Source organism: Podarcis erhardii, assembly GCF_964252035.2.
Source record: "Podarcis erhardii genome assembly, chromosome: 16".
Taxonomy (NCBI): domain Eukaryota; kingdom Metazoa; phylum Chordata; class Lepidosauria; order Squamata; family Lacertidae; genus Podarcis; species Podarcis erhardii.
This window is the reverse complement of record NC_138514.1, coordinates 2,388,477-2,618,361: the sequence shown is the minus strand read 5'-3', so window position 1 is coordinate 2,618,361 and position 229,885 is coordinate 2,388,477. Positions and strand designations below refer to the sequence as shown.

The window sequence follows — 229,885 nt, the reverse complement described above, 5'->3', positions numbered from 1 at the left end:
TGTTCTGACTGGAATTTGGCTGGATACAACCCTAGGGCTGCTGCAATCCTAATCCCCCTATCCTGGGAATAAACCCGGCTGAATGAAATGTGGTTTACTTCTGCACAGATGTGGTTAGAATCTCCCTATAAGGCTGGCTTCAGTCTAATATCACCTTGTTAAATATCCCCTTGATTGCATTCAGCGGGTTTTAGACAATGTTAGTCTTACACAGAGTGCAGCCATGGAAAACGATAGCCATGGTAACTAAGGGCCCTTAATAAGTTCACTCTGTATAGGACTTAGCTAGATACATCTCAGTGGAACTTACTTAGTATGGGGTGGGGTTGCATTTCACTCTATGTCAATTAGACATATAGGTAACTCAGCTTGACAACTGTCACTCAAAAGGGGCATCTGGGTACCCGCAAGAATTTTTTTCATTGTGTGGGGAGCAGGTTAATTTCTCACCCCCCCTTTTTTTTAAGAAGAATTGTGCTTGCATATTTTGCATTCTACAAATGCTAAAAACATTTATTTTTTAAGATGGGGGGGGATCTGGAAATTATGGTTCATGGGTGAGTGGGTGCCCTCCTTGCACCCCATGGCTGCCCATGGCCAGATTACCCCGCGCGCACCCCCCCACACGTGCCAAGCAGGACAGCAGCAAAAGGAAATGGGCCCCTTTTGGGGTTTCTGTTTGCAAATTCATGAACTGGAGACCTTCCTTTCTGCACCATTTATTCCAGTTCCATGCCTCACGCTTGTTTCAAATTTGGAGGCGGTTCAGGAGCGACAGAATCCTAAGCGTCTGACTGCGCCCCACATAACTGGGTGGTGGTGTGGGGGGTTTGGGGGATGGGGGATGGGGGAGGAGAAACAGGATTTCACTCATCGTTTTTTGACAAATCAAGGCTGCAATTCTAACCCCACTTCCCCATTGGATACAATACGGCTTACTTCTGAGTAGGCACTGTTCGCATTGCACTACACCGGGATGAGGGGTGACCCTGGCGCTGCAGAGCGGAACGGGGTGCTGGCGCCTCCGAGGGGCGCAGGAGGCGCGCAGGCACCAAGCCCCCGCTCGGCCTGGCTTCCCTCCCCGGACTTTCTTCCTGGCACCCTGCACGGCTTGGCGCCCTGGTCCACCACGCCAAATGATAAAGAGGCCCCTGCTCCCTGGGCAGCTGGGCGAGGAGTGTAGGCTTCTCTGGGGGCGCAGAGAGCGTTCCTTGCCAAGACCTCTGCAACTGTGTACGTACCGGTATCTCTCACCTAAAATACAGCCAGGTCATTCTTTTTCTCAGTTTGAAGCTGGTTGGGGGGGGGAAATGCCTCATAAAGCAGTATTCCATGACTGCATAGCTACAGGATATGGATTTTGGTTAAAGTCATGTGTGACCACTTTCGAAACCACTAGTGAGAGTACACTGAATGCAGAGTAAACGGGAGTGTGTACACATCCCGTAGTTCACTGCAAAGACAGGGATTCTTTGTGAGAGTGAATGAGTGCTGAGGCAGTGAGGCAACATCTGTCTGTATTGATCCTTGAAATCATTGTGATCCTTAAACCACCTTCTTTGGAATAGCCTCTTTTATTTGCATTATACTGCCAGGGCCTGACGATCTGAAGGGAAAGAACTGCCAGCTTCACTCAGTTTGTCCAGCCTGGCTGCAAGCCCACGCTTAACCGATTAAGAGAAAAGCAATGGATTTGTCTTGACATGTGTTGGGTCTTGGGTAAAAGCTGGGTTGGCTTCCTAAGGGGAAGCCTCTCCTAATAATAAATCAAGTTTAAAATGGGAAGGTGTCTTCACAATTAGCTGTGAAGAGACAACAAGCTTTTGTGCTCCATCCAACAATATTGCTCACTTTGCTGCTGGAGAGGTACAGAGCTGTTGAAATACAGCCACCAGCAGCTGGAACAGCTTGCCACAAAACAACAGATGTGGGGGATTTTAGGCAAGGCTCTTTCTTTGCCTATGAGAAGGTAGGTACAGGGGTTTAATAGAGGCCGCAGCAATGATGGCGGCAGAAATGACCTAGCATAAGGCCTTTATTCTATGAAAGTTATGGAATGCTCCTAGAGTGGTTATGTTCTCTACAGGGAACAGGCCTCTTTTTGAAGATGCCCTCTGTTTGAAGGGCTGGCAGGTCCAATTCCAGTATACAGAATCCTTAAAGTCAGGGGTGGAGGGAACGGAGTCAAGTTTCCTGAAGTTGCAAGGAAGTATGAAATAACATTATTTCCTATTTTTGAAAATGTACCTTAAGTCAGACAATAAATAAAATAAAATAAAAGAGATATCCAATTTGACATTTAATAACCTTCCAGCATTTACTGGGTCTGTTGTACATAAAACAATATCATCAGCATAAAGTCCCAGAATGTGTTCCCTTTCATTGATAGTTACATGCTTTCCTGCCAGAGTTTGGCATAATCTCATTGCCAGGGATTCTATAATTAAAGCAAATAACTAAGGTGATAATGGGCAACCATGTTTTGTCTCATGGCTGGGACAACATTTTTGTGAATCCTTATTATTTATCCTAATTGTAGCAAATGCAGTATCATAAATATTTCCCAATAATCTAACAATTTTAGTGCCAAAACCATTTTTTTTGATCACTCTGATTAAATACTTTGGTTCCATGCAGTGAAATGCTTTAAATATATCTAATGATAAGCACTCGAGTGGTGAGGGAGTCTGTTTACTATGGTATATTATGTTTAACTATTTCCTACTTGGGCCTGTGATGTGAATATATTTCCTGATAAATTTTCATTTTATTAACCACCACTGTTGTCAGAATTTTTGTAATCTATGTTGAGTAAAGAAACTGGGCAATTAGATTCCACTAATAAGGGGTTATAAACTTTGGGAAGTAATAGAATTCTTTATTGTTTTCAGGTTGGTGGCAACGGGTCTCCAGCCAAGGTATCATTGGTATCATTGTACAGTTTAGTCATTCACAGGACCATTAAGTCTTTAAATATTTTATAAAATAATGTAGAAAATCCATTAGGACCTGGAGAGTTCCCCATCTTTAGATTTTTAATTACCTTTTTTATTTCTTCTATAATTGCCCCTTCCATAAGTTTTGCCTCTGCTTCCTTTACAGTTGGTATTTTTGTTGTGCTTATAATTCTTTGTATTATTTCTGAAGGGGTTTTTTGAGGAGTCCAAGGAGGAGAAAAATTATTTAAACTCTTCACAAATTTGTTTTGTAGAAAATACTTTTTCTCCTGAAGGTCAGTATTCTTAGGTTCTTTTTAGTTTCCCCCTCCGTAGGCGTAACACTATGAATTAAGTTGTGCTTTCAGCATACTGTCTTGCGTATCAATTAATTGTTTATTATGGTTGAACCAACCAACCAACCAACCAAGTGCAAAATACAAATCATAGCTTCAGTAGAACCAATTATTAAACAATAAAAAGTTAGTAACTAACTATCTTAGCAGGTTTAAAAGCTATGACAACGTTCAAATATTTTGCCCTCTATTTGCTAATAGATTTATTAGACCCCTCAAGGAAGATACTTAAAAGGGTCTGCATAGACCTGGAATCCTCCTTGTAAGAGGATAATTTATAAGTTCTCTAGCCCTTTGAAACAGTCACTCATTTGCTTTTCTATTGTAGTCATTATCAAACTTTTTAATGTTAGAAGTACAGGATCTGTCCTTGAAAGGAACTCTAGCAAATCTAGGCTATACTGTCCTGGATAGATGTTAATAAGACAGAGATGCCTTTAAATTTCTTTTCCTCACACAGCAGCAGAGAAAGATTGGCTTGAAAGGGAGGACTTGTAAGGAAGATGTCTGGAGGCAAAAGGGTTGGTTGCCAGGTAGAATGAGTAGGAAGGGCTTCTGCTGCCAAAGCGTGAGCCAGAGTTGCTCTGCGGTTTGGGCGGGTGTATGTGTGTGGATGTACTTCATTTTCCAGTTACTCTTGCTTCACACTTAGAAATGTGAATGTGGGGAGGGGGAAGGAAAAATAGAGGGACTGGGGAGACTTTTACACATATTTTTCTGGGGGTTCTGGGGGCATTTACATCTCTAGCTAGGATTAAGGGTTTGGATAAAATGACAAACCATAGTTATAGTAAGACAAGATTAATTAGCCAACCATAAAGCATGCTTTCACACTATGAATATACCATCGTTAGTTACCTGGAGTAAGTTTGAATGTTCATACAAACCCTAATTAGCATTAAAAGCCATATCTTAGTGCTGTGTGTGAACATTGCCTATGTCTTTCTTCCTGACCCTAACTGTAGTACTTTCTATTGTTTCTTTTTATACACAGACCTAGATTACATCATTCTCAGATGGAGGGGAGAAGGTATGTCCCCTATCCCATCTGTTTCCCCCCAATTCAGAACAGTCCAGGCTCTCAAGAAACATACTTCTGACTGCTGGCTCCTATTAAGACACATTGGATTGTACTGCTCTATTAACATTCCTTGTTCAGGTCAAAAACTCTAGTCAGCTGTTGCCTTGCGGCAACTCTACAGCGATAGCAATTCGATAGGAAACCCATTTATATACACACACCTTATTATTTGCATATCAAACAGGATGGAAAACAGGATGAATACCTAACCAAGTGAATAACCATCTGAAAGATGGTATTAGTAAAGAAAAGTCAGAGCATATAATAATGAAACATGATCTAAGAGGCTGGGAAGCACAGGTATTGCTAAATCCAAATGGAGCTGGATTGACAAATAGCAGGAAGTTTTGGGGCCACCATATGCAGGTGATGGGAACAAAACTCAAGATAACCAAGAATGTCACAATACTTAATTAACACTTTGCTCTCATTTAAGTGAAGATGATAATGAGTCATAAGGATGGTTGATGCAAAAGTCTGAAGAACTGGAAGGTACAGTCATGGGATAAAGAAAGTACACCCTCTTTGAATTCTGTGGTTTAACATATGAAGACATAATAACAATCATCTGTTCCTTAGCAGGTCTTACAATTAGGTAAATACAACCTCAGATAAACAACAACAACACACAGCCTGGATAACACAAAATATTACACTGTGTCATGATTTATTTAACAAAAATTCAGCCAAAATGGGGAAGCCATGTGTGAAAAACTAAATATACGGTACCCTTCCTGTATTAAGAGGCTAACTGTATAAAGTTGTTTAAAATATCTAAACGACCTCATGTGTAAGCAAAACCTAACATTGCAACCTAAGAAGGTGTGCCTAACGATAAGGTCTGAGATATGGGATTGGTCAATCTTAGAAGGAGCTAAAACTGCCCTAAGCAAAATCCTGAGAATAAGCATACCTCATATTGATCTTCATGCTTTACTGCCGCTAACTCAATCAAATGGCCCTTACAAAGTTATTTTAGCCTTCCGTTCGCTGAGACTACCCTTATTAATAATAAGACAAAAATGGGAATTTATAAAAACAAAAATCATACCCACAAGGGTTTTTCGGACAGTATAGTAAAACCACTACTTGTGGAAAAAGTGAAAGAGATATTAGATTCAGAAACAAGCTCTACAAAATCACCAGACAAAGAGATGTTGCTTTCCCCACTGAGAACAGAGGAGATTGCCTGCAATCCACATCCAGGGACGAATTTGGGAGGCTCCAGAATATCCAACGATGAAAGCGCACTTATGAATTCATTTGACGAATTACAGTCACAAGAAAAGGAAAAAATAATAAATAAATTAGATAAATTAAGAGAGAAGATGTCCCAGGCCAAAAGCAAAATAGGAAACAAAGGAATGCAAACCAACAGGGCCAGTGGAGGCTCAATTGACCTTCTCAAATTCAGCCCACAGCCCCATAATAGGTCCATAAAAGCCAAGACAACGATACAGACAATCGTCTCGCCACCCCTACTAGTTAATCTGGAACCAGCTCTTCCTGCATCTGCTGAAATGGTTATACCTACTAAAGAACAGCAAAATAGAAACAAAATTTCGACACATTCCTCAATGCCTGACCTGGAATCATCATTATCGGACGGGAGAATCTCTAGCTGATGATTTGGAAGTTCAATCTGCTATCGATACGGACTGGACAGAAGACCCCTTGGGCCATATAAATAAGATGATATACCCACGGAAGGAAAATCTAATAATAGTTAAAACTTGTACCGACTCAATCTCTGCTCCCCTAGATGACAAGCTCCCTGATAAAACAAGGGATTTCAGAGAGGAGACTAGACCAAACCAGGACACTACACCTATAGGACCGGGCGAGCAGAGCATAATTACAAATAACTCAAGAGGCACACCTGCGCCAAAAGGAGAGAAGTCATTTACTATTAGCCAAAGGAAAATTACCGACTTCTTCAAATCTGACAATCCACCAAGAGCAGCGTTCCCCCCTTCCCCATTGTGACTACCCAAACCTCAGTCAAATTCTCCCCCGTTCTCTCTTTTAAGCTGGAACATAGCAGGTTGGAAGGGGAAAAAATCTGACCCGGACTTTGTAAAACTAATAAACTCACACCAAGTAATTCTCCTGCAGGAAACATGGGAAGAGGGGAGAGTAAATATTAATGGTTTTGATGCCATATCATTACCGGCATGTCCGTCTACTAAAGGAGACCGGCCTAGTGGAGGATTAGTTATAGCAATTTCCTTGAAAATACGGGCAAAACTCACGCTTGTAAATGCTTCCACCCTTGCAATTACAGCCCTGATTACGGGGAAAAACTTCGAACTTGCTATAACAAATGTTTATCTTCCTCCGGGAGGCAACATTGCAGACTTACACAATAAATGGGGAATCTTGGAGGAACATCTTATTCTTTGTCACTCCAAATACCCCAATGTACCCAATGTTATAGAGGGGATTTCAATGCTCGCATTGCAGCAAACTGGGAGTCCTTAATCAAAGCCAAATGGTGAATAACCCCAGAATTCATTAATGACCTCTCCCTCCATAATCAAAGACTTTCCAAAGATAAAAGGGTAAATGAAGCAGGAACCCTTCTTTACCAATTGGTACTACGTCTAAACTTAGTGATTCTAAACGGGAACTGCCCGCCTGACGTACCGGGTGAGTTCACACACATAAGCTCCTCTGCAAACAGTGTCCTGGATTATATGCTGGTATCTCATGATATATTCCCCAAATTTTCCCATTTTAAAGTTGAAAATATTCAACTGAGCGACCACCTACCATTGATCGCCACAATGATTATAGACTGGACCCCAGATGGAGACAGACATCCAACACAATTGATTACGAACTCAGTACTGCAAGTCAAAAGTGTAAAATGGTCCGAACTACAGGCTCAAAAGTTCTCAGCATATTTCCAACAAGGACTAAAACAAGCATATTCAGGCTTAATTGAGGATTATCATGATTATGACCAAACTCTAAGACTATTCTCGAATCTGTCGGAAGATCTAACGTCTTTTTTCTCTGTCCCGACGCATAAAATAAATCGAACACAAAGGAAGATAGGTGCATTGTGGTTCAACAGTGCTTGTAAACAGGCTAGACAACTTCTTGGTAACATCTACAAAGAGTACAAAGCCTCTGGGGCAACGGTCTTGCCAAAAGAATATTTCCAAGCAAAATCGGCCTACAAGCAAACTCAAAAGGGTGCCAGACTGGAATGGCAAGCGAATCAATGGCGGGCAATTATAGAAGCCTCATCATCACGGAACTCCAGACAATTTTGGCTCCTGGTAAACAAAAGAACTAAAAGATACCCTTTAACTATTATTCCCGCCCTGGTTTGGGAATCTTATTTAAAAAATTACTTTGCCACAACTGACTGTATCGTTAACACAAGAGACGAATTTCAAGAGCAGCTTCCCCTCTGGCCCCCCACCAATCCGGAAGACATCCATGATTTGATCGTCAAACTCAAAACAGGGAAAGCGCCTGGGCCAGACCTGATCCCGGCAGAAGCTATAAAATACCACGCGGACTGGTGGGCCAAGGTCCTGGCAACCATCTTCGATGCAGTTAACAACTCTGGAATGATCCCAGAAGTATGGAAGGACGCTGTTATCGTTCCAATCCACAAAAAGGGCTCACCAGACGACCCGGGGAATTACAGAAACATCAGTCTGCTCTCAATAGTGGGGAAACTGTATGCCCGCTTCCTGTCGAACAGACTTTTCCAATGGGCCGAAGAGAAAAAACTAATTGGGCCCGAACAAGCCAGATTCCGCCCAAAACAGTCAACAATTAATCATATTCTAATTTTACAGCATCTTGCCTGGAAATATTCCACCCCAAAGGGTGGCCAACTCTGTGTGGCATTCATTGACCTAAAGGCAGCATTCGATAGTATCCCCAGGAGCATCCTCTGGGAAAAACTCACCCGCTGGGGCATCGACAGAAGGCTTCTCTGGCTAATAATCAAACTCCATGAGAACTCAGCGGCTAGAGTGAGATTCACCCCGGAGGGTGATCTCACCAACTCAATTCCCATTAACAGAGGTGTCCGACAGGGTTGTATATTGGCTCCACTCCTGTTCAATTTGTTCATAAGTGACATGAGGACTCCCCTAATAGAGGCCCAAGAAAGGATTCACGCACCCCGCCTAGCACTTTATCGCTGCCCCTTGTTACTATATGCGGATGACGCAGTCATTCTTTCTTTTTCTAGAGTAGGTCTCAGGAGGGCCTTAAATTTTTTTTTAAAAAAATATTTATTAAAGTTTTTGAATACAATACATAAATAATAAACAACATTACTTATATCATGACATAGTTTCATCACTTCTTTGGACTCCCTCACGTCTCCCGCTCCCACTTACATCGTTATAAATTTTTTTTAAAGCAAATTATCATCTTGTTTAAAACCTTATATCCGCTCATTTAAATAAAATCTAGCAGTTCTCCAAAAAATTTATATTTTCCTTAATCTCACTTATCGTCAAAATCAAATCTAATTCAGTGGTGGACAATTATTTATGATCTAGCATCCTTCTTAACATTCAACCAAATTACAATATTTTTGTAGATAAATCTTAAATTTCTTCCAGTCTTCCTCAATCCTCTCTTCTCCCAGGTCTCGGATTCTGCCAGTCATCTCGGCCAATTGCATATAGTCCATCAGCTGCATCTGCCACTCTTCCAGTGTGGGTAGATCTTGAGTTTTCCAGTTCTTAGCGATGAGTATCCTTGCTGCCGTTGTTGCATACATAAAAAATATTCGGTCCTTCTTTAACACCTTCTGGCCGATCATACCCAGAAGGAAGGCTTCTGGTTTCTTAGTGAAGGTATACTTAAATACCTTTTTCAACTCATTATAAATCATTTCCCAGAAGGCCTTCACTTTAGGGCAGGTCCACCAAAGGTGAAAGAATGTTCCTTCATTTTCTTTACATTTCCAACATTTATTATCAGACAAATGGTATATTTTGGCAAGTTTAACTGGGGTCATGTACCATCTATATATCATTTTCATTACATTTTCCTTCAGAGCATTACATGCAGTGAAGTTCAGCCCAGTGGTCCACAACCTTTCCCAGTCCTCAAACATAATGTTATGCCCAATGTCCTGTGCCCACTTTATCATAGCCGATTTAACCATTTCGTCTTGTGTATTCCATTTTAACAGCAAGTTATACATTCTTGATAATACCTTAGTCTTTGGTTCTAACAATTCTGTTTCCAACTTCGATTTCTCCACCTGGAACCCTAACTTTTTGTCATTTTTAAAAACTTCTTTAATCTGAGCGTAATGTAACCAGTCTCACACTTTATCCTTCATTTTCTCCAAACTCTGCAATTTCCAATTGTCTCCATCTTTTTCTAATATTTCCCAATATTTTGGCCATTTGGCCTCCATATTGGGTCTTTTTCAGGCCTTAGCTTCCAGAGGAGAAAGCCACCTTGGAGTTTTGTTTTCCAATAAGTCTTTATATTTTGTCCAGACATTAAACACTGCTTTTCTAACAATATGGTTCTTAAAGGCCTTATTGATCTTAACTTTGTCGTACCATAGGTATGCATGCCAACCAAAAGCATTATTAAAACCTTCCAAATCCAGTACATCAGTGTTTTCAAGAAGTAGCCAATCTTTTAGCCAGCAGAAAGCTGCGGCCTCATAGTACAACTTTAAGTCTGGCAGGGCAAAGCCCCCTCTTTCTTTCGCATCAGTTAATATCTTAAACTTAATTCTGGGCTTTTTGCCCTGCCAGACAAACTTAGAGATATCTCTCTGCCACTTCCGGAAGCACTCCGTCTTGTCCACAATCTGTAGTGTTTGAAACAAAAACAACATTTTTGGCAATACATTCATCTTAATAGCAGCAATTCGGCCTAACAAAGAAAGTTTCAATTTTGTCCAACTGTCTAAGTCTCTCTTAATTTCTGACCAACATTTTTCATAGTTATCCTTAAATAGACTCAGATTTTTTGCTGTTATATTTACCCCTAGGTACTTTACTTTTTTAACCACATTCAATTCTGTCTCTCTCTGAAACCGTTCTGACTCTGTATCTGTCAAGTTTTTTTCCAACACCTTGGTTTTCTGTTTGTTTAATTTAAATCCCGCCACCCGACCAAAGTCTCGAATCAATTGTAATACTCTTTTCGTACTAGATTCTGGCTCCTGCAGAGTCAAAACTAGGTCATCTGCAAAAGCTTTAAGTTTATATTGTTTCGCTCCGACCTGAATTCCTTCCACCAACCGGTCCCCTCTAATCATATTCAAGAGCACCTCCAGAACCGAAATAAATAGCAAAGGGGAAATAGGGCAGCCTTGTCGTGTTCCTTTTTCGATTTTAAACTCTTCTGTAACCACATTGTTAACTATCAATTTAGCCTTTTGTTCTGAGTATATTGCATCAATCCCATTCTCAAAACCCCGTCCCACTCCCATTTCTTTTAGATTTCCCTTCATAAATTTCCAGGAAATATTGTCAAAGGCCTTCTCCGCATCTATAAAAATTAACACTGCTTTTGTATTTATGTCTGTTTGCAAAAGTTCCAAAATGTCAATAATGTTCCTTGTATTAGCAAACAAGTGTCTACCTGGGAGAAAGCCTGCCTGGTCCTTGTGAATTACTTCATTTAAAACTTTTTTAAATCTACTTGCCAAAATGTCTGCAAATATTTTGTAATCCACATTTAAAAGAGAGATGGGACGATAGTTCTTAAGTTGTGTCTTTTCAACTTCTGATTTTGGTATCAATGTGATAAAGGCTTCCTTCCACGATTCCGGCGCCCTCTTCCCCTCCATAATTTCATTGCTAACCTCCATCAGTGGTTGTATCAAATAGTCTTTTAATGTCTTATAGTACTTGGAGGTCAGCCCATCTGGCCCTGGAGATTTGCCCAGTTGCATGTTCTGAATGGCTTGTTCAATCTCTTGTCGTGTTATTTTACTGTTCAGGAGTGATCTATTTTCTTGTGACAGTTTTTTAAGTCCATTTTTTCCCAAAAATTGTTTAATCTCAACCTCATCCTGCGGCCCTTGAGTGTATAATTTTTTGAAATATTTCTGAAAACATTTTCTAATCTCCGCGGGGTTCTGAATGTTTCTTCCTTCAAATTCCAAATTTGTAACTGTGTTTAATTTTTGTCTCTTCTTCAACTGCCACGCTAGCAGTTTCCCACATTTATTTGCCGATTCAAAGGTTTTTTGTTTCATTAGTTTAATCTTCCACTCTATTTCCTGATTTATCAGTTTAGAGTATTGTGCTTGGTGAATACAAAATAAAAAAATTCCTTCCAGTAGCACCTTAAAGACCAACTGAGTTAGTTCTAGGTATGAGCTTTCGTGTGCATGCACACTTCTTCAGATATCTGAAGAAGTGTGCATGCACACGAAAGCTCATACCTAGAACTAACTCAGTTGGTCTTTAAGGTGCTACTGGAAGGAATTTTTTTATTTTGTTTTGACCATGGCAGACCAACACGGCTACCTATCTGTAACTGTGCTTGGTGAAGTTTGATTTCTCTCAGAATCGGCTGTGACTTCGGATTTAATCTTAACTTCTTCTCTAATTCTTTAATTTTCTCCAAAATCTTATCTTTCCTCTCATTTTGTATCCTTTTCTTTACAGCATTCTGTTGTATCAAGAACCCCCTCATCACGGCTTTGCTTGCATCCCAAATAGTTATTTTTTCCACCGTAGTGTTCATATTTATCTCAAAGTAGTCCTTCAAAGCTTTTTGGGCCTTCTTAATAATCTCCTGATCTCTAAACAAATTGTCATTCATCTTCCATCTAAAGGAACCGGTTGGTAATAGTGTCATATCCATTTTCAGTGCATTATGGTCGGAGCAGGTCTTTGGGCAGATTTCCACCTTTCTGACCTTGGGTGCCAGACCTCTGGTTATCCATATTTGGTCGATTCTTGTCCAAGTCAGCTGGGCTTCAGAGAAAAATGTTCCTTCTCTTCCCAAGGGGTTCTTCATTCTCCAAATATCAATCCAATCCATATTGTCTGTCATTTCAAAAAAGGTCTTTGGTAGTCTTCCATCTTTTGTGACGTTTTGGCTTTGTGACTTATCCATGTTAGTTGATACGACCCCATTCATATCTCCCATCATAATGATGTTGTTGTAGTCCAGATAGTCCAGCATGGTCTCATGCAACTTCTTATAAAATTCCGATTTCCCTTCATTTGGGGCGTAAATTCCTAATATCAGGATTTTCTCTCCTTGGTGTTGTATTTCGATTGCCAAGATTCTTCCATGTTCATCTTTAAATAGAAATTTAGGTGAGAGGCTCTCTTTTGCATATATGACCACACCTCTCTTCTTTACTATGTCCGAAGATATGAATTCCTGGCCAAGCCTTTTATTTATTAATACTTTTCTGTGGAGCCTAGTCACATGTGTTTCTTGTAAACAAATAATGTCCAATTGTTCCTTTTTTAATATGTGAAAAATTTTCCTCCTTTTTTCCGGGATGTTGCAGCCATTTATATTCCAGCTCAAAAGTTGCAGAGACATCCTGAATAAATCTGGTTATTTTCCTTGGGGTGGTACTTTGTTCTCCGGGTCTTCAGGGTCCGAGGGTGCAGGTACCCCTGGTGGTTCAGGCTCCGAGGGTAGTTCAAGTCCTTTGTGAAGGTCCTCTCCGTAAGCAGTCAGGAACTTATCTCTGTCTTCCAGTGCTCTGATTTTAATCTTCTTCCCTCTAAAAGTGAAAGATAATCCTTGGGGAAAATCCCACCTGAAGATGATTGAGTTTCTCCTCAACAATCTTACTAGCTCCAAATAATCAGATCTAAGGTCCAACAGTTGTTTAGGAATATCCTTGTAAATTTCAATTCTTTTGTCCAAAATGTCCAGTGACTTTCCGTAATGCAGGCCCAAAATCTTGTCCCTTTCCTCCTTTGATCTCAATGTTATCAAACAGTCTCTGGGCTTCTCTTTCTTTATAAGTCTTCCAAGCCTGAAAGCTGATACGATTTTAAAGTCTTTTTCCTCTAGATTCCAAAACTTGGAAAATTCTTTAGTCAGAAACTCAGCTAGGTTGCCTTCTTCCACTTCTGGTACCGACCTTATCCTTAAGTTGGTCTCCCTGTTCCGCAGTTCTATCATAGAAAGATAGGTCTGATGTTCACCTACTTGTTTACTGAGTGGTCTTACCTCTTTTTCTAACTCTCCCAATCTTTGGCTGGTATCCTCAGCCAATTTCTGATTTTCACCTGCAGCCTCCTTCAGTTCTCCAATTGCTTGTGCATTCTGTGCAACTTGTCCAGTTAGTCTATTTAAACATTCTGTATTTTGATCAATTTTAGCTGTTTGCTGATCAACTTTTCTATCCAAAGACTCCAATTTTTCAAAAATTTTCTCTAAAATAGAGCCAGTTGCTCCTGAGGCCATATCTTCCAATTGTAATTCCTCAGTTTCTCCCTCCCCTGCCCGTGGCAGGGAAGCAGCTTCTTCCTCAGAAGGCAAAGTAGGCACAGATGATCTGCGTGCCTGTGAGGCTGCGGTTAAGGTTGTTAGAGTTGTTTGTCTGGTTTTTGGTCCCTTTTTTTTTTGCGCCACTCATTCCAAAGTTATCTAAAAGTCAAGGTCAAGCTGAGTTGTTCCTATGAGAAAACAGCGGCCCAGATGGTAACAGTCAAACAGGAGGCCGGGAAAAAGAAAGTAAAACAATGTCACTGCTTTAAATCCCAAATCCTCTAGGGGGAGCTTAAAATGTCTTTAGGGAAGAGATCAATTCCAATAAAATTAATAAAATCTAAATCAATGTCCAGGAACCTTCACTAAGATAGGTTTTAGCAGAGTTAGTATTTAAAAAGCCACAATGTTTCAGACAGTGCTTACTGGAATTCCGAAAGGTACTTCAAAGTAGCAAGTCCAAACTCCCTCAGATTGTTTCAAAGTTTAGGTTCAAAGTATCCAAATCTGCAGGCTGACTGCTCAGCTGCTCAGGCAGTTCCAGCTCCTGGGTTTCTTACTTAAATTGTAATCCAAATAGAAGAAAGGTATCACAGTCCCAATAGAAGTCATAACATCAATTACTTAGAGTCCTTAATCTGCTTAAAAGTAATTTCAGTGGGTGCCCAGATCAGTTAGGTTGAAAGTTCGCTCTTTGCCTCCACTCCTCCAGCTCTTTACTTTGAGGTTCAGTGTCAGTGGAAGACGGACTTCCTGTTTTTCGAACGCCGCTTTCAGCCAAATTCGTTATTTTTAGATCTTAAAATTTTGTAAAGTCCTTATTACTCACGGGTTGTTACTTTCCGAATCAGAGGTTTCAGGAAGAAAGGTCAGCGCTCACCGGCAGCAGCAACGCGGCTTCGCTCCGTTGATTGTGAAACGACCCACAGCGCCGCTACCCCCTCCGCGATCCGGAGCTCCTTACGGGGTCCCTTCAACGTTTCGGGGGCCGCTCCTGACGCCCACCGGGTCCCGAGACCACAAGCTTCTGCCGCCTGTGGTTTTTCAAAGTGGGTCTCCGCTTCGCCGCAGCGGACGACCCGTTCTCAACGGAGCTTCCCTCTCCCGGTTAGAAGAGGGCAGGCATTACCGTTCGCGCCGCCTCCGGAAGTCATTTTTGGATCATACTGTAACGCAAATTCCCTTACAATTAATTATGGAAAATCTAAGATCCTGATATTCTCAAAGAGCCAGAAACTCCATAATTGGAGAATTGATGGGAGAGCCATCGAACAAGTCTATAGATTCCAATATTTGGGAGTTTGGTTACAACATAACCTCAGATGGAAGGCCCATGTAGCCTATGTTACAAATAGAGCCAAAGCTATCTCCTTGGCGATCTTGCGATTCTTCTTCACCGATGGGGCCCTTCGGCGTTGAAAGTCTTCAAGGCCAAGGTGATCCCGACAATTGCTTATGCCATCTCAATTTGGGGGACTTTTGCCAACCTATCTCACCTGGAGGTCATTCAAAATCAATTTTTAAGAGGGATATTGAAACTGCCCAACTGTGTAAGTAATACAGCGTTACGCATGGAACTTAATATTGTATCCCTGGAAAATGCTCTGTGGAAACACATACTTTGTCACTGGCTATCTCTATGGCACAATCTCCCAAACCTGTACTTGATACAATGTATGTGGAGAGATGATTTCCAGAGCCCATGGGTAAAAAACTTACAGCTGAAAATTACGGCAGTGGGAATCTCCCCATCCAAATTACTAGAGCAGGACATAGTCCCAGCTAAAAGAATAATCTGTAAGCTAGAGGAGATGGACTTGCAGCAGAAAATGGTTTTGGGCAATGGTACCTGCTCACCTCTAAATCTTGGTTTATTACCCCTCTTAAGGCTCCCAAACTATTTGAATTCCTTAACTTCCTCAGCTCATAGATATGCCTTTGTAAAGGCAAGATTCAACACCTTTCCATCGAACGTGCTGAGAAATAGATTCTCCAATGGACAGATATCGCTCTTATGTGATTGTAATTGTGGGGCACCGGAATCGTTGCATCACATAATTTTTGACTGTGCTTTTCACTTACCGGCCAGGAGCAAGTTTCTTGCTCAATATCTTAAGGGAATTGCCGATGATACGATTGAAGCCAAACTGAGATATCTACTAATTGATGATGACCCCCTAAGATCACTCATGGTCACCAGATTCTTGATCAGCGTCCTATCCCAAAAGAAGAGAAACAGTCTCCTGTGTGGTTTGGATAACCCCTTTAAACCATGACCTATGTTTTAGGTGACATCACCATTGTTTTAATCCATGATCTATGTTTTAGGTGACATCACCATTGTTTTAAACCATGATCTATGTTTTAGGCGATATCACCATTGATATCCTTGATTAATTTATGAGCAGAGGGCGATGTATAGGTTACAAATTTATTGTAATGTATGATGGTGGTCTTTGTCCTTGCTTTGCTTCGGCTCTTGTTTGTCTTTTGTAAGTTTTGGCGATTTTAAATTTGGAGGTTTATGTATAATATGTTGGTATGGGAAACTGTCGTGTAACGGGCCAATGGCCGTAATAAAGATCAATCCAATCCAATCCAATCCATTTATTTTCAGAAATTGATCAATGTCCATTTTTTTCTGCTTCTCCTGTGTATAAAGTTGTTTAAAATATCTCTGAAAACACTTCCTAATCTCCACTGGGTTCTGTATATTCTTTCCTTCCACTTCCAAATTTGTAATAGTATTTAGTTTTTGTCTTTTTTTTCATTTGCCAGGCCAATAATTTTCTACACTTATTTGCTGATTCAAATGTCTTTTGCCTCATCTGTTTGATCTTCCATTCTATTTCCTGATTCATCAGCTTTGTATATTGTACTTGGTATAACTTTATCTCTTTCAGAATCTCCTGTGACTTTGGTTTTGCTCTCAGTTTCTTCTCTCCTTCCTCTATTTTCCCCAGGATTTTATCCTTTTTTTCATTCTGAGTTCTCTTCTTAATTGCATTCTGTTGTATTAGGAATCCCCTCATAACCGCTTTGCTTGCGTCCCAAATTACTCTTTTGTCCACTGTAGTATTCATATTTATCTCAAAATAGTCTCTTAGAGTTTTTTGGGCCTTCTTGGTCACCTCTTCATTCCTAAACAAAGTATCATTCATCCTCCATCTAAAGGAACCAGCTAGCATCAATTTCATTTCCATCTTCACAGCATTATGGTCAGAACAAGTTTTGGGGCAGATCTCCACTTTGCTGATCTTCGGAGCCAATCCCCTAGTCACCCAAATTTGATCAATTCTTGTCCATGTCATTTTAGCCTCGGAGAAGAAAGTTCCCTCTCTTCCCATCGGGTTCTTCACTCTCCAAATATCAACTAAATCCATATTATCAGTCATGTCAAAGGAAGTTTTAGGTAGTCTACCATCTTTATTGACTACCTGTCTCTGTGCCTTGTCCATATTTGTAGACACTACTCCATTCATATCTCCCATCAAAATCATGTTATAGTCCATATAATCCATCAAAGTCTCATGTAGCTTTTTAAAGAACTCCGATTTACCTTCATTTGGTGCGTAAATACCTACAATTAGGAATTTCTCTCCTTGTGATTGAATTTCAATTGCAATAAATCTTCCTTGGTCATCTTTAAATATGAATTTCGGTGATAGGCTCTCCTTTGCATAGAGGACCACTCCTCTTTTTTTAACTTTATCTGATGAAATAAATTCTTGGCCCAATCTTTTATTACTCAATATCTTCCTATGTAGCCTTATCACATGTGTTTCTTGTAAACAAATCAAGTCCAAATGTTCTTTTTTCAATAAATGAAAGACTCTCCGCCTTTTTTCCGGGGAGTTCAGTCCATTGACATTCCAGCTCGAAACCTGCAACGCCATCATGTATTTACGCTGATGTTCCTCCAACTGCACCCAGTGCTTGCTCTTCTTCTGTTGGTGGTGATGGTGGCACGTTCACTGGGAGATCCAGTCCAAAGGATAATGTTGATATATCCAGTATTCCCCTATTTGGTGATCCTCTATCCAATGCTCTTTGCTCTGGTCCTCTATCTGGTGATCTTCTATCCGTTGCTCTTGACTCTTTTCCAAGTCCTTTCTGCAGATCTTCTTCGTATTTATCCAAAAGCTTTACTTTATCTTCTACTGATCTTATTTTTATTTTCCTTCCTTTGAAGCTGAAAGATAGACCTTGGGGAAACTCCCACCTAAAGATAATTTTGTTCCTTCTCAGCAGGGCAACCAGATCTCTGTAGTTAGACCTTAGATCCAAAAGATATTTCGGGACGTCTTTAAAAATTTCCACTCTTGACCGTTGTACTTCTAGGTTCTTCTGATAATGCCAGCCCAAAATTCTATCTCTTCTTTAGTTCGAAGGGTGATCAAACAGTCTCTTATTCTATTCTTCTCTTTTTTCCCTCCTCTTCCAAGTCTAAAGGCCCTCACAATTCTAAACTCTTCTTGGCCCAAGTCCAGGTCCCAAAAGTCAGCAAATTCCTGTGTGAGAAAATCTGTCAAACTTCCCTTCTCAAATTCAGGTAGGGCTCTAATCCTCAGATTCGTCTGCTTTTCTTTAAGTTCAATCATAGCAAGTGTCAACTTGTGTTCCTCAATTTGCCTTTGTAGCGCTGGGACTCTCTCTGCCTCAAGTTCTGTTACTTTACATTCAGCAGCAACAGCTTTCTCCCTGGCTTATCAAAATAGATTCCTGTATCAATTTTTAGATAGCTTCTGTGTTGATATTCACCTTTTGTCCCAGATTATTTATACTTTCTGTATTTAAGTCAATTTTAGTAGTTGCAGCAACCACTTGCACACTTATCGCGTCTGTTTTTTTGTTAAGCTGTTCAAATGAATCATTTATCTTACTTAATGCAATCACCAAGGCTTCTTCTGTCGACATTCCTCTTGATTTTGAGTGAACTGATATGGAAGCAGCCGCAGAAGGAGCAGGGAGACCTGATGTTGAGCCTCTCCTAGGTTGCTGCAAAGTCCTCCCAGACCTTAATGTTTTTTCTGTGGTTTGCTGGTCTGTTTTTTCCTTTCCATTTGCCATAACACTTACAAATTCAAGGTCAGTCCCAGAGTCTCACAGTTTTTTATCTTACAGCTGGAAATTCCCCTAGCCCAGCTCAAAAAACAACCAATTTCAGAAGCTTCCACTAGGGAGAAACAGTTTCTATTTATATTAATCAATATATCAATCAATAGTGTCCTCTTTTAAGCACAGTTCAAGAAATCCAAAGTTAGTATCAACTTTCAGTTACTTTTACTCCTTTTTAAAAAACAACCAGAGACAGTAGAAACAATGTATTTCTCTTGTAGCCAACTGTCAATAAACGTTCTAGGCGCTGTCAGTGTATAATCCAAAAGACGTCAGTCCTGCTAGCAGCCCGTTTCCAGGGTCTGAGTGGCGGTATTTTAACACTCTTCACTCTCTCCTGCAGGCATATTTAGTCCACAACTTCCCCCCTCTTCTCCTGCCTCCAAGGGGGGGGGGACTTAATGTTCTTTACAGATGGAAATTCAGTCTTTTACAATAGGTTTTCCAAGACTTCAGCTTGCAGCCTCATTGCTTCAGTCTATTTACAAAAGGGGAAGGCGGACTTCCTGTATTAAACCTCCCCGTTACAATGCCAAATTAAACTTTAAAAAATCCAGTTCTCCCACCTCAGCTCTACTCACGGGTAGTTACTTTAAAGCCAAATTGTCCACAGGAAAAAGTCAGTACTCTCCGGCAACAGCTATGCGGCTTCGCTTCGTGGAAGAAGCAGTTGATTCGAAGCACCGCACCGCTCACCTCACGTCGCTCTGGACCCCCGAAACCGGGTTTCCCCGCGAGTAAGGCAGGCGCAAAAGGTGCCCGCCGAATCCCACACTCACAGGCTTCTCCCACCTGTGATTTTTTGCGGGTCTCCGCCTTCGCCGTGGTGGCCAGACCCAATTCCCACAGGGCAAATTCCTCCCGATCAGAGGAATTCCGCCATTACCGGAGGCGCCAACCCGGAAGTCCCGAAGACACTTCCGGGTCACGTGGCCAGCGTGACTAAGCTGTATCTGGCGAGCCAGCACCAGTGCCGCACACGGAAACGCCGTTTACCTTCCCGCTAGAAAGCGGTCCCTATTTATCTACTTGCACTTAGGGGTGCTTTCGAACTGCTAGGTAGGCAGGAGCTGGGACCGAATGACGGGAGCTCACCCCGCCGCGGGGATTCAAACCACCGACCTTTCGATCGGCAGGTCCTAGGCTCTGTGGTTTAACCCACAGCGCCACCCGCATCTGGGTGCTGCTAATCAAATGCTAATCAAATGCTAATCCAGGTGCTGCTAATCAAATGCCCTTGCTTAATCGATCATAAGCAAGTGTGACCACCTCTATAAAAGCCTGGTCTGGAGCATTCGTGTATTTTAACACAATGCTAAGGAAGAAAGCCATCAGTAATGCTCTTAGAGAAGCAACTGTTGTTGCCCATGAAACTGAGAAGGGTCATAAGGCCATCTCCAACCAATTCAATACAGTGAGAAAGATTATTCAAAAGTGGAAATATTCAAGACACTCTTCTCTCTAAAAAGAACATGACAGCATGGCTTTGATTTGCAAAGTTGCATCTGAACAAACCACAGTACATCTGGAATAATGTATTTTGGACAGACAAGACCAAAATGGACATGCTTGGCCATAACACACAGCACCATGCTTGGTGAAAGCCAAACACAGTGTATCAGCACAAGCACCTCATACCAACCGTCAAGCACAGTGGTGGAAGGGTGATTATTTGGGTTTGTTTTGCAGTCACAGGACCTGGGAACCTTGCAGTTATTGAGTTGACCATGAACTCCTCTGCATACCAAAGTATTCTAGAGCCAAATGTGAGGCCATCTGCCAGAAAGCTGAAGCTTGGCTGAAATTATGTCATGCAACAGGACAATGATGCCAAGCACACTAACAAATCTACAACAGAATGGCTGAAAAAGAAAAGAATCAAGGTGTTGCAATGACCCAGTCAAAGTCGAGACCTCAAGTGAAAGATGGCAGGACCTTAAAGAGAGCCTTGCATAAACAGATGCCAGCAAACCTCAACAAACTGAAGCAACATTGTAAAGAGAAATGGGCCAAAATTCCTCAACCACAATGTGAGAGACTGATAAAAGTCATACAGAAAGCAATTACAAGTTACTGCTGGTACAGGTGGTTCTACAAGCTATTGAATCATAAGATTTACTTTATGTTTTTCACACATGGCTTCTCCATTTTGGCTTTATTTCTGTTAAATAAATCATGGTATGGAGTGAAATGTCATATGTTGTTCTTCATCTGAGGTTGTATTTGCCTAATATTAAGACCCACTAAGGAGCAGATGATTGTAACATGTAAAACATGGGTAGGCAAACTAAGGCCCAGGGGCCGGATCTGGCCCAATCGCCTTCTAAATCTGGTCCGCGGATGGTCCAGGAATCAGTGTGTTATTACATGAGTAGAATGTATCCTTTTATTTAAAATGCATCTCTGTGTTATTTGTGGGGCATAGGAATTTGTTCATCCCCCCAAAAAAAAATTATAGTCTGGCCCCCCAAAAGGTCTGAGGAAGAGTTTCGATTTGGATTTGATATCCCGCTTTATCCCTACCCGAAGGAGTCTCAAAGTGGCTCACATTCTCCTTTCCCTTCCTCCCCCACAACAAACACTCTGTGAGGTGAGTGGGGCTGAGAGACTTCAGAGAAGTGTGACTGGCCCAAGATCACCCAGCAGCTGCAGGTGGAGGAGCGGAGACGCGAACCCGGTTCCCCAGATTACGAGTCCACCGCTCTTAACCACTACACCACACTGGCACTACACACACTGAGGAACAGTGGACCGGCCCCCGGCTGAAAAAGTTTGCTGACACCCGATGTAAAACCACAGAATTCAAAGAGGGTGTACAGTGGTACCTCAGGTTACAGACGCTTCAGGTTACAGACTCTGCTAACCCAGAGATAGTGCTTCAGGTTAAGAACTTTGCTTCAGGATGAGAACAGAAATCGTGCTCTGGCGGCAGCAAGAGGCCCCATTAGCTAAAGCGGTGCTTCAGGTTAAGAACAGTTTCTGGTTAAGAACGGACCTCCGGAGCGAATTAAGTACTTAACTCGAGGTACCACTGTACTTTCTTTTCCCCATGACTGCATATTTGAATCTGAGGTGAAGTTCAAAGCTCTCTGTGCAATGCAATTCTCCTTTTACAATTTAGTCCTGTGCCTTTTTCTACTTATGACTTTATTTAATATTACATATATCTACACAATATTGTATAATACAAGTTTTTACAAAATAGAAATTACTTATAGACCCTCCCCCCGCCCAGCCTCTTCTCTGTCGATTCCTCAGAGGATGCGTGTGCGCGTGCGCGTGCAAGGAGCCCCTCCCGCAGCCCCCGGCCAGCCCAGCGGGCCGGAGGGCGACAGGCGGGCCAGGCTGCCGGAGAGGAGCCTCCGGAGAAGGGGCGGGCGCGCCCTCCCTTCTCGGCCCCCTCGGGACGCCCCGCCCCCGACGAGCGAGGCAGGCCCCGCCCCCGCCCCGCCTCGCGCGAGACGTCATCCCGCCTCGCCGCCTGGCCCCGACCTCACATCCGGAAGCAGGACCGTGGGGAGAGCAGGCATTTCCGGGAGAGGCGCCGGACCAGAAGGGGGACCATGAGTTGGTGAGTTGTTTCTGCGGCCGGGCGGGAGGGGGTCCTCGCTCCGGCCCCTGAAGCCCCTTCGCTCCGTGCCGTTTCCTCATGCAGCCCGGTGCCTGTGGACCCTGCGGGGCTTCCAAGCGGCCCTCCGGACCCTCCGCGGGAGCCCCTTTCCTGCTCCTTATTGTCCCTGCTCCTTATCCGTTCTTTTTTTCAAAGCACGTGCTCGGGCAGCAGTTAGGGCTTCAAAGGGTGTGAAACTCATAGGCGTTAGATCTCCAAACTGTTATTAGACATCCGAGAGAAGTGAACCTTCATGTATTAATGGAGTGCATCTCTGATTACCCGTTGTTGGCAGGGCGGGGGGGCGGTGGAGACACTTCTGTTTCCACCCCTTGCTTCAGAGGAACATAGAAACGTAGGAAGTTGCCACATCTAGAATCAGGACATCGGTCTGTGTAGCAAAATATTCTTTACAATGACCAGCAGCAAATCTCCAGGATTTCAGAGAGGGGGCTCTCCTGGCCCTGCCTTGAACATCAGAGTTTCTGCATGCAAAGCAGGTGTTTTATCACTGAGCTGTGGTCTCTTCCTTGAGGTTTTTTTTTTTTTGGTTGGTCACTGAGGGAAGTAGGATATTAATAATAATAATTTTATTGTTCATATCCTACCCACTGCCTGGTCTGTCCCAGTTGGGGGCTGCCTAAGTTCTTGCTTTTGTTTACTTCTTATAATTATATCCTGCTTTTCCGCCAATGCACTCAAAGCAAATTCCTCATAGCTGTCCTGTGATGTAGATCAAGCTAAAAGAGAATGAGTGACCCATGGTCACCCAGTGAGCTTCATGGCTTAATGGGTCTCCTCAGTCTTATTGTGACAACCGCTACACTGTGTTGGCTCTCCTAACATTTTGTTTTGTTATGCTCAAATTTTACTGGCACACGGGAGTTCCTGGTGGCCTTCCATCCAAGGGACTGATCAGGTTCATATACTGCTGGCATCAGTTAGTAGAATTGTAGCTGCAGATTCTGCAGGGAATTCACTCAACCTGCATCAAGTCCCTGCAGTAGGTTATTTAGAAGTTTTTCTCTGGCTTCAGAAGGCTGTACTAAAAGGACATTTTAGTCTGATCAAAGAATGCATATTTCCTCTTTATTAAAAATGCAACTGGTTCCAGGGAACAAGCACTTCCTTTTGTCATTCCTTCATAATGCATGAACATCTGAAACCCATAGACCTTCGTAAAATTGTGTTGGTGTATTTTTTAAAAAGTAGCCATGTCAGTCTGTTACAGCAAAAGTTCTCAGAGACCGGTGGCATCTTGTGTGCATCGTTGTTGGTTTTTTTTTTTTTTTAAAAAAAAGAAGATAACACAGGTACCTTGTAGGCAAGGTCCTAGTATAGATGTTAGAAGTGGACAATGATGACTTTGTGTGTCTGAGGTGTAAGAAGTCTCACCTTGCATCAAAAAAAAAAATCATATTGGACCAATGAATGGTACTTTGTTTGCTCCACTGCCATCCACAAAACCTATCAGAGAAGAGAATGGAACCATTTCCTCCGTAAATACTCATGGAACAGGGTCTGTCTTCAGCTAATCCCATGGATCAGGGGACAAAACCACATTCTCCAAAAACTCTACAGAATTCGTAAATTGTTACTATTTTGTATTCTTTTTAAAATATAACTTGTTCTTCAATCCTGCTGCTTTTTCAACTCCACAATTCTTTCAGTTTCAGGCTCATAGTTGCTAGGATGCAGACTAAGGAGTTAGTGTAAAAATGCTTAATATTCTTTATTTCAACATTTGCTTTTTTCTACATTCCCAGACGTTTGTTCTGGAAGTTATTATGGAAGACATTTGTTCTGTTATGTTGTGCCATTTCAGAGTGATACCTTGTCTATGTTACAGCTCCACTAAAACCATCTTTCCCCCCTCTCAATAGAAGCAACCCTGGGCCTTTACTCTGGAATCAGTAAATGTTGAGAAGTTGCATAGCACAAAACAATTACAGTGGTGCCTCGCAAGACGAAAAGAATCCGTTCCACGAGTCTCTTCGTCTAGCGGTTTTTTCGTCTTGCGAAGCAAGCCCATTTACGGCTTAGCGGATTAGCGCTATTAGCGGCTTAGCAGATAAGCAGATAAGCGGCTTAGCGGCTTAGAAAAAGGGGGGGGGGAGGAAAAAAAACCCGCAGGAACTCGCAAGACATTTTCGTCTTGCGAAGCAAGCCCATAGGAAATTCGTTTTGCGAGGCACCTCCAAAACGGAAAACTCTTTCGTCTAGCGAGTTTTCCGTCTTGCGAGGCATTCGTCTTGCGGGGCACCACTGTATGTCAGTATGATCAAAATTGAAATACTTAGTGTAATAAGTAATTGTAGTGATTACTCTGGGGAAAAATAGATTAGATTTCAAACTAAAGCAAATTAGGAATGATCATTGGTTCAAACTTTGTGCATGGACTAAAGGTTTGTACCTGGATTCTACTTAGGAAAGCTTTGAACGTTAGCTGAGGAAGGCACCATGCTTCACTTACTTGGTTACCTTCCTAGTCAATTATAATTAAGTTCAAATCATTTCTGTACCGTTGGCAGCTGCTTAAAATCTTCAGGAGTAATTAAGAGAATGCTAATGTTTCTTTTGATCTAGAACGTAATACCAAACACAGGAAGGATGCTCTGGGCTTTTTTAAGCATATCCAGCACCATGATGCAAAGATCCCTCCGGCGCCCCCCCCCCGTGTTTCCCAGAGTTGTAGACCTTTTTTAAGGGGGGGGGACCCCAAAGTTGTTGACCTTTTTAAGGAAAGGTTCCCCAGAGTTCTTGACCTATTTTTAGGGAGCTGATACCATGCTTATATGTTATCTCTGCTTGGGAAAAGAAAACAGGTAACATAAACAAAGAACCAGTAAATAGTTAGGATGTAGCTTAACTGCATCAGAAAGGCATCCAGCCAATTTGGTTGCCAATAAATATTCCTGCAGACATTTCTGAGATCATGGTCTTTCCAACTAGTGGCTTTGTTAATTGTCTTACTTTAAATGTTGTGAGGATCCTATGCCCTTTTAAAATGTGGTTTTTGGGAGTGGAGGGTTATTACGGTTGTTTTATTTTGATTATGTATTTTGTGGTTTTATATTTTGATTTTATTCAGTGAAGCACCCCAAGACCTTGGGGTATAGGGCAATATATAAATTAAATTAATAATCCACATGCCTCTTTTTGTCCCTTTACACTGGCATGTTTTGCACCAGATTTCTTTCAACTAGCATCAGTAGATAAAACTGGAGGTGTGGGGGAGAGAGGTAAGCTGTGAGAGAAGAGAGACAGACATCCCCTTCCTTATCCTATGCCTTCCTGCAGCACTACTCAGAAGTAAATCTGACTCTGTATACAATGGGGCTTACTCTCAGGTGCATTTACATACAATTATCATTGCTGCAGAAATTATACCTTTGATGCTTTTAATTATTGCCTGCCCCAGGAAGGTGACCTTTGCAAAATGAAAGCGCAAGACTGCATTGCAAGATCAGAAATACCGAATATATAAGTGGTAGGCAAGGGGTGAAGGGTGGAGACAGATGGCTGGTGACGCACAAACTACCAATGCTTCATCCAGCCCACATCATAGAAATGCCCCCCCAGCCTCCACCCCTTTTAATTTCGTGGCAGCGCCCATAGAGCGGGGCACGCACACGACGCCCATAGGGAAGCGTACATGGCGTGGCAGGGGGTGCGATTGGCGGCGATCCTGCCCAGGCAAGAGGAGCTGCCCAGGAGGCAGCAAAAGAGGATGTGGGGCTGGGAGGGACGTAGTCCTTGGCTTCCCCCCCACCTGTCCGTCTCCTCCTCCTTTCGGGGCAGGGGATTCAGAGCCTCTCTGAAAGCCGGAGGAAGCCAGAGAAAGCCTCTCTCAGCACAGTGCCAACAACAACGGAAGCCGCTGGGCGGGCCCCTTGACAGCCCTACGCCAATCCCAGGCGCGCAGGGAGGAGCTGGGCAGCCGCCTCAGTGCCTTGCTTGGCCCCGCACTCACGCAGAGCCCGCGCCAAAAGAGCCCGCTAGGAGCCCAGCGCTGTGGCGCTATGCGCCACTAGAGATAATGGTTAAGACGTCCCTGAGGATGCTTAAATTCCACTGAAGTTAGCCAAGATTGCAACTGGTATTTATTGTTATTGTTGTTGTTGTTGAGTCGTTTAGTCGTGTCCGACTCTTCGTGACCCCCTGGACCAGAGCACGCCAGGCACTTCTGTCCTCCACTGCCTCCCGCAGTTTGATCAAACTCATGCTGGTAGCTTCAAGAACACCATCCAACCATCTCACCCTCTGTCGTCCCCTTCTCCTTGTGCCCTCCATCTTTCCCAGCATCAGGGTCTTTTCCAGGGAGTCTTCTCTTCTCATGAGGTGGCCAAAGTATTGGAGCCTCAGCTTCACGATCTGTCCTTCTAGTGAGCACTCAGGGCTGATTTCCTTAAGAATGGATATGTTTGATCTTCTTGCAGTCCATGGGACTCTCAAGAGTCTCCTCCAGCACCATAATTCAAAAAGCATTTATTGGGGGTGTGTAAATTGTTGTTGGGCAAAAGAAATGCTAAAAACCTACTAAAAAAACAGGGTCCCTCTTCCGCTTAAACTATTGGCTTTTTTTTTTGGTGCTCATGATATTCTTTTAGCCGAAGCCTAAACGTTGCAGTTCCCTCTGAGCTCATTGAAATTTGCTTCCTAATAAGAACACTTAGAATTGGGACTTCCGGGTTGGCGCCTCCGGCAATGGCTGAGCTCCTCCGATCAGGAGGAACTTACTCCGTGAAAAATAGGGTCTGACCGCCACAGCGAAGGCGGAGACCCACTGAAATCACAGGCGGAAGAAGCCTGTGAACCTGGGATTCGTCTGGCACCTTTTGCGCCTCCCCTACTCGCGGGGAAACCCTGTTTTGGGGATCCGGAGCGACGTGGGATGAGCGGCGCAGTGCTTTGAATCAACTGCTTCTTTCACGGAGTGAAGCTGCATTGCCGTTGCTGGAGAGCGCTGACTTTTTCCTGTGGACAATTGGATTTTAAACAACTACCCGTGAGTAGAACGGAAAATTGGATCTTTAAGTACCTTAATTTGGCGCCGAAGCGGGAAGGTCATAAACAGGAAGTCCGCCTTCCGCTTTTGTAAATAGACTGAAGCAAAGACGTTACAAGCTAAAGTCTTTGAAAGCTTTTGATAAAGGATTAAATCTCCATCAGTTAAAAATACAAAACCCCCCTTGGAAGCAGGTGAAGAGGGGGGAAATTTTGAACTTAGTAAGCCTGCAGGAGTGAGGGGGAAATCAAATTACCACAGCTCTGAACCTGGGAACAGGCTGCCATATGACGCTTGGGGAAAGTTTATTTACAGAACGGATTTGACAGCTAGCTAAAATAAGAACAAGATACTATTTCCATTGTCGTCCTGCATTTATAATGGAGGAAAAAGTAACTGAAAATCGAAACTATGTTTAATGCCTGAGTTGTGCTTGAAAGAACTGATACAAGTGGAGACTGTTTCCCTCTAGAGGGAGCCTTTGAAATTGTTATAGGAGTGTAACTGGGAGGTCTCCAGCTGCAAGATAAGGATTCTGAGAACCAGAGATTGACCTTGGACCATTCAAAATGTTGACAGGAGAAGTTATTTTGACTGCATTATGTAAGACAAACTATTTGCTGGAAGAGATTCATAAAAAGATGGATGACATGACTTTTAGAATTGATAATTTGGAACAGAAAGTGACTAATATGAGACAAAAAGCGAGCATCAACACAGAAATAATTCAGCACCTGGCACAGGAACCTACCTTGGCAGAACAAATGGTGGAGGAAAAGGAGAAAGTCATTGTTTCTGAACCTAAAATAACACAAGCGGGATCCTTAGTTCTACAGAAGCAAATTGAGGACTATAAATTGAGGCCTTTTATGATTGAATCTAGAAAAAGCCAGATTTTGAGGATTGGATCCCGGCTTGGACTGAAGAAGGAAAGTTGGAAAGATCTCTCTATCCAGGGATTAATTGACTTTTGGGACATGGACTTGGATTTGAAGGAGATAGAAGTTTTGGGGGCCTTTGGATTTGGAGGAATCTTGAAATACGTCCTGAAACACTGTATAGACTCTAGCTTCAACTATGGAAACTGTCCAGAAGGAATAAAAGTAATGTTAGGATGGAGTTCTCTCAAGATTTGCTCTCTAGCATTAAAGAATATGAAGAAGATCTGCAGAAGGGACCTGGAAAAGAGTTAAGAGCCTTGGATATAAGATCTCCAGGTTGATGGACTATATGGAATTGACGGAAAGGACTGGCAGAATCTGAAACCAGGGAGAGGAGTTGATGGAAGAAGATTGGAAAATTTAAAGTTTATATATAGAAATATCGCAAAATTAATGAGTGATAGAAAAATGGTGGATTGATATTTTATGGATTTAGCAGAAATGTTATAAGGACTTAAGCATATATAAGTATTTTAGTTTTAATGTTATTTTAACATTTTTAAAGGTTTATTTTAAGGTTCAAAAAATTGGTGAAAGGAGGGAAAGTAAAGTTGCATTATATTGAGATAAATTACAGAACAAAAATTGGAAAAGACGGAAAGGATTTGCTGAAATAGTTAATTGAATTAGAATACAAAAAAGGGAGGTGTGAGGAGGTCAAAGAAACAAGCAAATGAAAGATAAGTTGGGAAGATTAGTTGCGTTTTTTTTGTTTTTTTCTCTTATTGTGATGTTTTGTTTTTGTTTAATATGGTGTTATTACTTTTATTTTTGCTTTTTGTAACCCTTAAAATTTTTAATAAATATTATTTTTTTAAAAAAAGAACACTTAGAATTGCTGTCTTAGGTTGCAATATTGTGCCACACATAGCTATGAGCTATGCATCAGTAAATATGCATAGAATCAGGCTTTTGGTTTTATGCAGTCAAGTTGGGCTAACAAAAGGCAGCAGGTTTAGGGATTAATTTGTGGCTGAACAAATACAAAGTAACATTTGGTATTGCCATATTGGTTTTTAAAAGGCAGGTTCCAAAAAAAAAATCAGCTGTTAATCTTTTGTTAGAAAACCAGCATAGGACTCACTGATGTATTTGTTTCTGAGATTCTCATGCAGTGATTTTTGCCACCTCATTTTCACATGTTTGCAAAAACATGGTCCCTGCATGGAAAATTGGAGCCCTTACTGAAGAAAATGTTTTCCTGTCTTGGTTATGTTTCTATTTTTCATAGGTAAACTATTTCACAAAGATGGCTCCCTGTGTGTAAATAAGCTGGCAAAGTCACTGCAGTGTTCCACCATTTTAGAAATAAACATGAGAATTTCTCTCACTGTCCTCACAACAATCAAGCCAAGCAGAATGATGCAGTAAATGTGCCTGCAGAGATCAGCAGCCCAGGTCCATTTTGGTAACATTGGAAGCTGTCTTACAGCAGCTGACCTCATACAAGGCCAGATTATTTGTCCCTCTAGCTCCTCTGATTGATGCCAGCTTTCCAGGGTCTTAGGCAGGTTTTTCACATCACACCAAGGAGTACCTTTCACTCCGACCTTAGAGAGCCGCTGCTAGTTAGAATAGGCAGACCATGGATAGGTGGACTAATAATCTCACTTTTCATAGGTGATCTTCAAAAGCAGCTATCACTAGAGGATCCTAGAGACCTAAAGGGGTGAGGGTGGTAATTGATGGGTTAAATAATAATTAATACAAACTTTTAATTTATTTGGCAAAGCAAGCATGCCAGTTACTGCTAAATTAGTTTTAAGCAATGGAAGGAAAAATAAAGCAATGTCTATGAATCTATGGGAAACAACACAAGCAGGTAACCAGATATTTGTTATGGAACTCAGTGGTCAGAGAATCTTGTGGTTTCATTATTATTTTTTTACAAAAGCAGGTTTCTAGCTATCATAGAGTTGGAAGAGACCCTGAGGATCATCTAGTCCAACCCCCTGCAACCTTGGCATCATCAGCATCATGCTCCAACCAACTGAGCTATCCAGCTCATCATCCATGGTTGTGGGGAAATCATATAAAAGTCTGCATATTGTCTGGTGATGATTAGCACAAGGACGTGCTGTGTTTTCTCTACTCATTTTCCTGTCTATTCCAGTTTCCATTTCTCAGCCTTCGCCACTAGTCATTGCCACAAAAATTCACATGCTTTAGCAAATTATTATTATTTATTGAATTTATATACTGCCCTATACTCGGAGGTAAAATAAAAATATAAAACCATAAAATACAAAATACTACTCCAAAATCCCACGAACTCCCTAGACGCAATCAGAAAACAATGGGAGGATGACATAGGCTATGAGATTAACCCCACTCAATGGACCAAAATGTGGTCTAAACCCCCCTTTAAATCCATATCAATGAAAAGAAAAGAACTTACTCTGAAACTCACCTACAGGTGGTACCTAACACCAAGAATACTAGTGCTAATACGCCCAGGAACCTCACCAAAATGCTGGAGAAGGTTCACCTCCACAGGCACATATCTCCACATGTGGTGGGAGTGCCCCAAAATCCAACTATTTTGGACAACAACCATAGGAGAAATACTGTATTTTTCGCTCCATAAGGTGCACTGGACTATAAGGCACACTTAGTTTTTAGAAGGGGGAATCAAGAAAAAAAATCTTAATCCCCCCCCCCCCAGCCCCAAAGGGCAAAGAAGCCAAGACAGCAAGCGGGATGCATCCCACTCACTGTCTTGGCTTCTCCCATAGCCGCGCGCAGCCTCTCCCGGATGGATCCCGCTCGCTGTCTTGGCTTCCTCTTTAGCCGCGCACAACCTCTTCAGCCGGGAGAGGCTATGTGCGGCTAAAGAAGCCATAGCTGCGTGCAGCCTCTCCTGGCCGAAGGGGTTGCACGCGGCTATGGCAATTCCCCCACCTCCCGCAAAAACCCACAGGAGCCGTGCACAGGAGCCGTGCACTTAAGGAGCGTGTGGCTCCTGCGTGCTTTTCTACGAGGAGGGAGAAGGGACTGACTGGCCGCGTCAGTCCCTTCTCCCTCCTTGGGAAAAGCCCGCAATAGCCGCACAGAGCTTGTGTGCGGCTCTTGGGGGCTTTTCTTGTCTGCCTCCCCCCCAGCATTCACTCCATAAGACGCACACACATTTCCCCTTACTTTTTAGCAGGGAAAAAGTGTGTCCTATGGAGCGAAAAATACGGTAAGTAAAATAACCAAGCAAGTATTAGAAATCACCCCAGAATTGGCCTTACTAAACATCTTCCAAGAAAATAATGCCCACTTACACCACAAAGAACTCATAACCCACCTACTTTCAGCAGCCAGAAGCGTCATAGCCAGACATTGGAGAGACCTGTCAGAAGTAGGCATGGACCAGTGGTACCAAATAGTATGGGAAACGGCCCTACTAGAAAAATTAACCAATAAACTGAAACTGACATGGGGACAAATAGAAGAAGATGCCTTTACCCTGGTATGACTCCCCTTTATCACATACACAGCCCAACAAGACAATGACAAAAATCCACCAACAGCATACAAATCAATATGCCTAACCTGATCCAAAACACCCACCCACCCCACTCACACATAAAAACAAAGACCACCACAGCCAACCAGAAATGAAGAACCACACCCTAGGCCAACCCCAACCTCTCTCACCACCAAAGGAACACAAGTGAACAGCAAAGAACAACAAGCAATGCTCACACCAAACCCTACATATAGTAAGTAAAATAGAAACATCGCCACCCAACCCCAACCCCATCTTCTCCCCCCCCCCTTCATCTCTTTCCCACTTTTCTTCCTAACGTCTCAACAAATGAAACTGATTTATAAAAATGTTACCGGGGGGGGGGGGGGGGGGATACGAGAGAGAGACATTGTACACACTTTTGTAAATCAAGAAAATCTTTAATAACAAACAAACCAACCAACCATAAAATACATCAAAATAAAAACAACAACCCAATAACCAGAATTATTCTGGAAGCATAATAAATTGTGTGGTAAAAAGTAAGTACAGGTTTAAGAAGTTGGGCTTCTTAGGATTTTTGGTACAGAATACATACCCTGCCTGTGTTACTTAGCGGTAACTCCTGTTGAACTCAATTGCAGCTAAGCTATAGTTCCTGATATTTTCAGTATGTTTCAGTCTGTACAGTGCTAGCCAACCTGTTTGGGACAGTCAAAGTATCTTGTATGTTAGTGTAGTTTTATATGGCATGCTGGTGGCTTGCTATGCAGATAGTCTTTTTTGTGATATAAATACAGAGACGTTCTAGCTAATCATGATTTACTACCCAGGCGCTTCTGCTTTGCTCCTCCCTTGGTATGAGTGGGAGAAACAAGCAAACCAGGAAACCTTCATTTCATATTACTTCCATATCAAGGAACATGGTTTGCTTCTCCCTAAAAGGTAAAGGTAAAGGGACCCCGACTGTTAGGTCCAGTCGCGGACAACTCCGGGGTTGCGGCGCTCATCTCGCTTTACTGGCCGAGGGAGCCGGCGTACAGCTTCCAGGTCATGTGGCCAGCATAAGTAAGCTGCTTCTGGTGAACCAGAGCAGCGCAATTGCTAGCTAATGAAGCCATGGATTATTGTTGGTATACTGGGCTGTGGGCATTTTCCAATCAAAACTGGGAGCCCCATTGGGCTTTAAGATCCAGTGAGTTGTAGCCATTACCACCCCTGCACACACACACACACACACACACACTTCATTCTCCTACTGAATATATTACACGCATGCACTGCTGTGTCATAACGTATATCTAAAGTGGTTTACAGCAATAAAACAAAACTTCAATTAAAAACCACAAAAAGCTAAAAAAACTGACATCAGTTAACCATTGTGGAAGGATGTACAGTTGACTCATATCTTACATGGGGGTTACAGTCAAGGGATGGTGCATAAAGCTGAAATCGCCTATAGTAAAAAAAAGAACCCAGGAACTGATCCTGCACAAGTAATCTTTACTTCCAGAGCTGGTGCACCAAATGAGTCTTGTTCTGCCAAGCAAGGCAGAGAATTTTTAAGCTCTTCACTTTGTTTACTGGGCTCTGGGAGGCTCTTGGTGACCTGAAGACAGTTCAGCAGAATTCAGTGCCTCAGTCATATCTGGATTGAGCTTCAGTCTGTTGGCTCTCATCCAGTCCATCACTGAGGCAGGACACTGGTCCAGCACTTCCACTGCCTCAGCTGCAGATGTAAAGAAAAAATAGAGCTGAGTAACATTAGCATATTGCTGACAACGTATTCCGAACCTCCAGATATCCCCATCCAGCGTTTTCATGTAGGTGTTAAACAACATGGGGGATAGGATTGAGCCCTGTGGAGCCCCACATTGAAGGTTCCACAGGGCTGAAAAGCACTCCCCAAGTAACACCCTCCGGGAACGACCATCCACGTAGGACTGAAATCACCGCAAAGTGGTGCCACCCACCCCTAGTTCGGAGAGTCGCTCCAGAAGGATACCATGGTTGATGGTTTCAAAAGCCGCTGAGAGGTGGAGAAGAATTAACAGGGACATGTTTCCCTTGTCTCTCTCTTGACAGAGGTCATCATACAGGGCAACCAAAGCAGTTTCTGTGACAGTATTGGACCTAAACCCGGATTGAAATGGATCCAGAAAATCAGTTTATTCCAAAAGCACCTGAATCTGGTCCACGACCACTCACTCCAAAACCTTGCCCAGAACAGGGAGATTAGTAACTGGCTGGTAGTTAGTTAGGTTCTCTGAATCCGGGGAAGGTTTCTTAAGGAGTTGTTTTACTGCTGCCTCCTTCAAGCAGGCAGGCACCACCCCCTCTCGTAAAGAGACGTTGACCACCTTCCTGGCCCAGCCAGCTGTTCCCTCCCTGCTGGTTTTTATCAGCCAAGAGGAACAAGTGTCTAGAGCGCAAGTGAGTCTGCCCATAAAGCAGCCGGGTGGGTGGGTGGTTTTATGTTTTAGCGTTTAAAGCCCTAAACAGTTTAGGATATGAAGGACCAACTGCTGTATTTGTTATGAATTATTTGTTAGATTTATATACCACCCTTCATCACAAGATCTCGGGGTGATTCATCAGATAAAAATACAAGGTAAAACACAAGTAAATAGTTAATACAACAACAACCCCTTTCCCCAAAACACATTTAAAAGGCTGTTGAATTTTAATCAGCCTTATAAAACAAAAAAAATACAAATACGAAAAACAAATGAACACTTAAGAACAATTCCACCCCCCAATAAGCAACACCCACCTAAGTTAAAACCCCATCCTCATTAAAACCATAAGGCCCACACCCTCGTTCCACCCCCAGAGGGACAAGCCCCTTTGTTGCCTCCCCTTTGGTGGCGGCCCTGCAGCTGGCAGGCTTTCTAGAGCTGCCCCCGCAACTGGTGGATGCCCACCTTGGGCAGCAGGTGTCTCCCATGCTGCCTGCCTGCCTGCCCAGGTCCTGGTCCCTGCCCTACTTGCACAGCTGCAGGCAGGTCCTGGTCTGGAGGTCCAGTAGAGACTCCCATCTCCAGCAGGTCCCCTGGGCAGCAGCTGCAGGCATGTGAGATTGCTCTAGTTGTTGATATCTTCACTGGGGTTGTTTATTATTTCACCCATTTTTTTTAGTGAGGTGGGTGAGTCCCATAGACAGAGCCTTCTCTGTGGTCACCCCTCATCTCTGGAAGTCCCCTCCCATTTTTCGGCTGAGCTGTAGGAAATTTGATGTTGATTAAAATTCTATTTTTACTAAGGAGTACTGCTAAAGCTCATTGTTCTTACTTTAATTTACTATGTTTGTACTGTATTTTTATGTATTGTAAGCTGCCTTGAGAACTGTTGGTTAGTAGGCGGGATATTAATAAAATGCAGCATGAGTGGGAGGGTGCGCTGTGAAGCCCTGTTCTCTTCTCTCCCCTCTCCTGAAATTTGCTTTTTTTAAAGCTGTTTTTTTCCTGGTGAATCTCTGTGGCCAGATGTAAACCATATTGGGTAAAAAATAGCTTTTTAAAGCTGTTTTGTCAACTGCTCAGAGGACTTTGGTGAATGGGCAATACATATATCCCAGAAATGAAGAAATACATTGTTTTGGGTGGAAAAGTACAGGGGAAGAATGGTTTGTGCTCTCCCCACCCCCCACCCCCGCCAGTAATATTCTCTATAAAAGAGAGAAGTTGTGTTTCAGTGAAACCATGGAGATTAAACCTAGCCTTTCCCTGGGCTCATGCACTTTCCCGCCCTTATTTCAGTGCTAAAAACTCATATATGTAAACCTGGGTTATGGGTGCAACAATTGAATATCTAGTCAGTTTTTATCTTACAAAGCAATAAATAAATAAATTGTGCAAACTATGGCAAGCTCTTAAAGAAATAGGAGTGCCAGACCACCTCATCTGTCTCCTGAGAATTCTTTATGTGGGACAAGAAGCAACAGTTAGAACTGGATATGGAACAACTGATTGGTTCAAAATTGGGAAAGGAGTACAGCAAGGCTGTATATTGTCTCCCTGCTTATTTAACTTACATCACGCGAAAGGCTGGACTGGATGAATCCCAAGCCGGAATTAAGATTGCCGGAAGAAATATCAATAACCTCAGATATGCAGATGACACAACCTTGATGGCAGAAAGTGAGGAGGAACTAAAGAACCTCTTAATGAGGGTGAAGGAGAAGAGCACAAAATATGGTCTGAAGGTCAACATAAAAAAACTAAAATCATGGCCACTGGTCCCATCACCTCCTGGCAAACAGAAGGGGAAGAATTGGAAGCAATGACAGATTTTACCTTCTTGGGCTCCATGATCACGGCAGATGATGACAGCAGTCACGAAATTAAAATACGCCTGCTGCTTGGGAGAAAAGCGATGATAAACCTAGACAGCATCTCAAAAAGCAGAGACATCACCTTGTCGACAAAGATCCATATAGTTAAAGCTATGGTTTCCCCAGTAGTGATGTATGGAAGTGAGAGCTGGACCATAAAGAAGGCTGATCGCTGAAGAATTGATGCTTTTGAATTGTGGTGCTGGAGGAGACTCCTGAGAGCCCCATGGACTGCAAAAAGATCAAACTTATCCATTCTGAAGGAAATCAGCCCTGAGTGCTCACTGGAAGGACAGATCGTGAAGCTGAGGCTCAAATACTTTGGCTACCTCATGAGAAGTGAAGACTCTCTGGAAAAAACTCTGGTGTTGGGTAAGATTGAGGGCACAAGAAGAAGAGGGTGACAGAGGATGAGATGGTTAGACACTGTTATAGAAGTGACCAACATGAATTTGACGAAATTCCGGGAGGCAGTGGAAGACAGGAGTGCCTGGTGTGCTCTGGTCCAGGGGGTGATGAAGAGTCAGAAACGACTAATTGACTAAACAGCAACAGTAGTAGTGAAATTTAGGGACATTGGGTGATATTCAACAACGTTTACTCAGTGTGTAGACCTTTTGAAATTAATGGACCTAACTTGGGTCTACTCTGAGTAAGACTTTGTTCAATACTACCCATTGCTGTCAATGACAAATATTGTATGGGCGCATCATTTCACACTGCCCTACTTCCTCTCTGATCTGTCTGAAAGTTTGAGGCAGTATGTTTCTGGATACCAGTTCCTGGAAGTCACAGCAGGGGAGAGTGTTGCTCTTGTGCTCAGATCCTGCTCGCGGGTTTCCCACAGGCTTCTGGTTGGCCACTGTGGGAACAGAATGCTGGACTAGATGGGCCACTGGCCTGATTCTGCAGGAGGTTCTTGTGTTTAATGTTTTCTGCAGCCTCTTGTTTCTTTGCTTGCCTTGCCTCTCCTGATGTTGTTGGCCGGTGTCCTCTTATGTCTCTCCTAGCTCCTGCCAACCTAGTAATTTGAAAGCATGCCGGTGCAAGTAAATAGGTACTGCTATGAGGGGAAGGTAAAAGGTGTTCCCATGCCCTCTGGCTTTCGTCACGGTGTTCTGTTGTGCCTGAAGCCGTTTAGTCATGCTGGCCACATGACCCAGAAAAGCTGTCTGGACAAACACCAGCTCCCTCGGCCTGAAGCGAGATGAGCCTCAACCCCATAGTCACCTTTGACCCAGGGGTCTTTTACCTTTACTCTTTTTTTTAACCTTATGTCATAGTAGATCTCTTCTGGAAAGGGAGTTGGGTTATGATCCTTTTATCCCATGTTAGAATCTGGGATAGAAAAGCTACTTGCCACATGACTCCTGGTACCTAGGTTATGGGTGCAAAAACAGAATGGCTAGTTGCATTTTTTCCAGTTCAGCAGCACTTTACGCTTTTTTTTTTTTTTAAATTCATAAACTAATACACAATTCACATGACACATTGTTAATATCCCATTTTTAATAGCAATTCTTAATTGGACACCACAAACATAAATGGGGTTCTGCCCCTGCAGTTGTGACCAAAACCACAAGTCATTTGAATAATTAATATTTACAAATACATACATGTATACATTATATTTGTTTGAAATTAGCCAGGCACATTTTGCGACTGGCACAGGTCCAGTTGTGACCACATGGAGATCTCTGGATGCCAGGTGGGTAATTGACATCTCAATCTGGCTGGCTGCTCCAGCTTTCGTAGCAGGTCAGCAGAAGAGCTTATTTATTGCATTTATATCCCATCTTTTCCTCCAAGGAGTACATGTTTCATCCCCCTCCTCAGTTAATCCCTACAATGATGCTGTGAGGTATAGCTGCCTGGGGTTTAGCTTCTTCTGTCATTCTACAGAGGATCCAGGCAGCCACGGGCTAAGCAGCCAAGCACTAAGATTTACTTGGAAGACCTTTGAATTCAAAATCTGTGAGCAGCATCTTTTAACTGACTCAGGCTGCCTCCTTCCATGCACACCCTCTTGGTGTTCTCCACCCACAGAGGCTCATGGGCTGGCGGCCCAAGGAGGGCACTCTCTCTGTGGAATTCTCTCTCTCGAGGCGCATTTGGCACCTTCATGGCACAGCTTCCATCCAACAAATGCTGAAGAAGCACCACTTGAGGTGTATGTTTTTAGGATGCACCTAATTTTTGTGATTGTAAATTATTTTAAACTGTTTTTAATGTTGTATTTTAATATTGTAACCTGCCCTGGGATTTTAGCATGAAGTGTAAGTAAATAGTAGTAGTAGTAGTAATTACACTCCTTTGTCCTTGTGCTTTTCACTTTAAATCAGGGGTCAGCAAACGTTTTCGGCAGGGGGCTGGTCCACTAACCCTCAGACCTTGTGGGGGGCCAGACTATACTTTTTTTTGGGGGGGTGAACAAATTCCTATGTCCCACAAATAACCCAGAGATGCGTTTTAAATAAAAGGACACATTCTGCTCATGTAAAAACACGCTGATTCCCAGACCACCCGTGGGCCGGATTGAGAAGGTGATTGGGCTGGATCCAGCCCCCGGGCCTTAGTTTGCCTACCCATGCTTTAAATGATACCTTGCTAGTGCAGAACAGTTGAATGATTTCTAAACTTTTTGATGGAAGTACAGACATTTACTGTTTATGTATGTGATCATTAGGTTCCTTGTTTATCCTCTCTCAGCAGTTTTGGTTCAACAGTGCTTGGTTTACAAGTCAAATGTTTGATTTCTTTCCCCTCCTTTGCTGCCAGCTCTGCAGATTCATCTTGTGAACTGGAGAAGCCCAGCTGCATTCTCATTGCCTCCCCCTGTTATGTGGAGTAATGAAGATTTTCAGCTAACAAGTAAACTTGACAGTTGTCTTGTTGGACCAGGTGCACTGGATTCTTGCTCTCTGTTGAAGCTCTTCAGGATTAGTATAAACGTCTCTGTATCACTAAAGTCAGCATCTCTGTCACCCCAGCACAATGCCAGAGAAGTTTGTCAGTTGAACAATCAGTTTGTCCCGATTATAAGCTGTACATTTCAAGACTGGCAGTCAATGAGTAATAGTGTGTTCCATGATAGGAGAAGGTATGCAGTAAATACTGACTCAGAGATGCAAGCATTTTTAAAAATTGTTTTTAAGAGGTGCACAGGTTTTAAATTCATTTTGCTACATTCAAACATAGCCTTAGACTTGTGTCATTGATTAAGGAAAACCAGTAAGGTTTGGTATTTTTCATTTTTGGGGGGTAGGTGCTATTAGTGTGTAGGTTGTCGGAACTAATTTAAAAAGCAAAGGGGGCACTTCTGGGGGGGGGATAACAACAGGAACCACTGTCTGCCCCCTACCCCCAAGTGCATCACTATATTGGACCAGTAGTTATGACATACATTTCTGTAAATACTGCTTTAAACTTTCAACACTTAGAATTGATGCATGCATTTAATATTGACTCAGGCTTCTATAAAACGTGCTCATTTGTTTTGCCAGTTTGTTTTCAGGCATATTATCTATAACAGGTATGGTCAGAACTTCAGCATTTCCCTTTAAATGAAAGCTGGGGCCTGATTCAGTCATACACAGTATAGAGCCTGCTTTGCCTTGGAAGACTATAAATATTAAACAATGCAACAACATCTAGAGTGCACTGTGTTGACTATTCTTGCCAGTGGCGTAGCGTGGGTTGTCAGCACCCGGGGCAAGGCAAGTAATTTGCGCCCCCTAACCTGTGGATTTGCGCCCCCTAACCCGTGGATTTGCGCCCCCTAACCTGTGGATTTGCCCTAACCCCAGATGTTGCGCCCGGTGCGGCCGGCCCCCCCTGCACCCCCCACGCTACGCCACTGATTCTTGCACTAGCACATCATCCGGGATGGCCCTACCATAAGGGAGAATGACATGGCCACCTCAGGCAGCGGATGCTGGGGGGTAGGGAATGGTGCCATGGTGTTGGAAGACAGATCTGTTTGTTCCACACAACCTGTCTTGTGGCACCTAAACGAGGCAGCTCCTCTCATAAGCACCCTATTAATGTCATAAGGCTATAAAAATAGAAACTGATCCCACAAAGCAAGACTTGATGGAACATTGGAAACTTCACTTGGGACTGCATCAGTCATGGCATCTAGATTGGAATCTACACGAACATGCTTTTTAAAAAAAAATATACACTGAATTTTCCATAAGGCTCACCACTGCCATCTAGTGTCACATTGTAAATTGCGCTTAAAACACATAGAATCATAGAGTTGGAAGAGACCACAAGGGCCATCGAGTTCAACCCCTGCCAAGCAGGAAACACCATCAGAGCACTCCTGACATATGGTTGTCAAGCCTCTGCTTAAAGACCTCCAAAGAAGGAGACTCCACCACACTCCTTGGCAGCAAATTCCACTGTCGAACAGCTCTTACTGTCAGGAAGTTCTTCCTAATGTTTAGGTGGAATCTTCTTTCTTGTAGTTTGGATCCATTGCTCCGTGTCCGCTTCTCTGGAGCAGCAGAAAACAACCTTTCTCCCTCCTCTATGTGACATCCTTTTATATATTTGAACATGGCTGTCATATCACCCCTTAAAACACGCTTAAAACGTTTTATTTGCAGCTGTATAGCTGAGTCCTAGCTTGCTATGGAAATGGATGACTTTGTCTTCACAGTGCGCAGCAAGCAACTCAGAGTTTCTCCGAGGTTTTGTGGGCTCCATACAGCAATATAGATGTCAACAGCCTACGGACCACCCTGAAGAGCTTTGCTGGCTGTTCTCTCAAGGGTGAGATGGAAGTAGCGAAGCAGGCCTTTGCCATGCAGGAGGCACAATTGTGCTCTAGCTACCTTCTGGTCTGTTTCATCGCATGTAGTTCCCCAGTACTGTATACCAGGAGCTGAATGCTCTCCACGGTGTTGGAGAGGGCATTCAGGAGCGATCATATCTGTGGCCCTCTGCAGCAGGACCATCAGTTCTATCCACCAGAAAATCCCCCAGACAGAGCATTCAGAAATCCATTGGATTCCAAAAGTCTCTGTGGGAAGACATTCCTCCTTGGTCCCCCACCCCTGCAATGGGAAGTTGGTGCCATTTGCCAAATTTCACCATAAACTAACGAACTTAGGCAGACACTTGTAAGGTTTTGCTTCTGCTATACAATAATAGGGATGTTCTTCAGGGTGAATCTGTTTGGGAACATTATTTGTGTGTTCTTTAGTTCAAAACAAAAAGATGTGTATTAAATCTATTACAAAATAGAACTGTGTTATCATTGCAAAATAAACTCCCTTAAGGGCTTCTACTTATTTTAAGCCCCCACCCTTGTGTTTAAATCAGAACTTGCTAAAAGCCCAGTGCTCAAATCTAGAAATTGATATTATAAAAAAGTCCACAGCACAACACATTGATGTAATAATTCTGAGTTTTTTAAGAAAGAGAAAAACATCCTATAAGAAAAATGCTTATAAACTGGCTGTGTTCTGCTTATGCATCCATGCAGCACTGAGTGAGGAAAAATATTTTAAAAGCAATAAGAGGAGTTAATTTTGTATTCTAATTAGAGATTGGAATTGGGGAAATCATTGGGAAGGTACTCTTTGTGTATAAATGAATTTAGTATGTCCTCCAAAACATCATATGCTTCCTTTAGCAGGTACAATGCAGCACAAAGCTTATGCGTATCAAGAGCATTTAGGATTATTGGGCTGCAAACTAAAATTGGCTTCCCTGACTCTTTAAATTGGCTCAGGCTGAGACAGTAATGACCTTTGAACACCAAACATATTTACTTACATTTTTATCAAGCTTTTAATTTTCTTGTTTGCTTTGTACTTCTCAGTTTGGTTTGTGATACACAGTTGCATTTTGTTTTAAATCTCGTTTTTAGGAACTTTTATTAAATGGTGCAACATTTTTATATTAAGCAGTAGAAAAGCTTCATAAATCCATCTCTCACTGTGATCTCTTTTGGAGCTTGTGGTGAAACCACTGTAGACTGCTTCTGGGAAGAAGTCAGGTGGGGCATTTCTGCTTTTGCGTGCTGCTTTCACTTCCTGCCAAAAGCTCTCCTGAACATAGCTTACTGAGTCTCTTTTCAAAGCCCTGTGAAAGAACATGGCAAAACCAGAGTAAGCTCAAGGTGAAAGCCATGGCTGCAGGTTTGAGTCTCATGCTGGTTGTTCTGGATTAGAAGAGGTCCGTAGCTCAGCGGTAAGGAACATACATTGTATGCATAAAGTTCCAAATAAACAAGACTTGGTTAGGTGCACCAAGATTATGACTTTGCCTAAGGCAGCCTCATATGATCAGGTAGAGAACTAGCGGTGACCTTGAGTCTCTTGGGCCTTTGCGTACATAGTAGCAACATTCTTAAATCCTGCGTTGCAGGGAAGGGTTGGGGGTGCTGTAGAATTTCAGAAAATTTATTTCATTGAGAAAAAAGGGGGCATTGTCAAGATGGTTCCTTTTTCAGAAATCCATAGCTCCTGCCTTTCTCTCCAGCAGCAAATTGCGGCAGCGTCAGTTCTTGTGCATATGGTGGCCTCATTTTTAAATGTGAATGCCAGAGGAATCAAACTCTAGAGGTTTGTCTGTGTGTAAAAGCAAACAATCACCCTCAGTTCAGTTTGTCAATAGCTGGCAGAGACCACATTGACTGTAATAGTTGCTAATTCATGCCGAGAAGGCCAGGGTGAGTTCGTGCTGCCGCTTCTTGAATGAATTGGGTTATTCACGGAGCGCCGGAATGCCATACGTCTTCAGAGGGAGAAAGGGTCTTGATGACGCGCAGACTAGGCTGTGGGAGGTCAGACTCATTCATTAAGACTGCAGCCAACTCTGAAGTGAACAAGGCAGTTAAAACATGCATCTCTGGGGAGGACAGGTCTGTTGTTGAGAGGCTCCCACCCTACTTCCCAAATGTCAGTGTAAAATATGCCTTGCTTTTGTATCACTTTGTTTTCTGGGAGCCCTGCATAAAAAGCGAATGAACTTTGTTTCTAACATTCAATTCTGAGTGTTTTCTTTGTGCAGAGGATCTGCCACACGGCTTAATTCAGTTTGCGCGTGCCGCCTTTTCTCCAGAAATGGCCCCTCCTCAGCCAGTGCTGACCTGCCATTTAATACTTTTCAGTCTTAGGGTCTACCAAACGAATTGAGATAAAGAGGACATAAGAAGTGCCTCGCTGGATCAGATCAAAGACCCATCTAGTCCATCCCTCTGCTCTCCCCGAGTCCAGCCGGAAGTCGGCAGGCAGGACTTGAGCACAACAGCACTCTCCTCGCTTGTGATTCCCAGCCGCTGGCCTAGGGAGGCCATTGATAGCCTTATCCTCCATGAACTGGCCGAATGCCTGCTTGAAGCTGAACATCTTGGTGGCCATGGCTGCCTCTTGGGAGCAAGTTCCATAGGTTAACAATGCACTGTGTGAAAGGGGGAGGGGGTTGTTTCATTTTGTTTTGGTACCTGTTTTATTATGTATTGTTTTTATATTATATTTTTATGCTGTGAAGTGCCCTGAGATTTACCAATGAAGCGTGGTATACAAGTTTAATAAATAATAATAAAGTACTTCCTTTTGTCTGTCCAGAATCTTCCAACATTCATCTTTATTGAATGGCCTTGAATTCTAGTCTTATGAGACAGGATAAGAACTTCTCCATGTCTGCTTTCTCCACCCAAGGCATAATCTTATACATCTCTATGCTTTTACTTGCCTTTTTCCTATTTTTTTTCAAATAATTTTTATTAAGTTTCATATTACCAAATTAAACACATCAAACCAATTAATCCATATTATATCAATACATATCATGTAAATCAATTGTTTTCCAAATTATAAATTTTTGTGGGGGGTACCCATGCTTCTTGATCGGCAGGAGTCCAATCCTCGAATATTTCTGCTGCTTTCATATTAAGAATGATATTTCCAGTCCCCTCTTCTCAATCCTTGTCGTTGCTCATTTTCCTTTTCAGTCACCTCTGAGTTGCTCCACAAGTGGGTTGAAAAAAACAGTCTTATTTGTGTTTCTGTGTGGACTTTGTACTGCTCTCTCGTAAATTCCAATAGACCAGACATTTCTGCTCGAGCAAGCAATCGCCATCTTGTCATTCTGATGAAATGCAGTCTAAAAGCTCGCTCGTTAACTTTCCCGACCTGTTGCATCGTAAATTAGTCTTTTTCCAGGAGGGCTGCCCCTTCCAGTTTGCAATCTCATTGAAATAATAAATCTTCGGCTCGCCCTCCCCAAGACCAAACCTCCTGCAACACAGGTCTATCTTTCCGCATCAAATCTCCATTCTTACTGTGTCACAAAGAGAGCCCTTCTTCTTTCCAAATCCTTTACAGAGTAAAAACCTTTAAATTCATATTATTCCCACACAGTTCATTTTTAGTCCCATTTGCCAATTAGTTGTTGTGACGGATCTTCTAAGAGGGAGGGTTATTAGTTAATCACATAGAGCAAAAAGAATAAAAAGTCATCCCCCCCCTTTCAGTTCCGTTGCATTCCATTCCACATACCAGCTTGTCTGTAGTACTTTGATGTAATCTTCCGTCTCAATCTTCTTCATTTCGTGGCAAAATTGTTAGCAGATAAAAACCTCCTGCCTCTCTTGAAGCATGTGCGTTATCTTTCTCCAATTTTTTTCCTTTTAAGTAACGCAACTAGTTTCGCTCCTGGAAGCAGCTTCGGAGGAGTTCCGAAGCCCGCCGAGGGTTGTACACCCAGTGCCTCACCCCCTCCTTCCGAACTCGGGGGTGATTTATGGCAACAGCAGGTGAAAACTGCATCTCTCCCCCCTGGAGAGATGAGGGAGACTGATTTACTCCCCATAATCAGCCTCTAATTACCTCGCTTGCGAGCTGGATAGATGTTAATATCCGCCATCTTCCAAGGCGCCCCTAGCGGCCCCCTACTTGCCTTTTTTCTAATCTAAAAAGCCCCCAATGTGGTAGCCTTTCCTCCTAGGGAATTCACTCTAGCCCTTTGATCATTTTAGTTGTGGTTTTTTATATCTTTTCCACTTCTGCAATATCCTTTTTGAGGTGAGGTAACCAGAACTGTGCACAGTATTCCAAATGTGGTCACACCATAGATTTGTATAATGTCAGGGTTGGTTTTTCCCCAGCTCCTTTTCTAATGATCCCAAACATGGAATTCACTCTTTTCACAGCTGCTGCACATGGGCTAACATCTTCATTTAGCTATTACCGTATTTTTCGCTCTATAAGACGTACCAGAAAAAGTGAGTCTTATAGAGCAAAAAATACGGTAACTATGACTGCATTGCTTCACACTTGCTTACATTGAACAGCGTTTTCCATTTTACTGCCTATTTGACCAGTGTGGAGAGATTCTTTCGGAGCTCTTCACAATCCCTTTTTCTTTAAGGCGGCCTCACTTCTCATCCCTTACTCTATAGATTATTTATGAACAAGTTAAGAAATGCAGGTACCAGTACCGACCCTTGGGAGGCTCTCCTTTCTACATCCCTCTGTTGGGAGACTTGTCTGTTTGTTCCTGCTCTCTGCTTCTTGTTCCTTAGCTAGCTTCTGAGGTACTTCTCTTATCTTATGACTGCCAAGCTTAGTCAAAAGTCTTTGCTTGAGGTACACAGTATTAACTAGGTCACCTCTGTTTATATGCTTGCTGTCACTCTAAGAAACCCCAAACTCTTAAAAGTTAAGGAACGCAGGACCTACCTTTAGAGCAGCCATGCTGGTTCTCCTTCAGCAAGACTTTTTCTTCTATATGCCTGGTAGTACTATCTTGAACAATGATTTCCACTAGTTTTCCCAGAAAAGAAAACATTAAGCAAACTGGTCTGTAATTTCCTGGATCCTCTCTGGAACCTTGTTTAAAAATTGGTGTTACTTTGCCCACTCTCCAGTCCTCAAGTATGGAGACTGATCTTAGGGACGTCTTGCATATTTTTGTTATAAGATCAGAAAATTCCCATTTGAGCTTTTTTAAGAACACTTGGGTGGAAGCTCTCCAGACTCAATAATTTGTCAGTTTCTGATTTGACAGTAAGACCTAGAACTTCATCTCTTGTCTCTACTGTTTGTCTCAGGTCTTTAGACTTCCATTCTGAGAAAGCTAATTTAGGCACAGGATCTACCCTACAACTTCTGCTGTGAAGACAGGTGAAAAAGAAAAAAATCAATCAGCTTCTTTGCAATCTCCTTTTCTTCTTTCAGCACACCTTTGACTCCCTTGCCACCCGAAGGTCCAGCCCAATCCTCAGCTGGCTTTCTGCTTCTAACATACCTGAGGAAATTTTTTGTTGTTTGTCTTTGTGATTTTTTTCTCATTGCTTGTGAGAAGCAGTGTGCTTCTCAAATTATTTTTTGCATCCCTTGTTGTCTCGTTGCACTGTTTTTTTGGCAAATATTTGTGTTCCTTTTCATTCTCATTTGGATAAGATTTCCATTTTCTTAAGGGAGCCTTCTTGCCTCTATAATAGCTTCCTTCACTCGGCTCATTAACCATGCTGGCATCCTCTTAGTTCTAGCAGTACCTTTTCTGATACATGGTATGTATTGTTTCCTGACTTCTATTATTATGGTTTTGAACAGTTCACAGGAATTCTGGAAAGATTTTACCTTCCTGATTCTGCTTTTCAACTTCCCTTTTACCAATCCCTTCATTTTTGCAAAGTGTCTTCTCTTGGGGATGGACTGTAGCTCAGTGGTAGATCTGGCAGATCACCTGCTTTGCATGCAAAAGATCCCAAGTTCAATCCCTGGCATTTCCAGATAGGACTGGGAAAGGTTTCATGCCTGAAACCCTGCAGAGCCACTCCTAGTCAGTGTTGACAGTTCTGAGCTGGATGGACCAATAATCTGACTTGATGTAAAGCAACTTCCTCTGAAGTCAAGTGTGACTCTGTCGGTGTCTTGCTGTGTTCCCAAATCTGCCCTGGCCTTGCTTCTTCTCTAGGCTATCTGCTGCTCAGTGTACTCATTTGTAGAATGAGGACTGAGAATTGCCTCACATGGGTGTTTTGAACATTTAATTAATGACTACGATAGCACTTGATTGCAATTAGAAGATGGGTGTAACTGGTGTGAGGTTCTGATCTTTCCTCCACCCAGATCACCTTTCCTCCAAAAAAAATGTTGCTCACTTACATCACATTGACACTCAAAGAAGGTCTGTGTATGTTTCCATTTTGCAGAAGGCATCTTAATAGCAGGACTTGACTTTGAGACAAACAAAATTTGTCCAGTTCTCCACTCTTGAGTTCATAGCTATTTCTTTGTTGTGATCTGAAGGCAAACTTGTGTTAGGGTTGCAGTAAACTTCTGTAGGATATGGAAGCTTTGGAACTTTTCTCTAGTCTTCTTTATACATACTGTACTTAAAAAAGAAGAAGCAGTCAGAATCAGATCTCCTTCTGAAGATACAGGAATAAGAAAACAAAAAAAAATGGAAGTTACCCCTATTCTGAGAATATTCATGTTTTCTAGACTTGCTTCTGCTTGTGGTAGCTCTCAGTGGAAAGTGTAACATGAAAATAGTCCCGCAACAGGGGCATCATTAGGGGGTGGCCCAGAGGGCCCCAGCAATGGGTCTTTATAACAGGCCCTGGTCTCCTGCTCCTCCCCCCTCCCCTCTAAAAACTTTTCATATGTTGCTTATAAGGCAGTTTTCTCTCTGTAGCTATACATATAAATTAGCATATGTGAATTTTATTCTGCGCTCAGAGTCTTTTCAGGACATAACAATACCACTGTCCCACAATTCACAAGAATGCTCCACTCCTTGTGTTACATCAGGCAGTGACACTTTGGGGCCCTCTTCAGTCATTACATTTTTAAGTATATTCCTAAAACATATATGTGAGCATTCATCATACCGTTGTCAGATCATACATAACTACTAGCCATGAAGGGAGAAAATATGCCTCTGAATACTATTTGCTGGGAATGGTAAGTGGAGAGAGGGCTGTGATACTCGGGTCCTTCCTGCTGGTGGTCTCCCCCTGGGCACCTGTTTAGCCACTGTGCAAACTGAATGTGGAAATGGATGGGCCGGAATTTTCCAGACATATCTGGAATATTGCAGTCGGGAGCAGTGTCCGGGCAGGAAAGCTGGACGTATGGCAGCCCATGTCGACTGTGTTGTTTTTGGTGATTTTCCTTAAATAGCCCCCAAACTTTTTTTGGGGGGGGGGTGAATTTGCCACACACAAAAAGCGCAACAACTTTCCTGTCCAGATTTTCACTGTTTGAAATATGGCAATTCTACCTTAGGCCTGTTCCAGGGGTCTTATGTTCTTAGGCACGCTAGTCAAGAAGCAATAATTAGCTCTGGCTCCCTCTTGAGTGTAATTTGGAGGAAAACACTTGCAGTGGGTGAAATGGCTCTAAAGTAGCCTTTTAATTTCAACCCATGTGAAAGCCACGTTGTGCTTTGTTGTCAGGATTTTATACTGATGTGTGCCAGTCTGGAAAACAAACATCCCAAAACAAACGTTACTTGATTTGGTGATGTGTCTAGAAGGTATTATCAATGCAAAATTGCTGCGTTGAGTTGACATTTGTGGTGTCAACCTGCATCTTAAGAGCAAACACTTGCATAGCAGTTTCAGCAGATTCGTAGGCTAAGAACAGAAGTCTTGTATTAGGATGTGAACAGAAGATCCAGGTTTTCAGTAACTCAATATTATGGAGGATTAATATTATTTGAAATCCTTCAGTTTCCTGTTTGTTAGACAGCTCGCCCCTCTGCAGTGGAGATCAATAATCAGAAACCCAGGGACAAGTCTGCCCCCTTGAGAATAATTGGCTGATTCTCCAGAGGGACGCGGGTGGCGCTGTGGGTTAAACCACAGAGCCTAGGGCTTGCCGATCAGAAGGTCAGCAGTTCGAATCCCTGCGATGGGGTGAGCTCCCGTTGCTTGGTCCCTGCTCCTGCCAACCTAGCAGTTCGAAAGCACGTCAAAGTGCAAGTTGATCAATAGGTACCGCTCCGGCGGGAAGGTAAACGGCGTTTCCGTGCGCTGCTCTGGTTCGCCAGAAGCGGCTTAGTCATGCTGGCCACATGACTCGGAAGCTGTACGCCGGCCCCCTCGGCCAATAAAGCGAGATGAGCGCCGCAACCCCAGAGTCAGTCACGACTGGACCTAGTGGTCAGGGGTCCCTTTACCTTTTTTCCAGTTGCAACTGGAGGCGAAAGAGACATTTGGAGGAAATGATGATGGTGGGGCAACCTAGAACAGGTGCTGCTAGCAACCCACCTTAGGATGTGGGCTAAGGATGGGCTTTTGGCTTTCTGTAAAATTAGTAACTTGACCTACCAGATGTTGACCTCTAGCCTGTGACTTGTCATGCTTTCTTGAAGGATCGAAAGCTTTGTTTAAATGTTGGTGATTGTTGCTTTGTGCATACAGAAGAAATGATCTCTTGATTTCATTACTTTTTTATTGAATAGATTTATTATGGTCTGGATTATTTATTTATTTATTGCCTACCCTTCCCTCTAAGGTCCCAGGATAGGTTACAACATTGAGCACAACCTTAAAAACAGTTTGAAACAACATACAATCATAACAGTAAGGTGGCTCCTAAAAATATACACCTCAAGTAACATGTTCAGCATCCTCCAAATGCTGTGTAATGAAGGTGGCAGAAGCCCCGGACGGGCTTAGAGGCCACCACAGAGAATGCCCTCTCCTGGGGCAACACCCACCCCTGCTCTGGGTCTCTGAGGGTGGAGGAACTACCAAGAGGGTCCCCTCTGCTGATCTCAACACCTGGGAGGGTCTCTATGGAAGTAGGTTAGTCTTTCAGGTATTTGGGGCTTGAGTTCTTTAGGGCTTTAAACACCAATGGGCCTAGAAATGAACTGGCAACCCATGCAGCTGTTTTAAACCAGGGGTTATATGAGGTCTAAATGGAACCCCAGCCAGTAATTTAGCTGCTGCAAATTTGGAGCAATTGAGGTTTCTGAATCATCTTCAAGGGCAGCCCCATACAGGATGCATTGTAGTAATCCATTCTGGAAGTTACCAGAGCATGGAGTACAGTAGCCAAGTCATCTGTGTCCACACATTTCAAATGCTGATCTCTGGCAGGTGGGTGAAAGGCTCTTGTCTTCTGCATGGTTTGTCTCCCTAGTCCCTTGTTCTTCAACCTTTTGTAGTCTTTCACCATAAGCACTTCTCAGTGGATGATAGTTTTGTTGATTTCAAGAGAACCTATTTCCAAGTAAGTGGACTCAGAATAACATTCTGAATGTGATCTCTTTTGAGTAACTTGGGGTATCAATTGCAGGTTAAACATGAAGCACTACAATGCTCTGGGAAGCCCTAGGAAATATTATCATTTCTACTGCATGGGTTTCTCTCCCCACCAGAAGCATAAGTGACTTCTGTCATTGCGATTACAGTCACTTGCTCTACAAGTGTGTAATCACAACGCAAAGCAATTTCAGTTTCCCTAGTTATCAAAGAAGTGCATAAAGCCAAGTTCAATTGGGTTTTGAAAGCAAATGTTCAACCTGGATTAACTGGCAGTTTTCTAGTTCTAGTGGGCAAAATAGAAAGCTTTTTTTCTTCTTCAAAGAGGCAGCAGGAATTAGCAAAAAGAAAAAGAAAAAAAGGAGACTAGAGGAGATTTTAAGCATTGCGATCATGATTTTTGTGCTGCCACACTGGCTGTTGTGTTTACTCAAGAGAATAAAAGCCTGAAGTGCACACTGGGAATGTAGCAGAATTACAAGGGCCGTGTTCACTCACTTCATTAATCAGTAATTGGCTTTCATGTTATGTAGCTTTGACTAGGTTTTTATATGAGAGACCAGCTGGCAAATTCTTATATTAACTGGCTTGAGTGCTTGGCATTCATTTCAAGATTAGGAGCAATTTTTATTTAAAAAGTGAGCTCATTTAACAATGGCTTCTAGAAGCCCTGAACTTGTTTTGATCTAAGTTGGTTTCTTTTCTTCTTTTATACAAATAGGGTTTTCAAAGAAATCTGTATATAGAGATTGCTTCGAAGCTGAATTAAGCCTGCTGCATTTGCACATAATGCTAAACCATGGTTTTTCAGCTTCACAGATCAGCAGAGGAACCGTGGCTTGATCTGTATAATGTTGGTTTTGTTTTCTAACTGCTATTTTCTTGTGCCTCTGTGAGCATCTGTGGTGGGTGCTGAAACAAACTGGGATTAAGTCCATATTGTGGGTTTGGTTGTAACGAGAAGGCATGAGTTCATAAGTCAACTTCAAACCATGGTTTATATTCTAGTATGTTGACCACAAATGCACCATAGTTGGTTGGCTGGGGTAGGTTCAGATGTACAAACAAACCACAGTTAAGCTAAAGAAATAATGGCTTTGTGTTACAGGTGAACCAGGCAACTGAGTTAGTCTATTTGTCTTGTCTAGCCTACTGTTCTTCAGGAGCTCAGGTGATGCTTCCCTACTTCAGCACCCCAAGCTCTTGTTGATTGCATCTGCTAGAGATTGAACCTTCTGCATGAAAAGCATTTGCAGTGGCTGCTCCTATACATGTAGAAGTTCTGCCCAGGAAAGCAAACCAAGTTTGTTGAACCCCTTCAGGACAAGTATCTCAGGAGGATATTGAACAGCTGGAACTCCATTTTGCTTCGATTTATTGTTCAGATCTGCTTTGTTTAGTGCTGTGATTTTGACAGGTGCAGTTGAAATTGAGATACCCTACGCAAGTATCAACTTAATGAAATATATCTCTGAGGAAACCTGCATGGGATTGCACTACATTTCTTGTTGGACTAGGCCAGGGAAGGGGAACCGGTAGCCCATGTTGGACTCCCAACTCCCTTCACTCCCAAGCATCAGGGATGATTGAAGGCCACAGATTCTCCATCCTGGCATGAGATACTAGGCAGTTGCATGTAGAAATACAATTGTGTTCAGCACATTTTAATTTCTAGCCACTTGGAAGCAGGTCATGGAATTGAGATGTCATGCCAGTTCCATCACACACAGTCTTACAGGATGGTGCCAAAAATGATAAAACCCTTGGTGTGGTGCCCTCTGGTGACCCACCAGAACCTCCATAGTGGCCCCCACAGCTTACCAGGATGTGGATGGGAACAGGCAGCAACGCTGAAAGCAGCACAAGTCCAGTAACCTGGTACTTAACTCAGGGGTGTAAAAAAAAAGGTACCGAGTCAGGTATCTGTGGCTGTTGCTGCCAACTTCCTTCTCTCCCAGGGCCTCTGGACCCAGCCTCTGATGCATGTGTTGGGGTGAGTTCCAGAGGCATGTAGGTAAAGGAGATTGCTGCCTGCATGGCCCAACATTTTTCTGTACAATGCTGAGCCATAAAAAGGGGAGTGGCTTTTGCGGTGGGCTCTAGAAGTTTACTCTTCATGCTGGGTGCTGACGTCAGGCTTGGTTGGGGCTGTGAAGGTGAGTAAAAGACATATGACTCTCAAACTTTCTTCAGCCAAATCTCAGTTTCCCTGATGTGGTCATCATTATGCTTACTTATTTCCAAACAGGCAACTACAAACAATGTTATTACACTGTTGAGCTCCAACCATGTTGCAGAAGCCTTCTTTAACATGGCTATTTTTGTATTGTAGTCACTAAAACAGCCTTGCAAGATTTTGCTCGCCCACATGCCCAGAGTGAGTAATTTTCTTTTGATGGGCGCATAAAATGTCATTAGGTTTTTTCTCTTAATTATCGTCTTGCAATGGTTTGGAGACTCTGACTTGGCTACTTATTCACAAAGTGCAGATAAGATGCTTGTATGTGTGCAGTGCAAGAAAAATGGTCTCTGTCTCAAAGAACTTCGCACAAAGTGTGTTCAGTAAATTACCTGAAAGCAGGATTAAAACCCAGTCCTTCCACCCATAAATATAGAAGGTGTTTTTCACAACACATTTTCCTATCACTTCTGCATTCAGCACTGGCTTATCACAATAGTACCTTGAAAGTTCTCCATGGTTTTGACCCCTTAGCTTGTAGCTCTCCTGCCATCTTATATGTGTTTCAGGTTGACCATCACTCCTACAAATTTACCACTCTGAGCTGCCCACTGTTTTCCTTTTCTCATAAGACTCCAGCAATACATGATGTCCTGCAAAGAATCCTAGGAACTGCTATCATTTCCAACACCCTTAACAAACTACAGTTCCCAGGATTCTTTGGGGGAAGTCATGAGCTTTAAATAGTTGACGCATATGTAATTGTGGAAGCCCCAGCTCAAAATCTACTTTCACTGTTGAACTTTTATCTTAACCTCTTTAGCCTCTCTTCTATCGCCAACTGAAACAGTGCCTAAGTATATGGAGTAGTATTTACTCAAATTCATTTCTAGTTCTTGTTTCTTCTCCTTCTCTCCCCTCCTGTTGTCTCTCTTTCCCTCTCTCCACTGCACTATCTCCTACCAGGTCCTGTCTTTCTGCATATGAAGAGCCATGGTGGTAGTACAGTGGTGCCCCGCAAGACGGAAAACTCGCAAGACGGAAAACTCGCAAGACGGAAAACCCGCTAGACGAAAGGGTTTTCCGTTTTGGAGGCGCTTCGCAAAACGAATTTCCCTATGGGCTTGCTTCGCAAGACGAAATGTCTTGCGAGTTCCTGCGGGTTTTTCCCCCTTCCCCCCCCCTTTTCCTAAGCCGCTAAGCCGCTTATCAGCTGATCCACTAAAAGCCGCTAAACCACTAAGAGCGCTAATCCGCTAAGCTGTCAATGGGCTTGCTTTGCAAGACGAAAAAACCGCTATACGAAGAGCCTCACGGAACGGATTAATTTCGTCTTGCGAGGCACCACTGTATGTGCATCATAATTTTCTTGGGAATTGTGCCAATATAAAGTTGCCTGTCCCCCTTTCTTCCCACCAGTTTCATAAAGAAGGTGGACTAAGCTCTAGGGTTTATTCCCCCTTTGCTCCCTGGTATCCTGTATCCAAGGAACAGACTCATTCTCCCAGTGTGGGTCCTTATGCAGCCCAAATAGCCCCATCCTTGCTTAAGAGGAAAGAATCGGGCTTGGGGCACCAAGGCTTGCTGAGGACAACTGGTACATTCATTGGGCATGGGATACGGAATGACTGCTGTGAGCGAACAGAATATTAGGGGTTGGGGGTTGGAATGGTGTATCCTTGAAGAGGGTATTGATTGCTGGCTGGAACCCTGAGCAGGGACACTCCACACTGCCATATTCTGTTGCAGGTCCCACAATGTCCCTTGCCAGTTTGCAATATGGCCTGATTTTAATGTTTCGGTTGAATCTCTCCCCCACCCCCTGCCCCAAGTTGCATAAGTGTGAAGTTAAGTGGAGAATTTGGAATGGCAACTCTGTCAGCATAAGCTGTTTGTGATCCATTTGAATAATTTTTCCTCTTGTGTTCTGTTTGGAATGGTTGCTATGAGTTCCTATATAAGGAATGGGAGTTTGGTGGGATGGTTCATGCAGTTTCCATGGACACCGTGTAATACCGCAGCAATAAACCCAGAGTGAAAGGGTGTATGTTTTCCAATTGTGTCTTGTGTTTCCACTTGGTGCACCTGTACAGGCAGGGGTTAAAACTTTTCCTTCCTTCTTGGACTCCTTATGAAGTGATGGGGTTTTCCAAAGGTGAACAAACAGCCTCACATGTTTACAAGACTCGCCTGCAATCTCAGAAGGTTTCAGGCTGTTGTAGGAAAGGGGTGGATCACACACAGCTCCCCAGATGGTTTCCTGAGCCATATTGGGACTACGTAGTGCTATCTTACTAAGTAGAATAAGCGCCTTGGCTCTAAATATCACTTCAGCTGTGGAATCACCAGGGTGGCCTTGAGCAAATTTTTCATTCTCAGCCTTTGGTTCTCATCTGGAAATAATTCTGATACAACTACATAGCTGTAGGAATGAGAAACACTTTTAAGTGCAATAGAATGACTTGCATATATGAAAGCTGTGTTCCTTGGTCATGCTAGAGCAGGCTTCCTCAACCTCGGCCCCCCAGATGTTTTTGGCTTACAACTCCCATGATCCTTAGCTAGCAGAACCAGTGGTCATGGATACTGGGAATTGTAGTCTCAAAACATCTGGAGGGCCAAGGTTGAGGAAGCCTGTTCTAGAGCATGCTTAAGAGATGAGCAGGGCTTTGCAAAAGAAAGGAATGGCCAAGCTGAAGCCTGCATCTTTTTTGCATTAGCCGTTGCACCTTGAAGGCAGATAGAGAAGAGGACTTGTTCACCAAAGATCCAGCAAGCACCATCCAACTTCACACAGTGATGAACCATGATACCTCTTGGTCAGAAGCCCATAGACAGGGCATGAGGGCTGTCACCTAGTACTCAGTTGCATACTGCCTCTGAACATGGAGATCCCATTTAGTCATCATGATTAATAGGTGGCGGTAGGCATACTAATGTAGAATGGGTCAGACACCATTTTGAAGCTATATTAGCTAATGGCCATTACCAAATGTTGTGACAATGAATTCCATACAATCTATATGGGGGAAAACTGGGTTGTATCCAGTGTTAGTCCTGCTCAGGATGAGCCCATAGATGTTTATAGGGATGACTAACTTGGGTTCATTAGTTTCCGTGGGTCTGCTCTGGGTAGCATTGGATACAACTCACTTTTTTGTTCCTAAACTGAACTTTCCTACCAATCAGTTTAGGAACAGAGAAACTCTCTCTCTCTTCCATATAGCTCAGTATTTTCTACTGCACTGACTGACAGCATCTCCTCAGGGTTTCAGGCTTGACGCTTTCCTAGTGCTACCTGGAGATGCCAGACATTGAACTTGGGACCTTCTACGCTCAAAGCACGTGTTCTACACTGTGAGCCATTATGGCATTTGCAGTTTCATTGGATGACTATCAACTCTGGAGTTAGGCAGAAGGAAAAAATTGACACCCCACTTTATGCATGCATATTTCCATGTGCCTTTCTGTCCTGTAACCTTCATAAGGCAGGGGTGGGGAACCTGTGCCCCCCAGATGGTACTGGACTACAACTCCAAGCATTCTTGACTGTTTGCTAGGCTGGGAGGGGCTGGTGCAATTGGGATCAACAAATCTTGAGCAGGGGTGGGGAACCTCAGGCCTAAGGGTCAAATGCTGCTCTCTAAGCCTCTTCCATCTGCCCCGTGGGACTCTTGCCATGCCTCTCCCTCACCAGCCCTGCTTTAGTTCAAGTGTTTTTGCGTGGCCAAAGTGCCCTTGAACTCTGATAATGCCTTTTGCTTGCTTAGATGGATAGAGAATAGAGAGGGCTGTGTACTGTACAAAGGTAAAACATATATCTGTTGCTCCATCCCCCTTTGCCTCTGCCTTCATCCACCCCTGGCATGTGGCAGGTTGCCCTAATCTAGAGGGCCTCAGATTCCCTTCTCTTAATGAAGGCATTGCCTGCATCTTGGAGACATGGCCATGGTGGCAGAAATTAGGATGAAGTCTGTGAGGCAAAGGTGGGGGTGTGGATTCCAGAGTGTGGCCACAATCAGCCACCTCAGTCCTCTGGCCCTTGATTTCCCTGCCTTCCACAAGTTTCTCTCCCCACCTCCATCTTGATCTACCAGAGATGGATAAGGAATTCATGTGAACTGCCAGATCACTCTGCAGCATGGCAAGGCACTACAGTGAGGGGGGGGGGGAGAGAGTATTTGATCCCTTTGCAAAAGATGACTTAGTATTTGGTGGCAAAAGCCTTGTTGGCAATTACAGAGGTCAGACGTTTCTTGTAGGTGGCCACCAGGTTTGCACACATCTCAGAAGATATTTTGTCCCACTCCTCTTTGTGGATCCTCTCCAAGTCAGTAAGATTTCAAGGCAGATGTGTAGCTACTCAAACCTTCTGTCACAGTCCGGTTTACGGGCTGTCGAAGTCACGGCTGAGGACGTCGGGACCAGGGGCAAGACGGCAGGGTGGGAGCAGGAACGGGAGTCAGGAAGCCAAGGGTCCGAGGATCCGGAAGCAAGGAGTCAGGAAGCCAAACGCAGCAAGGCAGGAAGCGTGTTGCTGTGGCAAAGAGCTGAAGGGAAATGCTGACCTTATATCCCTTCCCGGCTCTTGCCACGAGGTGCTGTGAGTTACCAGTCAGCCTCACCTGTGTGGCCATGCCTTGCCTCTTCAGAACAAACTTAGGAAAGCCCCAGTCCTGCAAAGCCCTGCCAGTCACAGGGCCTGGCTGCTGCGCGCACTCCTGACACCTTCAGCTCCCTCCACAGATTTCCGATGGGATTAAAGTCTGGAGACTAGCTAGGCTACTCCAGGACCTTAATGTGCTTCTTCTTGAGCCACTCCTTTGCTGCCTTGGCCGTGTGTTTTGGGTCATTGTCATGCTGGAATACCCGTCATCGACCCATTTTCAATGTCCTGGCTGAGGGAAGGAGGGAAGGATTTGACGATACATGGTCCCGTCCATCGTCCCTTCAATGCGGTGAAGGTTTCCTGTCCCCTTAGCAGAAAAACACCCACAAAGCATAATATGTCCCCCTCCATGTTTGGTGGTGGGGATGGTGTTCTTGGGGTCGTAGGCAGCATTCCTCCTTCTCCAAACACGGCAAGTTGAGTTGATGCCAAAGAGCTCGATTTTGGTCTCATCTGACCACAACACTTTCACCCTGTTCACCTCTGGGTCATTCAGATGTGCTATGGCAAACTGCAGACGGGCCTGTACATGTGCTGTCTTGAGCAAGGGGACCTTGCGGGCTCTGCAAGATCTCAGTCCTTCATGGTGTAGTGTGTTACCAACAAATAATATAATTCTGTGTGATAGCCACACTCCATTTTTTTAATGTTATGATAATCATTTCAAAGGATTTCACATGCCAAATGTAGTTCTGGTGTGTTATTTCCCTAATAGAAGTCCAAGACCTAAAGCACATGTAGAGAGCCAATGACTTTCTCCTCAAGGCTGTTTATGTAAGTTCCATTTAACCACCATAGTTTCTGACTGCCAATAGATCTATGTGTCTAATCATCCTTCAAAGCCACCTGAGCTTTCTCAACCAAGCTCTCTCCAGGTGTTGTGGATCAAAGCTCCCATTTTCCCTTAACATTGGCCATGGTGACTGGAGCTGAGGGGGGTTGGGAGTCCCAAATTTATGGGAGGCACCAGGTTGGAGAAGGCTGATCTAATCAAATGATTAGGGATCTACAATACATACTCATATGATTGATCAGCAAATATGTAATTTTTGGATTGGTCAGGCCAGATGTAAATAGTCTTTCTCTAACAGGTTGAGTAGTATTGTTTTTGTGCTGTACTTTTAAGCTCCATTTCTGATTTCATAGCAAACCTAGACTAGGAACTGTAAATACAGAATCTGAATTCAGGTATATCCATCCAAGGTCCCAGTCTGGTTATGATAGGTTATGCTGTCAGTGAAAAGATAGAACTTGCTTGCTTGGTTGCAGAGGCACTATAGACCATTAACTAGGGCCTATAATACTGATGGCTTCCACAGACACTTTCAGTGGTTTCTTGAGGCCCTATTTGGGAACTCTGGGTGCTCATTATTTTCAGAATTTTTGTTAAAATTAACAACATGCTTTTCACCATTCCATAATAAAATGTCAGAATTTTGAATCTGGAAAATGGATTCTAATTAATCAAATATTTTTTTTTAAATTGGCTTTATTTTTGTTTTGGTTTTTGAGGCAAGAATAAAACACTGGGATCTCAGTGGAAATAGAGAGGTAAGCTGAAGTTTAACTCTGGCTTGCTGTTATGTGGGAATTATGGTGCAAGTAGATAAATAGGTACCGACCGCTCCAGCAGGAAGGTAAATGGCATTTCCGTGCGCTGCTCTGGTTTCGCTAGAAGCGTCTTAGTCCTGCTGGCCACATGACCCAGAAAAACGGTCTGCGAACAAACACCGGCTCCCTCGGCCAGTAAAGCGAGATGGGCGCCGCGACCCCAGAGTTGTTCGCGACTGGACTGTCAGGGGTCCTTTACCTTTTTTAAATGCCAATATTACTGTTAAGTGTGAGCCAGACCGTTGAATAGCGTAAAGAAAATCAGCCTTGTGATGGAGGATAGACTGATTTTACTGACTCTTGGTTGCAGAAGTAGCTTATGCATTGAAGGAACCCTTGTTATCTAAGGCTGAAATGGGATGAAGGAGAAATACAATGTAAGCTCAACTAACACTGCTTGAGAGCTATTGAAAACTTGTTCTCTTCTACAGTTAGTTAGGAGATCCAATGGAGAGCTCTTGATCTTGATGAATATGAAGGTCTAATGTCTAGGGAAATTATTGTTCTTTATATTGGAGAATGACGAGTTTCAAATATACCTCCCACTTATTGCTAGACTCATTTGCTGCTGACATGACGTTAATGGTGACTATATTTCTACAATTCAAGGTGGCAACATCTGCTCATTTGATTAGATGCTTAATACTATATTAATTTTAATATTAGATTAATTGCAACCTTTGGCCTTCCTCTCTATCCACCCAGAACAGTTATTTGCCATTTGCTGGGAATTTATCACTTAGTATACTGCAGGTGACCTGCAAAGTTCTTTGCCTGAACCAATGCATGAAATTAGGACTTCATTTTGGCTTATAAAAATTGTGCTGTTCTACTGATCTTGTTTTAACTGTTAATATTAGATGAGTGCCTCTGCAGCATGACAATGAAAACTATTATTCTTTTATGCATATGCCCAAATTATACAGTGGTACCTCTGGTTTCGAACTTAATTCGTTCCGGAGGTCCATTCTTAACCTGAAACTGTTCTTAACTAGAGGTGTGTTTTCGCTAATGGGGCCTCTTGCTGCTGCCGGTACACGATTTCTGTTCTCATCCTGGGGCAAAGTTCTCAACTCGAGGTAACTCTTCCAGGTTAGCGGAGTTTGTAACCTGAAGCGTTTTTTGTAAATCAAGGTACCACTGTATTTATGTTCTTTTTTGCTTGTTTCATAATTCAATAGAATTAAATAAATAATCTCCAGTTTTCCCTTTCATTTGCAAGTTTTTTGTCCCTTTGATTGCAATGCAAGCCTTGAAGCCAACCTGACCCTAGTGCAGATCTAGAGATCTTTGCATGTAGGCAGCAACAGTCCACAGCAGTACACAAGGATCTCTCCTATTGGTTATATATCAGTACTGCTACATAATTGAAATTGATGTGAGGAGTGCCTGCTTTCAGGTCCCTCCACTCTTCCAAATGGTGACTGGTATTGTTCGAGTTGACAGCACTGATGAGTTGTTGAGTGATGTGTCTGTGGCTTAGCAGCATTGCATGCACAATTGCCCGTATTGTGGTGGTTTGGATTTTAGCAGGCATGTGGGGGTGAGAAATAGTAAGTTCAGCCTATGCCAGAGCAACAGTTTGCTCAAACTGATGAGCCAAGTCAGAGTTAACAGGACCAGTCCCATCCTCCTCTTGTGTCCCCCTTAATCCGACTGAGTTGGTGGCAAAGCGGACAACAATCCAATGTTCTCTTTCTCTGGCAAGCTGCCATGGGTGGCTATCCATTTTTAATTTGAGTCAGATGATTGGCCCATCTCACCTAGTAATGTCTAGTCTGAGTGGCAGCAGCTCTCCCAAGATTTCAGACAGAATTCTTTCACACCCTTCAGTATGATCTCATTTTAATTGGAGATGCCAGGGATTGAACCTGGAAATTCTGCATGGGAAATAAATTCTCAGTCACTGTGTTGTGGCTCCTCCTCAGTTTTCTAATGCGCAGCCCTCTTCTCCCCCTGCTTTAGGGAATCAGAGGAGAGGCATCTGGGTTCTGCTCCTAGAGTCTCTGGTACCTAAGATTGCTGACTTGTGCCTGGTTGGGCATGTGCAACTCTCAATACTGTTTTGCACATAGAGAAGAGGAATCCATGTACAAGAGCATGTCTCCTTTGCATGCTTTTCATCACTGCATTCTGGCTGTGCCATCTTTCTTCCTATCATGTTTCTGCATTCTGCTTCTGGCACCCAGGGGCTTCTTGTTGCAAAACTGTCTGGAATTTCACTTTGAACTGGGGCTTCTGTGCCCTAATTACAGACCTTGAGACTTGTAGTTGCAATGCATGAATGGTTTACATTAAGAGGTTAATACACATGCAAAACCAGGTTGCCTCCTTATTAAGAAGGAAGTCAAGGATCATCTTCAAAAGATGCTTTACCTGGTAGCTTGCACCTGTGAAGATTGCAGACCAATCCACTATTTGACAGTCAGCACCTGTGCATATCTGGCTGCTCCTCTCTTGCTTTTGAATGCTGTCCTCAGACTGCTGTTGCTCAACTGGCAGTCAATCTCAAATAATTTTGCTTGTGGCAGCTTCTTCAGAGCAGACATTACTCTTCTGTGGATTTAAGGTTTTCACAATGTATGTTTGCTTTTGCATTAACTGACATTAAATTGTAACACTATGGAAAGGTAAAAAATGTAAAGGACCCCAGACAGCTAAGTCCAGTCAAAGGTGACTATGGGGTTGCAGTGCTCATCTCGCTTTCAGTCCGAGGGGGCCAGCGTTTGTCCACAGACAGCTTTCCGGGTCATGTGGCCAGCAGGACTAAACTGTTCCTGGTACGATGGAAACCAGAGCACACGGAAATATCATTTACCTTCCCGCCACAGCTGTACCTATTTATCTACTTGCACTGGCATACTTTTGAACTGCTAGGTTGGCAGGAGTTGGGACAGAGCAATGGGAGCTCACTCCGTCGTGGGGATTTGAATCGGAGACCTTCCAATCGGCAAGCCGTGTTCCACTATAGAAGAAGTGAGGCTTTATTGCCCTGATCTTCTATATGGTGTGAGGGTTTATTTGAAAGCGAGATTGTAAATCCTTTGTGTGGGAGCAAAAACTGTATTGTTACGAAGGTTGTGCACTACACTCAATCTCTGCCAGTGGTAGCAAGATTCCAGGGGGTTCCAGGCGCTCACCCAGGGTTGTATTTCTGTTGGGAAAATTGAGGCACAGTGGAGGCTAGTGTCTTTAAGAAGTCTGGTTTATTTTACACATATTTACACCTAAAGTCTTCAGAGTTGGGGGAGCAGAATGTTACACCCCAAGAGTGTCTCTCATTGCCCCTCTCTTAGCTTCAGCAAACTGGGGTCCAAAGCAGCAGTCGGTCATGGCTCCCAGTCTCTCAGGACAGCCTCTTCCAGCCAGTGCCAAGATGGTTCTGCCCTTCAGCCCCCTCTTCAGAACACAAAAAGGACACATTTTTCTGTGGCATCATGCCTCCCCACCCCAGTTAACTTGGCAACCTCCGAAATCTCCTGTCTCTGTCCACTCCTCTTTGCATTGCCAATTACTGTTAATGGCCCAGTATCTGGCTCCACATTGTTTCTCAGTGGCTCTGCACTTTGTTAGTCAGGCCAGGCCTGTTTACATAATCTAACCTAGGAATTTCCTGTCTGACACGGTTCTGTAGCTTATATTCTCCCTTCATATCCCAAATATTACCTAAATACTATTGTTTATTAATTTCTACCATTCACTAACAGATTCTGGTACCCTAGATCTATGACATTATTATGCAATTGGAATGCTGAGCAATGCATTACAAATAGGGAGGGGAATTGTTCTCCGCAGCTGCCTAAACTTGGACTGTTTCTGACATCACCTTTCCTTGCATATTTTTGACTACCTATGTAAAGACATGCTGAGATGTAATGTGATGTCTGAGTAGACAGATATATGAAAGTACAGGATGAATGCAACCGCAGCAAATCAGGGACATGATTAACCTGCCCAGGAACTGAGATAATCTTCTCAGCACCTTCTCTCATTTTCCCTGTCCTACAGAAGTAAGGTAAATATCCTACTGGTGAGTGGCTCTTCTCTGTGGCAGCACTCCACAAATGTTCACATTCTAGCTAAAGGCAAATGTTCTTTCATTGTTGTTGTAGTAGTAGTTGCTCTCTAACTGTCTGCTACCCTTTGATGCTGTACATGAACCTTCCTCAATCTGGTGTCCTGTAAATGTTTTGGACTCCCAACTTCCATCGTAGCTGTTTTGAGGCATCCTCTTCTGCACAGAACATCTTCAAAGAGTGAGGGGGGGTGGAGTTTTCCTCCTGTGGGGAGGAAATTTGTCATGTGGGCCAAAGGATCCTGTTTGCTCTAAAACCACAAGGATTGAGAATTAATTTTTTAAAAAATAAATAAAAACACAAGCTATTCTCATGAATTCCAACATGAGATACACAGTGTAATCCCCTGGGTGAGGAATTCCAGAAAACAGGCAGGCTTTACCATACTATTTTAAGTTAACTGGCAGGTGCCTGTAAGAATAACAATGAAACTACCTCAATTTCATGTTTTTGCCTATGCGGGGGGGGGGGGGGGGCTTATTGACTTCATTTTTCTTCCAAGGCACACCAGTTGCTATTGACAGCATAATTATATGCCAGACAATTGCTTGTTTATAGAAGACGTGTGATTCATCACTGTTAAGGGTACCAGTAAAGCTAGAAAGGGTTAATAGACTAAAATTACATCAGCTTTGCTGTAGAGCAATAAACAGGAAGCACTTCAGAAATTAAATTTATACATTTGTGACTAAGGCTGACTTGAGCTCCATGCTCAGTTCAGAATGGTATGGTTTGCAGGCCAAGTTCATTACTGGTGGCAAAATTATACACTTGGTTAGAAAACAATGGTGGCAACTTGCCTGAGAAGGAGAAGGGGAAAAAAAGGACCTGAGGCATTTCTTCTTACCACCACCCCCCTTCCCTCCAGCCAAGATTATATGGTACTCAAGTACTGAGTGTTGTCTCCTGTGGTGTGGTATTTGTGGAATGGCGCCTGCAGCCAAGAGAGTCGCTGGCAGGTAGCTTTGTGTTTGGATCATGTTGATACCCCAGGTTCATGGCTGTTCAGGGCTTTGGTGATCATCCTTGCATAAGTCACTTTTTCTCAGCCTTGCCAAGGCTGCCATGCATGGCTTTTGCAAGGATAAAACACTTATTTGAGATTTTTGTGGGAAAGAAACCAAGATGACCAAAGGGTCTGGAAACCAAGCCTTGTGAGGAATGATTGAGGGAGTTGGGTATGTGTAGCCTGGGAAAGAGGAGATGGAGAGGAGATATGATAGCCAAGTTCAAATATCTGAAGAGCTGTCACATGGAAGATGGAGCGAGCTTGTTTTCTCCTGCTCTGGAGGGTAGGACCCATAACAGTGGTTATAAGAAAGGAGAATCTCATTAAACATTAGGAATAACTTTCTGACAGTACAGTAATTGCTGTTAGACAGTGGAATGGATTCCCTTGGGAGGTGGTAGACTCTCCTTCCTTGGAGAGTTTTGGGTGGCCATCTGTCATGGATGCTTTAGTTGAGATTCCTGCATTGCAGGGGGTTGGACTAGATGACCCTCAAGGTCCTTGCCAACTCTGTGATTCTAGGGGGTGCCAACATGAATAAATAAACACATTAGAGTAGACAAACTCCCCCCTACTTTCCAAACCACTGGAACAGAAAGTCTCCTTTCTAAGCCAAATACAGTCTTTCCACCTTCTTTCAGTTTCTCCATGTCTTCCTCACAGAGGAAGGGCTGTAGCTCAGTGCAGAGCACATTTTGCATACAAAAGATCCCGGGTTCAATATCTGGCCTCTCCAGATAGGGCTGGTAGACACTCCCTGCCAAAAACCTTGGAGAGATGCTGCCACTGAGTACAGACATGACTGCTCTAGATGGACCAATAGTCTGATTATTATTTATTAAATTCATATACTGCCTTTCATCCAAAGATCATAGGGTGGTTCACAACAATATAAGACAACTTCCTTTGTTCCTATGCTCATCAGCCACCCACCCTACCCCACCCCGGCCCCATTTTTACACTTGAATAACTAAGATTGTGATTCTATTCACTTAGAAGCCCCATTGAACCCTATGAGATTTACTTCTGAGTAGAGGTGTATAAGATTGAACTGGATGTAGCTTTTCTATATGTGTTTAATGGAAGTAAGTGGGTCTTGGCTCAATCAGCTAAGTTGTACTGATGTACATTAACATGGGTATCTTGGAATGGGGAGTGCATAGCAAAGCCTTTGCATACCTATTTGTGTGAGTCGGTGTGCATATGTGTATCCCCTCCAAAAATGTTTTATTTAATTTTTGTATACAAATAGCAGTACAGTATAAACCAGTACATAACACGTACATATGGGTTGTTGGCTACAGCTTACATAGAAAAAGAAGAATCTGGGCCCCTGACTAGATATGTTAGATTTTCTAAAAAGTGCATTTATGTTTAATGTTGTGTAGAAAGGAGAATCTAAGGAGGTGTAGCTTCTCTTGTCATTGCGCTGCATTTTATACTTTTATTAATTGCTCTGAAGACTGTTGGAGAAAGTGGTTTAACTAGGTGATGGAAAAGGCTGTTTTCAGTTGCAGTTGCCCCTTCTATAGAACTATTAAAAGCATGGATACCTTGCCAAAAACAAATGTTGGCAGTTTTCCATCTCTGTCTCTGTAGCAATGAAACGGAGGCTGTATACAGGAATCCTCAACCAAACACTTGGTGGGTTAATTTGAACCCGTCTGTGTGTATTCCTTACCCTTCTTTGGCTTTCTTAGGCATACAGCTTCCAGGCTTTCCAAAGCCCCTTCCTATCTTTAGGCAAGTTTGAGACTTCTTTCATAATGCAGTTATCAAGCACATGCTATGCACACACAAGGGCCCAGGTTCTGTCTCTGGCATCTCAGTTGAACAAAAACAATATTGGGCTAGGTGGATTAGTAATAGGCTCAGTACTAGGAAGTCACACATGTTCAGAACAACGGTTTTTAAAGCACATGGTCTAGTTTGCCCCTTCCCCAAAGTAGTTAGAATCTTTTTGAGCCTTTGTGGCATCATATCAATTCAGTTAGTTGCTGTCAGCAGTGGGGTACTTGCATACAGACAAATAACCAGGTTAATCCATATGAAGATGTGTCTATAATGCACATACTCAGTCCCCTGCATTGCAAGATTTTAAGGCAGTTATAAGGTTTGTCACAGTTGATGTTGGAGCATTGAAGGGAGAACCATGTGCGCACCTTGAACTTCCGAGAGAGCAGGTGGGATATAAATGTAAAAAAGAAAATGTTTGGTGTGCTGGCATCTGACATGGTGCAGCTCAGCAAATCGGTATCTTGGCCTCTTGCCAAAGCACTGTACAGTGGTACCTTGGGTTACAAACACCTTGGGTTACAGATTCTACTAACCCGGAAGTATTACCTTGGGTTAAGAACTTTACCTCAGGATGAGAACAGAAATGGCACAGCGGTGGCAGTGGGAGGCCCCATTAGCAGAAGTGGTACCTCAGGTTAAGAATGGTTTCAGGTTAAGAACAGACCTCCGGAACGAATTAAGTTCGTAACCAGAGGTACCACTGTATTTGCTGGAGGAATTTGAGATTGAAGGAGCACTCTAGACTCCACTATGGGAAGCTGTGTTTACCTTGCAGGTAACTTATTGGGAGATGAAATTGGATCACCTACCTTGTAAGATTTGTCATATGTCTGATGAAACACTGCTGCATCCAAAAAATCTACTTGAAGCTATTCACAGCTTTCGAGTTTTTTTGCTTTTTTAAAAGATACATTGCATTTTTCTTTTCCTCACTGTTTCCTTCCCTATCAAAACATTTGTGGTGGTTTTATTTCTTTACTCTTGCAATTTGCTTTTCAACTTAAATTGTTTAGAAACTTAGTCTGCCAAAAATGCCTCCGGCCTGCAGCATTCATATTTATGTTATTAGGCTACCTCTATCCACTCACAAAGGGATGCGGGTGGCGCTGTGGGTTAAACCACAGAGCCTAGGACTTGCTGATCAGAAGGTCGGTGGTTCGAATCCCCGCGACGGGGTGAGCTCCCGTTGCTCGGTCCCTTCTCCTGCCAACCTAGCAGTTCGAAAGCACGTCAAAGTGCAAGTAGATAAATAGGTACCACTCCGGTGGGAAGGTAAACGGTGTTTCCGTGCACTGCCCTGGTTCGCCAGAAGCGGCTTAGTCCTGCTGGCCACATGACCCGGAAGCTGTACGTCAGCTCCCTCGGCCTGTGAAGCGAGATGAGCACCACAACCCCAGAGTTGGTCACGACTGGACCTAATGGTCAGGGGTTCTTTTTATCTACTCACAGCAAGGAAAAGGTTTGCTGTGGAGGACTGGCTTGTCAGTGGTGAGGGGGGAAATTGATGCATGGTACAAAGAAATCAGTGACTCTGTTTTTAACTCTTGCTTTGTGACCTGTGGCACTTCCTCCCTCAAAAAGTCACTTGAGGAGGAAGATTTCAGTTCCTTGATGTGGCATATTATCTGATAGCTGCTATCCTTGCTTGTTTACAGAAGTACTTATTCCTGCTGCTTTTCTCTCCCTCCCCAATCCAGGATTCCGTTCAAGATTGGGCAGCCTAAGAAACAGATTGTACCCAAGACAGTGAGTAAACCAATTCCCCCTTTTTTAGATCCAGTCTTTGATCATATGGCTGATGACTCAAGCCAGCATATTAACTGGTCCCAGTTTTTAATATGTTGTTTGTGTGTGTGGGAGGGGAAAACATGAGTGAGCTGAATTTGCTTCTGTCTTTGACCGCCACTCAGTTCCTATGCATGAGGGGGAGTCTCAATACAGAGCGGATTATTTTGGTATCTGGGATCTGTGTTTCTCCCCCCCCCCCCCCCGCACCTTCCCCCTTTTCTTTACTCTTGTGTATGTGTGTGTGTGTGTGTGTCGGGAGGAGGGGCTCTTCTCACTCTGGCATGGTTTTCCTAGGAGATGGCTGAACATGCTTCCTTCCTTCCTTCAGCAATGGCTTGTTTGTTCATCTTTTCTGAGCAGATGGAGAAGGGGGAGTGGTTCGTATTGCTGAATATAACCATTTCCAAAGGAAGGCTTATTGGAGGAAGCTGAAATGCTTAGTGCCCAGGCATGAATTAATTTGGGCTGCAAAGCATTAGCTTTAAAAGGTATTTTAAAACACACTCACAAATGCATTTTCACTTTCTGGCAAGTCTGAATTTCCTGAAGAGCTGTTTTTTGTTAGTTAGTTAGGTTGGTTTTTTGCAGCTGGCCATAGCATAGCCTTTTCTCAGCAGGATATCTTTTGTGCAATGCAAACTGTTGTGGGTCATGATGGTTATCTCTGAATTAACCTGCATTTACCTGTCTTTAATGCAAGTGTCCCTGAATGCTGGGGTGACAGCGGACACTGGCTTTGTCTCTGTTCTGGCAAGGTAATCCTTTGTACAGACTAGCATTCCTTATCCTTCATCTGTGAAGCATCTACTTAACCATTGACACTAATGCCTTGGGATGCAAAGAAATGTTACATGGGTGAAAGTCTCCAAGCTGCTTTCTTGAGGCATTTTGGGAGATGGGGTGAGAGAAAGGTAACATGAAGGTTTCGTTGTTACTTCTCCACCAACCCTCATCCTAATGACCTGTTGTGAAAAGACTGTGGTAGCAGGTCTCAGAGTTCCAGAGAGGCAGCTTTTCTGTTCCCACTTTGGATGGAGGAGGGACCATGGGCACAAGGAAGTCCAGCTACAACATACAGTGGTACCTAAAGGAGTCTAGCTGCCAAGTGAACTGTCCAGAGCAATCTGACTTCTAGTGTCGGGAGAATGAGAGACTTGGCTCACCGGGCTTCTTCAGATTGGTGGGGAGAACCCCTTCTGATACAAATATGGTTTTGTAGCAGTTGTTTTAGAAGATGATTGTATTCATCTGGAGGAGATGTTAGTCATACTTCAGTGCTTGCTGCCAGGAAGGGCAAAGTGTCAACAGTAGTTCAGTACTTCATGGTCAGAGTAAACTCCAATACTATACAATATACTGGGCAGTGAGGTGAACTGATTTGATTTCTAGCCCTTCAGATGCACCACAGTGTTGCATTCACCTTAACCTGGCCAAATCCAATTCCAGACAGACTAATCTCTTCTTCCTCTGAATAGAGCGGCTGTCACTTAGGCAGAGCAGGGCTCTCAGCGCCACTGTGCTGTGCTGCCTTGTCATGAGTCAGTCTGTTGGGAGTGAATTTGGTGTGCATCTTTACCTGTGGAGTTTCAATGGGAAGCATCTGAGCATTTGTTTTGTAAACACTCCTGGAAGCAGCTTCCTCTGCAGTGGTTTCCCAACTGTGTTCTGGGGGCACCCTGGTGTTCCTGGGAAGCTTATCAAGAGTTTCTTACAATGAAAAGATCAGTCTGAAAGACAGCTTGCAAATCTCTACTTAACTTCCCCTGCAATGCATAGCTGTGGGAGAGCTCTGGCTATGTTCAGGTGTATGCAGGGCAATAATGAGGTCACATAGGCCTGATCGGCACTGCACATTACCCAGGCATTCCTGGAACTTGCCTTGGAATATGGAAATGGTTCCCTGCAGATGAGAAGTTCAGAAAACAGCTGTTCTTATGTGTCACATACAATGTTATCGGTGGAAAGTCTTCAGACCGCATTTTTTTCCTGTGGAAAAAAATTGTTACGAGCAGTGCATTGTTCCATAAAATTAGTATGAAGAAATGATGAACATGGTACAATGGTGCCTCACAAGACGAAATTAATTCGTTCCGCGAGTTTTTTCGTCTTGCGATTTTTTCGTCTTGCGAAGCACGGACTTTGGAAAAGCTTCAAAAATCACCAGTCTTCAAAAACCTCAAAAAAGGCTACCACACCGCGTGCTATGAGTTGCTCCTCAAAGTAAATGCACGGTTTTAAGAAAAAGGAAACAAACTTGCAAGACAAAGGAAACAAACTTGCAAGGCATTTCCGTCTTGTGAAGCAAGCCCATAGGGAAATCCGTCTTGCGAAGCAACTCAAAAAACGAAAAACTCTTTCATTTTGCGAGTTTTTCGTCTTTCGAGGCATTCGTCTTGCGAGGTACCACTGTAAGAGTCAAATTAGACCAATAAAAATGGATACAATAACAGCCAAATCTGAAATTTATGTGTATAGGCATACTAACATGCTAAACCTAGCATGTTAAATGTTAATAATGCAACTGCCTTGCTTTGAAAAGCTTGTCTGGGTCTGGCCAGTTATCTGGGAAACCTTCCAGGGGCCACGCCTGAGAGCCAGCGCAGTGCAGTGATGACCCAAGGACCTGGGAGGTCAGTGTCAAAGTCACATCTCAGCCATGAAGCTTACTGGATGACCCTGGGCCATTTTCTGACGCTTAGCCTAACCTACCTCACAGGGTTGGTATGAGGATGAAATGGGGAGGAGAACTATGAGGGCCACCTTGAGCGCATTGTTGGAAAGATGGAGTATGGAAATTAATAATAATAAAAAGTATACTGCCTTGGATTCCACAATGGAAGAAAAGTGCACTATAATTGTAAGACATTCCCATTACAATCTAAACAATGTAAGAAAAGTATAAGCTCTATCTGGTTGCTGTAGTCCTAATTTACAGTTTTAAATTGGAAACATTGCAGTAAAATTCACAAGTATTACAGTAAAGATAAAGTCCAAGTAAAGCTCTGAATTAGTTTTAAATGTTATCTTCAAACTACAGCAAGTGCACATTTTTTGTCCTAATTGGTTATTTAGGTTCAACTGCTTTTGACAATTAGGGAAAAGTCTTTTTCAGATATTTATACAGCATTTAAAAAATGTTTGTTCACTAAATACAAGTCTGGTGTGCCAAATCAATGGCTACCATTATGTTTCTTGGCAAACTTAAAAGTGCTGCTTTTTTTTTTTTGTAACCCAAGAGCTGCCTTCTTCCATTTGCCTGTTCACAAAGGTCCTAATCATAGCACCATAGAGTTGGAAGGGACCCTGAGGATCATCTAGTCCAACCTGAATATGCAGCTATCCCATACGGGGATTGAACCTTGGCACTATCAGCCTTGTCCTGGATGTGCCTATCCAGAAGTTAGAGGAACGTCATCTGGAGAGAGAAAATTTTACATGGTGGCATTCTGCCTTTGAAGTCCCCTTCCAGACTCTCTGATTAGTATAGTCACTCTTATTGTTTTAGACAACTAGTAAAACACATTTTGTTTGCTGTGCTCTTATCACCAGTCCCTCAACCTACTAACTTTATTATTTTGCTGCTGCTGCTGCTGCTCCTGTCTTCATTTGCACCATTTTTTTCTGGATTTCAGTTATTCTACTGAATAATTCTACTGCCTTGGGTACTTACGCAGAAAGGCGGGATAAAAAATATTTAAAATAAATTAATGAGGATATCTCTGTAGGCACCTTCAAACATCAGTCTAGCTTTCCCCCAGTTTTAGGCATGCTAATTCAATTTGCTCTTGGTCAGAAGCTAAGTGGCACCTAATTGCAGACAGTTTGCATGGCAGATGCCGGAAATCCAGGTACGGAAGGCCACATGTGGGAAGTGGCAATGTTGGCACAACAAATCCAGCGCCACATCTTAATTTGCGCTGTATTGTGCACTGAAATGCAGAAGTGGGAGTTCAGGAACCTCCTGTGCGGACATGCCTGAACAGCAGCTTGGATGGGATTATAACTCTATTTCAAGCTGCATTGCAGGGCCAGCTACATGAAAGGCATCTAACTCACCCTGTGGTGATGTCATGCTCTTCAGTGGGGACTGGGTTATTGGAGTCGGCAGATGCTTGAAAAGGAAGGAGCTGCTTACTCCTCCACTTTGTGCCAAAAGACCTTTATGCCTGGGGAAGAGCCTCCCACCTGCTGCCAGGTGGGTTTTGCAGAAATGGTCCCCATTTTCTGAGCCTTGACAAGGAAGTGAGGGAATCCTGCATTGAAAAACACCCTTCAAATGGCAGAAAGAAAGATTCTGTGTAGTCTATGCCAGAATAAGAGAGGCAGCAGGGCCACAGATCCAGGAGCTGATGTAGAGTAAGAGTTTATAAGAAGCAGGAGTGAGCTAACCAATTTGTGCACTGGGATCTCACTCCAGATTGTTGCCACCACTTGTGTAGGTCCAGACAGAAGCATGCACGCACACGCCTGAAACTTCTTAAAGCAGAAGTTGCTGTCTAAGCCAACCACCCAGTCTCCTAAATAAGTAGATTAGAATCCTGTTCAGGTATATAGAGCACGTGAAGAGGGGTAGAGAAGGACAAGCAGGCTAGCTTCGCCCCTGGATGCCAGCACAAGCTCTGGTCACCCATCCTTGACGCTGACGGCTCAGTGCTTGTCTGAAGAGTTGCCTGCCTGCAGAGGCCTCCTTCAGGCCAGCAGAGTTAGCCTGCTTGTTCTCAACTCCCCTCTCCATGCACTGGGTGCCTAAGCCTTTTAGTTTAGAGAAAAGGCGAGTAAGAGGTGACGTGATAGAAGTGTGTAAAATGATTCATGACATGAAGAAATTCGAAAGAGGGGTCTCTCTCTCTCTCTCTCTCTCTCTCTCTCTCTCTCTCTCATAACACTAGAACTCATGAGCATCCAATGAAGCTGAGTGTTGGAAGATTCAGGACAGATAAAGGACAGTCCTTCTTCACGGAATACATAGTTAAACTGTGGAACTCCCTCCCACAGGAGACAGTGATGGCCACCAACTTGGATGGCTTTGAAAGAGGATTATACAAATTTATGGAGGAGGAAAGGGCTGTCAGTGGCTGCCAGCCAAGACGGCTCTGCTCTGCCTCCACAATGGAAGGCAGCAGCGTTTCCGAAAACCAGTTGCTGGAAACCACAGAAAGGCAGAGTGTTTTTGTGCTCAAATCCCACTTGCTGGTTTCCTACAGGCAACTTTTCAGCCATTGTGAGAACAGGATGCTGGACTAGATTACGGTTACCAGGCGTCCCCGGTTCCCAGAGACAGTCCCCGGATTCACCAATCTGTCCCTGGAATGTCCCCGGATTTTAATTAATGTCCTTGGATTTATGCCTGGGGACTTCCAGTGAGGCAACATGATGGGCGCCATGGCAGCGAGCAGCACCAGAGGTCCCGGCCATGTCAAAGTTCCAGCCAGCCAATCCACTGGCAGGGGGCGGGGCTGTTTAAACTTCCTCAATCAACACTCGCCCCGAACTCGCGCAGAGCTGCCCACAGCAGAAGAGCCCGCGGCTCTGCATGCCCGAGTTGGGGGGGAGCGAGGTGCTGAGGTGGTGAAGAAGAGGAGGAGAAGCATAGAAAAGAGCTGTGCTGCATTGCGACACAGAGAGGGAGAGATGGAGCGCAGCGGCGCCTTCTCCTCACAGGAACAAAGAGGCAGGATAGCGAGGGCTGGGGGGGAAGTGGGCTGGCTCCTTTGCTTTCTCTCCTTCCTCTCCCTCCAACAGCCACTGCGGAGATGGTGAGTTTAACGGGGGGCGAGGAAGGCGCTGAGGCGCCCCTTGTCCCCGGCGGTGCCACGCTGCCTTCCCGCGGGGGGTGGGGGTTGAAACATTCTCGGGAGAGGGAGCCTCCCTCCCTCCCTCTGCGCCTCCTTCGACACCAGCAGCCTCTCTTGTGAGGAAGGCTGTGTGCGAGTTCACTGTTTGTTTGTTTTTTTGTTTTTTGTTTTTTGTTTGTTTTAAATGATATTTATTAGAAGTTTCAAAAATTACAGAGAAAGAAAAAAGAAAGCAACAACAACAAAAGAAAATTTTCAAAGCATATATAACAATACTTAAAAGAGGGAAAAAAGAGGGAAAAAACATAAAAATCAATGCAACAATAACAATAAAAACACAATATTCCATATCTTTATCTTTCATTAACTTGTTTCATCGACCTCCTCACACCTCCCTTTTTGTATTCTAGTTTAGTTATTTATTTCAGCAAATTCTTTCCATCCTTCTCAAAAAAATTTTTAAATAGTTTGTCTTAAGAGTCTAACCTATTAATTAACTCAGCAAATCCTTTCCATCTTTCACTATATTCTGTCATTCAGTTTACCTTAGTTTATTTTAACCTTATCTTCCCAAAACTACCTTAAGACTTAAAACTTAATATTTATTTATACATAATTCCTTATAACATTTCTGCTAAAGCCAAATATTTTCATTCCAACATTTTTCCTAATACTCATTAATTTTACACTAATTCCCAAAATAAAATTTTAAAAGTTTTCTTCCAATCTTCCTCCAGCGTCTCTTTTTCCTGGTCTCGGGTTATGTCAGTCCTTACTGTCCATTCCATCTAGTCCATCAACCTGGTAATCTTATATCCGAGGCTCTTAAGTCTTTTCCGTGTCCCTTCTGCAGGTCTTCTTCTTGTTTGTACTTGCACTTTACCTTGTCTTTTGTAGATCTCTTTCTTAATTGCTTTCCTTTCTCATTGAGGAGTAGGTCTCGGGGATGTTCCAACTCAAAAATATCTCCATCTCTCCTCAGCAGATCGGCCCATTCCCCACAGTCCCATTCCCCACAGTCAACAGTGTAGTCCAGAAAATATTTGAAAGCATGTTTCAAAGTCCCTCCAAACTTAAGGGGCCCCACAACTCCAGACCCCCCCCTGGCCCACTTCAAATTCAGCCTTCAACAACAATAGCTTATGCTCCTGTAGGGCCTCGGGCCTCTCCATTTGTGTTGCTTGAGGTTTCAACAGCAGCCTCCTCCATTATCTTCTGCGTTTGCACTTGCTCTATCAAAACAGATTCCTGAGTTGGCTCCTGGATGGTTTCTGTATACATATTCACTGTTTGTCCAAAGTTTCTGACTGCAACAGTCATCAAATCCATCTTCTCATGCATCTGCTCCAACAAAGCGCTTGTCTTGCAAAAAGCAAGCACCAAAACTTCTTCCAAACACATTTTTGTTCAAGGTCACAGTCTGATCCCACAATCCTAATCTCCACAGCTGTAAAATCCCCAGAACGACTCCAGCAACAATTTAACAAGCTCCCTCTAGAGGAGGCAATTTCTATTTGTATCCATCTTTTAAAAGCAGATCCAACAAAGAAAAATTACTTTCATTTTTCAGATTTTTTGTTTCTTTTAAATGCAAAAGGCAACATTGGAATCAATTTGTTTCTCTTCTTCAACTAACTGTCAAAAGATGTTCCATTCACAGTCAATGAACTTCACCAAAAATCTCCGTCTCTGACACCCCGTTCCCAGGTTTGAGACAGTGGAAATTTATCTTTCTTTACTCTCTCTCCTGCAGGCTTGAACAGTCAAATTTCCCCTCTTTACTCCTGCTTCCAAGAGGGGTTTAGGTGATCAAAACAGGAGGAATTTAAAACCTTTATGTACAACTTTCCAGACTTTGGCTTGCACGATTTTTGCTTCAGACTATTTACAAAAGCGGAAGGCGGACTTCCTGTTTAGGACCTTCCCGCTGAGTGCCAAATTAAAGTGTTTCTTAGCCCAATTTTCCATTCTACTCACGGGTACTTGTTTAGAGTCCAATTGTCCCCAGGAAAAAGTCAGCGCTCTCCAGCAACGGCTGTGCGGCTTCACTCCGTAAAAATAGCGGTCGATTAAAAACACCGCACCGCTCACCCCACGTCGCTTCAGGTCCCCGAAAAAGGGGTTTCCTTGCGTGTAGGTGGGGGCGCTCCTGGTGTCAGCCGAATCCCACGTTCCCAGGCTTCCTCCGCCTGGGATTTTTAAAGGGTCTCCGCCTTCGCCGCAGCGGCAAGACCCAATTTTCGCGGAGCGGGTTCCTCTGGATCAGAGGAATTCCGCCATTGCCGATGGCGCTAACCCGGAAGTCCCCACAAGTTCACTGTTTGTCCACCTGTGGTAATGAGACACCTCCGCTCCCAGCTGAATCTCCATAGAGACTGCACTCGCCCTCCAGGGGTCTCCCGGTTATGGGAAGCCGGTGCCTTGTGTGTGTGTGTTTTAATGTGTGTTTTCCCAACACCAGCGAGCGCCTTTGCTTGATCCCTACCACCACCAACCTCTTTTTTTGGTGTTTGTAGATGGGCTTCTCCGCCTGCCTTGTGTCATGGTGTGCGCCCGACAACCTTGGGGTCCCCACCTAAAAAAATGTCAAGAACTCCAGGCAACCCTTTCCTAAAATAATAAAGCATGAATTTTTTAAAATAACTTTTAAAGTCCCCGGATTCCTTGAAAACAGTCTGGTAACCATAGACTAGATGGGCCATTGGCCTGATCCAGCAGCTCTTCTTATATTCTTATGTATTTTATTTATTAAATGTGTGTATATACTTCATGAAGCAAGGTACCCAGGATTATCTAGACCAGGGGTCGGCAAGGTTTACCTCGCCTGGGCCGGTTCACTCCAGCGAAGATCCTTCTGTGGGCCAGATTTCCGGCATCTGCCTCTGCGCAAACGCGAATGCACAGATGCGATTTCCGGTGCCGCGGAAGCGAGTCCTCGCACCGGTTTAGCACAGTGCGTGGGGATTCACCAAGCGGGCAGCTTGGCTTGGGAGCAGCTTGGGGGCCGGTTAAATGACCCCCGTGGGCCGCAGGTTGCCTACCCTTGATCTAGAATTTCCATCTAAGCACTAACCAGACCTGACCTGTTTTACTTCAGCAAAGTTGATGCATCATATGCCTTCAAACTGTGCTCTTTGGCAAAACTCCAGACTGTTTTCCTTAAGTAGAGAAAACATTTATTCATGGAAAAGAGAAGTGAACAGAACATCAGGTGTATAGGAAATGAAACACACAAAATAGCATGGTCTCTCCAGTGCTGTCTGCTTCGTCATCCAAGGCAATAGAAGAGGACATAAAGTCAAAACCACATTCTCCTTTATGAGAGAACTCTAAGTCCAGGTAAAACTGTGGGCAGCTGGTTACATGTCAAATTGGGTAAACAGCTCAGAGCTGAACTGTGGGGAAGGAAGGGGGCTACTTCCTAGTAGGAGTCGATTTGCATTTTCTAAGATACATGGAAATGCTACTAGGAGCCAGCACAGATTATCAGACTGGAAAAGAGAGAATAAAAAAATAATCTGATATGCATTTGAGCAGCCGGTCAGTAGACTCTTACCTAAATGCCTTACATTGAAATGGCTAAAAAAGAGGAAAAGACAGAAATCCTGTTCCCTCATGAGTTTTGAATTGATCTTTTGTAAAAATAGGAAAACATTAAGTCTTTGGACAACACCATACAAATCATTGTGAATCCAGAGAATCCACTATTGGGTCTGTTTGGGAACAGCTTCTTGTAAGAATAGAAGAGACCAAGTGTTTGTCTGGTCCATCATCTGGTTCCCGCAATGGCCGGCCAGACACCGAGGGAGGCCACACAAGGGCATGGAGTCAAAAACCCTCTCCCATTGCCCCTGCCTGCCACAAACTGTCATTTAGTAGTTTACAGGCTCTGAAAATGTGGGTTCTGTTTAGCTATCATAACTTGTAGTAATTGATAGCCTTATTTCTTCAACAGTAGCGGCCATTGCCACATCCTGTAGTCAGTGACTTCCATATGTTAACCATGCATTGTTTAAAGAAGTTGTTCTGTTGGTGCTAAACAGACTGCCTATCAATTTAACAGAATGACTTTGGTTTTTAGCATTATGAGAGAGGGGCAAAACCTACTTTGTCAGCACTGTGCATAAATGTACAAACTTCTAACACATAAGCAGTTGTCTGTTTTTTAAAATTTAAAATCCCCAGATGTGTAGTAGCCCTTATGAGTTAGAGGGTGTTTTTTTTAAAAACCAGAACACAAGGAAATGGTGTTCCAGTATCTTTTTTTGACCCCTGCCCTGCACTGCTCCCAACTTGCGCCACCCCCTTGCCATGAGCTATTTCTTGTTCTTTGGCTATTTCCTGTGGCAGATACTATACAAGGAAGGAAGGGCCTGCACAGACCATGACAACCATTAGCCAATCAGTGCTTCGTACGGGTGTTCCTGGGGCCAGGGGCACAAAGGCATTGCAAGATGTTTCTTTGTTGGCACGGTGTGACATGCAACACATGTGCGGGGCAGAGTAGCTTGTGGTATCAGGTATCAAACTTTATTTAGATCACAGACCAACATAAGATAAAACATATGGATAAACTGAACCCATAAGACTTCGAACAGGTAAGGGATAAAAACTAGTAATTAAAAGGTGATTATATCATACATATTTAAAAAGATAGAAACAAGGACAAACGAGGGAACGTGAAGGAGCACAGGTCTTGCATTTTGGGCCTAGTTTGTGGCACAAACCATCCTTTGACGATATCCATCATGGCAGCGCAAAATCTAGCAACTGAGTTTTCATCTTGAAGTAGTAGAGAGGTATAAAGTTGATCTGTGCAACCTGGAAATTTATGTAGCATAGGCAAGATGAACCTAGTTCGTATATCTGTATAGCACTGGCAGTGAAAAGAGGCATGTTCTGTTGTTTCCAGGTGCCCAGAGCCACAGGGGCATTTCCTCTCCTCGTATGGTGTCTTCCTAAAGCGGCTTCCTGGATGGCTGAAGGGGGGGCCTGGCAGTGGGCCAGAGGGAAAGCCCTTCGCTCTTTTGGAATTTCAAGGTTGGCTATATATGGCATCTGGAAGGTGAGGTGCCTTCTCGTTTCACTGGTTAAAAATTTCAGGGACCTGGCTAGATCTGCTTGGCGTTCTGTATCTTCCAGGTGCTGTTTGATGGAGGTTTTTTTGGCTTGTTCATACCCCATGTCAAGTAGGGTGAAGCCCAGAGTTGTCATTACGTTTATCACTGCACATTTCCATGTCATTTGGAAACCATCCTTAAGAGTTAAGAAAGCAAGGCCAAGCGGGAGGAAGGATAGTCTCAGCCAGTAATTTAGTGTGGCAAGCCATAGTGTGGCCTCGATTCTTGCGAATCCAATTTCGCGACATAAGGTAGCATTGGAGATGTGTTTAGGCACTTGTAGGGCTGATCTTAAGAATTTAGATTGTACTAGTTCTAATGTAGGAAATCTAATGTAGGAAAAACCACTGGGCCGGTAAGATACAATCTAAATCAAATCCCTTATGAATACACAGTGGAAGTGAGGAACAGGTTTAAGGATTTAGATTTGGTGGACAGAGTGCCTGAAGAACTATGGATGGAGGCTCGTAACATTATACAGGAGGCAGCAACAAAAACCATCCCAATGAAAAGGAAATGCAAGAAAGCAAAGTGGCTGTCCAACGAGGCCTTACAAATAGCGGGGAAGAGAAGGCAAGCAAAATGCGAGGGAGATAGTGAAAGAAACAGGAAATTGAATGCAGATTTCCAAAAATAGCAAGGAGAGACAAGAAGGCCTTCTTAAACGAGCAATGCAAAGAAATAGAGGAAAACAACAGAATGGGAAGAACCAGAGATCTGTTCAAGAAAATTTGAGATATGAAAGGAACATTACAAAGATTACCATAATAAAGGACAAAAGTGGTAAGGACCTAACAGAAGCAGAAGACATCAAGAAGAGGTGGCAAGAATACACAGAGGAATTATACCAGAAAGATATGGATGTCTCGTACACCCCAGGTAGTGTGGTTGCTGACCTTGAGCCAGACATCCTGGAGAGTGAAGTCAAATGGGCCTTAGAAAGCACTGCTAATAACAAGGCCAGTGGAAGTGATGGTATTCCAGCTGAACTATTTAAAATTTTAAAAGATGATGCTGTTAAGGTGCTACACTCAATATGCCAGCAAGTTTGGAAAACTCAGCAGTGGCCAGAGGATTGGAGAAGATCAGCCTACATCCCAATCCCAAAGAAGGGCAGTGCCAAAGAATGCTCCAACTACCGCACAATTGCACTCATTTCACACGCTAGCAAGGTTATGCTTAAAATTCTACATGGAAGGCTCAAGCAGTATGTGGACCGAGAACTCCCAGAAGTGCAAGCTGGATTTCGAAGCGGCAGAGGAACCAGAGACCAAATTGCAAACATACGCTGGATTATGGAGAAAGCTAGAGAGTTCCAGAAAGACATCTACTTCTGCTTCATTGACTATGCAAAAGTCTTTGACTGTGTCAACCACAGCAAACTATGGCAAGTTCTTAAAGAAATGGGAGTGCCTGATCACCTCATCTTTCTCCTGAGAAATCTCTATGTGGGACAAGAAGCAATAGTTAGAACTGGATATGGAACAACTGATTGGTTCAAAATTGGGACAGGAGTACAGCAAGGCTGTATATTGTCTCCCTGCTTATTTAACTTATATGCAGAATTCATCATGTGAAAGGCTGGGCTGGATGAATCCCTAGCAGGAATTAAGATTGCCGGAAGAAATATCAACAACCTCAGAAATGCAGGTGACACAACCTTGATGGCAGAAAGTGACGAGGAATTAAAGAACTTTTTAATGAGGGTGAAAGAGGAGAGCGCAAAATATGGTCTGAAGCGCAACATCAAAAAAACGAAGATCATGGCCACTGGGCCCATCACCTCCTGGCAAATAGAAGGGGAAGAAATGGAGGCAGTGAGCGATTTTACTTTCTTGGGCTCCATGATCACTGCAGATGGTGACAGCAGCCGCGAAATTAAAAGACGCCTGCTTCTTGGGAGAAAAGCAATGACAAACCTAGACAGCATCTTAAAAAGCAGAGACATCACCTTGCCAACCAAGGTCCGTATAGTTAAAGCTATGGTTTTCCCAGAAGTGATGTATGGAAGTGAGAGCTGGACCATAAAGAAGGCTGATCGCCAAAGAATTGATGCTTTTGAATTATGGTGTTGGAGGAGACTCTTGAGAGTCCCATGGACTGCAAGAAGATCAAACCTATCCATTCTTAAGGAAATCAGCCCTGAGTACTCACTGGAAGCACAGATCCTGAAGCTGAAACTCCAATACTTTGGCCACCTCATGAGAAGAGAAGACTCCCTGGAAAAGATCCTGATGTTGAGAAAGATTGAGGGCACAAGGAGAAGGGGACGCCCGAGGACGAGATGGTTGGACAGTGTTCTTGAAGGTACCAGCATGAGTTTGACCAAACTGTGGGAGGCAGTGGAAGACAGAAGTGCCTGGCATGCTCTGGTCCAGGGGGTCACGAAGAGTCGGACACGACTAGACAACAACAAGTTCTAATGGTGCACAATTGAGCACCATATACAAGCAAAGTGCAATAGATTTGGCCTCAAACTGTTTGAGGGCTGCAGGTATATATTGTCCGCCTTTAGTCCTAAAGTACCTGAGCATAGAATTTTTGCTTCTCTGGGCATTCCCTGCAACATAATCCCCTTGGGCTTTTCTGCTTCCCGAGGAATGAAGGGTTATACACAAATATTTGAAGCAGGTGACCTGATCAATGTTATGGCCATTGATGTACCATGAGCAAAGTTTGGGCCTTTTGGCAAAGACCATGATTTTGGTTTTCTTGTAATTTAGTTCTAGTTTGCTCTCCTTGCAGTATGCTACCAGTGTTTTTATGGCTCTTTTAAGGCTTATAGGAGTTCTTGAGAGGATTGCTGTGTCATCTGTGGAACCTTGGGTTACGTACCGTCCTCCTTACGAACACTTCGGGTAACGAGCTCCGCTAACCTGGAAGTAGATGCGAACTTTGCCCCGGGATGCGAGAGGAAGTTGTGTGGCGTGGCAGCAGTGGGAGCCCCATTAGCGAAAGCGTGCCTCATGTTCAGAACGGATCTCCAGAACGAATTAAGTTCATAACCAGAGGTACCACTGTAAAGCAGTACCAGGATAAGAGTAGCTTGTGAGACCAGGTGCTGTGTTGACAGGGCTGCAACCATCCCGGCCTCGAGTGGGGGCTTGAACTTGGATGTGCAACTTCTGTGCCCTGCATCCACTTAGTTCTTTTCTGGTGCAGCCACCACCACCAACATGTTTCTCCCCCACTTGGAGTGCGACAGGTGAATGCAGGCAGAATGTGGGGGAGCATGGCCTGGGTCTGGCCAGGGGCTGAGTCCCTGCGGGATTGCCTGCCTGCCTGCCTGCCTGCCTGCTTCAGTCTTCAGATGTCGGGTGTTACAGTATGTCTGAAATCTAAATGGTAGTTAATCATAACTATGGTCTGAAACAAGCATGGTTTTGAAGTTGACTTGTTTTAGACAAACTGGCTAAGATAAACCACATTTTATTGGGTTAAGATGATAACTAAAATCTGTAGTTAATAAAAAATGAAAACGAAAGCTTCCAATCTACCACTTGCAATTCCATCAGAGGAGGAAAGTGGAAAAGGAGCATTCGGAACTGAGATATGCCTAGGCTCATTCTCATTGTAATAAATAATGACATTATTGTAACGTCTGAATGCTATCAATATAAGTTAAGCTCTTTTAGAGTGTGCAAAGAACTAAATAATATCAGATGTAGCTGTTTATGAAGTTATTGTTCCATAGTTTAAATTATCAAAATAACTATGCAATTATGTGTATAATAACAAATAAAGGGATTACAGTATTTACTTCTTCTTTAGTATGTTTTAAGTACATAACAACATGATTGGGTTATGGCTTCCCCCATGTTGCCGCCACATCTATTCATTTAAATTCCATAGTCTACCAAGAATCTTTGAAGTGTATTTTGATGGCACAGTGTTCATCCTGCATGAAGTCAGCATATTCTGTAGAGGCAGATACCTAGTCCCAATCCCAATTCTGCAAATGGGGTACCACTGCATTCAGGGTTGGTCAGGTTTGAAGGTGACAGCAAGTTGAATAGTGTAAACTCTTTGGGAACAGCTGAATACATGGTATGCTTTTGAGTTTCCTCTATCCTGATGACTATAAATGGGCCAGGGTCTATGGCAAGTGTAATTGTTCATAATGACTATTGATGGTCCCTGAATGGGCTGTTCACCTGCAGGGTTGGTGTCTAAGAGGAGTGCTTGGCAGATTCTCTGTCTGCGGGTAAAATTGGCAGAATCACTAGCTGAGCATTTATAATTGGAGGGGGGAGGGTACAACCTACAACTTAGTGAGGCTTGGTTGCACAAGTTGTTCTCTAGGCAGGCTGTGCTGTCTGCTTATAGGACTATCTTTGGTGCCACTTATCTTCTGCTAGTAAGTTTGTAAAGTTAGTGGTAGCAACCTAGCTGAGTAGCATCTGTCCTGATCTTCCTCCAGGATCTCAGGCACAGGTCTTCTGGACCAGCTGCTTGAGATGTCTTTTTAACAGGGGTGCTCGGAACTGAGCCTTGGACTTTCCTCCCACAAAGTGTGTGCTGGACCATTGAGCTACTTATTTACTGTATTGATATCTTATTTCTGCAGCACTACGGTGTTCCCTAGACAACTTGAAATTAAAAGTAAGAAAGAAAACAAAACCACAGAAAGTATGGAATGATACTGAGGCATCACTAATTGATTTGCCTCTGGGGGATGGTTGGGTTTTCCCAGATTAGTACAGTACTTTGCTTACATAGAGATCAAGAATGGGGAACCCATGGCCTATAAGACAAGGCTTTTTTTTCAGCCGGAGCTGTGCTCCAGCTCCTCTCAGGTGGCAGGCAGCATTGCGGGCTGGCTTCCTGGCCCTGCCCCGCTCCTCCTGCCCCTGTTGCCAGCAGCTGCCAGGGCGGGAAAGGAGAAGTGGATGGGAGGCTGAGGGTGGGGAGGTCAGTGCAAGTCCGAGCCTCCAGGACACAGAGCCCAACCGTGGCCCCCGGGAGGCCATGTGACGGCCTGGCTGTGTGTGTCATCTTTGACCAGGAACGTGTCTCTGGTTTGGGCTCAGGCAGTGGCAGCAGTGCTTGGGGGGGGGGGGCGTTGCACTGTTCTCCCTGCTCCCCCCTTCCTTCTCTTTTCCCTTGGGCACCTCATTCCGCTTTCTTACTGGCCCCTCTCTCTCTCTCTCTCTCTCCCTCTCTCCCTCTCCCTCTCTCTCCCTTGGGAGGGCCACATGGTAGATATTGGTAGTATTTCCATCTTTCTCTCCATGTGATGCCTTCACTTTACTCACAACCTAAGAACACAGGAAACTGCCTTTTATCATCAGGTCTGCCTGTTTGTGCATCTCGTCCAATGCTGTCTGTTATTCTGACTTGTAGTGGCTCTCAATGGACTCTCATCACACACTACCGGAATCCTTTTAGCTAGAACAAACTATTTTATTCTCTCTGTGTGTGCACATGTGTGAAAGAATAGACAAAGGTGATTGAACTGGTTAAAAAAAAACACCTTAGAAATTTGTCTGTGTGAAAATAAAGACACTTGCATAGACTTCACATCAGGCCCAGGTGTTTCTTGCTTCTGTAAGATATGCATTTTTGTGTGATAAGTTTTTTGGCAGGGTCTCTTGAGTTGATCACCAGTGTGGACGCCTGTGTCACCCTGCCTTCTAAGGCAACCAGGACAGTTCACACATGGGCATATAAATAGAAGCAACAATTCAGCAGCTATTTTTTACCACCGGAACACCCATAGAAATTTAGGGAGGCTCTTTTTGTGCTTGTTACCTGACCTGAAGGCATCAGCTGCTGTGGATTTTGGCAAGCCTGCAGCACAGGCAGCGGCAGTGCAAACATCCTACGCACTGTTCCAGCCCCAATTCCTAGGAAGTCCATTTTTGGCAGTGGGCAAACTTTTTTGCTTGTACATAATTTTTCCACTAATGGCAGTAGTTCTGTAGTAGTGCACACAGAATAGGTACGGTTTTATGAACTGTGTATCAGCCAGCGCAGCTGAAATAGCCATCTGATTGAGATGCCTCGGGACATTCAAACTTGCAAACCAATATTCTTTTCATGGAGGTTGCCATAAAAGCAGGAGACGATTTACATCTGCAGGCCTTTGCTTTGAAATGGTGGTGGCCTTGTAGCAGTGTTAATTAGAAACCAAGTGGAGATTTTAATTTGAAGTATTCCCATTTCTTTAGTTATTGCTTGTTGCATCTGTTAATTTTGGATTGTGAATGCCTGCGGCATAGTTGTATGGGCTAGGATCCTTACTCTTTTTCGTATTCTGGTTATAGGAGCATGCAACATTTTCCTGCTTTTCATGGCATGCTGACTTGCACTTCATTTGATCTTGTGACAATAAAACCTCCCATTCCTTTCACTTTTGTCGGTGTGTAGGCAATATTTTTACTTACCTGAGAGCAGTCTGCCACCCCCAAGCCAGTGCCCAGTCATAGCCTCTTAAGAGCATGCCATTTGCACAGTGCTTATTTCATGGACCCAGAGTGCTTGTGTAGTTCATCTAATCTGTACAGTACCTTTTATCTATTGTATAGTACATTACCTAGATAATGAATTATATCTGTTCAAAGCTTCAGCTTGTGCAGGTCCTCAGTGGTGCAGATTTGCTTGTGCAGGTCCTCAGTGGTGGAGCCTTCTAGGTCCAATACAGATTTAGCACACTCTGTTAGCTGTAATTTTACTTTGAAGTTTATTGCATGTTTGTCCCACCCTTCTGCCAGGGAATTCAAGGTGGTATACCCTTTTAGCACCTCCTAATTTTATCCTCATAGGAACCCTGTGAAGTAGGTTAAAGCTGAGAAATCTTGACTAGCTCTACTTCACCCACGAAGCTTCATGGTCAGCTAATGATTCACTTGAACCTTTTGGTTCTAGTCTGACAATAACCACTCTGCTACGTGATTGGGAGCCAGATGTGGCAGACACAGGCCTCTCCATAGAGTGCACTTTACCTTCCTTTATCACGGAAGGTACACGGCACCAGCATTGATCAAGGTTTAGGCGAGCCAAGTTTAAATCCTTGTGCAGGATTTGAAGTTTGGTAACAAGCCTTGCTTCGGAGGACATCAGGCTAGACTGCACTCTCACTTTTAAAATATAAAAACTACACAGTTCCCTGCAGAGTCTTGGGGATCTAACCTGCAAATAGATGATGTAGTAGCAGTCATTTTGGATGATGTCTTAAGGTTTGGAAACTTTTGCTGATGGCAATATTGAGTAAAGTAGTGGGGGTAAGGAGTATTCTAGGAAATGATACTTAGAAGATGATATTCAGCACTCATTAACATTGAGGTGTGGGTGGCAAATGCTGAACGAGGAAAGCACATGAAAATGCCCTAAAGACCAGAGCTGAGGTAGAAGGAATGAAAGAAAAATTGTCACTTGCATGGTTTTTTTTTTTTTTAAAGAGCAAGAACTAATAGAAAGTTCAAACTACTTGATTTTTTCCAGGGTAATTTTCTGCTTTCTCTTAAGATTCCCCAGATATAAAGCATTTTCCTTTGCAAAGGAAATTGTGGGAAATTGCTCAGTTAAAATGAGCAACTCCGATTTTCCAAAATTAAAGTGGCATTTGTTTCCCATCTTAATGCTTCTAATGTATTAGTTAACAGTGGCAAAGGATGTTTTGAAGCAGCAAAGGACTCTCGGTTGAGGGTCCATCCACGCTTTCCTTTGGGCCGCACTTTCTAGGCACAACTCCAGGATTTCTAGGTCCATGTCCAAGCAGGGGTTTGGGTTTGGGGTTTTTTTGGGGGGGTCCCACTCTTTTCTCTAGGAAAACCAGCTATTTATCACTGAACTGGCTAATTGAACCATCTATGCCCATTTAAACTCTGCGTGTGCAGAGATTCTTGTTTCTGTTTATTACTGTGGTATGTTTTTTGTGTTTTTGTATTGTAAACTTCCCTTTAACCTTTTGATGACGGGTGCTATAAAAATTCAATTAAACAACAACAGCAACATGAGGTCACAATACACTGATAATTATGTGACTTCTGCGCACTCCTCCTTCATCTTATAGCATAAGGTGGACAGTTGCCTGAACAGCTATTGACACCACTCCTCTTTGACTTGGTGAGCCAAGTCTAATGTTAGCTCTTGCGCTGTAGAATAACGTTTGTATATGGGAAACCACGTTCCAATCCCTGTTCAGCTGTGTGTTTCAGTGGATGGTCAGCCTCGGACGCATCGGAGTCTCACTTTCCCCACAGGAGGGTTCTGAGATTAAACTAGTGCTCTGAACTCTTTGGTAGAAATGCAGGCCAAATATGCATTGCACCTTCTTTTTTGGTGAGTGGCAGTGGGGAATTGGGCCCTGTTCTTGGATTCCCCTTGCTGCCGGAAGCTATGCACTTCTGCATCTCTTGGCCCTGGAATCCTAGTGGAAGCAGAAGAAAGCAATCTTGTTATACTTCCAGGTACACTAGACTTTTTGTGCACCAGCCTGACTTCATCTTGCCTTCAACGACCATTGGCCCCTAAAGCAGAAGAAACAGGTGTGCAAGAAGCCTCGTACAGTTGTGATGCAGTTTGATAGGGGTGCATTTGAGCTGTATGATAAATGCAGTTCTGTGGTCAGCTGGCTACCTGCCTAGTTCTGCTTCCTTTTTGTTTTTGTATTTAGTTTAGGGCTTGTAGTGGTTTAAGACGGTGTGGTGTGTCTGCTATTGCCACACCTTGCAACTCAAGTGTCCAAAGTGAGCTGTAGCTTGCAAGAGTGCCCCTCTTCCTGCTAGAAGACCCTCTTTTGTGCACCTTGATTAATAAGCCAGAATTATATGAATGTGTGTTTTCTTCTGTTTAAGAAAAAGCTTTCAAGCAAGATGATCTACCAGAGATCTTACTGTATGGACAGCCTCACAGCTGAATCATAGTGAGCAATACTTATTGAACCAAAGTGAAGCTTCACAGCTTTCCTCTGTCTGCTCTGCCAATATCTGAATTCCAGTTACTCTTTATAAGCATTTTGTGTGTGGGTTGTTTTTTTTAATAATAAAAAACTAAATATTGTTTCTAAATATGTCTTCATGAGTGGGTTATGGGGGGGGGATGTTTGTTTGAATTGCTCTGCAAATCATTCAGTACTAATTTTCCCGTCATCTGATTGCTGTTGAGAATCAGAAAATAAATTCCCATGTAGGTGGGGGGATTCATATAAATATTAGATATTTTGTTTTCGATTTCTAGCCATGGTTCTGGAGACGTAAAGCCCCTTCCATGCCAACCATGGGTGATATGTTTTCTACCGATTACAGGGGGAGCCCTTAGCAAGTAAGAGGCTTGAGTGGAATTTGATGTGCTTTATCTATTGCTATTTGTAGACTAGTCTATTCTTGGGCTTTACACTTGGAAAGATGGCATGCTGGCTGCATTGGGTGGAGTGGTGGTTTTTTCTTTCTTTTTTTTGTTTGTTTTAATTATACTCCAACGTTTTTAGCTGATTTGGCTTCTGTTCCTTTTCACAGGTCGAGAGAGATTTTGAACGGGAGTATGGGAAGCTGCAGCAGTAAGTGTTCTTAATTCAGCTTGTTGTGGTTCCATTCTTGGTGTATTCTCTATCCATCCTTAAACCTTGCCTGTACTGGTTTGTTCTTTTGCTACACCCTGGATTCCTTGTGACTGTTAGGACTAAGGGTTGTTTCTCAAACATCATGAAAGACATGAAATAATGATAATTGCACTTGAATTTGCATGTCTGTAAAGCAGGAGTGAGGACCCTTCAGCCCACCAGGCCTCCCCATTTGGCCCACGTGTGGCAGGTAAAACTGCAGCTAGGCCCAAAAGAAGTTTTCAGCTGATAAGTTTTCAGCTGTCAGTTGATAGGTGGTGCCTGTGAAACTTGTGGAGCTGATCATGGGGGTTTCAAAGTGCAGCCCAGGGCTGTCTGCAAGCCCTGCTGATCAGTTGATTGGTGTGGTTTGAAGGGAGCCCTGTGCAACCGAAGGAAGCCCTGACAAACACTTGGTATAGGCTGCAGTAGGGAGTTGGAAATGCTTCAGGAACTCCAGGGTGTAGCCTAAGGGGCAGGAGGAAGTGACTTCAGTTTAAAGCACTTCTTCCAGCATTTTAAATCCAAACTGCTTTCTTTTTAAAAAAATTCTTTCAAAATGGAGCATTTATTGTCTCCTGAGAAAGCAGTTTGCATTCAAAGTGCTTTCCCAGCACTTTGAATACAAACTGCCTTCTCTACATGGGGAAACACTCTGGTTTCAGAGCAGTTCCCCCTCTGCAAAGACTTCATAACGGCTTCCTGGTAGTGATGATCAGCTGATTGGTGGTTACAGGAAGCCTCTTTGAAGATATGCTCCCCGAATCAATCATCTAATTGGCGCTGAAAGTATGTCTTCAAAGTCTTCACTGATCAGCTGATAGGTTGCTAGAGTAACTTCCTTTTGATAGATGCCAAATACCTGAAGCTATGATGACATCAGGTGGTGATCCTGGCAACCTTTCGAAGTTGGTCCACAGGTGGTGGGGGAGATGAGGATCTAGCGTGCTGGTCAGCCCCAATTCCCCATGCTCTGGGAAGCTACAACTCTGTACAGCTTCCTGACACCTCTATAGTGTGTTTATATGTCATGCTTTGTGGTTAGTTGCACACAAACATGTTAATGCCTATACAAGACAAATGCCTTCTGTGTAGGAGTTTTGTAACATGAAGCAGCTCAGATTTCCTTTCATTTGAAGCTCTGTCTGGCTTTTGAACTTGAAATTGGCTACCTCTTTTTGGTGAGTCACTTCACCTTGGTTGGAATTGTCTTATCTGTTCCTCTTGCAAATACGTTCCTCACTCCAGTCTCAATTCTGCAATGAAGTGTTGCTCCCCCTCCCGCAAAAAGAGTGGTGTGTGACATCCATTAGTTTTGCTAGTAGCTGATAGCCATTTTCTTCACTTACATCATGATTGAGCAACAAGAAGGAAATCAGCAGACCAAGTAATGATCAAATAGGGTAGATACTATTTCCTACCTGATATTTCCAAATCTGGATGTTTGCATGTGCCCATTTGTTGTTCTCTGGTAAAAGAAAGCAGTAATGCTTGCTTCTGTGTGTGAGGCAAAGTAGAAGCATGTTTGTAAGACGCACTATTGGACTCAGGTCACATTTCACGTCAAAGATGAAAATCATTTACTGTTTCCAATTACATGAACTTCAGGGCCCGTCGTACTTTATTATTATTATTATTAAATTTATATATTGCCCTATACCTGCGGGGCTCAGGGCAGTTCACAGCGTAAAATTGCAAGATAAAATCACCAAATACATAATCAAAACAAAAACAACCTGATAATCCCCCCAAACACATTTTAAAAGGGGATTGGATGTTAATCAGCCAAAAGGCCTGGTTGAAAAGGAACATTTTTGCCAGGCGCCTAAAGGTAAATAATGTAGGCTTCAGGTGAAGCTTCCTGAGGAGAGCATTCCACAAACAGGGAGCCATTGGAAGAAAGGCCTCAGAAGATGATCTCAGTACAGTAGAGAGATTCAAACAATTTGAAAAAAGTGCTTCATGTGTCCCAAGTACTAGTTCATCCTTGTTGGATAGTGGAATTATAGCTTTTCACTGTTAGACACCTTTTCCCTCTCTCAACTAAAAAACCTCCAGATACTTTTGACTCCCCCCCCCCCCCGCATCTTATACAACCATATACACAGAACAGCCAGTCCGTGTTTGCAAACTGAACAACAGAAGGCTGAGACAGGAAAAGAACACAAGTGTGTCGCGAAATCAAAACCCCAGGAACTGATTTCATTCCCCATCCCCAAGCATCCCGTGTTACAATTGTGAGGCTTTGGAAAGACGTTAAATTTCAGGATCTGTAATATTGGTATCAACAGATTTCTAAGATTGCTCTTTTTGAAAAGCTTGCTACAATATGTGATCAGTAAAAATGATACCCTTTTGTAACACTCTGGTATCCATTTTTTTAGTTCATTAATGCATAGGAAAATAATAGATTGATTCCTACTCAGTATTGGTCAGTGTGGTATTTTAAATTTTAGGCTATAAATGAAGGGGTGTTAAATTGGGTTTTCTTTTGTAACCAGGTTGCATGCTGAGCAGTGGGCAACAGATTGGTTCCGTAGACTCTTGGGGAGAGGGCTGTGGGGGGTTGAAACAAAAGTATTCGTTTGTATTTTGGGTTGTAATGACTATGATATATGCTGCATCTGAATACTTTTTGGAAAACACAGTCACGATTATAAATAATAAAAAAGAAATGTTCTCTATTAACCATCAACCTCTTTAATCTTGCCTGCTTCTCCCTGTTTTGTATTCTTACTCCAGCTTAATCCTCCAAAATTACTAGCCCCATGTTGTTGCTAGCCTGTCTCCCTGCTCATACTTACCACAGTCCTTTTTGGCCCATTGATTTATTTTTTTAAGAACACACTTCCAGTTTCATAACATTTGCAAGCTCGGTTGCTCAGAGGTACCGTATTTTCCCATCTAAAAGACGTCCGCATGTATAAGACACCCCCTATTTTGGGGGACTCAGATTTAAGAAAATGGGGGAAGATGGCCCAGAGTATGAGACTCCCCCTAATTTTTGACATTATTTTTTAGGGGAGAAACCTAGTCTTATACACGGAAAAATACGGTAATTATTTCTTAAAATAGGTGGCCAAGCAAATGATATATTTCAAGCATTACTTCTCCTGTATCTTTCCTCCTCTTGCTATCCTTCTCTGTATTGCAGCCTTGAACTGGCCACTGCCCCACTGTCTCTCTCCTCCTCCTGAGTCATCTGTAGATTGCCCAGTAGTAAGAATTCTCTCACCACACACACACAACAACAACCCCAAAGCAAATCTCAATTTTCTGTTTTAGGCTGGAAGATCAAACTAAGAAACTCCAAAAGGATATGAAGAAAAGCACAGACGCAGACCTTGGTGAGATGAACGCATTAAATGGGGACTAAGCCGGCAAGGATCTTTTTCTAGGGTTTTGTTGCACATACATTGTGGAGCTGTGATTCATCCATTTCTCAGTGCTCAGAATGGTTCCTTTTACAAAAAGACACTTTAAACTGTGACTTACCAATAAACCAATGTGAATCAATAGCAAATCCATTTCATTGACCTGTATGGATACAATATTAAGGAAGTTTCTGGCTAATGCATGACTTAGCTTCATTTGGCCAGGACAGAGTGATAAGCATAGGAAGTCATGAGCATGCTGGCTGGCTCTCTCTGTGTCTCTTAATTTACTGACACAGCTGTTTGCTTCAGAAATCTCAGAGAAAAACGTCTGGCCTCCAGGTGTTTATGTACTTTTGTGCACTGGCCCCTTGTTTCTATGCTCATGTAACTTCTTCCTCGTAAACCCCATTCAACCCCATTAACCGGTGATGCAGCTAAAGCAAGGAGACCAAGCAAGGTGAAGGCAGGGGCTTGTGATAAAGGAAATCAGAAAGGAAATCAGTAACCACAGAGTATGGTTTGGTGGTCCACAGTGTGTTTCATCCAGTTGCGGATATTTTGCCATTGCTGCTGGTTATAGTAACAAAAATGTGGCTTCTCATTCCTCTGAACCCATAAATCCTTAGTACTTCTCCACCTCCAGTCTTTGGGAAATGGCCATGTGCAGAAAATAACAGTTTTTCTAAAGAATGAAACTGGGAAGGTGTTATGTGAATAGCTGGAAAATGCAGTGTTGTCAATCTCAAAGGCAGCTAATGGTCTGAAAGGCAAGTTATTAAAATAAAATAAACCTTATTTAAACTATTCTTGCAACTATGCAAGAGGAATGAATATTACCATTTCTACCCTCCACCCCAAGAATACAGAATTCATGTTTGCAAAGGTTAGAATTTGGATTTCATTTTGACCTTGAATGTGCTCAGCAATGCTAAGAATGGCAGCAAACCATATGACAGGAATGGGAAACTGTGGTCCACCAAATGTTGCTAGACATTTCTGACCATTGGCTGGGTGTGCAGGGCTGATGGGAATTGGAGTCCAGCAACCACAACAGGGCCCATACCTGGTTTAGACAAAGATGCCTCTAAGTGTGTAGAGCTTACTGTAAGGGGGAGATTACACTTGCTCTTCTTTACCTTACATTTGCACATCCCTTTAAAAGAAGGGACCTATACGTACACAGCTCAAAGTGTGTAGGCCTCGTTACATGACTTTTCAGACTGCAGCTCCTTGTCTTCGGCCCTGTGTGCGCTGACCCTGTTCAAATACCCTGACATCAGACATTGTGGGGCAGGTGTGCTAGGCGTCCAGGGCAGTTACAATCTCCCATCTCTTATAGGCGCTACGTGAAGGATGGCTAAACGATGGCCCTCCAGATGTTGCTGGACTACAACTCCAATCATCACTGCCGATGGGGATGTTTGTAGGGGAACTACTGCCCTGCACGCTTAAAGCCATCTCTGCACACCCACACACAGAAAGCACAAATGGTTCAGGTCATGTAGAAACAACTCAAAACTTTTTTAGAAAGTCTCCCACTAGTCCATTGTTACAGTTGCCCAGTAAGATTTTCCTTGCAGAGAATTCCTCTCTCCTCCCTTTCAGTGGGTGTTTTATATGGATCACTTCAAACCCCAAAAGATCTGTGGGAGGATTCTCTCTCCCCCGCCCCACTCTCCCTTCAGCTGTGTGGCATCATCACAAATCAGCTCAGTCTCTTGCCCAGATAGCAAGAGATGATTTTGCATTCTGAGGCATGTCATCCTGAATTATGGACTGACAGTGGCTATTTCTTTGTTTTGCTTGTCCTTCCTACTAGTGAGTGGAAACTGGGACAAATCCAAATCTGGCTGGATGCTGTTTGGCAAAACCTAATTACACATTCAAACCCTCTGGAGCATTGCTTCCTCCTCCTCCTCTCAGTAACTGTGAGAGCTGACTGTTTAGTTGGATTGAACAGTTTATATTTTCCCAGGTCCAGCACAAGTCTGGCAATGTCTTAGCTGTGCTATGGCCCATTCCTCTGTGCATCCATTGCATTGATGGAAGGATGGCTGTTTACTTGACCAGTACTGTCATGTTGGACTTGGTCAGCCTTGCATCAGATATCCAGCTTCTGCTGCAAATAACTTGGTTACTCCAGCTGAATGGGTAGCAGCACTCCTGGCAAATACTTCACTAGCAGCACATACACAAGGGAACATCACAAGCATGGCTACAAAGTGATCAGTGACTTTGAGAAATATATTTTTGTTATCACCATAATTGTTTATTTAATTTGTATACTGCCCTATACCCACTGATCTCAGGGCGGTTCACAGGACAAAATCACAACACAAAAAATAAATGCTATGTTGTGTCTGCATGTGGTCGCCAAAAACTCAATGCCCTTACCCAAATTCGTTATATTTGCCAAACCAACAAGTGGCACTTGAAAACATTTCTCTTTGTAGTTCTTTCATTATTTCTCCCGTTTTAATTTGTCACCTTTCTTCTTTAGTTCTTAATTTCCTACTGCTTTTCTTAACTGTCTTTTTAAAATCTATTTATTAAATTTATATCAATCTCCCTCGGGATGTTGTGAACTCTCCTTCCTTGGAGATTTTTAAGCAGAGATTGGATGGTCATCTGTCATGGACGCTTCAGCTGGAATTCCTGCATTGCAGGGGGTTGCACCTTGAGGTCCCTTCCAGCTCTACGATTCTATGATTCTTTGATATTATATCCTGCCCTCCCTCCACCCTACTGGATGTAGTTACAAAGAGTAGGAGATTCAACACACTCCTTACGTCTCCGTAGACATTTTCCTTCCATGAAAACCCAATTTTATTTTTACCAGCAGTGCCCCACCCAAACAAGTGCTGCAAATTGATATTTTTACCTAGATGATTATGCTATTTGCGTAGTTATTTTATTTTATTTTATTTTATTTTATTTTATTTTATTTCTAATAAGACTTTCATATTAAAGGGATCCCCAGGCAATGTACAGCAACCAATAGCATACAATATATCGAATCACTTTTCATTTAAAATGATAAAACCATCTAACTGCAAAATATGCTGTCAAATGGCGAACAGAAGAGGTCTTACCTCCCCTGTCCCCAAATGCACGATGAAACGGAAATGATATCTTAATGAAAAGCACATTTTAGGCCTTCTAAGTAAGTAATAGTGCTATGTTTTGCCATTCTGATTAGATAAACAATTTATATTAGTTTCACTAATAGAGATACTAGTTATATATTTTTTGTTGCGTTTACTTCACGGAGCTCATCACTCGCTTCTTCCGTATCATTTTACCCTTACAGCAACACTGTAAGGAAGGAGAAGCTAAGAGGTCCTGACTGGTCCAAGGCCACCCACAAGGCTTCAGAACTGTGTGGGGATTTGAAGCTAGATCTTCCCAGTCCTAATCCAAAGCCACAGCCCAGGAGTGACTAAGCTGTGGCCCTTAAGATGCAGCTGGGCACCACTCTCATTGGCCCCAATCGTTGACCATGCTAGCTTGAGTTAAAGGGTGATGGATTCCAATGATAGCTGGAGGGCTGCAGGTTAGTCACTCCTGCTCTAACTACTAAATATGGCTGATGCAGAATGATAATTCTAGAAACATGATTGTTAGATTAGAATGAGGAACAATTAGAGTGATAGAGTCACATTGTCCTATTTCTATTAACAGGCATGGTCTTATCAGCTGTATTTTCTGTCATCAGTTGCCATCTTTATGTCAAGGGGAAACATGCAGCCTGGATTTCCTTCCTGGAGATGTGCTGCTCCCCACACTAGGAAAAAACTGGGTGTGGGTTTACTAAGAGTACACAAAACTTATCATTTAGCATGTACTGCGTGGGGGCAGTGTGGCATTACACAACAAGGGAAATCGGGGCGGGGGGAGGGCATTTCCTGTGAAGCAAGCCATAAACCACCAGTTGACATCTATGGAAGTCACTACAACTGGGATTTGAACCCAGGCTCAGGTAATGTAATGGATACGGGTGGCTCTGTGGTCTAAACCACTGAGCCTCTTGGGCTTGCCGATCAGAAGGTTGGCAGTTCAAATCCCTGTGACGGAGTGAGCTCCCATTGCTCTGTCTCAGCTCCTGCCAACCTAGAAGTTCGAAAGCATACCAGAGCAAGTAGATAAATAGGTACCACTGTGGCGAGAAGGTAAACAGTGTTTCCGTGCTCTCTGGCTTCCGTCACGGTGTTCTGTTGCACCAGGAGCGTTTTAGTCATGGTGGCCAGAGGATCCTGAAAGCTGTCTGCAGACAAACGCCAACTCCCTCGGCCTGAAGTGAGATGAGCGCTGCACCCCGTAGTCAAATTGGATTAGATTTAACCATCCAGGGGTCCTTTACCAGGTAGATCTCATTGCTGCTTCTCTGTCAACTTCTGGAGGGAGGCATTCTCCTGCCCTCATTCTGGTACTTTCCCCACAGCTGGATCCGCTTGAAATGTACAATGCTATCCTAGCAGTTTAATCCTACATATATTTTATTGGAAATAAATCCTGCTTTGTTCATTGGCGCTTACTCCTAGGTAAGTGTGTGCAGGAACCTTTGCTTTACTTTCATTATCTTGTCACAGCTGCCACCAGATAATTTTTGTAAAACAACTGGGAAGCTGCAAACTCTTAATAGGCTGTGATTTGTTTCGTTTTGAAAAAGCTGTAGTGAGACTCTGCAGCGCTTAACAGCCTAGAGAAAAAGGCAGGCCCTGCGCGCCTGTGCCTATCTGAAAGAGAGCCTTACTTGTGCAGTATTATAAATGCTGCGTTTAAATGGTATGGACTTGATTGCATATGAGCTATTATCTTGGCATTACACAAATTCATTAATAACTCTTCTTCCAAGCCATCCGTTAGTGTTCCTGGAAAGTTTCCCATTAGCATTTTAGGCACTCTGGAGTGTCTGCTCTTTGTGTTTCAGTTTATTCTGTAGAAACAAGATAATGAATGAGTTCCTGAAAAGCTGGATTATGAAGCACTTGACTCACTGCCGGAGAGTATTTGACAGTGCTGGCCTTGGAACAGTGAGGTCTGGGTTCAAATAACAGCTCTCAGGGTGGCTCTAGGCAAGTTATGATGTCTAAGCCTTAGGAAAGTGGAAGTACTTACTAAGTGGTGGTTGTGAGAATGAATGAACACAGCAATTTGCAACAGGAAAAGGCTATAAAGTAAGAAGTTATGTAGTACAGTGGCTGAAAAAGCCTGGTACAGATCAAGAAGTCCCCGCTTCAGATTGTGTGTCTGTCCTGAGCTCAGCAGGTGGCGTTAGGCAAGCTTCCCCCCCCCCCGCCCCCTAGTCTCAGGCCTACACCTGTGTTATGAGCTTAATTATGCAGACCTGCCTTACAGAGTAGTTTTAAGGATTACAGCAAGATAATGTATGTCAAGTGCTTTGAACCTTGTTGAGTGCATTGGCAGAAAGACAATATGTAAATGTAGTAAATATAAGCATTATGCAAATGCTGCTGTGTTGATTTTGATATGATAATCAGATGTCAAATTTTGCCCACAGGCATTCTAAGCCTGGTTTTAAACACATTACGGGAGGTTTCTTTTATAGCTTGCCATTCCCACCAAAACATTTAAACGTGCCTCAAGTTGGAAGTACAACATGCAGAACAAAGCGACATCTTTTCCAGGGACTTGGCAGGGGTCAAATGTACTCAACAGTGGTGTGCATGATACAAACAGAATTAGGAACCAATCAAAGAGACAAGTGTTTACCTGTTAGACAACTTGGTAGACAACCTAGTTTTCTTCAGATGTTCTGGGCTACACCTTGAAGGGCAGGCAACCTGGGGTTCTAAACTACAACTTATTTCAGTTCCAGCCACCCTGCATCAGGGCTAGCCAACATGTACAGTGGTCGGGGTGATGGGAATCGTAGTCTAGAACACCAGGGTGGCACTGGTTTGCTCACCCTTCCTCTAGACAGCCAGCGCCTTTGAGAGGTCCTACCTGTTGATAGCAACATACTTCCTTGAGTTTCAACAATAATTGTGCAGCTCTTTATCATTAACAGACTTCTTGCTTTCCTGGGTTCTGTATCAACTGTAGCAATGTCAAAGTCTGCTGTGAAAATCTCATCTGACTTACTGTCGAACCCACTCTGTGAGCAAGACCCCAAATTTCTTGAAATGGTGATGGCCCTGGACACAGCTATGAAGAGAATGGATTCCTTTAACCAAGAAAAGGTAAATCACAGAGAGAGAGAGAGAGAGAGAGAGAGAGAGAGAGAGAGACTCTCTATCTGGGGAGAGGAGAGAGTGAAAAATTATGTCCTTCAAGTCCGCCTGCACCTGTTGTCAAGTGTCCTTTTTGCTTGTCTGAAAATAGCCTGTCAAAATTTGCATATACTGAAAGTTTCTGGCTATATATCAGAGGGTGTACAAGTCTGCATGATTGGGATCATGCTGCAAATTGCAGAATTTGGTATTTAGCCATGGATACATCCCTTAGGACTCTTGGGCTTGCAGGGTTTTGTTTTAATTATCATAGGAAGAAGTGGACTGTTCCAGTGAGAACTGAGCATGTTCAGAATGTTGAGTGTCAGCTGGAAGTGAAGAGCAGAAGACATGGGGGTGGGGGAGTGGAAAGGGATCAACCTGGGGATGGGCCAGCAGGCTAGCAGAAACCCTGAAGAACAACAATCTTGTTTAGGAGGTGAGAATGCACTGCAACATTTCATTGCAGGTCCCACTTGTAATTCAGATTGTTTTTCACATCCATTATTGTTGTCCATGTCTCTTTTTCTGGCAGGTGAACCAAATACAAAAGACAGTCATAGATCCCTTGAAAAAGTAAGTAACAGTATTTTGGTATGAGCAACAGTGTGTGCTTTTGCAATCCTTACAAGGGAACATGATTTAACATGGGGGCGAGCAATACATGTATCCATCAGGGAACATAAGTGAAGCCCATGAAAGCTTGTGAAATTGTGTAAATCCCACTTTGTATTCAGGGGATGAGGATCCCAATTCCTAGCCTTCATAGAAGATTGAAAATGTGAAGGCAAAGCATTCTAAAATATTAGAAGCAAGTCTATAATGTCTATATAAAGAATCAGAACATTAGAAATGTGGTTAGATTTACGTAATATGCATGAGTTATATTAGTTGTAGAATTTGGCCAACAAATCACAGAATGTCTATCGTCCTGGAGCAGGTTTGCATGAACAAGAATAAGCGCAAGAAAGGCATTAGACATTTCTGCACTCCCGTAAAAAGGCTTCCCTACTTCTTCTTTCACTTTCAAAGAATCCTGGCTTGTTGTTCTGTATGAACTAAAGATTGGTTTAACTAACCAGAGTTTCCTGATCTCGGGTTTGTATGTATAAACAATCCAGGATTCTTCAAAACCAATTGTAAATGCTAGCAAAGTCCTTCTCCTGGCTGAGTGGGAGAAGGAGAGGGGAGCATGCCAGCCTGAGGTTTCATTGGGCTAATTTTAGCTCAAGCATATACCACCAAAGTATGGCTCGGTGTTAATGTGCAAACAGCCCACTCTGTTCGGGATTGTTCTGGTTGTTAACTTAGTGGATAGATGATCTTGTCTTTTGGTGAAGGTGTTGTATCTAAATCCTATACATATATGAACTGCATGAACTTTAGATTCTATGAACAGTGTGGGTTCTGTCATCTTTATGTTGGAGGTAGCACCTCCCCTATCAAGGCTGATAAAATGTAAAGGTTTCGAAGCTCATCCTCACCCAGCAATACATCTAACCCTGCAGATGTACTTTTATCCTTGCAAGTCTTTAAGCATCTTTCAAATGTTTAAGTCTTATTAGCACTTACTAGGGCTATAAGCAAGCATTAGAGACTCCTTAAATGAATTTAGGAAGAATTTCAGTTACTGCAACCAAATGACTTCAGAAGTCTTTAGATTCTCTATTTGATTACAAGGAAATAGTGCAAGAGAGAATAAAATGACTTTAATAAGGTAGTGAGTGAGGTAAATTACTGAATAACAACCTTAGTTTACACCTGACATTTTTGTTGTCTCTAGTCTCAAGCAAGAGTCTTATGCTGTTAATATGGTTGCCCTGTGCTAGTATCAAGAACAAAGCAATTGTGGAATTTGGGTTTGGGGAATCTCTGCTTGCTTGCTTTGCCTCTCTTTCCTCCTATTCTGTTTACACCAAGGAGGTCCAACCTCTCAGACCAAATAGGCCACAAAAATCCTTTGACACAGAACCAGGGAGGGCAGCACACACGGAATTAAATTTTCATATTGTAAATTTAAGTGTTTGCAATATAGTTAATATTATTTAATATACATATTTCATGTATTTAATTAAATATATATATTTTAAACACACAATTATAGTTGACGATTAGTATTTGTTAACAATGCAGACATCAATGGGGTGTCTGAGCTGGAGAATTCTTCACGAGCTGATTGATGTCTGCCTTGAAGTTGGCTGTTCACATGTGCAGGCAACTCTTGACTGAATTGTATGTTAAGTTGTTTTGAGTTTTGGAATTCATGAAGTTCATGTTTGAAAACACTTGTACATTGTGTGTGTGTGTGTGTGTGTGTGTGTGTGTGTGTCTTCTTCCTCCTCCTCCTCCTCTTCTTCTTCTTCTTCTTCTTCTTCTTCCCAAAATTCCTTTCTCTTCCCCCACCAATTGGTACATCCCAAAGCTCAAACTTCTATGCACTGCAAAAAAGAAAGCAAAGTCTTTCATGCTGAAACACACACAGACAAACACCCACCCTTCTTCTCTGTACCGCCCACTCCCTGGGAGGCTCTGGAGCCCTGGCTGCTTGGGGATCTGGCCATGCTCCAAGCGGCTCCAAAAATGCAGCCTGGTGGCCACACAGAGCTCCTGCAGCAGCAGCAGCAGTAGAGGAGGAGGAGGAACAGCCACAGCAGCCTGCCTTTGGCTGCAGCACACACTCACTCACTGCCACCTCCATCAGCTTGGCTGTGCTGCCCTGGGTGAGGTAGAGGGTATGGAGCTGGAGAGCCACCAAAAACAGCCTCGAGGGCCGCCCATGGGCCCCATGTTGGACTACCCTGGTTTAAACGATGAAGAACGAGAAATGATTGCAAAATTCTTACCTACTGTAGCAGATTTCCATAAGGCACCCTGTCTATTTTTCATGGTCTCCAGCCATGTTCCTCTTCTGCTCTTACTGCCCTCACTTGTCTGTCTTTTCCTATTATTCCATCTCTTCCTCTTCCCACCGACCCAAAAAAGTATTGTAATTCTCAGTCAGCTTGGATATGGATATTGGATTCACATTGGAAGGTATAAAAACTGAACAGGCTTGTGAAGAGTACACAACATACTATACTGTAGACTTATCTCAAGGGTAGAATTTGAATCCTTCACATTGTGCTATATGAATGAGGGGATTACTATGACATGTAGGCTAACAATGGAAGAGAATGGCTAAAGGAGGTAAGGGAAGATGGGAGTGCATGACTGAAAGCAGGTCTGGACAAGAAAGGTTCCTGCTTGTAGGATGTGCAAGGCTGGTGCTGACCTCTGATCAAAGAAGCATTTGTATATGACTTCCAGCTGATCAGAAAGGCAGGCTGGGAGCCCATGAGGGGCCACGATATAGCAAAAGGGAAAGTTCTATAACTTCTTGGGATCTTTTGAATTGATTAGGAAATTTGACTTTCCTGTCTGTACAGTCACTGGTTAAGAAAAAATAAATAAATGCCCATTGTGAAAATTGTATTACAACATACTGCATATTCAGGAAATACATTACTTTGTTTCCCAACTTTATTCTATTTAAATCCAGTTCAGCACACAGATGTCCCCCTCCCCCACCATTGCTTTATGTACACATAGTAAAATCTGCACTAGGTAACCAGTGAGATGTAAAGGTATAAAGCTAAGGTGGAAAAGAGAGAGAGCCTGGAAAGGGGTTTTAGGGCGGAAGTGGTGGGTGGGGAAGGGGTTAAGTGCATAAACACTTTGACAACCAAATGTCTCCTGCAAATACCCACCACCACATGAGCAAACTTACTTGACAAAAAAAGAGTAAATATTACTTGGCAAAGACAGATTTGGGAATACAAATTGGCTTGTGTAACATGTAGCTCCTGCCTTAGAAGATCATCCTCATGCCATGCAATTTCACAAAAACTAGGCAAGGTAGGTTGCATGTTTTTCCTCATTTTATTCTGAAGAATTGATGCTTTTGAATTATGGTGCTGGAGGAGACTCTTGAGAGTCCCATGGACTGCAAGAAGATCAAACCTATCCATTCTGAAGGAAATCAGCCCTGAGTGCTCACTGGAAGGACAGATCGTGAAGCTGAGGCTCCAATACTTTGGCCACCTCATGAGAAGAGAAGACTCCCTGGAAAAGACCCTGATGTTGGGAAAGTTGGAGGGCACAAGGAGAAGGCGACGACAGAGGATGAGACGGTTGGACAGTGTTCTCAAAGCTACCAGCATGAGTTTGACTAAACTGCGGGAGGCAGTGGAAGACAGGAGTGCCTGGCGTGCTCTGGTCCAGGGGGTCATGAAGAGTCAGACATGACTAACCGACTAAACAACAACAACAACAGATGCAAACACAATTTGGTCTCAGACTAACACTTTAGCCCGTGGGCTCCAGAAACTCCCATCTCTGAAACAGTTCTGGAAGCCAAACTCATTTCTGATCCCCTCACTTTTGCCCTTTTATAGTTTGGCAAGTTGAGTGCAGTTACAACCTGCATTTTAAAGCCACCCCCCTTCACATTCCACTTTAGGGTTAATCTGGATCATTTCTCTTCCTCTGCTTCCTATATGTGAAATGTGAAGCCAAGGGGGAGCCAATGAGAGTAAATGCATATGTGATGCTACAACATTTTTAAAGAGCCCCAGGACCCATCTGAACATTAATGAGAGGCACCATCGGCATTCAGGCTTGTGCTCTCCCCTCTTTCTGATTTTGGAATGCTCTGATAATGTTTCTAGATTAGTGAAAACTGTCTTGGGATTCTTTCTCTTGTTTCCTGTATTGCTTTCCCAAAGGAGATCATCTTCCCCAGCCTCTCCCAGACTTGCCTTGACCTAGAAATGGGCTTTGATTCTAACAGCTGCACTTCATTACTCCCTTCAGTGGTGGTCCTTACAATTTATTAGCTAAAGACATAGATAAATTCAATCCACGCAATTATCGTTAGCGGCAATATATTGCAATCAGAGTCATGTGCAGCATAAAACACCTTATTCTCTAGTGCAGCCGTACGAAGCTCCAGGAGGTGTTTGACGCCTCTGATGAGACTAATCGCTTCTCTTCAAAAGCAGCAACTGACTCGAGGGGGAAGGCACATCTTCCCGAGGTTACTAGGATCAGAAGTTGTATTTTCTTTGTTTTTCCTAGATAATACAGTCCCCTGGTGTGGAATTACTGAGGGTTAATTTCAGTTCATTTAAAATTTTAAGTGAGAATGTTGTGTTCTTCACTGTGTGGGTTGAGCAGAGTGGAAGGCTGGAAAATTCACCCCAGATCCAATTCAGTCAAAAGGCAGCTATCTTCTGGCTCATACAGCATCCTCCCAGCTCCTCCCTTGCCCCAGGATGGGATTGGTCAAGTGTACAGTGCACTAGCTATGGTGGATGACACATTTTGTGCTTTGAACAATGCAAGAAGCTCGGGTGTTTGCATTCTGCACCTCATTCACACAACAGCCTCCTTCAGGTGATCTGAAAGTGAGCTCCCTCAATACATGAGTGGGAGCCATGAGGGTGAGTGCAGGAGTTCATCTCTTTGTGTTACTCTCCATAAAGGTGAATATATGAAATGAGGAGCCCTCTTTGCTCCCCTCTGCACTTTAGAGCTCTGCCTCCCCACCTTGCATGTTGAACAAACTCCCTTTTAGAATCACGGAATGATAGCGCTGGAAGGGCCACAAGGGTCATCTAGTCCAACCCCCTGCAATGCAGGAATCTATTGCCAACGTGGGGCTCGAACCCACGACCCAGAGATTAAGAGTCTCATGCTCTGCCCACTGAGCTATCTTTCACACAAAAGTGCCTGAAGAGAACTGATGTCTTTCAAACCAAGAAGACTTGGTTCTGATCTCACTGTGCTCAGTCTCATTAAGCCACCTGAACGCCAGGTGCTTGCTGCCCCTCAAGACTCTTGCTTCCTGCAAAGCTTTTCGTTATCCTGATTAAAATGTCAGTAGAAAGGTCCATATAAGAAAAGACCCTTGGAGACAAAAAGCACAGCAGCATTGTAGATCCTGATGCCTGTGAATGGACTAGGCAGACTGTGTAGACCATCAGGGCTTAAAAGTAATTCAGAGCTTGGCCCTTAGCTGCCACACCAAGACATGCTCAAGGCAACTGACATGGTTTCCTAGTGTGCTTTGCCAGCTGGTTGGAGTGGTGGTCCCCAAAGGCACCGAAAGGAGCTGCTTCCAGGCCGCAGAGCACCTCAGACACTGCAGAGAACCTGAGGATCCTGGAGAGCTCCCTCCCACAGCAGCGGGTGGGGTGGTATATTGACTCTCCTGGCACAAAGACAGAGGGGAAGGGTCCAAATTAACTAACTGCTTAACACAGATGGCAGTTCTCCCCTGAAGATTCAGAGTTGCACTGGCATGTGTGGGCGGGATTTATACTAGGTCCAAGGCTGGATTGACGGTCCCAGGCCTGAGGTAGCAGACAAAAATGGAATGCTTAAAATGGGAAGCTCTGCTGCTGTTAATTTGACCTTTGTGAAGACCAGCAACAAGTACAGAGGAGACGCTTCCAAAGCAGGTGAGAGTGTTGTGACAGACCCAAGCCAGGAATCCTCAGAAACAAGAATAAATGGATGTGGAGGTTGTGTGCAGAGTCTGAGGTTCATTAGAAAGAACTGGTGGTGGTGCCTCTCTTCACACTTCTTTCTGTGAAAAGCAAGCTCCCCCTGCCCCTCAGCAGTTTGAATCAGCATGTTGCATAAGCTAAGTTATATCTCCTCAAGAGTGAGTTTCCTATACAGCTGGAAACCAGTGGTGTGTGGCAAAAATTGTCCAGTCTGGAGGCTTGCCACTTGAGTGACCAGCTTTATTCAACCCCTGCTTTTCCAGGCTAGAAGGTTCCAGTAACCTACATTACTAGTAGCAGTGCCTAACCCCCCTCTGTAACCCATAAATCTCATCCATTAATCACACAGTCCTGGTCTGTGAATCTTTCTCTGACAGTGAAAGCAGATAACCCAGCCTTTCGGCTCCCTGGGGGGAACTGGGGACCGGAAACAACCAAATCCGCTTTCATGTCCTTACTGGACTCTAATGAGGATTTCATACACAAAGCTAGCCACATGGCCTTCCTTCCCTCCACCCCCAGTTGTGCACCCTACCTCATCTGGGGACTCTTAGTCTTAATCCCTTGTTCCCACTGGTTTGAACTGTCATCTTATTTTCTGTTGCTTTTTGCTGTACTCGGAAAGGATGGTTTTAATTTCCCCTTCCTGGTGGGTGGACAGGCCTGCGACGGACGTGTGGGCACCGATTATGGAATGACAGGCATTCCTGAACCCAGCCCGAGTGCTTTGGCTAGCTCTGTACCAGTCTCAATCACACCCTTTCCTGCCTCCCATGTTTATAAAGTTTTTTCTCCCCATTGCCTTTTCTGGCTTAGTTACTATTTTTTATGTTCTTTTAATTACTACCCTTTCCTCTTCTCTCCCCAAGTCCTGTTTTTCTACTCCTTTTCCCTTGTCCTGCTCTTCACTTCTCTTTAGCTGTCCTTCAAGAGGCAGGCTTCATTTCTTCTCTGGCAACAGATCTGCTCGGGCTTATTATACCGTCCAATATATATTTGCATTATCAGCCCATTAAAAAACACAAACCCAATTATGAATATTTGGTGAGGAAACAGCATGAGAGAAGATAAGAGTCTTTTGGGGGCAGTGGGAACAAGAGAAAAATAGCCAGTTAAAAGTGGAAGGAGTTGTCTGGTTGTGCATGATTATGGGTGATCTGATAGATGTTTCCACTTTGAAAAGGTGATTATCACATTAAGAATGTGTTCTTTTATTTATGTATTGTTCAGAAATGATAAGTTTTCATCCATAACAGAAAATATGGTACATTGGCCATACAAATAAAACTTTATATCTCTTTATCTACAAGCTTCCTCAAAACCTAGCCAGCCAGATTTCATTCTTTGCTTTTTGACCAGGAGTCACTGCTGAATGGTTTCTTGAGCCTTTAGTGGAGTAGCTTTGAATTCACATGATTGTAATGGGAAACAGCATCTGGTGTGTTGTTCCCAGACTAAAAGCTGCACAACAGCACAAGCGCCATGTTTCATATTCATCAGGGATGCCCAACATCTGGTCGATCCCTGAGAGGTTCTGGTCGATCGCAGTTGATCGCTGGCTCCTTTTACTTTGCGGTGGCATAATAGCATCTGGCCCTGTCCTCCATTTTTGCAAGATCGCTGAAAAGGAAGACAGAGTTTTTGCTGTGAGGCAGATTGTTTCCTTAGCGATCGGTTGGTGAGCGACTTCCCCCTTTCCTCAGTTCTGAAATTTCCCTCTCCATAATGTGACATTATTCCCTAAAAAAGCTGAACTACTTATAACTCTTATAACTGAAACCCCCCACCCCCACCCCCAGGACTTTCCTCCCTAAAAAAAAGCTCAACAACTTTTTGACCTGAAACCCCCCTCCCAAAAAAGGGGTAGATCACTGCCAGTTTTTTATTCTGTGAGCGGATCGCAGTCTGTTGGGAGTTGGACGTCCCTGATATACACGATGCACAGCTTGACAGCAAAGTCTCAAACCTGCCACAGACAGCTTGGAAGAATCGTTGGGAAGGGAGGGTATTCTCAAGGAGGGATTTGAGTAAAGTGGGGAGGCTGCTTGGAGTATGCTAAGATAATGATAGTACTTACTAATGATGGTACTTAACATTGACTCAGCCCCTTGTGTTTTGAAAGCATCAATAGATGGTTAGGCACTTTAGATTGCCCACTTGTGCTTTAGCTGTTCTGATTCCCATTTTTAAAGAAGAGGGAACACATTGCCAGATGTCATTCAGCTAGTCTGGCTAGCAGTGATTCCAAACTTTCCTTTTCCTTTTCTTTTTTATTTGCTGTATACTTTGATACGATGCCTAAGGCACATCCCAAAAACACATGCACATAAATGCATTCACAGTCTGTCCTTCCAGTGAGCACTCAGGGCTGATTTCCTTAAGAATGGATCGGTTTGTTCTTCTTGCAGTCCATGGGACTCTCAAGAGTCTCCTCCAACACCATAATTCAAAAGCATCAATTCTTCGGCGATCTGCCTTCTTTATGGTCCAGCTCTCACTTCCATACATCACTACTGGGAAAACCATAGCTTTTACTAGTAGGACCTTTGTTGGCAAGGTGATGTCTCTACTTTTTAAGATCTGTCTAGGTTTGTCATTGCTTTCCTCCCAAGAAGCAGGCGTCTCTTAATTTCGTGGCTGCTGTCACCATCTGCAGTGATCATGGAGCCCAAGAAAGTAAAATCTCTCACTGCCTCCATTTCTTTTCCTATTTGCCAGGAGGTGATGGGCCCAGTGGCCATGATCTTCGTTTTTTTGATGTTGAGCTTCAGACCATATTTTGCGCTCTCCTCTTTCACCCTCAATAAAAGGTTCTTTAATTCCTCGTCACTTTCTGCCATCAAGGTTGTGTCATCTGCATATCTGAGGTTGTTGATATTTCTTCCGGCAATCTTCATTCCGGCTTCGGATTCATCCAGCCCAGCCTTTCGCATGATGAATTCTGCATATAAGTTAAATAAGCAGGGAGACAATATACAGCCTTGTCGTACTCCTTTCCCAATTTTGAACCAATCAGTTGTTCCATATCCAGTTCTAACTGTAGCTTCTTGTCCCACATAGAGATTTCTCAGGAGACAGATGAGGTGATCAGGCACTCCCATTTCTTTAAGAGCTTGCCATAGTTTGCTGTGGTCGACACAGTCAAAGGCTTTTGCATAGTCAATGAAGCAGAAGTAGATGTCTTTCTGGAACTCTCTAGCTTTCTCCATAATCCAGCGCATGTTTGCAATTTGGTCTCTGGTTCCTCTGCCTCTTCTAAATCCTTGTTATTTGCAGTGCTTTCTAAGGCCCATTTAACTTCACTCTCCAGGATGTCTGGCTCAAGGTCAGCAACCCCACTACCTGGGGTGTACGAGACATCCATATCTTTCTGGTATAATTCCTCTGTGTATTCTTGCCACCTCTTCTTGATGTCTTCTGCTTCTGTTAGGTCCTTACCACTTTTGTCCTTTATTATGGTACTCTTTGAACGAAATGTTCCTTTCATATCTCCAATTTTCTTGAACAGATCTCTGGTTCTTCCCATTCTGTTGTTTTCCTCTATTTCTTTGCATTGCTCATTTAAGAAGGCCTTCTTATCTCTCCTTGCTATTTTTTGGAAATCTGCATTCAATTTCCTGTATCTTTCTCTATCTCCCTCGCATTTTGCTTGCCTTCTCTCCCCCGCTATTTGTAAGGCCTTGTTGGACAGCCACTTTGCTTTCTTGCATTTCCTTTTCATTGGGATGGTTTTCGTTGCTGCCTCCTGTATAATGTTGCGAGCCTCCATCCATAGTTCTTCAGGCACTCTGTCCAGCAAATCTAAATCCTTAAACCTGTTCCTCACTTCCACTGTGTATTCATAAGGGATTTGATTTAGATTGAATCTTACCGGCCCAGTGGTTTTTCCTACTTTCTTCAGTTTAAGCTTGATTTTTGCTATAAGAAGCTGATGATCTGAACCACAGTCAGCTCCAGGTCTTGTTTTTGCTGACTGTATCGAGCTTCTTCATCTTTGGCTGCAGAGAATATAATCAATCTGATTTTGATGCTGCCCATCTGGTGATGTCCACATGTAGAGTCGTCTCTTGTGTTGTTGGAAAAGTGTGTTTGTGATGACCAGCTTGTTCTCTTGACAGAACTCTATTAGCCTTTGCCCTGCTTCATTTTGCTCTCCAAGGCCAAACTTGCCAGTTGTTTCTTTTATCTCTTGACTCCCTGCTTTAGCATTCCAATCTCCTATAATGAGAAGAACATCCTTCTTTGGTGTCACTTCTATAAGGTGTTGTAAGTCTTCATAGAATTGGTCAATTTCAGTTTCTTCCACACCAGTAGTTGGTGCATAAACTTGGATTACTGTTATGTTAAAAGGTCTGCCTTGGATTCGTATCGAGATCATTCTATCATTTTTGAGATTGCATCCCAGTACTGCTTTTGCAACTCTTTTGTTGACTATGAGGGCCACTCCATTTCTTTTGCGGGTTTCTTGCCCACAGTAGTAGATATGATGGTCATCCGAACTGAATTCGCCCATTCCCGTCCATTTTAGCTCACTGATGCCCAGGATGTCAATATTTATTCTTGCCATCTCATTTTTGACCACATCCAACTTACCCAGGTTCATGGTTCTTACATTCCAGGTTCCTATGCAATATTTTTCTTTACAGCATTGGACTTTCCTTTCGCTTCCAGGCATATCCGCAACTGAACGTCCTTTCGGCTTTAGCCCAGCCGCTTCATCAGCTCTGGATCTACTTGTACTTGTCCTCCGCTCTTCCCCAGTAGCATGTTGGACGCCTTCCGACCTGAGGGGCTCATCTTCCAGCGTCATAACTTTTATATGCCTGTTGTCTTTGTCCATGGAGTTTTCTTGGCAGGGATACTGGAGTGGCTTGCCGGTTCCTCCTCCAGGTGGATCACGTTTGGTCAAAACTCTCCACTATGACCTGTTCATCTTGGGTGCCCTGCTCGGCATAGTTCATAGCTTCTCTGAGTTCTTCAAGCCCCTTCGCCACGGCAAGGCAGTGATCCATGAAGGGGATGCATACACATACTCAACCATATATATATGAAATTGTTGTATTGAAACCAATGAGCCAGCAAGTCTAGTATTGTCTGTAGTGACTGGTAACATCCTTCTGGGGTCTCAGGTCATAGAATCATAGAATCATAGAGTTGGAAGAGACCACAAGGGCTATCGAGTCCAACCCCCTGCCAAGCAGGAAACACCATCAGAGCACTCCTGACATATGGTTGTCAAGCCTCTGCTTAAAGACCTCCAAAGGAGGAGACTCCACCACACTCCTTGGCAGCAAATTCCACTGTCGAACAGCTCTTACTGTCAGGAAGTTCTTCCTAATGTTTAGGTGGAATCTTTTTTCTTATAGTTTGGAACCGTTGCTCCATGTCCGCTTCTCTGGAGCAGCAGAAAACAACCTTTCTCCCTCCTCTATGTGACATCCTTTTATATATTTGAACATGGCTATCATATCACCCCTTAACCTCCTCTTCTCCAGGCTAAACATGCCCAGCTCCCTTAGCCGATCTTCATAAGGCATCGTTTCCAGGCCTTTGACCATTTTGGTTGCCCTCCTCTGGACACGTTCCAGTTTGTCTGTGTCCTTCTTGAACTGTGGTGCCCAGAACTGGACACAGTACTCCAGGTGGGGTCTGACCAGAGCAGAATACAGTGGCACTATTACTTCCCTTGATCTAGATGCAATACTCCTATTGATGCAGCCCAGAATTGCATTGGCTTTTTTAGCTGCTGCGTCACACTGTTGGCTCATGTCAAGTTTGTGGTCAACCAAGACTCCTAGATCCTTTTCACATGTACTGCTCTCAAGCCAGGTGTCACCCATCTTGTATTTGTGCCTCTCATTTTTTTTGCCCAAGTGCAATACTTTACATTTCTCCCTGTTAAAATTCATCTTGTTTGTTTTGGCCCAGTTCTCTAATCTGTCAAGGTCGTTTTGAAGTGTGATCCTGTCCTCTGGGGTGTTAGCCACCCCTCCCAGTTTGGTGTCATCTGCAAATTTGATCAGGATGCCCTTGAGTCCATCATCCAAGTCGTTGATAAAGATGTTGAATAAGACCGGGCCCAAGACAGAACCCTGTGGCACCCCACTAGTCACTCTTCTCCCGGATGAAGAGGAACCATTGATGAGCACCCTTTGGGTTCGGTCAGACAGCCAGTTACAAATCCACTGAGTGGTAGCATAGTCAAGTCCGCATTTTACCAGCTACTTTCCCAGTCGGGCCACCTGGCATCCATTGTAGAAAAGCCAAGGATTAAACCTACTATGTGTAAAACACCTTCTCAGTAAGAAGCAAAAGCTGAGCCGCACTAGGCAAGAAAGGCTTTGTTTTATCCTCAGACCTTGCTTGCTATGAGAGCGTGGATCTTCTGCCTTTTTAGAACATCACCCACATAGCAGAAGGAATTGAGACCAGCCTGTTTGTTCTAGGAGAGTAGATCTCTCATGGTATAGGACAGCAAAAAGAACTTTGCATCCTGTTCCAGGAAACCCAAGTCTTGGTATGTTGTTGTGGTATCCATTCCAAACTTGTGGCAGGCCGACTTGAAAGCTTGCATGGTGAAGTGGTTGTCAGTATACTGCTCTTGGATTCTCAGCAGGTACTTGTGAAATATGGTTTGTGGTCACTGGGCTGGGAAGGGTGGATTTATTGCTGGTTTTGTTTCTATAAATGTAAAGGACTTCATGTTTTCTTAAAATAAAGTTGTATAAAAAAAGATTGTGGTGGCACAGCAAACTTAGGATTTGGGAACATGATAGAGAATTTAACACATGCAGATTCAAACTTAACAAAAAGTGCTGATCTTGATTGAATATGATCCCTGAAATGGGTGGTTTGAGCTATACTCCAGAGTTGGCAGTCAGAAGAGGCAAACTTAAATACAGTTGATGGAAGTGATCGAATATCTTTCTTTTTTATCACCTGGATTCTATGTATGTCGAGCGCCTTGAAACAAAGTCAGGAGCCTCTTAAAGTGGATTTGGCTGCCGTCTTCAGGTGTCTGAGTGTTCACTTACGAGCATGTCCACATGCAGGATGCGGCCTTGAAGCAGTCAGTGTCTGGATGGGAGACCACCTGGAAGCCCCCTTGGGAGCTGCCTTGGGTTCCATGAAGAAAGGTGTGATGTAAAAGTAACAACCTAATAATGTGTCAGTGAACTAGGAGTACTGTAAGCTTCAGTCAGATTAATCAACCAAATCTTAGGTTGATTACTCAGTGGGATTTAATTTAAACTGGTGAAGTCAGCTTTTAACTGGAGAGGTTGAGCGTTAAGAACAAGTGCTTAAAAAAAGACTATTCTGGTATTTAAGGCAATGGGGGTGTTAAAGATTAGCTTTCCTTCCAACAATGCACGGTAGGTTTTATTTATTAAATTGTACATTACCTTGGTCTTCCATCATTATCTCCAAAAAGGCATTCATTTTGGGGCTTTGGCAGTATTCAGATGATGATGATGATGATAATGATAATAATGATAATAATAATAATAATAATAATAATAATAATAATAATAATAATATAATTTATTATTTATTTGTACCCCACCCATATGGCTGGGTTTCCCCAGCAACTCTGGGCAGCTTTCAACAGAGTTTAAAAATACATTAAAACATCAATCATTAAAAACTTTCCTAAACAGGGCTGCCTTCAAATGTCTTCTAAACATCAGGTAGTTGTTTATCTCTTTGACATCTGATGGGAGGGTGTTCCACAGGGTGGGTGCCACTACCGAGAAGGCCCTCTGCCTGGTTCCCTGTAACTTGGCTTCTTGCAGAAAGGGAACCGCCAGAAGGCCCTCGGCGCTGGACCGATACATTTCAATTGCATCAGTCAGTTAAAAGCAGGCCGTTAATGAACTAAAAGATTAGCGACTGTGGTTATTAGTGTGCAGAAAAGCAGCTCTCAGTTTGCTAATGGTGGGTGTTGTAGCTGTTATTGGAATACAGCTACCATAAACCAGAGGTCGGCAACCTAAGGCCCATGGACTGGAAGCGGCCCATGAGGGTCACTTAACTGGCCCATAAGCCGCCCCTGAACCGAGCCGCCCACTCGGTGAGTTCCCGTGCGCGGTGCTAAACTGGCACAGCACGCCGCGGGACTCTCTTCCACAGCTCCAGATATTGCTTCTGCACATGCCCAGATGCCAGAAATCGCGCCTGCGCAGAAGCGATATCCAGCGCCGCGGACATGTGCAGATGCGTTTTCCTGCATTGCGTTGCACTGCACCAGTCCGGCCCATGCCCGGTAAGCCTTGCCAACCCCTTCCATAAGCCATGATGGCTGGGGCTGATGGGAGTTGTAGTCCAACAACAGCTGGAGCCTCCCTCTGCCATAGGGTAATCAAACATCGGAATTCACCCTTTCTTGCAATGTTTTGATTCTCTACTTTTAGTAAGAGCTGTATGACAGTGGAAGGCACTCCTTTGAGAGATGGTGGACTCTCCTTCCTTGGAGGTTTTGAGCAAAAGTTGGGTGGCCATCTCTCAGGGATGCCTTAGCTGAGATTCCTGCATTGCAGGGGGTTGCACTAGATGACCCTCGGGGTCCCTCCAAACTCTACACTTCTTTGATTCTATTATTCTAACTTCTGGGAGGGCTGCAGCATTCGGTTCAAATTGGCTAAAAAGCATTCTGGCTACAAAAGCATTCTGATACATAGGACATAAGGTTTTTTATATTTAATTCAAAACAAGTAATTCTAAAAACTGAAGGTAGCAAGTGCAGTCTTAGGAGAGGGAAGCATTTCGTCACACACAAAAAATTGCCGCTTCTAAAGTGAGGCCTACTATGACCCGTTGTCTTAAAACACAGTGGTGTTATTGCCTCCCTTGTATGTAAACTTAATTGACTGAGGCTGTAGTCCTAACCCCACTTACCTGGGAATAAGCCCTTTTGAATTCAGTAGAACTTACTTCTGAGTAGACATGGTTCAGATTGTGCTGTAAGATTATTTAGTCAGGTGGTGGCCCTAGTTGCAGGGATTCACCCAACTTTTTTCTCTTCTGCCTGCTGTGGGACATGCTGCAGTGTGCTGAGTCCTTGTCTGCGCATAGCAGCATAGCTGCCTCCATCTCCTGTTAGCACAGCCTGGGTGGTTATGGGTCTGTTGCAGTCACTGTGTCACAGCTGGAGAAAGAAAGAGTGAGTTTCCATTTTCAAGGAGCAGACTTGTCAGGCAGGTTGACTAGTTAATGAACACAGCAGCGGTGGGAATCCTGATGCTGCTTTTATCTTTTCAGGGCACTGTCTTTCAATCCTCATCCTTTAATTATGGGAAGCTGAAGGGAGACTGCGAATGCAAAAAGAAGTGGCAATATTATTTATAATTCAGTGTGTCTTCTAAAGTCTGGCATTCCCCATCCATAGGTTAAAGTGTCACCTTAAGCAGAGTTTTGGTGGCACATTCCTCTCTACTTCCAGCAGTGGGGAAACTGTGCTTCTGTATTTTCGTTTAGTTATCCCCATGTAGCTAGCTATTAATACCTATTGCTTTTGAGGTTTTATTATTACCACTCCATTCTCCTCTTTACCCAAGCAGAATCTCCAGAGAGAAAGTGATTCCAGCTTCCTCTGAGATCAGCAAACATGTGGGTCAAAATTTCGGCATCCTACACATTCAGCAGTTATAAAATGCTGTCCAAACTGCATGGTCTGCCTGCCCCAGCTCTGCACGCTGAGAAATGTGTGGCAGCTGCATTCTAGACTGGGATCTGTTGGATCACAAGCCGTCCTAACTGCTCACCTTAGATTACAGCCTCTTTGCCCGCGCAGTAAGCCATTCCTTGCTCAGCTCTGGTTCTTGTTCTTGTTTTCAATCCTATTTTTTTTGTACCTGCTCCTGGCCTTTTCCTTTCCTGCGTCAGACCAACACGGCTACCTACCTGAATCCTTCTTTCCTGTTTTTGCTATATACCTATCAGCCTTGCATTGTTGTCTTTGAATTGTGTCCTATCCTTTCAGCATTGTCTTTTTTTGCTGCTGGTGGAGCAGAACCCCATTTGCCCTAACGGACCAACCTCTACTGTCATCCTCTTTTCCAGGATTTTTTTTTGGGGGGGGGTTGGGGAGAAAGACAGGTAAACAAGGCACACTTCCATACTTTTGGGCCCTACAAGTCAAAAGCTCTGTTACTTGGAGGTGCTCCAAGCAAGCACATTGATAGGTGTGTAGGGCCTCTTAACACTGCCAGTGAGGCACTCCACACCGAAAGCCCTGCAACGTCCTGAGGCCTACTCTCAGTCATTCTGAATGCCACTAACTTGCATGTCATCTTTGTCTTTGCACATCCTTACTGTTGCAAAATCAGTGCACCCATTGTATCTTGGCTGAAGGTACCAGTAGCTGTTCTTCAGGTGATCCCAGTAGCAGGGAAGCTGTGTAGCTCAGTGGGTAAGGGCAGCTTGTAGACTTTGAATAATCTCACCCCTCCCCTCCCAGTATGGTGCATGACCCATGCATTAGAAGTCCTTATGAGACAGCAGTTGCTGAATATACAAACCTTGTACTATAGCTATTTTTAAAGCAATCTGTTGTGCCATGTCCCTTCATTAGTGCCTGGAAAAAACATCACTTTGTTAAATTGAGACTACTAGAATGTTGTAAGCAGGAAAAACAGACAGACACATCAATTAGTTTTTAGAAATATATTTTAACTCAGATGGTAGCAGAATCTTTGTTTTTAAGTTAATGTCCATATTTTTGTGATCTATATAAGCTTTTTCAATTCCTCATTCCTAAGAAATTAATGATTTTACATACCATCGTTAATGTACATGGTCCTTAACAGAGTAACATGGTTCCTCCCTTCACTCGGACAGTTCCCTGGCCACAGAACATAATGTCTAAATTTGATTGGAGGCAAGGGAGAAGGAAGGTCAACAGGAGAGAAATGTGAGCAAATGTTGATTATATGGTTTTTTAAAACAATAAAAATACAAAATAAAGCCATGACTTTGGGACAATCACTATATTTCAGAATAACCTATTTCATAGGGTTGTTGTGATGATAAAATGGAGAGGGGGAAACCATGTATGCTGCCTTTTGCTCATAAGAATGTAAGAAGGCTTTGCTGGATCAGGCCCATCTAGTCCAGCATCTTGGTCTCATGGTGGCCAGCCAGGTGCCTGGGGGAGGCCTGCAGGCAGGATTTGAACACAGGAGCAGCCCTCTTGCCTCCACTGGTTTCCAGCAACCAATTTGCAGAAGCATGACAGCCGTCAGGACTAGTAGGTCACTGGAGGAAAGGTAGGATGTGAATGTAGGAAATAACGGTGCTGATTAGATTATAAACTGCCCTGCGCATTTCTTTTAATTAAAATTTGTGGAGGGGGAATACTTGAGTTTCATTTTGGTTGAGGTGAAGACAGATGGTTGTATTGAAAGTAGCACTAAGTAGCTCCTTGCATGAGAGAAACAACTTCCACTTGTGCAACAGGACTCCCCCCCCCCCGGCCCCCAAATCTGTTCTGGGGATTCCCCCAACCCTCTGTAGCAAATCTGGGGACAGGATGGGGGAGAAGAGGTGGAAGTCCCATTGTGCTAGTGGAAGTTATTTAATTGAATACCACTGTAGTGGCTTAAAGTCAAAGGAGTCACAAAGAATTCAATTCGCAGGATCCAGTTACCTGGAGAATGGGTTCTTCTTTGCTGGAAATCTGTTACAGATACTTGATAACATTATTTCATTGCATTTTCAATATCTCTCTGCGTGTGCACAGCCATGAACTCTGTACAGAAATGCCTTTGGGCCTGCCCCTCATGATGTCCGCTGCTGGGACGTCAGGAAAGCTAAGCTGTGTTTTGCAAACCTGGTCTTGGCAAACTTGGTCTCTGGCCTCATGTGCTGGGAGCAACCCAAGGTGCTACACAGCAGGTTTTCTGAAGTTGCCTTCAAGGATAAGTGCTGTCCTCTCAGTCATTTAGAGCCTGAAGCAGTTTTTCTATTGTCAATTTTATCAGAGGGTTATAGAACGTATAGTTAACTTTATCCCCTCATGAGGTGGTTTCCTTATGAGTATCTTCTTTTGGGGGGGGGAGAGGTCTGTATCATAAATCCATTACCAAACAGTTGGCAAAATATCTAAGCGCTGTAATATCTCTTAGACCTGCTGCAATTGCTAGTTACTAACTTATTACATTCTGAAACTGTGATTTTGTATTTTTTATGTTTCATACTTTTAAAATCTTTTGTTGGGGTTGTTTTGAGGAAATTCATTATGTTTGCAAACTCATTGTTGCAATAAGTCCCTTTTTTTTTCTCTGATAGTTGCAGTGTTTGTCCATACATTGAGCAGAGAATTCGTACATGGCATTTTTATAAAAGTGGGGTCTCTGTCTGTATTTTGCCATGTGGCGTGCAATTATTATATGTTGACATTTCCTTAGTTTATTTTTTTAAAAAAATAAACTCAATTCACCTTCATTTGCTCCCACCATTCACTGTTGACACCTCAGCTATGATACCCAGTTAGGGAAACAATGAATCATAAAGTGGATTGTTTTAAATATATCTGATTTCACATATTAATATATTTTTATTAAAGTGTTTTAAAACTGTTTTTAGGGCCAACCTCTCACAAGCCAGCTTCCAACATATAAAGACACAAAGGTATACAAACCTTAAAAATATATTTTTAAAAATCAGCATAAAACAGCAATAGGAATCTATAACAATCAAAATAGCAATAAGAACAGCATTGAACCCAGCATACTATAGTTAAAATCCAGTTAGCAGCATAATCTATTTCAGGAAAATATGATTCAGAACCTGGAGGTCTTCAGAGCCTGTAATGATGGCACGGTGCATATTTAACCCTTCCTGTTGGTGATTAACAGGGTATCAGGGTATTTTAGCTTCACTCTTATAGTTGAAGTCAGAACTGAAAGGGGCATGTCCCATTACAGTAATACTTTCTGGAATAGATCTATATTCAGTAACAAATGTGAAAAGGAAATATGCTGCATAGTAAGTTCTGCATTCACTGACACTTTTTGAGACTTATCTTTGTAAATTTAGTCAGATTGTCACAGAATTAAAATGCAGCATCTTCTTGGGCTTGATTGACCACATCACATAAATGGGCAATGGACTTTTCTGTCCCGTCGCTTCTTCTCTGACATTTTAGTGTCCCCAGTCCACTAGGATCACTGTTCATTGGTTGTTCCTTTTGACCTCTGCCTTTAAGCGTGAGATGTTTTCCCCCAAGCCCATTAAGACCATGATGTTGATCTATAATTCTCTGTAGCCAACAGCAAGAGGCACCCTTTTAGCCTTTGCCATAGTTAAAGACCAAAACAAGCCCTGCTGCACCACCAATCATGGGGGGAAAGCCCCAAATCCCATAGTTGCAGCATCCCATAAATGCAGTTGTGGCCAGCTGCATGGAATAAAGATCCTATTTTGTGTACAGCATACGGAGTTGTTTTCTCTCATTGAGACAATATCATTTCACATCATTTGCTTTTAATGCAACCATAGAGCCAACACACATTTCGCTAATAAAATGAGGTGATGGCAGAAGCAAAGTGATGTATCTCCAAGTTCCTTGGGACCTTTTGAAGAATACTGGAGCCTGTCTTTCTAGGTTGAGAAACAGCCAGCTTCTGGATTCTAGCTGCTAAGCAGCACCGCGAGAGACTGCTGTTGCTGGCTGGCCTGTTTGTGGACTTCCCAAAAGATGTTATTGGCCACTGTCAGAAGCAGGATGTTGGATTAATTAGATTAATTAAGAGCACGGCTGCTCTTACATTCCTAGATCGGGGGTAAGCACTGGCAACCCCTGGGCTAAATCTTCATGTGTCCTTGCACACTTGCCAATTCAGAGGTGAAAGAGGACTTTAGAAGGACCATCTCTGTGGGTGGATTCAATGGCAAACCCCTGTGGGGGCTGGGACAGGGACCTACCGTCTTTGCCTCTCTGTCTTGGAATGGTATTCTGTGGTGGATCGCAGTGGTAGATAGTCTGCTCTGATTATTGTTTTCAATATATACAGTGACTGGTCACCTCATGCCTAGAAACAACTGCTGCAAGCCTTTGCATGAGTGTTACAATTTCAGACTGCAGGTGAGGGCTACTTGGCCTTACAAATAAATTGGATATAAATTCTCATACATGGTAATAGGCTTGTCCGTAGGAATGAATTCTCAGAATACAGAAAAGTGATATAACAGGGGGAAGAAGACTAGACTAGAACCCTTCTCACTAATATGTTAGTTTGCGGTGTGCATGGGATCTCTCTCTTTCTCTCATACACACACATATATAATATGTAATTTGTATGGAGGAGTATTGAGCCTTGTGACCCCCACCTCCACCCCACCCCCCGGAATGTGAAGTGGTACCATCTGACATGGCCTGCATTAATTAATAAAATTTCTTCTTGGGTCTAATTAAACACAAAGGACAGTCCTTGATGATTATTATGTATGTCCAGCAGGACTCCCATCTTTCATGCTTTGAACATACGAATCTATAGCAACTATAGCATGGCAAGGATTGCATAGTTAGTCCTTTAAATCAAAACCACAATTATTCTGAGGCGCTTAAGTCCTTCCCAACAATGTAGAAATCTAAGTATAGAAGCAAATGTCAATAGCTCTTATGTTTTAAATAATACCACAGTACCTTTCCTGCTGTTATGTCTTTCGTACAGGCTATTACAGGTGAGTAGGTTTTATAGATTAGATTTGATGGCGCAGCGGCATCTGAAATATCTAAGAGCACAACATGGTGTGCTTATTGGCATAAAGGCTTGAGGGGGAGGGAAGGGGAATCTACTGGGGCAACTCTTCCGTGTACAGAGTGCTTCTCACAACGTAGAGATCTAAGAGCCGTAATAATGGTGGTTTGGTTTTAAAGTTCTGTCTACAGAATTCTAACTGCATTTCCCAGGAGATTATGAATGCAGGGGGCAAATTTACTTCTATTTTAGCAGCTCTCTGTGTTCTGTGGGTTTTGGTGTTCATTAGACTACTAAGGATTTGAGAGTGTTTGTATTTATTATGTAGGCATTCTGCTTTGTGGTACTAAAAGCTAAATGTTTGCACTGAAGTCAGACACCAACCCCAAGCTGAGTTGGACTGTTCTGGAAAGATTTGGGACTTGTCTAAACTGAAGTCAAATCCCTCCAAATCACCCCAAACTGAACCAGGAACCTCAGAAGCAATTTAGATATATTTTTTAAATATCTCTTTTAGGTTCCCCACCCCCAAATCATATTTAAAGGCAACTAGCACAAACACTCATGCATCTATCCTTCATAATTTTGGCAGGTTTCTTGCACCTCTCTGATAATGTGCGGTTATACAAATTGTCCACAAAAGTGGGAAGGATTAAATGAATCCTAAGCCACCTTGAAACTGTAAAAATTGCCCAGGAAAACCACTGCTGTTAGTTTCTGCATTTAGTCCTTTGAATCCAGTCCCTTGTTGGTAAACTGCTTCCTATCTAGACTTGATTATTGCTGTTGTTGTTTATTTTAGAACATAGACTTAGTTAAGACATTACACTAAACTATGGTTAAAAATATTTAAATTGTGATTTAGTGTAATGATAAACCATGATTCGCAATCTGCTAGCAAACCAGGTTTGAAAATCATGACTTGACTAGTTCTGCCCCCTTGATTTATGCCAGCAATGAGTTGACATGATATTTGAAATGATGTAATATACAGTGGTATCTCGGGTTAAGAACTTAATTCGTTCTAGAGGTACGTTCTGAACCTGAAACTGTTCTTAGCCTTTAGCTAATGGGGCCCCCTGCTGCCACCGTGCGATTTCTGTTCTCATCCTGAAGCAAAGTTCTTAACCCAAGGTACTATTTCTGGGTTAGCGGAGTCTGTAACCTGAAGCGTCTGTAACCTGAAGCATCTGTAACCCGAGGTACCACTGTAGTTGCTGTCATTCCTCTTTTTCCAGAAGGCCCCTGTGCCATAGTATTGAACAGATGGAAATGAAAGCATCCAAGCAACTCTAAATCATTGTTAGCTAAACTTGAAAATGAAATCACCTAAGCACTTCTGAACCATTCAGGTGTTTCTGGATGAGACAGGAGATAGATGATGTTTCAAATTATACCACCCTTTGTCAAAAAATCCCAACATTAAGAACACATTCTACACATTGTGCCTCTTTTGACAATCAGGATTGGGAATATTATGTCTGAACGGACCATATGATTATTGCAAACCATTGTTGGTAAGATACTTGAATTAAGTCATACCATGAAGTAAAAATTTTGTTTGAAGACATGAGAGATTTGACTGTATAATTGAAATAAATGTTGGGGCCCTCGGGGGCAGCTGGAAGACTTTCAACTATTTTTAACTAGTTTTGTGTGAAACTAGCAATTTTAAAGTTATTGGACACCTCTAAAAAGACACTGCTGAAGTTAACGAAGGAATGTAATTGTGTTCTTTGCCAGCATCTTTCCCTTAACAAGCAATTGATGCACCTTGCAAAACTTGAATTTAAACTGGATGTTGTGTATGTGTGAGTGTATCTGTCATTATCTTTTCTGAGCCTTCAGGATGGGGAGAGCTAAAAATTAATTTAGATGTAGGATTAGTTCTCACATTACTCCCATGGCTGTAAGAAACCTCAGGCTAAGTAATCTATGGAACAGGGCATTCTCTATGAGGACATAGATCAGACAGCTCCATATAATGTATAAAGTTATGTTTATATAATTATAGAATGCGTAAAGTAGCTCAGGTTTGCCTTTGTGCAAGTTGGATCTCTCTGTCTATCTCATAACGTAGGTGCAAACCAAGTTAATAAGACTTTTAAATGTCTGTTGTGTGTGGGAAAGGACTGTAAAAGTAATAATATTAGTCACTTTTCTCGTGTAAGGTGTTCAGAACATACTCATAATAATGATAGTATAATGGCGAGGATATAACGTTGGGAGGAGAAAAAGACAAAAGACAAGTGAGGTAGCCCTGTTGAATTTAATTCAAGGTGAAAACTTGAATGCTCACTTTAAATGATTAATTGGATATTTACTGGCAGTGGCCAGGCTAGCAATAGCCAGATTTTGGAAGGGATTGGAAAGGACAACTCTTAGACATGGTACCATAACGTGTGGTAGATTACTTTATGAAAAACTTACAAAGAAGCTAAAAATTGCAAGGAGAGGTTGCCAAAATAATGTTGGGAAGAAGAAAGATCAAATTTATGGAAGAGGGCTTAGGTTGTTTATCTCTCTCACCAAGCTTCCTGTCTCAAATACAGTTCCTGTTAACTGAATATACCTTGGGACAGACAGGTGGTCTTGGAAGTGCTGTTGAAGGCCCCTCGGTTAGGTGACTTCAGTTTCCTTGTCCTTCCAAGCAGGTGTGGTTCTGTCTCCACATGCTAGTGGGCTGGTTAATTGGAGCCAGTTCAGACAGCTAATGGCTCCAACTCGTGTTGGGGGATGTTTATTCCGATACGGCCTCTTTTCTATCAAAACTCCTAGTGAACACCTAAAACAAGAAATTAGCATGGGTAGTTGACACAGTAGTTTCTTGGCATTCTTTCTTGCTAGTTGGAAGGATGTGTGCCTAAGGCCAACATGGTGCCCCCCAGATGCTCTTGAACTGCCGTGGCCCCTGGCCAACATCTGGATGGCTCTGTGTTTGCTGCCCCTGATTTAATGGCAATGAAGCAGGTGGGCTGGCAATTCAAGCCCAGGTAGAAGGAAACTCCTGATGACTCTTCTCAAATGTGGCTTGCTGCCTTAGAGTCTGTTCCTTGGCAGTGATGGTGGAATACTTAAATGTCCTCCCACATGGCATCCAGCTGCATGGGATGTTGTAATACATTTCATGCTTTGTGCTTACCATGGGTTTCACCCAATTTTCCTTGGACTCAGATTGAGGAGGCCCAATGAAAATCCCTGCTAGTCCTCAAAGGCTTTTAAGTGACCTTGGGCCAGTCACCATCTTTTAGCCTAACCTACATCTCTGTAGCTCTAGAGGACAGCAATAGGAGTAATGGGTAGAAATTGCAGTGAAACAGAGTTCAACACTCTCATGGTAGGAGCTGTTAGGGCCTTTCCATACTTCTTCCACTTGTGCTTCAGCATAGCTGCTCTTCTTTTCTGTTGCTCTTTGTCAGGGCTTCTTGCGGCCCATTGTGTTCCTGCACACATGCACACAATATCATGTTGTCACTTGTCTGGAACCTCCAAGGGGGAATCCAACAAGCACAAGGTAAAATAGACCATAATTTAATTGCCATTAAAAGAAGACCACCTACACAGCCCTTAATGTAGAATATTTGAGGTGGCGGTGGCAGGGAAGGAAGGAGAAAATTTGGACAGTGTATGTTCCCCAGTCATTTCCAACTTTTACATTGTGCTTGCACGCATTGGCACAGGAAAGGGAAACTGCTTTCACTCACATATATGTAGTTGATTGCAATGCCTGTATGAGTGCTAAAGCGGGGCACAATTTAAAAAATAAATATGTGGGGCAGAGAACCAAAAATGGACAGCAATGGACTGGCAAGCTGACTGAAGGTGTGGGTGGAGACAGAAGGGATGGAGGTGACAGAAGTGAAAGAGGAATGGCCACACAATGCGCCACAAGGGAAAATGTTTTTGTTGTTGTTGTTGTTCAGGGAGAAGCAACAAGAGGAACAGCCATTTTAGATCTGGTCCTAACCAATGTTGATGACCTGGTTAGTGGAGTAGAAGTGGAAGGATCATTAGGCGCGAGTGATCATGCTCTTCTGAAGTTTACTATACAGCGGAAAGGAGCAGCCAAGCATACTAGGACTCAATTTCTTGACTTTAAGAAAGCCGACTTCATAAAACTTAGGGAAGTGCTGGGTGAGATCCCATGGACAGTAATATTAAAAGGAAAGGGAGTTCATGATGGCTGGGAGTTTGTTAAGAGGGAGATAGTAAAAGCACAACTTCAGGCAATACCAATGAGATGGAAACATGGAAGGTGCCTAAAGAAGCCAGGGTGGCTATCTAAAGAACTTTTAACTGAGTTAAGATTAAAAAAGGATGTGTACAAAAAATGGAAAATGGGGGAAACCACCAAAGAGGAATTCAAACAAATAGCCAGCACGTGTAGACACCAAGTCAGAAAAGCTAAAGCACAGAATGAACTCAGGCTTGCTAGAGAGGTTAAAAGCAACAAAAAAGGCTTTTATGGGTATGTTCGTAGCAAAAGGAAGAACAAAGAAACAGTGGGGTCACTCAGAGGAGAAGCTGGTGAAATGCAAACAGGGGACACAGAAAGGGCTGAACTCCTCAATGCCTTCTTTGCCTCAGTCTTCTCCGATAAAGAAAACAATGCCCGACCTGAAGAATTTGGAGCAAATGATTCAGCAGAGGAAACACAGCCCAGAATAACTAAGGAGATAGTACAAGAATACTTGGCTAGTTTAGATGTATTCAAGTCTCCAGGGCCAGATGAACTGCATCCAAGAGTATTAAAAGAACTGGCAGATGTGATCTCAGAACCACTGGCAGTCATCTTTGAGAATTCCTGGAGAACAGGCGAAGTCCCGGCAGACTGGAGGAGGGCAAATGTTGTCCCTATTTCCAAAAAGGGGAAAAGAGAGGACCCAAATAATTACAGCCCAGTCAGTCTGACATCAATACCAGGGAAGATTCTGGAGCAGATCATTAAGCAAACAGTCTGTGAGCACCTAGAAAGGAATACTGTGATCACCAATAGTCAGCATGGATTTCTGAAAAATAAGTCATGTCAGACTAACCTGATCACCAGACTAACCACTTCACCATGCAAGCTTTCAAGTCGACCTGCCACAAGTTTGGAATGGATACCACAACAACATACCAAGACTTGGGTTTCCTGGAACAGGATGCAAAGTTCTTTTTGCTGTCCTATACCATGAGAGATCTACTCTCCTAGAACAAACAGGCTGGTCTCAATTCCTTCTGCTATGTGGGTGATGTTCTAAAAAGGCAGAAGATCCACGCTCTCATAGCAAGCAAGGTCTGAGGATAAAACAAAGCCTTTCTTGCCTAGTGCGGCTCAGCTTTTGCTTCTTACTGAGAAGGTGTTTTACACATAGTAGGTTTAATCCTTGGCTTTTCTACAATGGATGCCAGGTGGCCCGACTGGGAAAGTAGCTGGTAAAATGCGGACTTGACTATGCTACCACTCAGTGGATTTGTAACTGGCTGTCTGACCGAACCCAAAGGGTGCTCATCAATGGTTCCTCTTCATCCTGGAGAAGAGTGACTAGTGGGGTGCCACAGGGTTCTGTCTTGGGCCCGATCTTATTCAACATCTTTATCAACGACTTGGATGATGGACTCAAGGGCATCCTGATCAAATTTGCAGATGACACCAAACTGGGAGGGGTGGCTAACACCCCAGAGGACAGGATCACACTTTAAAACGACCTTGACAGATTAGAGAACTGGGCCAAAACAAACAAGATGAATTTTAACAGGGAGAAATGTAAAGTATTGCACTTGGGCAAAAAAAATGAGAGGCACAAATACAAGATGGGTGACACCTGGCTTGAGAGCAGTACATGTGAAAAGGATCTAGGAGTCTTGGTTGACCACAAACTTGACATGAGCCAACAGTGTGACGCGGCAGCTAAAAAAGCCAATGCAATTCTGGGCTGCATCAATAGGAGTATTGCATCTAGATCAAGGGAAGTAATAGTGCCACTGTATTCTGCTCTGGTCAGACCCCACCTGGAGTACTGTGTCCAGTTCTGGGCACCACAGTTCAAGAAGGACACGGACAAACTGGAACGTGTCCAGAGGAGGGCAACCAAAATGGTCAAAGGCCTGGAAACGATGCCTTATGAAGATCGGCTAAGGGAGCTGGGCATGTTTAGCCTGGAGAAGAGGAGGTTAAGGGGTGATATGATAGCCATGTTCAAATATATAAAAGGATGTCACATAGAGGAGGGAGAAAGGTTGTTTTCTGCTGCTCCAGAGAAGCGGACACGGAGCAATGGATCCAAACTACAAGAAAGAAGATTCCACCTAAACATTAGGAAGAACTTCCTGACAGTAAGAGCTGTTCGACAGTGGAATTTGCTGCCAAGGAGTGTGGTGGAGTCTCCTTCTTTGGAGGTCTTTAAGCAGAGGCTTGACAACCATATGTCAGGAGTGCTCTGATGGTGTTTCCTGCTTGGCAGGGGGTTGGACTCGATGGCCCTTGTGGTCTCTTCCAACTCTAGGATTCTATGATTCTAGAAGTCCAAAAAGGGATCTGATCTGGTCGGAAGGGGAACAAATTTCTATATTTCTATTCAGCGGTAAAAAGCATTTCACATTTCTGCGTCAGGATATAAATGAAAAGCTTTCAGCCCAGTGCTACAGATCCGATGGAGGTTCTAAGAAAGTGAGGGACCCATGGAAGTGTGAGTGGGGCAGGTTTGTGGGAGGGGGCGGCCCTGGTGGGCTCTCCTCTGCTGGAGCTGGAGGTGAATTCTGCTTTGAACAGCGATTTGAAAAGAAGACCTTCAAAGTCCCTTTTTCACTCTCTGAGTCTAAGGTTGTCGTGTGGATAAAATGCATGGGAGGGGGGCAGTGGCCATATTCCTTGCCTTGAGCAGTTTCTGGAAAAGGCCAAAAAGAAAATGGAAGCAAGTCACTAAGCTAAGCTCTCAATGGACAATCGGGATAAGTGTCATGAGGACACAGTAATCATAATTTTACCCCACTTCATTTGTTACAGATTCAGCGGTGTTTTCCCCAGCCTGAATATGGCAGTAAAGCGGCGGGAACAAACTCTGCAAGATTACAAGAGGCTGCAATCTAAGGTGGAGAAGTATGAAGAGAAGGAGAAGACGGGACCCATCCTGACCAAGTTGCACCAGGTACTGAGCCAAGAGGGAAGGGGGCTCATAGGCTCATGGTCAGAGAGGATCTGGAGGTTTTGCAGGTGCAGGGTAACATTTTACTGGTTGTCCTGGGACTCTTTTCACGAAGTTGCATGTGCTTATCCATATCTCTGAGGTGTTTGTTCTTTAATATTTAGATTTGGATGGATTCAACCAAGAATCTAGAGCGTTCTGGTGTGTTTTAGTGTGAATAGCTTACCTACAGAGAAATCTAGTTTTCACACAGAAGATACATTTGGGTGCAATACCGGCCACAAACCATCATCAGGGCAACTAGCCTTTTCCTGAGCTATCACAGAGCAGCTGACTTAGCACTAGCATGCAACCCAGCACTCGTGGTTTGAGAATCCAATAACACACTTTGGTTTCCACTTGTGCTTTATTTGGAGAGAAGCAAGCCACACAAACAGGTTCACATGTAACCCTAACCCAGCTTCTCCGTGGTTTGTTTCCCTGCTCTGGAAGGCGATGAGCAAAACGAGGAGTGCTTGAGTTACAGGCACCTACCTGCACACAGCTTGTGCAGAGGCTAATTTCTCTAACCATGGTTCATGGCCAGTGTTGTATACGAATGAGGCCAATATCTTCATTTAAAAGAAAATCAATCATTTGTAGGATGATCTTTAGAACTGCATATGTCCATTAGGTGCTCAGCTCCCATTTGTATCTTGGTTGCTGTTGTTGCAGCCGCAAGTGACTTTTCCATTTCACATTTCTGCCACCCTTTGCCTCCAAATATCCTGCAAGTATAAGTACACAGTTCAGAGTTGTAGGCACACATCACAGAATGGCTTCCAAACTCCCCTCAGTACTTTTTTGTATGAAATAATCCAGCAAGATTTGTTGAGATTTTGAGATGTCTTATGAGATGACTCCTGTGTCAAACAGGAATATTGAAAAGGGCCATTAATCTGTTTTGAAAGTGCGGCTAAGACTAAAGTAAAAAGGTCTTCCAGTTAAGCTGGTCTTAAGCTGGTGTTAAGAGAATTGTATTTAGGATGGCAGTTTTAGTTTCCTAACTCACTAAGCGCTACTGTGCATTTGGTGTGGCAGTTGCGTTTGCTGCGGTTGTATTGGCATCCTGGAGAAGATAGGATGTACACCCCTAAACTCTTCCTAGGGAGCTGCAGCCAGTCCCTAGGTGCTTAAATGGAAGCGCTCACATTTCACACTTTGAAGTTTCTTGCAGCAAACTGGTGGGGCATCAGGGGTGAATGAATTGCCATATAAATGATGAAGCAGCTCTGAATCTAATGTTGCTAACCCACTTTCCTATGTATGCTGGAGCCTCTTAAGAGATTGGCTTTCATTGAAGAATGCAAATTCTTAATAACTCTATAAATTGGGCATTGTGTTAAAGAATTACCATATCAACATTAAGAAAAGAGAATTCAAGCTTTATAGTAAAGAAGCTTAGAATGCTGTGTATGCATGCATAAAACTAAGGATGTGCCAAAGTGAGGCTCCTTTGTCTTGATGACTAAGCAGGGAGGGTTCTCCCCCTCCCCCTGGAATTTCAAGTAGGGCTGTGCCAAGAGGGAAGGGGGGGCACTGTTTTCACAAACATTTTCATCTGTATCACTCCCCACTCCCCCCCCCCCCCGGTGTCTTTAGGCAATAGGCAGTACAATGAGTTATTTTGCCATCATAGTCCTGATTGGCTTGGGATCACCCTTGAGCCCAGTTTAGGAAGCAGGGCCATTCTAAATTAACTTTGTCCTATTGATGTCAGCATATAAACAGATCTGACTGGCTGTGTAACATTGTAATGTGGTTATGTTCAATATGTGATCCCAGACTGGCTAAGACAAAGAAGCTCTAATCAACAAAGGATATGAGCATTAGGTCAGGTGAACATTAACAAGAAGGCAAACCATTCTCAACAGTAAGTGATTTTATTGGAAAATATTTTGGAAGACCTTAAAGCACTACCTTCATCCTAAAAAATGGAAAGAAGCAAATATTTGGTCCAACCATGTTTGCTCCTATGCATCTTCCCTCTCTAAGGGCTGAGGGCCATTTCATATGCTAAGGATTAAAAGGACCTTGCTTGGCTAAACTACATTTGGTACTGAACATGGGAGGATAGTCTCACCGTCTGTTGAGGAGGAGGTGAAGCATAACACTTTGTGGTCCTCTTCTTCCACTACCTTTTCTGTTCCCCCAGGCACGGGAAGAACTGAGGCCAGTGAAAGATGAATTTGAGGCTAAGAACAAGCAGCTTCTGGAAGAGATGCCGAAATTCTACAGCAGCCGCATCAATTACTTCAAGCCAAGTTTTGAATCTCTGATCCGGGCTCAGGTATGACTCAGGCAGTCTGTTGCATAAGTATCTGCTTTATTTTCCTTAATGCAACTAAACAAGGCTGTTTAGTAATACTTCAGTAAGAAAGAAGTGAATGCCATATATAGATGCCATCAATCTGTGTTGGAATATCCAATAGACACAGACCAAAGCCCTGTGGGGATAGAAGGGATGAGAGGAGTAGGAAGATTGCAGCATCAACATGCAAGATGTCTTTAAGTTTGGCTACAGTTTGACAAAAGAAGAAGGGTCATTCCATACCAAATCACCTGGTGCCATGTGCTCTCAAGACTCAGATTTTCTTCAATTTTTTTTAATGTGTAGATACCTATGTAAAAGGTAAAGGTACCCCTGACCGTTAGGTCCAGTTGCGGACAGCTGTGGGGTTGCGGCACTCATCTCCCTCTATAGGCCGAGGAAGCCGGTATTTGTCTGCGTTCAGCTTCCGGGTCACGTGGCCAGCATGACTAAGCCGCTTCTGGCGAACCAGAGCAGCACACGGAAACGCCGTTTACCTTCCCGCTATAAAGCGGTACCTATTTATCTACTTGCACTTAGGGGTGCTTTCGAACTGCTAGGTGGGCAGGAGCTGGGACTGAGCAATGGGAGCTCACCCCGTCATTGCGGGGATGCAAACCGCCGACCTTCTGATCGGCAAGTCCTAGGCTCTGTGGTTTAACCCACAGCGCCATCCGCATCCCTAGATACCTATGAGATAACCTCAAATTAATTTTTAAAGATTTTTTGGTCCAAAATTGGGCGCAGGAGAATTTTTTGAAAATTCTGATTTTCACGTGATTTAGGCTAATGCAATTTCTGCGTCAGTTTAGAAAAAACCTCCTGTTTCACTTATTTTTCAACTGATTGGGCTTATTTTAGTATCAAAATAAAGCTAATTGTGGTTTCTTTCAAAATAAGGTATAAATATGGAATTAAGTGAGGCTTTAAGGTCTCTTTGAGCCTGAAATAACTCACATAACTCACATATTTGTGAGAATAGTTAAAATTGTTCCCTGTTATGTTACAGTGTCATCTGATATATTTTAAAAATTAAGTTTTATTGATTATTTAATAAAAACAAAATATGTCTTAGAGCCCTTGTTCATTTTATTGTGTAAAGCACTATGGCTTATGGAACCTACCGGGGGTGGGGGATGACAAAAATACACTTTGAATGGTTGGTGACCCATAGAGCCTAGGACTTGCCGATCAGAAGGTTGGCTGTTTGAATCCCCGCGACGGGGTGAGCTCCCGTTGCTCGGTCCCAGCTCCTGCCAACCTAGCAGTTCGAAAGCACGTCAAAGTGCAAGTAGATAAATAGGTACCACACCGGCGGGAAGGTAAAGGGCGTTTCTGGTTCCCCAGAAGTTGCTTAGTCATGACCCGGAAGCTGCATGCCGGCTCCCTCGGCCAATAAAGCGAGATGAGCACCGCAACCCCAGAATCGGCCACAACTGGACCTAATGGTCAGGGGTCCCTTTACCTTTACATAGGTATCTACACGTTAAAAAAAAAATTTGAATTAAATCTGAGTCGTGAGAGCACAGTCAAGTATTAAAATCAGGTGGTTTGGTGTGGAAAGACCCAGAATGAAACAACTGCAAACATACTGTATATACTCGAGTATAAGCCAACTTTTTCAGCACATTTTTTATGCTGAAAAAGCCCCCCTTGGCTTATACTCAAATGAGGGTCCCTGTCGGCAGTGGTGGAGGAGGAACGAGCAGCTCGAAAGCAGCCCTTTGGGGCTGCTTGTTCTTCCTCCGCCGCTGCTGCCACCAGCCTCTGCCTCTCGGCAGCACCCTAGGTGGGAGGGCTGGGGGGGAGAGAGAAACCCCCTCTGGCGTGGGCACATGCGCGCCCCCCCCCCCCACACACACACTCCGGCCATCAGGAGGTTTGTGGTGTGGTGAACCGGCTTATACTCGAGTCAATAAGTTTCCCCTGTTTTTTGTGGTAAAATTAGGTGCCTCGGCTTATACTCGAGTATATACGGTATGTAATGTTCTACATCCTCCCCCCCCCCTTTCTCCTCCCCTTCCCTGTCCCTTACAGCATCCCTTCCTTTTCCTCTGGTTTTTCCCACCCCATGGAGGAAGGGGGAGATCCTTTATATCATATGGACATTGATATTTGTTTTGTTTAAAAAATCTGTGTATTCTCTTCCAATTTGCATTCAAGGTGGCTTAACAAAATGCCATAAAAATAATCAAAACTTAATAAGGATACAAAGCAATGGCAGAGAAAAAGAATGCAGAATTTTTCAAAAACAATTTAACTTAAAAGCAGCATATTAAATTTAGCAACAAGAAAGGCAATTCGGCAAGCTACATGGTGAAACACAAAAAAATCACATTAGATCAACCCATTCAAAGGCTAAATAGAAAGTAACAGCAATGATACCAGGCAGAACTCCATTGGGACTGGCTATCTCTCTGGTAGCCAGTCATTTGACGTCCACAGGCAAGGACCTCCATTGACAACCTTACAAGAGCACACTAGAATGTAGACTCAGCCCATGATTTGATCAGCTCCAAGCACAGGTCTATTAGGAAGAGACATATATTGGGGGCATTCTGTTTACTGTGGCTTCAAATAGAGTTGAAGTGTGTGTGAGATGATCATCTGGTGATGCGTGTCCACACCACCTTTCACTTTATCCTGAGATTGCTGCACAATTATGCACTGGAGAATCATTGCCCTTCCACGCTAGGGAGCCAGTGTGGTGTAGTGGTTAAGAGCGGTGGACTCGTAATCTGGGGAACCGGGTTCGCTTCCCCGCTCCTCCACCTGCAGCTGCTGGGTGACCTTGGGCCAGTCACACTTCTCTGAAGTCTCTCAGCCTCCCTCACCTCACAGAGTGTTTGTTGTGGGGGAGGAAGGGAAAGGAGAATGTGAGCCGCTTTGAGACTCCTTCGGGTAGGGATAAAGCGGGATATTAAATCCAAACTCTTCTTCTTCTCTTCTTCCTTGCTTTGTTACATTGCTTAGACGTCTCAAACCTTCTTAAAAACCCAAAACAGCACTGTTGGCACTTCTAGATTAGTGGCCTGGTTAGTAGCACAAGGGGGGGGGCAGTTTTTAGTTGTCATATATGGGATAGATGTGTACGGTAGATGTGGTGCTTGTTTTCTCAACCACTGTCTACCCTACATTGTGAGCAATGGATGATGAATGGTACATTGATGCCTAAGAGCAACCCTCAACAACAGTTATTGTCGAGGTCTTTTGTGAACGGAGAAAAGCGGTCAGCTTTTGAGAGTTGTCTTTGCGTCTGGCCTCCTGCTTAGGCACGGGTGCAGGTAGCTTGCAAACATTTGCAGATGCAGTTGGGGTCACAATGACCCCAAAGCAGAATTAGTAAGCATTGTGTGAAATGCTAGCCATGATGGGTGGGGGAACAATTTTGGTAGATTACAAAAAAGGTTTTAACTGGGGGCGGGGGCGGGCATGTTTTAAAATTCAGGCTTGTCAAGGGGTTTTGTAAACCTGAGAGGTACTGTTGACCCCCATTACAGTTTGTAGCCCTGTTAAGGAAACCGAGTCATATGTCTATTGTGGGAAGATCCAATATGCTGTGTTTTTACCTTCTATGCTCCTTTCTCACAAGTAATGAAAAGAACAGGTTCTGAGCTAAGCCTCTGTGGTCATGAAGGAAAACTAAATAATTTAAGCAGCACTTTTACAGGGTCACTTTGACCCCTAGCACTTTGTCTGTGTGTGTTTTTCCAGTTTTCTCTGAAATTGAACTCCAGAGTTGTAAGAATACAGAATTAACCCCCACCTAGCTATAAGAATAAAAACATGGATGTTTCGCTAAACTTAGGAAGAAGCATCACACAGTAATAAGCACTTCTTCATAGTCAAGGTATATCTAGAGCAGAGCTTTTGAAACTTTTCATGTTGGTGACACACGTTTTAGACATGCATCATATTCTGACACAGTTTTACTGGCAAACTGAAGGTTAAACTAACTCCTTTCCAGCCCTGGGAGGAGCGCAGGGAGCATTCATGCGACACACCTACACACTGCAGCTGATAATGATTGGGAATTTGAATGCTAATGTTTCCCTCTTGATTGCCAGTGCAATCCTATGCATGTCTACATAGAAGTAAGTCCCACTGTGTTCAAAGAGACTTCCTGTCATGTAAGCGCATGTAGGGTTGTAGCCTAAAAGGGGTTATGAGTTTGTCACCAGATTCTGTGTGTTGTGCCTGGGCAGATTTCTGGACCATTTGTGTACAAGGCACAAGCTGAAAGGAGAAGCAGCTTCTCTAAAGAAAGTTAGCTGAGCCAGGTTTTAGATTTAGACCTCTGAGGAGTCCTAACTTGGGGCTGTAATCAATAGACCCCATTGCCTTGTTGGGGTCTGCTTAAATAAAGAACTGTGTACATGACTTCTATTTCCTAGCCTGCAGCCGGAACTCAGCCTTTAAGGTCAGAGCAGGAATGAACTCAGGCTGAAAGCATGCGAGTTGTAAATGGACTGAGCGCCACCCCCAGACCGCTCATTCATCCAGCCGTTCTTCTTTTCAGGATCTCTCCCTTTCCACCCATGCCTCATTAAGTTTATTTGATTTTCTACGGTGTTGTATTACTCAGTGGAATATCTATTTCTGTTCTCTTCTCATCGTGTACCTTTTTGAGAGTCAAAATATCTTGCTGTGCTGCAGCCCTTGTGGAAGAGGTTTATGTGTGGCTGACAGATGTTTTCATTTTCTGAATGAAACCAGAAGCGGTGGATGCTTTTAATGCCATCCGTTATCACTGGTTTAGGCCGGGGGTTTTCCTGCCTGTTTGATTGGCGCTTTTGTCAATGTTTCTGCTCTTGGAGGCTAATGGCCCTGAAAGCCTCAACAACTTTGGGTGGATGTTCCACCTTAAATATGGTCAACAAGTTCTGGCACCTCTTCTTCTAGAAAAAAAAGCCCCGAAGAAAAGCAGAAGTATATGTGTGTGAGAGAAAAAGATGAACAGACTGAGAATACGACCCTGTTCTTTCAGGGAGCTGTTCAAGTGTACAGATTTTTAAAAGAGAGTCCTTCCTAGTGTTCTGATAATAAGACTCATTAGACCATCAGACTAACAAACAGCAATTCAACAGGTGAAGGTTTTTCCCTGGCTACTTACTTCCATACCAGGAACAGCTTCACCTCTTTAGGTTTTCTGAATGTCAGCTTGCTGCTGAATTCAGGTAGGTAGCCGTGTTGGTCTGACGCAGTCGAAGTATATAAAAAATTTGTCCAGTAGCACCTTAGAGACCAACTAAGTTTGTTCTTGGTATAATCTTTCATGTGCATATTTGAAGAAGTGTTCATGCACACGAAAGCTTATACCAAGAACAAACTTAGTTGGTCTCTAAGGTGCTACTGGACAATTTTTTTATAAAAACGGTAAAGGTACCCCTGCCCATACGGGCCAGTCGTGTCCGACTCTAGGGTTGTGCGCCCATCTCACTCTAGAGGCCGGGGGCCAGCGCTGTCCGAAGACACTTCCAGGTCACGTGGCCAGAGTGACGAAGCTGCATCTGGCGAGCCAGCACCAGCGCAGCACACGGAAACGCCGTTTACCTTCCCACCATAAAGCGGTCCCTATTTATCTACTTGCACTTAGGGGTGCTTTCGAACTGCTAGGTGGGCAGGAGCTGGGACCGAAAGACGGGAGCTCACCCCGCCGCGGGGATTCGAACCACCGACCATGCGATCGGCAAGTCCTAGGCGCTGAGGTTTTACCCACAGCGCCACCCGCGTCCCCAATTTTTTTATAGCTTGCTGCTAAAAACATTGAATCAGAACCTGTTTAAAAAGGGAAATAAATAAGGGCAGTTCTTTATGTAAGGTTTTGTAATATTTTAACTACAGTTGTAGAGGGTTCCTTGGCCCTTTCAGTGTAGTGTAGCATTGAAGAGCATTAACAGGAAGTCTGTCAGAAATGGCAGCGGGACCAGGAGTTTACTGCATGGCTTTTCTTGTCTGAGCCCTGCTGTCTCCCTCCCTCTACTAGCCTACCTTAGAGAGCTGATGAAGCGGGGGTTGAGATAACATAAGAATGCATTCTGAGCACTTAGAAGAGGTACTAGACAAAGTATGGTTTAATTTATGGCCAGCAGGAGGATCATCAGGGGAGAGACTGCAGCTCTGGGGTAGAGCATCTGCTTTCCATGCAGAAGGTGGGTAGGGCAGGAACCGTCCCCTGCCTGGAACTCTGAAAGCCGCTGCCAAGCTGTGTAGACAATGGACCGGTGCTGTAAGGCCACTCCCTGTGTTCCCATGCACATCTGAACCCCTTTGTGAATTGGATACAACAGCCAAGCAAACAGAAGTGGGAGCTGATGAGTAACAGGCTCATTATTGTCCAGGGATGCCTACCCAGGGGGTCCCTCCCATGCCACCCCCAATTTCTCTGTTTTAGTTATTAGCAACAAAGATGTGTTAGCAACAAGCCAAGAGTGTTGCAGTCGGAGGCTCCTCTCTTCAGTGGTGTGGTCTTGATTTTGTTTTCCATATATGGTTTTGTAATTATTTATCATTATTGCGCAAGAGGTTTACTGGCTCATCTGTTCCCAGGAATTGTTCCAGGTCCCAAGAATTGTGGAAAGTAACTTAGGACTTTGAGGCTGTGCTATTTGACTGCCTTTTCATGCGGCACTCCCAGCTGGCAAGAGAAAACGGTGTAAACTCCCTTTTCACAGCAGCTGCAGTTGCACATGTATGGATTTAATCGTGTAGTAAGCAAAGCGATGAGTCTTCCTGTGTTACTCTTCTCTCAATTCCTTCCCACTTCATGTTGCGTAAATGCCTGTTGTGGTGAAGATTGTATTTATAGCAGAAATCCCACCTCAGAGGTAACAGAGCCCTGAAAGAAACCTGCATGGAGCTTTTGACATGCCAAGGAACATTTTGCGCTATGGCAGTGAGCCTGAGAGAACCTCCAGCCACAAAGATGAGATAAGAAATTTTTTATTCCATTTTCAGGAGCCATTGTGGTCTAGTGATGAGAATGTCAGACTCGGACCAGAGAGATCGAGGTTCAGATTCCCTCAGCCACAGACACTCTCTCAGCTTAACTTACAAATTTGTTATGAAGAGAAAATGGGGTGCGAAGAACCATCTTTGTCACCTTGAGCTCCTTAAGAGGGCAATATAAATCTAATAATTATTTTTCAAATGCACACACACAACAGTCACTTGTTTTCTCCAAACCATCAACTGTTTTAAGAAAGTGTGCCGTGATTGTAGATGGTTTGTTCTCCAAAACATCCTTAAGTTTAACTGCAGTTAGTCTAGGCTCAAAAGTGAGATAAGACCAGAGACAAAGGCCAGAGGAGGAGGGGGGGAAAGTGGTGTGTGAACCTGAGGCTCTTGCTTGCAGCGTTAGAACATAGCTTAGCAGAAGGGCTTGACTCCCTTGTACTCAACCTTAGTCACATATTGTGCGAAAAGGCTGCCATAGTATGAAACAACAACAAATACCCTACACCCCCCTCCCAACACTGCTTCACTCTTAGAGAGGGGGGAAATGCAGCAAATAGATGCCAGTTCATGTGTCACAGCTTTGCAAAGAATTGGGGGAAACCCACTTGCTCTTGGGTCACCCACCCTGCCTGATGCCAGGGGCTGATGCACCATCTGCCCCCCCCCCCTTGTCTGGTGAATATTGAGCGTAATGTTCTAATGATAAATACTTCTGCCCACCCACAAACTTTTCCCCAGTCATAGGCTTTGAAATTCCTACAGAAAGATGAAAGGGGGAGAGTTTGTGCTCACTTGTTGATGAAGGCTTGCGAAGAACACTTCCTTCTCTTCTTGTTCTTATCGGTTTCTGGTTTTAAATAATTTCTCAGTGTTTAAGACATCTGTTGCTGGAAGGGTTGCGTGAGTACATGCACATGTTGCATGTACACACATGTATGTACCCAGCAGGTGCATCAAGTCAGTTTTCAGAAGCTCTAGCTAGGGAATCAGTTTCATTTGTGAGTGACTACAATTAGTGTGGGCGAAAGAAGCATCTTTCTTGTCTACGCAGTGCTAGCATACTGCCTTGTCCTCATGGATACAAGAGGAGAGGAAGCTTTCCACTAACATAGAACTCACCAAGAACAAAGATACCAAATAATCCTATGTAACTTGAAAAGTGGGATGTTTCAGCTGTTTCAATTAGTATGACATTTTATTTGAATACTAGTACCCTTCTTCTTCTTCTTCGGCGATCACTCGTAGCCAAGTAAGGGATGCAGGTAGCACTGTGGTCTAAACCACTGAGCCTCTTGGGCTTGTCGGTCAGAAAGTTGGTGGTTCGAATCCCCGCGAGGGAGTAAGCTCCCGTTGCTGGGTCCCTGCTCCTGCCAACCTAGCAGTTCAAAAGCACGTCAAAGTGCAAGTAGATAAATAGGTACCGCTCTGGTGGGAAGCTAAACGGCGTTTCCGAGTGCTGCTCTGGTTCGCCAGAAGCGGCTTAGTCCTGCTGGCCACATGACCCGGAAGCTGTACGCCGGCTCCCTTGGCCAATAAAGCGAGATGAGCGCCACAACCCCAGAGTCGTCTGCGACTGGACCTAGCGGTCAGGGGTCCCTTTACCTTTACATAGGTATCTGTCTTTAAAAAAAAGGTCCTCTTGTCCTCTAGTTTATTTCTATTTTTTACTTCACAATTTTTCTTCCCACAGGCATTCCTCATTGTAAATTAAAAATTTGAGATTCCAAATTCTGTAAAAGCTCAAACAATGAGTTCTGAATGGAAGCAAGCAGATTCAGAAGAGATCTACAAAATATTCAAATTTGCATAATTTATTCTGAGTAAAATCTGTGGTGTATATAATTAGCACATTTGTGGCCTTTATTGCTAAGTGCAAGCTTTGCTTTGATATCCAGACCCCCATAATTTTACATATTTTCTGTTTTTAAAGATTTAAATTTTGTTCAAAATATACACAATTAGAAAGAAGCATAACATTTGCATGATTTGGTATTAATCGGCACACTTTGGTTTTATTAATATAGTGTTTTATTTGCATAGAAGGGTTTGGGGGGGGCGGGGGGAGGGTTGGCCCAGAATTCATGCTGACTTCATACACAAAATTCAGGATTTTCCGAAGTTGCAGAATACCTGCCTGACCAAAAGCAACTCTTTAACTATTGGACTTCAGTGGGAGATCAGTTGCAAATGAGCCTTATCCAGGAACATGGGATTCCCATAGTGGATTTGAAGAACATTGGCTGAGTGTGGGTGTGTTTGGCTGTTTTGTTTCTTTTTGAAATCTTGGTGGAGGTTTGAAGTTTTCTGTAATTCTGTCCCTTCTTAAGTCATTAGCAAATGCATAATATATGGAGTCTGGTGCCCTCAAGTGGATTTACTTGTTCAATGCGGCTAATCATGACGGTTCCCTCCCCCTTGAGGAAGTGACTACACCGTTTTGGGGTAGTTACTGCTGTGAAATTCTCTTTCTCATAGCTGCAGAACTATCCGGGGTTTGAGGCTCAAAGTCACAGGGAGTTACTCTTTTTCCTTGCTTTCTACTTGCTTAGTGGTAAAAACCTGGCCACCTTCCAGACTGTGTAGAGTTCTGCCACTGTGGTAAAAGGAGTCTGCTGCACATAGTATCCTTGTGCTCATTAAGAGGAATGCTGTAGCAAATGGGCACAAATAAGGATTCTGAGGAAGAACAATGGCTCATTTGTATGAAGTTTTTAATAACAAAAATCAAGTACCCACCTCCAAACAAGAAGTGTAATTCCTGGAATTTATGGTTTTTGAAGAAGCAATGTCCAAAAATTATTATTTTAAATGCTCTGTTTATCAGATTTTTTTATACTGGCCTTCAGCAAATAACGGGGTGGTCTACAAAAATTAAAATACAACAGAAGTACAAAGCAGCAGGGTGAAAGCAGTAGTAAAAATCCCAGGAGAAAATGTCCTTTAGATGGTAAAAAGTCCAGGAAGATGAGAGTCTCTTCACCTGGTGCCAAAAACGCATCAGAGTAGGAATCCATTGAGCTTCCCTGGGATGGGAAGTTTCCATGGCCACAGAAAAGGCCTACTCCATTTTCTTCCTGCCTCCTCTCCTCTTCATTTCAATTAATAGGTCTACTGGGAAATGTTCCAGTGCAAGCCTCATTGAAATGACTTGCCTCTCATTTTGCCATCTTTATAATGGCCTCCAAAATCTGCTGGTGGAGGTAGCAACCTTCCGTTGCATCCTGAGACGGCTACACCTGGGTTCCATGCTCACAGGCAGCATAGTTGGTGTTTGGGCCTCCCTTAAGCCAGTATTCTGTTGCTGTCGGATGCCCAGGCCCATTCTCTGCCTCTGCCAGTTCAGTTGTTCCTCATCCAGTGAAGGCAGCCTTGAGACCACACATCTTCCCAAAAGACACTCTTACCTCAAAGTTTAAGAGTGCCTGCCCTGGGCCTTTGCGTCTGCCCTTCTGAGAGAGAAGGGGCACCTGTTGGCTCTCCTGTGATTATTCTTGGTCAGGGAAGGGTGGCTTCACACTGCCCCCACAGCCATGCTTCTGCAGAGCGGGGGCACCTCTCTGTGGAGCCTGACAGAGGTACAGGCTGTTCAGTGGCCTGAAAAAGCATCCGGTCTCCCACAGCAACCATAGAATGAGGTTGCATTAGAACCACTTCCCCTCTAACCTCTCTAATACTTTTCTTCAAGTTCTAGCTGCTACAGATCTGTTCATGCAGATGGCTGCAGCATCATAGGCAGGTGAATCTGTGAATTTTAGCCAATGGTGGCTTTGCACAGGTGGAAAGCACTTAACTCTTGCACGTTGGGACAATCTACTTTTCACAGACCTAACGAAGAGTGTGAAAGGTTTTGTGTACCTTTGCGCTCATTGTTAGCTGTTTGCTGGGGCCCAGTGACAATGTGTCAAGTAACTTTTGCTGCATAGAGTGGGAGAGCCAGGTGGGGATGCAGGTGATTTTCATGTATCTTGTGGTGTGTTGCTTCTTTGCACGCATATACCGGTAAATGACTGGGGAGCGATGGGGTTCTCATTTCTTATGCTGCTCCCCCTGTTACATGGAGACAGATGGTGCTTACAGTTTGTGGTTTACGAAGGTTTATAGTTACTAGTCATACAGAAAGTTCTGTGTGTCGGGAGAGGAGTGCTCCTAGGCATCTGTGCATGCAGAGACTACATGCTGGGGCCTTTGTGTGCAGCCACCCAATTAAGTGCATTATCCCAAAGGCCATGGCTCAGACAACAGGCTGCTTATGTCCTGTTCAGCAGAGGGGCTTTTGGGCTCTTGAAGAGGTGAGGGAAAGGGGCACTGATGTTGACTAATATGGTACAAGTAGTGTTTCCTGGAGCCAAGTAGTTTAATGCCACAGCATGTGATTAGCCCACTCAGCCCCTAGTGGTTTGGCTCTTCCTATTTTGGTTGTTCTGCTCTTGCCGATTTCACTTCATTAGTCATTGTGTAAACCAGCAGTCCTGCTGAATCACCAGAAAGTGCAGTTCTGTTACCTGGTGATGAGAAGGGAGAGCAGCGCTATAGCACAGGACTTCTGTCTCCTGATGGTGTCCCCACTCCAGCTGATAATAGATTAGGCTGAGGAACAGGGGTGGGGCCTTTGAGAATTCGTTGAGATTTAGGTGTTCCCGAGGAGTAGCAGCCACCTCCCCCTCAAAATAAAAAGCCGATTCACTGTGATAGTGAGGGGGGGAGGCTGTCTCTATGGAGATGGTGTATATATCTGTACCCAAAACATTTGCTCTTACACTGATGAGAGCCATGTGGTTAGGAGCAGCGGCAGCTTAGCAGAGAAACCAGTCTAATGGGAGACCTATGGGTTGGTTGGCAAGCAGGCTTTGCATCATTCCTGCCACACATTGTAGCTGAGGACAGGTTTCTTGGGTTAGGGCCACTGCTACTTTTATTCTACCTTCTAGTTCTTTTCCATAGGAACCACAAGACCTCCTTGGTTAGAGACAAGTGAAGTTATCAGTTGGGATCCTTTGCAGAGCAACATTCTCAGAGCCCATATGCAGGCTTTTAGGATACTGAAAGGATTGCTAACAAGCCAGATACTATATGCACCACATTCATCTGCCCAGAGCTTAGAATTCTACCTACCAGTGTTGTGATCAGCGTTACCACAAGACCCCACTCCGCCCATGACCATAGAATTTTAATAATGAATTAAGCATGACCTTCCTAGTTCTAGTTCTGCTCTTCTTATTACCAACACTTACTGTTCTTCCTGTCCAGCTTGGAACTGAAAAGGTAAGAGCAGAATTACTTAGCATTTTTTTTCCTTCTCGTATGGCTACAGCATATATATATATATATATTGTCTTACACCTTCTTTCATGGGACTCAAAAGTGGGGTTCCTGGGGCTCTCAGATGGCCTCCCACCAAGACATTGACTTCAGATCACGGCAGTGGTGAAAACCCAAGACTCCCTGCAAAGACTCAGTGATTTGAGGGTAGTTATTAGACCAAGGGATTTAGTAGTGAGCACAGGCATAAAAAGAGGCAAAACTCTCCTGCTAGCGAAGCTGGGATTTAAAACAAGGTTCCTAGTTGTGGTTACGTAGTGCCACTTGTCTGGAGGGGCGCCTTGGCAGACGTCATCTTGCAAAAATGAACACTTGAGCCACATTATTTGTCAGATATTGAGCTGATAAAATGATTTTTTCCCTTTAAAAAAAAAATCTCCTCCATGGAAACTTCCAGATGGGAACAACCATGCAGTGTGCTGCCTGTATCGCTGCATAATAATTGTAGGGCACAGGGAGTAACGATGGAAAAGCTGGGATTCTGAGATTCTTTGCAAAGCTTACTCCATCAGCTTCTGTTGCTATGGTGATAATGCATAAAAGGGGCAGTAGCAGCAACAGCAGGCAGTGTTGTCTAGTGGGCTCGGCAGAAGACAAATGGTGTTTAGCACCCTCCAGCTGTAGATCCCTGCGCTGATCTTGAAGGGAAGGCACCTGACCCCTTGGACACCTGTCCAGGACACGGGGATAAGAATAGCCACTTTGCGGAGGTGTTCGGAGGATTAGCTGGCATCTGTGAAAATCCTGCCAATGCTTGGCTGCCAAGGAAAGGGTTAAGCTGGGCCTACTGGTGTGTCTCCCTCTCGGCTCTATGGCTTTAAAAGCAGTTTGGTGTATGTAACCTTACAGGAGGAGAGCAGGAAACACCATTCTCCCCCCAACTGCTGGAAAGGTCAGAGTTCATGACTCACTCCTGCTACCTCCTCTGCAAGGCTCCAGACGGCTGTGTAGGAAGAGGGGTTTGTCACTGCCTAATCACGACTGAGCAAACGGATCCCCTTCAGAGGTGGAGATAAAAGCATCGCCAGCAGGATCAAGCAGGAGGAGGAAGCAGAAAAAGACTAAACATTTTTCTAGCTTTTTAAATATACAGTAATACACTCTCACAGCTGCTTTGAAACTTGCAAACCGTGTCTCTGCATCTCCATCATTCCAGCTGAGTTGTACCTAGAGATGCTGGGCTGTGATGCTTTCTCTCACTTTATGTGCCTACTCCTCCATATCTCAAGGAATCACATATATTTTTAAAATAATCATATTGATTGCTTAATTGATAATCTGTATAAATTTGTATGAGAAAAACCTATTTCTAAGGCAAACCTACTTCCTGTGGTGTAAGAGATCCTTGTGTCACCTTAAAATCAGCCATCAGTTTAAGAGACATTTCCCCTTTTCTCACGCACAAAACAGAGTGCTTCTGGTTTAAGATGGTGCTTGCCATCTGCAGTATTTATGAAGTAGTTGCATACCAAATAAAAGTACCCTATGTGGGGGGGGTTTAAAAAAAATCTAGTTACTGATTAAGGCACCTTTTTAGTTCAAGATATTTTAAAACAGTATAACAAACTGAGTAAAGGTTCAAAACCTGCTACTGTAGTTAAAACAATTTGGCTAGCTGTTGATTTATTCCTTGGCCATTGTTGCAATGACACCCAACATTTTAAGCATACAGTGCTGTTTATTGTAAACCTCCCCTGCCAAAAACATGAGAGTATGAGAGACTACTTAACCTTGTTTTTTAAAAAGCCCATGCTCCAACCTGCCTTTTTAAAAATCTGAGTGATTTCTCAAATAGCACTGAAGGTTTGTAACCAGAGCTGAAATGTTTACAGCCATACTCTATTCATATTTCCTCAAAAGGAAGTCCCACCATGTGAATTGCAAGCTTGGTTACTTAATCTAACCAATAATTAACTGACTTAAACTGTGCTCCTGTGAGGTTTTTTAAAAAATAAAAAGATTTATAAAAACTGCAGATAGCAAGTGCTATTTCAAATGGCATGTCCTTCAGTGAGAGGAAGGAGGGTGCCTGTAAGATACTGTGCACAGCCTTTAATTTTGGCTTTTTACATGCAAATTTATACAGATTTAATCACTCAACTAAAAATCATGCAGTCAATCACTCAATCATAATTTTTTTAACCAGGTGACAGCCCTTGCAGTAACCAGCAGACAAGCACACAACATTGCTGGCTCAGAAACTGGCATTTTAAAAATAGTTCAGTCACTGCAAGCACTAAAACACTTCATCTGTATTTTCTTGGGAATGCTGAGGATATGTGGTGGTTATAGATCACAGGAAAAGCCTGTTTAGATTTTCATCTGTTGAGGAGATCTGCTTCTAATGGGACTCTTCCCTCCCCACCCCCTCCAGGTTGTGTACTACACTGAAATGTACAAAATCTTTGGTGACTTGACAGAACAGATTGATGAGCCCGGCCTGACGGATGAGCAGAGGCAGAAGGAGAACGAAGCCAAGCTGAATGAACTGAGAGCCCTTTCCATTGTGGCTGATGACTGACCTGCAACTCGGACGCTCCAGGCTCACTGCTGTTGCTGCCACGCAGGGAAAATGGAGATTGCTCCTTGCGCCTCCTTCTCTAAGAACCTGGTCTTCTCTGGATTTTAACCCATTGTATATATGCTCGTCCAGATTGACATGGCATATGCACCTGGAGCTGCAGCTCTTGTGGGTTCCCTCCTGACTCTTCTTGATCCTGGGCAATAACCAATCATTGCCTTAAGACACTACTGTCAATTGCAAGCTTTTCGCTGATGTTGGCTTTCTTTCACAGCATATTCAAAAATGTGTTTGCCTGGATGCTTTTTATCATAGTTATGTGAGACCCTGAATTGCCATAGTTTACCAGATTTAACATAGGATTTCACCTCTGTGCCCTTAAGAGACATCTTATCACAACTAGCAGTGGCACTGTTGAGTTTGTATGCCTCTGTGCAGTACAATACTGTCAAAACAAATTTTTATACTGAGTTGCAGCATTATCATCCCTCCTCTCACCTGTATGTGGTTTAATTTTTCTGAGCCCAGAGGAAGACAGCCAGCATTTATAATGGTGGTCTCAGTGCAGCCCATATATAATTATATGGTCAGCCCTGTGGAGCTGTAGAACCTCTATGTGAAGTTGTAGAAATAACCACTTGAATATCAGTTACAGGTTTGTAACCTGTTTTCCTGTGCCTCTGTTAACTACATGCAATCGGTAAGATTGCCTGCACATTGAGTATTGGAGATGGGATTAAGCTAATGAGAGAGCACCACGTGTAGCGCCATTTTCTTAGGGGAAGCTGCTATGGAAGAGAGGTTCCCTTCCTTGATCTTCTCCCCACTTTACAACAAGGAAAGCATCTGTGCTGCTCAATATTTCCCACTCTTTCACAATTAAATAAAATGTATGGTGGTAGGTTACTCTTAAGTTCTTATGTTACCAATGAATCTAATTTTATTTTTGCAAAAGGAAAAGGAAAAGAAAATCTGCCCTTGGCTATTTTTCCATCTTCCTTCTCTGTGCAACCACTGATACACACACTGCTGCCCTCTACTGCCTGAAAAGGCCAGTCTAAAGCAGCATGGACCTGTTGCATGAGAACAGAGTTGAATACATGAGGCAGCAGCAGCTAGAACTAGCTGCTAAGGGAACAGAGGAGCTGAGCTGAGTTTTGATGAGTTTAAGAGGAGGCAGCTGTGTGAGATGTCTATATTTTATGAACTATATAGATTATTTTAAAAACTCGGTACTCCTTCCCTCTCGGTACCTGTTTAGCATACTGGTTATAGCATAATGCCAACAATTTTAAAACCCAACGAACCAGTCTTAAAAGCCATTGTGAAATTAGGCTGAGGCACTCACTCCTTGACAATGCCTCTCAGCCAGAAATACTTTCCCCAAAGCAGCTTCTCCCTACCACGTGAGGGATCATCATTGCATTAAATAATGCCCCTACCTCTGGAGATAACAAGGATGAGGCATGGAACAGAGTGCAGGAATGCACCACATTGCCTTTTGCTTTATTTCAAGTTTTGCTTTATTTCAGTCAGTGGGAGATGGGTTGCTGTGCCATGTAAGCTGCTATTTGCGGGCCTACTTCTGTTTAAGTTATTGGCTAACTGTTTTATTAAGCAGCATCTGAATGATCACTGTATGTCGGCTGCATGTGTTTCTCTCTAATTAAGACAGGCAGATTTCACTCAAAAGCAAAAAAAGGCAGCACAGCCTTCTAACTGAGGAAAAGACTTTTATAAAAGGGAACCTGGCCAGTTAAATACAAGTTGTTACCACATTTACAGACTAAAAGCAACACATCCAGAAGAGACAGACCACCTGAGGATGGGGAAACAGGTGGCCAGAGCAGAAGCAGCCAACAGTGACTGCAGAAGAGACCTCACTCCGGCTTTGGACAGTCCCCCACCCACCTGGCCTGCCGCTACTCTGCTAAAGGCTACCACAGGGACCCAATGGGCTACCTACCACAGCCCTCCTGCCATTGCTACTTCCCCAAAATGGAAGTTAAATGCACTGCAGCCACCCTACCGCCTAAGACCATACCTGGTGGCCGATAACTTTGCTTACATTTGAAGACTGGCGAAAACACAGCAGATTGCTAAGCCTTTAAAGCTACATCTTGCAAGTGAGTGACTCAAAACTGCCAGAGAGGGAACCAGATGGCATTGTTTTCCTTAGAATGGCCAGCACGCAGCACTGAATATATGAGGGTCCAAACTCTAACCCACAAAACTGCAACAGTCACAAACTAGCCTGCAGCACTGAATGCATAATCTGTTGAGGATATAAGCCAGGAACCACTGTGTTGTTTTCATCTGATGTTTAAAGTCCTGCTATTTCTTTTGCAGCCTTCTCAGACCACCTTTTAATCAAGAGGCAGGCAGAATGCCACCTTCTTGAGCAAAAGCTGTGGGGCAGGGAGGGAGAGAGGGCTTGAGGAGAAGAGAACAAAATTCTCCATGCAGCACAAAGAGGCCAGCCATGCCCTGTCCTTTGGTGCAGTCAGCACCTGTTGTCTGTCACCGAACTGGGCTTTAAAAAATCCCTTCTAGTACTTGCTACTGGCAGACAGCTTGAGAATACCTGCATGGTAGCTTCTCCACTTCACACAATAGACCATCAAAACTCCTACTTAATGGGTACTCCTCCTTTAAACAATAATGGTGGCTCCAGCATATGAACTGTGAATCCCAGCCATGTTTAGGCTAGGTGGCCTTTCTGCCAACACACACAAGCCAGAGGTGGCGGAGTGGGCTAAGGAGGAACTCCAGCTCCAGCCTCTCACATGGCAGTGAAAGGGTTGAAGGTTTCAAAGGCTGACCCAGACTGCTAACCCTCAGCCCAAAAATATCAAACGAAGGTACAGATCTTCCCTGCCAAGCTGCTTCTCCAGGGAGTGTCAGTTGCTGGAAACGGCTGTGGGTGTTGGTTCCTTCTTTTCTAGGCAATTATTGGTCTGAAAGAGACAAAAGACAAAAGAAGCACAATAGTAAGAAAAGCAAACATTCAATTTATTTCATTCTCGTTCCCTTCCCCAGTCTTAAGATGATTTATCAACAAAAATCAAACAAAACAGCACATAAAGAAAAACTTTTAGGTAAGTTGCAGAGACTTTGAACAGATTTCCAAGACGACAACACTGACACATTGTTGGGTGCCTTTTTATTCCGCCCCCCCCCCCCTTTTACTTTTTTAAAAATTGAAAAATTCTCATACAATGATACATGTCTCAGAGGTGACATGCCACCCCTGCCTCGCCACAGTATGCTGGAAACTTAATTCATCCTTCACCACTACAATTCCCAGCACATTGAACTACAGTTTCCAGGATGCTTTGGGGGATGCCATGTGCTTACATGTACAGTAGATTTGCCAGAGACACTTCTGCAAATGGCTTATAGCTGATCTAAACATATGGAGAAGGCATACAGTATAGCCTTCCTAGATCTAGCTTCCTAGCCTCATATAAACAACAACAAAACAGTTGGGAGTGGGAAACACACATTTGAATGTTCCCTCTTTCAAAAACTCCTAGCCCATAGAAAGTGATCATATTCTTGGAAAAGGGATCCAAGCCACCCATTTTCAAGATGTAGCGCCTTTTTTAACAACTTAAAATGAACATCTCCCAGTGTTTTGGGTAAGGATATGGAAATAACGGGCAATTAGGAGCTAAGCAGGTCTGGAGAATCCATGACCCTCCAGATGTTTCTGGACAACTCTCACAACCCCCAACTATTTTCATACTTTCTGGGGCTGATGGGAGTTGGGAGTCCAGCAACATCTGTCCCCAGACCTGGAGCAGCGACATGGAATGACTAGAAGACATGGGTCTCGGTTTGCCTCTCCATTCCTAGACCGAATCTGCAGGTAGAAATAAACTGGCTTCTGTAAGTCATGCACTTTACACTGTCTGCAGACCTAAGCACAGATACCAGGGAGTAAGCCCCGTGCATAAGTTAGTGGAACTTACTTCCAAGTAAATAAATATGTATAGAATCAAAGAGCAGAGATTTGACAGTGCGCTCTTGAGACAAAAGTCACTGCCAGGAAAGAGACCGATTCCTGAGTCTCCACAGTCCCTCCATCTTTTGCCATAAGATGGCCATAAGCAGAAGAGTTGCAGGGCCATGGCAAGGCAGTCGAGTTGCCTGTTCAGCATCTCACGCAAATGAACATTTATAAGTTTACCAAGCCAATTGCCACCAGAATCCACTGTTTGTGGAGCAGCATGCAGGGACGACAACTTGAAAACTCCTGACACCAGATAGGCTCTGTCCTAAAATATTCCGCAGGTTCCAGATTACCTTCTCAATTATCTTCTGGATTTCCAGCTGCAGTGGAATCAGGCGCTTCTTATTCTCCAGCAGCAGCCTCTGGAAACTGGATTTTTGTCTCTCGTTCCCCTTGCACTGCTCCTCCATCTCAGTGAGGCGCTTCTGCAGCTCTTGAACCTCCAATGTCAGGGCCTTGTTGGAAGCCTCTGTTGTAGAGAAGCGAACCTGGGTCTCTTCTGTAAGCACAGCACAGAGGGGAGAATCACATTCCAGGAAGTAACACAATGGACTGAGATCAGAGCAGGGCTATCTCCCAACACTAGGAACAAAAGCCATTGTTCTGAACTCACACAGCAGGTGACAAGAGTGAAGGCAGAAATTCAAAGTATCTCAAAAAGGGAAGCAGGAGGAGATATTTATATATGGCCGTGGTATATAAATTGGGGAAAGGGCCCTGGCAACACATGCCCCAGGAAACCAGACATTGTTCCATGTGAACACAGGGCGGGCTTCTGCTTTGTTCCCTAGTGCAAGCAGGAGCAACAAACCACAATCCCTGGCCAATCGTGTCTGAATGGGATTGTGGTGGTTCCACTCTGAACCAACCTTGGCTACAGATTGTGGTTTCTCTTACATGCTCGTGAGGATGAGCAAAGTGGCATGAATTAGTGCATTCACAGTAGACCATAACCGTGGTTTACTATGTCATCCAAATTAGGCCTTTAAGTATATGGACCCAACTCCACTTAGAAACTCCAGCTAGCCCACTCTCTGCCTCCAGCTCAAATTCTTGGAAAGTCAAGCAGGTATGAGTAGCCAAAAACAGGCAAGGAGCATTAGCCTAGAATCACGGCAGCCCCACCAACCCCAAAGGTTCTATCAACAATGGTTCCACCACTCAATGCTTTGTTGAATTAGGTGCCAACTGCACTCCTGCGTCCAATTCTTGCTGGGTTTCATTTGCCTAATATATTCCGATCAAAAGAGCCCTGTCATTCATCAGATGTAAGTGCTTTGTATGAGTGTGCCCAATGAACCGCTCCATGTTGTTGAGAGGCTAAAGCAAGGCAGGTGCTTTCCCTTGAATTCTGGCTTGGTGCAGCTTCTTGGGGATACGGTACAGCGGGGGGGGGGGGGGACTGGATCTAGACAGGATGCCATATCTTACCCCTTGTGGCGACATCCAATTGTCAATCTCCTAGCATAGCAATGTCAAGTCACTTATTTTGCCCATGAGTTTTGTGGAACAGTTTTCAAAACCTGACAGCTGATAACTGGGTCTTGCAAACCTTTTGGGCTGAGGGAAGTCTTTACCTGCCCTACAGCTGGTATCACCTGCGTGGACATGGCTTGACCAAAATGGTCCTGGGACCAAACGGAGAGCCTGGCAGGCCTAGTGAGACCCATGGACCACAGGTTCCCCACTCCAATCCTTTACAAGATGAGCCGATCCTAACCATGTGTGGCTCACCCAATTTGAGCTCCAACGTGTGGATTTTGTTCTCTAGATAGAGTCGGCTGTTTTCTGTCTGTTCTGCCTTTTCCAGCAGTTTCCCTACATTAAGGACAGCCCCATTGTATGAAACCAGGTTGCCGGACTGAGACTCTGGAGAATACTTGGTAGGCACCTCAGGCACAGAGATGGATGAGCACAGTAGATTGAGGTTCCCTGTAAGAACAAGGCAACATTTACTCTGCTTGGTTTTGAAACGGAGCATCCAGAGACAGGGAATGGGAACCAAGGGCAGAAAAAAAACCCACTCAGATTACTTTTGTGCTACAGTTTCCAGCTCCTCCCATTGTGGGTTAGAAAGCTGTGTTCTCTCCTTCCTCCAATCACACACAATTGCCACCATCCCAAAGCTGAGCACACCCTTTAAAGATGGGTTGAAAGAGAAGTAACTTTTCCCTTCCTTGCATCACTGCAGAGTCACTAGTAGCAGGTTGGGCAACATGTACACTGCCCCATGCATTCAGGAATCGGGACAGGGCAGAAGAATATTGGGAGTGCTCCCTAGCAGAACTAGGCATAACTGGGTGGTCAGTAAATAGGACCAGAAACCACTGATCATGTGTAAGAGCTAAGCCGAAACTGTTAAAGAGCTCTAGCTCAGAAGGAAAAATAAAGGGATCCTTCTACCCATGAAGCTCTATGCAACTGAACAGCCCCTTCCAACCCCACACTGAGTACCTACCTAATGGCTCCTCCTCAGGGCCTGGCTCAGTCCCTTCCTGTCGGCTGTAGCGTAGGCTGCGGTAACGGCACACGAACTGTGTCACCACCCTGTTCACCAGGCGCTTCACCTGCCACCAGATGAGACAACCCCCTCCATGAATGGCACTGGAAAAGGCCGCAAACAGATCCTTGTACCCTCAGCGCTAATCAAGAAGGTCTCAAGTCATTCAAACCTCCAGCAAAAGCAGGGGAGAAATCAGATTGGCACTCACCTGCTCTTTGCAGAGATGCAGCCCCAAGGTGAGAAGCACCTTTTCCATATCCCTCCTGTGCAGGTAGCCGCAGAAATTCAAGTCAAAGTAAATGAAGGCAAGGAGGGCATCCAGTGGCAACACAGCACTTGGGTCCAGCTCTCTGGGCTGGGGAAGGGTGGTGTAAGAAAAAGTAAAAGGCTGTTCAAACTGTCAAGGTGTCACTTCCCTTCTACTACAGAGACCATTCCCTGCGCTTTCACTATAGGCTAGATTTCAACAGTGAACTGTTAGGGACTAAGCCTCCCCGAGCCAAAGACTGCATATCTACTGCATATCCACAGCTGACTCTGAACATGTCGGTGAGATTTAGTCTCAGCAACTAGGAACGATCAGGTTTCTGAGATCAGCTCCTATCCTGGAGTACCATCACTGCACCCAGGAGCCCACTGGGTATCAGAGACAAGCCTAGTTAAAACTGGACCAGAACGATATTGAAACGGCATTAGGTGTTGAGAAGTCTTGGGGGCAGTACAGGCGAATCGAGAACTGGTAATACTACAAATAGGCATCTCGGGCAAAACAAAAAACTGCTCTCATATTTATTTTCTTGCTATGGAAAATAAATATGAGACAGCAAATTCTAGGATTTTGAGGAAGAAAAATCCACATGGATAAGTCTTGTCACAAACCATGGGATACAGAGCTTATAAAAAAATAGCAGCTGCTGGAATTCTTAGGAACTCCACTTTTCCTTTTACAAGCAACACGTTTCTAATTCACATAGGTATGAAGAAAGACATCAAGGCAAAAGGGACAGCTTTTACATAATGCTTAAAAACCCAGAAGATACCCAAATGGGAATTTTGATACTGAGAAATCAGTATCCTTTTCTACAACCCAAGCCCCAGCCACAATTCCCAGGGCCACTGGCCTAAAGAGTTCAAAGCCGACTTTGAGAAGGAGGGGATTTGTCACTGACCACATCATGAAGGGAGGAGAACTCCATCTCTGATTGGTTGGATGCAACTGATCTCACTTCAGCATCTTCTAACTTGACACCTGTGGAGAATGCGGCATGACTGGCTTCAGATGCTGACCTCTGCTCAGTGCTTACCAAGAGAGACTTGAGTGAATACCAGCGTCTTCCAAAGCACAATCTCACTGAGCAGATACCACTGGCTTGTGTGAAATCAACAACAGACCAGAGAAAGGAACCCAAGGATCCTACTCTTGCCCTGCTAGGCATAAGGAAAACCTATGGAAGAAATGCTCCTTTCCGCTTGCATCTTCCTTGCAATTAAACACACTGATAGCTGCAGCATGGCTATCCCAACCTTTACATATGTGTGTACACACACATACACTTTTCAATGAGAGCAGCCATTATATCTTAACACTGCATTGTAGGATTTCTGCATTTCCCAGAGTACCTACCAAAATCCTCCTCCTCCTCCTCTCTCAGCAGCAGCAAGTCATCCTCTAGGCTCAGCTCACACAGCTCATCTGTAGAATCCTTCGATTCCACTTTGACATTCCCACTGACCTCCTCCTTGGCTGAACTGGCCCCATCTTGACCTGAAGGCTTCTTCTCGGTATCCCCAGCCTCCTCCTTCTACAGGAATGAAAAACACATAAACAGAACTCTTCCAAATTCTGCAGTTAGTACGAATTATGAAAATTTGAGTACATATACATAATCTCTTGTTTCTGCATTATCGGTTTGGCTTTGGCTAGTACTGAGAAGTCCCCAAAAGCAGAAACATAGTTGCTGTCCATGATCACTGCGAATGTAAGTTAGCCACCCACTCTGGCTTCTGAGATGTCAGCAGGCATTGCCCACACACTATCAAGCACAGGCACAACTGCTGGAAATTTGCAGTCCAGTACTCCAATCCTTCCATGGATGCTTTCAAAAGCCACCAGGTGCTCTTGGACCCAGTATGAGGAAGGCGAGACATACCTGCATCACCTAAGCAACTGAGGCCACTTTGCTATACAGTGGTACCTTGGTTTACAACCATAATCCGTTCCAGAGGTCCAGTTGTAAACCAAACCAGGTTGTAACCCAAGGTACGCTTTCACCAATGGGGCCTCCAAAAAAATGGGTTGTAATCCAAAAAAATTGGGTTATAATCCAAAAAAGGGACATGCACTTCCGGGTTTGACGTGGTTGTAATCCAAAACAGTTGTAATCCAAAGCGGTTGCAAACCAAGGTACCACTGTACTAACGGGCCAGAGAGGCACGTCACCTCACCTGAGCATCCTTCTGGCTATTTTCCAGGGCTTCCTCTGCCCCAATATTCTCCTGAGGCTCTTCTCTCAGCTCATTCTCTCCCTCCTTCTCTGATTCGGCTGCTTTCTCCTGCTCGGGGTTCTTTGCCTCCACTGACTCCTTCTCTGGCAGGGCCAGTAATGCCTTGTAGAGCTTATAACCAAAATCCCGTTGCAGCATCTCCTGGAAGAACTCTGCCACCACTGCCACCTCAGGGGTGGAAAGAGAGAGAGAGAGAAAGAGAAAGCAGTGAGCAAGAAACAAGGAAAGATCTTGATGCCTACATCAGCCACAGAAGTGGGTAGACACTTGCATGCAAGCACAAATCTCAAAGCTGAACATACCAGGTATGAAAAACTTCATAAGGCAATCTTATGCTCGTATAAACTGCAATTCACTCTACGTTAGACCTATCTGCACCAAGCCTCCTTAACATTCTTCTCCCCTCGCTCCAACTGCAAAGGGTCATCCACCACCACCCTTTAGAAATACACCTTCTTAAGGCCGTACTGATCACAACACTGCTGTCTGCGAGGGAAATAGGAAGCTGCTCTTTACAGAGTCAGACCTCTGGTCCATCTGCTGCAGTACTGCCTACACTGACTGGCAGTGACTCTTCAGAGAGGACATGGGGCATTTCTAGTCCTATGTGGAGAGGCCGAGGATTGAAACTGGGACCTTCTGCATGCAAAGCAGATGTTCTACTCTTCTTCTAGCATCCTCTCCTCCCATGCACCCCTTATGCAAGCAGGTGGCTGGAGCAGAGGAAGTAGCAGACATTCATGGTCACACCAGAGCTTCCTCAGTAACTTCTACTAGTTTCCATGAACTTCAAACACCATAAAAGGCTACTGAGCTGATAGGAACATAAGTGTGGTAGCTTGGCTGAGATATGCCCCCCAAAGGCAAATCTCAATTTCAGGTAGAAAGAGGAGGTGCCAAGAGAAGTCAGAAGAAGAGAGTCTCCCTGTAGAAGCCAGATCCCAAAGAAAATGAAGCCTACCTCAAAGGAGAGCTTCTCCCGCTGCCGCCTGTACTCCAGCAGGGTGCAAAGGGAGATGTTGGTGCAGCTGGGTTGGCCACCCTGCAGTGCCGGCTGCAGGTGAGCAACAATGGTAGGCTCCAGGGGAGGAGTTGGAATCTCTGGCTCAGGTGCTGAGGTCTCAAGAGCTGGCTCAGGGACAGGTTCAGCTGAGTCTACCTCCTGTTCGCTGGACTCCTGCTTGAAGCCTTGTTCAGAGGACTGTACAGTTTCCTCTTCCTGTTTAGGAGCATACTCATTTCAGTAAGCACTGGGTGCAACAACCCCTAACTTGGATGAAGTACATACTCCTGAGCCAAGGCTAATGTCTAGCTTCAATCTGAAGCCAAAGCCAAAGCCTCTTCCCAACTGTGTTCTTAAAGTGGTGGCGTGAGCCCACAAAGCCTGGGAGACAAGGACTGTCCCATGACTGAAGTCATAGGAACCTAAAAAGCGGTCTTATACCAAGTCAGACCAACAGCCCATTGAATACTGTCTACACAGAAGGGCAGCAACTCCCTAAAATGGGTTTCAGACAGGGTTCGAATCCAGCCCTACCTGTAGATGCTGGGAATCAAATGGCCCTTCTCCCAAGTGGTATAAAAGTGCCTTAAGTAAATAAATAAAATATAAAAAACCCTCCTTTCAAGCTATCATGCTGTAGGTTAGCAGGTGCCTCTGATTTCTCTCTGCTCTGGTTAACTTTCTGTCCAACACCAACCCATTCTTACCATCTCCACTTTCTCTTCTGATGGTGCAGCAGCTTTTTCTGCTTTCTGCTTGCATGAGGCCTCCCATTCTTCAAGAGATGGCATGCAGCTCCAAATGTCTGGCAAGAAGACCACTGTCCTCTCCTGATGAGATGGGTTTCCCTCACGCAGGTATCTGAACTCTGCAAACCGGAACCTGGTGAGCAGGGATTGGAGAGAGAATTGAGACACAACAGGACACAAAAAGGCCCCTTCTCAGGAGGGCTGTACAGTCCCACCAAGCTCTTCTGCTGCAGCTGGTATGCAGGCTCTTTACAGAATGGTTTCTTTCCTTGGTCACTGAGACCAAGAGCCTTTTAGGTCTTGATCAATCCTATCTGTTCCAAGTCTATGCCTCTCCTGGTAGTCCCAAAAGGAAAGAGCTGGGTGCATCCCAGGTCAGTTACAGGACTCAGGGTGGTTCCTGCTAAACACTCTCCATCCCACCCATGGAGCCAAGGCCAAAGTAAATCAGGATCAGCCTCCTTGAGAGATCACACTAAATTCAAGAAGTAGAGTGGGGATGGCTTGATTGCACCAGCAAATGCAGAAAGTGTGTAGGGATGCAAGACTCCCACAGGAAGTTGCCTCATTCCTAGAGAAGCAGCAAAACAAGCAGCAAAATACAGAATGATTTCTGAAAAATGCAGAAATGTCACAGCAATGAGCCAGTAAGTACTGTGAGGATTCCTTCCCCAAAGGTCACAAGAGGGGACTCAGACACTGAACTACACACACAAAGCTCTACAAATTAGATAATGAGGATATACTTAAATAACCTGTGTATGTAATGCTATTTGCATTTCTCCCTTTTTGGAAAAAAGAACCTACAGAATAGATTTGTCAGCCATCAGGATAGAAGAGGAGGAGGAGGAGGAGGAGATGGGACTCCTGGGATATTGACTCATACCAGTCAGCAGCCAGCAATGCAGGGACTTTTTTGCCTGTAGTGTGGAGGAGAGCACCCTGCAGCTCTCAGCCTTATTTCAGGTGGGGGGAAAGGGAACGGCAGAAAGAGGGGGAAAGGGGTGCTCCACTCCCTTCCACTCCCAACTACTGATTATCCCTGAAAGAACGAGGTCCATGTCAGAAAAACGGTTCCCCACCCTGGCTGTACTGTGTGGTCGGACTCATTTGTTCCCATCATCTGACAATACTAAGGAGGTCACACACATTCCTGGACTCCCTTCCCTCAACAGCATCACCAATTCTGTTATAAAAATACAGATATAGATTCAACATAGTCTCATAAGTGTTCATCTTTTGCTTTGGGGAAATATCTTTCAAAAGCTGATCTCTCCCCACTCCAAGCCCCATTACCACCACCAGTTTTTAAGCTGCACCTTAAAATGATTTTCAGTTCTTTTGAGTCTTCAATATATTCAGGGATCTGAACAATTTGTATCGTAGGCTACTTCACCCATTACACAACAGCAGGCGTGGGTTTGGCACCAAACACACACTCAATTGGCAGATTAACTCAAACCTCTGGAGAGGCCTCTCTCTATGCCAGCACATGTTCTCAGCATTCACACTTTACATGTACATGTATAACATGTTTGGCATTCACCTAAAGAAGAGAATTGTGTGTGCAGCGGCCATTAATCTAGCATACCACCTTCCCGAGTACAGACCAAACCAGCTTTTAAGATCTTCCAAGGAAACCCTGTTGGTTGTCCCTGCTGGGTTTGCTGCTTGGCAACAACATGGAAGCTGGCATTCTTGGTGGTGGCATCCACCTTTGGAATTTCCTCCCTCAGGTGGTTGCAGAAACAGAGGCAGTAAACAGCTTTAAATACATATATGCTTACCCAAAGTTCCCTGGACTCTGATTCCTAATGCTTATACTTTTTTTCTCTTTATGCACTGTCAGGGAAGAGTTAGAAGTTTCCAGTTTCTCAGAGGGAGAAAGCATTCCCCAAGGGGGGAAGGAGAGCAGTGAATCTAATAGGAGAGAACAGGAGGAACAACAGGGAGGGACCAGCTGTTCCCAGGAAAGGCAAGGGTTCAGTTCTAGCTCAGATTGGGAGGAGGGGAGATACAAGCCAGCTCTAGCCAGGAGGGTAGGAAAAAGAGCGGGGAAACGAAGGGAAGGGCGCGTTCGACATTTCGAGAGTGGCTGGTCACGGAGAAGCAGAGCTCAGAAGGTAGCTGAAAGAAGTGACTCGGAGGAAGAATATTTAAGAACCGTTTATAAGATTGTTTTGTTAATATGCAATAAAAAGTTTTATAAAAGAACAAGAAGCGTTTGTGTGGTGATCTGAAGAGGACAACGACCAGGCCTGACATGCACCACTCAGTTTTATCTATGGTATAAAATTACCTTCTGTTTTAGTTAGCTTTTTAAAAGTTTTAATTTATTGTATTTTTATAAGAATTGATACTGCCCCACACCTGCACGATACCTTTAAAGCAGTATCATTCCACTTTAAACAGCTGTGGGCTTCCCCCAAAGAATCGGGCGGGGGCATTAAAGTTGCGAGGAGGTCCCTATTTCCCTCATAGGAATATATCATCAATTCCTTATAGCTTTGTGAGCGGAATCGTCTCCTAACAACTTTCAACCTCCTTAACAAACTGCAGCTCCCACAGCCCTATGGGAGAAGCCACAGGTGTTTAAAACGGAATGATACTGCCTTAAATGTATAGTGAACAGACCTCTATGTTGCAATATAGACAAGCTGAACAAAATAACACAACACGATGGCCAATAACAATGGCACTAAACACTATAGACTAATACAAATGATCAGAAATTGCAACCAAAGTCTCTAAATCTTCTTCACCGGTCGCAGTGGAATAATTCAAAAGTTCGATATATACATAATCTGTCACCAAATATCGCCGGAACAGAGTTTCCAGATAACCAGTCTGTTTCGTTCAATGCTTCATCAGCCAATCTTGATCAATTCTTCATCACCCAGACTTGTAAGAATTAATATGAGAAGGATGCAGCTCAATTTCTTAACAAGATATAAGTAAATATAAATGCTGTAGGAAATATGCTCTGGATTAGTGCTGATATGATACGGTAGTCACTGATGCTGGTAACAAATTGTAAAGAACATAATATAGTTAGCCACAAGTGAAACTAATATACTGTAAGGAAAATTAAAGACACAGCACAACATTAACAGCAAGAATGCCTGACATAAGTAGATAAATAGGTACTGCTGCGGCGGGAAGGCACTAAACACCAGATGAAAACAGCACCCCATCCAGTCAGTGGATCATAATGCAATTAAATAAAACAATGAAAATCTAACTAGCACATTTCCTACAGCATTTATATTTACTTATATCTTGTTGAGAAACTGAACTGCATCCTTCTCATATTAATTCTTACAAGTCTGGCTGATGAAGAATTGAACAAAACAGATTGGTTATCCGGAAACTCTGTTCCGGTGATATTTGGTGAGAGATTATGTATAGATCAAATTTTTGAATTATTCCAGTGAAGAAGATTTCGAGACTTTAGTTGCAATTTCTGATCATTTGTATTAGTCTATAGTGTTTAGTGCCATTGCTATTGGCCATCGTGTTGTGTTATTTTGTTCAGCTTAAATGTATAGTGCACAGGTGGGGCCATTGGTTTACTATTATAATCATTTCCCCCGTAAGTCAGTTAAGTGATTTCTTTGTCTACTGTGGTATATACATTTTATGAATAAATAAGCTAGTGAGACAGCCAAACGCTACTGGAGAAGATCTACTTTCCATCCAAGTTGGCAACAGTTGCCCAATGAATACTGGCCCAGGACGGATTCCTTCCACAAAATCCAGTGATCAGCCAAGCTCTGTTGCTGCTCTTGGCCTATAATGGTTCCAGAATCCAGAACTTGAGTGTCATTCATTCTGCTAGCCTCGCTCACTGCAGTTGCCCCTGCCATTAGACTTCACTCCAGAAACATTTGACTTTGTTCAGCACTAGAGAACAGAAGAAGAGGGTCTCTGAGGAACGAGTACTCCAACCGAAGACTGAATTCAACAGGTGGCAAAGCTTTAAAGGCCCAGAAGCTCCCATCTTCCTGCATCTGTTACTTCCCAAACAAGTCACATGTGCAGTCAGGTTTAAGCAAAATAAGATCTGTTGCCATGGTTACCCAGTGCAAGGAATCTATATATAGCCATGCTGCTACTAACCAAACCAATGTATTCCAAGTTCCGGCTTCTCCCCTCCGTGTCGATTGGCTGGAGGTCTGATCTTATGAAGTATTCACTGACTCCAAGGAGCTCATGTGCAAAAGCATCTGCTGGACTTCCAGGGAACCAGTGGCACACAGTTCTCAGTTAGGATGGCAGCACAAATGAGCTTTCCCTAGAAGTAGCTCCCCAAGCCCCAAGAACTGAGCAAAAGCCCTTGAGCCTGGGCAATGAGACCCGTATCCACCCATGTTTCTGCAACTCCACCTATTCTGTGTATTGATGCTTCCCACCCACAAAGAAGGCCCCCTACCCAGTGATGGCTCAAAAGGAGGCTGCCTTTGCTTCACTGCTACAGGTGAGAGGAAGGGGACCCAGAAGGTAAACAGAGGAGAGGATGCTCTCAGCTCACAAAGGGCAGAAACAACTTCATCATTAACTACAGAACTCTCCTCAGGTCTTTGATTCATGGGGTTATTTAAAGTACACACTAGCTCTTATCAATTTTTATTTTTTTTAAGAAGCAGACTTGGAAAATGTGGTCATAATCCCAGACATTACCATGCCAGACATGGGGAACCTCTGCCAGGCTATGGACCAGAATTAGGCCTGGCAGTTTCTAGACTGGCCCTTGAAGCAATTTTCTCCAAACCACAACCACCTGCCCCACAGGCAGGTAAAGACATGGCTGCAAAGGAGCAATGAAGAACTTAAAGCATGCTGCTGAAGGTTTCTTGAAAAGCAGGAGTTACTGACAAGCCCTTTTGAAATTGTCTATCTGCAGGCTTGGTTTGAATTCAAACCACACCTGTAGGCATTTATCTTCTGAAGAAGCAACAGGTTTGTGGGACTGCAAAGGGAAAATGTTAAGTTTACAAATGGAAAAAACAGCACTAAGCTGCTGGTTGCTGCTGGCAAAGAGTTCCTTTGCATTTGGCCCTGAGGACAGGCTCTAGCCTCTGGCCAAAAAAGATTCCCAACCCCTGCCATAGCCATTTCAGTTCTGCCAAAAAAGAAATTAGTGCTGTAGGCATTTCTGAAAAATAGCCCTCTTACATTGCAGCAATAAATTTCCAGAATAAAATCAACGTAATTTTGCATAGCACATGCATAAAGCTGAGACTCAACAAAACCGATTTGCTTGCTTTATCTCATTAAAATGCAGCCACCTAGTGGTCAAGCTAGCCAAGCAATAATGACATGCTGCTGTGCTTCTGAATGATAAAATGAGAAACAGGGAACGAATCCTGTAGCACCTGAAAAATGAACAGATTTGTGTTGTATCAATATTCATGGACTAAACGTACTCCTCACCAGATGCATTATTAGGCTTCTAGTCCAGGAAAGCTGATGCCACAGTTAAATCAGCCTCAAAGGTGCCACATAATCATTTTTTAAAAAATTTGTTCTAACAGACTAATATGACTAGTGGGCTTTTGTATTGCTTGGCAGTATGAACAGAAGCTTTACCCTCCACCCCACCAATCTGGTCTCCCATCACAGGAGAAGCAATGGTGGCAGATGGTAAGCAAAAAGGGCCCTGGGCCCCAGGGACGACAATCCTGTGCTCTGGCACATGTTCCTTTGTTGCTGCCCGCCATAATCTGCTCAATACTTCTTCTGATTGCAGAGTCTTCTGTAGTCCCTCAGCATGAAGCTGCATGCACAGGCCGTCTGCTCCAAATCACAGATAAGTCCCTTTCTAACAATGACTTGTAGTTTCACTTTTTTTTCATTCTAGGCATTTATACCCAGCCTGTATTCATATGGTGCCCCAGGCAGCTTATGTAAAACCCTAAAAATATCAACATAAATGATGAACAATAAAAAATGAAAGTCGCAAGCCATAAAAACAACACAGCAGCAACATTTAAAAGGGGAAAAGAAAAACAGAGATGAAAAGCTTGGAAACATAAAAAGGGGTTTGCATGGTGCCAAACAGACAGAAGAAGAGGCACTGGGGATATTCCCTGGAAAGGGGTTTCCACTGCTGGGGAACACAACCAAGAAGGAACTTCTTCCAGTCTCCACCCACCTCACTTCTGAAGGCAGGAGGGACACCCAGAAAGTTTTATTTTATAATGTGTTTTATTTTTGGCCCCGTTTCGACTATAGGATATAGTATGCCAACAGCAAAAGAGGCATTTACTCTGCCTAAATGGGAAAGGGCCATAGCTCAGGGGAAGAACCCATGCTTTGCATGCAGAAAGTCTCAGGTTCAGTCTCGGGCATCTGCAGGTGGGCTGGAGGAAGGCTCCCTGCCTGAAACCCTGGAGCCACGGCCAGTCAGCGTGGACACTCCTGAGCCAGATGGACCAATGGACTGACTCAGTGTAAGGTAGCTGCATATGTTCCTACGACTATTAAAATCTACCTGGCAATTCAAAGATATGGTTACCAAGTACACCCCCCTTAACTCAATCAAACTCAAGGTACAGTGGCACCTCAGGTTGCAGACGCTTCAGGTTACAGACTCCGCTAACCCAGAAATAGTACCTCGGGTTAAGAACTTTGTTGATAGGAGAAGTTATTGTGACTGCATTATGTAAGATAAACTATTTGCTGGAAGAGCTTCATAAAAAGACGGATGACATGACTTTAAAAAATGATAATTTGGAACAGAAAGTGACTAATTTGAGACAAAAAGCGAGCACCAACACAGAAATAATTCAGGACCTGGCACAGGAACCTACTTTGGCAGAACAAATGGTGGAGGAAAAGGAGAAAGTCGTTGTTTTTGAACCTAAAATAACACAAGCAGGATCCTTAGTTCTACAGAAGCAAATTGAGGACTATAAATTGAGGCCTTTTATGATTGAATCTAGAAAAAGCCAGATTTTGAGGACTGGATCCTGGCTTGGACTGAAGAAGGAAAGTTGGAAAGATCCCTCTATCCAGGGATTAATTGACTTTTGGGACATGGACTTGGATTTGGAGGAGATTTAAGTTTTGGGGGCCTTTGGATTTGGAGGAATCTTGAAATACATCCTGAAACACTGTATAGACCCTAGCTTCAACCATGGAAATTTGGCTGAACTGTCCAGAAGGAATAAAAGTAATGTTAGGATGGAGTTCTCTCGAGATTTGCTCTCTAGCATTAAAGAATATGAAGAAGATCTGCAGAAGGGACCTGGAAAAGAGTTAAGAGCCTCGGACATAAGATCTCCAGGTTGATGGACTATATGGAATTGACGGAAAGGACTGGCAGAATCCGAAACCAGGGAGAGGAGTTGATGGAAGAAGATTGGAAAATTTAAAGTTTATATATAGAAATATCGCAAAATTAATGAGTGATAGAAAAATGGTGGATTGATATTTTATGGATTTAGCAGAAATGTTATAAGAAGTTAAGCACATATAAGTATTTTAGTTTTAATGTTAAAATAAGGTTAAAAAAATATGTTATTTATAATATGATAGAGAATAGAGAAAGATGGAAAGGATCTGCTGAAATAACTAGTAGAAGTGGAATACAAAAAGGGAGGTGAGAGGAGGTCAAGGAAACAAGGGAATGAAAGAAAGAGTATCGAAAAGGGGGGATGTATTTTTTTTTTAATAGTTTTTGTTTTGTTTTATTTAGGGTTAGGGTTAGGGAGTGGGTTTGGTTTAGTTTAGTTTAATGTGTTTAGTTTAATGGGTTTAGGTTGTGTTTTGTATTGTTTATATATTGTATTGTATTGTCTTTTTTCTCTCTTTTTGTTTTTTCTCTTCTGTCTTTTTTCCTTTTAAAAGTAATAAATAATTTTTTTATTTTTTTAAAAAAGAACTTTGCTTCAGGATGAGAACAGAAATCGACACGGCGGCAGCGGGAGGCCCCATTGCTAAAGTGGTACCTCAGGTTAAGAACAGTTTCAGGTTAAAAACGGACTTCCAGAATGAATTAAGTTCTTAACCTGAGGTACCACTGTAATGATCATTCACCTGGGATCCCAGGTAAGAAGATTCTATTGATTTCACATTATCAGTTTTGATGTAAACTTCCTTGAACATATCATGTGGAAAGGCAATATATAAATAAATAGGGGCTGGCTGATAGTTTGCATGAATCTCTCTCCAAACCAGGGTGGCGAAACCTCAGGCCCGGCTCAGGGGCTGAATGTGGCTCCCCTTAGCAGCCCTGCTCCCCACCCTTGAGTGCTTTGGTCTGGCTAGAATTTGCCCCTGAACTGTGATAATACCTCTCGTTTCCTTGGATTGGGAGGTACATGTGCACTTTTGCAGAAAGGGAAGACGATGGGTAGGATATAAATAAAGCCATTGCCCTACCCACCACTGGCATACAGTCCCCGAAAAGTTGCCCACAAGGGAATGCAACCCCTGGGCTGAAATGTTCCCCACCCCAGCTCTAAACAGACCCATAGTCTCCAGTCCCAACACCACTTAGACTCACCACTTAGTGCAAGCACTCAAGTCCAAACCAATCTGCGCTTTGGTGCAACGAATGGCTGTGTGAATCAGAGCCATAGGGTTTGCAGCTGGGTCAGGACCGTCCAGAGATGGGGACCACTCCCCTCCAATCAGCACTGCTTCGTCTGCTTTCTTCCCCAGCAAGAACTAAGGAAAGAGAGACTGTAAGGAGACATACTACCCAGATCTTGGAGGGTGACTGAGCTCAGGGAGATGCCTTGATTACCCCCAACTCCTGCTACCCCAGCCCCCAACCACACCTGACTAATCAGCATGGCTCCTTACCCACTGAAAACTGGAAGAGACCAAAAGGCATCAAGTCTAACCTAATGCTTCATGGCTAGAATAGCCTCTTACAGACCACAACCTGTCCAATCCAAAATGCAGGGAACCACAAGCAGGGCAGAGAACATGTTACTGTCAGCATCAGCCTCCCAGCTATAAAAAAGGAACCTCATCTAGGTTGAGTGCGGGAAATAGGGAAAGGGATCTAAGGCACTTTGTACATCATCCAGCTAGAAGACCTTAAGGAAGCCCAACTGTACCTGCTCCTAGAGAAGGCAGCCAACATCCCACAGTAGTTTGTAGGTGGGGGTAAGCTTGCTGTTGACCCCAAATGTATGCTCTCAAAAGCAATACCTACATCATCTAAAATCTTTGTCTCTAGATATGGTATTCCTGGTACCACAGAGGAAAAGGTGGGAATAAAAGCCCTTTCACAGGAGAAGAAAGTCGTTCCAGAACTCAATGGAACAGAAGTTCACTCCCACATAGGAAAAGAAATCGCAATATTCTGCCCATAAATTTGTAATCTATTCAAATTTATTGTTTTAAACCATAGGTCAGGGCACTAGAGAATATATTCATCAATGTATTTTCCCTGAATCACTCTTCAGTCTCCCACCTGACCCTGCTTCTCAAATTTTGCCCCTGTATAGTTCTAACGCCACCTTATTTTCTTATCTTTTTCATGGATATTCTTCCCAGTTATCTGAGTAGCTTCACCCTCCCTAGTTCTTGCACAAGGTTAAGAGTAAAGTCTGGCATCCCTCTAGGCCGCCCTCTCTTGAACCAGAAGATTCTCACCTTAATTTGCTTAGTTGGGTGCTCAGGACTCTCCCTCTGGTCACTGGGATCTTCAATATATAGCAAACAATTGCGGTAAAATTCTTCAATGCCCGGAGAAGAAAGCAGCAAAACCTACATTGGGGAGGAACCAATATCTTAGCAGAAAGGAAGAAGCATTTCATGTAGAAAGCTGAAGGTTCAACCCCTGGTATCTCAAAAAGGGAAATACCTCTGTCCAGGGTTCTAGACAGCTACCATCACATCAGAGTGGCTCTCTGGAGAGGATGGTCTGACTTGGTATAATACAGCTTCATAGGTACTAGAGTGACCTCTCCTCACTCCCACCCCCTATTGCAGACAGGCTATTGCATGGTTGATCCTGAAAAGGGGTTAGCAAAATGTTATGCAACGGGTAAACTGTTCTTACATATTTTTATAGTTTTTAATTCATTGATACTGTTTTTAACTGCTGCTGCCTTGTATTTTTTTAAAGACCTTTTTAATAAAAAAAACCAACTGTAAGCCACGTCGAACATTTTAATGGAAAAACTGGATATAAATGTCTTAGATATATAAAACACCGAGAAGGGCCCAGATCTTTCTCCAAATCCGACAATGCCACAGAGCCGTATGCAGAATCTGAAGAAGAGGCTACTAGCTAAAGGGAAGGTGAAGGAAGTGGCACCAAAGCTTATGGTTTCCATATGTCTGTTATCCTCAACAAACATACATAGGCAGAATTTGATGTGCAACAAACTCGTCATCGTCTTTGCCACCTCTCTCATTTTTCTTCTTTAAAACACCAAGAGAGAGGTGCAGATGCAAGTTCTGTTAGTTGAATGTGAATGTGTGGGAGCCCCAGGAATGCCAAGCAGTTCCCAGTACAGTCAGACCTCGGGGTTACAGGCACTTCAGGTTGTGCGTTTTCGGGTTGCGCACCACGCCGAACCCGGAAGTACCAGAACGGGTTACTTCCCGGTTTCGGCACTCGCACATGTGCAGAAGAACTAAATTGCGCTTTGCGCATGCGCAGAAGCACCGAATCGCGACCTGCACGTGCGCAGATGCGGCGCTGCAGGTTGCAAACGTGCCTCCCACACAGATCACGTTCGCAACCCGAGCGTCCACTGTATTCCCTTTATGTTGGGCACCAGCCATGTATGGGCCAGTTCTTGGTCCAGCCCCCATTTGGTTTGTGTTAACAGAACAGCCACCAAATCCTTACCTTGGCACTGTATGCAGAGTTGGCATCTTCTGGCTGAGCTTCCTGCGTCGTGCCTTCATCACCCTGAGGTGCCTCTTCAGCAGTACTGGCTACCTGGATGCGGCTGGGGTGCCGGAGAGTCAGTGGCTGAGTGAGTGGAAAGGTGTCCAACCAGCTGAGGCGCACATCACAGAACTCCTTGGGCAGCTGGATACTGCAGTAACGCCTCAAGATTTCCATGGCATCGCAGAAGGGGCTGGAGAAAACAAACAGATGCCAACGCCAACCCCCAAAAGTGTGTAGTTTGAATTATAGTTCTCAAGATTAAGGAGCAGGTTTTGTGCATGTTTGGATACAAGATGGCGGAATGAACCTTCCAAAACTGCATTGATTTTAACTATACTGATTTGTGAGTTTCTAATTCCCAAGCCACATCAGCTAAAGGTTGAGAATAATGAAGACGGTGACATTTATATACTTCCTTTCTGCCAAGGAAGTTAGTTGTTGAGCATGAAAAGCTCCTATTCCTGACACGAGAGGGTTCATTCAGCAATTCCCTCCCCAAAAGGGGCCCCTTGGTTTCCTGGCCTTACCTGTTCACAGCATAGCAGGCCAACTGGACTCGGTACTGGGGTGGTTCGTGCCGTGGTTTTTTCACTCCCCATGGCTCATTACCTTTCTGCTTCCGTTTCTTGGAGTCAAAGTCATCCCTAAAAACATGGCAGCACAGCAACTAAGACAGCAATAGCCATGAGGTGCCAGATCCTCCCAGCTTCAGTTCTTAGCAATACACAGCCCTGCAAAGGCCCTAAACTTAGGAAAGAGAGGGGGCATGAGACACCCAGCCTGATTACCTAAATTATGGTCTGACAAACTTATATCCCTACCCTGGAAGAAATGGTGTGGAACCTGTAATTACTGCAGTCACTCAGATTTATAACCATGTGTTTCATCCAAAGATGTCAGGGCCTTCTGCTCTAAGACTCACTGCATCAATCAATTCTCCCATGCAATGTGCGACCAGGATTGATTCTGCTTAGCCACTGACCTATGACAACCCCAACAAATATCGCAGAAGACCATAAAGGAGTGTATATGTTATCGAGCACTCTGTTTCTGAAAGCAGTCAGCAAAATTCTTCCGGGAAGCCCACAACCGGCACACAAAGGCATTGACAGGCCTCCCCACCCTTGCCCACCAGTATCACGTATCCATTGGCATACCGCCTCTGAACCATTCTATTTAGCCATCATGGCTAACTGTGGCACAAGAACCCTTGAGGGGCAGGAGAAAGGCTGAGAGAATTTTGCAGCTGCCACCCTGTAATACTACAAGCACAACTGAAACTAAAAGCAGCAGCACGAGACTGAAAGGGAAAAGCCTGGAGCCAGGGTCCACCCCCCGTCATCTCCAGTTAAAAAGGATTGAGTAGCAGTTACTGGGGGGATGGGACTTCCCCCTGCCTGAGACCCTGGGGAGCCACCATAATCAATACTAGCAGACAAGACTAGGCTAAGGGGACAAACAGTCTGACCTGGTATGAAGCAGGTTTCCTAGATATGAATTTTTTTGCTGAATAGAAAGAGGCAGTGTGAGCACAAGGAAAATGCTAAATCTCAATGTGGGGGGGGGGGTGCACAGAGAACAGGTGCAAACCTTCCAGCTGTGGAAAAAACAAGCATACGTGTCAAGGGCTATTCAGGATAACTCTCATTGGAAGCTTGTACTATTTGCAATCCAAAAAGGAGGAGGAACAGAAAGGGACTTTGTGCCAGCACAGAGGACACCTACAGTCCTTACCATCTGCCTGAGTCTTGCCTGCCCTTTGGACCCCGACCAGTATATCTGCCAAGATGGCTCAAGTGCAGCGATGGAGATGTCTGGAAAAGGCTCATTGCTGAGGAAGAAAGACATGCAGTCTTATTTCTGCCTTTTGGACAATTCAATGGCCTCCCTGTGCTGCCCCCCCCCCAATTCACTCACAATTGTTATCATCAGCTGGTTCCAATTCATATACTAATTCCATCTCAGACTGAAAATCTAGCTCCCCACCTTGGCCACATATATACCACCCTAGAGATCCTTCACAGAGCTGCAACACAGGTCCTATCCACCCGTCTCTTATCAAATAAATTATAGTCTTTTCCCATGGCCCAGTGAAGAGGGCTTATTGAAGACTTAGGCTCCATACTACCATCCTAAAACAAGATCTTGCCTCAGTTTTTTCCATGGTTTCCAAAAGAGATCTGTCTCAAATTCCATCACCAGACATACCACCCCAAATTGTATATTTGCAATGCTTAGTATGTCTAACCATTCCATTTCTCCACCAGCAAACACAAGATGCAGCAGCAACACTTACGCTTCTGGGGAAAGAGAGGTGGGATACGGTGAGGCTGAAACAGCAGCTGTGGCTGGGCTCCCAGGATGCCTTGCTTCTGCCCCAAAGAAGCCACATGGAGCAGAGGGGTGGGGGGCTTCAGAAGAGGCTGTGGTACAAGCAGAGGCTATGAACCTGAAATACAACCCTTCTTACCCTACTAGTTCCCATATTTAAGAATGCAGACCTCATTGCGAAGAATCAGGAGGGAACTCCCCATTTCTCCACAATGTCAACTGTATTGGCAATGCAGAGACCCAAAGTGGAATGTGCCTATGCCAGAAAAGCACCACAGAATACCAGATAGCCCGGCCAAGAAATAAACCAGAAACATACATGCACACCATTTTCTTCTGCATGGCATATACATCATCAGCAACAGAAAAGCTACACTATGGACTTCATATTAATATCTCACATCTATCATTCCAGAATGCAAAGTGCCTGGGATGGATAATCAACGATGCTTTTCCAAATCTAGAGTGCCCAAAAATTTGAAGTAGTAACGAAAGGAACAACAGTCACTATTAATGTACCCATTCTCTTGCCAATTTAGTATTTATTAGACTTCGGCAAGAGGGGCTCAAAACAAGATTTTATCTTCCAAGATACACCATTCCCCTCACCACCCACCAATCTAAATCCCCACTACAACACACAGAATTGTGCACCTAAAGAGTATGATCAGTCTTCACAGAGTTGTTTTAGGGTCGTTGGGTTTTTTACCACCTAAAGTTTTTTTGTACTTCTGCAGATACGCCACTGCCTCTCTTGCTTCTTCATGGCCCCGTTTTGGCTACAAACCTGTTAGCACTCGCTACCTGAGTTTGATATTAAAGGGAGCAAGACACTACAAGAAACTGAGAGATTTTCAAAGATTCTATGCTTAACAGCTTCAGGCCAATCTATTACACTGGGCAACAATTTTTTACTTTTTGAATGTTGTCTAGATTTCTACAACTGATTTAGGGTATTTTTGCACTGCTGAATCAGGAAATGGCATCCGTTTCTCTCCATCGCGTCAGGTTTACTGTAAACTGAATGGTGGGCATTGATAAAGGTAAGTACACGTAAATTGCATGTTGCTTCACCATTTTTCAAACTTCAGGGCTTGAACTTCTGTTTCTTGGAACTCCTGGAATGCTCAGCGGCAGGGTGGTCTCTCTTCAGAGTCCAACAGTAGTCAGCCATCATGACTGCGTCCCAGCGACCCTGATACCTGGTCTCCATCTCTTTCATGTCCTGATGGAATCTCTTCCCCTGCTTGTCACTCATTGAACCCAGGTTCTCAGGAAACCGGTCCATATGTGAAAATAGGTAGTGCATCTTGACGCTCATGTTGCAGCCCAGGTTTCTGAAAGCAGTCAGCATGTTGTTGACAAGTTCTGCGTAGTTTCTGACCTTATTGTTGCCAAGAAAGTTCTTCACTACCAGAACAAATGCCTTCCACGGTTCCAGTTCCACTTCGTTCACTGAGTTTCCGAACTCTGGATCTCTGATGAGCTGACAGACCTGAGGACCGTCAAAGATGCCAGCTTTCAACTTCTCCATGGTCAATCCTGGAAAAGCTTGGCACAAGTAAGTGAAGCAGTCACCATCCTTGTCCAGAGCCTTGGTGAACTGCTTGATTAAGCCGAGCTTGATGTGCAGCGGTGGGAAGAGTATTCTTTCTCTGTCCACCAGAGGGTTGTTGATGACGTTCCTTTCTTTGCAAGGCACCAATTCCTCCCGCACAGGCCAGTCCTTCTTCGTGTAATGCTGAGCACGGTCCCTACTATCCCACATGCACAGAAAACATGGGTACTTGGTGAAGCCAGACTGTTGTCCCAACAAAAAGTTCACCATCTTCAGGTCAACACAAATAAACCACTTATGCTGATCATAACCAATTTTCTCCAGCACATACTTCACCGCTTCATAGTTCTCCTTCAGTGTACTCGAGTGAGCCAGGGGTATAGAGGCAAACTGGTTGCCGTTGTGTAGCAGAACACATTTCAGTGATCGCTTGCTGCTGTCAGTGAACAGTCTCCAATCTTTGGGTTCGTACTGTGGCACTCCAAGCTTGAGCAGAAGCTGCGCAATATCTGCACAGTACACCAAGTCCTTCACTTCCGAGAAAAAACGGAGGTACTCTTGATGCCTGTTGCAGAAGAAGCTGATGCAAGCACTGTCAGAGGAGGTTTTTCCCCTTTAATCTGGATGCCAACAGTTCGGCAGAGTCCTTTAACAAGCTGAGGTTGCGAACTAGATCATTCAACTCCTTTTGGGCAAATGGATGTAGAGCATCATCTTCAAAAACCACTTCTTCTTCTTCATGTCCTTCAACACTGGAGGCATCTTCGTCACTAATGTCAGGAAGTTCTCCGAAGACAGGCACTGGAATTTCATCACAATGAGCTACAGGACGACATGCTGATTGAAGATCAGGATATACGTGGGGCGGCTGCCCCATTAACTTAGTTTTGATCCCCCAACTTTATGCTTTGCTGCACCAGTTTATGGAAGATTTCGAGGTTTTATGACTTCAAACTGATCCCTTTTCGACATAATCACCCAGAACTATCGGACCTGAATACTTCTTGTCATTAAAATAATCATTTCCAATCAAAACAATTATTCGACATGGCATTTTACCCCCACCAACTTCTTCTAAAATGCTCCACACAAGCGTACATGTGAACAAAAACGTAAAAAAAGACATGTGGCCATAGCTCAAAAACTTGACCTGATTGAGCAAAACCAATGTGATTTTTGGATTCAGCGCATCAGATTCGTCCTAAATCAGCTGAAAAAACGCAGACAACAAATATGTTGTTGACCAGTGTTATTCATTTGCTAGCACCTGATGTTAGCTACTTTAGGAACATCAGATTTTAGGTTGTTAAAATGACTCCAAAAAGTTACCAATATGCACTGTGTAATCTCTTGCAGATGGTGATACAGTATATCAAACCCCCAATGCCAAGAGCATGCTCTGCCACCCACGTATGGCCAGTGTCTCTACAATGCCAATCAATGCCAGATAATATCCAGTGTTTCCCATTTTCCATGTTTGGCTTGTCACAGTTTTTACATTTCATCCCACTTTTTTGCAATGTAGAAAGGAACTATTAATTATAGAAAGCTTGGGATTCTTTCTGTATAAATAAAGAATTCCAATCTAGCTGTATGGGATAAAGCTGTTTTCCAATGGCATAAGACAAGAGAAGAAAGGACACTGATAACTCCCATAACTTTGGTTTGCAATGCAAAAAGGAATCCAGCACAAGGCAACACAGATTTCTGAAGAGAATGGCCAGGGCAAAGTCACTATATAGAAACTGAAAACTGGCTGGTTTGAAATCTGGATCTTCCAGAAGCCACTGCAAACACGTTACATTTATTTTATAGTTTCCTTTTTTATGTTGATGGTTGATACGTTTCTTTGGTTTCACACTGTAAATCTAATGGATTGAGGTTGAATCCTGACAAGATAGAAGTACTGTTTTGGGGGGACAGGAGGCGGGCGGGTGTGGGGGACTCCCTGGTCCTGAATGTGGTAACTGAGTCCCTGAAGGACTGCCCACGGACTGTCTCGTCAGAGTGGTGCATGTTCTAGTTATCTCCAGCCTGGACTACTGCAATGTGTTCTCTGTGGGGCCACCTTTGAAGGTGACCTGGAAACTACAACTAATCCAGAATGAGGCAGCTAGACTGGTGACTGGGAGCTGCCGCCGAGACCACATAACACCAGTCTTGGAAGACCTACATTGGCTCCCAGTACATTTCCGAGCACAATTCAAAGTGTTGGTGCTGACCTTTAAAGCCCTAAATGGTCTCAGCCCAGTATACCTGAAGGAGCATCTCCACCCCTATCATTCAACCCAGACACTGAGGTCCAGCGCTGAGGGCCTTCTGGCGGTTCCCTCCCTACGAGAAGCAAAGATACAGGGAACCAGGCAGAGGGCCTTCTTGGTAGTGGTGCCCACCCTGTGCCACACCATCCCATCAGATGTCAAACAGATAAACTACTATATGATTTTTAGAAAAAATCTAAAGGCAGCCCTGTATAGGGAAATTTTTTATGTTTGGTGTTTTATTGTGTTATTATAGTTTGCTGGAAGGTACCCAGCATGGCTGGGACAAACCAATCAGATGGATGGCATATAAATAATAAAATTATCAATAATAATATTACTTCTTTGGCTCTGTGTTAAGCAGGTCTCTTAGTTCTAACTTGCAATTCCCTTCAGGAGATTCAGAAGCTATCTGGGCCTTTCTGATGTCTCTGGTGGAAGACCCACTTTTCATGTTAGTTGTGAATTTCACTGCTTCATTGTACGATATGAAGTAGCACTGAATAAAGTGTGCCACCTTAGTAGAAGAAAGGTAACTCATCTCCGTGCATGAGATCAAAGCGAACACAAGCAAAGTAACTCAAACTCTATATACGACAAAAGAATCCCCCTACACACTTGGAGAATGAAACACTGAGGTACCTGATTTGACAATGTCTGGACCTTCAAGGCATTCCAGGGCACTGACTGGCTAGGGTTGTAGACAGCTTTCACCAGCACCTTTTCGCCAATCTGTGGGATCCGACCTTTGACAACACTGAAACAAAACAGAAGAGACAAAAACACATGTCTTATTTCTGCTGGTGCTGAGTTTCTAATGGGCACCTCCAAAGCTCATAACTGAAGGTCTAGTCCAGCTTCACCAGCCAGGCCCTGTCCTGTGCAGACAGCAGTCAGGAGTCTACGTTTTCTGACTGTACTTCACAGGAAACATACAAAGTTGCCTTATATCAGGGTCCGGCTAATTATGCATTTAGCAAAGTATTGTCAACTCTGACATGCAGCCACTCTCCAGGATCCCAGACAGATATTTACCACCACCTGCAGTCCAATTCTTTTTTTAAAAAATGGATATATCAGGAATTGAACCGGGGACCTTCTGAAGGCAAACCATGTGCTCCACCACTGAGCTCTGCTTCCTCCGCTAAAGACAGCACGTGAGGAAATCAGATTTTTCGTTATCTGTTGCATAAAGAAAAAAATCTCTGCAAGTCTTAAGCTAGAACAGCAGTAACTGGCTGGAATTGTTTCTCCACAATTCAAAGTGTTGCCTCAGGATTGCAATACCGCAAGAAACACCTCTCTACATACGAATAAGCCTGGACCCGGTGGCCTTCATCAGAGGCCTTTCTGTGTGTGCCCTACCCCATCTATGAAATGCTCCTTTCCAGGGAAACTCACCTGACACCATCTTTGTCAGTTTCTAGGTGCCAAGCTAAGACCTTTCTGTTTACCTAGACTTTGGTTAATTAATGTTGCCTCGTATGATTATGCTCATCTTATGGTGGGGTGGGTAGGACTTAGTCCTTTTTGATATGTCGCTGGAAGAGAATTTTAAGTATTTTCAACTGCTTTAAAATTTTCTGGTTTTAAATCATTTTATGTTTTATTTTGTCAAGCTCAATTTTATTATGAAATTTATTTTTATTATTTAAAATGTGTTGGGCTATTTATTGGGTTGTTTTTGTTTTTGTTTTGATTATGTATTTAGTGGCTTTAAATTCTGATTTTATCGTGTGAACCACTTTGAGACCTGCAAAAGAAACGATTGGCAATTAAAATTGATGGAATACGCAGAGATGGCGAAACTTACCAGAAGATTAAGAGATCAGGATGATAAACTCTTTGTAGCAGAATGGAGGAAATTTATTGAATATATGAAAACAAACTGCAAACAATTAAAAACATTAGCAGGATTGATATAAACACGAGGATTCTAAGGGAATTAAAAAGGATAAATGAGTAAAAAGGACAAATTAAAATATGAAGTAAGAATTTGAAAGAAAAATAAGAAACCATAGAAGAGGAGGGATGGAAGTCGAAGAAAACATTACTGGATTTGTGTGTGATTTATTGTTGAATATATATTTATTATTGAATGCTTCTTTATTGTTGAATATTGTAAAATGAAAAATGGGGTGGGGGATTTAAATAGCATCTTCCAGCTGCAATCTAAAGTAGCAGAAAGGGCTATACTAGGTCAGGCTTCCTCATTCTTCCCAAGTGTAGATCAGGCTTTGGTGCAATTCAAGAAGATAGAAGGAAACACAAGTCTGCTGGATGGCAAGGGGAAAATGCTATTAGTAGCCACTTGCTGTCCTCTTGTCTCTGCTGCCATCCTAATGGCTCTCTACTCACCTTAATTGAAAGAAAACTTCATCATCCACCACTCCAAAGTAATCGTGGAGGCTGGTGACTATTCCAGTAAAAACTCGTTGTTTCTCTCCCCCCTGAAAAGCAAAGGCCCAGGGAAATCACTATAATGACATAATGAAAGGTTACACACTAATCACCGGTGTCACAAATCTGGTCATCTGCATACCCAATCCCCAGGCTCAGTCAACAGGTACAATCATAACAGACTGCAGGTGCGACCTATTCACAAGCCGTCTAATTCGCTCTCTTTGTCAGTCACTGGAGTTCTAGACAGTTCACAATATTTCTTAATACTGAGGCCATATCAAGTCCTGGCTACTCTCAAGTTCTTTCATCTGCCAAAGGAGGAATTTGCCATTTATTGATTTCTAAATCCTTTAACACTGGATTCAATATCACTATTGATGTCAAGCAGTAACCAACTCTCTTTCAAACTGAACAATTATGTTCCATCCAAATCCAACTGAACCCTGAAAAACTATTCTGTAATATGAGCCTCTTCAGGCATCAGGAGGCCCTACATGCAGTAGAGCCTGGAACTCAGGATCAGTATGCCTGTACTAGAGAAAGGAAAGCACTACTGACTTGGGCACTCAGGCAGAAACTGGGCAAATAGGATATACACCTGTAAAACAGATTACTTACTTCATAGGGCAAAATGCATGTGACCATGAGAGCCGCGAAACAAGAGGTTGCCAGGCCCACTAACATTTGAAGCAAACTTCAGGAAACTGGGGAATCACAGAAAGGCCCTCATCATAAATTTCTACCCTACTTCATCAAAGTAGTTACTAGAAACACACACCAACTATGATTTAGAAGAATACTGCCTTCCTCAATAGCAGGTATGGGAAATTTCTGGCCCTCCAAATGTTGCTGAACTACATCTGCCATCATCATTGGCCATGTATGATGGACCTCATGCAGTTGCTGTGGCTGCAACATACGTAAATAAAAATAAGAGTCTGCAGTGATAGTCACAAGGTAGACACTGAGATGCAGTGTACCTATGCTCCAGCAAAGGCAAACTGTAAACTAGGATGAACAGGTTGATCTATGGCACTGTGGCAGGGGGACTAATTTAAGAATATCATAGAGCCATCATCTACGGTTCTGTAACCATCTACAATATATACTTAGTCCAATTGAGAAGGAAATGGGAGATACTAATTATCCTAGATCTGTTACGACTACAAGTGAATTTGAAACTCTGTGTCAGGCAGATCCTCGTCAAGGCTACTGTTTTTCTGACACCCATTCACACTGCGCAGTATTACATATGAGTTCTTAAGCAGCATGGCTTAACATTTTCTTTATTTCCCCCCCAAATTTCTAGCCTTCCCACTCAACGTGAAGAGCTTCGCTGTTGCAATCAGAGTTATGACCACTTACATGACCTTGAGCCAACTTTGATGGTTTGAAGGAAGGCGGCAGTGTGTAAACCCTAACACACACTTGCTATCTCCAAGGATCTGAAATACATATTTCCAACCCCTCCTCCAATGGCTTTGAGCCAAACTGGCACAGAGCACGCAGCTCTGGTTTCATTAAATGCAAAGAGTTTGAAGCCAGATGCCAAAGACATCAGGAGAGCCACACAGACCTTCTTCACCTGACCTCTGGCTGAGATTCCATCTGAGACACATCATAAACCACTTGCCTGCCTCTAGAATACATAGCTGCTGGCACATGCCCAGGGAGCTGACTAGAACTACCTTGAAACTTGTTCATAGAGCTCTCCAGTGGAAGTAAAATCCCTTAACTGTTTTCTTGGGAGAATGAAAAAACACCAGAATTTCACTGACACCTACAAGGAAAAACCAATCATCTCCCACAGACCTGAAGATGGCGTGCTGCCTGAATAATCTCTGCTGAGATAGGAGGATTTAAGAGGCCAGGTGCAGGTCCCAATAAAGAGGCTGGTTGGGTTCCTAGTGAAAAGGAGCAAATAATTTTAAACACTAGAAAATCATTGAATGGTCAGATAGAAGTGCATTTATGTACAATTTCATTCATTAGATAGGTGGCACTTAGCAAAAATTTTAATGCATTCATTTCATTACAACCATGAGATTAGCTCCTTACTATTCCCATTAAGATTCAAAAGATTAGAGTAAATGAAGTGTGGTGACAAGGATGAGACTAAAACACCCATAGCTAAGAAGTGAACAAAAGTAATGCTCATATTTTTGTATGCTGATTTTCTATCAAATACACACACAGAGCACAGAGCATTAACAAAAACCAGTAAAGCAGAAATCTCTTTCCCTCTAGAGAATTTAAAAAACAAACCCATCACATATCCCTCATGAAGAAGGGTTTAAAGAAACAGCAGAGATAACTACCCACCCAGCATGGCCTAAACAACAGCATGGATAGATCAGAGGCAAACTTTACAACATCCTTATCTGACTAACCTGAGAAGGACCTGGCTCCCTGAAGACTGCTGGCTCTCAGCTGCTTCTGACGCTTGAACTGTGCCATTTTGAAGGGTTCTTTTCTAGAATAATGTAATGAGAGAGACACAAGAGTTACAGAGATCCCACATGCAAACCAGCACAATGGATGCGGGGAAAGAGTCGAACCCTTTCAGCTGTCAGAACCACGCCGACAAGCCGGCGGTGCTCGGCCACAACTTCCCCCCAGAACTGCAGCTGCTCCGTGACTCACCCTGCCAGATTTCCACAGCAAGGGGAGGACTGTGGCTCTCTCCCCCCCCCCCGACCCAGCCAGCCCTGCAAGCGGCAACCCGGGGTCCTTCGGGGGCGCCCAAATTCCTATTCAGCAGCCAAGCAGCTCATCTTCGGCTAGAAGAAGAAACAGGCAGAGATAAGCAGGGAGAGAGAACAAAACCCGGACAGGCCGGGAAAGGAAGAGGGGGGCGGGGGGGGCGAAGGCGCTGGAACTTTTTGAGAGGGGGGGGAGGAAGGGATTCCAGCTGCGGCGGCCTGCACGGCGGGGTCCTCGCGCCCCTCCCCGCAGGGCCACCTTCCCTCGGCTAACGGGCGCTCGAGGGCAGCCCCCCCCCCGCCCCCGCGAGGGCTTCTCCGCCTCTCCCCTCTCGGCCGGGCGGGGCGGGGCGGGGCGGGGCGGGGGAGGCGCCCACCTGAGGGCGGCGCGGGGGGAGAAGAAAGGAGCCCGGCAGCGGCGGCGGCGGCGTCGCCAGGGACAAAGGGACCCGGAAGCTCCGCCCGGATGTGCGCCTCAACGGAAACGCCTCCCGCGCGCCTCCCAGGCCCCGGAAGTGCTTCTGCCCGGAGGGAAGCTCTACCCGGAAGTGGTTGGAGAGAGGCGGAAGCGAGGGTGGGGGCGCGCGCTTTCCTTCTGAGTTCGGCGGTGCCGCGTGGGGGCGAGTCTCCCTGGAGGGGATTCTGGCGGCGGAAGGGGCGCCGTGAGGCTCCCGGCAGCGGGCTGCCCTGCAGGACTGCGCGTGGCCGCCACGCGGCGCTCTCGTCGCCGGAGCCTCCGGCCGCAGAGGAGCTGCGCTACTTCGGGGGGGGGGCTTCCCCACAGCGGCCCCCAGGGTGTTCCCGGCTCCCCTCGTCGCGGCCTTGGCAGAGTCCGCAGGGCCAGCGCTGCCCCGAGGCCGCCCGGGCCACATGCAAACCATTCCTGATCATGTTTCACTTTAATCATTTCTACATCTATTTTTGAAAATTGAAACTGGCAACAGGTGTGTGAAAGTAGTCTGTACATAGTGCTGTTGCGAGCCTAGTCAAGTGAAAGCTCTTCATATGCATTGTCAAATTATAAATAAGGCTTCACGTGTATCAACACTGCAAGCTGAGTCAGTATTATTTTTCCCATATTGCAGACGGAGGGGCTGAGGCTGCGAGAGCCTGGCTTCCCTAAGGTCACCTAGTAAGTTCATGCCACAGACAAGATTCAGACTGGTTGCTTTCTAATTTGTAGCTCAGTGTCTTGGGCCACATTCCTATCATAACTTACCTGGGAATAAGTCCCATCAAACTCAATAAGATTTACTTCTGGATAGACGTGTGTAGGCTTGCACCAGGGGCAGGCAGACCACAGGTTTGCAGGAACTTCTTTCTTATTACTATACCCCAAGATCCACCAATGATTATGTGCATAATTAAGAATTAAACCATTCTGTACCCAGGCATTTGTATGGAGAAGCATACGAACTTAGCTCACAGTCCTTCCACACACAAATCCACTCCAGCACACCTTTCCCCGTTACACCCAGTATAATTTGGGTGTCAGGAATCATTTTTTTGCCAACTGGGAGTCAGAAAAGTGTAACCAAAATGATAAAAGGGATGCAGCAGCTAACTCCCCCATGTTGCAGCATTTGGAACTTCTTAGTTTAGAGAAAAGGCAAGTGAGAGGATATTGCAGAAGTGTATAAAATTATGCACAGAATGGGAGAAGTGGGTCAAGTTTTTCTCCTGCTCCCATAACACTAGAACTCCAGTGACATCCAATGAAGCCAAATGTTGGAGAATTCAGGACAGACAAAATAAAGGACTTCTTCACACGGTACACCCCAGGTATAATCTTCAGGCAGAGCAGGGAGAGGACCCTGCCTGACACCCTGGATAATCGTCACCAGTCAGTAGAGAGATGGATGGATCAATGGCCTGGCTAAGTATAAGGCAGCTTCCTATGTTCCCAACCAATTTTACATAATTGCTACAGGGAGGTTACTGTTAAGAATTCCTGCTCCATGATTGCAGTCATAGGATTGTTTTCCACATGACGGTGTATGTTTTGACTCCACTTGGTTCAGCACCCCAGGAGGGAGGGAACATGCCAGCCAGGCATGTGTCTCTGCCAGAGTCCTACTCGAGTGTAGGCTGAATTCTTGACAGTTACAGCCCTTTATTATCTTGATCAACCACCAACAACTCTATATGTTGATGTAACTCAAGACTTCCTTGCTGTTCCTTGCTTTTAATGACGCATCAGAGGGCTACGGACAGAGTCCGTGCAACAGGCACCAGATGTCCAGTGCTTTTCTTTTGTTCGGGGAAAAGTCTTTGATCTATCAGGCCAAATCTAACTCTCTGTTCTTCCTCTCCAAGCTGTTCACAGGAGGGCAAATCCAACAAGCCATGTTGTTGATTGTTACATCAAAGGGGGGGAGGGAAAAGGAAGAGAAGAAAAGAGTTATGTGCAAAGATCCTTCTCTAGTGAAACCCCAAATGGGGGGGGGGCTTGTTTGCTGCCAACAAATCACAAAGAACTTCAAAAGTAAAAGTCCTCATTGAATTCAAGGCATTCAGCAACTAATAAATTAAATAAATAATAAGGTGGACTTAGGAATTTGCCGTATACAGTAGTACCTCCAGTTACAAACGTAATCTGTTCCTGAGGTCCGTTTGTAACCTGAAACCGTTCTTAACCTTTGGCTAATGACGCCTCTGCTGCCGCCGCGCCACCGGTGCACGACTTCCACTCGCATCCCAGGACAAAGTTTGCAACAAGGGGCATCTACTTCCGGGTTAGCGGAGCTCGTTACCCAAAGCGTTTGTAAGGAGGGCGGGATGTAGCACGAGGTTCCACTGGACAAGGTCAGGCCATTGGTCCATCTAGCTCAGTAGCATCTGCACTGACTGGCAGCAGCTCTCCAGGCCAGGTTTCCCAGGCAGGAGTCTTCAAGCCCTGCTTGGTGGGATTCATGGAAGTATCTGCTTGGCTCCGTGGAACAGTGTGGTGAACTAGAGGGACCCCAAGTCTCATCTAGCAAGGCTTTCCGTATGTTCTCACAACATGCTACGCATGTAGGGAATTCCTCCATACACACCCCATGGAAGTCCTTTCACATATGCAATATCCCCCACCCCAGGCTGAAGTGGCACAATTCACAGCATTCTGTTGAACTTTCAGATAACTTTCTTCCAACACAATTTCAAAGGCAGAATGTAAAAAAGTCTGCAAATAGTTTTATTTTCCTCACTTTTATATAACTTGTGAATATATCAATTTCCATCTATATACACATACATGCGTGACCATTAGGCCATATAAATATATACAGGGCTCACTCCATATGTGAAGTTATATAGCTGTATGTGAGCACATACAAAAAGATGTGGAGTGTCAGTCATTTGTTTCATAAGGAAAATCATAATTAAAGGCAGGGCCAGTAAGTTATTTCACATTCTGCCATGCAGGGATTTCCTAGTGAAGACTGGGAGAAGAGAGGTCTATCCTCTCCCGTCAGAGCCATCGTCCTCACCTAGTAACCACGCACATGAGATTTTATGACCACGCTCCTAATCAATGAGACAGCAGCCTAAAATCTTAGGAGAGTTGGCAATGATGGGAAAGGATCTTTCTAACAGAATATGGTGATGTTTGGTGGTGTGTATGAGACAGACCTAAAACCTGTGTTCTCCAGAGGGCCAGCCTCAGGGAGATCTGTCCCGAAGACAGTGTATAAAAATAAAAAGGGCAGGCTAAAGAAAATGAGGCTATGTGCCAATGTAAAACTGGCTCTCTGTAGACTGTGGTTTGTAGAGACCCAACACAATACATGTGCTGATACAAATCATGGTTAATTTATACCAGGTCCCCTAACCATGGTTTACAAAGCCCATGTTGATGCAAAGTTTACGTTACTGCACTGGTGCATATGTAATGTGAAAACAATAAAACAGGACAGAAGGGGTAAACTGCCAGAGGAGGAAGCATTTGCTCACAAGGCTGGCTTCGAATTTGCAGACTGTGGCTTGCAGTGAGCAGTTATGTTTCCACTTGGTTGGAAAGGTTTCATAGAGGAGAATCATTTTGCTAGGTGGAGCTTTTGTGTCTCCATTCTTTATCTGAAAGTCTCTTCTCTCTTCCACTGGGGGGGGATTTGAAGCTCACCGTCAAAGTGGGTGGAGCATTTCAGCTCCCAATAAGCTCACAGGGAAGGGAAGAAGAGTCCATGTGCATGACAGCACTGACTTGGGAGCCCCAGACCTGTCATGCCTCCAAGAGAACCTGTGGCTCACCGCATGGAAAGGTGTTTCGATCTGTGCTTTTTTGCACCCAGAGTGGGCAGGAAACGCCACCTGGGTTGGGATTCTTCTTTGTCCAATATGGTATATGTTCTGTAAGGAAAATAAAAAGGGATGAGGGAGATCTGATAGGAGGCACCCACTCAATAGGTTGCTTGCAACACAGGTTGCTACAATATCCAAATTACCTGGCGTTAGTAAAAGTTTCTTTCCCTGCGCATGAGGCAGCTGGAAATATGAGCTCCACTTTTAACAAACACATTTTCTCAATGTAATATATAAGAGCTGGAAGACTGGGCTCATGCCCAATGCCACTACACCAAGTCTGACTGGGGAGTCCCCACTGGCACACCCCAAAAGTAGCAAAGTGTTGTGTTTTTACTATTTTTTCTTGGGAGCCCAGAGTGGCTGGGGCAACTGTTGGGGGTACTTGGTCATTCATTTTCAGAACAATGTCTTCATGAGTTTCTGCATTTAAGATGAAACTCTGGCTGTGAAGCTAGATTGTTTACACAGGTTCAAAGATAAGACAGTGAAGTCATGGACATGTGCAATACATTATGTGAGTGTGACTAAGAGAGACTTTTGGTTTTGATCTGCTGAGAGGATGCAAGCCGATCTGTCACTGTGGGAATCCACAGCAATCTCTGTAAACAGCAACCATTAAGCTTGATGACAGGCAATAAAGTAATCTGCCTAGAACAATTCTGTGTTGGTCATCAATCAAGACTAGGGGCCAATTTCCTCATGCTTCACTGCAGACTGTATTTCAACTCTGTTAAAAGCCTGGTCAGAAGCATGCTGGGCGAATCTGTTTATAGCAGCTATCACACCATAAACAGCCACAGCAACCCAGTCAGATGAGTGGCATATAAATTTTTCAATAATCATCGTTGTCATCTTACCTACACTGACTGCTGCTGGGGGCAGGCTCACCAGATGAGATTGGTTCATTGGCCCGCACAGATTTCCTTGTAATCCTGCTGATCAGCCCTTTGACTTTGCCCCAGTGAGAGTGGTCCTGAGAGAAAGAGGACACAATGTGAAGAGACTGGGTCTATCCCAGGGTACATCACATTTATACCAGCCATAATCCCAACATCGCAGAAATGAAACCAACAGCCAGGAATCTTTGATCCCTTCTTTGCCATTTTACTGTTAGTCTTGTGTCTGCTGCCAAGAGGATTATAGATCACCTGTGGGTGACCTGAGTGCTACCCAGTTGGTGCTGAGCCATGCGACAGTGCCTTTTTGGTGGTAGAACACCTCCTCTCTCACTCTCTCCCTCAAGTGTGCCTTCTGTTAAGTTGTGGGTGAACATATCAGACGACACAGCAATTCTTCAATCAGCTCTTGTTTATTCACAGGCCAGAACAGAACTGAACTGAAGGGTTCAGCTAGCCTGTTTATATAGAGCTCCACTAGAACACAACAGTAACCACTTTCTGTAACTATCCAATCACTGAACGTCACTTTCAATCCCTTATTTGCATATGTGGACCTGAGTGAAAACTATCTACAGTATCCCCCTGCTGCCCCAGGGTTAGAACTTCAGTACATAGCACCTTCCCTCATTGTTAACATTATGGGGGAATTTAAAACATCCCTATTTGAAACAATTCAGGAATTTGATTTCTGAAAGATACTGTTTGTGGAAACCTTGAAAGTTTATAAGCTTTGAGGACAAGTTTTTGGAGGTTCTTGTGTAGTTTGTTGTCTTGGACTCCTTTAAGAGGAAAGGTGGGAGTGAATAATCATCAGGTCCTAAACCCTATTTATGTAAAAACGTAAGAAGAGTCTGACTGCAGGATCAGACCAAAGTTCCATCTAGTCCTGTTTCCCACAACAGCCGATCAGATGCCTCTTGGGAAGCCCAGGACCCTCCCAATGCTGTTGCTTAGCAACTGGTCCTCAGAGGCCATGAGCCCACATCTGGGCCTTTAACACCTTTTGGAGTTTATCAAAAAGTGTCTTCTCACTGCATGGTGAGGGCAGACCTCAGAGAACACAGGGCTGGTGTCACTTAAGGGCAAACTAACTTGCATTAAAATATTTTATGTCACCCTGATGTACTTAACTTGACCAAACTCAGGGTAGATCTTTCCATGTTTACAATGAGGGGGATTGTTGCCCTTCCAACCACCTTCCCCCTGCTCCCCAGCAAAATTTAGCTCCAATTTATTTTAAACTTCCAAATTATAAAAAAAATATACTATGGCAGTGTACAAAAAAATCATCAAAATAATATAACATATAATAAACAAAAACAAATGACCAACACTGAATCAAACTGATTTTCTAAAAATGCTTGGCAAAAAATGGCTTTTTTTAGAAGGCAATGAAATATCAGATGTGTAGCTGAAATCAGACACCTAATTTTGAAAGGAATGGCATTCCAAATTACTGGCACCACTAGCCTTCGTTCACACATAAACTAAATGAATGTGAGGTGGGGCGGTCAATAAGACTTCTCCAGAAGACCACCATGAACTGGCTGGTGTGTAAGACTTATGGGGGCTCCTCTTCCTCTGAAAGATGCATGGAAGGGCAAGAACAGCAACTGCTTTCCACAGCATTGGGAAGTTCGGGGGGGGGGGAATGGCATGTGTTCCATTTCTGCTAGTCATCCATTTTTCAAAGGAAGGTGGTGGAAACCCTCATGATAAACTCTTTCTGATTTTTTTTTTAAGAATGGAACTATGGAATAGTGTTCCCCACCTTCTCATAGATCAAGTTACCATAGAATATGATTGTAATTTATTCTTACAAAAAAAAATTCTACCATAGTACTCAAAAGTACTGTACAACAAAGCTTTTTAAGTAAAATGATGTAGCCTTGCTTATATTATTTCTGACACTTCTATCTTGCCTTGGAGGAGCTCAAGGTGGCAGACACGGTCCTCTCTCTCCCTCTCTCCCCCCCACCCCCACCCCCCGCTGCAATTTTTAAATTTAGGTCTCAATCCTGTGAGGTAGATTAAGCCAATCACACATACATGTAAGTGGCTCAAGATCGCCCAGTGAATTTCATGGCTGAGTGAGGATTCAAACTGAGGTCTCCCCAGTGGAAATTCAGCACTCTAACCCAGAGACAGCCAACACAATGCCTTCCAGATGTTGCTGGACTACATCACCCATCCTACCCCTGACCCTGGGGCTGGGGCTGATGGAGTCAGGGAGTCCACCAACATCTGGAGGGCACCACCTTGACTACCCACGCTCTTGAGTCTAGACACTATACCACACTGCCTCAGTCACATCTCTCCAGATTTAATTCAAATCCTACACATGGCAAATTTTTTGATTCCCCCCCCCCCAATGGAACATGGCAGACCTACCTTGAGCTTCATGCCTGGTGGCAAGGTGTGTGAGCCCCCATCTAGCTGATCCAGCAAACTGGGAGAACTGGCAGAGTGGGCTGTTGACTTCTGAGGGCAACCATCCTTGTTCCCTATGGCAGCAGAAGTGTATGTTAGCCCAACACAATCAAATCATAAGAACATAAGAATAGCCCTGCTGGCTCTGACCAAAGGCCCATCTAATCCAGCATCCTGTTTTTAATTTATTTATTACATTTATATCCCCACCTTTCCTCCAAGGAGCTCAAGGTGGCAGATGCTTCCATCTCATTCCTTCTCATTTTAGCCTCACAGCGGCCCTGTGAGGGAGGTTAGGCTGAGAGACTAGGAGTAGCTTATGGTCATCTAGTGAGGTACATCCAGTGGTCCAACCCTCTAACCCAAGGGTTGTCAACCTGGTCCCTACTGCCCACTAGTGGGCGCTTCAGGATTCTAGGTGGACGGTAGTAGGTTCTACGGCCCAAGCTGAATCCTCCATCCATCGAGCCCTGGTGGGCAGTAAGGAAATTTTACCATCAAGAAAGATGCATTAGTGGGCAGTAGGTATAAAAAGGTTGACTGCCCCTGCTCTAACCACTACATCACACTGGAACATAATTTAACTGTGAAGAGAGCACTTCATGAACCCAGTGTGCTAAAAGGACTGCCTGAATCAAGGTTCAGTCTTATTTGAGAACGTGTTTAATCAGAAGGTGGAATCTTGTTTCCTTCTGGCTTTTCAGCTTGTTGCCAATTTGCCTCCATGTCTAAATTCATTATATTTTCTCAGATAGACATCTCCCAAGAGCCTGTTCTGAATGTAACACCTAAAGAGCTCCACTCATTTTTGTTCTCGATGACAGTTCTAAACGTTGTACAGTGTGACAGATCACTTTTCTTATGTGTGTTAAAATTTCCAATAAAAAAAACCTGAAGGACCTGGAAATCTGTTTATACTTATTCTACTGATCTGAGTAAGTTAATTGCAACTTTGAAGCTACCCAGATCAACTGGCATTATATCCCTTTGCTACGTTGACGAATTTTATGAAGCAATGCATTTTTAGGAACAGAAACAACTTCACACACACAAAAAGGTAGCAACAGAAAATTTCTTGGAATTTTCTGAGAAGTTTCTGCTCCACCACATCACAACTTTCAACCTTTTTCAAACAAATAGTTTCAAACAACCTAGTTTCAAAATGATAGTTCAGTGTTATCAAACTCCAGCTGTAAATTACCTCAGATTAATAAGAATTAATAAGGGATGCGGGTGGTGCTGTGGTCTAAACCACAGAGCCTCGGTCTTGCTGATCAGAAAGAAGGTCGGTGGTTTGAATCCCCGTGACGGGGTGAGCTCCCATTGCTCAGTCCCAGCTTCTGCCAACCTAGCAGTTCGAAAGCACATCAAAGTGCAAGTAGATAAATAGGTACCGCTCTGGCGGGAAGGTAAATGGTGTTTCCATGCGCTGCTCTGGTTCGCCAGAAGTAGCTATACACCGGCTCCCTCGGCCAGTAAAGTGAGATGAGCACCGCAACCCCAGAGTCGTTCACGACTGGACCTAACAGTCAGGGGTCCCTTTACCTTTACCTTTAATAAGAATTACTTAACATATACCCACAAGAGAAAAAAGTGACTACCTATGTTGGTAGTCTTATGTTAAAGCCCTGACCTTTTCATAACTTATTTAAAAAGCTATCAACAATATTCTCAGAAAACAAGTGAACCTGGATCCAGAATGTTTTGTTAACATTTCTAAAAGGGAAAAGGGTCTAAAGATAAGAATCCTATATGTCATGTGATCACAGTGGATGAGTATGTTGCCTCAGTACTGGAAACGTTTGCATGCTCTGGCTAAGATACTCTAGTACTCGGGATCAGGGCCAATGGCTTGCCTTTAAACCAAGAGTAAAGAGCTCACCCAGGTTACGGGCTGGGCTCCGTAGCGCCCGTGTGTCCGAGGCAGAGCGGGCCCGGAAGTGGTGGGGGTGCCAGGAGTCAGCCGACTTGAGATGCTCCTCTTCTGCCACCTTCTCCATGGTTGCTGGAACCTCAGCCTGCATTTCAAGTGTCATCAGCCCAGGGCCATCTGGCACATCTTCAGAAAAGCCTTCCTGTCAGACAAAATGGTACCAGAGTTGAAGAAAAACCATTCTAGAAACACATGTCTGGGGGACATATTTCAGGTTCAACAGTTGAAATGGGGCTAAGATTAAAGAATGTGGAGATTTCTGATCCCAGGACTATGGATCCAATTGCAAAAGAGCCAGTCTGGTTAGAGTGCATAGCTATGACCTGTGAGAACAAATCCCCTATAGGCACAAAACTTGCCAATTGCCCCTGGGCCTGCCTCTCTCAGCCTACCTCAGAGGGTCGTTGGAGGGGGGGAATGTTGCTCTCTGCTTCTTATGTGTGATTTGAAAGGAAGTAATTAAATCAAATGAGCCCTTTCAGTTCACAGAGTGTGTTTGTGAATACTGCTGATTGGTGATGTTGGTTTTCAATATGCATAGGGTAATTTGCATTAAAAAATTTTCAGTTAAGCATCAGAAAATGTTGCGAGATAATAGAAAAAGATCTAATTTTTATTTGCTTGTATTTGGTTAAAAAAAAAAAAAAAGTCCACTACCAAACTTGCCTAATACTGTATTTGCAATTGGCTCCTGTTCATTCTTGCTAATGAATGTATGAAACTAAAGTTTTCCACAGAAAAATAAAGCACTAAAAAATGTCTGCCCCATACACTGCTGCTGGCCCACTGATAAGTCAAGTCCAACACATGAAAGCAGCTCATCTTTGTGTTGTATCGTCCTTTTTATTTCCTTATCTGGTTGCAAGACAAGAATCCATGTCTCCACACACAGATAGACATTTGCTACTCTGAGCCCCGACTCTTCGGCCCCCAACATCCTGAGCGCCAACAGGAAGTTCCTGGAGTCCCACCCCTCTGCCTTCTCTGTTCTAGAATGCGGAGGGACCGATGGGCCTGAGGAGATGGAGGATCTGCCATACTCTCCAGGGAGGTCTCTGCCGGCTGCACTCTCGCCTCCCCTTCCTCCTCCACTATCTCGTAACTAGGCAATTCCTCCTTGAATGGTGTAACATGTCTTTCTCTCTCCTCCTGAAACTGCTGTAGACAAGGGTGGGGGGGGGTGAAACTTCCCCTGCGGACACAGGCCAGGCTTGGCCAGGACGCAGGAATTTTGGCGAAAACCGTGACACGAGGGCCAGGGTGCAGAGACCTCATTTTTTTGGTGAAAACCATGATCCGTTTCATGGCGCTGAGGGCTCATTTTTTCTTTTCTTTTTTAAACATAATTTTTATTAACAGGCCAATCCAATCACATTATCTCCAAATCATATTAATTCCAAATTATACAGCCAAATTTTTAAATTTTGTTGGGGGTACCCATACATCAAGCTCCGAACGAGGATCAAAACATCACTTCTGTTGCTGCTTTTATCAAACAGTTCTATCCAGATCTGTCCAGATAGTCTCTTTATTACTTTCTTCATCTTCTTGTTGTTATCATGTATTCCTTTCTTTGCGATCTCTGATAATCTTCACAAGCAGGTTAGAAACAAACAACTTCTGCATGGGTTTTGCACACTCCAAAAGTCATATCTCATAAGGACAGCCGCCATTCCTCCCCTTCTTCAAAAATTTATCCTCGGTCTGTCCTATTAATTTTCCCAAGCTTGCCACGTATATCACAAAGGGGCTCTGCCAGGTTGTCAGATTCAATCCATCATTCGCATTCCAATGACCCTGGTCCTCCTCCCCTCGTCTTTCTTCGACAAGCCTGTCTTAGCAAGACGCCATTATAAACTGCGTCATAGAATTTTTCCTCCGCTCTCCAATATTTACGAGTCCTCTCTTCAATCATTAATTCACTCCACACAGCTCTTAAATTCTTGCTTGCGATTAATAAAAGGCGATGATTCGTCTCTCTGGGGTGGAGGGTTATAAATACTCACAGAAGGGAAAGAAAATAAAAGGTTTTTTCCTCCACCCCCCCTCTTTTTTTCACTCTGCACGTACCAGTCTCGTAATGGTGGTTGATCACTTGATTTGTCTCCTCCCGTCGCTCCAATCGCAGAGATGCATTAATCAGCAGCCTTATCTCTCGAACTTTGCTTGATGTATGTGCTTCAGCTTCTTTCCAATTATATATTTCCAATTATATTTTCGAGTTGAAGCGAACCAAGGCGCAATTGGAAGCAGCGTCAGGAAGAGCCAAGCTCACCGAGGGCTGGTGCCAAATGTCCTGCACCCCCTTCTTTCGAATCCGGGGGTGCATTATGGACATCGCTGGCAAGGCTGTCCCCCCCCCATCTACTTGGGGGGGCAGGAAGACTGCATACTTCCCATAGCAGCCTCTTTATTACCTTGTGTGGGTCGGAGAGATGTTATTGTTGGCCATCTTCCAATGCGCCCCCTGGTGCCCCCCCCAAAAGCAGCTCATCTTTTTGGCAAACGAAATTAATGGACTATGCTGAGCTAGCGAGATTAACAGGGAAAATTCAAAACCAGCAGGACCAGATTTTCTGAAGGACTGGAAGAAATTTATGTTATATTTGAAAGACAACTGTAATTATTTAACATCGCTAGTAGGGTTACAGAAGTTTTGTAGGGAGGATTTTATAAATTATTGTGAAGATGACTGAGATATGGATGTAAGATTTGAATTATAGCAATAAGTATAGTAATACAATTCAGAATGAGAACGGAATTTAGAAAACTATTAGAAGGGGTTGAAGGAAGTCTTAGGCGATAATAGCCAAAGATTTGCTATGTTGTTTGTAAGTTGTTATGTTGGAAAATATGTGCAAAAAGTAATAAAAATTATATTAAAAGAAAGAAAGGAGCTCATCTCTGCCCACCACCACTTCCTGCCCCCAATGTCCGAACTGCCATCTCCTTCCTGCAACAAATGTACTCAAAATCACCATGAACTTGTTTCAATAACCCTCTAATAAACAGCCCTCAGCCCTTTCTCTCACGTTCTCAGATTCCTGGACCCGCACCCGGCACTCCATAATCTGCTGCTGATGCTGAAGTCGAAGGTTGGCCTGCTGCAGGTGGGCGATCTTCTCCAGCATCTGGCAAATGTGCTCCAAGTACCGTAAGCCCTGTCCAGGCATGGTCAGCAAAGTCTCGTGCACCTAAGAAAGGAGCCAGCATGGGCCGTCAGGGATATGAGCTCACTTGCACGTTCCGTATACAGCAGACAGCAAACAGCCCCAGAGAGAAGCAGTCTAAAGCGGAGGAGGAGGCACGCAGCTCCTGGAACAGCCCTGCAGCATCGTGCCAAAGGCTCATCTCCCAGTGGCTGAACAGATGCCTATGGGAAGCCTGCAAGCAGGACCTGGGCTAACAGCCCCCCCCCCCCACTTGTGATTCCCAGCATCTGATATTCAGGGGAATACTGCCTTCAATAGCAGAAGCAGAAGATCGCTCTCATGAATCACTGATATCCATATCCTCCATTAATGGTTCTCATCCTCTTTTGAATCCATCCAAGTTCCATAGTTTAACTATGCACTGTATGAAGAAATACTTATTTTTGTCAGTCCTGGACCTTTCACCTAAGTTGAGTTAGCCATTATGAGCGGGGAAGGGGAAAGAAATATAGGATTTCCAAGATCTGCCTTAAGGAAACAGATGGTGCTGGCTCTGAACAGATTGTAGTATCAAAATTTCACATTTATTACAATAGGATGGATTTCAGTGCAGACACTGAACTCACTTGGGAATGTAACTGGAAACATCTCTAAGCAAAGGGCATCAGATGTAGGAGCACAAACTGACGTGGCCTGTCTTTTCATCCAAACTATTCAACATTGCTTAGCAAGACCAAAACCTCAGTGTCAAATATTAAAAATAACTGTTATTTCCCACAATACAGTGGTACCTCGGGTTAAGAACTTGGGTTAATTCGTTCTGGAGGTCTGTTCTTATCCTGAAACTGTTCTTAACCTGAAGCACCACTTTAGCTAATGGGGCCTCCTGCTGCTGCTGCTGCGCTGCCGCCGCACAATTTCCGTTCTCATCCTGAAGCAAAGTTCTTAACCCGAGGTACTATTTCTGGGTTAGCGGAGTCTGTAACCTGAAGTGTATGTAACCTGAAGCATATGTAACCCGAGGTACCACTGTACAAAAAAGCTTGTGCCTGACTGTTTTTGAACAGATGGATTCAATAGTTGAACTAGGGAAGAGCTTTATGGTTGCAAGAGTCCAAGTTGGCTTATGTGAGGCAGCCATGCTAGAGGATTGGTTTCTGGAATGCCAGCTTTATTCTGATATTAGGGAACAACAACAACCACACAGATACACAAACCACTGTTTGCATACTCTAACATGCAGTTTAGATGTATTTTACTTTGTTCTCTTTTGATATGGTCTATGGACTAATTCAGTAACTTTTATGTATGTATGCATCTAGCTCAAACTCAGGTGAATCAAGACTGGAAGGCCAAGTAAGTTCTCAAGTGTCCCAGCACCTTCCTCCTAAAAACCGGGTCAGGAAAGAGCAGCGTGTGCACGTTATGTTATGTCATCAGAGGGCAAGGACCTTGCCACATTCCAGCAAGAGGCAATTAGGCAAGGTATCGTCATCAGGTGGAATGGAGAGCATTTCCCATACGAAACTGCCCCACCTAGCTAGTGGGAGGAGAGACTGGGATACAGCAGGAGCGGATGCAAGCTATCACACAATCCTGGGTCACTAAAACTCTGCCAGCCAGTCATAAAAGCCGCCTTTCCAGCCATCTATAGACCTCTTTCCCAGCACACGGCTATTCCTTCTCCAAACAGGAGACAAGCTTGGCAGAAATAAAAACCCACTGCAAAGGAACCTAGAAAAGGAAGAGCAGCTTTTGGCCAAACCATGCTTAAAATTGGAAAAGCTGCTGCAAAGGAGCCTGGGAAAAAGGACCTGTGCTTGGCTTGGCTTAAAACAGCAAAGTAGTGCACCTTTCTCCCCACTTACCTGTCCATGTGGGCTCCATTCCTCTGGGATGCTGTTGCCAGACAGCATAGGAATCAATTCCCCTGCAGCAGCATCCACATTCTCGTGCAAACGATAGGAATTCAGGCCCTCCAAGTCCACTGGGCTATGGGGCCTCTGACCCAGCCGCCCGGGGGATCGGGGAGGCAGCTGGTGCTTCTGAGACCGCTGGACCACCTGGGCCAACTTCTTGCTGGCAGAGAGATTCCGGCAGTAGGCACGATCCTGGGTGGGACCCAGGTCCTCCTGCTCTTCACCTTTGGGGAAGCCTTGGCAGGGAGCTGCAGAAAGTGGTGGAGAGTCTTCCATCGAAGGCTGGAAGCCATCAAGACAGTCCAAACAGAAGCTTTTCTCTGAGCCCTCCGGGCTGGAGGGAGAGTGATCGTTGCTGGTCATTTCAACACCAGAATCCTCTGATTCAGATTTGAGGAATCTCCCACTGATAGGCAAGAAGCCTAGCTGGTGGGGAATGGGTTCTGTTAGGGAGCCAGCCTCATCCAATCGATCCACCCGGCTGTTTTTCTTGCCATCCAGCTCCATGTCAAGGGGGCACTGGAGTTGAGGTTCCTGTAGACTCTGAAACATGCTGACTGAGGTCAACACCACGCAGTTCTCTACGGGGCTCCAGGCACTAGCTGAGATTTAGAAGGGAAGAAGACATTGTTGAGACAGAGGCCAACCCTGCTCCACAGATCATGAAAAGCCCAACACCTGGATCCAGGTAAATATAGTGCCTTCCCAACAGATAACTCCGCCCTGGCCACTCTCCTCCCCCCAAAGCTCCTTTGGACAAGGAAATGTGTGTGCTTGCAACATATGCATTCCAAGAATATTCCTCATGCACCTGAATCATGCTGGCCTTTGCTTCAGACAAGGCGTGGCAGAGAAGGAGCAGCTGAAGACGGTGCTAAGGAAATAAATCTTGGGAGAATAGCTTCGGCACAAGTATTATTGCACATGGACCATGGTGTGTGACACCCTACTGCCAAGACTTGCCCACCTGTCTTCAGTCTCTCAATCGGTCTGTTCAAAAAATTATATAACTGGGGCTACAAGAGAGGTCTTGTGCAAACTTTGTGGCCCCAGCAACTTTCACACATTCTACTTAATTTGATGGCAGGGTTCTTGCTGTTAGCCTGTAGAAGGGGTGAACAATCTATGGCAGGGGTCGGCAACCTGCGGCCCATGGGGGCAGTTTAACTAGCTCACAAGCCGCCCCCAAACCAAGTTGCCCACTCAGAGTCATCGCACGCACACAATCCAGCCCACGGAGAGATCTCTGCGGGACTTGACCGGCCCAGGCAGACCAACACCTTGCCGACCCCTGATCTATGGCCTCTGCCTAATTTCCCATGAGAGTGGGGAGAGCCCAGAGGGAGAGAAAATCATCACACTGTGTGCAAAGGAGGTTATATAAAACAAATACTAAGCAGTTAGACAACACTTTCAGAGCGTGTTTGCAGCCACCTCACAGACATTGTTTCAGTAATCTTTTCAAACAGCCCTCTAAGGAAGACCAATATTATCTATATTTATTGTACCAAGGAGGCCTAGAGAATGCAGCTCGCCTAAGGTTATCCAACAAGCTCTTAGTAAACGGAGACATCTGAACCGGAGGCGTCCCAGTTCACAGATTATTCCTTTTTGCAATATGCTGGTGACACTCAGCTCTGCTTCTCAAGATCTAAATTGGAGAGATCAGTGTCTGGATGCCGCGGTGGGATGGATGCGGGGAAATAAATTTTGCTTGAATTCTGGCAAGTGGTTCTCTTTCCCAATAAATTGGTCCACTGCCTGAGTGGATGGGGGTGACGAACACCCTCTGAAGCAGCAGATACACAGCTTTGGGGTGGCTCCTGGGTCCAGCTCTGTCACTGGAGCCCCAAGTGAACTGCTCTGAGTTACAACGGATTCAATTAATCCTCCTCCTCATCACGGCAAGGAGTGCCTTTAGCAGACTTCTGCTGCTAAGACAACTGTGCCTGTTCCTTGACTGGAACAACTTAACAGGCACTGTTAACCATGAGGCTGAAATGAGCTCTATGTGAGGTTTTCCTTGTGCTTGGTCCAGAAACTGCAGTTAGTGTAAAATGCTGCAGCATATTAGCTAAACAGGAGAGAGTATCTTTGTGCCTGCACTCCAAGATCTGCACTAGCTGCCCGTTTGCTACCAGACTGAGTTCAAGGTGCTATTATCGGATCAAGGCCTTACCCCAGATGTGCCAACTCAATCACTTCATTATCTGCAGAACTGGCACTTCTATAAGAGCCACAAAACACCCGTTCTGCGCTTGTAAGTTGTTCCTTTAGTGCGGGATCACCTGCATTGCATCAGGCAGGTACCATCACTGAAACCTTTTAGACATTCGCTGAAAACTCTTCTGTTTCGGCAAGCCTAACCAGACATATGATTTGGTTGCATCTGTTCTTGGGTTTTTTAACGGTTTTAAAATGTTTTAAGTATGTTTTTTCTTAACTCTATTTTTTGTTAAAGAAGTGTTTGTCACCCTGGACTCCTCTGGAGGTAGGGCAGGATAAAAGTTTCAAAAATACATACTCCTGTAAACTTGCTAAGGCCTTCCATGCCTCCTTTAGCCCTGCTGATGCTGCAGTGAGCCCTGGGAGATGCAGAGCACCTGAGTGACAGGGGCCTCATCCTCCCCCCGCACCATCTCCACCCCCAATACAGCTACTCTACTGTGGCCGGCAGGACTCCCAGTTTTTATCCCACAGGAAGGTTGGGAGAGGAGGGTGGGCAAAAAGGCCAGCAAAGAAGGAAATGCAACCTGTCTCCTGGAATTATTGGAGGCATTACAGGATCTTTAGGTTGCAATCTGGCAAACAGGTAAGTTGGCATTTCAGTGGTACCAGGCACCTGCAAGAATTCCCTCTTCTGTGTAAACCACTTGGTAGGGCATTTTGGGTTTATCCAATGCTAATTCTATTCAAGAGTTGAAATTAATGAACCTATGTTATACATGTCCATTAATGTCAATGGATTTACTCTGAGTAGGAACCCCACTGAATACAATCCTTTCTGTTTCAGAACTAACTGATTAGTTTAATTTCTATTCCTCCTTTCCTGGAGACAGTGCTCTCCCTGACCAAAATAAAATCCTCAGCCGCCGTACTCCTAGCCTCCTTTCTAGGCACTGACCAGACCCAGACCTGCTTAACTTCAGGAAGGTGATTGCATTGCAGTTAGACAAGTTATGTTAATTGCATCATTGGAATGTTTGCTTCTGAGCTGCAGCTTCAGAAACAGGAGTTTCCTCCATCCATGCATGCAATTTAAGCCAAAAAAGGTAATTCCTAAGCCTTTGTGTTTACAACAACATTGATGGTTTTTATTTTTGACTCCCTTTACTGACTAGCACCAAGATAACTCTGGAGGTATCTCTTAAAACTTGGATTAAATAAATACCAAAGAATTTATATTTCATAAATACAGCGAACAGAAATGTGGTAACTGCTAAGATACACCTGCATGTCAAATAAAGTTTCGGTTTTATAAGTCAGGATTGCATTTTTTTTTAATTTCCCCAAATTTCCATTTTTAACATTTATAGCATAGAATGAAATATATGCAGCACAAAAAGGGAAAACCGAGGGATAACAATTGTGAAAAAACGTGGTGGAGAATCTTTTTTTAGCCCATGGACCAGGCAACCTTCTGGGGGCCACACGGTGATGGCGGACAGCCTGGACCAGAGGCAAAAGCAGACAGGATAAAGAAAGTCAACTTCCCATAGCACAAGAGGCTCGTTTCTATACATACCCTTCTCTATCCACCATCCAGACAAGAAAGAGGCACCATCAGAGTCCAATCTTTACGAAACTTTAGTTTATGGTTGCCATCAATTTTGATTTTAATTAATTTTTATGTTTTTATAATGTTGCACTGTTTTAGTGTTGTTAGCCGCCCTGAGCCCGGCTTCGGCTGGGGAGGGCGGGATATAAATAAAATTTATTATTATTATTAATAACACATTCTAGCCAAGAAAACATACTCAAAAAGGGTATGATCCACAGCAGTTCCTGGACCAGGATAGCTTGGCCTTGGTAAACCATCCTAGTGACTTCCTGTCTGGACTGCTGCAATGCATTCCACATAGGGCTACCCTTGAAGATGGCCTTGAAGCTGAAGTTAGTGCAGAATGCAGCCGCCAGGTTGGAGGGTGGGGCAATTCAGAGGGACCATGTGTTAGCAGTCCTGGAAGTGTGGCACTGGATGCCAGTGAACTACTGGGCCCCATCCAAGGTGCTAGTGCTAGCATACAAAGTTGTAAACAGCCCAGGACCCAAGGAACTAAGGGACAGGCCTTACAACTGAAAGGAGAGGTCCTGTTGTGATTCTGCTGCTGGGTGCTGCTCTGCTAGCACTGGCCCATAACACAGCCATGTTACTTTCTTGGTAGCAGTCCCTGCTTATGGAATGAAATATATGAATATGAGTTGTGGGGATATTTGGTTTGCTTTCAGAAGTTCCCAGAATTCATTTTATATTGCATTGTTTTTATCATTTTGCTGTTTGCTGCTGTAGGCTCCTTCAGGATGGGAGAAAAATAAAGTAAATAACTCCTGATTCCCTCTGCCAATCAAAACTTTAATTTCAGATGCCTAATTTAGAAGAGAAAAGACAGTATTTTTGTTGTGTTGCTGAAAAAGTGGGAGCCTACTGCAGATGGTCTGTCTGCTTTCCGTTCTGCATGAGGCCTCCCCATTCCCTCTACTTGCATTCCAGGTTGTAGAGTCACCCAGACCAGTGGTGGGACACTTGAGTCAAAGTCATTATGACTTCTACCGCTCTTTTAGTACTAGTACTATGCCATTCTTATCTAAATGAGCCACACAACAAGCTAGGCATTCCCAACAAGTAATCCTACATTTAGTTTATTGAATTTTTATTGCACTAGCCAAAAACCATGGCAACATCCAAAGAAGGAAAAGGAAAGGAAAACAAAAACAAAACAAACAAAAAACACAGCAGTTGCTACATATGCAGTAAAACCATGGTCAAATCCACCAAAATTTCTTATTACACAGAATAAAAGGTAATTCTCAAATAAAATGTGCACATTAGATCTCAGAGTCCCCTTTGCAATTGACCACTAGCCCATCCACTTCTTTCCTCCTAATCCTCCTACCAGTGGCCGGGGTATAGAGAGCCTCCTTAGAAGTCCCAGAGTCATCAGTATCACTCAGCAGCCATTTCACCCTCTCCACCCTGGTTAGACTAGTTTCCAGCAAAGAATCCGGAATCAGGGGCCCAGTGTCTAGAAACACAGGATCACTCCCTTGACTCTAGAAGCCTCTCTCTCGACTGGAACAAAGTGGCCTCAAACATGCAGGGTGAAATCAGATGCGGTAGGGGAGGAAAAGGAGCCCTTTTTTGGATGGGGGTGGAGGCACTTTGGCAGTCTGGCACAGGAATTTAGATTTCTGCATCCAACTTACATTCTGTAAATAGAAATCAATTGAGTAAGATAATGAGCCAGAACCTATTCAAAGAATGTGTTGCTTTTGTCCACTGCGTCCACGGGAGAGTTTTTAGAGGACAGGATGTTTGAGCCAAGCTCTGGAATTATTAGAATTACAGCGCTAACTGTACATGGCAGAAGTAAAAAATAATAATAATGGGGGCCACAGAGCCCTATCTTCCAAAAGACAATGTGGCATGGAATTCTGAAGGCTGCAACTAATTCCAGAATAAATACGTTGAAGTTTCTTTGGCCAGGTCCATGACTTGTGTGTTAATTGGGGGGGGGGGGAATTGGATTTTGGCAGTGCTCAGGAGCAATCTCCCCTTTTGCCTAGAAGCTGGTGTGGCCGTTAAAATGCTTAAGTTAAGACCTCAGTCTCAGGTGACATCTCTATAGCAAGCACTCATGCATCTACACCACTAGCACAAGTGAGCACAGACACCATCACTGTCTGTTTTTAGGTGCCAGGCAAAAACATCCTCTTTCTACCCAGGCTTAGGGTTTTTAATTGGAAAGGTAGTTCCTTGTTATGCCCATCTTTTAAGTGGGGAGTGGCCCAGGTAGAGTACAGAATAGGACTTGCTCCTTTAAAATATTGTCAGATGAGCATTTCCGTTTTTGTGCGTTGCTGCTTTCATCTGACTTTGTTGTTTTATTTTACTGTGTAAGTTACTCTGAGGCACTTGAATGCAAAAAAGGAACAATCTGATTTTCTGAGAAAACGAAGTCATTCTGCAACAATGCCAGTTAAGTATTCCTTCCCCATCCATGTGCACCAAGAGCTAATTCTGCATGGACTGCCCAGACCCATCAGATGCAAGACCACAGGCAGAATGAATGGCCAGGGCTCAACCCACACCATTCCCAAGTACGGGCAGAAGGTGGGGGACACAGAAGAGAAACAAGGGGCCCATTGGTGTACATCCTAGACTTGCCAAAGAGCCAAATTCCTTCACTAACTGAAACAATCATATTATTTGTTTAAACCACAGTTTCCTAAATTGACCCCATGGGGGCCAATGGGATTTTGCAGGGGGTGGGTGGAAAATAAGTTTATGAGGTATGCTGCAAGAAACACAAAAATAATTAGGAACTTCAAGCTGCAGAAATAAAGGGCACTGGGCATGTACAGAACGCACATCCTTTGTCAGCGAGGAACCTCTGTATTTAACAATATGATTCCACAGTCCAACAGCATTCCATATTTTTAAATTGTTATGAATTCCAGTAAGGGAGACTGAGGAATAAATGTTGATTATATAGTCATACTTACACTGCTAACAATTTGGGTTGGAGTCAAGGACAGCTGGACTAGCTCATCAGGGGAGTCAATGAACTCACACCTTTGGGAAACCCGGATTTAAACCCTTCCTCCTCCACTGCCTCTTCTGTCGGGACCCAGGCCTGCCCTCTGGTACTCTGCCCAGCACCTGGTGCCCCACCCCCACTATATAAGCAAACAAATAAACAACATTGCATCGTGGAGGCAGTGGTAGGATCCTATGTAAGGCCTGCTCCTCCTATCCAACTCACTCTCCCTCCCCCCTGACAAGCAGAGCCCAATAACGAAGATCCATCATTATTTCTCCCTCTCTTTTTTTGGCATCCTGAGAACATAAACACAAGCATATCTCCGTCTTTCATCAGCCTGGCTGGACTTTGCAGTTCCACTGAAGTGTGGAAGAATGCGCAGCCCCAAAAGGGCCCTGCAGGGAAACAGCAGAGCTGTTTGCAGAGGATCTGCCATCACCTTGCAATCTGAAGCAATCATTTCAACCAGCGAAACCAGCACAGCTCCATCAAGAGCTGTCAGCCCCACTGGTCCTGCTACAGAGACCTCCACTATATTGAGCCAGCCAAATGCTTAAGGTAGAAGGGTGGGGTGGGGAGGGGGGAGAAGCAGGAGGAGGAACAGGTACTGGAAGAAATGAGAGATGAGCCGTTTGAACTACATGGTCTGAAGTCTCTCCAGGTGGAATGGATCCAAACCTTCACCTTCTCTCCTTCCAACTGTACCTATTTAGTAATACCAGTACCTGCTTTCTGAATAATAGTATTGGCAACTTGTGAGTAATGAAACCAAACTACACTGATCCAGGAGGAAATTACATTAAACTTAGAAAGACTTGGGCTCCCACTTGTTCTGCATCCAGTGAGCTGGTTTGGAAAGCAGTGCAAACTCAACAATATCCTGTTGTTTCTGACTGCTTCCCAACCCCGTCTAGCTGTGCTTAAAGCCAGTCATGGGGCTGCTGCCTTACTTCCAATATTTGGGAAATGGGATTGCTGAGTTTTGAAATTTGAAAAAGTGCACCGAGTTTTGAAATTTGCTACAGGGAAATGCGACGTTTCTAAAAATGTGCTTGGGAAGCAGAACCTTGCATTAACAAGGATAGTTGGTGGACTCCCACTCCCATCACCACAGATAGCTCAGCCGATAGAGCATAAGAGTCAGAGTTGTCGGTTTGAGCTGCACACCAGGCAAAAAATTCCTGCATGACAAGGGGCTGAGCTAGATGACCCTTGTGGGTCCTTCCAACTTTATGATTGTCTGATCTGATTCAATATAGGATGGCGATGGGAGTTGTAGCCCAGCTACATCTGAAGAATCCGTTGCTCCCGCCAACCTAGCACTTTGAAAGCACGTCAAAGTGCAAGTAGATAAATAGGCGCCGCTCTGACGGGAAGGTAGACGGCGTTTCCGTGCGCTGCTCTGGTTCACCAGAAGCGGCTTAGTCATGCTGGCCACATGGCCCAAAAGCTGTACGCCGGCTCCCTCGGCCAGTAAAGCGAGATGAGCGCCGCAACCCCAGAGTCGTCCGCAACTGGACCTAATGGTCAGGGGTCCCTTTACCTTTTTTACATCTAAAGAGTCACAAGTTCTCCATCCCTATTGGGACAAAATTATGTGCCAGTTCACATGAGTCAGTGTGGCATAGTGGTTAGACTGGGACTGAGGAAACCCAGGATCAAATGCCACCTCAGACGTGAAGGCACTGGCTGGCAAAGGGCTACTCACCATACCTCAGTGTGCTGTAGTGAGAATGAGATTGAAGAGCCATGTATTCCTCCTTAAACTACTTGGTGGAAATACCGGTAATTGTTCATGATGACCATATGCATGGATAGCAGGCCCAGGACCTAGTCCAGCTTTACAGCAGATGGGTTCTGTCTCACAGAAACATTGCTAGGTCTAATGTACTATTTTTCCATTCCTTGGAATGTATAATTCTTATCTGCAGACTGCAAAGAACTGGGACACTTAAGTTAGGTAGCCAATAATGGGAGCAGATAAAGAAATAGAAGGCCCACACTATCTGCCTTTTCAACTGAAGACATTTTGTTCTAATGAGCTTTCCCATCCCAGCAGAATGAATGAATCTTCGCCATCAATCTATTCTGTACAGCTTTTATTTTGTTTAGTTTTGACTACGTATATCTTCTTTCTTTGTGTTTTGTTGTTTTTATTGTACATCACCTTGAGACTATCGTTCACAACAATGGCCATGGATCACGAAAGTCTCTGATCTGAGCTTTTGCCAATGGCTGATCACAAGCTTTTCTCTACAGCCGTGAGGACTAGAAACTTTTATCAAAGTCAAGTTTCCAAATGTTGTGCAAGACACAATATTCCACACTTGAATAATAAACTGGGACACATACCTGCAAACACCCAAGTCCTTTTAACAGAGCAACAGTTCAAATGCTCCACAAATCTCACTGTTGCTCAACCAGTTGAATTTCTGAATATGAATCTGTCATTTATGGCAAAGTGAGCAAAGCTAATGGTTCAGCTCTGCTCATGGTTGAGCACAGAGAAACCAGTTCTGAAATGTAGTTCTGCAAACTGGACAAGAAGGTAAATCTGCCACATTTAGTACACATTCAGACTTACTTCTCAGTAAACAAATAAATGAGCAACCTTATGTACACTCAGAAGTTCTACTATATTCAATGGCGATTACTCTGAAGAAAGTGAACACAGGATTGGAGTCTAAATCATCCAGGACATCTATGCAACCTCTTGTATGGATGGGCATTGGACCTCAACTTTTCTTAAGCTTTACAGTGTGGGCATATTCAAGTCTAGGAGCCTACATGGAAGCAATGAAGAAAAGGGATCTCTATTGCATCACTCCAATCTCTAGTACAGTACTCCAATACCAATTACTCCAATACCAATTTTTATTTATTTAAAATTGTATTAATCACATTCATACCCCATCTGTCCTAGAAGCAACTTAGGGTGATGTTCTTTGAAGTTATCCTGTTTTATTCTAATAAACATGCAAAAGAGGTTAGGCTGAAAAAACAGACACTTTGACCCAGTCCCCTTAGCTTTATGACTGAGTGGAAATTTGAACCCAAATCTCCCCAGGCCAGAGTCCTACAGAAACTCTACCAATTAAACCACAAAAGCTAAGCAAACAACAGAAAGTTTTTCCCATCGCCTGGAGGGAAGCATTCAGGCACTGGAATGAAGCTCCTCTTCTCAGTCCTAACTTTTCCTCCCAGAAAATAACACACACATTTTGCAAGGCCATTGTGTTAAAAACAAGATACCGGTAATCACATCCTAAATAAAAGAAAGACAAGGGACCAGATGCCCAGGTCAACTTCTTTCAAGGTCTCCTACTTTGTGTGCACACAGAACTTTCTTTACCAAGGGCATAAAATACATCTTTGAGCCTGTCTTGCAGTTATGCAAACTTGTGACTATCACAAATGTGACACAGAAAGAACGCACCCAATTTAAGTGCCACCCCCAATACCTTAATATGCCTTTCTGTTTTGGGCATCGATGCATCCTGCAATATAAAAGCAAAACGAATTTTGGCAGGAAATATATGCATGCAATTTAAAATTTAAACAGATGTACTGCTTTTCTGTTTATCAAAACTGCAGGACAGGCAACATTACTCTTAAAAGCCCTGGCACGTTCCTCAGAGAAAAGCACAAATACATCCTGTGCGCGTCCACCTTTATGCTCAATAAGTCTCAGAAGAAATACACCGAGTTCAGCATGCAATTCAACAGCCCTTTGCACGTCCACTTGCGCTGGAATCCTACGCACACTAACCAGCGGTAAACCCCACGAAGCTCGGTGAGGCTTACTTTTGAGTAAGGGTTCCTAAGCCTGCATTGGTAAAGGCATTCACGAGCAGCGTCGTGCAAAACAGCACTCGAAAGCGAGACTAGAGGCTTTCTTTTAACGTAACTCCGGAGACCAGAAGGGGCCGCGGGACGAGTCGCCCGGGAATGCGCAAGCCGGGCTGGGGGGCCGCGCAGAAACCCACCTCCGCGCCCCGGAGGCGCCACCGAGAAGACGCGCCGCCTGCGCAGCATCTCGCGGCCGGAGAGGAGCAGGAGGAGCGGCGGCAGCGCGGCCGAGTCCGGCGAGCGAGAGCTTTATAGGCGGAGGGAGGGCGCCGCTCCCGTGACGCCGCCAGGACCTCCCCGGGGCAGCCAGGGACCCCCCCCCCAGCCCGGGGAGGCAGCCTCTCTTCTTACGACAAAAGCCTTCGTGGACCCCCAAAGCCTCTAACCCTCTCCCCAAAAGTGTTGGCCTTCGTTTTATTTTAAAAGTATTCATTTCTTTATTTGCAGAATACCGTAAATATATATACAGTACTGCCAACGTTAAGAAAAAAACAATGGACACCGAAAAAAAAAACAATAAAATAATTATTACTGCATTTGTTAGTCACTTTAAGCGTCAAGGTAAAATGCAAAGAAGCAAAACCAAGTAAAAGCTGATTTAAAAACAAAATGTTCCTAAAACGTTCCACCCTTGTTAAAAGATGAGGACAGCCTTTGCTTTGCTAGCCTTGAACTTTTCCTGGAAATACCGTATTTATTATTCCCACATCCCCGTTCCCAGGATGGTGAAGTATAAGGTACAGTGAGCAACCACAGAGATGCCCATTTTACTCAGGGAGCGAAATCAGCTTTCTTGTTTCTGTTTGCTCTAAAAATGCGCCCGGAGCCGTCTTTGCCAAGCTGGGCTTTCCATCTGTTTTAGCGCCAACTCCTGTCGCCTCCCGCCAGCACATCCCCTTGACTTGGGTGTGACTTGCTCACAGGTGTGGGAGATTGTGGTTTTACAGTGCAATCTGATACATGTCTACACACAAGTAAGCCCCCTTGGGTGCCATGGAATTTACTCCCAAGCAAGTGCAGCACTTCAACTGTATAGAGTAAGTTCCTCTGAACTGAATAGGACTTTTCTGAGTATAGCCCTGTGAAGGCATACCCTGTGAACAACACATCACATATTTTGACATACCTCCATTCTTCCTGGAAGCGGCAAGGATCCTCTCAGGCCAATGGCCCATCTAGTCCAACGTTCTGTTCAACGAGGCACTGCTTCTGTTCTCGGTCTTGAAGCTTCAGCATTCAGCTTAACCACATACCCGCAAGTTTATGAGAGAGGGAGAAAACAGAGTTTTATTGTGTCATCATCTTACTCGCCTTTTCTCTGTAAGCTTTCCTTACTTCCACCCTTTGATAATTTCCATAACCCTTTTCTGAACGTTTTCCGACACTACGATACCATTTTTGAAGTGAGGTAACCAGAATGGGACACAGTCCTCCAAATGTGGTTGCACCATAGATTTATATGATGACATTATGATAACAGAATATTTATTTTCAGTTCCTTTCCTAATGATCCCTAGCGCCTTTCACAGAGGCTGCCCAGCATCTTCACCAAGCTCTCCACTAGGACCCCAAGATCACATTCCTAGCCAGCCACCTCCAGTTCAGACTCTATGAATGTCTATGTGAAATTTTAAAAAATTGCCCTGATAAGCAGCATTTGACACTTGTTTACATTGAATTGTATTTGCTATTTTACTACCCATTCACTCTGTTTGGAGCAGTTCATCATTGTGAATGGTTCCTATTTCCATAACAAAGCATGCATAATGTCTGCCTCAAGCAAACCATTTTGCTGATACTGTACCAGTCACTGGGCTTGATTGGATACAGCATCTTTCCTTCTACTCCTCACCCCACCCAGGGTGCTGGGAACTGTAGTTCTGATAGATGTAAACAACACTTACCAGGATTCTATAGGGCAGGAATGTCCAAAGGCCATTTTGGGGGCCTAATCTGGCTCACTGGTCAGTTTAATCTGGCCCCCACAGGCAGTTCCTTCCTGTGGTTCAACAATTCTGGGGTAAAATCCTAAAAAGGGGGGGGGAATCAACTTTGGGGTAAAATCCTTAAAAAAAGGTGAACAACTTCAACCCTAAAAAAAGATCAACAACTGGGGGGGGGAATGCCTTCATGCATGTTCACTTCTTCAAATCTGGCCCTCTGAAAAAAGTCTGGACACCCCTGTTAGGGAACACCCATGCTTTCAACATATGGTGTGGATCTTACCTTAACAGGGCTGCCCTCCTGGAAACATTCACCTGGTGCCTCTGCAACCTTGCAAAGGGTTCTAAGGAGCACCTTTTAGACTGCAAGCTGCTTCCTTGTAGGGTAGCTAGCACATGACCAGCCTCCTGCATTTGAGCTGCAGCAATCAGCAGATGATCATGGTTAACTGTGTGCCATTAAACAGTTTCACCTGCTGATTTTTCCACAGCAACTATCCTGTTAAACCTAGACCAGGGAGGACTGGTGTTTTTCTGGCCAGCTAGCAACAGGACTCCTGTCTGTCGCTAAAACTACCATCCCTTGAAATTACTGCATGGGTTGCTTGTGCAGGATGGCAGTTGTTGCTTCTGACCCCTACTCTGTGTAATCCCCTTGATCCTGCTCAGTCTTGGGGCAAGTAGTTATGAGTGTTGGACAAAGAGCAGCAGGAACTGGGTTCAAATCCACACTCGGCATTGAACCTCTCATGTTATCTGATCAACCCAGCCTACCTCACAGGATGTTGAAAGAATAAAGCAGTGGGATTGTGGGAGGGTTCCAGCCCACCCCATAAATCTCTCTAGAGGTTATATATGTGCAAACAAATTTATTTGGAAGCAAAATGCCAATGTGCTGCTTCCCTCCCGTTTCCTCCTTCACAGCCTGCCTGTTGCTGAATAAGTATGAGCTGCCTTTTATGGTGGAGCAGTATAGAGAGAAATCATAGAATCATAGAATCATAGAATCATAGAGTTGGAAGAGACCACAAGGGCCATCGAGTCCAACCCCCTGCCAAGCAGGAAACACCATCAGAGCACTCCTGACATATGGTTGTCAAGCCTCTGCTTAAAGACCTCCAAAGAAGGAGACTCCACCACACTCCTTGGCAGCAAATTCCACTGTCCAACAGCTCTTACTGTCAGGAAGTTCTTCCTAATGTTTAGGTGGAATCTTTTTTCTTGTAGTTTGGAACCATTGCTCCGTGTCCGCTTCTCTGGAGCAGCAGAAAACAACCTTTCTCCCTCCTCTATGTGACATCCTTTTATATATTTGAACATGGCTATCATATCACCCCTTAACCTCCTCTTCTGCAGGCTAAACATGCCCAGCTCCCTTAGCCGTTCCTCATAAGGCATCGTTTCCAGGCCTTTGACCATTTTGGTTGCCCTCCTCTGGACACGTTCCAGTTTGTCAGTGTCCTTCTTGAACTGTGGTGCCCAGAACTGGACACAGTACTCCAGGTGAGGTCTGACCAGAGCAGAATACAGTGGCACTATTACTTCCCTTGATCTAGATGCAATACTCCTATTGATGCAGCCCAGAATTGCATTGGCTTTTTTAGCTGCCGCGTCACACTGTTGGCTCATGTCAAGTTTGTGGTCAACCAAGACTCCTAGATCCTTTTCACATGTACTGCTCTCAAGCCAGGTGTCACCCATCTTGTATTTGTGCCTCTCATTTTTTTTGCCCTAGTGCAATACTTTACATTTCTCCCTGTTAAAATTCATCTTGTTTGTTTTGGCCCAGTTCTCTAATCTGTCAAGGTCGTTTTGAAGTGTGATCCTGTCCTCTGGGGTGTTAGCCACCCCTCCCAGTTTGGTGTCATCTGCAAATTTGATCAGGATGCCCTTGAGTCCATCATCCAAGTCGTTGATAAAGATGTTGAATAAGACCGGGCCCAAGACAGAACCCTGTGGCACCCCACTAGTCACTCTTCTCCAGGATGAAGAGGAACCATTGATGAGCACCCTTTGGGTTCGGTCAGTCAGCCAGTTACAAATCCAATGAGTGGTAGCATAGTCAAGACCGCATTTTACCAGCTTCTTTACAAGAATATCATGGGGCACCTTGTCAAATGCCTTGCTGAAATCAAGGTAGGCTACATCCACTGCGTTCCCTTCATCTACCAGGCTTGTAATTCTGTCAAAAAACGAGATCAGGTTAGTCTGACATGACTTATTTTTCAGAAATCCATGCTGACTATTGGTGATCACAGTATTCCTTTCTAGGTGCTCACAGACTGTTTGCTTAATGATCAAATAAATACACCAGCACAAAATTGCTAGCAGGATCCTGTTCTCCCTTTGCTTTATTCAGACCATGGCTGATGCTACCAAAAATACTAAGTTGTAGCCCATGCTGGTTCTACTCAAAATATACCCAGTGGAATAATTTAGTTTTTAGGAATAATTTAGTTTTATTCATTTCAATGGATCTAATCTTAGCAGAACCTGTTGCTTTATGGGAAATCAAAGGATCCTCAAAAGGCTTGGTGAAGGCCGAGCCACAGGGGGGGGGGTGTTGGGGGGTTGGGGTATGTGTACACAAATGCAGATTGGCGGGGGGGGGGGTGCCAAAATGGGTCTCTGACCCAGGTGAAATAAAGCCTAGTTTCACTAGGATCAAAGCAACAAAGCCATTTTTGCTGGGGGGGGGGGGTTAGCCAGCAGACAGAAGGAGGATGTAGCTGGAGGTGCCTCTCTTTCTTCCTCCCTCAGCTTTGATTGCTTTTTAACCAGCAAGCTGAATTGAGGCAAATGCCATTAACCATTTAATTGCTCACAATTTCACTGCAGAGAGAGGACCCATTGAAGCACACTATAATTTGACTAAGAGTAAATACAGCCCTTGAGCCAATGTAGGGCTTGCCTTTCATTGGGGATCCCTCCATGCCACTGTTCCATTTAGGCTGCTGTTTTCCTAAGCTCAGCAAGAGAAATCACAAAAATGAGTGAAATGCAGATCTGTGTAGTGGTGGCAGCAGCACCCCCAGACACTGTCAAAAGTAATTTCAGCAATAATGGAACTTTGCAGTAGGGCATTTTTTAAATAAATAATATTTATTACTTTTACAGCAATTTAAACACTACAAAAAAGAAGAACAATACAATACAATACAAAAACACTACATAACACTAACACATTAAACTAACAAAACAAAACAAAAACAGTTTAAAGCACATCAAATAATTTCAATATCTTATCTTTCTTTCACTTATTTCCACGACCTCCTCCTTTTTGTATTCCACTTCTGTTAATTGTTTCAGCAATTCCTTTCCATCTTCCTCTGTTTTCTATCCTATATTTATCTTAGCACATTCTAACCTTATTTTTTCCTTTAATACTCTATTAATCTATTTATACTTAATTCCTTATAACATTTCTACTAAAGCCATATAACTTCATTCCAACATTTTTCTAGCATTCATTAATTTTACAGTATTTCCGTAAAAAATCTTTAAACTTTTTCCAGTCTTCTTCCACCGACTCTTCTCCCTGGTCTCGGATTCTGCCTGTCATTTCCGCCAGTTCTGTATAGTCCGTATAGTCCATCAACTTCATCTGCCATTTTTCCCAGGTGGGTAAATCTTGTGTCTTCCAATACTTCGCGATGAGTATTCTTGCTGCTGTTGTTGCATACATAAAAAATGTTCTATCCTTCTTTGGCACCAATTGGCCGACCATGCCCAGGAGAAAGGCCTCTGGTTTCTTCAGGAAGGTATATTTGAATACCTTTTTCATTTCGTTATAAATCATCTCCCAGAATGTCTTAATCCTTGGGCATGTCCACCAAAGGTGAAAGAATGTACCTTCAATCTCATTACATTTCCAACATTTATTATCGGGCAAATGGTAAATTTTTGCAAGCTTGACTGGTGTCATGTACCACCTATAAAACATTTTCATTAAGTTTTCTCTTAGGGCATTACATGCCGTAAATTTCATACCTGTGGTCCATAACTGTTCCCAGTCAGCCATCATTATGTTATGTCCAACATCTTGTGCCCATTTAATCATATCAGATTTCACCATTTCATCCTGAGTGTTCCATTTCAACAGCAAGTTATACATTCTTGACAAATTCTTAATTTTTGAATCTAACAATTCTGTTTCCAATTTTGATTTTTCCACCTGGAAGCCAACTTTTTTGTCCAAATTGTATGCCTCCATTATTTGATAATAATGGAGCCAATCTCGCAATTTATTTTTCAATTTTTCAAAACTCTGCAATTTTATTCTGTCTCCATCTTGTTCAAAAATTTCCCAATATTTTGGCCATTTGGCCTCCATATTGAGTTTTTTTCTGTGCCTTCGCTTCCATTGGTGACAACCATCTTGGGGTTTTCTTTTCTAACAAATCCTTATATCTTATCCAAACATTAAACAATGCTTTTCTAACAATATGATTTTTAAAAGCTTTGTGTACCTTATCATACCACAAATAAGCATGCCAGCCAAAAGCATTATTGAAACCTTCTAGATCCAACACGTCAGTGTTTTCAAGAAGCAGCCATTCTTTCAGCCAGCAAAAAGCAGCTGATTCATAATACAGTTTAAGGTCTGGCAGGGCAAATCCACCTCTTTCTTTAGCATCAGTTAATATCTTAAATTTTATTCAAGGCTTCTTGCCCTGCCAAACAAATCTGGAAATATCTTTCTGCCACTTCTTGAAACAATCCATCTTATCCAAAATTTGCAATGTTTGAAACAAAAACAACATCCTTGGCAGCACATTCATTTTTATCACGGCAATTCGGCCTAACAATGATAACTTCAAATTTGTCCATATTTCTAAATCCTTTTTCACTTTAATCCAACATTTTTCATAATTATCCTTAAATAAATCCACATTTTTGGCAGTCATATTAACCCCTAAATATTTCACTTTCTTAACCAATGTTAATCCTGTCTCCTCCTGAAACTTCTCTCTCTCATTCACGGTTAAATTTTTCTCTAAAACCTTAGTTTTCATCTTGTTCAACTTAAAACCTGCTACCTGTCCAAATTCTTGAATCATTTCCAATACCCTTTTAGTACTAGATTCTGGCTCCTGTAAAGTCAATACTAAGTCATCAGCAAATGCTTTCAGTTTGTACTGTTTAGCTCCCACTTGTATACCTTTAACCTCTTGGTCCTTTCTAATCATATTTAACAAAACCTCAAGGACCGATATAAAGAGCAATGGAGAAATTGGGCAACCTTGTCGTGTCCCTTTCTCAATCTTAAACTCTTCTATCACTACATTGTTCACAATTAATTTTGCCTTTTGTTCTGAGTAAATTGCACCTATACCATTTTCAAAACCTTGACCTACCCCCATCCCCTGTAGATTCTTCTTCATAAAACTCCAAGAGATGTTGTCAAAGGCTTTCTCTGCGTCCACAAATATCAGAACTGCCTTGGTATTGATATTCACTTGTAGTTTTTCTAGAATATTAATTATATTCCTCGTGTTGTCAGACAAGTGTCTGCCCGGGAGAAAGCCCGCTTGGTCTTTATGAATTTCTTCTACTAACACCTTTTTAAATCTTTTAGCCAAAATATCTGCAAAAATTTTGTAATCCACATTAAGCAGCGATATGGGGCGGTAATTCTTAAGCTGTGTCTTTTCAGTCTCTGTTTTTGGTATAAGTGTAATATAAGCTTCCTTCCACGACTCTGGTGCCTTTCTCCCTTCCAATATTTCATTGCAGACTTCCTTCAATGGTTGTATTAACCATTCTTTCAGAGATCTGTAATATCTTGAAGTCAAACCATCTGGTCCTGGAGATTTACCTAATTGCATGTTCTGGGTGGCCCCTTCCACCTCCTGATCCGTTATTTTGTAATTCAACATTAGCTGTTTTTCCTGAGATATTTTGTGTAGTCCATTTATTTTCAAAAATCGATCAATGTCCATTTCTTTCTGCTTCTCCTGTGTATAAAGTTGTTTAAAATACCTCTGAAAACACTTCCTGATCTCCACTGGGTTCTGTATATTCTTTCCTTCCACTTCCAAATTCGTAATAGTATTCAGTTTTTGTCTTTTTTTCATTTGCCAGGCCAACAATTTTCCACACTTATTAGCCGATTCAACTGACTTTTGCCTCATCTGTTTAATCTTCCATTCTATTTCCTGATTCATCAGCTTCGTATATTGTACTTGGTATAACTTTATCTCTTTCAGAATCTCCTGTGACTTTGGTTTTGCTCTCAGTTTCTTCTCTCCTTCCTCTATTTTTCCCAGGATTTTATCCTATTTTTCATTCTGAGTTCTCTTCTTAATTGCATTCTGTTGTATTAGGAATCCTCTCATAACCGCTTTGCTTGCGTCCCAAATTACTCTTTTTTCCACTGTAGTATTCATATTTATCTCAAAATAGTCTCTAATAATAATAATAATAATAATAATAATAATAATAATAATAATTTATTTGTACCCCGCCCATCTGGCTGGGTTTCCCCAGTCACTCTGGGCGGCTTCCATAAAAACCAGAAATACACTAAAATATCACAGATTAAAAACTTCCCTGAACATGCCTTAAGATGTCTTCTGAATGTCAGGTAGTTATTTATCGCTTTGACATCTGATGGGAGGGCGTTCCACAGGGCGGGTGCCAGTACCGAGAAGGCCCTCTGCCTGGTTCCCTGTAGCTTTGCTTCTCGTAATGAGGGAACCGCCAGAAGGCCCTCGGCACTGGACCTCAGCGTCCGGGCAGAACGATGGGGGTGGAGACGCTCCTTCAGGTATACTGGGCCGAGGCCGTTTAGGGCTTTAAAGGTCAACACCCGCACTTTGAATTGTGCTCGGAAACGTACTGGGAGCCAATGTAGGTCTTTCAAGACCGGTGTTATGTGGTCTCGGTGGCCGCCCCCAGTCACCAGTCTAGCTGCCGCATTCTGGATTAGTTGTAGTTTCCGAGTCACCTTCAAAGGTAGCCCCACGTAGAGCGCATTGCAGTAGTCCAAGCGGGAGATAACTAGAGCATGCACCACTCTGGTGAGACAGTCCGCGGGCAGGTAGGGTCTCAGCCTGCGTACCAGGTGGAGTTGGTAAACAGCTGCCCTGGATACAGAATTGACCTGCGCCTCCATGGACAGCTGTGAGTCCAAAATGACTCCCAGGCTGCGCACCTGGTCCTTCAGGGGCACAGTTACCCTATTCAGGACCAGGGAGTCCTCCACACCAGCCCGCCCCCTGTCCCCCCAAAACAGTACTTCTGTCTTGTCAGGATTCAACCTCAATCCATTAGCCACCATCCATCCTCCAACCACCTCCAGGCACTCACACAGGACCTTCACTGCCTTCACTGGTTCTGATTTGAAAGAGAGGTAGAGCTGGGTATCATCTGCATATTGATGGACACCCAGTCCAAACCCCCTGATGATCTCTCCCAGTGGCTTCATATAGATGTTAAAAAGCATGGGGGAGAGGACGGAACCCTGAGGCACCCCACAAGTGAGGGCCCAGGGGTCTGAACACTCATCCCCCACCACCACTTTCTGAACACGGCCCAGGAGGAAGGAGCGAAACCACTGTATAACAGTGCCCCCAGCTCCCAGCCCCTCTAGACGGTCCAGAAGGATGTTATGGTCGATTGTATCAAAGGCAGCTGAGAGATCCAGCAGAACTAGGAAACAACTCTCACCTTTGTCCCTAGCTCGCCGGAGATCATCAACCAGTGCGACCAAGGCAGTTTCAGTCCCATGATGAGGCCTGAATCCCGATTGGAAGGGATCCAAATGGTCCGCATCCTCCAGGCGTGCCTGGAATTGTTCAGCAACCACGCGCTCAATCACCTTGCCCAAGAATGGAAGATTTGAGACTGGGCGATAGTTGGCCATACTGGCCGGGTCTAAAGATGGTTTTTTAAGAAGCGGTTTAATGACCGCCTCTTTCAGCGGATCTGGGAATGTTCCCTCACAGAGGGAAGCATTCACCACCCCGCAGAGCCCATCGCCCAGCCCTTTCCGGCTTGCTTTTATTAGCCAGGATGGGCAAGGATCCAGGAGACAGGTGGTTGGTTTTACGCGTCCAAGCAGCCTGTCCACATCCTCGGGGGTAATGGATTGAAATTGATTCCATGCAACTTGACCAGACAGAGCTCTAGCACTCTCCCACCCCAGCCCTGCTCCCACGGTGGTGTCTAGCTCCTTCCGAATATGAGTGATTTTATCTGCAAAAAACTTTGCAAAATCGTTGCAGGAGATCTTGGGGTCTTTACAAAGCCCCGGTGGTAAAGGTGGTTCCGTTAAATTACGAACCACCTGAAAAAGTCTCCTGCTACTATTTTCTGCAGATGCAATAGAGGCGGTGAAGAAAGTCTTCTTCGCTGTCGCCATCGCCACTTGGTAGGCTCGACGTTGAGCTCTAACCTGTGTCCGGTCAGATTCGGAGTGAGTTTTTTGCCACCGACGCTCTAGCCGTCTCAGCGATTGTTTCATCGCCCTCAGCTCCGAAGAAAACCACGGAGCTGTCCGGGCTCCATGCAATCGGAGAGGGCGCTTCGGAGCCAGACAGTTGATAGCCCTGGTTAATTCCGCATTCCAGCGGGCCACCAGGGAATCAGCTGAAAGGCCATCAACATGGGATAAAGCATCCCCTACCACTCTCTGGAAACCATTTGGATCCATTAAGTGGCGGGGGCGGGCCATCCGAATTGGTCCCACCTCCCTGCAGAGGGGATGGGTCGCGGAGAAGTCCAGTTGCACCAGGAAGTGATCTGACCATGGCACTTCTTTTGTTTCACTTTTACTTAGTGTCAGATCAGCCACGTCACTAGAGGTGAACACCAGGTCTAAGGCATGTCCATGACTATGAGTTGGGCCAAACTTATTCAGGGACAGCCCCATGGAGGCCATGCTTTCCACGAAGTCCCGAGCAGCCCCTTGTAAGGCCGTGTCGGCATGGATGTTAAAATCCCCTAGGACAACCAAAGTAGGTGTCTCCAGGAGAAAATCCGCCACGACCTGAAGCAGCTCAGACAGGGAATCCTTGGTGCAGCGGGGAGGTCGGTACACCAAAAGGAATCCTGTACTGCCCCTATTGCCCAACTTCCAGAACATGCACTCAGAAAACTGGATCTTCCCAGTAGGACACCTGGTGCAAGCTAGTGACTTCCTAAAAATCACTGCAACCCCCCCTCCCCGCCCACATGACCTGGGTTGCTGTGCGTAAGAGAAACCTGGTGGGCAAGCAGCGGCAAGGACAGGCCCATCTGCTTCCTCCAACCAGGTCTCTGTCACACATGCCAGGTCAAATCCTCCATCCACAATCAGGTCGTGGATGGCAGTGGTTTTATTTATAATTGACCTGGCATTACACAGCAACACCTTCAGGTCATGTAGGTTTCCCCTGTTGATTCCAGTATCCATCCGGTCAAGGCCAGACCCGGAGGCAGGGATAGTCTTCAAACAACGACTAAACCTGCCTCCTAGGTAATGACATGGTCTGGTCTTAGCGTAACTCCGCCTCCTGCCCATGATCACCGAGATTGGATGTCCCAGTGCTCCCCCCCCCCCGTGGAACTTGTCCCAGCCATCGTGTTGGCTGGGGCCCCACTCCCAGGCAGCCCTGATCTAGCCCCTTCAAAACAAAACACAAACTATACAGAACTTAGAGTTTTTTGGGCCTTCTTGGTCACCTCTTCATTCCTAAACAAAGTATCATTCATCCTCCATCTAAAGGAACCAGTTAGCATCAATTTCATTTCCATCTTCACAGCATTATGGTCAGAACAAGTTTTGGGGCAGATCTCCACTTTGCTGATCTTCGGAGCCAATCCCCTGGTTACCCAAATTTGGTCATAGAATCATAGAATCATATAGTTGGAAGAGACCACAAGAGCCATCGAGTCCAACCCCCTGTCAAGCAGGAAACAATTCTTGTCCATGTCATTTTAGCCTCAGAGAAGAAAGTTCCCTCCTTTCCCAGAGGGTTCTTCACTCTCCAAATGTCAACTAAGTCCATATTTTCAGTCATGTCAAAAAAAGTTTTTGGTAGTCTACCATCTTTGGTGACTACCTGTCTCTGTGCCTTGTCCATATTTGTAGACACCACTCCATTCATATCTCCCATCAAAATCATATTATAGTCCATGTAATCCATCAGAGTCTCATGTAGCTTCTTAAAGAACTCCGATTTTCCTTCATTTGGTGCATAAATACCTACAATTAGGAATTTCTCTCCTTGTGATTGAATTTCAATTGCAACAAATCTTCCTTGGTCATCTTTAAATATGAATTTCGGTGATAGGCTCTCCTTTGCATAAAAAGGACCACTCCTCTTTTTTTGACTTTATCTGATGAGATAAATTCTTGGCCCAATCTTTTATTACTCAATATCTTCCTATGTAGCCTTATCACATGTGTTTCTTGTAGACAAATCAAGTCCAAATGTTCTTTTTTCAATAAATGAAAGACTCTCCGCCTTTTTTCTGGGGAATTCAGTCCATTCACATTCCAACTCGAAACCTGCAACGCCATCATGTAATTACACTGATATTCCTCCAACTGCACCCAATGCTTGCTATTCTTCTGTTGGTGGTGGTGGTGACACGTTCACTGGGAGATCCAGTCCAAAGGATAATGCTGATATATCCAATATTCCCCTGTTTGGTGATCTTCTATCCGATGCTCTTTGCTCTAATCCTCTATCTGGTGATCTTCTATCCGATGCTCTTGGCTCTTTTCCAAGTCCCTTCTGCAGATCTTCTTCGTATTTATACAAAAACTTTACTTTATCTTCTACTGATCTTTTTTTAATTTTCCTTCCTTTGAAACTGAAGGATAGACCTTGGGGAAACTCCCACCTAAAGATGATTTTATTCCTTCTCAGCAGGGCAACCAAATCTCCGTAGTAAGATCCAAAAGATATTTCGGGACGTCTTTAAAAATTTCCACTCTTGACTGTTGTACTTCTAGGTTCTTCTGATAGTGCCAACCCAATATTCTATCTCTCTCTTCTTTAGTTCGAAGGGTGATCAAACAGTCTCTTATTCTGTTCTTCTCTTTTTTCCCTCCTCTTCCAAGTCTGAAGGCCCTCACAATTTTAATCTCTTCTTGACCCAAGTCCAAGTCCCAAAAGTCAGCAAATTCCTGTGTGAGGAAGTCTATCAAGCTTTCCTTCTCCAATTCAGGTAGGGCTCTGATCCTCTGATTCGTCTGTTTTTCTTTAAGTTCAATCATAGCAAGCGTCAACTTATGTTCATCAAGTTGCCTCTGTAGGGCTGGGACTCTCTCTCTCTCCAATTGTGTTACTTTACATTCCGCAGCAATGGCTTTCTCCGTAGCTTCCTCCGCAGTCTGCCGTATCAAAGTAGATTCCTGAATCAATTTCTGGATAGTTTCTGTATTGGTATTCACCTTTTGTCCCAAATTATTTATACTGATAGTTGCAGCATCCACTTTCGCATTTGTCGCATCTGTTTTCTTGTTAAGCTGTTCCAGTGAATCATTTATCTTATTTAATGCAACCGCTAAGGCCTCTTCTGTCAACATTCCTCTTGGTTTTGAGTGTACTGGTGCAGAAGCAGCCGCAGAAGAAGCAGGGAGGCCTGGTGTTGAGCCTCTCCTGGGTTGCTGCAAAGTCCTCTCAGACCTTAATATTTTTTCTGCACGTGACTGGTCTGTTTTTTCCTTTCCATTTGCCATAGCACTTAAAAGATTCAAGGTCAGTCCCAGAGTCTCACAGTTTTTTATCTTGCAGCTGGAAATTCCCCTAGCCCAGCTTTTGTAAAGCAACCAGTTTCAAAGGCTTCCACTAGGGGGAAACAGTTTCTATTTATATTAATCAATAATGTCCTCTTTTAAACACAGTTCAAAGAATCCAAAGTTAGTTTCAGTTTTCAGTTACTATTACTCCTTTTTTAAAAACAGCCGGAGACAGTAGAAACAATGTATTTCTCTTATTAGCTAGCTGTCAATGAACGTTCTAAGCGCTGTCAATGAACATTCCAAAAGACGTCAGTCCTGCTAGCAGCCTGTTTCCAGGGTCAGAGCAGCGGTATTTTTACTCTCTTCACTCTCTCCTGCAGGCATATTCAGTCCACAACTTCCCCCCCTCTTCTCCTGCCTCCAAGGGGGGGTTTAATGTTCTTTACCGATGGAAATTTAGTCTTTTACAATAGGCTTTCCAAGACTTCAGCTTGCAGCCTCATTGCTTCAGTCTATTTACAAAAGGGGAAGGCGGACTTCCTGTATTGAACCTCCCCGTTACGATACCAAATTAAACGTTTAAAAATCCAATTCTCCCGCCTCAGCTCTACTCACAGGTAGTTACTTTAGAATCAAATTGTCCACAGGAAAAAGTCAGCGCTCTCTGGCAACAGCTATGTGGCTTCGCTCTGTGGAAAAAGCAGACGATTCGAAGCACCGCGCTGCTCACCCCACGTCGCTCTGGACCCCCGAAACCGGGTTTCCCCGCGAGTAAGGGGTGCCCACCAAATCCCACGCTCACAGGCTTCTCCCACCTGTGATTTTTGTGGGTCTCCGCCTTTGCCGTGACAGCCAGACCCAAATTCCCACGGGGCAAATTCCTCCCGATCAGAGGAATTCCGCCATTACTGGAGGCACCAACCCGGAAGTCAGGCCAGTAGGGCATTTTGGAAGGCGTGGAGCTCCAAATCAGTCCTGTGTTAGTTCCATCCTGTCCAAAATTCTCAGATACCTTCAGGACTTACTGTAGATGTTGACTTGGCTTTTGGACTGGAAGGGGGCCCATGACCCCAGTGACAGCACCATTTGACACGGCATCTTCCAAGCTAGGGAGGTCCAAAGCTGCTAAAGACTCAAAAAAAAACCCGGAGCCAGCACTGTGGCATGCTCAGGACGAAAGGGAGAAAGAAGCTAAGAGGAAGGCACATTTGGCAAAGAGGAAGGCTCTGGTAAATTTTCACTGTGATCAACTCCTGCCCGGAAACCTATGTCCCACCCCCCACCCCCCCCCGCAGAAGGACATGTGGATCCAGAATTGGCCTCCACAGTCACTGTGGACAAACTGTTTATGGAAGACAATCTTATTTGGCTACAAGTGATCGCCAGTGAAAGAAGAAAGAAGGCTCTCTATGGACTCAGAGGTCTTTTCTAGATAAAAGGACCAAAGGCATGTCTAGTTCAGCAGCCTGTTCATAGTGGCAGCCAGATGCCCACTCTGCGACTATTTCCCCTCCTTAACTGATATCCAGAGAAGTATCCTACTTCCAATCTGGAGACAGCCACATCGTAACTCATCACCCTGCAAGTAGCCTTATGGTTTTGTCTCTTTCCCTGTTAAATTCATCCAGGTTGGTGGACTTCACTGCCTCTTGTGGGAGCTGTTTCCATAATGGAATAATGTGCCGTCTGAAGGAGGACTTTCTTTTGTCTGCCCTGAATCTCCCAACATTCAGCTTCATTGGAGGACCCAAGTTCCAGTATTATGAAAGCAGGGGGAAAATTACCTATTCCCTTTCTCCACACCATAGAGAATTGTACACACCTCTGTCATGGGGCTCTCTCTGAGCTCGGGAGTAGACAAGTGACTTGACAACAGCAAACACCAACATGGGCAGCAAGCAAGGCCAGTCCAAGGGGAGGGTCCAAGGAGAGTCCACAAGGAAGTGTTAGGCAAGAGGCAAAGCAGGGCCAGCCCAATACCTGTTGGCACCTGAGGTGGACCCCACATGGCGCCTCCTTGCCAGGGATGAAGGGGTGAGGGAAGATCTACATTTGGAACAAGCGGGGGAACATTTACATTGGGATCTGCTGCGCTTGTAGATTCTGCCACCTGAGATGGTTGCCTCACCTTGCCACATGCGTGGGCCAGTCCTGAGGCAAAGTCAGAGCAGGCCAAGCTGAGGCTTAGGCAGCCTATCGACAGAGGCATTTTTCTAGCAGCTCGTCCAATGCAGCTGGAGCTGCTGGAGCCACGCCCCAACCTCAGCTGAGGCCCTTAATGCAGAGGCCTCCTTGAGAGGAGGCTCTTACTCCCAGGGAGTCCTTGCCTGTGGCTGGCCACTTATCTGGATGGGCTGGCTTTCCATCTGCCCTTTGAGGCACCACTTCTCCCTTGCACTGGGACCTGTTCAGCCTTGAGTTCAGGGGCCAAACTCACCCTGGGTGTGGACAGCCTCTTCTTGGGTTCCTTGCAGGATCCTGGCTCCCCGCCCCGAGGCGGAGCCTGACCCAGGGCTTGGAGGACGGCCGAGGGCTCCCCCTGCTGAGGCATCCCCCTTATAACAAGTCAGTCCCTTATCCATCCAGTTCAGTCCTGCCCACAGTGACTGGCAGCAGTTCTCTGGTGACAAAGAGCAGCCTTTCCCACCCCTTCCTGGAGAGGCCAGCGATGGAACCTGTGGCCTTCTGCACCCAAGGCATGCAGCGGCGCAGCTAGCCCCTCAGGTGCCCAATGTCGCGCACGCATCCTGCAGCAGGGGTGCGTGGGGGTGGGGCAAGCTGCGTGGAGCCTCTCCACTGCCTCCCCTCAGCTGAGGGAGAGGCGGGGGGGGGCAGACACAAGCCCCACACGGCCGTTTCAGGTAGCACGGAGCCTGCAGGCACCCAGGCCACCACGCCACTCCCAGGACATGGCACGCTGCAGGCCCCGCGGTAAGTGCCTGCCCCTGCGGTGTGGCGCCCATTGCCAGGCGGGCTTCTTTACAGTTATTGACTGAACTAAAAAGTTTTGTGAGCCCACTTTTTTAAAAAAAAAACCTCACATTTTTGTCATTTTGTCAAATGCCCCCCCCCCCCCAGTGATGACACCCGGGGCAGCCCACACACCCCTTCCTCTGCCACTGAAGGCATGTGCTCCACCACACAGCTATGGGTCTTTTCTACTTGAGTTCAAGTCTGGGCTAAATGCACTTAATGGCCAGTCTGTCTACACCACCGTGCCCTCCTTCTCCTTAGGGAATAATAACATGTAGCATTTATGCAGCAATTTAAACATGTTAACTTGTTGCAATCCCACCTGGTGCCCTCCAGATGTTGCAGGAGGACCACACCTCCGATCACTGTGGACCACTAGCCACATAGACTTGAGTTGTGGAGGCCACCACAGTGGGTATCTCTGCCTTACAACAACCCTGTAAGGTAGGACAGGTATCCCCATCTCCATATTGCAGACAGGGAAGAGACTGAGTGAGAATTGCTTGCCTGGAGATATAGCCAAGCTGAGGTTGAAACCAAGGAGCATCCCAAAGAGCTCATTCTCTTCACTATGGCTAGAACTACTCTGCAATCTTTTCCACTATCTGTAACAGCCTGACTCTGAATTGGTGGTGTTGTCTGGCAGAGGCCAGCCCAAGTTTCAGATCAGTGGTGGGAAACCCCCAGGCCATGGACCAACCTGGGCCCACCAGGGGGTCCAGTTTGGCTTGCCAGACCCTTCCCTCCCCAAACCATGCCACCTGTAAATCAGCTGAGGTGGTAGAGTTCAATCCTTCACCAGTACATTTCCTGCAAAGAATCTTGGTGGGGCAGACCCAGGACCTGTCCACATATTAACGCCAGGTAAGGTGACTCCCTCAGGCGCAGGATCACAGGGGCAGTAGAACTGGATGTAGTTATGTTACGGTAAAATCTGGGTGCGAGGCTGCTCTGCCACCCAGCTCGTCGGACTAAGTCCGCGGGTCCCTGCGGAGGAAAATGAGCTCAGCCGGAGACAGGAGCAAGCTGCAGAAGATCCAAGTTTATTGCACAACAGGTTCAAGGCGAGATTGAACAGCGAGAAAGGGGTGACATGAACTTTTGAAACTTCCCTCCATGTCCCACAATACAGTGCAAAATACATCCCAGTTACATCATGAATACATTAAGAAGAGGTTGGGTTACACAGATTACATCATGAATACTTTAAGAAGAGGTTGGGTTACACAGGATTAACATATGGAGGAGGGAGGGGGGAATATGCAGAGCTGGAGATATGTGCAGATAAGCACATCCTGAGTACCGGTGATGAGAAGACAATGGTCCATGTACTCATAGTCTGCCATATGGCATTGCCCGGAGGAAAGGCTTGGCAGAGTGATTTGACAGGATTAGGGTCTTGACACCTTGCTTGAGGGATTATGGAGGACAGGGGAGGTGTCATGGAGTCCTAGAGAAATTGAGCAAATTGGCACGTTGAGTTTCTATGAATTTTATAGATTTTAGTCCCTTTTGACATTGACAATTGGAAATAAATGGATATATTGTAGCGAAGAAGAAGGTGAAGAAGGCATGCCCCCCTTCCGTATCAAGTTATTTCTCCCTTCCCCCTTTGTTCCAGATGTTGATCTCCACTCACTCCTTCTTCCCTGGAGTGGAGGGGGACCATTTTGTGGTTTGCCTCAGGTGCCAAAATGTTTTGGGCCAGCCCTGGGCAGACCCAACCCAACTTTGACAGGTGAATGGGGCAGCCCACTTATCAGTCACTTGATGATAAATGTCATGGGGGATAAAGGTCTGGCCCACCAGGCCAGAAAAGGTTCTCCACCCCTATTTTAGCTAGAAAGAGTTTGTTATTTTTAAACCAGGCTCTTGAATTGGATCCTTAACTACTTAGAAACGTTAGTAGCCCAAAAGAGGGAGGAGAGGGACCCCCCCCCCCAGATGCAATAAAGAGAGCTCTTGCAGATGGAAAGGAGGAGCATTTTGGGGAGAGCAAGGAGAGGCAGAGAAACAAATGTTTCATCCCCATATCCATTGTTTCCTGAAAACTTTTTGGGCCAGTGTCTCCAGTGACAGGTTTAACCCCATTGTGACTAGGTCACACCTCCCTCTTGTCCCCTTGGTTTGGCAACACCAGCATAGCTTGTCCTGGAGGGACAGAGCCAGAGGAGGGCAGGGTAGATTTCCATTTCAATGCAGCCAGTGCAAGTTCTTTGCTCAAGGCGGGGGGGGGGGGGGGAGTTTCAAAGTCAACTCCTGGGGCTGATGGGAGCTGAGGTCCAAAATACCTGGAGGGCGCTAGATTGGCCAAAGCCATCTTGTAAAGGAACCTCTGGAAGAACCTAAGGATGTCCTAACAATAGGAGCAAAAGCTTGGGAATAATTTTTGCACAGTTGCAGTAATAAACAATATGTCCAAGGTATCCTGAAAAGAAACTTGAGTTACATAGTCTCTAAGCCAGACATTAGTTTCTCACAAATGGGGAGCAGTCTGTGCATTTTTCTTCTGGAATTGTAGGTGTGGAACCTGATACCTGCAACTCCCAGGACGGGCTTATTCAGCCTACAATCTCCTCCGGTTGTCACCCTGCAATTAGCATTTAGTAGTGTACTGGGACTCAGGTGGCGCTGTGGTCTAAACCACTGAGCCTCTTGGGCTTGCTGATCGGAAGGTCGACGGTTCGAATCCCCAAGATGGGGTGAGCGCCTGTTGCTCAGTCCCAGCTCTTGCCAACCTAGCAGTTTGAAAGCACGCCAGCGCAGGTAGATAAATAGGTACTGCTCCGGTGGGAAGGTAAACGGCGTTTACGTGCACTCTAGCACTCATCATGGTCCTCCATACGCCAATAGTGGTTTAGTCATGCTGGCCACATGACCCGGAAAACTGTCTGTGGACAAACACCGGCTTCCTCAGCCTGAAAGCGAGATGAGCGCCGCAACCCCATAGTGCCTTTGACTGGACTTAACTGTCCAGGGATCCTTTACCTTTACCTTTATTTTTAGTAGTGTACTGCCATTAAGTGTGACATTTCCATATGGCTGTCATGATTACTAGCCACCAATTGACTTTTCCTTCTCTGTTAATGGTCTAATCCCTTTTTAACGCTACCTAAGTTCATTGCCACCACAGCTTCTTGTGGCAGTGAGTACCACAAACAAATTAAGTGATACTGTTGAAACTGGGCTTTGATAAATATTTCAAATTCTTGTCTCACTTCCCATCTTTCTTCTTCTTCTTCCTTTCCTGCTGCATCCATGTACATGCTTTGTTTTTTATTGTCAGCCCTTTAAGGAAAGAAAGAGAGGGAGGGAGGGAGGGAGGGAGGGAGGGAGGGATGACAGACTGCTGATAGTTGGCTTGAGCCTGTGGGACAAGGCAGGGTATATATCTACTCTAGGGGTCAGCAACCTTTTTCAGCCTCAGATCTTGGGGGGGGGCAGACTATTTTTTTGGGGGGGGGGAGAATTCCTATGCCCCACAAATAACCCAGAGATGCATTTTAAATAAAAGGACGCATTCTACTCATGTAATAACATGCTGATTCCTGTGGGCCGGATTGAGAAGGCAATTGGTTGCCTACCCCTGAGCTATTCTAATCAGTGCATTTTTAAAAACTTTTCCATCTGCCACAGATTCATTATGAAACTTTATAACAAGACACTATGCCTTAACACCAGTACTTCATCCGTAAAATGAAAGATTAATGACCAACAACACAGCAAATTAATTCTCAAGGAAAAGTTATTTTGAAAATGAAAATTAGCACTCTGTAGCCTTTTTGGCATCTACTGAAGACTTTCCTTTTTCAACAAGCCTTTTAAGTGGAGATCTTTATACCAACCTACATCTGTACAGTGGTACCTCAGGTTAAGTACTTAATTCATTCCGGAGGCCTGTACTTAACCTGAAACTGTTCTTAACCTGAAGCACTTTAGCTAATGGGGCCTCCTGCTGTTGTGCCGGAGCACAATTTCTGTTCTCACCCTGAAGCAAAGTTCTTAACCTGAGGTACTATTTCTGGGTTAGCGGAGTCTGTAACCTGAAGCGTATGTAACCCCAGGTACCACTGTACTGGGTTTGATTTCTGTTTTACACATGACAGTGTGTTTATAATTGCTTTTATATATGGAATTATTATTCATTATTTCTATTAAAGTTTTTAATTATGAAATCGCTTTGAGATTTGTATGGAAGTGACTCACAAGGTGCCTTTGACACAGACAGAAAAGTGCAGCCATGAAGCAAAAACAAAGGAACAAGCAAAACTAGCCACAGTTAAAAGCAAAGAAGCAACAGTTTTAAAAGTAGAGATTGGGAGCCCCCCTCCCACCTCTGGCTCCAGTTTCTCCTGCCGGTCTCAACCAAGATTTGAAACCAGGGTCTGAGGCTGCTTCATCAGCAGTGCCAACTTGGCCCCATGACCGAAATTAGTGGGTGCCCGGCCCCTTCGTGGGGAATTTTGTGGGTGCTTGGGCCCCCCGGGCCCCCGGGAGTTGGCACCTATGGCCTCGGTAAGAACGAACCTGATTAGCTGTAGCACAAAAGTAGAAGTGAAGGCAAGTGAAGGGGATGAGCAGGCAGCTGTCTCATGGAGCCCGACTCCTGGAGAATAACAGGCATCAGCCTGATAACAACACCCAAACCCCTCTCCTTTCAGCAAGAGAAGTTTAAAAGGAGAAGGGAGGCAGGCAGACTGATAAGGAAGATAAAGAGCGCACACACTCCTTCAAAGACGTGCTGGAATTCACTTACTTGCCTTTGCTTGCTAATACAGACAAACAGGATTCAGCCCTGGGCAGAAGAAGAGGCAGGCGCAGGGCAGCGCTTTAGCAAAGGTGGGAAGGGAGCACTGGAGTCAAAACAAGGAGGTCTCATGCTCAGATGTTCGGCACAACAAACCTCTGGCTTCAGAGCCCAGAGCCCATCTGAAGCATGGGGTAGTTTTCGTTTCTTTGTCCATCATTTCCTGCTGTTGGAAATGGCCGCTGGTGCTCAGATGTCACAATAAACGGTGACTTATCTTCCAGACGGAGGGGGTCCATGCCTTCCCCTGTTGTGGTGGCCTCCTTACCAATCTGCTTTTGGAAGTGGAGTTGTTCAACAAGTTCACATTAAAGTTATTTATTTACCTTGAAAGGCTCTGGCCTGGTGGAACGCTCTGCCTCATGAGACCAGGGCCCTGCAGGATCTGATTTCTTTCCGCAGGGCCTGTAAGACAGAGTTGTTCCTCCTGGCCTTTGGCTTGGAGCCAATTTGATTCCCTCCCTCCCTCTCTTTCTTTTTTCTTTTCCTTCTCCTCCTGCGATGAGGCTACATTTTAATATTTTAATGTTGTATTTTAATTTTGTTTTTAAGTTGTAATCATTCAACTTGTTTTTATTATTGCTTGTAAGCCGCTCTGAGCCCGGCCTTGGCTGGGGAGGGCGGGGTATAAATAAATAATAATAATTATTATTATTGTTATTATTATTATTATTAACTTACGGGAACTCTTTGTAGTTGAAGTCTTAGCATTCTAGAGAGGGAGGGTTATTGGTTGGTTTGGCTTTTTTGTTCTTGTTTTTATCATTTATTTTTTGCTTTTATGCTACAGTTTTATGCTGTGAACCACCCTGAGTTCTGTGGGTGAAGGGCAGTATACAAATTTAATAAATAATAATAATTTGCACCAATTTCTGAAGGCCTGCCACTGTGTTCTTGGGTCTGTCTCATTGCCATTACACTTTTGGTTAGAAACCCCTCTCCCCTTGTGTCACATACTGGAATTCGGGAGGCCAGGCGATGATTAAGAAGAGCACATGTAGAAAACCCAGGAGCAAGAATATATCTTTTAGTTTACAGGGTAAATATCTATATGCTGCAGTGTTGTGTGCTTGCAGTATCACACTAGGAGGGGGGAAACCCAGGTTCAAATCCCCACTCACGGTGCCCACTGAGTGAACTGGGGTCAGTTGCTCTCTCTCCGCCTAACCTAAACTGCCTCCCAGGGTTGATGTAGAATAGGGAAGGGCAAGAGATACTTGGACGCGGGTGGCGCTGTGGTCTAAACCACAGAGCCTAGGGCTTGCCGATCAGAAGGTCAGCGGTTTGAATCCCTACAACAGGGTGAGCTCCCGTTGCTCGGTCCCTGCTCCTGCCAACCTAGCAGTTTGGAAGCACATCAAAGTGCAAGTAGATAAAAGCCACTTCCGGCCTGCCCAGGAGGTGGGGTTGCGGGCTTCACGCCCACCCCATCTGAGCGGGGGCTGGTCCCAGCCCCCGCGAGAGCAGGGGAATCCCGGTCGGGTCTGCCCCCCCCCAGCCAGCCAATCAGCTGGTTGGGGGGGCGTGGCCTGCCCTATTTAGGGCCGGCGCGGAGGGGGCTCGCCCTCTTTTCGCCGGCTCGCCCTCACGTTTTCCCACCCTCCCTCCCTCTAAGTAGGCTTTAGGTAGGTCTTTGACTTTGCTATGGACTTCGGGTGCGCTGCTCTGGTTCGCCAGAAGCGGCTTAGTCCTGCTGGCCACATGACCCGGAAGCTGTACGCCGGCTCCCTCAGCCAGTAAAGCGAGATGAGCGCCGCAACCCCAGAGTTGTCCGTGACTGGACCTAACAATCAGGGGTCCCTTTGCCTTTACCTTTAAGAGATACTTATATGCTGCACTGAGTTCCTTAAAGCGAGGGGGGGGGGGACATAAATGAAGAGGCACTGGTGGCAACACCCTGAGATGGTGAGGCTCATTTGACACCAACAAAAACTGAACCCTTAGTGTCATCTGGCTCAGTCGGTTGGAGTATTCTGCCAAGAGGGACTTTCTGTTTTAACCGTTGAACGCCTCTGCTGAAACTCTTCAATGCTGCCAAGCTTAAGCAGACAGTTAGGAAAAGACTTATCTGTAATAACTATCTTTGATTTTAAAATCTGGTGTTGTTGTTTTTGTAAACCACTTTGGTATTTTTAAATATAAAAATGGATAATGGGGAATGAGTGAGTGAGTGATTGAATAGTAAAGAGAAGCCCAAGGCCTCAAATGGGCAACCAGATAATAACTCCACTGTAAATAGGGTGAGGTTTATGCCTAAAATAGCACATGATTAAAGGGGCTTTCTTTGTCCTCTAAGATCACAGTTCTCTCCCCCATTAACACCTCCCAGAAAAGGAGAAGGGGAAGCAGACAGGAGGGGTCTGGGAATCCAGCCAATACAACGCTATCAGCCCTGAGGGACCATCACCTCCTCCTCAAGAGGCTCTTAAAAGGTCCTTCAGATTATCCAGGTGCAAAGGACGGAGTAGGATGCACTACTGAACCTTAGAAACAAATCCAAACTGACAAGAGGGCAGGACTCGGTAGAACCTGCATTTTTCACCTGCACCATTTCTTCGGGAAATCACACAGCCCCCAACTGCACCTGATACTGTATTACCTGCTTCTCATTAGTCATACAGGTGTGCTGATGCATGCCAGATTCAAACCTATCAATCACACAAAAGCACCCAACAGGATGATTAAGGAGGAGGAATCCTTCCCAATTTCACCCACTAAGGTTCTCCTCAAATAATGAACAAAAGCAGTTCCAAGCCATTGCTTCTAGGAATTGTTTTGGCCTTAGGATTGTTAACTGTTGGGACAAGAAGAGTCTTTAAACTTACAGGGAGAGAAAAGTCTGGGCATACCCCTCTCATCTCTCCAGCAAAGTTGTGTTCAGATATCTTTACTCCCCACTTCTCTCCCCTGGGGCAAACCTTTATATTTGCCTTGCATGTGTGGCCACTTCTTTCTCTTCAAATATGGACTCTTGTCAGTACTGAGCTTTGGCACTTGCATGGCCCCATCCTGTTTGCCAAAGTCAAAACATGACACCACTTGGACATAGTGGTTGGTGTCAAACTAGGCCCTGAGAGAGCAGGTTCAATCCCCACTTGGCCACAAAACTCCCCGGCTGACTTTGGGCCGGTAAATACCTCTCAGCCTAATCTACCTCACAGGGTTGTTGTGAAATAGAGAGGCAGTGGACCATGTACATCTCATTGTGCTCCCTTTTTTATTAAAGGTTTGGGATATAAAAGTGTTCTAACCTAATCTAACTGCAAAGGAACCAGGTACAGATTCTGCTGCCACACAAATCAGCAAGGTGTCCAACCAGATAGATGCAACAACAAATGTTTAAGAAAAAAGAAAGGGATCTGTTGAAGCAGTTGTGTGCATGCACCTGTGTGCGCCTCTATGTGCAGGACCAGCCTTTTAATTAGGCCAAGGGAGGTGACCACCACAAGCAGCAGTGCCGCTTGCCAATCCTCTTAAACTCCATGGTTGTTTCCCTGCGATGGAGAACACATCTGTATCCGCTACACGTCCTCCCCTGCTGCCCTCAGGTAAAGTGAAGAACACTGACTATCCCATCACCAATCCAGTCAGCTTTCTGTATGGGGAATGAGGAGAGGCTGCCAGGCAGCAAAATGTGTTGGGTTGTGTGTGTGACACAGTTTGGAAGAGGGACAGAACAGTGATCAGAGGTACAAGCGTTTAGTGTACATTTTTGTTGGTGTGTGAGACGGATTGTAGGGAGTACACCAATAAGAGATCACAAGTTGTAGTGTGAACTAACAGGCTCTGTGTGATGAAGGAGCTGGAGAAATCAGAGACTCCATTTGATAGGTAGCCAAGATGCCCCTTGTGCTCCTTCCCCAAACCCAGAACCCCCACCTCCTTACACCCAATAGTACAGAGTTCTGGACAGGACTTAGGAGACCACTAGATATAGGGCTTGACACATGGTTTGGTGTGAACCTTGGCACCATCTGCCACCCTACCACCAGCATGGAGTAGGAGCCCCTGCCTTCACATTGGTGGTAGCAGGTAGGTGCAATTTCAGCAACAGCAGCAAACCCTCTTCCTGGGCCCTGTCACTGTAAGCCGGCCCCAATGTCTCCGGCACTCAATGTAGTGCTCTTCCATCGAGCGTGATGTTAGGTTGTGGCCTCAGAGGCATTGTGAGATAAAACAGCAGGCACCAGCCACCATCACCCAAGTACAAGAATGGAGAGGAGCACATGTTTGCCTGTTGGGTTGGCAGCATGCGTAGGCAGTGGACTCTTCTAAAGGCTTTGGGGGAGGGTTCAGCAATTGCCCCACAGTGTTGACCTTTGACCCTAGGCCTGACTGCAGACAATTGTGTATTGAAGCTACTCCAGATGTGGTCACCTGCCAGAGGCTGAGAGATCCAGAGATATGAAAACCCATTGTGTGGCTGAAAACTATCCTCCTCAACATGCACCTAATCCCAGAAAACAATAGTTTGGTTACTTAGCAATGAGGGGTATTCCATCCACATTTAGCAGCACAGCCATAGTGACTTCATTTCCTGACCATATGTTTGGCAGAACACTTAAGAGTAATCAGCCCTTCTCCACCAGGGAACTGTAATTCTACTGCTCTCTCTCTCTCTCTCTCTTACAGGGGACAGGAAATACTCTCAGTTACAATTCCCAGGATTAACAGCAGCGAGATTGACAATTGCATCAGTATCAAACTGATACAGAGGCTGAAAAGTCAAAATGGGGGAGCTCTGGTCCTACAGATATTACTGGACTGCAACTCCCCTTCATCCCTTGACCATCTGGAGGGCTGCAGGTTCCCCATCCCTGGCGAGTGGCCTTTGCTCCCCTGGGTGAAACTTTCTAGTGAAAGGTCTTGAGTCTCACCTCTCCCTTTGCTTGTGGCATCTGAATGTGGAGAATGTGCAACCCACATTCCAGAACATGCTGGGCTGGCCGTTTCTGTGGTGACTTCATGGCAGGAATGCTGTTCAGAACAGGAAACTGGGCGGCACCCAGAATGCCTCTCCAAGACTTTGGCACGGGCCTTTGTTTGCACTGCTAAAGAAGGAGCGTTTTTTGTGCTTCTGTGTTTCTGAATGGCGCAACAGCTCCCACCAACCTCTTGGGAAACCCACACCCATAAAGCATTCCAGGCATGCCAGCAGCCTCATGCTTTTGAGAATGGGGAGTGAAAGGCAGGGCAGGAACATATCCAGGCCATACCCCCCCCCCCAGAGCAGACCAGGGTCGGGGAAGCTGTGATTCTCCAGGTGTGGTTGGACTCCAACGCCCATCAGCCCCAGACACCATGGCCAATAATCAGGGATGAAGGGAGTTGTAGTCCAGCAACAGCTGGGGGCCACAGGACCTTCACCTCCCCCCTAGAACATCACCCCATTTTTCAGCATGAATCCCCATTCCCTAGGATTCAACAGGGAGAGAATAGGACATAAAATATTCTGAAGCCACCAAATTCTCTCACCACAGATGGCAGGATCAGCTCAAGATCTTTGAACTCCCGAGGAATATCCCTTGGACATTCCATTCCTGAAACAGCAACAAAAGGGGAAAAGAGCAATAAGAGACTGTGCTATTCTTGAATGGTCACCACCACATTCTACTCGATGCCCTTGCTATTCTGGCCTTAGTAGCTATATATTGAGTCAGACTATTGGCCCATCAAGCCAAGTATTGTCTACACTGACTGGCAGTGGCTGTCCAGAATTTCAGCCAGGGGTGTCTCCCAGCCGGATTTGGGAGGTGCCAGGGATCAAACCTGGGGTCTGCTGTTTCACTTTTCTTCCTAGGAATCCCTTCAGAAACTGGTATTGCTCTCTCCCTGGGAACTAGGGGTGGGGAACTTGGGACTACTGGTTGGCTATGTCCACAGAATGGGAGATGGCAGGATCCCCAAGGATGTGCTCTACAGGGAGCTGGCTTCAGGCACCAGACTCATTGGCAGACCAACTCTGCGTGACAAAGATGGCTGCAAACGTGACATGAAGGTTGGCAACATCAACCCCGCCATGTGGGAATCCCTTGCAGATGACCACAGTGCCTGGAGAGAGACAGACAGGTAACCAGAAGATGAATGGCTGCTGGGAGGAGTGCAGAGGGAAGAAACATCTACAGCAGCACAACTGGACACCTTCATCTGCTCCAGCTGCAACAAAGTATATCCCTCCTGCATCAGTCTCCACAGCCGCAGCAGATGCTGCAACTTTCCAACAGTCTGACTTCATCCCCAAAAGTGCACTCCTCAATTGTCTCCCAAGACAGACGAATGGCAACAACAGTAAGTACTGCTGGACTACAACTCTCATTCTCCCTGACCATTGGGCATGCTGACTGCGTAAGATGGGGACTGGAGTTTAATGACATCTGGAGGGCCACATGTTAGTCATCCCTGCAATGAACAGAACCTCTGGAGACAAACAGAGGCAAATGGGGAGAGGAGGTCCCCAGCAGGAAGCAAGTTCCAGACTCCCCTCTGGATCCAGGCCTCACATCACTTTTCCTCATAATAGAAGTGAGCACCTTTAAGCACATATATTTAAAAGCATGCTTGTTGTAATGTGAACCTTGGTCCTGAGCATGTGCTGGAAAGTGTCATGTTCCAAGTGGAAGATGCAGCCTCAAGGCTCACCCTGGCCCTCCCTCGAGTGCTCCAGTGGATAGATAATGGAGAGCCATCTTCAAACTTTAATGCAACCATGGATTTGCCACAGTTACATGAGGTGTAGCATAGCATTGCCCTGTGGAAGAGCTTTCAGAAAATGTGACAAGCTGACTAGGGAAGGCTGTAGATCCCTGCCACAGGAGGATTTTGAGCTCCTGCACATGAAAGTATGAGAATGGCTACTGGGCAGTGACACCTTTCCTTACATTGGTAACCGCAGGAGATGGCAGGTCTTGTATCCCCATCACAAGCCTGAGATAAAATGGCTAATCTGGTCATCTTTCATTCTGTCACACCATGCAGAAGGGAGAAGGGCCACCATATGGCGGGAAAGCAAGCAAGCTTTTTGTGAAACCGGCATAGCATACAAGCCAGCAGCAAGAGGCTGACTGATGTTTGACTCCCTCTTTGGGAAGATCTAGGTGTCACCTTGAAAGAGAAAAGCTTTGTGATAAGGAAGCTGAACAG

General features: G+C 44.3%; 3 protein-coding genes and 1 long non-coding RNA gene across 36 annotated transcripts; 1 reads left to right on the top strand and 3 right to left on the bottom strand.

Moving 5' to 3' along the window:
• The first annotated feature begins 22,371 nt into the window (after positions 1-22,371).
• On the top strand, positions 22,372-144,134 carry BIN3 (bridging integrator 3). 20 transcript variants are annotated; one of them, XM_081843960.1, is made up of 11 exons: positions 22,411-22,488; positions 39,042-39,134; positions 67,544-67,592; positions 68,335-68,389; positions 88,008-88,048; positions 91,376-91,437; positions 97,534-97,670; positions 98,236-98,276; positions 125,936-126,077; positions 128,269-128,403; positions 143,075-144,134. In XM_081843960.1, exons 2-11 carry the CDS (start codon positions 39,104-39,106, stop codon positions 143,219-143,221), a joined length of 840 nt encoding a protein of 279 aa, XP_081700086.1. In that variant the 5' UTR covers positions 22,411-22,488; positions 39,042-39,103; the 3' UTR covers positions 143,222-144,134. The 20 variants fall into 20 exon arrangements, with proteins under 20 accessions (XP_081700074.1, XP_081700086.1, XP_081700084.1 ...); XM_081843958.1 differs by having other exon boundaries at positions 39,042-39,164; XM_081843961.1 differs by lacking the exons at positions 68,335-68,389; positions 91,376-91,437 and adding an exon at positions 87,730-87,813 and having other exon boundaries at positions 39,042-39,164.
• On the bottom strand, positions 42,135-45,486 carry LOC309331626. The gene is made up of 2 exons (XR_014151912.1): positions 45,180-45,486; positions 42,135-43,973 (listed from the first exon to the last, which is right to left on the bottom strand). It is a non-coding gene; the product is annotated as an uncharacterized lncRNA (long non-coding RNA).
• Positions 144,135-144,934: 800 nt separating the features above from the next.
• CCAR2 (cell cycle and apoptosis regulator 2) lies at positions 144,935-176,616 on the bottom strand. 8 transcript variants are annotated; one of them, XM_081843864.1, is made up of 21 exons: positions 176,493-176,616; positions 175,804-175,886; positions 175,226-175,317; positions 173,369-173,460; positions 171,653-171,767; positions 167,157-167,301; positions 166,595-166,691; positions 165,388-165,504; positions 164,816-165,050; positions 163,609-163,722; positions 162,506-162,669; positions 153,955-154,129; positions 153,206-153,463; positions 152,185-152,412; positions 151,364-151,541; positions 150,909-150,988; positions 149,948-150,094; positions 149,695-149,803; positions 148,971-149,168; positions 147,530-147,735; positions 144,935-146,178 (listed from the first exon to the last, which is right to left on the bottom strand). In XM_081843864.1, the coding sequence occupies exons 2-21, from the start codon at positions 175,868-175,870 to the stop codon at positions 146,122-146,124; spliced, it is 2,874 nt and encodes a 957-aa protein (XP_081699990.1). In that variant the 5' UTR covers positions 175,871-175,886; positions 176,493-176,616; the 3' UTR covers positions 144,935-146,121. The 8 variants fall into 8 exon arrangements, 7 of the variants coding, with proteins under 7 accessions (XP_081699990.1, XP_081699992.1, XP_081699991.1 ...); XM_081843866.1 differs by having other exon boundaries at positions 167,157-167,283; positions 176,493-176,615; XM_081843865.1 differs by lacking the exon at positions 176,493-176,616 and adding an exon at positions 176,057-176,193.
• Positions 176,617-179,272: 2,656 nt separating this feature from the next.
• On the bottom strand, positions 179,273-202,535 carry LOC309331607 (uncharacterized protein C8orf58). 7 transcript variants are annotated; one of them, XM_081843926.1, is made up of 7 exons: positions 202,472-202,535; positions 190,685-191,337; positions 188,697-188,858; positions 185,614-185,806; positions 183,693-183,805; positions 181,260-181,375; positions 179,273-180,447 (listed from the first exon to the last, which is right to left on the bottom strand). In XM_081843926.1, exons 1-7 carry the CDS (start codon positions 202,518-202,520, stop codon positions 180,345-180,347), a joined length of 1,389 nt encoding a protein of 462 aa, XP_081700052.1. In that variant the 5' UTR covers positions 202,521-202,535; the 3' UTR covers positions 179,273-180,344. The 7 variants fall into 7 exon arrangements, with proteins under 7 accessions (XP_081700052.1, XP_081700051.1, XP_081700056.1 ...); XM_081843925.1 differs by lacking the exon at positions 202,472-202,535 and adding an exon at positions 201,483-201,563; XM_081843930.1 differs by lacking the exon at positions 202,472-202,535 and adding an exon at positions 201,483-201,563 and having other exon boundaries at positions 181,264-181,375.
• Positions 202,536-229,885: the final 27,350 nt, after the last annotated feature.

What these genes read in the sequence shown, in the direction of transcription:
- BIN3 (XM_081843947.1), top strand. Translation starts at nt 40,912, where the DNA reads ATGACTTTGTCTTCACAGTGCGCAGCAAGCAACTCAGAGTTTCTCCGA. An exon ending in GAGTATGGGAAGCTGCAGCA is followed by an intron (nt 88,049 to 91,375) that starts GTAAGTGTTCTT and finishes TTTCTGTTTTAG; the next exon opens with GCTGGAAGATCAAACTAAGA. An exon ending in GTCATAGATCCCTTGAAAAA is followed by an intron (nt 98,277 to 125,935) that starts GTAAGTAACAGT and finishes CATTTGTTACAG; the next exon opens with ATTCAGCGGTGTTTTCCCCA.
- CCAR2 (XM_081843864.1), bottom strand. Translation starts at nt 175,870, where the DNA reads ATGGCACAGTTCAAGCGTCAGAAGCAGCTGAGAGCCAGCAGTCTTCAG. An exon ending in AGGCAAGACTCAGGCAGATG is followed by an intron (nt 165,505 to 166,594) that starts GTAAGGACTGTA and finishes CCATGTTTTTAG; the next exon opens with GGATGACTTTGACTCCAAGA. An exon ending in TGCATCTCTGCAAAGAGCAG is followed by an intron (nt 149,804 to 149,947) that starts GTGAGTGCCAAT and finishes ATCTGGTGGCAG; the next exon opens with GTGAAGCGCCTGGTGAACAG.
- LOC309331607 (XM_081843926.1), bottom strand. Translation starts at nt 202,520, where the DNA reads ATGGGCCATTGGCCTGAGAGGATCCTTGCCGCTTCCAGGAAGAATGGA. An exon ending in AATGGAGCCCACATGGACAG is followed by an intron (nt 188,859 to 190,684) that starts GTAAGTGGGGAG and finishes CTCCTTTCTTAG; the next exon opens with GTGCACGAGACTTTGCTGAC. An exon ending in GGGTCCAGGAATCTGAGAAC is followed by an intron (nt 185,807 to 188,696) that starts GTGAGAGAAAGG and finishes TTTGTCTGACAG; the next exon opens with GAAGGCTTTTCTGAAGATGT.